We start from the raw sequence: 287,073 nt of genomic DNA on the forward strand, positions 1-287,073 counted from the left end.
ATATACAACGAAGAGGTCCATTTTCGGCTTAATGGTCACGACAATAAACAAAATTACCGTATTTGGGCTGAAGAGCAACCCCAAGCCATTCAAGGACAGACATTACATACATCCATTGAGAACAACCATTTGGTGCGGAATCGTCGTGCTGGTGGCATCGTCGGCCCATATTTCTTCAAAGACGAAGATAGCGTCTGAAATGAATGGTTCTACGTGGTCCGGCACTCGTAGTGTAACCAATTAAAAATACCATAGATTTAGTTTCGAAAATTACTCTTATTCAATTTAAAGTAAAAAAATGTGTGAAAATAATACAAAATTAAGAATTACTTTACTTTTACTCGATATGATCACCTTTTGTCTTGACTATGGCCTTGAGACAGTTCAGAAATAAATCGCAAGATGCCCGAATCTTACTTGCATTAGTCATTCTTGGTTCACTCGAGCTTTGTGAGACGGTGTCGAATCCTGTTGAAACGTCCATGGTCTGTCACCGAAATGTTTGTCTGCCCACTGCTTCAAAACAACCTCCAGAATACTTTCGCGATAAATTCTCGCAATTACCTTGACGCCAGGCTCGATGAAAACGATTGGAGAGCGTTAACGTGCGGTAACAGCGGTCTAAACCATTACCTGTGGCGAGTGCTGCCTCCTGGTGGCCAATCGATGACTCAAATTCTCATATGAATGGTCGGTTCAATAAACCCAATCGTTTTGGGAGTTTACGAACATTTTGCAATACGCGGCGGATGCTACGGTCAAATATTTTCAGTTCTTTCGCCATTTAATTGGCACTTCGTCGGGGATTTCGCTCAAATCCATTACTGATTTTCTTTTTTCTCGATTGTTCACGACAAAATGCTTCCGTGCGCTTGTAAACCACACCTAGATTGTCATTTAGCCAACTAGCAGACAGTTGATTCCCGTGCTCGTGCTGCGCGCGTGGTCTGAAGTTGGTTAGACTTCGAGTGCCGGACCCTGGGCACAAAACTAATAAGCCCAATCAATTTTAATCTTCGGTTTTTTATTTCAATTTAAAATCCAATACCTCTAAATTGATCACCCTTTATTAAATTTGAATGAGCACAACTCACCAATGGCCTAAGGAAACATCCTATTTCGAAAAGAAAAAAAACACATTTTGTTTTCATTCATTTATTGCATTTTATTAAGATTTATTGCATTGCATTTGCGATATCTACGATCGGCTAAACTTACTCGTAAGTGTAAACTAAAGCTCGTCTCTTAGCTGCCGACGAGAGAACAGTTTGGGTTGCTTTCTGTTTTTATTTTTGTTTATGTTTTATAAACGCCAATACAAAAGTGCACATCAGTTTACAAACAGTTCATCAGCTGTTTAATATGTACGCATGTATGCATTTCGCTCATATAATTATATTTTTTTTTTATCTTTAAAATCACATTTAATAAAACTACTCTTATATCGACGACTTCTGCAGTTCCCATTTTTGTTTAGTCGTAATATTTTGCATTCTGCATTGGACTCAATTTTATGAAGTATCAGATCATTAGATCAGATTTTCCTAAATGTGCTTAGCAGAGCTCAATTATTATTATAGCCTATGTGTATGTATGTATATTTATTTGCGTATTTTCCATATCGTTTCTTCTTCTATAAAATAGTAATTTTTTTGTTTTGGTTTTTTACTTGTGTCTGTATTTTTAAGGCAATGTATTTTTATTTATATCCATATAATTTATATATACCCTATGTACATACATATGTATACTCGTTCATACACATATGTATTCAGATGTATATCGCTGCACATAAGGTATATATATACGTGCATATGTGTATATACTATATCCTTTATATGCATTATATATTTTTATCTATTTCCTTAAACTACTCAATCCATACATTTTGTATTGAAGTGATTTTTCAAAATCAGTTTTTATTTTCACTATTTACTAAAATACTATAACTAAACTACTAAAAACACACTTTTATTATTTATATCTGCAAATTACATAATTAGACCATCTATGTATGTTTTGGGCGTATTTGCCCGCATATTATTTCATATTGATTTGGGGAAAAGAGACGACGACATAATGGTTGTGATCCTTTAAAGTGAACCAGTAAAGGACGTAGGTCTGTTCGAATACGTTAAGAAACCTTGGTGAAACGATTTTTAAAGCTGTTATTCAGCTCTGAGGGAATTGGCAGAATCAGCTGAAGGGCTGGCTTCACTTGAGATGTGTCTAAAAAAATTATGGTGGTGATATACGAGAAAAAGCAACCAGTGACAATTCGTTGCCCACCGAACAACGACTGATTGGACGATTGTGTGAATACATATGAAATGATTGTGCAGAATTCGACTGCCGAATATCCCAACTGACGTGGCAGCTGAAGTTCCCCTCACAATTTTCTTTTTCACCATAGTTAAAGAGCAAACCTTGTAAACCTGCCATTCGTGTTAAGGGGTTAGGGGTAGTTAGAATTTTGTATTCAGGTCACTGACGCCGATGCTACAATGCCCGCCGATTGAGAAGCCCCGCTGCGACCTTCCTGGAAGAATTGAGTGTACATCCGCTATTTTAAATGATTAAAATAAAAAGAAATTATATTATTTTAATGTATAAATAAACTGTATACCAATTTTGAAAAAAATATTTTGACATCTTCATTTTAAATAATTTTAATGAAAATCAGGGAAAATATGGCCGTTTACAGGCATCTGCCAAGCCAAGATTTTAGCTTTCATTCTGAGAATTCAGCAGAACAGATTTCGATATCGACGCTTAATAAACTCCTGTTTTTCTTGGCCCAGCGCCAAAACGAAAGTGCTCTGTTCGTCGTGTAGACTGCGCTCCGCGTGTCGCTTGGATGGAAGGAAGGCAATCGTTCGGTTTATAAATATTATTATTATCTCTTTTTCTCTCCCATCTGTTATGAGGCTATTAAGATACACAACACGTGGCTTAAAATTGAATGCCATACATTAAAACAAGCTTTCTTACGTCAATTGGAAGTTCGCGTATTTGGCTGTTGATTCATATTTTCTGACGTAAGTTGTTGCTGTCAGAATGTATTTCTCCATTGAATGCTTGGAAAGCCCTTTTCAAAAGATTAAGCTTTTTCCCGAAACGCTACGGCAGGCTTCTTAAGGCCGCCATATGTGTTTATCCGAATGCACATTTCAACCCATCTTCTTCCAGCTCATCTAAATTTTCGTCCAAGGCATGGAGAATATCTTTTCAAAAACGGACCAACTCTTGTTGTCATGCAAAGTTAGCCACTCTTTCTCATAATGTTTCCCCTACCTCCCAAAATTTAATGTTTGCAAAAAAAAAAAAAGAAACTGAACTGTCGTAACCATCTCTTTCTTTTAAACTGATTTAATCTTATCTAGCAGATATTTCTCAAAGGAGCATGGAGTAGATGGCGCCCTTCGGCAGCAAGCCGACTCCGAACGGCAGATATTTTTATGAGGAGCTTTTTCATGGCAGAAATACACTCGGAGGTTTGTCATTGTTGCTGCCGAGGGCGACCGCTATTAGAAAAATTTTTTCTCCGAATTTTTTTGGTGTTTCACCGAGATTCGAACCTACGTTCTCCCTGTGAATTCCGAATGGTAATCACGCACCAAGCCATTCGGCTACGGCGGCCGCCAAAATTAATCACCATTAACCCATTAATGACAAAGTATGATATATCATACGCAAAAAGAGCATTTTTCAAAAATTCACCAAAAACCCAATGTTATATAAAAGCTTTTTATATTTAGAGGGCTAGTGAGATAAAAGAGTAATTTGAAAAGAAAAAGTTTTTAGTTGTCATTTAAAGCTCTTTTATTTACATTTTTCACGACAATTCATGTAAGGCTTTTCGGAAAAGTGAATAATGCCATGCAGGTGAGTTTTTTATCTTAAAAAAAACCAAGCAACAGTATTATATACATAAATACGTGCAATAACTCAAAGTTGAAACCACGAAGCATCGAATACATATAAAATGCAGTGAAAAATTCGCCCCGAAATGTGTTTTAGCTTTTTGTAAATCATTGCGTATGTTTTATCATACGTAAACGCTACCCCAGTTTGGCTTTACGGGCATTCATATACAATACCTTTTTATAGACAAGCAACAACTGAGGAGATAATTGGATGGCTCGAAGATCTGAATGAGAACGATAATGCAGATATTATAGACGACATCAGAAATGCCAATTCCATCGACGTGACTTTATTTCCACCTGAAGAACAAGAGTTATCCGATTGCGATGATGCAGATGAAAACGATGAAGGTATACTGGGCGACTTGGACCGTGGGGTTCTAAAAAGGCCATGCGCGATAAAAATTGCCAATTCAGAAGTGGATGATGTACAGTTGTTTTAATGATGTGATCAATTCAAAAACCTCGCGGTCAGTGACTTTCACTCAAAGGAAAAAGAAAAAACCCACAATTCGTCGAAAGTGGTCCAAAATAGAACTAAAAACAAGAGAAGGCACAAACACAAAATACGCGTTCACACTCCGGATATTATAGCAGATATTTTGAATAACGATTTAAGTCCATTAAAACTTTTAAACTAATTTTTGATGACGACTTTATGAAATATATACAGGCACGTACTATAAAATACGCTGTAAGCAAAGGAGATGAAGCGTTGACCCTAAATCTTGAGGAATTGTACACATATGGGGTGGGTACAACAAAGTGACTATTCTCAACCATAATTTCACTTGATTACCTGATAAATTTATTAGTTGCATTTTTAGATACCAGCTATTCGGATGTACTGAGGGAGAGAAAGTGTACAACCATTTAGTGGAAGGTTCAATGGCCCGGAATAAATTCAAAAAAATACATCGGTACCTTCATTTCAATAATAATACACAAATTGTAGTCAATAATAAAGCATTCAAAGCACAGCCTATTCTGGATCATTTAAATACAAAATTTAAAGAGCTTGGAAAACCATTTGGAACTTCATTTTCTGTAGACGAATCGATGGAGCCTTATTTTGGTAAGCATTCTTTCAAAACCAGTAGAACTTCGTCCAGTTTCAGCACGAGAAAACGAGACTAGATACGATGGAGTCAAGCACTACGTAAATAACTCAAGAATTCAACGCCGATGCAAATTTTGTGGCAAGTGTACGAAACTTATATGCATGAAAGGAAGTTTCGGATTGCACCCAGATAACTGTTTTTATAAATATCATGTAACTGACTTATCAAATAACTAAGAAATTTAAAAATGTATAGATGCATAATATGTCACTTTATAAATAAAATGTTGATTTGAATTCAAAACCTATGTATGTATATATTGAAGTTTTATTTTCATAGAAGTAGCTCTCCGAATACGCTTATGTATGATATATCATACGCTTTGCCACGCCCACGTCTTTTGAGATATTTTTTTGAAAAATGGAAATGAACCGTTTAACATCAACACAAATACTTGGTGAAAATTTCAGTCACCTATCTTAACCCGTTTTATGTGTGAGCATTAATGGGTTAATTAATCGGAAGATTTGTAATTTGTACAAATGAAACTACACAGCTGAGTATAAGAACAGACAAGCAATGGAGTGCGTAAAGGTTAAGATAAGGATTTCCATTATTCAAAATCATTTTTTTAATCTAGTAAAACAGTTATTCAAAAACAAAAATGGATGATTTTTGCACCGCCTTCTAGAAAAGGAAGACTGCTTACTTACTTCACCTGTTGGTTACATCTTGCTTTGGGACACATTTTGCAAAAGGTTCTATTGGGTTGGCAACTAAGTAATTGCGAATTTCACTTATAGATGGCTTCAGTAGAATTTTTAGGTTTGCAGACGTTGTACAAATGTGAAACACATTTTGTTATTTGATAGTTGGCAATTCAGCTGTCAATCAGTAAAAAAAGTTTTTTGATCGGTTGCGTAGCTTTCGTTTGGCGTTCGTTGAAAAATGGAAAATCAAAAAAAAACATTTTCGTCATATTTTGCTTTTTTATTTCCACAAAGGGAAAACCGCATCGCAACTCATAAAAAGTTATGTGCTGTTTATGGTGACGAAGCCTTAAAATAACGGCAGTGTCAAAATTTGTTTGCTAAATTTCTTTCTGGTGATTTTTCACTCAAAGATGAAAAACGCTCTGGTCGTCTAGTTGATGACGCCCTACTCAAAGCAATAATCGATTGGATCGTCACAGTACAACAGGGGAGATTGCAGAGTAGCTTCATTTGTCACATACATGCATGAAAATCACTTAAAACAACTTGGCTATGTTCAAAAACTCAATCCGTGGGTTCCTCACGAATTGAAAGAAACGCATTTAACGCAACGCATTAACAGCTGCGATTTGCTAAAGAAACGTAATGAAAATGATCCATTTTTAAAACAACTGATAACTGGCGATGAAAAATTGGTTGTTTACAACAATATCAAGCGGAAAAGATCGTGGAGCAGGCCAGGTGAACCAACTTAAGCAACATCAGAAGCTGATATTCATCAAAAGAAGGTTTTGTTATCAGTTTGGTGGGGTTACAAAGGAATTGTCTACTTTGAACTCTTACCACCCAACCGAATGATCAATTCTGATGTCTACATTGAATAACTAACGAAATTAAACAATGCAGTTGAAGAAAAGCGGCCCGTGTATTCGTATTCGATGCCAAAAAGCACAGAAAAACTTTACATTGTTTACAACATAATTGCGCTAAAAAGTAACTAGTAACCTGAAAAGGTTTTTTATGTGGTTGCAGGTGTAAAAAACTGTTGAATGCCTTTGAATGCAGTTTCATGATGTACTCGGCCAGACCTACCAAAACAGGATCACTTGAAAAGTTAAATAATTTTTTTTTTCTATTTTTTCAGAAGTAGAGGAGGAATAAATAAAAAATCACTCTAAAAGTAAAGTCACAAAAAAAATGTATATACCTAGCGTTTTTAGAGATAATGTGCCAAATATTTAAAATTTTAAGTCTCATTAAGCATCAACCGAAATGTTATTAATTTTTTACTACATATATTTTCACACTTATATACCTACATATGTATGTATATGTATGTATGTATATCGATAAAATTGTGTATATACTTCATTACTTGATATGATACTCTATATAATTCGCTAGTGAGTCTACTTCAGTTATACTTTTTTCTTAACAATTTTCCCAATTGCATAACTACCATTGCTGGCTATGGTTTCAATTTCGTCTCGCTTTTTTCGTTTTATATTTTGCCTTCAACGAATAATATTCTTTTTCACAGAAAATATTGCGGGGTTTAACCATTGACTTGTGTGTTTTTGTACCTTCTTCTAATAGACTAAAACTTTTTAATTTGTATGTATGTATGTATGTACTTCAATTTAAAATTCCTTAGATGCAATGCCATGTAATAAAAACAACACTTCTGTACATATAACACGATTTGCTTACTAAATGTTTTTCCACCACTTTCTATATTATTCCACTTGCCACAAAACAGTGTGTGGACCATTACATTCTACCATTTGTTTATATGTATGTATGTATATATAATATAATATTATATGTTCAATTCATAAAATTAAATCTGTTAAATGTAATTTACTCGCAGATCCATATTTCACAGCACAAATTTTCATTGACAAAGTTTGCTTGCATTCCAAGTTCTGGTTGAATTTTAATTGATTTCTGTAACTACATATATTTTTATAAATTTTAGTGAACATACATATATTTTTGTTAAAATCTCGAAATAAAACGAATTTATTCCAGCCTACATCTCCACAGTTGCATTAGACCTGTCATAATAGTTGGAAAAACTAACCGTCAAGGCTCTTTAACAAATCAATCGTATTGATGTCAGCTATCCAAAAAATCTTCACTTCATGTCAGTAAAGCCCAGAGCACTAACTAAATTCTTAACAAATCAAAAAGTCGTTAGTTTTCTAAAGTGATGCTTCTGGTAGCATCCATTGTGGTGTCTTGAAGTGCTTATGTACTTTATATATTTTCGGCGCATTTATCCCCCGTAAGATGTTTGGCTTTGCCTGACCTCCAATTTCCAGTGTGCTTCTGTATGATTGTATAAAACACTAGGCCTCTTCTATTCGTCACTTCTCCGTTCGCTATCTCTCTGCTGAACTCACTTGACAGGAAATTTGCGTGTGAAAGCAACAGCAAAGTTATCGTAATTTAAGGGAGCTCTGTTCCAGCGCTGCCAAGATATGCTTATTTATATCAGTAGCTATCGCCACTTGCTAACGCTAGGCGAAAAGAAGGAGTATCCGCTAGGAGGTTTGTTATTGCTGGCCGATTATCAATCCCTGAAGTCAATTGATGATTTCATATTTTCAGTCGAACTCGGAGTTAAGCGATTGATAGTCACACACCAATGCGCCCCCTCTTGCCAGAGCATCACCCAATACACTCGCCCATTTTTATAACTGTACTGCCTACATTTCTTTAAAATAAAAAGGAATAAGGGTCGTAGACGTCACAACATACATAACCATTGACTGGGGATGTGAAGAGAAATTACGTACGAGAAATTACTACGTACTATCGACAAGTCAGTAAATTTTACATTCGGTAGAAATCAAATTCCAGTTGGGTTATTTTTTATTTTTTTTTATTGTATTATTTCATTCCACTCTATTTTATTTTAATATATTTTATTTTATTTGAATTTATTTAGTTAAATTTTTTAAACTTCATTTCATTCATTTAATTTTTTACTTTTATTTAGTTTAGTTGATTTAGTTAATTTAGTTTAAATTAAATCTATTTAATTTTACTTCATTTTAATTTAATTAAATTTTTCTCGTTTCTTTAACTTAGTTTAATAGAATTTTTGTTGTACTCTTATTTAGTTTATTTGATTCAGTTGAATTTAGTTTAATTTAATTTATTTTATTTTTATTTGTTTTATTTCATTTTGTTTTATTTTATTTTAGTTCAGTTGATTTTGTTTTTCTTGTACTTAATTTAACGTAAGTTTCTTACTTTTATTTATTTTATTTGATTCAGTTCAGTTTAGTTTAATTTATAATAATTTAAATTTGTTTTTCATTATTTTATTTCATCCTGCTCTTTATTTTAATTTAACTATAGTCTTTTTAGTTAAGGTATGCTTTTTTCTTAATTTATTTATTTTATTTTATTCAGGTCGGTTTAGTTTAATTTAATTTAATTCAAATTTATTTTATCTCATTTTGTTTCATTTTAATTAAATTTTTTTTTTTTTTGTTTACTTAATTTAATTATTATTATATTTTATTTATTTATTGTATTTGATTCAATTCAGTTTAGTTTAATTTAATTTATTTCATTTCGTTTTATTTTATTTAAAAGCATCAAGTATTTTATTTCCAATTTGGAAATACTTAGTTTTTTTTAAATTGTTGTTTCAAGATTTTCAACCATGCCAAAGAATGCCACTCAATAAGTAGTCAATTGGGCGTTACTGGCTTCAAAATCGAATAGCAGAGTAGACATGCCCATCTCGCTTTAATATGTACTCACGTAGTACTGATTTCTATTGAGTACTGGGACTTACAGTGCAAGCCTCGTAAGGTGATCGTAGCGTATGCAAGAAAATGTACGCTAGAGATACGCCTCATTGTCACACACTTGTGTTTTTAAAAAAAGTATTCCCAGTGTTCTATAGAGGATTTAAATGGGTGAAGCATAACTTTTGTTACGTGAAGACACTGCTGTGGGGTTGAAAGTCCACACCTTCTTGTACTCTATGCATCACAGCAAATCGTAAAAAGAATGGTATTTGCCTCAGCGTAATCATAATCGTTGCCTTCGGGCTAATGCATTCGCGCATGTTAATATTTTGTTTTTCAATAGTCGGCTTCACAATTTCTACAAGCTCCTTTAGACATTCTGTAAAATGTTTGAAATTTGTAATCATCCTCTTATAACTCCCTCGTGGCAATAAATTTAAATTATTACTAATGAAAGGATGCACTCAAGGCCTCCTTTTTCTTTTATTTCTCCTCCGATGGAGAAGATAATATAAGGGCTCTTCTTTTCGCCAAGAGTTAGCAAGTGAAGCAACTGGTACAAATAAACATAAGTATGCCCACAACGCTGGAAGAGAGCTGCTTTAAATTACATGTGCTGGTAAGGCAGTGCGGCCTAACTTTGTTGATGCTTTTGCATGCAAATTTTTCGTCAGTTAATCGAGCATAGAGATAGTGAGTGGGGAAATGGCGAATAGAAGAGGCCTATAATAAAATAAGTTCCAGTTCATCGCTCAACATATTGACAACTCGTGCTTTGATGATAGATAGTCGCATTGTATACGGATATGTAAGCGTATCGTCATTGTAGCTGCATTAAAAAGACATCATGCCGATGGCGATACGAGCCGTGTACGAAGACCATAAGGCAGCGCTGAGCATCAGTAGATTGTTTATTCGGCAGTTAGAATCGAGTGTTGTGAATTTGTACTGAGTACAATTTTCAATGTAATGTCTAGTACTGAGCACTTTTGGGTACTTTTTAGTCCTCAATATTGATGCTTTCATAATTCGGGTACTGGCGATTTCTTTGAGAATCAAGTGTTTATCACTTTGAGTGTTGATTCTATCCAACACTAATTTTATTTATATTTTACTTTTTTTTATTTTATTTTATTTTATTTTATTTTATTTTATTTTATTTTATTTTATTTTATTTTACTTTACTTTTTTTATTTTATTTTATTTTATTTTATTTCATTTTATTTTATTTTACGTTATGTTGTTGTTTGTTTTTCTGTTATAGCTTAAATGCTGCCCCTCCATTTTTGGTTTTGCTTTCTAATTCAATCTAAAGAATAACTTTTCAATGTTTTAAGCTTATTAGAAAGTCTGAAAAGTCCCTATAAAGTCAGTGAAGTGATGAGCATCGAACGAAAGATGAGTAAAAACGAAAACTTTTCTCGAAATACGTATTTCTCCACGCTGTCGAATGTAACTCAAAAGGTACTCAAGATATCAACTTAAAATTTTACAGGGATATTCTCTAATATAATATTGTTTTGATCAATTTTTTGATTAAAAAAGTGTATTTTTTTCACTTAAAATTTTCATTGTGTTTTTTTTTCTTTTGTTCAAAATAGGTAAGTGCAAAGCGGAATAACTTATTTTAATGAAAGATTTTTGTCTGTTTAATTTCAGTTGATTACAAGAGGCTGTTCATTCCACGGCGCAAGTTAAAGGGGCCACGTTTTTTATTTTTTTTTTTGAAAAAAAAAACTTTTGTATATTCATTTAAGCACGAATATTCCATAGTATGTAATTTATTTTAAGGTAATAAATACCCTCAGTTTTTCGCAAAAAATTATTGAAAACCTCGTTGTCTGGAGGCAGCTGCCTCCCTTAATATTACGTTATTGAACTTCATTTTATTTTATTTTCTTTTTCCTTTTGCTTGATTGAATTTCTTTCACTTTCACATGTGCCCATAATTATGAAAGTGGTCTAAGTCAAAATTTCAAAAAAAATTAGTTTATTACTTTTTCTCACATCAACATTATCTTAAACTATATGCATTTAATGTAATTTTCACGGTATCGTCAAAAATGAACTTTAGGATACTGGATGTAATTTTAACGTTATACGGAATTCATTTAGTGTTAATTATGAAAGTGGTCTAAGTCAAAAATTTTAAGAAATTACATACAAACATAAGATGAAAATAGCGTGTGACCTTTCTTAGAGAAAGTCATGATGTACATTTACAAAATGCAGAAAGAGCTAGGAACTGTCTTGCAGAGGACCAGAACAAAACCAAAGAAAACTCTAGCGATTACTATGGATTCTCGTTTGATTTACAAAAAGCACTTCCGTGCCCTAAACGTTCTGTTTCGTTAGCCTATTATAAGCGAAATATGTACGTTTATAGGTTGGGCTTCCATAATTTGCACAATGACAATGTCAAGATGTATGTATGGGATGAAACTACAGCATCAAGAGGTGCACAGGAAGGAACATCATGCGTTTTAGCGCATCTGCAGGATATTATAACTACTCAGAAACACGCAATAGCTTACAGTGATGCTGTTCAGGCCAAAATCGTTACATTAAAGTAGCATTAACATGGATGAAATAATAATAACATTGAAACGGTAGACCACAAATTTTTAGTATCGGAATATTCCTATCTAACGAATGGCCGTGATTTTGATAGAAATGAAAATAAAAAATCAAATTACTTATACAACCATGAGCATTATTATGAATTGATAGAAAAGTATAGACAAAGCCATTTTAGGTAAAACAAATGTTTCAGCCGGATTTTAATTTGACAAAGTCAATAGAAGATTTAATAACAAAAAGAGTAAAAAATACAGTGGGTGAATCTGTCTCTTAGCTGAAAATTCAATGGATGCGTTTTTTGAAAAATGAACCTTGTAAAATTTTCTAAAAAACTTCCTTAGATGATTCCAAATTCCATGTTTTGGAGCTTTCACCTTAAGGAGGAAGGCCAAAAATATACGAAGATATTAAACTACTTCCATTAGAAGCCAGTAACAGAAGAAAAATATAAAGATATCATGTGTTTACTACCATACATGCCCCCAGTTTATCATGAAGTTTTTAAGAATTTTTAAAGCTAAAAAAAATAATAAAATGAATTACTTTTAAAAAAAAGTAATAAATGTTCGTGAATTATTTCATTAAAGTTACTGTTTGAAATAAAACTCATACTTCTTTATTGCACTTAATAATAACACTAAATAGTCATTAATAATAAATTTTCATTAGTCAAGACTAAGAAAATTATAAATTAAATTGTCTCATAATATAAAAATATTTTTTAACTCGTTCAAATGCAATTCAATAAATATCTCGAAGCAAGAAATATATGACTTAGACCACTTTCATAATTATGGGCACATATGGTTTATGTATTTTATTTAATGCTATGTTTTGTTAAGTTAGGTTTATTTTATTTTATATATATTATTATATTTTGTTATTTAATTTAATTTAATTTTGTTTTATTTTTACTAAATTTAATGTAATTTAAATTTATTTTAATTTTAATTTATTTTTTTACTTTGTTTTATTTTGTGTTGTGTTTTTTTGTATCACATTATTTTAATTTTATTTTATTGAATTCAACTTCATTTTTGTTTTAGTTCATTTTATCTATTTTTACTTAATTTTTCTTTACTTTACTTACCATCTTTTATCATTTAATTTTGTATTCCAATCTGCAGTTGTCCCTCAACTACGGCTTCCACTAATTTGTATTGTATGTTTCTTTATGTATAAGAACTTAATCTATTGACAAATCATAACATCTTTTACTTCTCTTAATTCATATATGTATGTATGTATATGTATGTGTACAAATGATCATAAGTGTGTAAATGTACAAATATTTATTTAAAATTTCATACAATTAGTTTTCTTATAAGTTTTTCATAATATTCTTTAATTCTTTAAATTCATTTTATTCAGCAAATTGAAACTTTACATTTCTATGTATATATGTGTGTATGTATGTTCACTTGTAGTGCATACATTTATTATTATGCCTTGCTAACTAATAATATACATATACTCGTATATGTGCAAATACATACATATGTTAATCGTTCACCACTTCAATCACTCCCACCTCCTCATAAATTCTCTAATCCAAACAACTAATACTGAGAAGTGGTGAAAATGAATATTTTTCGTTATGTAAATAATAATTAGAAATTAAATCAATCAAATCGAATGTGTTTCCAACTGCCTCTGTACACATTAATACGCACGTTTGTATCAAACTATGTTCCTGTATCACATCTAAATCTATATTTTCACAATTTGGATATAACTGTTGATAAATGCTATAAAATATAAAAAATATTGATAATAGAAGATTATTTTACTTATTTTCGAAACGAGGTTGCAAGTTTTTGTCTGAAATAAGCGAGTTGTTGTAAAGCATTTTTGTCCATTTAAGTGTTTTCCTGCTATTTTTAATTTAAAGATGTATGTATACATTTATATATGCATACATTAGAGCGGGCCAATTTTTTTTTCAATATCGTTCCTAGCATATTCGAATTCTACATAACATTCTAAGAAAACAATGCGCATAGCTGTAAAATTAATTACGAGCACCCACATTTTATAGGAAGCTACATATCTTTAATTAGTATATTTATTGTGATTTCTGACAGGGTAGGTGATTAGCCTGCCGCTATCAGTCCTAAGTAGTGGGAATGCTCACCTGTTTTTGCTTAGGAACAACGCCTCCTTGGAGCGCCATCTGTGTTTCACATTTTTCTGGCAGAAGGATCGCACAGATGGTTGAGGACTTCGCTAAATTTCGTGTGTCTACGCTATTACCGCGGTCGCCCGCTTCCTCTTGCTGGCGCCACTGATGCAATGTGTAACTGCGTGTTTTTCTTTGTTTTAGCAGCCACAAAGGGAAAGTAGCGTGAAATAGTGATTATTAATTTAGTGATTTTAATAATTAATAGTGAAAAAGTATTACGAAAGCACAAAAGCCAAAAACCAATGAAATTTTATGATATTTCAACAGTATAGTTTTTGTCAAGATTTGTTTATTTGTTTACAATTAACAACTTATTTACAATTATTTTCGTTTTAGCACCTTTTGACTTTCAACAGGAGGTGTATTTTTCTACTTTCTATCTTCATTGCCCAACTCCCTCTTAATTTTGCGTATTTTTTGAAGAAAAAACTTCTTTTAAAAATGGGAGGCGCGAAGTTGACTTGGAGCTATACTGTAATTGACTTGATTTCTTCGAAATGTATGTAGTATCCAAATCTCCTAGGAACGGTGTCAAGTAAAATTGTTCCATACAAATTTATCAACCCTAATATAAATATAAGTTATACATATATAATTGGCGCTTACACCATTTCTTAGTTGTTTCCGAGCTGTCCCTACTATTTGTGGCGTGCGGCTTGATATTTTCCACAAGTTTCTGACTTACAGCTACTGAAGCTCAGATGGTTCTTATGAGAAGCTTTTTCAAGGCAGATATACACTCAGATGTTTGGTGACCGCTGTTAGAAAAGCCTTTTTCTATTATTTGGTGGTTCAAGCCTGAGATTTCGAGCCTGAGCACCACCGAATGTTAGTCATACATCAACCCATTCGGTTACGCCGGCTGCGAAATGTATATGTGGAAGAATTATATTTGCTCTTTTATTTTTTAGGGGTTTTGAAAGGTTCAGCTTCTACTTCAATTTGTTTAGGGTTGGGCATTTCGCACTACTACTAATTTTTTTAATTTTTTAGTGGTTTGACTACCTAACTACCTAACAGTGCTTTAATTATCCGTTTATTGCATTAATTATTTAGTGCACTATGGCCAATCCTGAATTTGCAATCAACCTATCTTACCTGCCTATTTTGATTTCCTGCCAAAAGGAGAGACCTACGCTTTCATGTTATTTCTGAAAGGCAGATAATTTATAGTGTCGAAACTTTAATCGTAGATTTGCTATTCCCTATCTAGCAGCAACCGATATTAGAAAAACATCTTTGATACAACAGCACCTCGCTATCGATTTAAAAAACCTCAAGATTTCGAGCGTCAGTGTGCTGAGAAATAAAGATATAAGACGACTTTTGGTTCAGCAGGATCGCACAACACACCACACAGCCCGACAAGCAGTCGACCTTTTGCGCACTTATTTTCATAGTAATTTTAACTGGTCACCACGCAGCTGCGAGTTGATGGGGCATTATAGAATCGATCCAGATACTTAAGATTACTATTGTCCAATCCAATAGAACTATCAAGACCGGTACAGAAGAACTTTCTACACGAGTTGGCAAGTGATCTGGAGCACCAACAATTATTTGCATTGCAATTGACACGCTGTGCACATAGCCTGTGCTTAGATTTAGGTAGATACATATGTAGTACTGGCTGGTCTGTAAAAAGATCTCATTTAGGCGTCTAAGGTTCATTGTGTTACCTGTGCGTAGATTAGGGAGAAATAAATAGTTTGAGTGAGTTCTTTTTCTTAGAACCCCAAATCGTTAGCCAAACTTTCTTCCATACCTTTTCTCATACACACAAGAATAAATGACTATTTTTGCTTTTGCATTTTCTTGAGAGCTACATCTCAGCCTTAGGCCCGCTTTTTCTGTAGGCAGTTAACCAGAAGTTAACTTTAATTCAGTGAATTAAATGAATTTTAATTTCCCAATGGTGAGTTGGACTTGAAATGAAAATAAAAGCAATAAAATGAATAAACGTTTTAATAAATCTAAAATGTGTGATCCTTGATTTTGAGTTCGCCACAGTCGCTAAGATATATCGGGTGCTTTTTTAAGAGATTGAGAACTTAAAATGATAATATAAAACAGAAATATTTATGGAATGAATTTCTTTTTATTATAATCTGGTATATAATTTCATCATATTTATTTTTTCAATATGATACCCGGCATGTGTCCGCCGCGGCTGCGTGCATCATTTTTAATAACTTTTTCCAATAAATCAGGTCGTATAACGTCAATGGTGGCTTGAATATTGCCATAAATCGATTCTTAAGCGCGCTGTATGGCAAGTTTCGCCGTCGTGTTTCAATCAATTGTCTTGGATTTTTAGCTGATTCATTTTTGAAAACTAGCATTGCTCAATAGCGTTCGTCATGCACCGTAACGGCAGCTCCTTTCTCATTTCGAAAAATATAAGGACCGATGATGCTGCCGGCGTGTAAACCGCACTTGAGATGAATGAATTGCTCTCTGATCTTCGCGATCAATTTTGTTTTGTTTTTTTTTTTTTTTGCAAAGAAAATTTCCACAATTTAGAAACGTTATCCTGGCGTACAGTGATTAATGATGGCTTGCCAACCTTTACTGAACACAAATGTCAACACAGCTTACCATTCTCAGCTGGCAAACCGCAGTTATCGATATCAATAGTTCTCATACAGCTAAAAAAAAAAAACACCCGATATGAGGTAAATAATCGGCCGCCGCAGCCAAATGGGTTGGTGCGTTACTACTATTCGGGAGTGTGTATTCGATTCTTCGTGCATTAACACCAAATAATACAAACATTTTTTTCTAATAGCCATCGCCCCTCGGTAAGCAATGGCAAACCTCCGAGTGTACGTATTTCCGCCATGAAAAAGCTCCTCATAAAAAATATCTGGTTCGAGTGCGTCGTCTTAAAACTGTAGGTCCCTCCATTTATGGAACAGCATCAAGATGCAGGCCACAAATAGAAGGAGGAGCTCGGTCAAACCCCTAACAGAAATGAATGCGCCAATTATTTATTTATTAATTTAAATGATCCGAAAAATGCTGACAAAGAGCGGGATAAAAAATCTTTCTTCGTTATGTGTAAATTCAAAAAATGTATTTATTCCATGAGCCATCTTATGAGCTACCCCACTACTGCTTCGCTCATATCGTGTAAAGTTTGAAAATCTGAGTGCGGTTGTCTCAGCTTGACAATAGAATGTGATTTACTAGCCGAGGCAATTAGTGGCTCTTCACTTTAAAGTGCCCTTTAATTTTTTTCATTTTCACAGCAAACCGTCAAACAAAAATTTGTCCATTACGAAACTAGGGCAACCTTTAAAATTATTTGAAAATATAATATTATTTGAGCTCAAACACTTTGAAAATAGCTACGAAATTTTTTACTCGAATATCAACTTGCCTTACAACATATCGGCCCAAGAATTTAATAAGCGCCTGAAAGAACGAAAATGTATCTACCGCCACTACAAAGTGGCCTGTAAAGTCAATGGCTAGTGGGGAAAATGATCCTAAATGATTCATTGTATGGAAAGCACATGAAACAAATTCGATAATTCGAATTCTCTATTTTCTAATTTAAAATTTCTACGCTGTGTTAACCGGCGCATATAGACTAATAAATTTTAAGAAACTCGCTCTACCATGAACTTGGCTACGTGTACATATAAACAATTTGAATTAGAATCTTTCGATTTGTTATCACAAATGAATAGAACAAAATTTATATTTTTAAAATATTAACATTAAAATTCTTACACATTTAGGGTATATATATGTATATATATATATATATATTTCTGTCTGATACTTATGTATGTACGCGGGTATCAAATAATCTACGAAAACGTTTATTCTGTATTACTATCTATGTATTTGTGTACAAAAAAAAATTGCTGCGCACGAATTTATTTTTCTAAGCATTAGAGTAAATCAAAATTTTAGAAATATGCTATAAAACTCGTTTCGCAATGCCTTGTCACATTGAAGAACTAAAACCAGACGAAGCTTTTAATATAAGCAAAGAATAAAACCACTTAAGTACACTTTCGATTTTGATATTTCCACTTAAGAGCTTTAACTAAGGAAGAACAAATTTTTTTTAGTTTTTGGAATGCCTAAAAATGTATCAAAATTTCGCGGACAGATTCTAGCATAGCTGGTACTGAATTGTTTCTGTTTGCTTTGTTTCTTTGCATTGTTAGTTACATATTTGGCTCCTTTTCGACTGTGATCTTTATTTTACCAACTAAAATTGTGAAATACATACAAATGCATGTATGTAGGTATGTATGTGTGCTTGCGAATATGTTTTAAATAATTCTAAATAAGTTTCCTAAGATAGTTTACCATTGTTTAACGCAAAGCTTCCACATCTTTGCTGCTAGCAGCCGGTGACGACGCACTCGAGGCTTGATTGCGCTCATTATGTGCGCCGGACGTGTCATCGTCGTCGTCGCCTGTTGACCTAATGAGCTCGTTGCGTTCATCGTCGATTTGAATTTTGTGGTGAGAGACTTTGCGCGCATGTGCGTGTTTCAAATGCAAGGCGGATGCCGCACTGCCGCCACTGCCATGCGCTGGCGTCGATGCATTACTGCTGCAAGCAGTGCTACCGCCACCCAAATCGTTGCGTTCATTGCTCGTGCAGAGTGTGTAATTTAAGTCTTTGGAATTAGTGCGCCGATGGCGTAGGATATTCAATGCCGCTTCAGCCACATTGTGAGCTGCTCCGACTACACCACCACCACTACCACCCAGAGTGGCGGTGCACGAAGATGGCGCTATTGGATTTATATTATTGCTCGTTGCTGTAGTTGTGCGTATATTTAAATCCTTTGAATTATTGCGTGAGTGGCCGCGTGATCCGACTGTTGTTGCCGTTGCTGTTCCTGCTGCTGCAGCTGCTGCCGCTTCCATCTCATTCGAATTCTTTACACGAGTTTCCTCTCTATTCACATTCTTTAACACGTTCACATTCTTGTTTTTGTTATTGTGATGATTCCGGAAGAAATCAGCATCAAAACGTATATTATTGGGCATATAAATTTGATCATAGGAATGATTGCGTGCATGTTTCTTCACGAAATGACCACAACCGGTCGTCAGCTCGTCATCGTCCTCCTCATCCTCTTGCGGTTTGAGCTGATTTTGTATGTAACGTATATTGAGGGCACCAGCGCCGGCATCGTCGCGTGAGTTTGTGCGCGAATGCGTGAGTTTGTGACGGAAATCACTATTCAAATCACTGGAATTGTTGCGGGAATGTGTCTGAAACCGTTTTAAGCTCTTGATCTTTATAGGCTCATGCAAGCCACCGTCCGTTGTACCAGAGCCAGGGGCGATGTTTTGGTCCTTGGAGAAGCTACGTATCATTTTGACATCACATGAAGCACTGCGGAAATGTTTCTTGGATTTAGTTTGTGGCGTTAATAAACCAGAGGAATTGATTGCATTATTGCATTTGTCATAGCTGCAGGAAAATATGGAAGAAAATAATGAAAATAAGATTAGTAAATAAATAGTTATTTTCTATGATTTTTAAGGTTTTAAAACTATTAGTCCATTCAATACATACCCATATTCTAGTTGTATGGTGCGCGAGTCATTTCTCGAGTGCCTCACCACGTCTGATGTGAGTATGATTTCGCCATTACTGCCGTATATCGGATTCGTTTCATTCGTCGTTAATTTTTCCTCGAACACTGCAGTGAAAAACAATAATAAAAGTTATAATATGAAAATTCACAAATTTCGGTGAGCTACGAACATTTATCCAAACTGATAATGGACCCGATTATAGGATCGTTTGCATTGATGGGCTTTAACTTCTCCAACTGCTTTCTTCGCCGCACTAACCACCAATCGGCGATAAATATTGCAAGCGCCACGATTTTTACAGTAGCGCATAGGCCCACATATCTAGAATTGGAATAAATAAAAATAGATAATAACAGGAAAAATACAGCAGCATAAATAGGCAACGCGATACCCATTAATAACTTAACGGTTATAAAAGGATACAGCGATCTAAAAAAGGTTAGGTGACTGAAAATACAACTCTAAGCCTGATAAATTCTGAGTCATACCGATAAGTCGTAAGACTGACTGAAAATACAACTATAAGTCGGATAAATTCTGAGTCTTACCGATAAGTCTTACCAATCCGGGTTTCTAAATAAGGTAAGGACATGAAAAGGTCTTCAAAGTATGCAGAGAGGCAATCAGTTTCCACTGAACCTGCCTTTCGCTATTTTTTATTTAATACTCTTTTATCTTTACTGCTCCGCAAAAATAAAAACTTAGTTGTTTAAGGTAAACTTTTTTTTATTTTTCGACATAGTCTCCTTTTAGGCTTATAAATTTCGCTGAACGCTGTTCTAGTTTGTTGATCTGGTCCGAATAATAGGATTTGTCTAAATCTGAAAAATAGCCATTGGTTTCCGCAATTACCTCCTCGTTTCAAATAAAATCGTTTTCGCCCAGCCACTTCTTAAAATTGACGAACAAATAGTAGTTCCAGCGATCCGAGGGAGACAAGTCTGGAGAATAGGAGCTGTTCTCCGATTCGAAAAAGGCCTCAGTTATGAGTCTCACAACCGGTCATACTAACGGGCGTACTGTTGATTCCTAGGCTCACGCATGAAATGCTAGTCAGCAGGGAACGCCCGAAAATTTTGATAAAAAGCTTCAATACAAATATGTAGAATGAAGGCGGCAACCTCTTTATTCGTGTCCAATAAATTCTTAAATTCTTGAGGGAACTGACCCACGCAGAATACGGTGTGGCGAATACATATCTGCCAATTCGAATTTAATTTCAGTCTACCCAAATCCCAAGAAAATTGATCTGAGCCAACATTGCATATAAGATTCTATTGAGCGTTTAATGTGAAGGACTATAATCCACCGCCAATTCTGATACCAAAGCGCGTTCTTGGCAAAGGTTCAAGAGAAAAGAGAAAATACAACCACTACCTCATACTCGAAGCCCGAAAAGGCGTTGCCACTACGCCGTCACTCCAGTAATTCCGCTTTAAAACCAGTGGTTCGGAATTGAGATCCAATTTTGGAAGCTCCGTCTTGTCTGCTCCGACTCATACGCGAGGCTTCGTAATGCAATTAGTTATTTGACATGAAAATTATTGAGTTCTTAATTAAAATATTCCCCTAACAACAATCCACACCAATTTCAAATGATTAAAAAATATTTGACCCTGTGCCAATGTGCATTCGTTAAAGGTGGTGGCACTAGACGAACAACAATATTTTGTACGTTTGATTGTCAAAGCAAAGTATTGGCAACGTAGAAAGCAAAGACTGAATTTGCCTTGTTTCATTCTGAGCTGACAGCCACATGGACACAACGAAAGAAAAAAAAACAAATGAGCCGATTTACCTTGATTCTTTGCGTTTTCAAAACTTGACTTAAGTTTCAGATTGTTGCTTTGGAAATTCTGTACAAAGTTTATAAATATTCCCGAGTGGGGATTGTTCGTTGTCAGAAGAGTAATCATGTCCGGCCGATTGTCGCAGATTCTTCTGTCCTTAAACAGAAGGGCGAAGCACATGGAAAAGGTAAGCATCTCAGATAGTGCAATCTGCCCAGAATGTGGAGAGGAGGATGAAACGGCGCACCACTTTCTGTGCGTCTGCCCGGCCTTCGCTCAAACCAGGTTTGAAGTCTTTGGCTCTGATGTATTAAGAAGCGAACACCTTGGCTCCTTAGCACCACAAAATCTACTCAGATTTCTTCGGAGGTCGGGTAGATTTAAAGAAAATTAAAAAAGGAACCTGAGAGCAGTACAACGGACTTAATTGTGTCTGAGGGCTGTAATTGCTAGTTTGTCCCCACAAAAAAAAGGTGGTTGAGTTTTCTTCATGTTACATATTTTTTAGTCGAGCTAGAGGACGGACGAACCAAGGGGTATACGATTCATTAGGAATTATAAAATTTAGTAGAAGAAGCATTTATACGTTACGTATTACGTTACGTTACGTTAATATATGCAACTGAATTTTGTTATTGGTTAACATGGGAAATACCCAAAAATTAAATTTCAGCGGCTTAAAAAAGATTTTAAGGCCGTGACGATTTCCTATAAGAATAAAAATGGTAGCCTTGTGACTGATGCTCAGAGCCATGGAGAAAAGCTTTTAGAGATCTAGCCAATATTAGACCGTTAGCCCGCTCTCAGCGAATTTGACAGAATCAGCTGATTGGCTGACGTAGCCGGGGTAAGAATCGGTTTCTTTACGAAAAAAATAAAAAAGTGTTAGTGATATACGAAAAAGTTAACACACTGTCACTTGGTTGCCGTCTGAACAACAACTTATTGGACGAGTGTGTGAATATGTGCGAAATCGTCGTGCAGAATTGGCTGGCGAACACCCCGTGACGTGGTTTCTTCACAATTTTGTTTTCCCCCATAGTTATTGGTCAACCCTGTGAAATCTATCACCCGTGGCCCAGAGCATGCTTGGATGAAGGAGATGAGAAGATGGAGGCATCGATCGCACAATCGTTAACAACAGAACCGACGTCGCGGTACCGGATTCTGACGAAATACGTACAGCAATAGTGCGGCTAAAGAGCAACAAAGCCGCGGTATCTGACGAAGTGAAGACTGAGCTATTACAATGTGGAGAGTGGGTAAGATGAATACAATTCAAAAGAAGGGTGATCCTGCCTTCTTAAATCTACCACAAACTAGAAACTGACTAACAGCAGTACCACAAGCTCGATCTATGGTGGAAACTTCTCCGAGCTATTTAGTACCAATCGAAATTTCTCAACTAATTCAATTATCGATCAGAACGAATCCAGAAGTAAATAAGATGAGGTATCTCTCTTGCTGTCTTGAGCTCAGAATCCGATTGAGAAGTAAGGCTCGCTGCCGACGAACAGAAACCAAAATTTATAAGTTTCTTAATTGACGCGTAAACATAAATAAACTTAAATGACCAATACATCCGAAACGTACCGCTAGATTATGCTAGGGATTTTGAACTCAGCGGCTCTACTGGCTAGATCCTGTCGCACGTTGAGAAGTCTTTTCACTTCTGGATGGAGTGAGTCTATTGAGATCTGTTTGAGACAGTTTAGGTTACGTCGCTTTGATTGAGGGATAAATGTGTGTAAGTTTGGGAATTGTTATCGCCTGCAACTGGGGTTGCCAGGCTGTGTGATTACAACATTGCCTTATAGCTTTTACTGGAGTTCTTGATAGCTTGCCCACCCAGACTCCCTTAACATATTCGTACTTACTTGTATCTGAATTTCTCAATGTCATAGATCAAACAACGGCCACCCTTTTCACCACACGTGGATTTCCAAAGTAAACATGTCGAATCGATGAGATTCCCAAAGAGTATGGGCGCCGGTATATAGCCGAATAAACGGAAGATAACGAATTGCATACCCAGGGCAAAGGAACGCTCTTCTTCCGACACTGAACGCAAAACAATCATCAGCAATGGCATTTGTGTAGAGGCCACAATGAAGGTCATGAAGAAAAGCAATATGAGGAATGGATATATGGTACGGCATGGTGTGGCACATGGACCGGCAGTTGCAACAGGAACAACGGTTACTTCGGCAAAATCTTCATTGGCATTTAATGCTTGAGCTTGACTGCCGCCAGCACCCATATAAATGCTGCTCGATATATTCGAGTGAACACCTATGGAAATTGACAGAAGGAAATATATTAAATTCAGTAAATTAAATTCGAGATAAAAAACAGCAACAATACTAACAAGCACAATTGGTGTAGTTCGACGTGGATGAAAAGGCTGTACAGCCCGCATGACAAGGACTGAAGTATGTCAAACCATTGTTACCACACACCGGTTCCACATCACTGGTGAGACATTCACAGCCGAAATTACAGGCAGCCGTAAGATTTACTTGGAATGGTTCGATGATACCGTGTTTAGCGCTACGATAATACGGTATTGTAGTGCCAGCCATTTTGAGGTTATCGCAGCCAAGAAAAAATAACATTGCGTATAGCCCGAGGCAGATGGCATTCGAAATTATAACAAACTGCACAGCACCTTTGGGTTTCAGCTGGAACCGTTTCAATATACAGCCGCCTATAAAGATGCCAATACACGCACCCGGCACGGCAATGGAACCGGTGAAGACACTTGCTTGACTTTTGCCCAAACTAAATTGAGTTTCCAAATATTTCGGTAAGAACACCACAAACCCGGATACAATCCACAATTCCATGCACGCACCCAAGCAAGTAACTATATAAACGGGATTCGTCACGAGTCGCAGCATAGATTGGGGTATATCTGGAAGAAAAATTCGCAGGTAAGACGAATGGTGCCAAACTTTACTTTGCCGTTATGAATATTGATTTCGTCTTTTACTCACCTTTTATATCCTTTCCATAGCCCGTATCCACGCGCGGCTCATCGTCTTCTTTAGCAGTCACAGCCACTATTTCCTTTTTAACTTTGCCAGCGGGATCGGTGCCGCGTGGAAGACTATTTGAGTTATTAGGCACTGCAGGTTGCATAACGGAGCTTTTACGTATCTTCTTCTTTTCGCTGGTAAGAACCTGGGTAAAAAAACATAAAATATAACACTATCTGCTGATAAGCCAAGCAAATTACTGCTTATACCTTTGGAAAGGAGAAGAATGGCACTGCAACAATCAGCAGTAAAATGCCACATAGGAGGAAACCACCCCACCACATGCCAACCCAGCGACGATCTCCTGGATCTGAAAAAATTAATAAAACAAAAAAACCCTTAGTACTTTTTCTTAAGAGTCTTCCTGGTTCAATCATACTTATCGAGATGATAGTGGACGACAGTGAGTCCATGTGAAATGATAATAAGTAGGCACCGAGCAGAAATCCCAGCACCGGACCAAACGCTGCCATACTGTACATACAACCTATGTACATTGATGAACTTTCCGTCTTAACGTGATCGTCCACATAGGTAGTGCCGAGCGTGAACAGAGGACTACCACCGCAACCTAGCAGCAATTGTGCAATGACAAAAAGCAACACCGGTCCGAAGGTAGACAGCTTGCCCTCGAGGCAGTTATCTTCGCGCAACGTGTGCGAAGCCAACGGTGGATTCGATAGACCACTCGATAGCCTTCCTAAGTCCATATCTTGGTCGCGTACCAGAGCACTGCGACATATATTGTCACTTGTTTCATTCATAATCGTGACACCGGGATTCGGTTCACCGGTGAAATGGGGCACCATGAATACCAGCGATCCAATGCCCATAATGGCGGCGCCTAAAAAGATATTAAACATATAGAGTGTTTATTGAAATATGAAATATTAAGAAAAGGGACGACATATTTCTATATATAGGCATGGATCTTCGGATGGATATATATATATATATTGTATATATATATGTATTTTACTTTACTGGAGGCTTTAACCTAAGTTGGGTCTTTATGCTACTGACTCAATTGAGCGAAACTTTTCACCAGAACGCATTGTTGCTGGCGCAGCTAAATTCTTTTCCGCATCGACGCCCAGAAAAAGGCTTGCAACAATCGACGTATCTCTAACCTAGCGTCTGCTAGATTCGTAGTATTGTGTACCGCAATAGTTCAGTGGAGGTAAAGGGTTTTCCAATAACAGGTGTTATTAGTGAATGGATTGCGCTATCGAGAGATGATTAACGATTTTTTATGGCCGGAATTGGATGGTATTGATCTGGACAACGTTTATTTTCAACAAGACGGCGCTACGTGCCACACAAGCAACGAAACCATTAATCTTTTACGGACCGAGTTATCTCTCGAAGAGGTGATCACAGTTGGCCACCGAGATCTTGTGATTTAACACCTTGTGAATTTTTCTTTGAAAGAGAAGGTCTACGCCAACAGACCAGGGTCGATTTAAGACCTCAAAGATGGAGCTCTTGAGGCTATCGAGGACATAGGGCAGCCACTTTGCAATTCGGTTATGGAAAATTTCATGAAAAGGATATTGTCCTGTAAGCGTGGTCGTGGTGGTCATTAGCCTGATGTTATTTTCCACTATTAACGGCATACCTTCCTCTTTATAATGAAATAAACATCATTTATATTAAAAAATAGCATTTTTTCTTTGAATATCAAAATAACAACTCTTATTAATAAACCCTTTATTATTTCAGTACTCTAACTTCTTCTTTAATAAAATTAGCCAATCTATTTATTAGTTCATGAAACATCTAATTATTAGAAAAAAAAGAGGTTGTCTGTAAAGTCGGTTTACTGACGATAGTTTAACGTGACAACGTCATAAGAAAATATTGATGTAATGGTTGCAATTTTCAAAACAAAATTTTAATTTTATTTGTTTGATAGATATTTTGTATGGATATAGAGGAGGAGGTAAATGGAATTGCAATGGAATAGGTCAAGTTACATTTACACAAACGTTAAAAATGACGAAACATTTATCAAATTCATGAAAGATATGTTCAATTTCGATTGTGCATCAGACGTTAATAAGTCAACAACACTAAGAGGCAACATCATCGATTTGCCTTTTTCAAGACACTTTACACTCGAAACTCTCCCTTTCATTTCCTACTTTTTCTATCATCGTCCTATTCTCAACAGAGAAATGGTTCATTACCATGCACACAGGAAGAAGGCATATGCAAATACAAGTATGTGAATTTATATACCTACATATGCGCAAATACATACATATATATGCTCACTCAAGTAGGACAGAGCCAGATGTCGAACGTTGCCGAACGCGGGGGCCGATTGTGCTCTTTGTCGTTCGTTCCGCGCTCTCGCTTGCAGTTCAAGCACATTAGCTTACATTTGCTTGCGTACGGAATAGATTCGTATATTTGATATGTCCATATGACTTGTATGCATCTTTACATATAGATTTGTTCTTTTTGAAAATTGCGCGATATTGTATATGTATATGCATGTTTATATACATATATTAGTATACAACATATCTTATAAGGTATATGGTAAATATTACCATAAATTTTTTCCTTCATATATAATAAAAAAATTAATAATAATAACATTAAAACAACAGGTATTATTAACAAACTTGGTTTTATTTTAAATTCTTCAAGTAAATCAAATTAATAATAATCAATAAGAAAGCATATGCAAATACAAATACGTGAATTTATATATGTACATATGCGCATATAGTACATACATATATACGCTCACTTAAGTAGGAGAGAGCAAGATGTCGAACGTTGCCGTTCGTTTGCTTTGTTCGTTCCGCGCTTTCGCTTGCAGTTCATTCAAGGTAACGGCAATGAGCAAGGTAACGACAAATGAGCAAGGTAACGACAAATGAGCAAGGTCACAGTAATGAGTAAGGTAGCGACACATTTTTTCGTGCGTGCAGCCGGCTAAATCGAATTATAAGACGTTATCACATCAAAAATGTTTTAATAGGAATCGTCTCCTTGGTAGCGGGCATTGTCAGATCTCCTAAAGCGCTACTGCCATGGCAAAAATTATCATAAACCATGTACCCTTTGTACCTACAATTTTCAAGTCGTTCGAAGTACAATTAAGTAAATTACGAGTATTTGAGCGCCAGTAGATTTAGCCGATCCGCTCGACTTTAAAGTATATACATAGTTGTGTAAGGCTTGCTATATTTGAGGTCAGTGTAGGGGATACATTTGACATCTTCTTTTCAAACTATATTTTTCAAGAGATGATTGATCAATCTTAAAAATAAATTTCGCTTCTCCGAATTTTGAAAAATTGGAGGAATTTTGTTTACAGTTTAACTTAACGCTTGTTGAGTAAAGTAATTTTGGCAAATGTAAAAGTACCCACGACAAAGGGCGCTTTCAACATAAGTAGGGAAACATATGATATCTATATCTTTAAAAGAAAATAAGGACTGTGTTCTAAGATGCATACATTTAGTGGCACTATACTAACAACATCGCTTTGTACATTGGAAATATCACGACAAAATAAATTAGAAAAGAAAAAATGAAACACCTGTGTTGCATAGCCGACATTGAAGCTGTAGCTAGAAGCATAAATCGATGGTGCGAATGGAACGGATTTTCATTTCATTTTAAAGCAAATCAGCTGGTCTACCGATACCATCTCTAATAGACTCGCCTTAAAAGTAAGCACAATTTCGCTAAATATTTTTTCCAATATTTAATTTTTAAAGAAAATTTAAGTAATAGTTTAAAAGTTATTAGCAAACAAAAATTAAGCACAAAAAATAAGTAATTTCGATAAGTAACGACGATAAATAATGACTTATTTTATATAATAATTGGGTAGGTTGACTTTACAAATATATTTTGGACGAAAACGTGAAATTGAAGCAGATTTTTCTGGAATTGGCGGCTTCAACTCCATTTGGCCGCGTATATATGTATGTGGTGTTATATTAACATCCTCTATTTCTGGTATAACTCTAAACTCGATGCAGATGTTTACCGAAAAAAGCTGAAGTTGTAAGTACAATTGCTTTAATTTCTTTAATTTCACCTACATAGAAAAGCAAATTTTTGTTGTGCTCGTCGAATATGACTCCCACTTTTGACATTGCATCATTAATTTATGAATCTCCAAATCAGCTGCTTCTAAATCCACAAAGTCAATCGTTTCAGTAATCTCACCTGTATCGGCAATTTTTTTACTTGCATGACAACTATCGATATCGATAATTATGGTTTGACAACTGAGAATGGCAAACTGCAACATTGACATTTCTATTCAGAAAAGTTTGGCAAGTCATCATGAATCGTTTAATGCCAAAACAACGCTTCCAAATTTTGGAAATTTACTTAGAAAAAGTTCCCGCAGTTCATAGAGTCGCAACTTGCCATAGAGTGCGCTTAACAATCGGTTTATTACAAAATAAAATTGGTGATAGAATTCTTTCTAAAAGCGCTCCTGTTTACTCGCTCCCTCTTTCGTGAAATTTAGCCCCTCATAGCTTTTTATGGAGCTATCCTAAATCATTGGTTTATGCCGACGAACCAGCAACTCTTGAAGCATTGGAAGCTAATATTCAAGCTACCATTAACGTCATACGGTCAGATTTATTGAGAAAAGTAGTCAAAATTTGAACTGATCGAATGGATTATGTAAGTCGTAGTCGAGACGGGTATATGACGGATATCATAATCAAAAAATGCCATGCAATTAGTTATGAGGTCATAATACAAAAAATTCATTCCCACAATATTTCTGTTTTGTATTGTCATTTTAAGTTCTCAAGACACCAAATACTTTCGTCAGATGAGTCGAGGTTGTTCGTGTTTTGGCGTGTTCGTTTTAGTTTTTTAGTGAAGCTTTTTTGTGAAAACTTAAGAGCAGTACTTTTAGTAATACTTGGAATTTTGTTGATACTGAGCTGCCGTTTATTAAACCCACTTCACATTTTACTTGCGTATCACTATCACAAATTGACAAAAAATCCCGTAAAAAGAGAAAAGCATCAAAGAACTTAAAAATAGAAAAGCCAAATTTTCGCATTAACTGTCAAACTTCACGACGCTTAACCCTCTAGTGCCCAAATTTTATTTTTGAATGAAAAAAATTGCTTTGGGTGGGAATTATGGTAAAATTATAGGTTCTTTACCAAGAAAGTGAAATTTTGTTCCGTGATCCGATTATATAGGGATAAAACCTTACCCCGCCTACAGGCGGCTTTGGGAAAGAACGCCAAAAAAAATCTAAATGAAAAACTTGCAAATTCAGTGTATTACGTACTTTTATTGAACAAAACAGAAAGTTTTTAACAAAAATCAATACAAAACAAACAGTCAGTCTTATTTCAAATAGTTTTAGAAAAATGTCTACAAAAGAAAGGCATGCTTTTGGGCATAAATAGGCAGTTGGTGGAAATTATTTATGGTGAAAATTGTGAAAGCAGTCCTTTTGCTGGGAAAAACAAAGATTCAGATTCCATTTTCGGCGCACGATTTGAGTTTCGGAGGTGCAGCCAGGATATTCGCACCTTTTTTTACCGGTGCGTGATAAAAACTTTGCAAAATGTCCAACTCCGTCGTAGCGAACGTCGTCAGGAGGTAAGTAAGCTTTTCTTCCAGTAAATTTTACTTGAGGAGTTTTTCATGGACGACCTGGAGCTCTTGGTATTGAAGAATATTGTTGTTTGCATAGTACGTATGCGATCTCTGCCCGGAAGTTCGGCAGTTGGTACTGCGTAGCATGCGTGTCAATCTTGTTAATTCTTCTGAACAAAACATAAGCGTTTATCATGGCCATATCAAGCAGGTGATTAAAAAGTCGGTTTGTGTACTTATTGCTCTTTACCGGAATCTTATATCGCCCAATTAGTCCATCCATGAGGTCGACGCCCCCATATGACTATTATATTCACGGACTACATTGGGGCAATCGACATCAACAAATTTTTTTTCTGAGCGGGCGAGCCGCGACACCTTGTTTATAACATTTGTTTCATTCTGGAAGGGCTTTTCGCCTGCGTAACTCGATGCGAGTCGCACTATTTTATTGTCCTTCCAAACTGATAAAGAAATGTCAACTCCTAAAGCAGATCCACAAAATTCAGTTGAATATCCACGGGGTTGTTTCCTGAGATCAAGATCTGTCGGAAGTTTGCAATTCGGAATTCGATTTGAACGAATAGTTCCCAGCGAATGTATTCCACGTGATTTTAGATAAACCAGAAGTGGCAGTGACGTGTAATAGTTGTCGAAATATGTTATATGGTTTTTAAAATCTGGAATATTACGGGACAATCAGACCACCACATTTGCTGATGCCCCAAGATCTGGTGTATCAGTCAGAACAGCATTGTCTCCTGCGCCGCAATATATTTCGAAGTTATAACAAAATCCGAAGGAGTCACACAAAACGAAGAGTTTTATACCCCATTTATGTGGTTTATCTGGCAGATATTGTCGAAGGAAAGTCCTCATCTTCGGTGCGCACATTTGTTCATCGTCACATAAACGTTGAGTCATCGGAATGGACTGAAACCTGTTATTGAAATGATCAACGAGACATAAATTGACAACATGTACATAAATTGACACACACTTCTGATTCCAGCATAGAATCTGACAAATTTACCGCCCTGTTAATCATCTCGTCAATTCCAGTGTCGATAGGTAATTCTGCATCGTCCACATTTTCGTCTAAAAGATCTTCGAAATCTTCTTCCACGTCTGTATCATCGTCGATTTCCAGTAAATCCAAAAATGTTGCAATATCTTCATCCTTGAGGGATGATAATTTAGACTTTTGTCGTTGATCCATTTCCAAAAAACCAAAACTTTAAGCTTAGCCCCCCTCTAAAAATATCAAAATTTCAAACTTACCGCATAGTGTTATTTATTCCGAGTTATCCCAGAACCGCCTCTAGACGGGCTGTCTTCAAAGGTTTATAAAATACAGGAAACACTTTTTTTTTTTGTTATTATTTTTAACTTTCGTATTTTGAACACAACCAGCAACACTATGATAATTTTTATTATAAGCTAAATACACTTCTAATATTTTTATTTAATTTTTAAAATACACCACTTTTGCAGAATAATTAATTTGACCGCTTTTCACTATTTTCCGACTTCAAATGACTATGACGGCTGATTAAAAAACAAGACGCTGTTGCAAATGCACCAGCAATAATTTTGGGACTTCCCGGAATTAGAAAGTGTTTAAAAAGTAACGAAATGGTATTTTAAAAGGGAATAAGCGTGAAATAAACTTAGGCCGTCTACAGGTGGTCTTGGGTACTAGAGGGTTAATGAAATCAAATAGTTCACTGTTTCCAGTTCACAAATTTCATTGCTTGCGGTTATTGTACTTCAATGTGCTCTAAACCCAAATGTACCCTAATGTCCCATACGCCATAACTCAAAATCTACTAAACCAATCGTTTTGAAATTTCACACGGTTCTTCTTCGCATGAATCACCGGGTATTCCTGGTGGCTTTGTTTTTTTTTTAATAATTGTTAATCTTATAATAGCGAAAATCGAATTTTCGGCTTCCAAATTTATTAGTCCATTCTTTTTTGTTGAAAAATTTAACAGTCGAAACAAATTTCCAGGAATACCTTCGGAAGCATTTCCTTTAACAAATAAATTTTGATTATCTTATTTCAGATGATTCTGAAAAACTATTTTTAGATTTTTAGAAAAATATCGCTCAAATGTGGTACTATTATATGGAAATTGACGGAATAAACTAACGGTCATCAAACAAAACCTTAAAAACATGCCTGTTGCCACCGCATTCAACTTAGCGCCTTTTGAGTTTTTATTCCACATTCTCCTTCAAAAATAATATTACTTTCTACTCTCTATTTCAGATTCTTCGTAAAACAAAATGTGGTATGTCATATACCAGAGATTGGCCTCTAAAACTACTAAAGATCCCTCTATAAAGTCATTAAACATACAGATCCTAAGTGGACGTGAACTCACCTATACCAATCCACACGGGTATATGGCGCCGACTACCCAGATAACTCACGAATATAACAGTTATCACATTGCCAATCTCGTAGCTGGACGCTATCAGACCAGAATAACTTGACGGTATCTCAAAACGTTTCTCAATCGTCGTAATCACTGAATTTATATAACCGGAACTCAAGGCCTGCTGCAGCGTGACTAGAATCGACAGTAAAAGGACGAATACTTTGATGCGAGCGAATTTTTGTATACGACGCGGTCTATAGTTGAGAATGCCACAGTCACGTGATTGTAGTTCGTCATCATTATCATATTCGGAATCGTATAGCATATTAGCCGCATTATTGTTACTACCGGCGCCAGTAGATGCGCCAACAGTAATGTTCGCAGACGGCTGACGGCTATGACTTTTCGCCAGAGTCTCATTGCAACAGCCGCTGGCATTGCATGGCGTTTGCTGTTGGCCATTGTTGTGTGGGTGGTGATGATGGTTGTTCTGATGTGGTGGTGGGTGATGATAATGATTGTGACATTTGCAGGTGGCACGCGACAAAACGTTGGTATTATTGACGCCAGGCATCGGGCCGGCACTGCAACTGGCCAATTCACCCAAATTGGCCGGAGAGTCCTGTGTGGCGGCATCGACGCTGCTATCATCGCCGCTAGTATTCGTTTCCGAGTAGAGGCCCGTCATCTGATACATGGACTCTTGCCGCCTGCAAGATAAAAGTACATAAATTTATCACATGTATACATACTTACATATATGTATGTACATACAAATATATGATTTGCCAAAGGTTTGAGCTTTTGAGAGTGTGAGCAAATACAAATCCATTGGATTGGAGCAAAATACTTATTTTAGTTTTGCGCTCGGCAATCGATTTCAATTCAGTTGAGGGATTTAGTAGGTGGTGGTATGGGCTAATTAGCCATACATCAGAAAATTAATTCACCTGTATGTAATCTTAAGTATTTGTTTATTTCAAAATATATTTTAATGATTTCGAAATTTCAAAATGACAGTTACAAGTTAACGAGTAAAATGATTTAGGGACAGCGTTGCATTGAACGGGCATATACAGGGTGTTACATGTAGGGTCTAGAATTTATGTAATTTATTTCGGCCATAAATAAAAAAAACCGTGTGCTTTGTTTTAGTCATGTTTTGTTTTATTGGAAAGAACATTGAACATAATTTCATTTAAATGTCAACTCAACTCAACCCGTCTGAAAAGTCAACTCAGTTTATCAATAAACTTTCTCGAGCTGCGGCAGTTACCTTATAATGCCGACTTCGATTTAACTGTATGCTTGGTCTAACATTTATCCCTAACGGTAGCTCCAAATAATAGTCTAATGGAGTAAAATCACAGCTTCTAGGCGGCCATTTGGCATCACCGTTCAGCTGGTTATTCGATTTTCGATATCAGATACTAACATTTTCCCAAATTTTTCATGCGAGAATGCGAAATAAACTTAATTTTTGGCACATGACCACCTGACAATTACAAGGCGAATTGAGTACTGAAACTGGCGTCTTTCCAAATGGTTACTTTATTTTTCCCAGTTTTGACAAGTCTGACGTCAGGTCCCTAACCAATACAAAACAAACGAACAAAACAAACAAAAGGAAGAGGAATTACATGTTTGTGAAAATTCAGTGAATGGCTGGGTAATATTGTGATTCGTGATATTTAAACTAAACAAACTAATGAAAACGACGCGTGTTAAATTGTGAAAGCACAAATGAAAGGACAAAGCATCCAAGTCCAAATGATCAGTTAAAATGCAATACATCGATGTCTTAGAGATATTCAACTCCGATTCCATGAATTTCAACGATGATTTCGGTTAATCTATACTAATATTATAAAGAGGAACACTTTGTTTGTTTGTTTGTTTGTTTGTAACGAATAGGCTCAAAAACTACTGGACTGATTTTAAAAATTCTTTCACCATTAGAAAACTACATTATCCAAGAGTAACATGGATTACATTTTATTTTGGAAAAAAATAGGGTTCCGTAAGATATTTGGATTTTTCGGACACAAACTGAAAAAAATCTCATATATAAAATAAAGTCAACTTTTTGTGTGTGTTCGCTAACCGGCCGTGTCTGCACCGAATTAAACCAAACTTACACACATTGTTAAGAAGGTATTGAAGATGGTTTCCGTATAGTTTGGATACCTATTGGTGGATAGGGCTCGAGATATAGGTCAAAACGTGGACCCGGGTAACCTTCGGATGTGTATGTACAATATGGGTATCAAATTGAAGCTGTTGGTGAATGCTTTAGTACAGAGTATTTTTCATGCCACTCCGTGACTGGGGTCTCGAGATATAGGTCAAAACGTGGACCCGGGTAACCTTTGGTTGTGTATGTACAATATGGGTATCAAATGAAAGCTGTTGATAAGTGCTTTAATACGGGGTAATTTTCATACCTATTGATGACTAGGGTCTGGAAATATATGCCAAAACGTGGACCCGCTGTGTCTTTGCACCGAATTAAACCAAACTTACACATATTGTTAAGGAGGTATTGAAGATGGTTTCCGTATAGTTTGGATACCTATTGGTAGATAGGGTCTCGAGATATATGTCAAAACGTGGACCCGGGTAACCTTCGGATGTGTATGTACAATATGACTAGGGTATCGAGATAGAGACCAAAACGTGGACCCTAGAATGTGTTTGTACAATATGGATATCAAATGAAAGCTGTTGATAAGTGCTTTAATACGGGGTAATTTTCATACCTATTGATGACTAGGGTCTCGAAATATATGCCAAAACGTGGACCCGCTGTGTCTTTGAACCGAATTAAACCAAACTTACACACATTGTTAAGTAGGTATTGAAGATGATTTCCGTTTGAATACCTATTGGTAGATAGGGTCTCGAGATATAGGTCAAAACGTGGACCCGGGTAACCTTCGGACGTGTATGTACAATATGGGTATGAAATGGAAGCTGTTGGTGAATGCTTTAGTTCAGAGTATTTTTCATGCCACTCCGTGACTAGGGTCTCGAGATAGAGACCAAAACGTGGAGCCTAGAATGTGTTTGTACAATATGGATATCAAATTGAAGCTGTTGGTGAATGCCTTAGTACAGAGTATTTTTCATGCCGCTCCGTGACTCTGATCTCGAGATATAGGTCAAAACGTGGACCCGGGTAACCTTTGGTTGTGTGTGTACAATATGGGTATCAAATGAAAGCTGTTGATAAGTGCTTTAATACGGGGTAATTTTCATACCTATTGATGACTAGGGTCTCGAAATATATGCCAAAACGTGGACCCGCCGTGTCTTTGCACCGAATTAAACCAAACTTACGCACATTGTTAAGTAAGTATTGAAAATGGGTTTCGTAAAGTTTGGTTGTAATTCGGAGCACTGGCAACGGGTACAGCGTTCTTTGAACCAGCCATAATGTCGCTTACTTTTTTAACGCTTGGGGCGGAACTGAACTGTCAAATTGACAGTGTGAGTTACAATGGGTCTATATTTCTTTCTGATTTGGATGCCATAAGGAAAAAACGTAAGTGCAACATGTAAAAATTGTTTGTGAATTTTTTTGGAGTGGATTTTGGAACAGTGAATAATTTCTTACGAAATTTGAGAATTTAATGTAAAATCCGAATGAAATTATGTGTTCGTGAAAAAAAAATTTTTTTCGTTTTTTTTTTTTGAAAAATATAAATGGATAATGGTTAAAAAAGCTCCAATGCTTAATAAAACATATAAATTGAAACGAAAAATTCATGGATGATCAGGAAAAAAGACGATTGTTTATTCATATGCGTTGATTTGAAATTTAAAAACAATCTTCTTTTTTCCTGATTTTCAATTTATATTTTATATTTACTCAAAAACAAATAGAAAAACAAAAAATATTGTTTATGCCAAAGCGCTTGAATAAAGAATAAAGAAATAAATAATATGAAAACCATATATTTTCTGTTCTAAACCATATCTATTCTATTTTAGTGTGCCCAGCGAAGGGGGCCGGGTTTGCTAGTTCTTGATAATTTTGCGAACAATTTCGATGGAGCTTTCGGTGATTACTGATTTTGGGCGTCCCGTAAGTTCATTGCCATTCATGTCCTCACAACCATCTCTAAAACGTGTAAACCACTCATGAACTCTGGCACGAGATAGACAATCATCACCATAAACTTTTTTCATTATTTCGAATGTTTCGGTAAACGTTTTACCGATTTTAAAACAAAATTTGATATTAGCTCTTTCTTCAAATCTCATTTTTGTACCGATGACACAAATATACTGACACTTTAGACGCAATAACTTCGCTTCCACTGAACCGAATGTCACCAATCTTTATTGGAAAAGCCAACGAGGGATGTAACTTCCAACGCACTAGCTCATTACAAATATTGAGCCATCAAAACCTTTTTTATGACTCGAGTCTTGTTTATTTTGGAGTTCACCTTGTATATGAGAAATATTTCATGATGCTAATTAACTGATTTGGCACTTTTCGAACAAATGTGAAGTAGAAGCCCTCCAACAACCCGAAGGATTTTCCGGCAAACGATCTAAGGCTACCTTTGACGACCTTTTTAACGAGCAACTACAATGCCGAGTGGGCTTGCGCGTTACTATCACTTTGTTGGCTCTGGCTCGAAGCCTGTCCAGGGCCTAAAACATCAAATGAAAGGAAAAAGTTGTTTCTAATAGCCGTCGCCCCTCGGCAAGCAATGACAAATTCCCGCCAAGAAACAAGTTTCTTAAAAAAAATAACTACGATTTGGAGATGGCATACACTCTGTAGTGCTCACAGCTCACAACACGAATTAGAGGAAAAACTAGGTCGAACTTAAAACGAAGGATTCAACACAACCTTTCGAACTTCAATGACATAAATCGGAACTGCTTAAAATGGGTACATCTTTTGTTCAAATGTGATGTTGTTTTGTTTGTTTGGAACGGCCCTTGCATTTTTGTGTTTTTTGTGTAGATATGTATAAGTATGTATGCACATATATTTGTGATTTCGACGTGGTATTGGAAAGCGATTACAAGCAAGCTCTCACACAAGAATAATATAAAAAAGTAAAGAGAAAAGTCTCGCCATGTAAAAAAGAAATAAGAGGAGTGGCCCTGAAAATTATGAGAACGAACATATGCATGTACAATCAGAAGCACCTACTTTTACGTTTAAATATTGGTAAGTTTTTATTCATAGGCACTGGAAAAATGTATCCCGTAAATTGAACTTTGTTCGATATGAATAATAAAATTATGCCTGATCCTGAAAATTTCATATATCCGTCATATTCGAGGTGGCAGAAGCAAATCGTATAGTCAAATAACATTCGATTTGAAAGCGTAATTTTTTCCTTAATTACTAGGAATAAAATATAGAATTTAAAAAATCTTGTGAAAATGCTCCAAAAGTTTCTTATCGAATTGAGTTCATCTACTGGGCAGGAAGTAAAAAACCTTTGTTTACCAATAGAAAATAAAATGGAGAATTACCCATTTAAAGGGGTAATTAGAGAAGCGCAGCGTGCAAGCGGGTAATATCCAACTCTGATAGAACCTCTCAAGAAGAAGAATTGAGAAAGTATGACCCAAGAATGAATCTCACTCTCGTGATAGCAGAAGAGAAAAAAATACTATGATGATACCCCCTCAGTGACTCCCACATAGAAGCTTGAAATGCTGCATAGACTTACACGGAGACCCATCGTATAGCATCCGATTAAGTCGCCTTCATTGTCAAGAGTTCCGGCCTAATAGTATAAGAAACTCTCTCGACTGTCTCTGATCCAACTGCGGCCAGAACAGTCTTTAGAGACATTACAATTCCAGGTACTATGCACTCTAGTCCTTTGGGAACTGTTGGGGTACAACCTGTTCCTACCGTTACAGATGCACGCCCGTCAAGCTCAGTCGGCGCTATCTCGCCTCGCTGACGAAGAGAAATTTACCCAGCCAGATTCGAAGCAATGAGTACTTAAAATGCCTCAAACGTTGAGAATTACATAGTGCAACAAGATTCTACGTATTTGATGAAGACAAAAGTAAATCAATGTTTACACCTCCAACAATACAATACCAAACAATGTTTAGACCATAAATATGTTTTTATTTTTTTTTATACGAATTTAAAGTTGGAGAGATTTTGTAAACTGCGATCAAATAATGTGTTTTTGCTGGAATTTTTCCGGGAAATTTAGATATCTTAGGAGAAATTATTTTTTGATGTTTATTTTTGCCTAAAACTTACGGTAAGTGGACCTGCCGTAAAATTTTCGCTTTTTTTACGATTTTAGTTAATTTAGGTAATTAGGTGGAGTGGATGAAGTACCAGAAGTGCTACTCCAAGTAGCACTAAAGCGCTGTTTTGATATCATTATGCGACTTCCAACGGGCAGATAACTAAAGTCAACCAGAGCTGTTGATGTGGCGAAGTAGGTTGATGGGATTTAGGTTGGAGCACTACTACAGGTTATTGAAGAAAAGAGCACTCAGTGACCTTAATCGCCTGGCTGCCATATCCGGACATTTATAGAGAAAGTGTTCAACAGTCTCCTTCCCTGAAAGGTCGCACAGCTTCTGCCTAAACCTAGCTTATCTGCATGTGTGTCGACCGTCTAATTACCGGTTAGCACAGCTACGAGCTTGGAAAATGAATGGTGTGGATTACCCAGGACATTCTGCGTCATGCGTCTATTGTACTGGGGCCAAAGGGTTTTTGAAATAGCAGACCTACAAATGGAGCTCCATCTGATCTGCGCTTTCCGGATAAGTAAGTTGTGCAATTCCTTTTTAACAACAGTAAGGGGAATGCCGATAACTGGGTGGGAGACTTCTGAGACCAATTCAGCTTTCTGACAAGCTCATCAGCAATTTTATATCCCCCAGGCTATAAATCCAGGCTGAACTATGTCGGTAGACATAACAGGATGATACTAACATGGGTCCAGGGACACAAGCGCATCGTGAGTAACGATACCTCTGTGTCCTTAGCTAGGATGGGCTCAGAGGCCAACTTCCTTGGCCCGGAGCCCGTTCTGTCACTCCAATTTGCAGCCATCAAAGGCACGGTTAGCAAACTGGTTACTCTAGCCCACAAGCGAGCTTGGCAGGCTGAGAGAGGCTGCAGATGGACAAAACTGATGTTAGCTGTCATGTCCGACCGACTGTCGCAGTTCCTCCTGTCACTTAGCAGAGGGGACTGTAGGAGGCTGGTTGGGCTGATGACGTGCCACTTTCCATGGGCAAAGCACATGGAAGAGATAGGCATCTCAGACAGTGCACTTTGCCCAGCATGTGGAGAGGAGGATGAGACGGCGACCACTTTCCTTGCATCGCTCGAATCAGGCTTGAGGTCTTTGGCACTGGTGTGTTAAGAAGCGACCACCTTGGCTCCTTGAGAGTAGACTTCTTCGGAGGTCGAGTAAATTTAAAAAAAAATTAAAGGGGGAATCTGAGTGCAATACAATGGACTTAATTGTGCCTGAATACTGTACTTGCTAGTCTGTCCCGACAAAAAAAAAGCTACCAGTTTTTTAATATATATTATAAATATAAAGAATTTACAAAAAATAAAAGTTTACGGTTGTTCAAGTTCTATAAAGGCCTTCATACATCTTTAAATTTTCAAAAGATATCAAAAGAAAGTGTTTCATATGAAATACCGATTTAATTAACTAATCGTTCTCTACAAATCAGTCGTATATATACATACATACATACATCCTCATCAAGTAGGCCTCCTTTCCGCGGGGATGAGGCATAAGTGGTGGTTTAACCCCCATATCATGAGAGCTAACTAACAACTAACTAGGGAAGCTCCATATGAGGGTTGACTGGCCATCAATCCACGTAACAGCGGATCCAATCACCATGGGAGATCACCGTACCGACGATTTTTTTAGGAGCTTTTTCATAGCAGTATTGGTAGCAATTGTTAAGGGTGAAGAGAACTAGTTTTCCAAACATTTTTGACCAAAAGTAGCCATTCGTCATACACAATTCCCAATTAAGCTTTGATAAATTGTTGTAATGCATACTTTTGTCAGACACTGTGTACAGCACAATCAATTTTGTTGTATGCATTTAAATGCCTACTTATGCATGTATGTATGTAGTTACATGTGTGTGTGAAAGCGCCCCGTGAGGTCAAACCTCCTGTCAACCGAAGGCCAAAGAGTCAAGTTCATTTCTCAACGGTTGTGGCAATGACAAGCCAACGGCATCCAAAAACCATCAAAGGATTTCACATGAAAACCAATACACTTTTATAAACACTAATGCACACACATACGTATACGTATATGGAGGATATGTATGGATGGAATTGTTTTGTTGTCGAGAATTCATTTATAAACTCACTCACTCAGTAGTAATTCACTGACTCAACGACTTACTTGCACGATTCTCAAACATTTCAGCGTCACTGCCACTACCACTGTCACCCTCGCGCCCGCCTACGACAAATAGTAGTCACACAGTCTCACTGACAGCCGGTCAGCATTTAGAGAACATATGTCTTATGTGCATATGTATGTATGTCTGTAAGTATAAGCTCGCGACACAACGTACCACGTATATAAATAAGAACAACAACAACAAAAGATCAAACAGGAAGCATTAACCGAATTTTTCAATATTTTCGAATGTTGAAAGAATAATATAATTTATATTTTTTGTTGTCCCTTATTTGGCTTAACTATGCCAATGGAGCAAAATTAATCATTCGCACGTGCAAATCTCTCAACTCGCGTCGCCGATACTCATTTGGTAACTAAATCAATGAAGCGGTTCGAGTTGGTTGGCTGGCTGGCAGGCTGGTGTTGTTGAAATTTTACTTTATAAAGGTTTTACGAAATGGCCATGCCGCGCCTGACGTTCGCCTCACTGCTAGTCGGCTGATGATTCGTCTGTCCGCTTACAATGCCTACTACAGTGGCACATTCACTAAACTCCAGCCCACCTGGTTTGCATTTTTAGCACGTGTAGCATGTTTATTCTACCTTCTCTTCTTTTATTTTACATTTGCTTTGTTTCATGCAAGCCTGCCATATTCGTGTAGATGGAGTTCGAATGTACCAAGTGCAATGGGTTCCACGTCGTGATGAGTTGGGTTCGCCATAAAATGGCAAACACTACTAGTACGAGTATTCCCTTGGCGCTCTAGCACCGCAATGCTGCCTAGTGTATGTGCATGAATAGCTTTATGTGATTACTTTTGGAATGGTAATCGATGAGAACTACGAAAACTTTATGGCAGTATTTACTTGAAAACAAAAATTCAAATAATACGGAAATTGCTGTGTGTTCTTCTGCCCCAATACCTCCCCTTAATCAATATGTTTGACTTTGTTTTTTTAGTTCCGGCATATTTTATTTAATAGGCCTATACTGATGCCTATAGTTAATTCTTACACATACACACTTACATACATATGTGCGTATAACTATAAGTACAAAAGCACTTTCGCTCTCTTTTCGTCCATATCAGCATTAAAAGCTATTAAAGTAGAGTTGTTGTTCTTTACTTTATATTGGATCGGCCACTCGTATTCTGGACTGCGCAGTGAGTTCATTGACACAAAGAAAATTTTATATAGGGTAACCAGATAGCATTGATAGGTTTCGAATTATTATGTTTCGGCAACTGCCAAAGTTACCAATAAGATGCAGCTGTCAAAATATTCAGTAAAGTGTGCCAATTTATCAGGCATTCTTGCCGAACGTGTGGGAATTATTAAAAAAATATGTATTATTCAGATTCCTGCGTTTTCTCACCTCAAAACGCAAAATTGCCTTTATGGGAGCCAACATAGTCTTCACGTATCTGACCAAAATCAATGCATTCACAATGACTGACTGTTTGATCCCATTATGGCATGCCAGCATCATCGAACCAAATTTCTTTCGAAATGAGAAAGGATACACGGTTACCGTTAGTAGTCCTCGGCATATGGCGATATTAACCAACTTTCTATGGACAGAATACATTAATACCTATGAAATGAGCCTTCCAGCTATTAGTCCATAGATGTCGCTAGGAGTATTTTTAAGCCTTCCCAAACGTCTTGTTTTTTTCGTCTGTCATCTATCAGCAATATTCAGTTCATTGTTTGCTACGTTTCATACAACAATGCATTTTTGTCGCTCTTAAAAATGTGGAATTTCGTGCCTTCAAACTACAATTTGGGGGCATCGAAAAACCACTTGTGAAATGTTGCTCTCTCGGTTAAAAAGGAAGCCTTTTCTGCATCGAATCGTTACGGGTGAAGAAAAATGAGTGTATTTCTCCAATCCCAAACCAAATCGCTTCGGCCGCAAGGCAATGCTGAGTGTTTTCTGGGATCAGTGTGTATGATTTGGTACGAGCTATTAAAACCTGGTGAAACAGTTGACGGTGTACGCTACCAACGACAATTGGCCGATTTTAAAAGCGCTATACACCGAAAAAGCCCAGAATATGCCGATCGGCGACTTAAAGTAATTTTTCTTGATGACAATGCACCACCACATCGAACAAGAGCGACCCGGGAATTGGTGGAGACGTACGATTGGGAACCGCTGGTGCATGCTGCTTACTCACCAGACTTGGCGCCTTCCGATTATAATTTGTTTGCATCGATGGGCCCCGCACTAAGCGTCGCGGACAAACTTGGTGTTTATTCGCTGCTGGTTTACTAACGACTGAACGATGGAGAGTAAGAATACGTGTGATCAATTGATCTATGGGATGGACAGCACTGAACTAAAGCGATTCAATCAATATGATTTCGAAGGCTTGCATCTGGTATATCCAGTTAGTTAATGGAAAACTTCGCACAACATGGCCTCTTCTGCGCTGGAAGATCGCTTGCTATTTTTATTTAGCCTCACCTGGTAGAAATACCGGCGTTAGTTGACACGGGAGAAAATAGTCGACGACCCCATATTGTTGAGCTCTGCTAAGAACGCCTAGCTTGCAACAATGTGAATCAAGAGGAAGAAGATACGAGATCATTACCTAAATTTTGTTCCACGCACGAATGGTAAATATGAATTTGTAGAGTGACATTAAGAAAGGCCTTTACGCTCATCAAAGTTTGAAAAGGAATTGAAATTGCGACCATGGACGGGCAGTTCCCATGACTTTCTTTTCTTTGGATTGCTGTAATGAATCCATTTTTCATCACCCGTCTCGATGCGATGAGGAAACCCCTTCCTTTGTTGGCGCTGGAGCAGTTGTTCCAGGCGAAAAAAAGGCGTTCAACATCCCTTGGTTGTAACTCATAAGGAACCCAAGTCCCCTGTTTCTGAGTCATTCCCAAAGCATGCAATCGCTTGGAAATGGATTGGCGGGTAACTCCTAATACTGAAGCAAGCTCTTCTTGCCTTTGACACGGGTCCTCATTGAGCAATGCCTCCAATTCAGCATCTTCGAAGGTTTTTGGCCTTCCTTCACGCAGACGGTTGTCAACATTAAAATCACCGTCTTTTAAGCGACGAAATGAATCTCGCCACGTTGTGTCACTCAAAGCAGCATCTCCATAAACTTTTTGTAGCTCTCGATGCGGTTCAGCCGCCGGTTTTTCGAATGAAAGAGGAAAATCAACACTTCCCGCAAATGACGATTATTCGGTACAAAATCAGGCATTTTCACAAAAACAAATATATGATACCGAAACCAAATCACTAATGTGTCGAAGCAGTTTGTTTACCATATGTCTAAGCTTGGTTTATGACGTTTAGGTTATGTTAGAATCGACTGACACACACAGCTGGCGGCATCTATTGACAAACAGCGAGAACTTAGTTGCGCATCATTATAATAATTTTAACGTAATAACTTGCATTGTGAACTTTTGAATAAAAAGCAAACGCTTTTGGACTTATAATTATTTCGTTTTGCACAGAACAAAAATTTGCGTGTTACTAAAATACCAACAATAAATGCGGTATAATTTCCGTTATGGGATACTGTTTTAAACATATGCGCAATCAACGAAACGATATTGGGATATTTTCCTATTATTGCTTTAGTAAATATCATAATCACCTTGGTCTTATAATTATTTCGTGCGGGGTATAATTTATGTAACAAAGAATTTTCCAGCAGAGATTAGCTTCCAAGTACTGTGCAAAAAGCTGTGCAAATCGAAACTTTTCATGCATAGTTATTTGCGAGCATCTGTACATATTTTGGGACTTTAGTTAATAAAATGTAGAGATTAACTACCCGTCCTACTATCTATGCATGAACAATGGACTTCCACTCTCTTACCTTGAATGGAAATATTTTTAGCACCGTTCGTGTGGGTTACGGCAGCGGAAGGGGTTGTATGAATATGCGAGCGGCACGAACTCTTTGCAGCTGAATCGGTGAAAAGATATGGAAATCGTTTCCCATTAATCCATTTACCAATGGGGACGACACGAATATGTAGTATTTTAATATTTGCCTTAAACCCGGCATATTTATAAATATTTTGAGTAGTTGACCTTCCCTAAATAACACATAACAGTGTGGTGCTCATAACTTTGACAGCTGTTTTGGCCGAATTGTTTGGTGAAACTTTCTTCAGTTTGGTTGTGTTAGTTTTATTTCGAACCTTTTTTATAGCAGAAATGTTCTCAAAAGCATATGCCTTTGCTTGGTGAGAAGCGAACCAAATTAGCAGAAAAAGTTTCTAGAACATAGGCATTTTAGTCCGCATTATGCTTTGTACCCAGAACTTTCTGTCAGTGTGTCACGAGCAATTTAAGTGTCTACAACGGACGTCAACTTTAGCGAATTGCGTGGGTGAGCGCAGCCATATGTTGAAGTTATTTTCGGTTTATCTAATTTGCCATATTTTCCACACGCCCCTTCCATGGCCTTTCAATGCATCCCAGTTATAGTTGGCATTAGGAAAATAATTAATTATTTTTTTGCGTGAAAATTGGTGGGCAAGCCTTTTTTTTCCATTTATCTCTCTCAAGACCACTATTCATATTATAACTATCAATCTTTCACCCAAATTTACTCACCTGTGACCACGGCGGTGTGTTGTTGAGCTGGCGGTACTATGATTACGACATACACCTTCACCGCCATCAGCATGCGCGCAATTGCTGTCACCACTGCTGGTGTTTATTACAGTAGTTCCACCGTATCTGTTGCCGCAATGCTCCATTTCATCATAGTTAGCCGCCGTACAAGCAGCTGAAGCGTTCGCAGACGATGACAGATTGGCATTTGTCGCATTTGTTGAAGTGTTTGTGCATTGTTGTTGCGTACGTTGTTGTTGGTGTTGTTGCTGTTGCTCCGCCAACCTTTCCTCGGTTTGCGTAGCTGGTCGATTGGCTGTCATACTTGTTGTCGGCACTGTTAAGATGTTGCATTCATCGAAATTCGTAAAAGAAAAATAAACTGAAATGCGAAACAGCCGGTTTTGTTATTTCGCTGAGTTTTTTCACATTTTTTCCTTCCACTGTCCAATTGCCGTACTCTGATTACAATTGCATTATTTCTCGTCTGTAATGAATAGATAAAATATGAAAAAAAGGAAAAATTAGAGCAAGCTGTAGGAAATGTTACGAATTGCGATAAATCTGTGTCGTTTTCATTTGAGTGCACTTCAAGTTGTTTAAAGACATTGCTTTCGTTTATCTTATTGTCGTGATGTAGGTGCTTATTGATGAGCTTTGCATACAATTTGTCGACTTATAGAGCACTTTTGTTTGCTTACGGGGCTGACGAAGTAATTTGAAATAAAGTTTTCAAAAATAAAACTACACAATGTTGCAATATTTATAAGCACGGGAAATATATGTGCCTCTATACGCAAATATGTGGTTTTGTATGTATCGGGCGTTTTTTAAGAGCTTGAGAACTTAAAATGATATGCAAAACAGAAATATTGTTGGAATGATTTTTTTATTTTTTTTTATTATAATCTGGTAGATATTTTCATTGCATTTATTCTTTGAATATGATACCCGGCAACGAGTTACATGGTCCACTTGATCAGTTCAATTTTTCACTACTTTTTCAATAAATCTAGCATAAGATAATAATTTGGCTTCAATGCTTTCACGAGCAGTATTTTATGGGCATGTAAACCAAGAACCTTACGTAAATTTTCCACTGAGTCGAAAGACAAAGGCCAACAAGTTGGGAACAGTGATGAATTGAAAATTTTAGAGCCTTCTTCAACACTCGCAAACAATTTTTTTTTTCGAAGCAAGATGAAAGTCTACAATTTGTTCTTGATGTCTTGCCCATCTTTACTTACTTACTTATGCTACTTAGATGGCACTAGGTTTTATGCGATTCTAATACAATGCGCCATCTAGCTCGGTTCGCTGCTTGCTGTGGCCAGTTGGTGACACCGAGTGCTCCTAGGTTATGCCTCACTTGATTTCCCCAACGGAGATTAGGTCTTCCTCTTCCTGGTCGTCTACCAGTGGGTTCCCTCTCAAAGGCATGGCCAAGCCAGCGCAGCCGCTGTACGCTTCACTATATCCACAACTCGGTATAGCTCATACAGCTCGTTGCTCCATCGGATACGGTCCTATGCGAAGAGGACCAAAGATTTTTCGGAGAATTTTTCTCTCGAACGCTCCCAGAGCTCTCTCATCAGTTGCGTTTTTGTACAGCGTTTGTCCTTTCCTTTTTCGAGGGAGGGCTCTACTTCTCAATTGCCTACAGAGTCCAAAGTAACACCTATTGGCAAGAGTTATCCTTCCTTTAATCTCTAGGCCGACGTCGTTATGGCTGTTTACACTGGTTCCTAGATAAACAAAGTGCTTCACTGCTTCAAATTCGCGGTTGCCAAGAGTGACGTGTTGTCCATCTTTACTGAACAGAAATGTCAACACAGTCAAACTATAGTTATCGAAATCGATAGTTCTCATGCAGCTAACATAAACACCCTATATATATGTATACATATGCATGCTTTGTCAGCCTAAATGTAAAAAACTTTCTTTACTAGCGAGTTAAACTTTTCTCGAGAAAGATATTCTCTAATTCTGAGTGTCAATTCATTCCATCCAAATGAGGAAATCAAAATTTAGAAACAGAAAATGTATATACAAGTACATACCTACATATTTCTATAAAATTGTAGAAATTTTATGGAAAAAGGAGCACGGTTTTAATCAGTGGTTGTGCCAGAGGTGTCTGTCTTCAGAATTACTTTTTTATATTTCATTAATAAATAAAAAAATTAAAAAATATTTAAATAAAATCGAAATTCCATACAAATAAATCTTCATGGTGGGAGAGAGATTTTTCTTTCTTCTCTCTTTTTTGTAGGGAGTTTTCTTACTTTTGTTAACTACGTGCAAAAGTAGCACTGCTAGATATGTTTCTACGTACTTATGACAAAAGTTCTGTCACAGTCGACGTTGTGCGATTGAGTGATGCAGATCTTTGACAGCAATTATTTATGGCATGTTACTTTTCAGACGGTGGAGAGAATTCAGACCGTTCACTGGCGGTTTTGAAGGAATCAGCTGATTTGTTGGCTTAATAGGCGATGTGACGGCAAAAATTGAGATTGTGTTGGTCATGAACAAAAAAATTAACTCAGTCATTACTCATGTTACCTCGTTTCCGTCTGAACAAGGACTAATTGGACGATTGTAAAGAATATGTGGTGTGCAACGTTACAACAAATGAAGATCTACTTGCACAAACAATCCCAGAACCTGCTAATGTCGAGACTAAACATGGGGTACGGCGTGGGATTGGACACACTTTACGAAGGGAAAACAATGATATTGCTAAAATGACGCTAGAGTGGAGCCCCCAGAGAGCATGACCTAGAAGTACGTAGATAAAAACGGTGCACAAAAGAGCAAAGTCGCGACGTGCTTCTGGCCACGGTAGATCGGAGGCACTCGAGAGAACTTCTAAACTTCAAAGCCGCAGTTCTCGAATTTGGTGGGTGTCCTCGGCGGGAATTGTGACTTGGGATTACTTCAGGTACTTTCTGCAGAAACTGTCTGGAGGATGTGTTAGAATCATCACAGAACTTTCTCCGCCTCGCCGAGCTAAGATTCAGACATCTTTGCTAAACCTGCGTATATAGCAGGCTCAAATGTCACACACCTGGTGAATTTCAGTACGAAATTGTGAGTAGACACAATCTGGTCATCATCCTCCTCTAATCCAAAGCCCATTTTCCTTTTTCCCCCTGTTTGATTTTTCTCCCTTTATTTTCATTCTGCATGGAAGATTTTGACTTTTTGTTTAAGTGGGCTCTTTCTTACATGAGCAGCTATTTATCCTATAAGTCGGTGGTGAAATAGTTTATCCAATTTTCAAATTTATATTTTCAACGTTGTAATTATAGAAATCAATGTAGCTTGCATTATAACTGATTATAACAGATTTAACACTGAAATTTACTAAAAACTTTTTATGAAGGCAGATGATGGAGATCCCTAATAGCTCAAACTCGTGTAAGATTAATTAACTCAAAAGGTCTCACAACTATTTGAAATGCTAAAAATTAACCCATCGAGTCTATAAAATTTTCAAGAAAATCCTGAATTTCATCGATTAAGATAACTTTCAGCTTAATGACTATATCAATAAATTAAATTGAATAGTAAATGAGTTATTAGATAACAAAAAACAACATGTGCCTCAAAAGAGAATATTCAAATTACATTAAGAGTCCAGATTTCATGCCGGAAGTGTAATTGAATCGAATTTTTCCTACCATGAAAATTATTACTGTGTTATAGTAGTGTATTGAGGATCTGACCTCAGTGACATGAGATTCCAACAAGACACTAGCATACGTCTCACAGCTGGTCAAGACATTGATTTATTGAGAGGGCAGTTCGGTAGTCAAAAAATCTCAATAGTACAGTCGATGACGGCATGGTGAAACGATTTTTAGAGGTGTGCTATTTAGCTGACCGTTATTCGGCTCTCAGCGAATTTGACAGAATAGGCTGATGGGCTGACGTCACTTGGGATGTGTTTACTAAAAAACTGAGAATGTTCGGTGATATGCGGAAAAAATCAACCAATAACACTTCGTTCCCGTCTGACTAACGATTGATTGGACGAGTGTGTGAATACTATACGTGTGAAACGAGCGGGCAGGCCCTGTGTCATGGCAGCCGAAGCTACAATTTTTTTCCAAACGAAGTAACATGAGCGGAGACTGAGTTTACTTTTTCGTACATCACCAATAAATCTCAGTTTTTTTTCAGTTTTCCCCTACTTCGTCGGCTAAGAGTGGGTTAACGGCCTGATATTGACCAAACCTCTAAAATCTTTTCACCATGGATATAGTATGTACATCACATCTGGAATAAATTTCAGTCCGATATCATGGATATTCTGAGGTTTACTTATGTAAAAACTGTGCAGGCCTCTATTAAATAACCCGACAATTTTGACAACGCGGAATACGCTAAGATAAATTCACCGTATGCTCTGGTTTTGCTTAGACTCTTGGTGCATATTTTTAATTTTAGTAGTAGAAACGACGGGAGACACATCGAGTTGAGTAGATGGTCTAAAAATATGTTTGCCTACAACAGCGGCAACAGTCAGAGCCGCTGAAATGGAAAATCGAGTGGAGGCATAAAAATATGCATGTTCAGTACGAAAATGTGTGGTTGTATATGTGTATAAAAGTATTTCTACTCCATACGTATGCGAGTTTATTTACATACTCGCACATGCACGTACATATACAGTATTTAGTAGGCTTACTGCAGTTTGAAATTAATACCAACTGCCACCAGACTTGCTTCCTAGCAGTAAAAAGTAGGGATGTCCTTATAAAAGGACTAGTTGCAAATAAAGTACGCGGTTTGCGGTTGTGTACAAACTGATATTCGGTTTGAAAATGGCACCCACTAGAAAAAATGGTCAAAGCAGACTGCGACCGAAGAACATCTAAAACATAGAGGATACACTATTGGAATTTTTCTTTGACAAAACTATAGGATAATATCGGTGCTAGCCAACAGCTGCCTCAACTGAAGCTCTCAGTGTCGCAAAACGGTATTGTGGTGATCGAAAACACCAAAAATAAAGAATAATTTTAATGAGAGGACTACAACTTAACTCACGAAATGAAGAGACATGCAGTTATCGGCGCTATACGTGCAAATCACACCGATTTAGAAATCTCTAATTTTCTTAAGTGCGCCCGTTCATTTGTTCATAAGGTTTGCCATGAATTGGATGCAATAGACCTCGACGCAAAAACACGAGGAACATTCTGACTCTGTCAAATCTGTAGAATTTATAAAACAAGTGGAAGCGATCGATAATGAGGACGCCTCAAAATCAATGAGGACTCTTGCGAGGGAGCTTAATATGTCTGACGGTCTTATGTGTCGAGTTGTCCATGAAAATCCTCGGTATATCTGAGTAAACTCGAGAAAAGTCGAGTTATCCGATCAAATTAAACAGTAGTGAAACCCTGGATTGATAGTGTACTCGCCAACCCATTCAGCAATATTTTCATAATTTCCTTCACACAAAACGATGGCGACACAAAATTGGATGGCTGAAAATTTCTTTAACCAAATAACACTGAAATTAAGGCCGCATAACTCTTCAGACTTTAACTCCCTGGACAACTATGCATAGTATAGATAGTGCTGGCTGATCTGTAAAAAGATCCCACATAGACTTCTAGGGTCCAGTGCTTTGTATTTGGAGTCGAAGATATTATTTTACGTAATTTTTGATGCACATCTTCGCGAGTTTTTACAAGCCGCACAAGCATCCATTTTGGATCTGCATTGTTGAACACATTCCGAGTTGGTCCAAGGAGCCATATTTGCTTTAATAGCTGCTTGGCTATCAGTGATAATGTTTGTCCGAGTATTAAGAGGAGTTAATTCAGGAGCTAATTTAGCTGCTTTTGTTGCGGCATAGATTTCAGCTTGAAATATACTACAGCGTGAATAGGGGCGTAGGTGAGCGTAAAACAAATAACCATCCTTATAACACAATTTTTTCTCTGAAGGCTGCAATTAATACCTTTATGTTCAATGTTAATAAGGAGCATTTAATTCGGGCACGCAATCGTTACCGGACGCCGCTCGAAGAGGTTAGTGCAGCTAATGAAAATTTGATGGCATGATTTTATAAATATTTAAGAAGTTAGGGTTGTGTAAGAGATTCGTGAAGTTGTATTAAATTTTGCTCAAAATAAAAACTAATTAGTTTTACTCTCAAATTGTCTTCAAATACGGTTCGTACCCTGTATAATACATCCATATTCATCGAGATGATTATGAAATTGGACAATTATGTGGTGAATGAGAATATATATTATTGTCCGGAAAAATATTTCTTTATTTATTCACTGAAGTCCTCATGTTGTTCCCCCTCTATATGCGTATAAGAATATTCACAATCGTAAGTATAATCCATAATCCTTAGGTTACGTTAGGTAAAGTGGCTGTCCTTCGACTAGAGTAGACCAGTTGGAGGCCCATTGTGATACTACCGGAACTATCCTATCCTTACTCTCTTTAAAAAGCTGGCTATACTAGCAACTTTGAGATTCGCAAAATCGGTAATGTTGTACAGAAAATCGAGACTGAGCAATCTCAACCGTCTTCGACACAGAGCCATGCCGCCGCATAGAAATTGTTCGACTGTCTCTTCCTCTTCTATATCCTGACAGCTTCTACGATAGCTTCAATGTATGGTGACCCTAATCTACTGACATGTCTTCCTATTATACCGTGCCTAGATAGGACACCTACTACGATTCTTAGATCCTTCCTACTCAGATTAAGTAGACCCTTAGTGAGACCCATGTTCTATTCGGGTCATGTTTGCCTACTGTTAGCGCAGGTGTTTTAATGTTTCCAGTAGAGATTTGCAACAGTAATGGGACGCTTGTCTAGTAAAAGTTTACATGTTGCCATGGGCATGGGTATGTCGACCTTATCATGACTAATTGGGAGGGAGGAGCCCAATCTAGCTAACTCATCTGCCTTACAATTACCTTTAATGTTACTATGCCCTGACACCCAGAGTAGATTAATGGAAAAAGTTCACTTCCTTGGAAGCCATGGACTTTTCCGAGCTAATAGAAGCACTCAAATATCAGATCAATGTGCTGTGCTCAACAGAGCTCTTCCTCATGAAGAGAAGGAGAGCCTGCAGCTTCAGATTCGTGTGGCATTCGACTCGAACTCTTTCGAAAGCTCGAAATAGTAATTTTAAAATTATAATTTTTTCTCTTGAATAAAAAAAAAAACCTTAAGTAAAATATAATAAAAACTGGAAAGTCAACAATTCAATTAGCCTTGGCTATGAAACTATTTTAGTTCGCTTTTAACTTAACTTGAACATCTTTCCTTTTTACTAAAGTGAAATAGAATAGTAACCACACCTACCTCTCATAAAACTGATAGGTATAATAAAGATCGATTAAAATAAAAATCGATTAAAATAAGGATGGATTCAGCCCAAACTTAACCGTAAGTGTATCCTGAATCCTAATTATTGAATACTCCCTCCTGTAATCTTAGATTTAATTTATTCTCGAATCGTATTCTGATTGATTACTTCATATTTGTAGGATACTCAAATCGTCTGTCGCCTTACTAATATATAACCCAACTAAAAGATTACGAAGTATATTACATATATTTCATGTAACTAAAAATACGTGCACACCACGGTGGAGAGAATGCATACATATGTACATATTTAAATTTTGCGCAGCAGGAACAAAATATGTAGATTAGTGAAAACGGCATAGGTAGGACAGAGCATTTAATTTTATACTTGCATGCCCTTTGATGGCGTATGCAGAGGCAATGAAGAGCAAATTCAATAGCCACACAGAGCTTCAATTGTATGTATGTGTATGTGTATGCATATGTAAAGGGCGTTTGTTCTTTGTGCCAGTTGATGCCAATTCCTACTTGAGGATCTACCATAAGGCTAAATTGTTTGTTCTCACGTTGCAGTGCCTCTAAATATGCATACTCGTATATGTATGTACGTACATTCATACATACATACACATATACATTATTATATTTCAACACCGATAGTTACCCGGTAGAAAAAACTTGAGCTTCAATTCAGTAAATTTCTAGTTCAAAACAAATATTATTTCACAGAATGTGAGTTTCTTCGCGTGGCAATTATTAAGTCCGTCCGTGGGACGTAAAAAATTCGATCCTTTCTTTTAATGTTCAGCATTTATTCAAGAGAACCATATATGGCAAAATGTCATCAAATTTATTAGTATAGACAAAAATATGCATAAAAGAAAGAAAGTTCGAAAGACGACTGCGCGAAAGGCTACAATTTAGCAGGACAAGATCATAGTTAAAAAAAGTAGGCGCCACACTTTTAAAACTTACCGAGCGATAACGCTGGGAATAAGTGAGGAATATAGCCTGAATATGGTAGGTTAGGTGAGGTTAGGGTTAGACCTTACAGGTCCGTTGTGATACCACTGTGCGACACGGAAATTCATTTATTTTCCTTCATGGAACCATTTTGTGGCTCTTATGCAGCACATCCCCACGCCAGACAATTATATAAGAGAATTGAAAGTGTTTACCTAGACATGGCAGGACAATTGCAAAGCAAGCACGCAACTGTTTCTTCCTCTTCTTCATCTCTACAACTTCTACAATACTCATGGGAGAAAACTCCTAGCCTTAAGGAATGCCTGCCAAGTAGCCAAGGAACGGTTATACAAGCTTCGAACTTCGAGATATCCTCTCTTGAGAGGCTAAGCAGTTCCTTTGACTTTTCTTGTTTATTTGCGGCCATAGTAACCTGAATATGGGATACGAAGCAGAAAGATGCCTTCATGAAAATAAATTGTGTGTGGCGTTACCGAAAATTAAAAAAGCTACTGTTAAAAAAATAAATTCGGGGCATGTTTGTCTTTTGCAAATGCCGATAGATGTAAAGATGTAACATTTTTTTATATTTTTTTATTTTATTTATTAAGCCAATGAATATAACAGATTCCTATAAGCTAAGTGGACATATTTTAAGGTTAATAGGCAATAAAAAAAAATAAAACACAATAAAACTATTTATGATAAATATTCAAAGATTTTAATAGGTGATCTTTTGAAAACTTAGAGATTTTATTAAACTCAATTAAGGTGTAATAGGAGCATTCTAAACATAAAGGTATTGTGAAAGAGCAACATAGAAGAATTCCGACCTATGCAGAGCTCTGGCCGGAATATTAAAGAAAATCCTCTCAAGAAGAACAGGACAGTTAACAGCACCACGATTAACAAAACTTAAAGAAAAGTAAAAACTGCATAGTAAAACCGTCTGAGCTTAGGATCCAGCTTATCGCCTATTGCGATAGCTGGAGTATCGCGAACGAAGGTACAGTCCCGGCTCTGAATATGTACACAAATATACTTTTATTAATCGAAAAAATAACAATAAAATTATTAGTTTACAATGAAAGACGAACACTAGCTACCACAGTTTACGGTTCATTGCCATTATGGGGTTAGGGGTAGTCAGAATTAAAAAAAAAATTTGATTTTTTTTAGCATTTTCTTAAAGTATAATACCTTAAAAATATTGTGTGAAAATTGAAATGAATCCGACACTTCTTTTCACTCCTTCTTCTTAATTGGCGCGATAACCGCTTAACGAATTTGGCCGAGTTTAACAAAGCGCCGCCAGTCTTCTCTTTCTTGTGTTAACCGGCGCCAGTTGGACACACCAAGTGAAGCTAAGTCCTTCTCCACCTGATCTTTCCAACGCAACGGAGACCTTCCTATTCCTCTGCTACCACCAGCTGGTACCGCATTCAGAGCCGGAGCGTTTGTATCCATTCGGACGACATGACCCAGCCAACGTAGCCGCTGGATCTTTATTCGCTGCGCTATGTCTACGTCGTCATAAAGCTCATACAGCTCATCGTTCCTGCGATATTCGCTGTTGCCAAAGGTCCAAAAATCTTCCGCAGAATCTTTTCTCAAACACTCCAAGCGTCGCTTCATCGGATGTTGTCATCGTCCACGCTTCTGCGCCATACGTTATGACGGGCATGGTGAGAGCCTTGCAGAGTGTTATTTCATTTAACTACTTTTCGAGTTATTTAACAATTAACGAAGGCCGCTCGGGGCTCCGGAGCTCGATAGCAAAACTTTAAATGCGTTCTTCTCAAAACTATGTTTTTTGAACTGGTGATCACTGTAACTTAAAAATCGCTTTGTAGATTTCAATAAAACTTATACTGCTTTTGAAAAACATAAAAAACTCGTACCTGATCAAAGAACTCTTTTTTAAATTTCGATTTTTTTTAAACAATTAATTGTCCTTCTCGAAAATCTGAAAAATATTTCCTGAGGCCGCCATATTACTAATTTTGAAAAAAAGTTTCGATCAGGCACAAGATTATCCATTAATAAAACTAATTTCTCTTGTCCGATTGATTTTAGATAAATCTCCAAGGGCTTGTGATGATCACCGCAAGGGAATTCTGGAGAATCGGGCTCCACACAAACAGCGATAACTTTTACAATTATTAGATAATGTTATTTTTCTTTATTTTTTTTTTAATTTTGCTTAAGTTAAGTCGAAAGATGGTGTATTGATGCTATGTTTTTATTTTTGTAAAATAAAGCTATTGACTAGCAAAAAAAAAATTATTGAAAATCATAATTTTTTCGGGCCTCTGCCTACCCATAAGCCCTTATATAATTTTTTAGTTTGTTTTAAATATCTTGCTAGATTTCTCAATTTTTAAGAAATAACTTCATCTTTTACTTTGTTAAAGATTAACTTTTATATTTTAGTTAGATGTAAGTTTGCAAATGAATTATGTATATATTTTCATTATTTTTTAGTTTTAGTAGTCAGTCTGAATTATGATTTCTTTGCTTCTTAAAAAAATAGCTAAATAAACTATCAAAAAAGCCTGCAGCCGACTACAGGTAACACTGTGCATGACATCACCGTACAAACTTGCTGCTTATATAGATTAGAGAAGGAACACGTCCTAGTAATTGTTCTAAACTCACTTGAAGCGACCCTTTTCGTTACTCTCTGCTGGGTTGCATTTAAACAAAGTATGTATAAGAGAATATTAACATACATAAATACATACGAGTACATACACACACATGCATTTATATGTAGTTGTAAATAGTTTGTTAAGCGTATTACAAAATTCAGCTGCTACCGGCAAGTTTACTATTGAGGAAGTCCTTGATAACGACTTTGTCATTACGTAGTCAGGTCAAGTTCAACCAAGCACACGCTGAGCACTGCGAAGGTGAATGAGAACTTTTATCGAAGGATCCTATGCAAGTCTTGTCAATATTTCAGAGTGAAAAACAAACGCGGATAATTTGATAAATAGCGTAATTTAAAAAAAGATTTGAAAATTCTACACCAAGTGAAGGAATGGCAGAGTTCACACCTCAGAGCTGTGGTATAAAAGTGAAGAAAAGATTTAAATTTGATTAGCTCATTGCGCCACAACTACCTTTGTGTAAATTTGACTAGCTGATTTACTACGGCCAAAATGCGACTCTGAGCATGGCATTTATTTACATCTCACTTTCTTTTCGACCCGGCATATGTCCGCCGCGCGATTAGTCCAATTTTTGACTACTTCTTCCAATAAATCTGGCCGTATGAAGTGGCTTGAATATTGCAATAAGTTGATTGTTAAGCGCGCTTTATGGCAAGTTGCCTGTTTTCGATGTTTTGCTGACTAATTTTTGGAAACAAGAATTCAGTCAGCCTGGCTCAATAGCGCTCGCCATGCACTGTAACGGCAGCTTCTCCTTCAACTCAAAAGAAATAAGGACCAATGATGCCGCCAGTGCTCTATGAACTTCTCGAACAGATTTGATTTTTTCAAAGTAAACTTACACAATTTGGAGGCGTTCTTCTGGCGTTTAACGATTCATGAACCTTACTGAACAGAAATATCAACACAGTTTGCTCAGTTTTCTCAGCTCCCAGTTATCTATATCGATAGTTCTCATGCAGCTAAAAAACACCCGACACTACCTGTTTACGTACTCTCAGACCAATTGAGGCACAATTCTTAGACTTTATTCAAAAAGTCAAAAAATTTGTTTTGGAAGCTGAACAGGTGTCAAATTGCAAAACTGGCAAGATGGTTATTAGGTGGTTGTCTAGAATCCACAATTTCAGGAGTATCAGCGCACTCGAAAATTGAACTCGAGGTATTCTCCTTTGTATGAGAATACGCCCAATCGCAAGAGTTTTCACTGTCCTACACAAGTTTAGCTTCGAAAAACATAAACCGCTAATCTTTTTTTTCCAAAAACGAAATGAAGCACAAAAAAAAAATTATACTGAATATGACAAAGACCTAGAAAAATCATTATTTTTAATTTATATGTCGGAAACCAATAGATGTGCCAAGCAATAAGGTACGGTTTGAGCGAATCAATGGTAGTACACTTTGCACTAGGAAAATTACTTGGTAGAAAAACACTTGTGAATTATGGAAAATAAACACATAGGAAGCTATGAAAAGCAGAATGGAAGAAGTTGGCAATGAAAAGTAAAAAGCGTCTGATAAATTAATATTCCTAAATACACCGGGGATTATTAAAGTTTCGGTGATTGCAAGAAGAGTGTGTGCCGGTAGCTAAGTGAAATGCAGAATAATGTAGCCACCGGCGATTCTTTACATATCGAGAATGGAAGTTTCGACATATAAATAATTTTTTTTGAAAAATCGGCGAAATGTGAGCATATGCCCAATCGCAAGAGCTTTGGCTCTTCTACGCAAGTGTGGCTTCGAAAAACATATTCAACTAATAAGTCTTTTTCCAAAAACGAAAAGAAGCACAAGGAAAAAAGAGGAGTCTATTAAAGGTGGTGTCGGTAGACCAGCTGATTTTGTTTTTTTTTTCTTTCGCCGTGTACATTGAGATTTCTGCATAAAATGAAATGGCGAAAAGCTGTTCCATTCCCACCATCCTGGAATGCTTCTAGCACCAACTTCATTCATGTTGGCTGTGCAAGCTAGTGCGTACTTTTTTTTTCTACTTTCTCTTGCCGCACACAGCAGTAGTCAAACCAATTCTCTACTACGGTATTGCAATATGCCCTTTAAGTAAGTGGTCAAACACAGACTATGGACACGGTAAAATCTTGGATGACTCGTTGGGGTTTCCCGGACAGGTGGACTATACAGTCCCGCCTCTACTTGCCATTACAATAGTTCACAACCCTCTTACTCTCGAAGGAAGAGAGGGAACCAGACGCGGAAAAACAGGACGAGTTCCTTCATGTATACACAGATAGCTCAAAGCTCAAGGGCAGGGTGGGCGGAGGTGTATATTCCAAACATCTAGGCATCTCCTTCAGTTTTCGGCTTCCCGACTACTATAGTGTCTTTCAGGCTGAACAGATGGCAATAATGAAATCCGTGACACTGGTACAGGGTGATGCGATATCTGGAGATTATATCTTCGTTTTCACTGATAGCCAGGCGGCGATAAAATCTCTGACAAAGCAGTCGACAACCTCCAAGGTCGCCACGAAATGCCGCAAATCTCTTAACAAGATGGCTGGGTCATTTCACCTAATGGTAACATGAGTTCCTGGCCATTGTGAAATTGAGAGGAACTGCAGATCCGATGAACTGGCGAATATCGGCACCAATTCCGCCGAGGGTCTCGAACAACTGTCTGGCTTGGATGTCAACAACCTAATAAGGTTCTTAAACTGCACAGACTGGATATATGTAGTTATGCCGTAAATAACTGATAAACGAGTTGGTAACGAAGATGTGACAACAAAATGGTTCGGAAGCGCTAGTTGGATTCTGGATGAATCACCACTCAAACCAACCAACCAACATAGACAATGATATAAGTATACCCTTGCAAACATGTAAACTACTTATCCGCGAAGAAATTGTAAGAGCATCGAATGAAAGGTGGTGTAATGAAGCCACTTGCAAAATCGTCCGACAACTGTGGCCGACTGTCAATGCTAAACGCACGGAACTTCTACTAGTTAAGCCGAGATAAGAACAGTCTTAGCACACTGATTTCAGTTATAACGGGGCATTGCTTAATCAGTAGGCACGCCCAGAGAATGGGCATGACTTCTGTAAAAGTAGTCTAGACGAAGAAGAGACAATTCTGTGCTTTCTGTGTCATTGTCCTGCTCTATCCAGACGCTGATTTGCCATTCTAGGCGGATAATCCTTTAATGAATTGGAAGATCTCAGCTCTGTCGGAATCAAGGATCTTATAAAATTTTTGAAAATTACACACTGGTTTTAGTAGAGATAAGGGCAAGTTCCCCATGCGTCATCACAATGGGCTATGAGCCTGAGTGTGTCTCACAATGGACAACCGCTTCAACCTAACCTAAACTTCTCTTGTCGTGACATTTCTAAAGTGTAAAACGTTGTTGTTCGTTTAATAAAAAATTAACACAATTAGAAAATATGAGAACCTCAAACTACAACACGCAAGATATTTTAAGATGACAATTAAAAAATTATATTTCCCATTGCTCCCATAGTGACTACCTATTTAGTTTGATAAAAATCAATCAATACATAACTTAGTAACAATCATTAGTTACCTAACGCGAATGTAAGTATGTATACATATACATATGTACATGTGTTATAACTACCTACATATATGAACAATACTCCATCGCTTGCTAGCATTTGCTGTGACCCAGTTTACTACCAGCCAAGCCGAGTTGAAAGAAAATGAATTGTGGTCACCTACATATCTACTTTAATTACTTATGTAATACGCATAACACGAAAACAGTAAAAATCTACTTACGTACACCCATAGATACAACTCTTTTCAGTTGCGGGCGTTATAATAAAAACAATACGGACGTCTGTTCGCCATAAGTTTTCAATTTATAAGCGGTGTGCGCATATTTCATCTATAAGTAATATAAGTTCACTCAATTTAATTCAATTCAATTGACTGTCGATACCGGAAAAATAGTAAAACACGGCACAATCGAATTCTTATACCCAGCAGAGAAATGCATTACTACCAGACGGGTGCGTTTTTAGTGATCTTAGAACACTGACTTGTTCGCATTACCCTACTTTTCCAACAAACAACTGAATAGAGCCTTAAAAGGTATTCTACGAATTTTCAATTGTTCCCCGCTGCACCCCTTTTCCGATAATTTTAAGGCAGCATTAAATTCAACAATTATGTTTATGAGACAAAAAAAGTGGTAGGGTATTTGACTATTGGCTTACGATTCAAGTGGTCTCAAGTTAGATTTTTTTAAAAGACAAACCCATTTTCAATTTAAAATTTCCCTATTTTTAAGTTATTTATTTCATAAAATTTGCTCCCACGATGTATGTTTTGTCCTACTTACTGATTGTACAGCCTGTTCGTTGACTTTAAGAAGGCATTCGACACAATCAAACGAGACGCAATATGGCTGGCGTTGAGTACAAAAGGAGTTCTCGCTAAGATAATCCGTCCCACCAGAGCTCTTTATGAGAACGCTCTGGCAGTGCTACACAATGGCAACATCAGCGACCCATTCCCCACCAACGCAGACGTAAGGCAAGGTTGTCCCTTGTCGCCCCTTCTCTTCGCCATCATCATGAGCCTGCAGAAAAGAGGCATCGAATGGAATTTCACCAGTCATCTTGATCGCCTGGACTTCGTCGTTGACATCTGCGTTCTTTCTCACAAACTCACTGACATGCAAGCGAAGGCGGGCAAGCTAGTCACGCTGCCACGCACTGCCGGACTGAAGCGAGGTCAACATCGCCAAGAATATTGGTTGACGGTTGCCCGGTAGATTATATCGGAAGCTTCAGCTACCTCGGCTGCACTATCAGGGCAGATGGCGGAACAGATGAAGATGTCCACTGCAGGGTAAACAAAGCAAGAGCGGCGTTTGGGCGAATGCAAGTTCGCAAATCTCCCGGCGCTCTAATTTGCGAATATTCAGTTCAGGTGTGGAGGTAGTATTGTTGTACAGAAGTGTCACCATCAGAGGACACAATCTTTCGACAACAAATGCCTCCGCATCATCTGTAGAATATTCTAACACTATCAGTAGCAACGCGCTATGGAAATTAACGAGTGAGAAACCCATCCTATGGCAAATCAAATGCAGAAAATTGCGATGGATAGGTCACACATTGAGAAAACGAGAATGAAGGAGGAGAACAGAGGTCACGGTCGGCTAACAGAGGGTCGCGGTCAGCCAAAGAATACTTGTGATGAGCTCCCAGATACTAACATCGCATGGGACGGCGCAAAAACAAAAGCTCAGAACCGTGTACGACGGAAGAGTCACGTCGAGGTCCTATGCCCCCGAGCAGAGTGAAGAAGGAAAAAAAACCTAGCCGATAACTCCTAACTTTAAAGTGCTTTTCAACATTATTCGTTTTCTCAACTGACTGGCAATGGTAACTACGGGAAGGTTAGGGTAAAAAGTACTATTTTATTGAATTTATTTCTATTTTATTTGATTTATATTTTATTTTATTTGATTCATTTTATTTACTACTTTTACTCATAACGTATCAAATAACATTTATTGAAATTTTTTTTTACGTAACTAATTTCCAAGCGGCACTATTATACTCCTCAAATTCTATTTAAAAATGCTTATTTTGAAAACTCTCTCACGAAACTGAACAGATCACGAAAAAAGATTGCTGGCGTATATTATCGCCTTTGCCACTATCGTGGCTATATTGAATGCATACGGCTGGGTACACTAATAAGTTTTCCTTTTTTCTTTGGCTCGTGCCACACGCCTAACCAACCAGTCTAGTCGACCGGTCGTGCAGCTTTGTAATTTCCTATTGTGGTCCACCGTTCGCCAGAGCTGTCACAGTCTAAATAAATTATCTGCATAAATATTGTCTTGTGTAATTCCAAGCGTATTTGTACGCCCACGCATCTGTAAAGATATTTGCATAGACAAGCACATACACTGCTGGTCAACTGAAAAGGTTCAACGCCAATAGGTTTTTTGGGTTGAAAAGTGGAACATTTTTTAATGGCCGAGATTCATGACTCAGAACAATCCTTCATGGTGGACGTGACGGGCATCGCAATTTTTATCAGAAGCAAGTAAATGAAAATCTTTCTCAAAAGTTCGATGTGGCGTAAAATTAATCAAATTAATTAATTTTTTACTAATAAATGACTGATAGCAACCTTTATATTACGCGCCTTTATGCGCTCCATTGCTTCTCTGTTTATATAATATTTTTTCTTGTCAAAAAAGTCTTAAAATGTTTATAAAAACATTAAAAATATTAAAATATTAACCAATCGAAAAATCCGTTCTGAAAAATGTTTTTTTCGAGAAAAACGCAAGAAAATATAACATTTCTGCTGCGCTCTCCTACAGCGCTGTCCGCAAATCGTTATAAATTCTCTAATTATTTACATAGATATTTTTATCGGAAACATCTCAATAATATGGACTTTTGAAAATTTCAGAGAGGTCTTATCCCTTAATACAACGAAAATATCTACAAGCAAAATACATCGAGTTAAGTTAAAATGTTGCCAAGAATTTTTGCTTCGTAAAGCGGCACGGCATTGCGGCCGCCATAGCCGAATGGGTTGGAGCGTGACTACCATTCGGAATTCACAGAGAGAACGTAGGTTCGAATCTCGGTGAAACACCAAAATTAAGAAAAACATTTTTCTAATAGCGGTCGGCACTCGGCAGGCAATGGCAAACCTACAATCGCCATGAAAAAGCTCCTCATAAAAATATCTGCCGTTCGGAGTCGGCTTGAAACTGTAGGTCCCTCCATTTGTGGAACAACATCAAGAGCTCGGCCAAACACCCAAAAAGGGTGTACGCGCCTTATATACATATATATATATATAAAGCGGCACTTTATGAAAGCTGTTAGAAATTCTCATTTGTACTGAAAAAATAAAAGAGCATAACAAAACAATTATGGCGAATGAACGCTATTATTAATGTTGTGTGTTTTTGCCTGAGCTTCTCCTCCTATTTAACGGGCGCGTCTTTATGTTGTTCTAGAAATGAAGGTATCTACAGTTTTTAGCCGCCTCCAATGAGAAAATGGTTTTTGTAAGCAGTTTTTTAAAGCAATAATATAAACGGAGGTTTGTCTTTACCTGCCGAGGGGCGATCGCTATTAGAAAAAGCCTTTTCTATTATTTAGCTACGGCGCGCTGTGGCGTCCGAAAAAAATCAACTTAAGTCCCAGCTAGTTTAGACTGAGTTACTATAATTTAACTTATCTAATTTTTTTATACAACCTGCTTTAGGAAGCGCAGGAGGAAACTTAAAAACCTGTAGATTCTAAGTTATTAATGTACAGCCGTTGAAAAATACTTAAGAACGAAGCGTTGATAACCATATGTTCGCATCTTCTATCGAATACGGTGTCGTAACGGTACTTTTTGTGCTTGAATAGATTTGCTATGCGTTCATTTATCTATTTTTCTTCAAGGGTTTGCATTAATTTTTTGCTTTCTAGTAGGACCACTAATATTTTTTGTGAGAAATATATTTAAGAACGCCTCGGCCTTCATCCAAAATTTTCAAATTAATTGTTTTTTGCTTTAAATTGTAACTAGTAAATAAGTAAAAAACAAGATGTCCGAAATGGTTCTAGAGTATTGGACTTTAGTTGAAACAATTCAATATCAAAACGGCAAAATATCGGATTATCCTACAGTGCTAATTCAATGCAAACATTTCAAAAACGATGGCTTTCAAGCTTTGAAATATTTTTCTGAGTATAAAACAGCAGAAAACGTTCTCAGAAAAAAGGAAGCGCGAAAGACTACTAGCCGGATTTATAGGATGATCGTTAGATTGTCGAAAAGGAGTCCCGAAAGAATGCTGCTGACATCCAACTCGAAGTTTTTGTTCACCTAGAAAAGCCAATAACGAAAAGAATATTTGCGCTTCGATTGGCAAAAACAGGGCTTCACGGTCGACTGGTACGGTGGCGAGAGCACAATAGCGTTATATTTTAGTCAGCGATGAAACAAAAATAAATAGAGTTGATCCAGATGGTAGGTAGTACGTGCGGTGGCCAAAACGTGAAGCAATAGATGCCAAGTTCAGTTCACTCACTATAAAGCGAGGAGGCTTGATAATGGTATGGGGCTAATTTTCGTGGAACGGCTTCGGGCCAATACGTCATATTAAAGGTAATATGGATGCAGTCAAGATACTTTAAAGCGTAATACTACCTTATCCGGAAGATAATTTGCCGGTGATTTGGAAGTTTCAACAAGATAATGGTTCGAAGCCAATTCTCGTGTGGCAAAAAAGTTTTTTCAAGACAATTTGCTCACTATTCTGGAGTGGGCATCTTCGAGTGTCGACTCGCCTTTGGAATGACGTCCAAATTGCTCTCAGTACGCAGAATATCAGAAATTTGAATCAGTTATTTAAAACAACCAGGGCAGCATGGGAATCCATTCCTGTGATACGTTACAGAGACTTAAAAATGTCAATGCAAAATGTGCAGCGATAATAAGGGAAAAGGATTTTCAAAAAAATATTATATTACGAGTAGTGTATACTTTTCCCTTGCGGCTGCGTTTTTTAGGATTTGATTATTATTTTGCTTCGATCTTAAGTATTTTCCTCACAGCAATTTTGCATTGTATTAACTTATGTACATGAAAAAAGCAGGTATTAAAATCTAATTTTCCAAACGAATTTATTTGCCGTGGCATAATAGTCGACTAGCTGGCAAACAGTGGGATATAAAATAAAATGTCTACAAATATGTAAATATTTTAAGTAATCGTTCCAAAACAATACACTTAATTAACAAAAGCTATGAGAGCGAATTAGTGCTATACTTGAAAGTTTTCAATTTTATGTTATTGAGCATTTTCTGCTGACTGAAAAATTGAATTCCTCTTAAAATGTAAAAAACAGTATCAATGAGATCAATAAATGAGTAACAATGGTGATTGGACAATTTACGCTGACATGTTTTGTCAACTATAGACTCATGTATGCATACGTAAGCAATAATTTTACTCTTATGCGACGCGATTTATTACTAAGTTTTTCTGTCGTGCATTCTGTAGTAATCAATTGAGCAACAATGTATAGGTGCACGCACACATATTGTACGAAAATAATTGTAAGCAATTCATGCTCGGGTTATTTCCCCAACGTAAATTTGCAGTGTCTGACAGTGCACAGATGTATAAATATATGTACGAGTATGTACTTATATGTTGCATGCGGCAAACAACTTTGCAAGATTTAGTTTAGTTTATGTGGTTCCTCGCTAATATTTTAGTGCACTTTTACTAAAATCTCTGATGGCTCCCCTACAATTGGAGGGAGCTTGCAATCGCTCGGCACTTACTTCGAATAGAAATTTGTAAAAAAAAAAACTCTGACAGAAAACTGCTCCAAGAGATGATGCCATATTCAGACTAGCTTAGACTCATAGGTCTAAAATTCAATTAGCCTCAGTGTGAAACTATCCCTAACACACTCTTATTCAAAAACATATATTGTATTGCCATAAAATAACAATTTCTTCGAAGGGTACTAAAAGGTTTTCCAATAACAAGTATTATTTGTCGCTATCGAAAGATGATTAACGATTTTTTATGGCCGGAATTGAATGGTATTGATCTGGACAACGTTTATTTTCAACAAGACGGCGCTACGTACCACACAAGCAACGAAACCATTGATCTTTTACGGGAAAAATTTCCGGACCGTGTTATCTCTCAAAGAGGTGATCACAGTTGGCCACCGAGATCTTTTAATTTAACACCTTGTGACTTTCTTCTTTGGGCCCACGTGAAAGGGAAGGTCTCCGCCAACATCCCAGGGTCGATTCAAGTCCTCAAAGATTGAATTCGTGAGGCTATCGAGGACATAGGGCAGCCACTTTGCAATTCGGTTATGGAAAATTTCATGAAAAGGATATTGTCCTGTAAGCGTGGTCATGGTGGTCATTTGCCTGATGTTATTTTCCACTATTAACGGCAGGTCTTCCTCTTTATAATGAAACAAACATTCGATCATTTATATTAAAAAATACCATTTTTCTTTGAATATCAAAATAACACCTCTTATTAAAAAATAAGATAAAATAAAATGAAATAAAATAAAATAAAATAAAGTAAATAAAATCAAAAGCTTCGTTTTTTCCAAATGTTTTAATGTCATAGACAGAAATCCGAAGTAAGCAAAAATATTAATAAGATCACCAATCATTCAATTTAAATTACACTGTGCACGTTCAAAATTTGGGCGAAGGTTTTTATAGGTGGTCTCACTGAATTGGGCGTTTGTGAATTATGGCGTTGCCATCTGAATTTTATTTCAAAACTAGCAATTTGTCACACACTTCAGTTGTTTATTAAAATATACGTATGTAGGTATAAAATGAAAGACGTTTAAACAAAATTTAATAAAAAAACAGATTTTAGCGGGATGCCACTTATCTTTTGGAAACTAAGAAATTGATTATATACAAATTCATATATTAACTGTAAGCAAATATATAGAATTCATTCATCAATGTAAAAGTAAAAAGATAGTAATATAAATTGTAAAAAGGCAGATTTAATTCAATAAAATTTTTAAAGGCGGTTTCATTTGAAATGGAAATTTGAAAAGGTCAAGCCAAGGAGCACCAGGAGATCTGGTGGCTCGTAAAACGCTCAGGCTAAACAGCCCATTGTATTTAGAGCTCTGGAAAGAGGGTAGATAGTCAAGTAGGTAAGAAGAAAAGTATCAGAGAAAGATATAGGAAAGAATAGAGACAGAGATAGTCCTGTGAGAATTTTCCAGATTCTTTGGCAAATTTGTAAATACCCTCCAGTTTTAGAGAACGAATGTTACTCATTTTCACGACATCAGAACTCAAAACTCGTAGCCGTGCTCTAGCAAAGGCAGGACACTCACAAAGAAAGTGATCAGTGCTATCCGCCTTCTCCAAGCACGATAGACACATTGGGCCCTCAATGATTCCAATGGTGGTCATATCCTGACCCCATGTGGTGTGTCCTGTAATAATACCGACCATCAACCGAACGTCTTTCCTTCCAAGTTTTAGTAGAAAGTTTGACAATTTTCTGTTCGGACTTGTCATAAAAGACTTTGCAGTTCTGCAGCGTTCTAGACCGGACCATCGCGCTTTATGTAGATTGCATACATAATCGCTGATCCAATTCATGATTCCTGCCGTACTGATTCCGATTATTGGCTCTGGCCTTTGTGGGGGATGGCTGATCCGCAGTTGGTCAATTCATCGGCAATTTCGTTTCCTTGAACACCGGAGTGTCCCGGAACCCATATAAGTACAAGCCTGTTTTGTCTTGCAACAGAATTAAGCTTCATCTTACATTCTTGAACAATCTTTGAGGTTTGCTTTACGTTCTACAGGGCCTTCAGTGCAGCCTGACTGTCAACCATTCGATTGCTTTCAGGATGGCAAAAACTTCCGTTTGGAAAACAGTTGCCATTTCCCCCATAGAATAGTGTTACTTATTACTATCGTTTAAGTACCATCCGGCTCCAAACCCTATTTCATTCTTGGACCCATCGGTTAAGAAAATATCCGTCAAACCTCCCTGCATCCATTCTGGTTTGCTCCATTGCTCACGCAATAACAACAAATTTTCTTCCAAATGAAACTGTGGGTATCAAGTCGTCTTTAGTTGCCGAAAACAGTGGATACTGCTCAGATAGCAACTTAAAGATTTCTCTGTGTCCGTTGCTATTTAGTGTTAAAGAAAAATTTTAATTAATAAAATGATTTAATTAGAGGTTGGGAAATGGGTATCAAACAAAATGTGTTCAAACGAATGAACAAAGTATTATTTAAAATTATTTATGTTTGGTGGTGCCATCCATTTGATAAGCCACAAATTCTAACATTTAATAATTTAATATTTTTTGAATGGCGTTGCCACCTATTTTTAATTCAAAAGGTATTGCAATGTATTAAAATAAAATAATGCATACCATAATGGTCAGAAAGTACCGTGAATGTTTAAATAAAACAAAACAGAGTTAAATTTCAGACAAATTTATTTTATCTCCTTCAAAATATAGACGGGTCATCATACAAGCAACACACATGTGCCAACGTTTAACCCACTCCTCTATGCACCCCTGGTAGGCCGACGAAGGGAGGGCCTTCGGCTCCTTCGTCGCATTCTCTTTGATCTCCTCTATCGACTGAAATCTCCTTCCACGAAGTGGTAACTTCAACTTGGGAAACAAAAAGAAGTCACACGGGACCATATCAGGTAATACGGTGCTTGCACGATGGTATTTACTTGGTGTTTGGTCAAATAATCCAGTACAATTTGAGCTCGGTGCAATGGCGCATTATCATTATGCAAAATCCAAAAATTGTTTGCCCACATTTCCGGCCGCTTGCGACGTACAGCATCTCTCAAACGCTTCAAAAGTCCTATCAACGTAAGAAAAAAATAAGGACCGGTTCCGACGTGCGCGGTTCGTTTAAATTAAACATTCCCAGTACTTCTTGATCACAGGGTATATTAAAATAAATAAATATCAATTAAAATCAGAAATGTTTGCCTTTCCTTTTCAAAAATTTATAATTATTATTATTTTTATTAACCATAATAAAAATTGCAGTGTATTCTCTCTTAAGCAAGCACCTAAAAGACTGAAAAATTTGTCGACTTTAAAGAAAAGTATAAAAAAAGTAAATAATAATAATTCTTAAGAATTTGTGATATGTACCTACTGAAAAAATAGTCCGCTTATGGGAGGTGCCTGTTAGGAACGAGTATACTGTATAGATAATATTAAGCACTATTTGCTGTATTTTATAAATGTTGAATGTATTAAATTTTTTTTATACACACACGTATATTTCTTTGTGTTTGCCGTTCGTTTCAATCGAGTGATTTTTGTGTGTGCAGTTGTTGTCCCATTACTGGAAATAGGGTTCCACCTCGTTTCACATCTCCCTATTCCCCAAACCTGGGTCTTCTATCTTCGTTCCCCAATTTGAAGACATGGCTGGTGGGAAAAAGATTTTATTCAAACCAGGAGGTGATTACAGAAACGATTGGCTATTTTTCAGAATTGGACAAATCCTGTTACTCAGAAGGGATCAACAAACTAGAACAGCGTTGGACGAAGGGTATAAGCCTAAAAGCAAACTATGTCAAAAAATAAAACAGATTTACCCAAACAATTAAGTAGTGTTTTATTTTTGCGCGGACATTTCAAACGACCCTCGTAAACCACGTTCACAAGCTAGCATTATACAAAGGCTTTCGATAGTTTTTCTGCTTAAAAAAGTAGGTGATTCCCAAATATTGTCATATCGTCAAGGCCAATTTTAAGCATTAAGTAAATTTTTGTATTTTTTTTTTGTAAACGGACATACTTACGTGTGTATGCGTGTGCATACTTATTTATTTGGTGCAAATATATGATATTGAAATTTCATATTTAGAGATATTTTTCCAAATTTACTGTACTAATAAGGCTAATGATATTTCAATGCTCAAGCATATGTACATTTTGCACAGCCAATAAATTCATTTAGTTGTTTACTCGTCCACTTAGTATCACTTAAATCTTTTCATTTACTCGGAAGGAATTCTAGGAATGAGTTTCTAAAAATATATCAATTACCTGCAGAAACCAAATATGTCTACAATACGTTCATATGTATTCGGGTGCTCCTCTGTAAAAAAGAAGAAAAATATGTTATTGGAAATTCAAGCCAAAAAAATGTGTTATGATATCTTTGATGTGACATGACACATCGTTCTAAATTTTCATACCACGTTTATGCATGATTTTTCAAAGTAGCTGTTTTTCATCATTTAATAAAACTGCTATATTTTTATACTCAAGAAACATTTTTTAACACCATGCTTTAGCCGAAAGAAGTGGGAAGCAATTAACTATATGTATTACAACAAAAACATATGGCCGTCCAAAGGACGAATCACCTGTTAAGATACTCTCTATCAAACATTACACGCATCACTGCAACTCTTACAGGTCATTGGAAGGTTGAGAATCACGCAGCCAGACTCAACCTCCCCTTCAAAGTTGTCAAGCGGAAGCGGTGAAGGAAAGTCTATTCCACTACTTATGTGAACGTCCAAGGCTAGCTAGGCACGACTTCGCTCTTTTGTTAGGCCTGTCTTACAGCAAATTAATGAGTTTCCGACATCGAGATAAAGAATGGATCTGACTTAAAAGCAAAAACAAAAAAAGACATCATCACACAAGGACAGTGCCTGCCACAAAAGACGAGAGGAAGAAGAAGAGTGTTTTTACTCATTATTTTGTACAATGTTTAACACTTAACAAGATTTAGCTGGTAGAAAAATGTATACTAAATCCTGTAAATCGTGACTAAAAGCGTGGCTAAGTTACTCTCCCGAAAACGCTTATAGTTACAGGTATGCGTTAAGCCCCATATCTAAACCTTCTATAGATTATGTTAAAAAAACCTCTGACAGGAGCAGAGCGCGAATTTCACTGTTAACACATATCTGTCTTATCGAATTTCTTGCCTTCATTGCCTTAACGTCAGCTGTCATTTCGTAGTTTGACAGCTCAATTTTCATTTGGCTGCACCATTTGCATGCGCGAATACAGCAACCAGATTGGTTTGATGCCATTTTGAAAATGAAATGGTAAGACAGCAAGGCGCCTGAGAAGAGAAAATTTCTGCATGAAAAAATTCAAAATAGAAATTTAACAGATTTTAAGACACATTTAGTAGAAGCTGTAGATGTGGGCAAAGAAAACCTTTTCTTATAACTTATGACTAAATAATTGATGCTACATGGCACAAAACAAGAAATTGAAGGCTAAACTTCAGATAATGAGGTCAAATGGATACGAATGTAATGCGAGCACTTATTCTTATCGCTACATTCTTTGTGTTGAATCACGGAAGCAAAAGCAACAGAATTAATTCAATTATATTAACATCTTTGAGAGTCATCAAACGTAACTGAGTTTGCTGAACTTTACTTGTTACGAGTTTAACTGCATTTTAATGCACTTACGCATGTATAGGTGAGTGTGCATATATTAGAGTGCATTGCATTCAAATTTGTAAGCCTGTAGTGAAAGACACCAAACCATTTGGCGTTCGATATGCATGCATGCATACATACATCTGCATATATTATAAATAACCTGAAAATACTGCATTAGTTTCATTCAGGTTAATGAAAACCCATCAAATTTAGATTGAACATGATTCTGTTTTTTTTTATATGCATACCTACATACATCTGTATGCATATTGAATTTCACATTCACTCGAACGGATGAAATCGGCGTGGCGCTAATCGACAATTCCTTGGAATAAAAAGCCATATTTATTAAAAATTATTACCTAGCGTAATCATACCTTGGAATATATTTTAGTTCGTATTAAAAATGCCGAGTCCAGAAGTCTTTCAAGTCCAGAATTAAGAAATAATAAAAGTCAACATCAAGCGAGGTGTGGCTATTAAATAGCGAGACTAATGAAAGAGTGAGAGCATCTTTTTCGAATAAAATAATATACTTATTCTGAAAGTGGCGAATAGATGAAGCAATATAAATAAATATATCTTGGCAACGCGGGAATAGAGCTGCCTTAAATTACATTTTCTGTAAAATAGTGAGTTAAGCCAGTTTTTTGAGCGATAGCCATATTTGCTAGGAGCTTTGTGAGAAATGTAGAAAGCGTGCGTTGTTTTTACCAAATGAGGTCCGCGTATGAAAAACGATTTGAAGTAGTGTTCCTGTATGCACACCCTAAAGGTCCAAAAATGTTACGTGCCTCTTTTTATTCTTCTTAATTGACGCGATAACCGCTAACCCGATTTTGGTCGAGTTGAACAAAGCGCACCAGTCACTTCCTTCTCATACCAGTCGGCGTCAGCTGGACACACCAAGTGAAACCAAGTCTCTCTTCCCCTAATCTTTCCAACGCAGAGTAGGCCTTCCTCTTTCTCTGCTACCACCAGCTGGTACCGCATCGAATACTTTTACAGCCGGAGTATTTACATCCATTCGGACGACATGACCCAGCCAACACAGCCGCTGGATCTTTATTCGCTGCGCTATGTCTATGTCGTCGTAAAGCGCATACAGCTCATCGTTCCATCGCCTGCGATATTCGCCATTGCAGAATTTTTCTCTCAAACTCTCCAAGGGACGCCTCATCGGACGTTGTCATCATCCAAGCCTCACGTGCCTCTGCAGCAAAATATGTATTAGAAGAAGAAAAATCGTTCTCCAAAGCAAGATCAGAAGATCATTGATTTGTTTGTGGCAAAGCCATACTTATCGTTGGGTGAAACTGAAACAGTTTTATGGTAGAGGGGTATTACCGATGTGTCCAAAGACACGATTCGAGGACGATTACGTGTAGAACACTTGAAATTCCACCACATTAAAAAACCGCTCTTCTCATTATCGGACATAGAAAAGGGACTTCCTTGGGCAAATGCAAATTCAAACGTAATATTAACGGATGACTCTTCCTTTTGAATCGAATAGTTACAAACATCGGTCCTGCTGAACTACTGACAACTTGAACGAAATGTCAAGCACCCAGTTAAGGTTAATCTGTGGGCATGCTTCTCCAAAAGGCATTACTACCATCAGCTGCGAAAATCTTTGGAAGAGCTAGCTATAACCTTGGATTTTACAAGAGAACAACGATCCCAAGTATAGAAGCCGAAGGTGTAGACAGTTGAAACAGCAAAATGGGGTTAAAATGTTGGATTGGTCTTCCCAGTCACATAATACTAAACCTGTTGAAAATGTTTCGGCAATAGTTAAGCAAAATTCAACGGAAAGCAAATATGGACGTTCAAACAGTTATCAAAGCAAATTAGATTGATTTGGAGCCGATTACCTCTAAGTCTTGCGCAGAAATTAACCTCTTCTGGTATGATTTATCTACTAATGAAAAAAAGTGCATCATCACTAATTAGTCGCCTAGCAAGTTTTCGCTTTCTTGGTAATATTTCAATGTCATTATCTTCATTATCAGTATCAGGTACACTTATTTCTTCTGATTCTTCATAATCGCTCCAATCACCTTGACCTTCATAGTCTGCAAAACTCTTATCCATTATGGTATATACAACACGTTTTTCCTTTATAGAAATATATGTATATTGGCCGATGCTCACATTATCTTTTTAAGCCTGAAGTCTTACAGACTAACAACAATTCGCCCGTGACTTGTACCAAGAAATTTTAACGGTAAACACTATGTGATAGGGATCTGTGATATTTCCACAAGTAAAAAAGGTGTTGCCCAATTCAGTACACTAAAAATTTTAAACTAAATTAATTATCATATTCAACAGTGTGCATGGCGAGTGTAGGTCGTCATTGTGCGATATGGCATGAAAAACCAATGACGAGCTAGACTCCTCATTTTACCGGAAAGGGTTAACACGAAGTATAACACGAAGATGTGAAGCTATTATAGCTAACAGTGGTAACTCTATTGTACATTTTATTGAATATATTGCATATTATAAGCCCATACAATGCAGATTGTTAGAATCGAATTGGTCAAATATTTGCTAAGTTCTGGCGGTTACGCTTCTATTAGACAGACAGGTTGCTTACTTGCAACCCACATTTCGAACGAGACGTCAACGAACTAATATGAGCGTCGCCTGTGTTGCTTTCCATCTCAGTTTTTTCGTAAACAACCCGCTGTCATAACCCCGGATACGTCAGCCTATCAGCTGATTCCTTCAAACTCGCTGAGAGCCGGTTAACAGTCTGATGTTGGCCGTACCTCTCAATACTGTACATCGAGCTTATGTATGTATGTAGGTATTTTCTTCTCAACTATCGAATCAAAAAATACAATATTATCAGGTCGTTTTCCGAAAATGTTATTTTAGACGTGGTAGACTCATATACTATCTTTATTCTTATCCAAATATTTTTCTTCCCATCGCTATTTTCACCATTGTTGTTTGTTTATTTCATTGTCAATTTTTAATTAATTTATGACACTGTTCGGAATACTGGTACATAAACAGTTGTTGAACCGAATGGGCCTCATAGGACAAGTAAATGCAGATGTGCAAATGTAGTATCTACATTTATCTAAAAAAACAAGAACACATGGGTTGCATCTTTTTTACTAAAAACTTGAGAAATATTAAACTTTCAATATAAATTACGTAACGTTCAAAATCATATTTGTATTCGTATTCAATTAATTAAAAAGTTACAACGTTCTAAAGCAGGGCAGACACCTCTCTTGGGCAGACAAAAATTGACTGTCGATGAGTGTTCGCCCAAGGGAGGTTTCACTATATAAAGAATGACTATTATTTGAAGAATAATTAAAAACAACAGGGCACAATAACGCTTCAAATTTTGATCAAAACATTTAAGCTAACGTTTGTATGATTTTTCACACCCTATATTGGGTGATAGTGGGTTTTGTAATTCATCACAAGTCGTAAATGTCTTGATTTTAAAATTTAAATAATTATTTTTTAGGAAATATTCATTGCGCATTAATAATGCCAACTATTTCATTGAATTATTTTTACATAAACTCAAAGGGGTGCTGAGGAAAGGAATGCAAATCGTCATTCATGCAGCAATAACGAATAAATGGAAACTGTTATTTTGACATTCGAATCAAACAGCAAATTTCATTGTTTTGCTCATTTAACACAATATTTTTAACACATATACACATACATATAAAGAATATATAACGTATTCTGGGTAATTATATTTTTTTTATAAATGAATGAAGCTTTTCAAAGTGTGAAATTTTAGCACTAATAAACAAAATTGACATGAAAAATATGGGTGTAAAAACAAATTATTAGTTAACCAAAAAGTGTTCAATAAGTACAGCGCTTTTAAATATCGTGAGCATGCAAATTAGAGTTTAAGTCAATTTTCATGTGCTAATTCGCAGCGAGAAACATTTGCAAGAAAACTCGTAAGGTAAAATGCACCTAATTACAGACATATATGAAAATAAATGTATACACATGTCACGCATACTGATGCTATATATAAGTACATATATGTCATTTATACAAACGAGTACAGCCGATTGCCACTGATTTATGACCGTTGACTGTTCCTTCTGCAATTTATGTCTAGCTTGATTGTTAAATTATTTCTTAATGAACTTAAATGGTTGAAAACTGATTTATTGGTAGTGGAGTGAAGCGAAATAGTTTTGAAGTAATAATGAACAGCGAAGCTGACGAGCTGGCCAGACAAGGGACCTGTGAGGTAGTGTGCCCGCGAAAGGAGAGGATGGGGATCCCTTAACAGCCTGCGCTCTACTCCTGGATGGATGGGCTTTGCACCAACTCAGCGAGCGCTGGGCAAGTACACGAACGTGTAAGGTCGCGAAATCCTTTTGGCCATGTTTGGATCGGCGACGTTCTAGGGATATTCTGAGCATGACCAAATCTCAGCTCTCAAATTTTGTGGGCATCCTCATGGGCCACTATACGCGGCGTATACATGCCATGAGACTCGGAATTACTTCAAGTCCTTTTCGCGGCAGCTGTATGGAGGATGAGGAGGAATCATCTTAGCACCTGCTCTTTAGCTGCCCCGCTCTCGCGTGACTAAGATTTGAGCATCTTGGTTCTCACTTTTTTTCTGCGCTTGCTGACATAGCAGGTCTTGATATAAAAAATCTGATGAACTTCATCAGCAGCATAAAACGGCTAGCACAACCCCAAATTAGTCACCGTTCATAGTTCACAAACACTCAACCCTCCACACCCATCTCCTTTTCGTGCTATTGTTTTTTCTTCATCTCTTTTCCCCTCTTGCTATGGTATCACAAAGGACGAACCAAACTTCTTTCCTCCAAGAAGGCCGTCTCTCTGGGCAATCATTACAACCCAAGATCTAATAATGAACGCCGTTAGCGGAATATCAATCAGCTAGAATGCTTTTATGAAAATGGCTAGTTTTGTAGCGTGCAGCGAAAAACCAAAAATTATCACACCTGATGCCGAAAAAAAAGAGCAAGGTAATTTTTATTAAAAATTCGGATTAAAAAAACAATAAATATAAAGAATTTTTAAGTGATAAAGAGTTTATTGCCCCCTACAGGGATATTGAGATGGCCCACCCAAGGATAATAGATTACAAGGTTTGGGCATCCGAAACAAAATGGTGAGAGAAACTTCAACTGACATATTATTGGGGATTTGGCAGCAGAATTCTGCTTGTTCATTTCACACGTATCGTCCAGAAAGTCGTTGTTCAAACGGCAACGAATTAAGTGAGCGTAGGCTGCGTTAATTGTAATTCGGTGTCGGATTTGTTGTGGGAGAGAGACTTCGTCGCCAAGTACTGTCGTTCACTTCGGTGGACGAGCGTCTCGCAACAATCCGCATCAAAGCGCGTTTTTTTAACATATCGCTAATTTGCGCCCACGCCCCGACGGAAGAGAAGGACGATGCGACCAAAGATTCCTTCTATGAGCGCTTGGAACGGTCCTATGAGCGCTGCCCCCGCCACGACATAAAAATCGTGCTTGGCGACTTCAACGCCAGGGTGGGCAAGGAGGGAATTTTTGGTCCCACAGTCGGAAAATTCAGCCTGCACAACGAAACATCCGGTAACGGACAGAGGCTGATCGACTTCGCCGGGGCCCGAAACATGGTAGTCTGCAGCACCAGATTCCAGCATAAAAAAATCCACCAAGCTACCTGGCTGTCTCCTGATCGAAAAACGCGAAACCAGATCGATCATGTTGTGATAGATGGAAGACACGCTTCTAGTGTATTAGATGTACGTACGATCCGAGGACCCAACATCGACTCGGATCATTACCTTGTTGCAGCCAAACTGCGCACCCGCCTCTGTGCAGCAAAAAACGTACATCTACCTGCGCAAAGAATGTTCGACATCGAAAAGCTGCAATCACAACAGACAGCCAGAAGATTCGCCACTCGACTCTCACTCCTGCTCTCGGAGAGCACTGCCCAACAAACCGGCATGCGCGAGCAATGGAGCAACATTTCTCGCTCCCTACGTACCGCCGCCGAAGAAGAAATCGGATTCCGGCGAGCCCGAAAAAACAATTGGTACGACGAGGAATGTCATGCTGCCGCAGAAAAAAAGGATGCTGCCTATAGAGCCACGCTGCGATCGGGCGCAACGCGAGCCATGTGAGATCGCTACAGAGAGCTGAAAAAGGAAGAGAGACGTATTATCCGACAGAAGAAACGAGAGACCGAAATACGTGAGTGCGAGGAGCTTGAGATGCTGGCCAATAGGAACAACGCCCGAAAATTCTACCAGAAAGTTCGGCGGCTTACAGAAGGTTTTAAGACCGGGGCGTTTTCCTGTAAGAACAAAGACGGCGATCTGGTGACTGACGTACAGAGCAATCTTAAATTATGGAGGGAACACTTCTCGAACCTGTTAAACGGGGACAGCTGCGCATGTCATAGAGAATGTGAAGATCCCGATACCCCAATCGTTGACGACGGAATTGTCGTTCCGTTACCCGACCATGACGAGGTGAGAATAGCAATATCACGGCTAAAGAACAACAAAGCCGCGGGCGCCGACGGACTGCCGGCTGAGCTATTCAAACATGGCGGCGAGGAGCTGGTAAGGTGCATGCATCAGCTCCTATGCAAAATATGGTCGGATGAAAGCATGCCTGCCGATTGGAATTTAAGTGTGCTCTGCCCAATCCATAAGAAGGGCGATCCTGCAATTTGTGCCAATTACCGCGGGATTAGTCTTCTAAATATCGCCTATAAGGTCCTAGCGAGCGTATTGTGTGAAAGGCTGAAGCCCACCGTCAACCAACTGATTGGACCTTATCAGTGTGGCTTCAGACCTGGAAAGTCTACCATCGACCAAATATTCACAATACGTCAAATCTTGGAAAAGACCCATGAAAGGAGAATCGACACACACCATCTTTTCGTCGACTTCAAAGCTGCATTCGACAGTACGGAAAGGAGTTACCTGTATGCCGCTATGTCTGAATTTGGTATCCCCGCAAAACTAATACGGCTGTGTAAGATGACGTTGCTCAATACCAGCAGCACCGTCAGAATTGGGAAGGACCTCTCCGAGCCGTTTGATACCAAACGAGGTTTCAGACAGGGTGACTCGCTGTCGTGTGACTTCTTTAACCTGATGTTGGAGAGCATCGTACGAGCCGCAGAACTTAATCGCTCAGGCACAATATTTTATAAGAGCGTACAATTGTTGGCGTATGCCGATGATATTGACATCATCGGCCTTAACAACCGCGCTGTGAGTTCTGCCTTCTCCAAACTGGATAAAGAGGCAAAGCGAATGGGTTTGGTGGTGAACGAGGTCAAAACGAAGTACCTCCTGTCTTCAAACAAACAGTCGGCGCACTCGCGTATCGGCACTCACGTCACTGTTGACAGTTATAATTTTGAGGTTGTAAAAGACTTCGTTTATTTAGGAACCAGCATTAACACCGATAACAATGTCAGCCTTGAAATCCAACGTAGAATCTCTCTTGCCAACAAGTGCTACTTTGGACTAAGTAGGCAACTGAGCAGTAAAGTCCTCTCTCGACGAACAAAACTAACACTCTACAAGACTCTCATCATGCCCGTCCTAACGTATGGCGCAGAAGCTTGGACGATGACAACATCCGATGAAGCGACGGTTGGAGTGTTCGAGAGAAAGATTCTGCGTAAGATTTTTGGACCTTTGCACGTTGGCAACGGCGAATATCGCAGACGATGGAACGATGAGCTGTATGAGCTTTACGACGACATAGACATAGCGCAGCGAATAAAGATCCAGCGGCTTCGTTGGCTGGGTCATGTCGTCCGAATGGATACAAACGCTCCGGCTTTGAAAGTATTCGATGCGGTACCAGCTGGTGGTAGCAGAGGAAGAGGAAGGCCTCCTCTGCGTTGGAAAGATCAGGTGGAGAAGGACTTGGCTTCACTTGGTGTGTCCAATTGGCACCGGTTAGCACGAGAAAGAAACGACTGGCGCGCTTTGTTAAACTCGGCCAAAATCGCGTAAGCGGTTATCGCGCCAATTAAGAAGAAGAAGAAGGCTGCGTTAATTTTTTTTTTTCGTATATCACCAATAAAATCTCAGTTTTTTCGTGAACAAACTCCTATCATAACACCGGTTAAGTCAGCAAATCAGCTGGTTCCTTCAAAATTGCTGAGAGTCAGTTAACGGTTCTGATATAGGCCACAACCCATATTCTGCAGTCAGCTCATCTAGCGTTTGGAATTTGAACTATCGACAGATAAAATAACAACCGTAAGGTGCCAGACATTTACAAAATTGTTTGCTTGAACAAAGCTCAAACAGCTCATCGTTCCATCGCCTGCGATACTCGCCGTTACTGACGTACAGAGGTCCACAAATCTTCCGCAGAATCTTTCTCTCAAACACTCCAAGAGACACCTCATCGGATATTGTGATTGTCCAAGCTTCTGCGCCATACGTTAGGATGGTCACGATGAGAGTCATGAAGATTGTTAATTTTGTTCGTCGAGAGAGAACTTTACTACTCAATTGCCTACGTAGTCCAAAGTAACACTTGTTGGCAAGAGAGACGTTGGATTTCAAGACCGACTTTCTTATCGGTGTTAACATTAGTTCCTAAATAAAAGAAGTCTCTTACAACCTCGAAATCATTACTTTCAACAGCGACGTGGGTGCCCATACACGAGTGCGCCGACTGTTTGTTTGATGATAGGAGGTACTTACAGGTAGTTTTGTTCACCACCAGACCCATTCGCTTTGCCTCTTTATCCAGTTTGGGAAAGACAGCAGTAGCATCGCGGTTTTTAAGGCCGATGATGTCAGTATGTCAGGTTAAAGAAGTCATCTTGTCTGAAACCTCGTTTGGTATCAAACGGCTCGGATAGACTTTCCCAATTCTGACGGCGCTCCTGGTATTGAGCAACGTCAATTTGCATAGTAGTATTAATTTTGCTGGGATACCTAATTCAGACATAGTGGCATATAGGCAACTCCTTTTCATACTGTCGAATGAAGCTTTGAAGTCGACGCAAAAATGGTGTGTGTCGACCCCTTTCATGGGTTTTTTCCAAGATTTTGCGTATTATAAATATTTGGTCGATTGTGGATTTTCCAGGTCTAAAGCCACACTGATAAGGTTCGATCAGTTAGTTGATGGTGGGCTTCAGCCATTTGCACAATGCGCTCGCTAGAAGCTTATTGATCGCTATTCTCACCTCGTCATGGTCGGGTAGCGGAACGACAGTTCCGTCGTCAACGATTGGGGTATCGGGTTCTTCACATTGACATGCGCCACAGTCACTATTTCACAAGTTCGTAGTGTTCCCTCCATAATTAAGTACACTCTGGACACCTGTCAGTCGGGCTTGAATTTTAGTTTTTTATAAAAATTGAGCTACTTAAGTTAAAATATAGCAGTAAAACTGATATTTTTTTGTTAGTGGTGCGGGAAATCGCCATTTAAGTAGCTGAATTTGTAAAAAAAATTATAATTCCAGCTGCTCAAATTTCATCGGTCATAGTTCAATAGATAGAGACTGTAAATACACTCATACATATACATATATTTCCTAGTATCTGTTAGCCAAACATTCGAATGAGTTTATAATGAATAGCCCGCTTTGCACAAAAAAAAACATTGAAAGATATTGGCTGGTGAAGCACGACGGGCTCTACATTTCTATGGCTCAGTGGCAAAAATCTTGTAAGTTTTCACATTTGAAAGGTTTCTTAACTCGACAAAGCATTAAGAAAAATTATACGCAAATACTTGGCACGTCGTAGGTAGAATGCAATAGATACGCCTGCATGCCACATTCGACTTCATTAGCAAAGATTAGAAATGGAGAAATGGAGCGTAAATGCCGCACTGTAAAAAAATCAGAGCAGTTCGTTGAATAAATATTTTGATGTGCATGTAATGCTAAGACCGAACACAGATTATATATTAATTTTACAAGCTGAATTGTAGTACCTACCAGATTAATTTATAATAGCATAGATATACATACATACAAACATCCATTCATCTATCAAATAAATTCTGTTGAAAAAGGATGATACAAATTAGAGTTGTTTGAATAAAATCATTTAAAATATTTTTTATAGCTTAGATATAGCCTTAAATGAACTGTGAGAACCTGCACAGCTTCGCTTAGTACACGTGTCGATCTTTCAAGACACATTAACAAAATTTCACCTGGTTAAATAACCACCGTGCCAGCTGACATCCTACTTAGCCAACTGCTGAAAACAAAAATTAAAAGATGCACTCCCTCAGTTTCGCCCCACACATGGTCGATATTCACATCTCTGTACTGATCACCCTTGACAGAGATGGCTTACAAAGTAGAATTTTTGAAAAATAAATTCGGCAGTGATGACATCCCCAACAAAGCGGCACTAAGCGGTCACTCTCTGCGGTTTCTTGATAATCAAGTAAAAACGGTTCGGAAACATGGATTATGGATCTAAAACTGCAGCTCGTCCGAAAAATTTATTTTAGATAAACCCTGTGATGCTATATAGCTGAAACTGAAGAGCGAAACGAAGTGCGTAATCGATTGCCTTCCATAGCTGTATTTTAAGTGTTATAAGACAGAAATTTGAGATCTTTAAGCAATTTTTTTTCCAAATCGGTGCGTCTGACGTGATATCTTTGGCGAGTTGATACTTTTGGGCTTGGAATTTCTCACACTCTCATTTATAACAACGACATTTTCATCGCTACACACACACTACGACGACAGACAATCACTCTGTTACCCACTAGCAGGCTAGTCTCACGAACTTTCTACTCCAACGCAAACACAATTGGTGCTATATTTCGACAAAAAATGTGTTCAATAAACTTACTAATCATTTATTCAGCCTTAAAATCAAACGGAGAAGTGCTAATTTGGACTAAGCATGCAATTGAGTAGTAAAGCCCTCTCTCGACGAACAAAACTAACACTTTATAAGGCTCTCGTTATGGCCATCTTATTGCAAAACCTTGCACGATGACAATATCCGATAATGCGTTCCCTGGATTGTTTGAGAGAAAGATTAAGAGGAAGATTTTTGGAACTTTGAACACTGGTGGCGGCGACTATCATAGGCGATGAAACAATGAGCTGTATGAGCTTTACGACGACATAGACATAGCGCAACGAATAAAAATCCAACGTCTCCGCTGGCGATTCTGAAAGTATTCGATGCGGTACCAGCTGGTAATAGCAGAGGAAGAGGAAAGCCTCCAATATGGTATAGCAAAACAACTATTTCTCAAATTTATTGAGCCTTATGGCCCGTCTCTTATGATTACGTCTATGGCGCAACTACCTGGGTTGTACGTGAGCAGTTTACCATTGTCCCTTTGAGAGATCCACGAAAGTGCCAAATGAATGAAGGCGCTACTTGCTGTATATTTACAGGTGAGGAGAATATTAGCGCAACTCGGTTAAAAAATTTCAACTTTTAGTTTAGTTGCTGGCTTAAATGCGCTTTCTGTTTTTCTGAGCATTAATCTGAGCTTTACCAAACATCTTAACGCCCCTACTGAGTGGCGTTCATAAAACCAAACAACTCAAGGATGATAGATTACAAGATTTAGACATCCGAAGCAAAATTTTGAGAGTAACTTCGGCTGTCACGTCATCGAGGATTCCGCAACAAAATTCTGCCCGCTCATTTCACACACTCGTCAAATCAGTCGTTAGTGAAATGAGTGAAGACTGTGTTGGTTTTTTCGTACATCTCCAATACAATCTCAGATTTTTCGTAAACAAACCGCCGTCACATCCCATGTGACGTCAACAAGTCAGCTAATTCCTTCAAAATCCCTGAGAGCCAGTCTGATGTTTGGCCACTCCTCAAAGAGCGTATTCGGTGGCGCGAAAAATGATTGAAAGTGCTAATCATTGATGAAAAACTACACAGTTAAGATGAGTCGGATACTCTTAAATGACAAAAAATTAGCTCAAATTTCCAAATGCAAGTGAAAGCGGACAGATTAGTAAAAATAAATGTTGTGAGCTCATAATTTGTTATCAGAATTGATTTTTTTACAACTAGTTAATTATGAAAATATATAAAAATACAAATACAAAATTTAAGAAAAACAAGAGAGTTTATAGTAATTGGCACTAGTGTACATACACAATAATTCTACGCTTCTCCTATTTTTCAATACTATTTGTCCGTGAAATTCTAACGGTAAGCTCATTACAAATTCAAATTTTTCATTTTCGTTTTTTACTGTCGTGGTAGCCATGCTTTGTAAATTAACAGGGAGTATCGCAGCATTATAGAGCTTGTGAAGAGAGGTATAGAGAAAACTTCTTCAAAAGTGAATCATGAAATGAGGAATGAATTACAAAAATATGTTAGTGCTTGGCTGCCAGAAGAGTCCTACGAAAAGCCAGCTATAATGGAAGAGTTGCTAGGAAGATGCCAGTTATATCCCTAATAAATAGGCAAAAACGCATGGCTTTCGAAAATGAACTTTTACACAAGCCTCCAGTATTTTCGAAAAGGGTTATGGATTTGAGGTTTTTCACTTCGACCTCATCGCCTTTGCTGTACTCTACTCATCACAGTACCTCCTCCAAGCCAAATTTCCTATTTCCTTTAGATAGAGCTGGGTTGGGCTGAGCGTATATGCCTTTTTTCTGGCAGTAAATGACCGGGAATGTAAATGTCTCAGACTTCTCCGCGCAATTTTTCCGAGACGATCGGAGCAAGTATTGCATTTTTGAGGTCAATGGAAGAAAAGTTGTGCTGTGGAAATATGGTGCTGCGCTGAAAAAACACTTTTATTACCAACAATGGAGCATGGTGGAGGGAGGTGATGATGTGGGGGTATAACAGCTAATGGCGTGAGAAAATTGCAGTTTATTGATTCGATAGTTGATAAGTTTGCTTATTTGGGCATTTTTAAATAAAACTTAGGGCAAGGCGTGATCAAACGAAGCTGCTTTCAACAAAAAAAACGACTCCAAGCAAACGGCTCAGAAAGGAAAGTTACAGCCCAAACTTTTGCTAACACCTCCACAATCGCCAGACCTATTAAACACTTAATGACGCTTTCCTTAGGAAAGAGGTCCTGAAAGATGTTATGTTGGAGGAGAGTAGAAGATTGCTGTCGAAGATACTATCAACCCGGTAAGCCCTTTGCCCAATGGCCTTTCTGAATTGTTGACACATCGTGAGTACCCACGATTAAAAGCGTGCATATTTTTAATTTTAATTTAATCCTTTAATTAACTAAATTTTTAATTTTAATTTTTCTTATAAATGAGCGTCGACTTTTGGAGTCTTTGATTTTGCGTTTCAAATAAAATTTAGTATTTAATTGTTAAATGTTGTGATCTAAAATGAATTATACTATTTATTTTATAAATTTATTGTCGGTATATTAGTTAAAGAAAAGAAAAAAATATTTTAATATCTCCAAAATTTGTTTCATGTTACGTTTTCAACTATTCAGAAAGGAGCGTAGACTTATGGCACTAAGTGTGTGTGCTTACACGCATGTGTTTATTTATGGCTGTGTGTATCCGCGCCGGCAACGTCGAGGTTAATACTCTCTGGGTCACATAAGAAATCAATACATCAGCACTCTATGGAAATATTACCGTGCATCTAAAATTATTGAAGCGTAATATTCAAAAAGTGCAAAAGTGTGCATGGAAGCTCTTACATACATACATATATACATACACGAGCAAACTTATGCACACATACATACATACGTTTAGTATCTATTGACATCGCATTGTGCTGATACAAATAGTCTTATCTAAAATTATAGTAATTTTATAAGTAACTTTTTGTGTTACCATCCATTTGCACAGTTGTTTGTACGATTTGTTGCGTTTTTCATTTTTGTTTTTTGCACTCACGTAAAATGTCGCATCTACTCGAATCTTCTTCAAGATTTAAGACGTCCGCAACGTTATCAGTTTTTGCTTTTATGAAGTTTATACAATACTCGTATATGTATGTGTGTATGTGCTGTATGTACATATAAGAAACACGAACCATTTCGACAGCAACTATAATACAAAGCCCTCTAAGATGCTTAGGCACTGAAGGAACAAATTCGTGATGAGGGACTTAGGGAATATAATGCGGTCAATATTTTTATTTTAGTTGTCTGTCAGTGCTGCTAGCGCTGCTACAGCTACACGCTGCTGATAATGCAATTATTCGTATCGATTGTTGTGCTTCTTACTTCTGCAGACGACTCCTAATGTAGCTGTAGTTGTGTGAGTATTGCATTTATTACAAGAATTATGTATGTCATGAAAGTCTGGTCAAGTGACATCCGTTCTTTGAGTTTATCACTTTGGTAGCCCAATTCGAAACAAAAACGATTAGGGTCGTTACTGGCAACGGATCGGCAGAGCTGATCAAAGGATATAAATATATAGCATATGGTTTATATCTACATATACAGACATATTTTTTTACACGAATGTCATTAAAACGATATTTACAAAGCTGTTTATTTTAAATTCAAAATTAAATCGAAATAATTATAGACTAGGGATGTCAACTTTCAGCATTTCAGCACGGAGCCAGGGAATTTCGGGATTTTATTTTGTTCACTCGAAAAACAGAGTATACCCTACTCTCTTTTTGCATGGTCTTTTTTACATGATTTTGGAATAACACGATTCAGTAATAAATTTTTTACACGAAATTTTCGCTCTTGCACGAATCTTAAAGCAAAAACTGTTTTTCTAAACAAAACGTAGTTCCTAAAAGAATGCCTTATTAACAGTAGATTTGCGGACTGAAACAATTTCACTCATTTAAAATTTTATTGCTATATATGTGCATATATTTATATAAAACTGAAATATTATTATTTAAATATATGTTGGTTTTTGGTAGCGTAATGAAATGCGACAGCAGTAGCTGAATGGGTTGGCAAATGGCAAACCTCCGAGTGTATTTCTGCCATGAAAAAACTCCTCATAAAAATATCTGCCGTTCGGAATCGGCTTGAAACTGTAGGTCCCTCCATTTGTGGAACAACATCAAGACGCACACCACAAATAAGAGGAGGGGCTCGGCCAAACACTTAACAGAAGTGTACGCGCCAATTATATATATACATATATAATGAAATAGAGATAAATATAGGTTACTCCCCTCCACCGACCTCCTCATTTCGCATATTCGAATATTACATATATAGCTATTTTTACGGCTATGAGCCAAATTGACTCGTAAAATCATTCAACAGCTAATTTCTTTAAACAAATGAAACTTCTGGCTTACATAAAGAAAGTTCTTATCAGAATTCTAAAGAAAGCTGATGCTTGAACATTCATTAGCTGGTGTCAAAAGATGCCTTATTTACCACACTCTTTCATAATACCGTTTTATACATCGTGTGAACAAAACTTGTGGGAGGTATCCGCTTAAAAAAGGTGCCCACTAAGAGAGGGTGCACTGTATTATATTTTGCTTTTGATATATCGAGATGAGAGTATGCCGCTGTTATTTGGAGACCGGACTAAATAGGTCTCTCTAATCGGATTGAGAGAGTTCAGCAAGTTTTTCTTCGTTTTACGCTCCGATCTTTAAACTTTTCGGTATTGATTGACATAAAAATATTCGATAACAGAAGATCTTTTCTATACTCTCTCTGTTCTCCTGTGCTGTGCTATGGAACTGAAACATGGAGAGTGAAAAATTTAAAAACAGAACAGCAAACATGTGAAAGAAAAGTTCTCAGAAAAATATTTGGTGCAGCCAAATTGCACAAGACGAATGGCGCATACGATGGAATGATGAACAGGACGATCTTATTGATGGCGAAAATGTAATAAGTTACATCAAAGCGCAACAAATACGTTAGCTGGGCCGTCTTGTTGGCACCAATTGTTGTAGAGATCACGGCCTTCAATTTCCGATATCAAAAAGTCGTCTATCATAACGCGATACCGTTCGCCATTCACTGTTATATTGGTACCAGCCTTGTCCTTGAAGAAATATGGGCCGTGATTCCACCAGTCCATAGGCTGCACCAAACGGTTGTTTTCAATGGATGTAATGGATGTTCTTGAATGGCTTCATGTTGCTCTTCCCCCCAAATACGCCAATTTTGCTTATTGACGTAGCCATTAAGCCAAAAATAGGCCTCGTCGCTGAACACCATAAGGTGGCCTGAGCCACCTGAGTAATAAAACCAAGGAATTTTGTTTCTTCGAATTAATGTGCCAAACCACAATGAACTCGTTTCGTTTGAGCCAAATATTTAAGACGATTACAAATACAACCATATATGTAAACCCACATGTGGTCTCATCAGTTAATCAATTCATCACATAGCGGCCTTAATATAATGCAAACGTAAAAAATATTACCAAAAGTAGAGGCAAAAAAATAAAAAATCGCAACAACTTGAACACGCGACTCGTACGATAGGCTTCATAGCCCGAAAAGTGGAAAAAGCAAGTAGTCGGACTAAATATGTACGAGTGTGTACATATGTATATATATATAAGTACATAAGAGACTTACTATATTTTATGATTTCATACATACCTACGTACATAGGTATGAGTTTGTATACGTTTTGATTTAAACTAAGTGGGATAGCAACGTGAGCAACTCTAATTAGATGAAGCAACCAAGTACTCGGCTTGAACTCGTAAACATTTATTATAGGTGTGTATATATAGATGAAATTGAATTTATATATAGATATAATATACTTAAAAATACATATAAACACCTCCATTTATCAGCTCACAGCTGAATCAGCAGATCAACGATGAAAATTATAGGAAGGCAAAGAATTAACTTCAGAGAAGAAGTACAGTTAAAAGTAAATGAAGTAGACAATATTCAGCGCATAACTGGTTTTCATGCACTAAGAAAGCACCTGAGTTAGTAAGCACGGTCAGGTTTTAATATTCATTGGAAGTAATTCAATGAACATTAAAAACTAAAAAAATCCGCTACCGCAATAGTCATTATTTTTGTTATTGTTTATTTGATAGTTTTTTTTTAATTTTCTGCTCATCACCAATCACTACACTAAGAATACACTAGAAATTAAAAGAATTATAGGCAAACGAGTGCATACATACATACACATACTATACTTAACCTCAAATATTCAGAGCAATGTGAGGTATCGATCTAGCCATGTCGGTATGACGGCCCAACGGTCTGCTACACCTAATTATTGATGGATGTGACATGTTTACTTAATTAATTACATATGTAGATAAAGAATTAAAAAACTATATTACAGCCCTGCTACCGAATACAGTGGAGTCCCGATAATGCGAATTCTCAAAAGACCGGGAAATTTTTTACGAACTAATGAGATTTTCGAATTAGCGAAATCAAAAGAAGAAATTTTCGGAAAACAGGAACTTTTCATTTATGCTCTTATAAATTTTAATTTTTTAATAGAATAGGATGAATAGCTGCCCACGACAAAGTATCAAACTCGTCCACACAGAGGGAAACGAACCAAAAAGGTGGAAAGAAAGAAGAAGGGGTTTTAGATTAGAGGAGGTTGATGGCCAAACGGTGGTTAATAACATTTGCGTTACCCGCTTCAAGCCACTAATAAAATTCACCAGGTGTGCGATATTTAAACCTGCATTATCCGCAGGTGTAGCAAAAAATTTATAGCCCAGAGAGAGAGAAGGATTCCTCCTCATTATCCAGACAGCTTCTGTAGAAAGGACTCGAAGCAATCCCAAATCTGACCGCATATACACTTAACCGACAATTTCCGGTAAGGATACCTACCAAATGCGAGAGCTGCGGCTTTGTTAGCCTTAGAAGTTGCCTCGAGCGGTCCCGATCTACCCGTGACCAGAAAGATCTCGTGAATTTGCACGTTTACGCAAGGCCCATCTTTCCAGGAGTAGCCCACAGGCTCTCAAGGAACCTCAATTCTCTCATATCACGATGAAACCATCTCCAGGGTCCCCTGTCTAGCCAGCTCATCAGCCCAGCAGTTCCTCTCTAGACCGCTGTGACCGAAAACCCAGATGAGCCTAATATCGAAGTATTCGGATGCAGTCGAAAGAGAAGTCAGGCATTCTCCGACTAATTTCAAGCACACAAACAAGGATCCCAAAGCCCTCATGGTCACTTGGCTATCAGCGTACATATTTACGTCCTTTACAGTAATTATTGGGAAATAAAAACGTAATTTTTTAACAGTTAACACTGTTTTTGGCAGTTAACACTGTATTTCCCTGAATTTCTTTCTCTCTAACCGCAAACTGAAGTTTGAGGGCAAAATAGGGAAGAGAAAATATGTAACAATGCTGGCACCTCTATCTTCACGGACGACTCCAAGATGGAATCGGTAGCCGCAGCAGGTGTTTTCTCTAAATCATCCAATTTAACTATTTCCTTAAAACGGCCAAATACTGCTAGTGTTTTTCACTGCGATCCTGCAGGTGGAACTTGCCAGGGAGGGGTCGACTGAATTGGTCTCAGAGGTCTGCTACCCAGACATCTGCATCCCCTTGACTGATGTTAAAAGGGATTTGCACAACTTGTTTCTCAGAAAAGCGAAGATCAGATTGAGCTCCACTTCTTCGTGCATTGTTTAGAAAACATTTTGGTTTTTGCGTCCAGCCCAATGACGCAGGACGCAGAAAGTTCTGGGGACTCCTCGCCATTCAATTTCCAAACACGTAGTTGCGCTAACCGTTAATTGGACGATCGGCACACACACAGAAAATCTGGGTACCTTTTAATACTCATTGCAGGAGCGGTGGAGACCTTTCAGAGAAGGTGACTGCTGAGCACTTTCTCTTTAAATGTTCGGGTTTGGCAGCCAGACAATTAAGGTCACACACAAGGATGCTCCTTTTTCGGCAGCCTGGGGTAGTGCTCTGACCTAAATTCCATCAGCCTTCTCCGTTACATCAACAGCTCTGGTTTCCTGCCCGTTGAAAGTTTCATAATGGTATTAAAGTGGCGCTTTAGTACTACTTATGGAGTACCAGTCTGGTACTTCAACCATTTCACGTGCCCACCTTAATGGTGAATTCTGCTTCTGTATATGTGATCAGATTATCGTAATTTTCATGATCACTCTCACTTAAGCTTCATTCAAGATTGCCTCATCTTCCAACAAACCAGCAGAATTTTGCTTTGCATTACCATTTATAAGAGGTTGAGCATAACAAGAACAAGTACGAGGTGACCAAACTGAATGGAAATTTTGTGCATTATCTGGGTTATTTTTTTTTTTTTCAAGTGACAAACGGATTGTCGATCGCGATTTCACTGTACTATAAGAAGCGTTGACCTCCTTTTTATATGCTCAAGGAAACATTAGTGAAAAAGTTGAGCATTATTTATTGTAGATATTTCTAATTTGGGCGGGTTGATGTTGGCTTACTGTGACGGCCATGTTGTTTTGATGGCGCTTGTCAAAACTGTTGTTTACTATCCAATCACTCCTGTCAAATCACCATCACCAGTGCATGCAAGTGATAAAGCGTCACTCTGAATGATATGAAGGCGAGTACTTATGTATGATTATCACTCGCGGAAGTGACGTGATTGCAAGTGTCCAAGATCGTGCGGTTTGACCCCGCTAAACTTTTTCTTTAAATGTTGTCTGAAGACGCAGGTTTGTGCGGATTTTAATTTTCAATGACGTAGTTTCAATAAAATGTATTATACTTTTTGATTAAAAGTTATATTTTTAGTAACCTAATACGAATATAGTGAAGCTATTTCAGTAAACAGCGAAGCTATTAGTAAGTGCACATGTCCGTACAAAGTCGATTGTCCACTTACGTTGAGCAGCGAAATGCTTGTGACAGAACTCATTCGAAAAATTATTGAAACACATCACTAGAGTAGTCAGCACATCACTAAAAAAAAGTTGATTTTGGTTGCGACTGGTTTTTTTTTATGGAATTTTCTGAAAGGTAAGTGGTTGTGTTCAAATGTACAGCAAAATAATAGAAAAAGATTTTTCTAATAGCGGTCGCGATTGGCAGGCAATGGCAAAGTTCCAAGTGTATTTCTGCCATGAAAAAGCTCCTCATAAAAAATATTTGCCGTTCGGAGTCGGTTTGAAACTGTAGGTCCCTCCATTTGTGGAACAACATCAAGACGCACGCCACGAAAAGGAAGAGGAGCTCGGCCAAACACCCAGAATGAGTGTACATACCAATTATATGTATATATATATGTAGGTAGGGTGGGCCATGTAAAATTTGCTTTTTGAATCGGCTATAAAAAAAAACTAATGAATATTTTTTCAAACTTTTTTTTATTTTGAAGATTGAACATTGTCATTTATGAATGAAAAATAATATCGTTTAAATGACTGCCACGACTGGCTTTACAGTAGGCCATTCGATCAACCTAATTTTTAAGCTCATTTTCGATTGTTTGTGCTCCAATTTCATGAATGGCAACTTCGATTTCGTGTCCAACGGGCTTAAATCACAGCTCCGAAGCGGGTGTAACTTTGGCAGTGTGACAAGTTGCACCGTCCTGTTGAAACCAAATGTCGTCCATGTCATCCTCTTCAATTTTTGGAAACAACTCGTTGAGCATGTCACGGTAACGCTCGCCATTTACTTTAACCGCAGCTCCTCGCTCATTTTCGAAAAAAAAATGGCCCGATGATGCCGCCAGACCAAAAACCGCACCAAACAGTGACTTGTTGTGGATGCATTTGCTTCTCTTCAGTAACGTGTGGATTTTCTGAGCCCCAAATCCGACAATTTTGCTTATTGACGTAGCCACCGATGTGAAAATCAGAAAATTTCCATATTTCCCAATTTCGTTCAAACGTATAGCGTCCCATTTCGTAAATGTCAAACCTTTAATTAAATTATGAACACATTTGACATGTCATTTGTGTTACCATTCTCAAAAAAATAGGTGGTTCAAAAAGCAAACGCTATATGGCCCACCCTGTATATATATACATATAACTTACAAACAATTCTTTTTTATTTTGTAAAAAGTTATTCAACAACAAAATTCAAATTTGGATGATTAATTTTGAGTTAAGACAAGCCGTAAGCGGATAGCCATGCAACTGCACCTTCACCTAATATTGTGATTTTAATTATGTATATTATTGTACTTTTTCAATTTAAAAAATAAAAGAAAAAGAGGTTGTCTGTAAAGTCGGTTTACTGACGATAGTTTAACGTGATAACGTCAGAAGAAAATACTGATTGAATGGTTGCATTTTTCAAAAGAAAATTTTAATTTTATTTGTTTGATAGATATTTTGTATGGATATAGAGAATGAGTTAACATTAGCATAACATAATATACTTTAACATAACATAACATAACATAACATAACACAACACAACACAACACAACACAACACAACACAACACAACACAACACAACACAACACAACACAACACAACACAACACAACACAACACAACACAACACAACACAACACAACACAACACAACACAACACAACACAACACAACACAACACAACACAACACAACACAACACAACACAACACAACACAACACAACACAACACAACACAACACAACACAACACAACACAACACAACACAACACAACACAACACAACACAACACAACACAACACAACACAACACAACACAACACAACACAACACAACACAACACAACACAACACAACACAACACAACACAACACAACACAACACAACACAACACAACACAACACAACACAACACAACACAACACAACACAACACAACACAACACAACACAACACAACACAACACAACACAACACAACACAACACAACACAACACAACACAACACAACACAACACAACATAACATAACATAACATAACATAACAAATTACCCCGTATTAAAGCACTTATCAACAGCTTTCATTTGATACCCATATTGTACATACACAACCAAAGGTTTCCCGGGTCCACGTTTTGACCTATATCTCGAGACCCCAGTCACGGAGCGGCATGAAAAATACTCTGTACTAAAGCATTCACCAACAGCTTTCATTTGATACCCATATTGTACATACACGTCCGAAGGTTACCCGGGTCCACGTTTTGACCTATATCTCGAGACCCCAGTCACGGAGCGGCATGAAAAATACTCTGTACTAAAGCATTCACCAACAGCTTCAATTTGATATCCATATTGTACAAACACATTCTAGGGTCCACGTTTTGGTCTCTATCTCGAGACCCTAGTCACGGAGCGGCATGAAAAATACTCTGGACTAAAGCATTCACCAACAGCTTCCATTTGATACCCATATTGTACATACACATCCGAAGGTTACCCGGGTCCACGTTTTGACCTATATCTCGAGCCTATTTCCAAAATAAAATATAATCCATGTTACTCGTGGAGGATGTAGCTTTCGAATGGTGAAAGAATTTTTAAAATCGGTCGGTATGAAAATTACCCCGTATTAAAGCACTTATCAACAGCTTTCATTTGATATCCATATTGTACAAACACATTCTAGGGTCCACGTTTTGGTCTCTATCTCGAGACCCTAGTCACGGAGCGGATGGAAATACTCTGAACTAAAGCATTCACCAACAGCTTCCATTTGATACCCATATTGTACATACACATCCGAAGGTTACCCGGGTCCACGTTTTGACCTATATCTCGAGACCCTGTCTACCAATAGGTATCCAAACTATACGGAAACCATCTTCAATACCTCCTTAACAATGTGTGTAAGTTTGGTTTAATTCGGTGCAAAGACACGGTGGGTCCACGTTTTGGCATATATTTCCAGACCCTAGTCATCAATAGGTATGAAAATTACCCCGTATTAAAGCACTTATCAACAGCTTTCATTTGATACCCATATTGTACATACACAGCCAAAGGTTACCCGGGTCCACGTTTTGACCTATATCTCGAGACCCCAGTCACGGAGCGGCATGAAAAATACTCTGTACTAAAGCATTCACCAACAGCTTCAATTTGATATCCATATTGTACAAACACATTCTAGGGTCCACGTTTTGGTCTCTATCTCGAGACCCTAGTCACGGAGCGGCATGAAAAATACTCTGGACTAAAGCATTCACCAACAGCTTCCATTTGATACCCATATTGTACATACACATCCGAAGGTTACCCGGGTCCACGTTTTGACCTATATCTCGAGCCTATTTCCAAAATAAAATATAATCCATGTTACTCGTGGAGGATGTAGCTTTCGAATGGTGAAAGAATTTTTAAAATCGGTCCAGTAGTTTTTGAGCCTATTCATTACAAACAAACAAAGTTTTCCTCTTTATAATATTAGTATAGACAACATATCTTATAAGGTATATGGTAAATATTACCATACATTTTTTCCTTCATATATAATAAAAAAATTAATAATAATAACATTAAAACAACAGGTATTATTAACAAACTTGGTTTTATTTTAAATTCTTCAAGTGAATCAAATTAATAATAATCAATAAGAAGGCATATGCAAATACAAATACGTGAAATTATATATGTACATATGCGCATATACATCACTTAAGTAGGAGAGAGCAAGATGTCGAACGTTGCCGTTCGTTTGCTTTGTTTGCTTTGTCGTTCGTTCCGTGCTTTCGCTTGCAGTTCATTCAATGCAATGAGCAAGGTAACGACAAATGAGCAAGGTAACGGCAATGAGCAAGGTAACTACATATGAGCAAGGTAACACTAATGAGCAAGGTAACACTAATGAGTAAGGTAACACTAATGAGCAAGGTAACACTAATGAGCAAGGTAACGACACATTTTTTCGTGCGTGCAGCCTGTTAAATCGAATTATAAGACGTTATCACGTCAAAAATTATAAATGTATGCATTCTTAAATTCATAAATATATGTGTAAAAGTCAAGAAGCCTACTCGTTGTCAAAAACAAAAACTGGTTTGGAAACCGGAACAAAAATGTTTTACTCCGACCTTTATATATTTTCGCACTGAGTTCATGAGCGCACAACACCTGATGACTTTCTGAAGTCAACTCACATGTCATATTCGGACATGTGTCAACAAACAGAACAGAACAGAAGCAATTGATAAAATATTATGAAAAAACAAGAGACTTGAGTACAGAAAAAAGACATTTGCTAAGTTTCAACGAAACCTTTTGGATAAATACAGCAGAAAATGTCAACAGCACATTTGAAGCCAAATGCGACATAAAATAATCAGATAGAAGAAAAATTATAAACACCGCAAATATGATATAAAACAATTATTTCTAAGTACATAGCAAAAGGCAGAAAAATAAAATAAACCTTGACGTGCATAGCACTCAGTCTGTCTGTCAATTTCTTTGTTGACACTAAGCGTTTGTTATGAGAGAAATAACGGGTATTTTAAGGCGTTCATACACAGTTTTCTACAGAGTACTTTTTCAAATTACAGCGGGATTAAAAATTGCGCTTTAATTTTACTATTAACAATGTACGCCCTCTCCAAATTACAGTCATGCCCAACTTTAGTGTAACGAGTTTTGTGATATTTGATCTAGGAAAAAACCCATAGGAATTCCACAAAACTCAATTACAATGCCTCAAAATTACTATTTCTTGAAATTCGCAGCTCATTTTTCTATTGGAAAATGATGTAGAGCTATGTTTTCTTAAATTCATTGAGCGGTCGGTAAACGATAACCGATCAGGGATAAATAAAATTTTTTTATGTATGAAATATTTGAAATACTTTTGAATTGAACAAAAGGAAGTTTTGTCCCCTGATCTCAATACTTTCGCACACCCTCACTTTACCTGAAATACCTTGAAACTAATAAAATAAATAATTGGCGCGTGCCCTTCTGCTAGGTGTTTGGCCGAGCTCTTCCTTCTATTTGCGGTGTGCGTCTTGATGTTGTTCCACAAATACCTTAAGTCATTAAAAAAATATCTCATGATGTTACATAACCTCAAATATAGCCAAAAATCGTTTGTTTTTGCTCTTTTAAGCCTCAATAGCCCAAACACGTTCATTATCAGGCTATTCTGAGATCAGATTCGAATGTAGCACAACAAGAATCTTGGGAATATTGTAGTTTAAAAAATTCTTGATTCTGAAAGTTGGGGATGCTGCGTTAATTCGCGGTTATTGTCCATAGAGATACAAGGTGATTTTCACTGTCTGAAAACTGTACTCTGTGCCTTCCTTGAAATCGAAGGTGCGTTCCATAAAGTCTCTCATTTGGGAGTATGTAAGACGCTAAAGAACAGAAAAGGGCTAAGACCTGTATGCAGATGGATAGCTGAAACGGCTACTGCATACAATATCATCCAACTTCATACCAGTCATTAGAGCATGCTGTTAGAGACTTTCAAATTCAATGTCACGGCAAACAAAGGTTTTGAAAACTCAACGACATGCGCAAGAAGAGGCTTGTGGTTTAAGATGCTATGATTTTTAGTTTTAGAAAAAAATCGCGATATCGCGTAACCTCAAATACAGTTTCAAATCTCATTTTTTGGACTTTTAAGTTAAAATATCCGGATTTAACACGTCCAAATACTTTAGAAAAGTATACTCTGGTTTCTTTGGTCCCACAGGCGGACTGAGGCAGATCCGCCGAAACATAGCAGTCGCAGCACCACGCACTGTGTTGATTTTTTTGTTCTTGTATATCACCAACGAAATCTCAGATTTTTTCCTAAATAAGCCATTGTCATGGCCGCGGTTACGTCAACTAATCAGCTGATTCTTTCAAATTCGCTGAGAGCCGGTTAACGGTCTGATCTTAGCCACACCTCTAAAAATCTTTTCACTGTGAGCTGCCGCTAGATTCGCCGCTCGGCTCACGCTTCTCCTCTAAGAGACTACAGCTCAACCAAAAGAGCAGCGTAAGGAAATGTGGCTGCTACCCGACCAAGATGACCGAAAACGCAATAGCGTGGCTAAAAAATAACCAAGTTGAGAAATCCGGCGGTGAAAGGCTAAAGTTGACCGTCTATGAACTGATTGGGCCCTACCAGTATGACTTTAAAATTGTGAGAGTAACTTTGGTTGTTACGTGGCAGAAAAGGCAGAAGACAGAAATATTAAAGTGACGTTAGTTGAAAAAAATGAACAGTTGGGTTGATTTTCTTGTACATGACTAACGCAATCACCGTTTTGCCGATCTCTGTTGTAAACAAACCGCTGTCATATTCTTTGTTACGTCAGCAAATCAACTGATTCCTTCAAAATCGCCGAGAATTAACGGCTTGATGTTGGCCACCTATTCTTTATTTTCTCCATCGTCGGTTTTCAAAATACTTCTAATCTTGGAGAATATTCAACAACAAAAAATTGGCACACCATCTCTTTTTTGACAAAGCCACTTTAACACTAAAAAACGGTGGTGCAAAATTAATATCACAAATATGTAAACACCAGCTCCGGCACAATTGAGAAAGACCTCTCCGTGATTTTTAATATCAAATGAGGGTTTGCAGAAGGTGACTTCTTCGAGCTGCAGAACTAAGTCACTCACTATTGATATCGTCTAGAGTTATATGCATATATATTTATAGAATTGGCGCTAACACCCTTTGTTGGGTGCTTGGCCGAGCTCCTCCTTCTATTTGCGGTGTGCGCCTTAATGTTTTCCAAGGCCTTTTACCGACTCGGAACGTCAGGGGATTTTTTACAAGGGGCCTTGTCATGGCATAAATGCACTCGGAGATTTGCCATTGTCTGTCGAGGAGCGAGTACCATTAGAAAAAACTTTGTCAATTGATGTGCCCGGGGCATCGAACCTGTGCACTTCCGAATGGTAGCCACTCACCAGTCCATTCGGCTACGGCGGTCATCTAGAGTTAAATGAGAAATATTCGAAGTATCTCCTGTCATCAAACAAACAGTCCGCGCACTCGCCTCTCGGTACTTAAGTTTCGAGGTGACAATTATAATTGAAGTAGTCGCAACTATCTGGAAAATTAACGCACATTGTCATTGGCGCCCCCGCTTAAAATTGAGCCCTGAATTATATGAGCTTTATAACGAAATGACGCAGGCTATGTCATATCATACGAATGCATACTGAAAACCTGTATTCGTTGCAATATCTACTGGTGGTGGCGGAGAAACAGGAAGGCCTTCTCTGCCCATGTCGATACTGTTAAACTGTTACAAACCAGTTTGCTTGGGTTACTGGGCGATTTGCATAGAATTAAAACTAATAAATTAGCGCAAGTAGCCATTTTTCTTAGCGCACCCATGTGGATATGCAGAAAATGCATATGTATATATTTACTTGTACGAATGTAGACATGAACTTACATCTAACATAAAGAATAGGTGGCAGCTCCATCACTCATGGCAAGATGTCTCACTTCAAATTGATTAATTTCAATGGCAGTAATTGTGCGATAAATTCTTATTACAACCATCAATGTCATGGAATGGTTGTTATTGAGGGCCTCGCAGATGATTTTCTATGTTTTTTCTCGAACGCCAACTCTGGCTAAGCCCTTCACCATTCATTAAGAGGAGATTAAGCACACTATTTTATATTTCGCTTTATAACTTTTGAATTTTAAGATATTGAGCATTGACATTTTTACGAAAAGTTACATTTTAACGGTAGTGTGTTGTATAAACAGTAAATTAGATTTTACTAAAAACTGTTTGATAACTTCTAAGGAAATACCCGGAGTCGTGATGACATGTTGCAATAATTTCCGCATTTATCAAAACTTCTTCCAGGGTACAAAAAACTCGCACTTTTAGTCTTTAAAAAATATTTAATCTATGGGAATGTAGGGCAATGTGAAATAGCCAAGATTTTTTCCACAAATTCCTATAGTTTTTTTCCGCCTCCGAATGGGATATGGCTTTTTATAAATAACTTTTTCATGGCAGAAATACACTTAGAGGTTCACCATTGTTTGCCGAGAGACGACCGCTCATTTTGCTGTTTCGTGCCCGAAAATTCGAACCTGTACACTCACTTCCGAATGGTAGGAACGCACCAACCCATTCAACTACAGCGGCCGCTTTTGGGCAATGTTTTCCTAAATTTCCACTGGAAAGTGAATCTTTGAAAAAAAGTTCTTTTGGGGTGCGTATAATAACTCGGAATAGAAAACGAATTTTTACTATTCACTAAAATGCTATTGTAAGATTAAAAATTATTAACAAAACTCGCAAGGATACCTGGAGAGCTATGTGAAAAGGTACTGTACAAAGATTGGTCCAGGTAGTTAGGTCAAATGGTTGAAGTGCCACCCTGGCACTCTAAAAGTAGCACTAAAGCGCCGTTCTGATACCACTTTGAGACCTCCAACGGGCAAATATCTACAGCCAACCAGAGCTAGTAATCTGCATTACATCAGGTTGATGGAATTTAGTTGTCGAAGAAAGGAGCACTTAGTGACCTTAATCGTCTAGCTGCCAAACCTTAAAGGTAAGCACAGCTTCTGCAATGGAGATTATATGGTAAACCTGTTTTTCCGATCGTCCAATGACCGGTAAACATACTCGTGTGTAGCTACGGGTTTGGAAATTGAATGGAGTGTAGTCCGTAGAACTTTCTGCGTCTTGAGTCTATTGTACTGAGGCCAAAGGGTTTTCGAAATAGCTTACTCCGGAAAGCCTGCTCCAGTAGATTTTTAATTATGGCGTACATGACCTTCAAAAATTAAAAATTATAGAAAATGCTTTAATGCGAGCAGGTATAGAAATCCGGCCTGAAGCAACAGATGCTCAAATACTCATAATAGAAAATTTTCCGATCTATCTGAAGTTTTGATACGATATTCTTGAGATATTAAGCATTAATTTGAAAAATAAGAAAAAAAAAATGCAGCAATTCAAACTAAATGGCTGTCTGCTTCATTATCCCTATTGAAGTTGGGCTTTAGAGTCGCTTGAATCCAATCGAATAATCAGCAGCTATGAAAACGAGCATCAAACAAACCTTGCTCATAATTGTCGGGAAGCCAATGCATAAGAAGAGAATGACAGTTGGATGCGTATTTTGGAATGGTGGCATAATTGGTCCTTGTTTTTGTTCTAAAATTCTGCTGGAAATTCCATTTGCATCAAAGGTGAGCACTTCAGAACAATGAATATCGACTTGTTTGGAATTAAAATTGAATATATGGACTTAGACTTTCTGAGGACGTTGGAATATGAGGCACCATTAAACACATCAAGTAAAAATAAATCGATTTTATGTATGGAAGCCAAGAATGTTAGATTACAAGGCTTGGCCAACCGAAGCAAAATTGTGAGAATAACGTCGGCTGTCACGTTATCAGAGATTCGGCGGAATTCACATCCAATCAAATGCTGAAGTGAAATGAGCGGAACCTGCATTCATTGTTTCGTATGTCATCAACACAATCTCAATTTTTCGTAAACAAACCGCTGCCATAACCCTGGATGCGTCAGCAACTCAGCTGATTCCTTCAGAATCGCTGGAACCCGATTAATGGTCTGATGTTGGCCACTCTTGTGATTATCTGGCAGTTGTTAGTAGAGCTTCTTCTCTAATTTGTGATGTCCGTCTCTAAAGTTGTGTGTTATTAAACCGTAGAAGGCTTAGTTAAAAGGTAAATGCTAAAACCATAATGAGTACCCAGGACTTACTACCGAAGTGCAAAGCAAAACTCTACTCGGGTACGGCGGTGGCAATGAACGTGTTAATAAAGTAAACATCTACTTAATTACTTGTTACTCAGTGAAAAGCCCTCATGTCTGTACATTTATCTTCTAATCTATTTATGTTAGATTCGGAGAACTTATTACTATTCAAATATCTTTTATTGTGCATACGAGTATAATTTGTTATCGAGAAAATGCGCCCATCTTGACTTAATTGCCGATATGTAAGTATGTACGAGGTTTAAGATAATTCTACGCAAATTCTGAGAAAAAATGGATTTTCAGAAAAGTCGGTTTGTAATTGCATACATATATGATACATATACTCATATGTACATACAGTGACTCACAAAAGTATTTTGCATGAGAAGACAAATAAGTTCACGCTTCAATTCCTGTATATTTTTTAAATTCATTTGTTAATTATTTCATAAATTCTTAAACATAAACCTTATATCTACATAAACAATGTATTAAAACTTTAAAAGAAAAATATGTTCCAATGTAAACGTAAAAAAAGTAAAATAAAATAGAATTCATTGCTCACAAAAGTATTTTGCTTTTGACTAGGTGGTGTACAAATATACTAATTTCTATTAATTCAATATTTCGTATGATAACCATTATTTTTGGAAACTGCTTCCAAGCGCCTTGGCATAGATTCTATTAACTTGCGACAAAAGTCAAGAGGTATTTTTTCCCATTCTTGGAGTAAAACATCTTTAAGGTCACTTTTTGACGAAATTTTGTGTTCTCGCACTCTTTCTTCGAGATAGGCCCACAGATTTTCTATGGGGTTGATATCGGGACTTTGGGGAGGTGTTGGCAAATGTTTTGTATTAAAAAGTATCCACATTTTGACATCATGAGCTGTATGCTTGGGGTCGTTGTCGTGTTGAAACAAAAAGTGGTTAGACGACATTCCCATTTTTTCTGCACTGGAATGTAAGTTGTCTTTGAGAATAGGCAAATAAAGATGTTTATTCATCGTTCCATCTATAAACACCAGCTTTCCGACTCCTTGGGCCGACATACAACTGCACACCATGACGGAACCTCCACCGTGCTTAACAGTGGATTTAACATTTTTTAATCGCAGCTCTTCATTTGGCTTCCGCCATACCATACGACGTCCGTCCGGACCAAAAATGTTGTATTTGCTTTCATCACTAAATATGACGATTTTCCAAAACTCAAAACTTTTGGTTTTATAGGTGTTGGCGAATAAAAGCCGCTTTGCTTTATTGACTTGTGAAATCAGTGGTATTTTCCTTGCTGCACGACCGTGAATATTGTTGCTTCTGAGGGCTCTGCACACTGTCTCATCGGATACTTCAATCTGAAAGGTTGCTTTTATTTTGTCATTGATTTTTGGGGCTGATAAATGTGGGTTTTTGCGATTTTCTTTCAATATTTGGCGTTCTTCTCTCTCAGTTAGCAACTTTGGTCGACCAAAACGGGTTAAATTTTCTAAATTACCGCGTTCTTTACACCGTTTTATTACATTTTCTATCGTTTGGCGGCATCGACTAAACATATTGCAAATATATTTCGTAGATTTTCCTTCATTATGGAGATGTAAAATAATTTTTTTTTCAGCTGTAGTTAGTTCTTTACCCTTTGGCATTTCCGATATGCACAGTACCACAATTACAAACGAAATGAACTCAATTACAAATAAAATTGATTATAATACGCACTTGTAGCCACAACTTCAGCGAAAACAGAAAAAGTAACTGAACTGCGTCCAGTAACGGTATCTATAAACAATAAGCAAAATACTTTTGTGAGCACACATTTTCATTGCTACGCACGTTTTTTGTTATATGCACCTAACGGTACAATTTTTGTGCATGATGTGTAGCCCAATTGCTAAGACAGTGCTCAATAATGCGTGTAAGTATTAACATTTTTATTTTCGGATACTTAGTACATACAAAATCTTAAATTTGTACATACGCGCTATTATGCAAAATACTTCTGTGAGCCACTGTATGTATCTTTGTGTGAAGTTATTTAAAAATGATAGTTTTCAAATGAGTTTAAATAATTAAAAAAAAAATTATTTTTTTACTATCTGCTATCAGAATTGGCTTTATTACCAACCCAATTGGCGAACAGTACGAAAAATTAATACGCAATTGACAGAGATGGCAACGGAATGTAGGCAAAATATATATTATCGGAGCTACGAAGAAGGTTTTATCCTATATTTTCCATGTGGTGAGTTCTGGAGAAAGAAAGGACAAAGGTAATAAAGACTAAATCACGACACACAGACCATCTTAGCAGCATGTCCTTTACTTCTACGAAATAGTAGCTAATCGATGTTTATTCGTCTAAACTTCTAGCTGGAGTAAACTAGGTTAGGATAAGCGAATTAGAATAGCTTATCCAAGCTGTCAATGCTTCTCTTTACTATAGAAAAATATATGGATTCAGAATCTAGTCCAAGCACAGGTACCTTTTTGAAGCACGTGTTATCTCGACACTCAGAAAGTTTTCTCACTCAAAATCTGGGTTGTCACTTATATTTAGATTTAGATTTATTGGAGGTTTACACTTCGGCCTCGTGCTTTTTTGGGCCCTCTACTCATCATAGTACCTCATCCAAACTCAGTTCTCTTGTTAAACTTAGGACAGAGATGGGTTGGATTGAGCGAACGTGCCTTTCTTCTGGCTGCAAATGGCCGAGATGTCTCAACCTTGAGTGTGTGGACTATATCCCGATCATGTGCAGATGACTGCGCAGTCTGCAATGGCCAGTGAGAGTGCCCGTGAGGATTCTCAGGAATTGTTGTGAGTTTTTTAAATCTCTTTTGGTTGTACCCCCCAGTAAGTAAGGATTTCGCCTAGCGTAGCCCCATAGTTTGATGCCCGAAAACCTCCCTTAGCTTTAGCTCTTCACTCCTAAGCGTATCCTTGATGGTGTGTGGTCCCATAGCCAGGAATAAAAAAATAAATAAATAATTGGCGCGTACACTTCTGTTAGGTGTTTGGCCGAGCTCCTCCTCCTATTTGTGGTGTGCGTCTTGATGTAGTTCCACAAATGGAATGGCTCGGGTTCTATTAATGACGAAGCCGCAGCCTCTTTTGCCAATGCATCCGCTCCTTCCTCTCCAGTTACAACCCTGTGTCCTGGGACCCAAATTAGTCAGATGCTATTGCTGTCACTTGTAACAGGAGGTTGTTGTTGTTCCAATAATAGCAGATGATGATATTGATACATCGGCATACATCTGCTATGTCAGTAAACAAAATTATCGCATTTGGGTTTCGGAAAACCCTTACGTGAAGCCAATGCAACTGCAGAGATTCGCAGCTTTATCTGCATTTTGAAGTGGTGGCACCATTGGCGAATTTATTTCGAAAATACTTTCTATATTCCACTTAGATTAAGATATAAACTCCGTTTTAGCATCTTTTGCGTACTAAGTTTGGTAATCACCGCCTCGGAGCTGCGATTATATCCCTTTGGACACTGTTTTGTTTGCTGGAAAGATCGCGGCTTCTGAAATAATGAGATAAAATTTGCAAACAGTCCACAAGTGTTTGGAAAATTGGATTGACAGAATACACTACAACAAAGCCAGCCGAGTAAGCCACATGAAAATGTAATCGTGTGCAAGAAATAATGAGTATTTCTGTACTATTTAATAAAGTCATAATGTATGGAACTAAAATAGATGGAGTTTTCTGATTTTTTTTTTTAAAGAGGCTTGTACCCGTATTTGTATCACCCTGTTAATACATACATACATACATACAAATGTCACATGCGAGACACTACAAGATGTACTCGTACAACAATAAAAGTTAGAGATAATCTAATTACAAATATTTTCTTCAAATAATTTACATGGAAATAATGAAATTTAGTTATTGGCATGTGCTTATGTACATATCCTATAAAAAGATGTGTTTAATTGCATATGTATGTACATACATACCTAGGTATGCATGAATTAATATTGCCTAAGCTCTATAAACAGATTTCCAAGTTTACTTATTAACAAACAAGAAAGAGCAATAATACAGAAGTTGGGTATGTATATAAATGCCCTGTAGGAAAAACCAGCACTAGTTAAAAACTGCAAATTTAGAACAACTAAAAATTAGAACAACTTAGAACTTGCAAAATTAGAACAACTTTAGAACAAACAACCTCGCATACATCTTTTCCAACAATACTCCAGAAAGTGTTAAGCATATCTAAGCTCAAATAACTGTAGAAAAACTGTGAAATATCAAATGCGCCTTCAAATATTTTTAAATAATTTGTAAAATACACCCGCGGTACATTAGATGTATGTACCCTTATATTGAAGTAAATGTTTGCAATCCCCGAAGTTGATTTGGCACTTTCTGGAAAAATGCAATGGCGATAGTCCTACTGTCGCTTCTATAGCAATAGTGGGACAGCTGTTCATGGCACCACTTGTTGCCAAGCAGGCTTGCCTTGAATATATTCTAAATAAAAGTAAAGATACGTAGGGATAATTTTAAAGACTTATATAATCCAATATATTTTTTACGTGGCCATTTAGTCGCATAACATTTCATTAAAAAAAAATACGTACAAAGCATTCTTTGCATTTTCAAGCAAAAGAAAAAAGTTTATTAAAGGAAAAATCAAAAAATGTTCGGTAAATCAATCGATTCGCTACCCTTACTAAAAATGTTAAATAGGCGAATTAGAAGAAAACATTTCTCTTTTGATTTTAATGTTAATAATAAGGTTGCGACATAATCATACATAAACATAGATTACAAAAACATAGATTTCGCATAAATGAAAATATATCTGTCAGAACACCAAAGTGGCAATTCATTGCCTGCGATAAACCTCATGCCTTAAGCTCAGCTATTTATCGCGTAAGGTCTGCGATGAGCGGCCCCTATTTGCATTACCTCGCACGACCTGATTTGCAGGGGTAAGGGCAAAGATGAAAGTGCTAAGTAGATAAGGAAAATGATAAAGATAAAGATAAAAATAAAAATAAGAAGAAATATAAAGAACGAGATAGAAATGAAAACAGAGATAGATCGCTTACATAGATATGCGAAGAAACAGGAACTAATCATTATTCTGAAGTCACTGGGGGGAGAACTAAGTAGCAAGCTGATAACTTCCTGCACGGCATGAATATGGCAGCCCACAAGTACATACATATGTACTTACATACATACATACATACACATATTCATGCTTTTGTTTATGCACATTTGGAAATTATCTCTGCCGTTGCCGTCAGTGAGTTCAACAACAATTGCTGGAGTAATATCAAAAACTACTTTTATGAATTAACATTTCAATCTCATATCTAGTCCACACACACTGTTGGATGCTTATGTATTCCCTCATACACTTTTATATACACGAATGAAAATAAAAACAAACAAAATGAATAAGATAATTCAGCACCTTAAGAACTCGTTTGAAATAAATCTTATACTGTCAGAACTTGGAAAGTGCCGGTTCAAAAGGCCAGAATCTTTCCTTATATTTTCTTCTTACGCAAGTGTAGTAGGTATGTAATAATAGTACTGTAGAATCACGCGTACTTCCTTGAAAGTGCCCATTTGCATTTTACGGAGCCTCCAAGCGAAGGAGGGAGGACGACTGCTGCCAAAAAATAGTTTTATTTTTTAACCTCGCTTCCTTCAAATTTCGTGACGTCTCAAAATACATGTCAAAGCACCTGGAGTAATCCGAAAGCTTAAAACACTTGATCTTAAAGCTCTTCATTCCAATCTTATTAAATCGAAAACTTTAGTGGCAAATATTTTAGGGAAACGGACTGGAACTATGGCATTTTGAAACATGTAGAAACTGTGGACAGGCAGAAGGTTATGTACTCTCATAATCTTTAGATCAGAGAGATTATATTTGACTGGAAAATCGCAACCACCAATTGTTCGTGGGCTCGAGCACCTTAAAGTAAATAAAGTTTTTGTTTATCGCACCATTACTCTTTACAATGATACTGGTAGCGTCGCGAAACGTCATGGAGGTGGTCATTAAAAGACTGCAACGTCACAAAGCTCGAATGAACCAAGAATGACTTACAAACAAGGTTTCGAACTTCATAACGTCCACACAATGGCTCTCAAATTCACCAAACGCGAATCTGATGGATTATTCCCTTTGGGTCATTTTGGAGAGCAAGATTCGAACTAAAGATTCACCAGCCTCGAGACGCTGATAAAATCCGTTGTCCGCGAGTGGGCCATAATACCTGCAAGTCATATTCTTGAAGTTTGCGATTCGTTTCTGGGCCGTCTCAAGGCCATAGTCAAGGAAAAGGTGGTCATATCGATGGTTCTTAATTTTGTATCATATTAAATATTTTCACACATTTTTTACACTTACACTTCTAGTACCGGACCCTGTGCAACCAAATCATCAAATCATTCAGACTGAAAATCAAAATCAGATTGATCCCTACAAAAAGTTTTCAGCATGATTCAATAATAAAAAGTTGTGTAAAGTTTGACAACTCATTTCGGATGTTACTCAATCCATTGATTGAATTTGGAAGTTATGAAAATATGGGCATACATACATAAGTTTATCGCCTTTCTGGAAAGTAGTAAAAAATGTAAAGAATATAGGGTTTTTCAGTAAGAGCGCTTCAACTTTTGAACTTTTTTGAATAAAACACAAACGGTTTGACTTTTTTAACTAATTTTTTTTTTATTATCGAGTTTGAACATATTCATTTGAGTATGAAATTCGATTTCTTTTGCATGACCACCGCGTGCACGTTTTACGAAGTCCAATCGTTGAACCCAATTTTCGACCACTCTTTTGCATAAATCGGCCGAAATTCCAGCAATTTCGCGTTCAATATTGGCTCTGAGCTCACAAATCGTCGCCGGCTTGTTACTGTAGACCAATGACTTCACATAACCCCAAAACGGGACGGCTTGTTAAATGGACCGTAAAATGGCCGTAATGCTGTTAAAGTAGCAGCAACAGCACGATTATTTTCATAAAAAATTTGCACGATTTGCAATCGTTGCTCAAGTGTGTAGCGTTCCATGATAAAATGTATACTAATGAAGTTTACAAATGACAAGCGAAAAATAAAAAATATTGCGTCGTTCGCCCTCCCTATCGGAAAAAAGTTGAAGCGCACCTATTGAACAACCCTATAATTGTATGTTTTTTATGAATGACATTTAATTATTTATATTTTTAACTTAACCATTCTCGTGGACTTGCCACATGCATATATGTATGTATGTATGTATATTAGTTAGAGTATCAACACAAGTGAACGATCAACTTCAATTTTCGTATTATGTATCCGGTAATGTACTCAAGGCCATCTTTGAGTAGGATATCAAAATCGACGTCCTAATTTAATGTGTCATTGGCGAACAGAAACTCTTAGAAAACTACCTTATCTGCTGTTAGGAAACTTAGTAGATTTCCTAAAGAAATATCATTGAGGCGGAACCACTCAGTTTCGTTGGCCTCAACAGTACCACGATCAATTATGATTGAAGTGTTTCGAGCTGTTAATAGAATTAACGGTCGTTTAACAAATGAGTAATCTATGCATTAATTCGCCTGATAGATATCTTCGATATTTGAACTCCATGGGTGTGGGATTGACATACAGACCGCCTTTGGTACGCCAGTATATCTTGATTTAGTCGATACGTCAGAATGTACTGAAGACAGTAATTTTCTTGCAAATAAGCAAGCACTTGTTGTTTACTTGTATGCCCAATGTAAAAAGGCAATATTGAATTTCGTCCATAAGCGTGTGTTTGATCGTACAATACAAAGCACCCATTTTGCTAATAATTACGTTAGTCCAAGGGCTTTCTTGCAGCAACAGTTTGAAAATTAGAAAAATTTGTGGTGCCGTTTCCATGGGCTGATAAATTTTTTGTGGCACAAAACACAGCTTACTTTAGGTATGGCATCTTTAAAAAAATTTTCTCCAAAGATTGTTAAGAAAAATGTAGGGCATCGAATGTTCTCCTTTATTGTACCTTAAGACACATTAAAAGAAGCAAAAGTCAAAACAAAGTGAAAAAACAGAATTGCCTGCTAACTTTTTTAGCAAAACTTTTCATTTCTATGTATGTATTTGAGTACTTTTTCTTTAGCGTTTGCTCTGAAATAAAAAGTAGCTTTTCCAAGAGCACATCACGGATTTATTAAGTTGCTCAAGATGGCTGACACAGGGTGAAAATTATACATCTTACATCACATTTAATTATTGCTTTATGAGTTTTCAGCACATTTTCGTTACGCTCTGAAAAATTGAGAGCAGAGAAATTGCGTGTAAAATTACCAACAAAAGTTTGATAAATTAAAATAGATTATATAGATGGATAGGATTGTGTGAGCTATTTAAGAGAATTTAACACAAACGAAAGGCGGCGCTTGACTCTGGATTATAGACGTGCACGTTAAGGCAATTAGAGTATTTTCGATTCTACAGCCGTTTTAGCAGGTAGATTCAGATTCGTCGCGCGGCCACTCTCAAAACTGTAAACTCAATTACCTGAAAACTACATTTTTCTGTCTGGTGTTGTCAAAACATATTAGAATCATATTATTATTTCAATTCTTCTGTATTTTTTGATTAAAAAACTGAAAAAACCCGTATTTTAATGTCAAATTCAAAACCGCGCCATTTGTTTCAGATAAATAGAAGAGCCAAAATGGATAACAGCGTCCAGGTCCAATTTTTCGGGAGGATCAACTTCAGCGCCATTTTTCAAATTATTAAAATTAAAAAACAAAAAATTCATTTTTGTATGTAAAGAAGTTAAATAAAAAGCCTAAAAAATTTAAATATCGTTTTTCATTGTATTTGTTAAAAAAAATACCTGAACATACCCTACATTTTCGAGCTAGTTAAAGACTTGCCTGTCTTTGGAAAATACATATATAAAAATTTATTTTTATGAATTTAATGTTAGGGTAGTTCTTAACACTAAGTTAATAATGGATTGACTGCCAACATATTTGACAGTCGTTTTTATACCCATACCTCATCTTACTGTTTTAGGTACTCGACTTGTATATTAGTTTCTTTGTTTGCTGTTTATCTTTTGTCATTCTTAAAATTCATACATACATATATGTACATATTTGGATTTGTTCAGCCCTGCACGATTACACTTAGAATGCACTTACATATGTATGTAACTATTTTTATTTATTATTTGTAAATGAAATCATTCCTTAACTAGCTTTAGACCACCAGGACCCCTTAAGCTACTCATTTCTGGAGGTTTTTGAGTTTCAGTTTGAAGTGAACTGATGAGTAGAGTTTTTTCATTTATCCGGTTCTATATCATCAAGGTTGGACTGCAAGTAAATTTACTTACAGAAAATTTAACACAAAAATTATTACAAATAACGAAATATGTAAGTATGTATGTAAGTAAGGCTACTGCGTTCTGAAAATAGAAAGAAACAACTACAAGTATTTCATAACAAGAATTAAAAACAAAAATTTATACTATAAACATTTGTAATCTTCCACAAGTACTAAACATCTTATTCTTATCAAGTATTTGTTTACGCTTACAATGGATTTGAAATATGATTGTTTTCGAATAATGTTCTTATGTACTTATGTATGTACATATGCATGCGTATGTTTATATATATATATGTATATATAGTTACACATATACAAAATTTATTTTATTTCCACAATTATTAGTTCATTTGTTTATTTTTCGGGGTCGACCAGACCTGGTGCTACCGCATCAAATCTGATAATAACAGCGCAGCGAACATTTCAATTCGACCCAAAAATATGTAGCTGTGATGAGTACTTAGTAGATTCCTTTTAATTTTTGATGTTGTTTATTTTTATATACATACAAACATACATGCATACATTTTCAATAGTACGCATCTGAGACCTGTTAGTTTGGGGAAAGAGAAATCCATTATTTTCTTGGTATATGGCTGTACCATGGATTGCAAGATTCAAAAAGAAGCTCGAGTTTTGGGTGCCACACCAATTAATGCCAAAAAAAAACATAATGGCTCGAATTTCCATCTGCGAAGCCTTGGCCAAACGGAATGAAATCGACCCATTTCTTAAACAGATGGTGACTGGGCATGAGAAAAGGAACACATACGAGAATATTGTGGTCAAACGGTAGCCAAGGCAGGACTAGCTGCCAGGAAGGTGTATTTGGTGAGACTTGAAATGATCATTTATTATGAGTTGCTGCCATATGGCCGCCAAACACTAAATTCAGATCTCTATTGTCAACATCTGGGCCGTTCGAAGATAGCGATTGGCCAGAAATGGCCGGAATTGACCAACAGACACCGCACACATCTGCATTGTCCTGATGGGACATTGTAGAACTTTGTGTACTAACACATCTGTACTGACTCGCCAGAAACTCCGGGATCTTAGTTGGGAAGTTTTAATGCATCCACCATATATGTAGTCCGGACCTGGCACCAAGCGATTATCACCTTTCTCTCATTGCAAAACTTTCTGAGTGATAAGAACCTGTGAAACCTGCAAATCTCATTAATTTAATTCTGTCTAATAATACTTATACTCTTCTATCAACTAAGAACTATCAACTATATTTTTCATGAAAGATATTTTTTAAAACAAAATTTACGTATAAAAAAAAAGAATTTTTGCTGTATTTTTTAAATGGACCCATCTCACGTACGTCCCAATACTTTTCCGACAGTCTTATAATATAAAAATTTTATAATTTCGTTGAAAAAAAGCAACTTTTTTGGTGAGGCACCCTAATGTGCCTAGTAATTTCACGAATTTACGAATTTTACGCACTCATAAACCTCTTCTGATTTTTTTTAACCTACACATTACCTTTATGTGCTTAAGCTTACATAGCATATTGGTTTTCGCTAATTTGTGTAATTTCTAACACACTTACACATACATACAAACATACATTAGTACATGATTTCCTAAGCATTTTGCCGCATTTCCTTTCATCTATGCACTTCACTTTTAACTGCCTAATATGCGCTTATGTATTTACTTAAGTATGTTTTATGTATGTACGAATGGCCCATAAACCTGCCTTCTTTGGAAGTTCTAACGGCAATTTCCCGCAATTTGGGCTCATATGTATGTATGTGTGGACATACATATATGTATACATATGTATGCATTTTTTGCGAGTGAAAGTTGCTCAATACGGCAACAAAGTATTACGCATAACAATTTTTGGCAAATTGGATTTTTAAGTTTTATTTAACTTCTTTTGGTTAAGTTGAAATACTTTGAAATTTTCTTCCCAGTCGCGTTTGATTTGATTGTTTACCTTTCACATACAAATGGGTTCAAGCGATGCGTATATGTATGTACATATGTAAATGTTCGTAAGTGCACATGTACATATATGTATGTATGTGTGGTATGTATGTAAATTAAGAGGTAATTACTATTCTGTAATGTCAACTACATATGTATGTACATAATTCCATACGGGTGGGCTGAGGAGTTTTTATTCAACGCATTTTTAATGGAATTCAGCTCCCTCAGGCTAATTGGCTGACTCTTCAAAATAGACTGCCATGTCATGAACGAGGTCAGGAAAATATTTAGAAGGTAGTTAGTTTTTAGTATAGTAGAGTACATGATTGGATTTGTACAGTTGTGAACACGAAAATGTATCTATGATGTGACTAGAAAGTTTTGATTACTATTTTGAAATATTATTTCCTTCTTTAACTAAACACATATTTAAATCAATTCTATAACGAAAAAAAAACTTTTTATATTAAACGATAGAGATTCAGGGGTAACATTAAAATAGCAGTGGTCATAAAAGTAATGCATTCAGACCAAATTTATAAAAAAATTATTGAAAAACTGCATTGACAAAGTTTGCATATACAAAGTTGAAACTAATATTAAGTTGAATTTTTCAAATTTGAGACCACCAATTGCTCACATCGCTGCTTCGGAATCTTCAGCCAGGCATCCTTAACAATTTCCCAAATTTGTTCACTGTTACTCGGTTTGGCGTTATGTGCTGCTCTTTTTAAGTCGCCCACAGATTTTCTATAGGCTTGAGTTCGGGGGGCTGAACTGGCCATAACCATAACCTATGGTAAATTTTATTTGCGCGAAACTAATCCTTTGCCTACCGACTCGTGAGTTTAGGATCATTATCCTGCTGGTACACCCATTTTTTTAATTAATTCCTCTTGGAATAACAACGTTCTGCATTATTTCCACGTAAATATTGGTGCCCATTATACCGTTAATTTTGCGTATGAGGCCATAATATGAGGAACATCCTTATGCATAGTTCTGAGCTCCCATGTTTCGGGGTTTTTAGAGTGTGTTGTGGCTGATTTTTTGTGCCAGGTGGACGTCTAACATATTGTCGTGAATCCGTGCCACCATACAAAACTAATTTAGACTCGTAGTCCATAAAATATTACGCCACATATCCATACGCTGTCCAACTAGCATGTTTTCTTGCAAATTCCAAAGGTTTTGGCTTATGTTTTTTGAAAGGACAGGCTTTTTTCGTGGGCTGCGAGCTGCTAATCCAGCTTCCCGTAATCTGCTACATGCAGCCATGCCAAAAGCATTTAACCAATGGAGCTCCTTACAATTCTGCGATCACCTTAAAAGGAAGTTTTTCGTTTTCCTCCTTTTTTCCGGCTATTCCACAAATTCAATTACACTCGAACTCATTTTTGCTGAACATGAAAAAATATTTTGTCTTTCTATGAAAGATCTTCCATCTGCTCTAAATTCAAAATCTGTTTCATTGTTCTGTGGTGCAGGTGCAGTGTTTCGCTCGACGCAGTAAAGTCAAAACATAAGAATTATATGCTTGACTTTCGCCGAGATTAAATAAAGTTTATAAATAAATAATAAAAATGTACTTTCGTCTAAATCTGTGCAAATTTAAGATTTTTTAATTATTAATATTCATTGTAAAACGTTAAAAAACTGAAGGAACTAATATTTCAATGTTGTACTTAGAAACCCAACTACGTCAATAAAGAACCGTTATTTACGTAGCTGCCAGATTTATTCAGATAAACTCTGCATATCTGAAATTTCTTAAGCCTTCATAGATTTTTGGCATTAAAATTTACTTTTGTATGATTTCTAGGAAAAAAAGTAAATGACTTCAAAATAATTTTAACTTAATTATTTCATTTAATTTTAGGGGAACTGCTATTTTCATGTTTAGAGCTGTAAGTATGTAAGTATTAAGATCGACATAGCTTTGTGGAGCGATAATGCTTTACGAGTGTCGTTTGAAAAGTCCGAGCAAAAATAAAAGTTACTTGATTATTTGGGGTAAATCTTTTTTATTAACACACTTTTATTAGGTCGGGTTGTAAGTACATATGTATGTATGTAACGGAATCTTTGATTAATTATCGATCAGTCATAGTCAACTACCTCAGAACAGAATTATAACAAAAATTAAGATCCAAATAGAATAATTCAAATTAGAGTTAAAAGTGTGGGATGCATTTTGCTTCACTTTCATAACCATCTGTACATAGGTAGTTGCCAATAGAATGATTGTAATATTTACTATATCAAGCATCCCACGCTTTTAACTCTAATTTGAATTATTCCATTTGGATCTTAATTTTTGTTATAATTCTGTTCTGAGGTAGTTGACTATGACTGATCGTTCGATTTGCTATTACTGCATTATAGGTCTCTTTGTCATTAAAATTTATTTTATATTGTACTTTTTAGTTCGATTGGCAATAAAAGCGTGTTTTTTAATATAGTTTTTTAAACTATTTTTTATTTAAACTATTTTTTATTTTTCCGCATAGTTTGCTTTTAGGCTTATATACTTCGTCTGTTTTAATTTGTTGATAATAGGATTTGTCCTTTTCCCGCCAGCCATTTATTCAAATAGTAGTCCGAGAATTCGGGCACAAATAGTAGTCCGAGGAATCCAAGGGAGCCAAGTCTGGAGAATAGCCGGGATGTGAAACATGTTGCGATCTTATTTCCATTCATTTTGCGATAACAAACTGAGCAAAAATTATTATTGCGACACAACTATGATAGATTGATTACCAGCTTTGGCCTTTAGCTATGGTGAAAAAGGAAATTGAGCGAATAACTTCGGCTGCCACGTCATCGGGGTTTTTGCAGCGGAATTTTGCCTGTTCATTTCACACGTATTAATGAATTTGTCCAATCAGCTGTTTTGCAGACGGCAAAGAAAAGCGAAGACTGTGTTGAGTTTTTCGTATATCACCCACACATTCTCAGTTTTTCATAAACAAATCGCTGTCATGACTCCGATTATGTCAGTCAATCAGCTGATTCTTTAAGCTGATTCACCGCTGAGAGCCGGTTAATGGTTAGCGCAGCTCGTTTGATTGGTTGGTTAAAGTGCTAACTACCGCTTCCGCACCATTTTGTTACCACATCCTCGTTACCAACTAGTTTAACAGTTATTTACAGCAAGATTATATCCAGTCTGTGCGGTTTAAGAACCTTATTAGATTTTTGACATCCAAGCCAGACAGTTGTTCTAGGCTTTCGAGCAGCGGTTTGCCCAGGGTTAACATTCTGTCCTTCCATAGGGCAGGGCATTCACAGAGAAAACGGATAATAATTTTCTTTTTCTCAGGTTGTTTACAACTGTGGCAATAAGTGTTGTGAGGGATGCCCATTTTGGCTGCTTGTTCCCCCACAGACCATAAGCCAGTTATTACGGCCGTTAATCTCCAGGCGTCACGTCGTTTCATGTTTATCAATCTCGACGATTGCTTGAAGTTGTAAGTGGACTAAAACGTTCTGCTAATTTTACACTTCGCGTGGTCTCTCCATCTACAATCCGCGATTTGGAGGTATTTTAGGGAAATTGTATTCTTGACTGCACCTACTGGTGTGAATACCGGTACTGCAAGAACGTTATTCATGGCATATCCCCTCTTGTCAGTTCAGTTGCTTTTTCGTTACCTTCAATGTTCCGATGTTCCGATCTTTATTTCATTTCATTGTAGCCGAATCCAGTGTCATTGCAGCTTGGCTATCCGAAGAAATAGCGATATTGCAGTCGATTTAAATATTATATAAAACCATTTACCGTTTACCATTAATATTGTCTTTAAGTGTATATAATAAAATTTAATGGCACATATTTTTTCGAACATTTTGTCCCAATATTTCTGGCCCATGTGGGTCGTTTTGACCCTTATTTATTAAAATCTGAAAGATATTATTTTTGTTCGGTCGATGGAGGGTTAAAATGTTTTACAAAAATAATCCCCGGAAATCTTCAATAGTGGTCTGCCCGGACGAAAAAAGTGTGCGATAACGGACAAAGGTACATAGTTAATTTGTTTCTAATAGTGTTTTCTAAACGCACCAAATGTGTATGGATGGTACCAAATGTTGATGGATGGGCAAACACGTGTACGTATGTACATACTCGTATAACCACCACACAAGGAAAATTGCAGTTGACAAAAGAAATTCACGAACATTGTGTGTAAATATGTGAGAATTCAGGTGCCTCAAGTGTTCGTGGAATGGTTAAGTTCTTGAATATACATATGTATATCATGTTTAAGGTTCGTACGTCTGTTCGCATTTATATAGCACAGGCATACATATATATGTATATTTTTATCTAATATGTTTGCGAGCACAAACATAGTCAGTGGAATCTCAAAATGTAGGTGAGCTTTTTCAAATGATGCTTTCTGCTAGCGTGCCACATGACATCGCATCATTTCTTTCTTTTTCCTGCACTAACATATACTATAGTACATCTACATATGTATATACAGGGTGGCACGCAAATTCAGTTAGAGTGCGAATTTATAATAGCTCTCTAATACAAGTATATATGTATGTTTGTAGGTGGATAAAAAATTTGGCACAAAATTAATAATCCAATTTTGTTTTTGAATTACTTTTTTACTAAATTAAAAAAAAAACATGATTTTGAGTGATGAAAATTTTTATTTTGGCCATTGTTTGTCTGTTTGTATACTGCAGCTGTCTAGTTCGAAAGTGTCAAATATGATTGACGCACGACGCCATTTGTAAAAATCATAAATTTTTTCGATTAGGAGATTAATTTTGCGCCAATTTGTATACATTTTTATAGTACATATGTATGTACGTAGGTATGTACTTTTTGGACTTTTCTTGCCAAAATTCCAATATTGGTTACCCGTTAGATGGAAAAAGTTGTGTAAAACTTTCAAGAAACCTTACAAATTGTTTATTTGGAACTTTAACATCTCATAAATTTACCAAAAGCATCTACAAATAAATGTGAGATTGTGATTTAATGCGAATCTTAAACTGGTAAACACAAAATTTTTGATTAATTATTGGCATTTGGCATTTGTAAACAAAAAAACTGTTAGACAATAAACACATAGAAAATTATTAATTGTACAATATACGAAAATTTCTACCAGAACAAAAGAAAATCCAAAATTGAAATTTACAGATATATTATACACATATTTATATAAATAATATTGAATATGAATATTTTAATTTGTTAGAAGGGAGATATTTTTAAATTAGTATTTTACGTAATATATGTTCAGCAGAAATTTTTTTACAAAAAACATAAACAAACCTCAACTCATTCGTTCATAGAAAAAAAAAAACATAAAAACTTAGGAATATATGTATATAATTGGGGCGTACACCCTTTTTGGGTGTTTGTCCGAGCTCTTCCTCCTATTTGTGGCGTGCATATTGATGTTGTTCCATAAATGGAAGGACCTACAGTTTTAAGACGTCCAGCTTCTTGCATTTTAAAGGATCTATTTTCCCCCACTTTTCTTTCATAGCATCTTCTAGGTCCGCTTGGTAGATTTCAATAAAATGTATACTGCTTTTGAAAAACATACAAAACTCTTGCTTGATCGAAGGATTTTTTTTAAGATTTACAATTTTTTTTAACAATTAACTGTCGGTTTTTTCACGAAAATCTGCAAAATATTTCCTGAGGCCGCCATATTGTTAAGTTTAAAAAAAAAGCTTCGATGAGGCACAAGAATATCTATTAATAAAACTAATTTTTCTTGTCCGATTAATTTTAGATGAATCTCCAAGGACTTGATATGATCACCGCAAGGGACTTCTTGAGAAACGGGCTCCTCACAAACAGCAATAACTTTTACAACTATTAACTTTTTTTTTTTAAATTTTGCTAAAGTCAAGTCGGAACATATTAATGCTATGTTTTTATTTTTGTAAAATAAAGCAATTGACTAGCAAAAAAAAAATTTTTGAAAATCATAAATTTTTCGGGGCTCTGAGTACCACCTTAAAACCCAATTTTTCAGCACTTTGGGCCAAAATTTCTTCAATAATTGTTAGGTATTGTTGGTGGTTCAAATTGCCGTTAATGAAGCACAAATTGCCAGTACCAGCAGCGGGCATTCAAGCCCATAGCATTACCACCCCCATGTTTAACCGTCGGACGTAAGTTTTTTTCTAGCACCTCTTCATTAGGTCTTCTCCACACATATGTCCATCTGCAAATAAAACGACCTTGAAGAACTCGAAATCCTTATCCCAATGACGCTTTGCGAATCTTATTCTCTTGTGTCGGTTAATCTCGTTGATGAAAGGTTTTTTTCGTGCAATTCTTCCATTGTAATAATTCTTTCGCAACACTATACCTACGTACACTTTCGGTGTAGCAGTTAAAACTAATTTGTTGGGCGACTTCTTTGGGAGCTTAGAAGCGCTCAAATTTGAGTTTTTCTCAATTTGTTCCACTATCCATCATTCATCTGCATCCGAAAACAATTTTGGTCGTGCCGATTTCTTCTTATTTTCCACGGATTTTGTGTCTTTGTCGTATACGGTCGATCGGGGTCTTTCCACTATTTCTGCGATTTCCCAACGGTTTTACCCTTTTCATGATGACTAATAATTAAATTTCTGACTTCAGTTGAGCTTTGTCCACGCTGTCTATTCATGTCTATAACTTGGACTTTTATTCAACAAAACGCGACTTAAACTTTATTTTAATTATTACATTTAGTTCTTCCTTTGCACTGTTCTGCCGAGAGCAAATTAATTGTGGGATTCTCCGTTTTAAAGTGCTAAACAATCGCAATAATGCCAGATGTCCGACTTCTTTTTTGACACCAATTTTGCCAATACTGCATGATAAATTTTTTATAACAAGGAGGTAATGGATTTGTAAGTTATTATTACTATTTTTAAAATTCTATTTAAATAGCCAATAGAAAAATATAAAAATAAAAATAATTAACTTGCATTTCTTAGAAAATTTTTGAATTTGAAGTTGCATGCTATGTATGTTCGAGTTCTTTATTGAGCCACTCTATGCGCATACTTACATTGATACATCCTATACATGCACATTTATTTACATACATATGTACATATCTAACTAGTGAGGAAAACTTACGACTGCCGCAATTTCCCGAAGTCTGGCAGTAAAAATAAAAACCACAACAACCGCCATCACAGCTACAAACAACCGAGACGACAAATTCCACAAATAAAAGCTAACAGCAACAAACTCTGAGGGATAAATAACAAATCGCTCATGGAGTAAAAATTCTTCGCAAACTACAACAAACAAATGCAAAAGAAGATTTAAAAGCGATTAGTCGCCTTGATTGGAGATATTTCGCTCTCCTTTGAACTGTCATAAAACCATTTAGAATAGCAAATTCGCGCCTTTGCTTCATTATTATTGCTTAGTAGACGCAAAAGTAATCGCCTTATTGAAAGTTGCAGTTGAATAGCGTAGAGATCGAGTATATTCCATTAAAGTTTTCACCACGATGTCTGTTTGCATTTGCAAAGCGGAAGGGGAAGTTCCAAATTGTCTGGTAAATTGAAACAATGACCGAAAACAAGATTATGCAAATATTAAATGAAGAAAAAAATTCGCAACGAATTTTCGCTGTATTTCGACGTTGAAACTAACATAGTTATAATTACTCTTAACATTTTAACATTTGGCCGACTAGACAGGAATTATTGGAAACAACGTTTTGCTGTTACATTAAATACTGCATTGGACCCATAAACAGCATAATTGTTTTTTGGCGGCCTACTCCGACTTTTCACCTTGCCGGTAGTGATTATATAAGTACATAAATCGTGAGATATGACTCACGAAAGAGGTCTGGTGGAAAACATTAAAAAAATTGTAGTTCTCCTAATGTTATATTTCATCAGGCGAATTTATTTATTATGTATAGCAGCTGCTTTTCATTCAACAACTACCTAGTGATCAGTGAATAAATTTCCCTGAATCTAACGGTGCATATGATTTAACAGCACTGCATTATTTTCGAGAGCACTGCATTAGTTCGTTGACAAACTGCTATGTAATTACATTTCAAAGCGTCCGGCCTGAAAGGATGCAAATTTGCAGATCCCTTTTGATCCCGTCATGGGGCACTGAAAAGACAAGCGTCCAGCTCCGCACAACAAGTGGCTCAAACTGTTTTGTAATGTTATTGCTTTTCAAAGCATCCCGCCGAAAGTGTGCAAAATATAATAGAAATACTTATATCCTATACTTGGAAGCTCTGGTCCAAGCATGTCGCTTGATCAACACTAAACTGTTGTTGTTTTCGCATGCAAATTTTTCGCCCGTGAGCAGAGCATTGGTACGTCGAAGGCGGCAAATGCAAACGTTTCGTAAATTTAAACATTCAGATGAATACGCACACGATGCCAGATATACAGAATGCAGAGGTATGGCCAACTTCAGACCGCCGGCTCTCAGCAATTTTGAAGAAATCAGCTAATTGACTGACGTAAGCGGGACGTGTGCGTGATATACAAAAAAGTTCAGCACAGCTTCCGCCAATGTTACTACGTTGTAGTCTGCGCTACGATTGGTTCGACAAGTGTGTGAACAACCAGCAGTCTGCAGTCCCTTCTGCTTAATGGCAGGAGGATTTATGACAGTCCGGATATGACAGGTAATAACAATTTAGTCCATCTGCAGCCTCTCTCAGCCTGCCAAGCTCGTTTGTGGGTTGTAGTAACCCATTTGCTAATCGTGGTTTTGATGGCTGCAGAAGGGAGTGGCAGAACGAGCTCCGGGCCAAAAAAGTTTGCCTCAGAGCCCATCCTGGCTAAGGAGTCAGAGGTATCGTTACCCTCGATACCCACTTGCCATGTTAGCATTAGGCTATTATGTCGACCGACATAGTTCAGCCTGGATTTACAGGACTCGACTAACCCTGATGTGGTTGGGGGACTGTCTAAGGCCATGAGCGCAGCTTGGCTGTCACTGCAGACACATATGTTTTCCACAACAAAGTGCATCGCTTCTTTAACAGCATACACCTCCGCTTGATACACATTGCAAGAGCAAAGTGCAGTTTTGTCCTTCTGGATTCCACGTAGACCCCAGAGCCGGAAGCGTGCATGGTCCTGGAGATATCCGTGAAAATGCGAAAACAGTGTTTGCCGGGCTCATTTTCTGAGTTTGACCACAATTGATCCTCTGGCAGCACCACACTGTATCTCTTTTCAAGTACTACTCTTGATGGCATGGAGTCAAGGGGCATGGATAGAATCGTTGGATCGAAGTCTATGCTTTCTCTGTTTTCCAATGCCGGACAGGGACCTTACCAGTTCCCATTATGTTTCAGCCTGCAGATGGCTCTTTCAGGCTTAATCTCTTCTATCATCGGAGATGTCAGTGAAAAACCAGTGATAGACTCATTCTTGAGATAATTCAATCACCAAAAGTTCATCCTGAGAATGGAATTGTCTCACGCGCTTTCCGTCTTGCAGCTGGAACCTTCACATTCAAGCTATTGTTATTAGCTTGAGAAACCGTAAAAGCGCAAATTATTTATCTGTCACCCTCACTTGCAGTTTTGCATATTCAGGTGCCAATATTGGGTCAAATACACGAGTATCGTCACAAAACACGATTCTGTTAAATAAACGATCATTTAACGATTTCGCAATTTCACAACTAGATTTCCCCGATTTCAGATGTAAGTCCCTCAGTTATAATATCTCGAAGTATGCAGCACAGAAATGTCAAAAACTTATGTTTGCCATTCAGCTGATTTGACAAGATATCCTTATTAACAACTTCGTATGTCTAAACCAACAGATGATATTTTCTATGGATAATGCAAGTCAAGGCCTGCAAGTTTCGTTAAATTCTGCATTCTGGTTCTACTTTGATTATTTTTCTCTTTTTCAAATTTTCAAGAATTTCACGGTTGGTTATCAACAATGACATAGCGCACACTGACTCAATATCTATACCATTACAAAATTAAAACAATTTTATCAAAATGCCGTTCGTTCGCTGTAATGTTTTCTGTTCATTCATTAAGAATTAAAATCGATTTTTGGCAGGTTTTTGCACCGTAAACCGCAAGTGTGAATATGAGAACTCACATTTGCTTGGAAAGAGCAGGCACAACGATATTAACAAGCAGTGCACAGCAACATAAATAGTAGTATAAACAAGGTGGCGCAAATATAATCACGCAATTTTGTTTTTAATATCTTTTTTACTAAACAAAAAACATTACACGGCCCATTGCTTCTCTTTTTGTATACCGCAGCTGTCAAGTTCGTAGTGTACGACGACATTTGTGCAAATTTGCAAAAACTATAAAGCTTCCGATTTTGCGCCACCTTGTATGTTGAGATATGAATGCAGTACATAGGCGATAAATATATATATATATATATATATATAATTGGCGCGTACTATTTGGGTGTTTGGCTGAGCTCCTCCTCCTATTTGTGAGGGACCTACAGTTTCAAGCCGATTCCGAACATCAGATATTTTTTATGAGAAGCTTTTTCCTGGCAGAAATACACTCAGAGGTTTGCCATTGTCTGGCGAGGGGCCACCGCTATTAGAAAAATATTTTTATTCCATTGGTCTTTCACCGAGATTCGAGCCTCTAAATTCCGAATGGTAGTCACGCACAACTCCTTCGGCGGTAAATAAGCAACTATTAAAAGCCCATGCACACACTTCTGCAGCTTAACGCATTTTTTGCTCTCGTGCGTATGTGCTTCAAGATTCATTAAACTCCAATACTTCATTTGCTGGTCGATTCTGGCACAACGAAACCAACCAACGATGGGATGATGCATGGAAAAGTTGTGGCAATGTACATAGAATGTATGTAACAACAACAATATAAACAGCAACAAGAAAAGCACTTTGACAAACCACAGCAGAGATGACGTTTGATTTCGCAGCTGCCTGCCTCTTCAATTCTGATACTCTGAATGGTACAGACAATGGTGCTGCTGCTGCTGCTGCTGACAGAAATCGAGTTGGTGGTGAGCTGTTGTTGCTTGCGTTCACTTCGTCGCAGTGGGGGGCGAGGGAAGCAAGCAAGCGGAACACCACAAATTGGGTATTGGCGCATACTGGTAGTTGGAGGACGTGGCGGCGGCAGAAAACAAGTACTAAAACACGTTTAAGTACCATTTGGCAAGTGGGGCTACTCGTGTGTGTGTATGTGTGTACGTATGTATGTACGTTGTATTTGTGTATGTACGAATGTACACAAATGCTGCTGCTCTTTAACCTTTATATGTTACATTATAAGGGCACACTTGCAGACATATATTACATTTGCATATCTATTCTTTCCACGCTTATTATGCATGTAAAGTGCATGATGACAATTTTGTTTTGCTCTACATAATGAATTTTGTTACCTTTTACTTCCTTTTTCATGTGTTATTCTTAACGTTTTTATTTCATATGTACATATGATTTTCTATTTTCTTGCACACACAGGCTCATTCATAAAAAACTGCACCACTCTTTACACTGCTTACTTTGCAATATCTATTTGATGCCGCTTCTAGGCTTTATTATATCACTAAATTTAGTTGATTAAGCTTTTACGAAGTACAAGAACTTGTTTGTATTTATTTTCTATTGCTTTGCTTTCTTTTATTTCTGAATTTCCACTAGCAGCACTCGTATGCGGATATAAAACATGTATTTGCAGCGTAACAACTTTTGTATTGTGTATAAATATGTATCTGAAAATGTTTTTGTAGAAAAACAAAACTTCTTCTGCGCTTGTTCTTTTATATTGGTTTGTTGTTATTGCACTGTATCCATTTCCGCACTCTCGTCTCACACTATTTTCGTTTACAACGGAACGGGCACACGACACAACCGTCGCCAGCACTTTGCAACACTAAACTAAAAACACTAGACGGCTGAATAATAATGAAAACGTCGGGTTTTCTTGTCAAAACAACACACCATCGATTATTTATAATATGAAACACCCTGTGGTGTCATTCATCACTGCAGAATTACAACCGAAATGGACGTGCATGAACAACAATTTTTTGTGTTAGTGTTATTATCATTATTAATTTTATTTTAAATTTTACTTATTATTGTTATTATTATTACTATCCTATAAGAATTTGAATTACTAATTTTATTATTTTATTTAGAACACACATTTAAGTGATTAATACAAAACTAAAATACAAGCATTTTAGAATATTTAAAATTAAAAAGTGTTGACAATTAGATTATCAACATACGAAGCCATTAAATTGCTAAAAGTATATGCAAGTACAAGTTGAAATTGAATTGAATTGAATTTTAACGAAATTATATATGTATATATATATATAGGTTGTCAAAAAAGTCTTGCGGTATTTCTATTGAATTTTCAATTGTTCATAAAATTGGTTATAATAATGCGATTTAAGTCAAATATGCGCCGTTTTGTTCGATGACGAGTTCCCAACGAGATGCCAACTTCATAATGCCCCTCTTATAGAAGCTCGCTTCCCTATTGTCAAAAAACTCGGAGAGCCAATTTTCACAGGACTCTCTTGTGGACAACTTCCGACTACCAAGCTCGTTCGCCATGGACAGAAATAGGTGGTAATCACTTGGTGCGAGATCCGGACTATACGGTGGATGCAAAAGAACCTCCCATTCGAGCTCCCGGAGCTTCTGGCGCGTCACCAAAGATGTGTGTGGCCTGGCGTTGTCCTGATGGAAGACAATTCGGCCTCTGTTGATCAAAGATGGCCTGTTCTGCATGAGTGCTGCATTCAAGCGGTCCAGTTGTTGGCAGTACAGGTCCGAATTGAGCGTTTGGCCATAGGGGAGCAGCTCATAGTGGATGATTCCCCGCCAATCCCACCAAACACACAGAAGAACCTTCCTGGCCGTCAATCCAGGCTTGGCCACCGTCTGGGCAGCTTCACCGCTTTTCGACCACGACCGTTTGCGCTTCACGTTGTCGTAAGTGACCCACTTTTCCACCCACCATCCGCTTCAAAAACGGGTCGATTTTGTTGCGATTGAGAAGCGATTCGCATGCATCCATACGGGCAAAAATGTTTTTTTGCGTCAAGTCGTGTGGCACCCATACATCGAGCTTCTTTTTCAATCCAAGCTTCTTCAAATGGTTTATAACGGTTTGATGACTCATGCCCAGCTCTTGGCCGATGCTACGGCTGCTACTATGCCGGTCTCTTTCGATCAATTCAGCGATTTTATCGCAATTTTCGACGACAGGCCTTCCAGACCGTGGCGCATCTTCGATCACCTCTGCACCAGAACGAAAACGTTGAAACCATCGTTGTGCGGTGGAAATGGAAACTGTATCGGGTCCATAAGCTGCACAAATTTTATTGGCAGCATGAGATGCATTTTTGCCTTTATCGTAGTAGTACTGTAAAATATGCCGTATTTTCTCTTTATTTTGCTCCATGTTTGCGGCGCTATAACTCACGAACGACTAAAAGCAAACAACAATTAATCAAACACGTGTTAGCACGTGAAAAGAGCTTTCCAAAAAGCTCTAGCGTGAACCGATGCGACGAATACAACTAGAACTACGCGCTTGCAAAGACAAGCTTGCGGAAATACCGCAAGACTTTTTTGACAACCTTTATAATTGGCGCGTACAATCTTTTTGGGTGTGTGGCCGAGCTCCTCCTCCTATTTGTGGTGTGCGTCTTGATGTTGTTCCACAAATCGAGGGACCTACAGTTTCAAGCCGACTCCGAACGGCAGATAGCTTTTATGAGGAGCTTTTTCATGGCAGAAATACACTCGGAGGTTTGCCATTGCCTGCCGATGGGCGACCGCTATTAGAAAAAATTTTTTATCTAAATTCTTTGATCTTTCACCGAGATTCGAACCGACGTTCTCTCTCTGAATTCCGAATGGTAGTCACGCACCAACCCATTCGGCCACGGCGGCAGCCCGTACAATAAAACAAAAATAGCAACTATTTACGAAATATGATTTGATAATAAAAACGTCACCACCAAATCTGGGGGAAATCTTTGCTACAATAAAACAATTACCGAATGGCAAGGCTGCCGGCATAGATGGTATACCTGCTGAGCTCTACAAAAATGGTATCGCCCTCTGTGGAAATTATGTCCCCCATTATAACAGCTGTCTGGGAACAAGAATCTTTCCCTCGAAAATGGAAAGAGGTAATTATAGTAAAGCTAGCAAAAAAAGGATTCCCGTATCTTTTCCCGAATCCTATTTCCCGACAACTCGTGTCCCGACAGATATTTTTCCCGAATCTAATTTCCCGAAAATGCAAGTCCCGACAGTTAAAAAATAATAATAAATAGTAAAAGCAATTTTAATAATATATGTAAATCGTAGTATCAAAATGGAGTCCATCAAAAAGCAATATTGTGCCAATAACGTGAGATATGAGGAAACAGTGCCAGAATTATTGTATTCTTCATATTTAAAGCAATGGACCGCTAGCGGTTTTGGATTTCTATCCATTTTTTTTTTTTTTGGTGCCGCTTTTACAGATCGCCTCAAACTAAGTTCAGCTATCATAATTTCATCCGCATACTCTTTCTGGAATTCTTTTAAAGCTTAATATAAGTCTGGATGATGCCGATGACGTAAAAGTCGACTATAGTAAGGAGTTCTTATATGATATTGCATCCTCCACAAATTCCAAAGTCAATGCGACATCCTCCTCGGGAACAAAGGCTAGAGCCAGGAGCGTGTAAGCCCAAACTTTTATTTATCTGTTGATAGGATTATTATATTGCTCCTGCAATTCTTCTGCTTGGAGTTTCCGATAGACTGGCAAAAGTGATAGAAGCAACCAAAATAATCTTCTTCTTAATTGGCGCGATAACCGCTTACACGATTTTGACCGAGTTTACAAAGCGCGCCAGTCGTTTCTTTCTCTTGCTAACCGGCGCCAATTGAACACACCAAGTGAAGCCAAGTCCTTCTCCACCTGATCTTCCCAACGCAGCGTTTGTATCCATTCGGGCGACATGACCCAGCCAACGTAGCCGCTGGATCTTTATTCGCTGCGCTTGTCTATGTCGCCGTAAAGCTCATACGGCTTATCGTTCCATCGTCTGCGATATTCGCCGTTGCCAACGTGCAAAGGACCAAAAATCTTGCGCAGAATCTTTCTCTCAAACATTCCAAGCGTCGCCTGATCGGATGTTGTCATCGTCCACGCTTCTGCGCCATACGATGAGAGTCTTGTAGAGTGTTAGTTTTGTTCGTCGAGAGAGGACTTTACTACTTAATTGCCTACTTAGTCCAAAGTAGCACTGGTTGGCAAGAGAGATTCTACATTGGATACCAGAATAATCAGTTCCGGGATATATGTCTGCACAAGTATTTATAATGGCCTTCTCAAAATCTCCCATAATTTTCTGTGGTTTGAAATTTCCAATGCCGTTATCTACTACTGTTACGGTTTCTTTTGATGAAAGTAGGGCGATAACGGAAGGAGATGTCACATATTCGGGTGTAGCCGTAGGTATTCTCGGATTTTTAGGAACACTTCCCATTACAGTAAAAACTTGCGTGTAAATTGTTGGAATATGAAATTGTTATAAGAATATAGGAATAAGTTAGAAGGAATAGTCTGATATTGCGAAAATAAAATGTAGTATGCTGAAAAGATCCTAAAAAACCTTAAAAGTACCGTCCACAAACCAAATACTACTTCTAGCCTAAAATTCTATGTTACGCCGCGTAGCAAAAACAAGGACTCTGCCTTTTTTAGATTCAAAATCACAAATAATAAACTTTTCCCCAGACAAAGTGTATTTGCGTGCTGGGCATTTGCGTGCTCCCCGCAGTAGCTAAACTTATGGCGCATATAATTCTCAACCGGCTAAAACACCACCTGGAAGCAACTATTAGCTTCTGCCAAGCCCGTTTTCGCAGTGGCTCCGAATTGTCATCGAGAAATGTGGTGAATTTAAGTGTAATCTATATAGTAGACTTGACTTGTAGACTTTGAAAAAGCATTTGACAGTGTCAAGCGGGAGACCATCTGGGCTGCGCTGAGGAGAAGTGGTATTCCTGAAAAACTTGTTGCACGTATAAGGGAGAGCTACAGTGACGCAAGTGGCTACGTCCTCCATAAGGAAAACTGTGCTGAGTGGTGTACGACAAAGCTACATCCTGTCACCAATTATCTTTCTTCTTGTCATCGAAGACGTCTTGAGCGCTGCCCTTAGCAACGAAAACCAACAGAGAGGCATTCAATAGCAGATTAACAACACATTCCTCAGATACTTGGCATACACTGATGACATCTGTTTGCTCGTATACAAGCTATGTGACCTAAACTTGCTGACACAAGCCATGCAGGGGAAATTGGAACCAACCGGCCTCAAAGTCAACATCGGAATCAGCATGACACCATGTCGAAACCACTGATAGTGAGTGCACAACAGTTCGAAATCGTTGACCAATTCTGCTACCTTGGCTGCATGGCCACCGCGTATGGCGGCTCTGAGTTGGATGTCGAATATATGTATGTAGAATTAGCAAAGATAAATCATCTTTAGGTGTCCTCGCTCCATTGTGGCAAAACAAAAGTATCAGCCTTCACACTAAGCTGCACATCTTCAATTCGTATGTCAAATCCGTTCTATTATATGGTTGCACCACCTGGAAAGTAACTGCGAAGATCACGATACTCCTACAAACGTTCATAAATCGCTGCCTTCGTCGGATTTTGCGAATTTGCTGGCCGCGGACAATAACAAACGCCGAGTTGCTGATAGCAAGCTGACCAGGTCGACGTTGCATTAGCAATCAAAAAAAGGAATTAGCAATGTATTGGCCACACGCTAAGGAAAAAGACGACAATGTCGCTAAACAAGCGCTGGAATCCATTTCAACAAACTGGTAGAGGAATTGGCACAACACGTACCACCTGGCGGCGCTCAACAGAAGCTGAAATGAAGTCTCCTGGATTATCGTGGAACAAACTAAGATCCCTAGCACAAAACCGTGTCCGTTGGCGAAGAGGACCGGATCGTATATATATGTATATACATATATATTTTGGTTTTGTTGCACAGAAAGTCATTTTTACTTGCATTTGAAATACCTTTTTTCCAAAAAGATAGACAGATAATTAAAGTCAAACAACGTTCTAATGAGGTGGCGCATTAGCACTTTCGGCATAATGTCCTACTCCAATGCGGGCCGGGCGAGATCAAAGATGATACTGACTGAACAGTACCTCGGTCACTTAATGGCAAAGTACTACTCAATTGACAGCGATATTCATATGACGGTTTCGGGTATAAGAAATTGAGTCAACGTAGTGCGAAACACACAACAATAGTTTGAACCCTCTCCACTCGATTTATATGGACTGCATGATGAGATCTCGAAATAAAAGCGGCATAATCTAATTTGGAGTATAATATCTTAAAAGTATATGGGCCAGTGAAGTGCGATCAGTGACGTCTTGGAAAAGCGAGCACAGAAAGTGAATTAGAAACGGTAAAATTTAAGGCGACCCCGTGTATCTTAAGAATATACTGTGAAATTTTCATGCGGAAATTCCCAATATCATAGCTTCCACAACCCATTAAATAGGTAGAGGGCGGTCCGCGCGCTGTATCTCAAACTTTAAACTCATTTACCTCGAAAGGACTTTTTTCGGCGTGATGTTGTCAAAAAAAAAAATAACTATTCAACCAAATCGTCTGAAATTTTAAAATGTTGTTCACAAGATCAATAGCTATCGCCCGTACTAAAATCATATGATTATTTCAATTATTTCGTTTTTTTTATTAAAAAGCTGAAAAAAACGTTTTTTAGAGTGTCAAATTCAAAACCGCGCCATTTTCTCGATCTTTTTTTTGTTCTAGTACGGGACATAGCTACAGACATACTGATTAATTTGTTTGCGTTTTTTTGCGTTTCAGATAAATAGAAATGGGCAACACCATCCAGGTCCAATTTTTCGGGAGGGTCAACTTCAGCGCCATTTTTAAAATTATTACATTTAAAAAAAAAATTTATTTTTGTATGTAAAAGAAGTTAAATAAAAAGACTTAAAAATTTCAATATCGTTGTTCATTTTTTTTATTGTAAAAAAGTTCCTGAAAGTACCCTAAATCTTCGAGCTCTAGACCACCGGGTGATCGAATTTACCATTGAATTAAAGAAAATCCCAAAATCTTTAATCACATCAAATGAAGCAACATATGTTTAATTAATATAGTAAGAATTAAAGGGTTTTCCAATAAGAGGTGTTATTTTGATATTCAAAGAAAAATGCTATTTTTTAATATAAATGATTGACAGGCAATTGACCACCATGACCACGCTTACAGGACAATATCCCTTTCATGAAATTCTCCATAACCGCAAAAGTTGCAAAGTGGCTGCCCTCTGTCCTCGGTAGCCTCACGAATTCCATCTTTGAGGCCTTGAATCGACCCTGGGATGTTGGCGTAGACCTTCCCTTTCACGTGGGCCCAAAGAAAAAAGTCACAAGGTGTTAAATCACAAGTTCTCGGTGGCCAACTGTGATCACCTCTTCGAGAGATAACACGGTCCGGAAACTTTTCCCGTAAAAGATCAATGGTTTCGTTACTTGTGTAGCACGTAGTGCCGTCTTGTTGAAAATAAACGTTGTCCAGATCAATACCATCCAATTCCGGTCATAAAAAATCGTTAATCATCTCTCGATAGCGCAATCACATTTAAAATAACACCTGTTATTGGAAAACCCTTAATTAAGCGGGTTTTGAAGCTTAGAAAATGTGATTTTATGACATTTTTACATATAAAAAAGAAATAGACGATTGATAAGGCACCAGGAAAATAAATCATTCAGCTCAGACTGTAGGACGGCTGAATCACCAGCATAGATAGGAAAATTAGGCGAAAACAAAATACAAATAACAAAGGCCATAAATTATTACCCTGTGGTACACTAGAGGCGGCAGTAAACTGCTTCGAAAAAACCCCTTCGACAACTACTTTACTGATTCCTCTTTATTATATAGCATCAAATCCAATCAAGAAAAGTCGAATGAAAACCGAGAAATGCCAATTTAGTTACTAAAATTGTATGAAAGATTTTATCGAAGGCTTTAGAGAAGTTCGTGTACATCGCGTCAATTTGGTATTCACTCTGGAAGCCTGCGTGGCAATCTTCAGAAAAAACTGGTAAGTTAGATAACGTGTATCTTGTAGCTATAAAACCATGCTGTCTAGGACTAATCAGACGTTTTACACTAAAATATAACTTGTCTTTGACAACACATTCAAAAAGTTTAGAGACAACAGATAATTTTCTTAGTCTGTAATTCGCAATATCGCTCTATTGCTCTTTAGCAAGGATGTACAGAAATCTGTCACTGTCAGAGAAAAACAGTGCAGAACATATGAGCTCTGACAGTATGCAAATATTGCGAAAGCAGATTGGTTTAAATGCGGTTCATGTAATTCGGCGTGTTTGCAGGCAAAAATATCAATGTTTTAATAAAGAAACGCAAAAGTCCCTCCACGCTCATATTTTTCTACACCCCAAACCTGCGCACCATAAAGATAATCGATCTTGAGCACGCATCAACGATTTTTAGTTTTTAAAAAATGGAAATCTGAGGGTTATTTATTTTAACCATGTAGAATTTCTTTCTGTTTTAGAGCCGTTGTGTAAAGAACAATGATTGTAAAATTCAGATAGTGAATTATAAACATTGGGCGACGGTTTTTTATGTTATTAGCGAGACGCCACCAATCACTCCTATTACTGACTCTAATTAACTGGTCGATCTGCTTACACTGCGACTCAAGCTTTTTCTGACTGCATACTTTGTTGTAAATGGTTCGGTAATTTAAATATAATATTTTACTCTGTCTGAGTTTAAGTTCAACTTACCTTAAAGGTCAAGGGTGTTCAACATTACTTACTAATATTGTAATTTTACTACACTTTACTTTTATTTTATAAAATATATCTCAGACAGGAATGCAAACGACTTATCGTTTCTTGCTAAACATCAATGCATCGGACCAGTTCAACATTAATGCGATAGCTTTACTGCCGGGTCAGGTTAGGATAGGTTGAACTAGATCACTTGCAGTCAGGCATAGACCGGTTCGGTCCAAAGCAATACTAGGTGGAGTTCATTAATTTTGAAATAGTCCATCCGCGTGGTGCGGATTCCTGGATTTCCTATTCCTGAAATGTATTCCAATCCATCAAACGATGGTGTGTGTGTTTTGAATAACGCAGAATATCCGCAAAGGAGATGCTCTAGAGCTGCCCTTGAGCCCTGCTCCCTACATTTCCTGCATTCCTCGCTGTCCGAGATTCCTATCTTATAAGCATACGCTGCTACTTGGCTGACCCATCAGCACGCCTATCGTAGTTCTACCACATCTTCGTGTTAGGGGTAGTATAAATCGAGTACGACTGTGATCGTCCTATATACACATAATCTTTGCATTCCTGCAACCATCCTGTTCTGAATTTTCTAATCATGCTTTCGTCTATTTCATTGCATAATGTTCGTATTGACTTAGTAATTTCGTTAACAAAATCCGAAGATAGAAAGACCACAGGTTTCGCTATAGTCTACTATATCGTTCCCTTGTGTGACCTAATGGTCTGGAACCCAGTAGAAATGTAGCTTACACATCGCAGTCTCCCAGCTGTGAAGAACTATCTTGGACGTTATGACAAACGATGTAGTTGTGCTAATGGCTGCCTGACTATCAATGTAAACTTTGGAGTTGGTCCCAGTAGTATCACAAGCTATGCCTGCTGTCTTTGCAATAGCGAAAACCTCAGACGGGGATGCACTGCAGTGATCTTAAAGCTCCTACGACTTCCTTAGGTCTAACTCCAGACAGTATATTCAGCGCCTACTCCACTATTCATTTTAGAACTGTCCTTAAAAAAGTTAAGTGTATTGTGTTTAAAGCTAAAACCCTTACGCCATTACTGCTGGGTCAACTGGAATGAAAATGTTCCTTTCAATTGGGTTTGTGAAATTGGAATTTTGAAGCGTTCTAAGAACTCGTGCTAAAATAAACATTTTCACTTTCTTGTTTTTGTTTCTTTTTTTACGAGGGAGAAGCATCGAAAGCCTAACCCCGTCAGTGTGAAACTTTTATGCGAACTAAGCCTAAGTATCGATCCCTTTGGAAGCACTAGACACAACGTCCGTTACTGTCCTGATGAAATACGTCGAAAGTAGTATCTGCTTGTTATCACCCAATGCTTAAATCATTAGGTTGGTGCCCCACCCCTGTCTTATCAGTACTGCTATAAAGAGGTCCATACTATATAAAGGTAAGTTCCTAAGTCTGATATAGTAAGTTTGTTTTTACAGTTCTCCTACTCGCCTAGTTTGCTTCCTGTACCGGAGTTGCTGCATCACTTTGGCAACAACTTGCTGTACGCCGTGTCATGCGTCGTTGCTCTTCAGCATCAGTGGCACAGAATTCTCGAGCATGAATTTGCAGTCGAGGTTATCCTCTAGTGTTTTCTTAAGTCGATTGCTGGCTCGCACTGCTCAAAGTATGGAGTCTCTTCATGGACATTCCCGACTACCCAGGATTTGGGTAAAGTAGTAATCTACTTCCACGAGCCATTCCGTCACTCTGGGAATGAGGCGGTGCGTTCATCTGCCTTTTTTTGAACCAACCCATCATGTCTGCCACTGGGTTACGTTACGCAATTTTACCATTTTTAAGTGTTCTACGGGATCGTCGCGTCTTCCGAGTATTTAATTTTTCACTTGATTGTAATACCTGTAACAGCTTCTTATTTCGATCCGGAAGTTGCTCACCATCTTCCTTCTGTTACTTGCATAGCTTATCGGGACCAGTCAAATGCAGAGAGCTCCGAAGCCGACGAGGAAAGGGACTCCCACAGCAACACCTCGCAAAAGTGCTCCGGATACGGAACGAAAGAGAGTCCTCAAGAGCATCGCTTGGAGCCTCTTAATTGTGCTGGTTGGCTAGCACTTACAGTCAAAATAAGAAATTACACTCACACAAACACAATTTGGCATGTGCTCCAAGGTAAAAAACCTCATCGTTATACCCAAAAAGTTCTGCAATGTAACAAAAACTTGTTTATTATCCTTTTGCAATGCCATTTAGTCTCTTGCAACGTATCTACATAGATACATACAATGTTCCTTTTGGAGTCACTTCATGCACTACGTGGAATCGTTTTGGTTGTAGTAGAAGTTACTTTATTACTTCGGAAGTGTTATAACGACGCTGTTTGCAATTACGTAACCGCCAGCCTTAAGAGTGCCACTTCGGATTCTATGCATTGCAAGTCTCACCCCTCATCGGGGGGCATTTCATCCTAAAAGTATTCGGTACATTTACCCACTTGCATTCCTCTTTGTTCGACACTTACTCACAAATTGCTTACTTAGCTGGCAATCACAACCAATGGCCGGTCTTGGCCGCTAGCAAAATGTTGCGCCAATCGCCTCTGCATTGCGCGTGTTGACGCCAGTTGATCGACTTGATCTTTCTTTCTAACGTGAGTGAGGACCTCCTTTTCTTCGAGTTCCACCAGTGCATTTCGAAAAGAGCTCCTTTTTTGCTAGAGCGTTATTTTCCATTCGCTTAACGTGACCTAGCCAGCGCAGGCGCTGAATTTTAATGCACTTCACTACATCGATGTCGGCGTACAGCTCTTACAGCTTGAGGTTCCATCTTATTCGTTATATATCATCGGACCATAGATCTTGCGAAGAATTTTTCTCTCGAAAGCTCCTAATAACCATCCATCGGTGTACGTCAATGTCCAGACATTAACTTCGTGAGAACAGAGCTTTTTTCGTTCATCGAGAGATGGCTCTGGCTTTCAATTGCCTAAACAGCCCAAAGCAGCACCTGTTGGCAAGAGTTTTTCTGCGCTAGATCTCTGAGCTAAGGTTGTTATTGGTGCTAGCGCTGGATTCTAGGTAAACAAATACCTTGACTAGTCGTACTTGTCAAAAGCAACGTGTTGTCCAATACGCGTAGACTCTTTGGTTGTTGACACAAAGTACTTCGTATTGCCCTCGTTTACTGCAAGACCCACTCGACGAGATTCTTTTTCAAGACTGGGGAAAGTTGCATTGACTGCCCGCTGAGTTATGTCAACAATGTCAATATCATCAGCGTAAGCGAGCAATATGACACCATTCCCATGGCAGCCGGTTCTACGTTACCGGAAAGACTCGGGTTTTTCCCGACCAAGTGCTGCCGCTTGAGTAAAGTAGACTTGTCTATACTTTTATAGAAAATAGTACCGGCGATATCGATGCTAACGGCACGATTAATTTTCTCCATCATCGAATTGAAAAGGTCGCATGATAAGGAATCGCCTTGTCTGAAACCCCGCTTCTTTTCGAATGGCTCAGAAGGATCTTTACAAATTCTCACTGCGCTGGGAGTATTTGGTAGGGTCATTCTGCAAAGCCGGATGAGCTTTGCGGGAATGCTAATTTCAGACATGGTCGAATGCAGCTTTGTAATCGACGAGGTGGTGGGTGTCGATCTGCTTCTCTTGGGTCTTCTCCAGGATTCGGAGCTACCAATGTCGAAAGAAAAAATACTATATCTAGTGTTGATCTCCTAGCTGCATATCTTAAATCCCATACACAGTGCCTTGCTCATCTCGTAGTTTGAGGATCATCTCCAGATGCGAACAGGAGCGATGGTTGCAATCTATCGCTAGCAAAGAAAACAGAATGCGCATGAACGCAGTAAATATGGGAAGAGGGCTGAAAGTCAAGCTAAATTAGTTTGGCTACCTCGGCGCTTGCAAATGGCAGCTCTGCTGCTGTGTCCGACTCTAAAATGCGATTCGTCATAGCTACCCAGTCCATAGCAGTAGATATGTTGATCTAAACATAGTCAGCTTGACAAAGTGCGCTTCGAGTTCTTATGGTTATGGTAGTAAAGGCAAGGAACTATGATTTATGCTGCTGCCACCGGCAAAGAGGCATACCAGGGAGATTCTGATGGCCCACTGGTATCTGGTGGAGAATTGGTAGATCTTTCATTCGGGAGTTACGCCAACTTATACGCCAACTATCCAGGTGTGTACTAGGACGTGCCAGCTCTTTGTTCGTGGCAGCTCAGTTTATGTAGCATAAAAAAATATTTGCAAATGAATAAAATTTAAAAAAATATCGGTTTTATTGGAATATTCGTTTTTTTTTTTATATACGAGTTACTTAATCATAACGCAAAAATAATAAGAATATCAGGTTATTGGGATGTGGCTCGCAATGGAATACCACCCTGCCATCATAGATGCCATACAAAAGCGCAAAAGATTATGGGGACTCCGGACAATATTTGGGAATCCAGAAACAAGAGGACGGTATTACGTGCACAGTCCGAGGAAACTTCGTGTACATTTCATGGTCATGCCCAATCTTTTACTCCCTTTATTTTCTCCTCATCTGTCTTGATGCCTTCAATTGTCGCCAAGATCGTGGCTTACATATGTTATATGTTAAACAATGCACACTTCTCCGGATTCAATCGTAATCCCGTGGGGACAATGTGCTGAAGAATTACTTCCAAATTTCTCCAATGATCGCTAAAACTTTTACCTGGAACGATGATGTCCTCCAGATAGACTAAACAAGTTTTCCTGTGGAGCGCTCTCAGCACATACTCCATCAAGCGCTCAAAGGTTGCTTGTGCATTGCATAGTCAGAATGGCATCACAGAAAACTGCCACATCCCATGGGACTATGGTGAAGTGTGTCTTCTCGCGATCGCAATCCTCAATTTCCACCTGCCAGTAAGCGCTTTTTAAATCAAGCGTGGAAAACCATTTCGCCTGCATAAAGAGTGTCACCGTCAAAATCCTTTTTACCCCCACAACAGGTGAGCTCCACGGGCTTGTTGATGGCTCAATTACTCCATTTTTCTGTGGAACTCCTTATGAAGTCGGACATTTTTTTTTCTACTTCCTGAAATTCTTCAATTTTCTGTTGGGGTCCTTCATAGTTTACTATGGTTTCTAACAGATAGCTGTCTTTTTTCGTAACCTTATTCAGCTTTTTGTAATTTACACAAAATCAGGCGCTGTTATTTTCCTTTTTAACCCCCACAACCGGTAAGCTCCACGGGCTTGTTGATGGCTCAATTACTCCATTTTTCTGTGGAACTCCTTATAAAGTCGGAAATTTTTCTTGCTACTTCCTGGAATTCTGCAATTTTCTGTTGGGGTCCTTCATAGTTTACTATGGTTTCTAACGGATAGCTGTCTTTTTTCGTAACCCTATTCAGCTTTCTGTAATTTACACAAAATCAGGCGCTGTTATTTTCCTTTTTAACCCCCACAACCGGTAAGCTCCACGGGCTTGTTGATGGCTCGATTACTCTACCTTGCTGTGGAACTCCTTATAAAGTCGGAAATTTTTCTTGCTACTTCCTGGAATTCTTCAATTTTCTGTTGACGTCTTTGGCGCGGTCAAATCGGCGTAAAATGTGTTGTTATCGGAAATAGAAATTATTTAAGATAACATTAGGGAAAACAATCTAGCTAAATTTCCACTGCATCGACTTCAATTTGCCTGTCAACAGGGAAAATCCACTGAGACTGCAATACACAGCCTGGTAACAGTTATTGAAAAGGCTATTGAGTCCAAACAGATAGCTCTATGTGCATTTATCGACATATCAGGAGCTTTTGATAACACCTCCTATGAGGCAATCTATAATGCCCTATATCTAAAGGAGGTACCTGAACCCATCACTAGATGGATAATATTCATGCTGAAATCTAGGACGATCAGCACCGAACTAGGAGGAACAATCAAATCTATCAAAGCCACAAGAGATTGCCCCCAAGGTGGCGTACTTTCTCCTCTTTTGTGGACTTTAGTCATAGATGAACTTCTCCACAAACTGAATAACCTAGGATTTCACACTCAGGGTTACGCTGATGACCTAGTAGTTTATGTATTAGGCTGGCATGAGGAAACCATTTCGGATCGCATGCAGCAAGCCCTTACAATAATAAACAAATGGTGCACGGAAAAAGGGCTCTCCATCAACCCATCCAAAACAACACTTGTACCGTTTACTAGGAGAAGGAACATAAATCTCAAATGTCCGACCCTTAATGGAACAGCACTTGAACTCTCGACAGAAGCGAACTATCTTGGCATCAGTCTTGACAAAGCGCTTACGTGGAATTCCCATATTGAGAGAGTTACTTCAAAAGCCACAAGGGCATTCTTTGCCTGTACAAGGCTTTTTGGTAAGACATGGAGACTAAACCCTAGAATGACCTTCTGGATATTCACCACAGTTGTGAAACCCATAGTCACTTATGCATCCTTAGCATGGTGGCCCAAGGTCAGACAAAGAAAGGCAGCAAACGAATTAAGCAAACTGCATCGCCTGGTATGTGTTGGTATTACAGGGGCTATGAAAACATGCCCCACGGATGCATTTAGTGTGCTCCTGAACATACCACCGCTTCCAATTCTAATTGAAAGGGAAACTCGCTCGAGTGCCTTAAGATTAAAAGGTATATCTGAACTTAAAAGTGGGGATATGAAAGGACATTTAAAGATCTTGGAAGACTTCCTACATAGTCCCATTCTTCATAGGGATGATATACTATCACCCAAACCAATACTCTTCAGGAACTTCCAAGTTATAATCAATGAACGAACAGACTGGAGAACTAACTCTATCACTTTCAAACCTGGCTCCCAGCTATGGTTTACTGATGGGTCCAAATTGGAAAATGGTAGAACAGGGGCAGGAATCAATGGGCCCAAATTCAAAAAATCGATTCCGATGGGATCCTACCCAACAATATTCCAGGCAGAAATACATGCCATTGAAATATGTGTGAGAGAATGCCTTAGAAGGAAAATGAGAGGTACTCACATCTACATACTTTCAGATAGCCAAGCGGCTCTAAAAGCCCTTCTATCAACAACTATCACCTCTAAATTGGTAAATGATTGCCTAAACCTTCTAAACACGTTAGGAAACCTCAACATAGTAACACTATGCTGGATTCCGGGACATGAAGGACATGAGGGAAATGAAATGGCTGATGACCTTGCAAAACAAGGAGCAAATATGCAACTTACTGGTCCTGAGCCTTTCTGTGGACTGACAAAGGGCCACATTAATGAATTCCTTAGGAAATGGGAAGAAAGAAAACTTGCCGCACACTGGCTTAACTGTGCCGGTCAGCGTCAAGCCAAACTATTCCTAAGTCCCAACAAAGGAATATCTGGCAAACTTCTCTGACTAAACAGAGTAGATCTGCGTCTTTTAACCGGATACCTTACAGGTCACTGCAGCCTGAGGTACCATCTAAATAATATTGGTCTATCCGAGACCAATGTCTGCCGCTTTTGCGAAAAGGACATAGAAAGCTCAGAACATGTGCTTTGTGAATGTCCTGCGTTGGGCAGACAAAGACTTCATCACCTTGGTGGTATCGTAGTATCTCCATGCAATCTTTGGAACAACAAACCCAAAACTGTGCTAAAATTTCTAAAAAGCCTAAAACTCTAGGGTTACAAAATAGGCCTTTCACAATAGATCAGCTCTGGTCGCAGTGCGTAATGGCCTTCTAATAATAATAATAACATTATAAATCAAATAACAGCGAAGTAAATATCGTGGCCTAGCGTACCTGCGGTTTTAAAATTCCATATTTCCATCAATGTTATGTTTTTTCATAAAATTTCTGTAATATGTCTAAATATGGCATTTTTGGCAATTTCGTTTGCCGTACTTGTTCTTGGTTAACTATTTTTTACCTTTCTTTGGGATTAGTATGTAAACGCATTTCAAGTAGCGTAACCAATAGGAAAGAAAACCAATGCTCTAATTAAATTTCAGTTTACCAAAATGCAACTCTTAGGTACAACCAAGGCGAATTGAGTACTCACTCTTTCATCATTCCTGCCGTGCAACATTCTTGCTCTGCATGCACCAAGGCGAATTCGTAGAAGGTGAGGCAGCTAGAGCACCAACAACAGTTACATGTACATATTTTGCAATTTGAATAATAAAGTAAACAGATAAACAAGCGGCAACAAGGAAGCTGATCACTTTGACATTCAAACAAAACAAAAAAACAAAACAAATCAGTTACTTTAGCAAAGTGAATTCACCTTGGCTTGCACTAAATGCAAGAGTAATTTCGCACTGAAATGCAAATCACCTGACTGTATTATCTGTGCTGCCAACTGCCCGAAATTTCGAAGGAAATAAATTGCAAAGTAATTTCCATTTCCAAAAAGTGGCAATATTGTAAAGCTTACAATTTTGCATTTGCATTGAAATTTGCTTGTGCTCTGGTTTGCTGATTTGTGTAAAAGATGAAGAGAAAATTGCAACAAAAAAGAATTAAAAAGTGGACGCAAGATGAAATAAGTAAAATTATTGACTATATTATAAAATATGGAAATTTGGAGGTATAAGCACAAATACTTTTTATTTGTGCACACACAATACTAAATGCAGAAAATTTTCAGAAACCAACAGCACGGATTTACTATGAGGCATTCCTCAAAATTTCGCCCATTGATGCAACCTGGGATTTGATAAAATGGAAGGTTCGCCATTTAAGAACAATTTTCACTAAGGCGAGACTTTGGACGAACTCGCCAGACGCTAAATTGTTGAGCGCTGAGCGTTTCCAAGGTAATCAAAAAGTAGTTACTCAAGAAATATGTACATACATACATATGAATGCATGTTGTAACTTTCTTTAACAATATTTCAGATAAGGTGAAAAAATTGTGTCCAAATTATTACCGCTTACTAAAGATATTTGGCGAAGAAAAAGGAGAAATAGTTGAGATTTTGGATTCAAATGGCTCATTTGCGGATTGCTATGATGAGTCGGAGGAAAATATTGATTTGACAGAAGAAGTAAAGGTATTTGAAGGCTACAAAGAAACAACTAATAATTGGAATGATGAAACTGTAGTAAGCATAAGTAATATTGCAAATGCATCAGTTCCTGCAGACACAGAACAAGATGAAAATAAGCGAATTTTAGCACATTCCCCATTTGTTCCAGAGGTGGATAGAAATGAACACATAATTTCAGATACAGAGGCGGCAGAAACTGAGCACAAGCCAGTGGAGGAAGCTTTGTTTGTTGCAAAGAAACTTAAAAAAGAGTCGCTCAGACATTCGCTATCTGCTCTAAGTCAGAGTCAAGAAGGTCGGAATAAAACGCAACGTTTACGACTTAAATTCGAAGAATATAAGTTTGAACAAGAATTTGCATTTACCAAAGAGAAATTTAAAGCAGAACAAGAGTTAAAACAGCAAGAGCTTGAACTAAAAAGAATGGAAATTGAAAGTAATGAAAAGCTTAGAATAATGGAAATGGAAAAAAATGAACGTATAGCGAAATATGAACTCAGTTTGAAATATAAAGGTCAAAGCCGATTTGTAAGTAATCTACATGCAGATTTCTGATAACGAAACGCTTGAGCAGGAAGTTTTACAAATTTGCCCACATACGTACATACATATGCATATGTAAATTGTATAAGCAAACGGTTCTGGTTGTTCCTTTTATACTGCGCCACCAAACCTTTACGTCGGTTTGAGCTTAAGAAGAATTTTACAACTTTTATATGAATCGCTTATTTTTTAGTTGAAGTCCTTAAAAAATATATATCACAAAATTTGCATATAGCTAACCTTAATGTAAACATTGTGGCAGCAATAAGCAGGTTAGTATTTCATGAGGATATATTTTGAAAGCGGATTAATTTCAATTTTCCTTAGAATAGATATAAAAATATAAGGATATGTCGCAGTTGCAGCTGTATATACACAAATGTACATAACTTCTGTAATATATATTCTAGCGGGTGGACAGTGGAGAACAACTGTTTTAGACAAACCGACGACAGGTACAGACGCTTGAGTCAAACACTCACAACAGTACCAAACTGAAGACAAGACAATAGTTTGTGAGTATCGGACTATTGCACATTCTCTGCTGTTTCACTTCCTCCACAGTGGCCTGAAAAGGCAGTGGGAGGAGTGAATACTATCGATGGCGTAAAGCCTCCATACGTCCACAGGAGCGGAACCTGGACGCAGGAACCTGTTGTGTCTATTAACATAAACGCGGCTCCACCTTGAAAATATGTTAACGCGGTAACAGGGAGGAAATCAGCCGAGGAGGAGAAATGTTATAGTGTTAGTGGGAGCATGCCCCACATACCATTGGTGAGACGGCACCCTGATGATGTTTCTGACATTTTGATTTGCAAAAAAACAAAAAAAGGTAAGGTTGAAGCGGTTGTCCTGTGGAGCATACTCCGGCTTAAAGCCCATTGTGATACCGCGTGGGGGGCTTTCCCTATCTCTCCTAAAACCAATGTATGCTTTTCAAAAATTTTAGAATATCTCCTATTTCTGCAGAACTGAGATCTTCTAATTCATGAAAAAATTGTTTGCCTAGAATATTAAATCTCCGTCTGGATAGACTATGATAATCTCTCATCAAGCCAACTTCTACAGAAGTCATGTGCTTGCACACCCATCCTTTGGGCGTGCCCACCTATTAGGCAGTGCCCCGTTATGACTGAAATCAGTGTGCTAAGCCGGTGTTTATTTTGGCTTACAGGGATTCTGTGCGTTTAGCATTGAGAGTCGGCCGCAGTTGACGGGCGATTTTGCAGGTGGGTTCATTACGCCATCTTTCGTTTTCTTTCCTTACGATTTATTCAAGGACGAGTAGCTTACATTTTTATAAGGGTATGCCTATGTTATTGTATATGCACTCATCGGACAATTTGGTGTCGAGTCTCGCTAGTTCATCGGCTCTACAGTTGCCATCAATTTTTGAATAACGTTCTAAGATTTACACATCCGAACCTTTAAAAGACAAGGAATCACCAGATTTAGTCAACAAACAATTAGCGGCCTCGTATTTTGTTTATTACCATCAAGGTAATAGATGCAACTCTACGTACGATAATGACCCGGGTGTTTCTCGACCAAGGACTGCTGTCCCATTAAACTAGCTCTATCTAGTACTTTGTACCTCACCGCTCGTCTTTCGTCACTGAAACAGCTCTCGCTATCAGGTGCCTCCAGTCTCCACGGCTTTTACTTCACATAATACGCCGGTGTATGCCTTAAGTACCACAATTTAAAACTCTACGTCTCCTCGGAGCTCACCACAGCAATATCACTTCCTCCTTCTTTTAATTCACGTCCCTCTACACCACAATAGGAGAGGAGGAGCTCGGCCAAACACCCAAAAAGGGTGTATGCGACAATTATATACACATATACCATATATATATATATATATATGTGCCATTGGAAGATACAACTTTACTCCATCTTTCAGGCAGCATACGGATTCCTCTGTCAAAAATTTCGAGTTCTTTTGACTTGATCCATTCATTGAGCCAGTTTGCAATGCTCTCGTAAGAAGTGAACCGCTCTCCAATAAAGGCTGACTGCATTGATCGGAACAGATGGTAGATGGTAATCCGAAGGTGCAATGTCTGGGGAACACGGCGGGTGTGGCAAGATTTCCCAATTCAGTCCCTCTAAATATTTCTGGACCGATTTAGCAACGTGTGACCTGACGTTGGCGTCCAACAAATTCAATTTGTTATATCTATCGTCCCATTCCGGTCGTTTTTCTTTGAAAGCTCGATTCAAACGCATTACCTATCAACGGTCGTCTTCGTCTAGCTCATCTAACGGTAGGCCCAGGAAACTAGCTGTTTCGACGGGTTGGGCCCAGAGGGAGGGGGGTGATAGATGAAGGGGTTTGATGGGGCATGTGAAAAGGTGGTTAGTGTCGTGCGAGGTGCCTTCACATGCCGGACATATGTTTAGTATATCGGGGTCGATTCTGGATAAGTAGGAGTTTAACCTGCTACAGTATCCAGAACGTAATTGTGCCAAGGTTACGCGGGGCTCTCGGGGGAAGTTGGAGCTCTTCGTCTGCGATTGGTGGTGGTTGGACTCCGATAACGGCATTCGGCGGTCGGGAATTTAATAAGGTGGTGAGGGTCTCCCGATGAATGTCCTTTATGGCCTGTCTGTACACTGTCCGAACCAGTAGCTGTCTGTCTGTTTTGTTTTGGATCTCGTCCGCGTAGTTGAGGAAATGCCTCCTGACGTGCCTGGGAGGTGCCTCAGGCTAAAGCAGGTGTCTGCATGGGTAACACCCTAGCAGAAACTGCTTACTGAGAAGTTTGTTATGCTCTTTCACAGACAGCAGAAGGGCCTCATCGTGTAGGTGGTGTATCGATGACATCATATAGTAAGACATCCAGTCGCGGTCCTTAATGCAGTGTTTTGGCAGGTCTGAAACTTCGTTCACTGCGAATCACTGGTTCCAGGCGACCAGACGGGCGCAGCATAGTTTAGAACCGGTCGGCCTATTGCCTTGAAAGTCGATAGCAACATTTCCTTGCCTTTGCCCCAAGTGCTGCCGGCAAGCGACTTGAGGACCTTGTTGCGATCTTGTACTTTAGTTGCAATAGCGGTTGTATGCGCTGAAAAGGGGGGCAAGCTGTCAAAGGTATCTCCCAGTATTTTGTGGTTGTTAACCGTCGGAATTTGTGTGTCATCGACTTTTACCTTGAGTTGTAGCTTGGCCTCCTTTGTCGAGGTGGTGAAGAGGGTCGTCGTGGACTTAGTGAGGGAGAGTTGTAAGTTCCTCGCAGCGAAGAAGCAAGAAAGGCTGGCGAGGTAGTCGTTTACTTTGAAGCATAGGCCATCAATGTCATTGCCCGACGCCATCATCGTCGACGTATGAGACCACTGAGACTCCCTCTGGTGGCTGGGGGAGTTTCGAAATATAGAAATTGAAAAGCAAGGGTGAAAAGACACCACCCTGCGGTACTTTTTGCTTTACTTTCCTGTGTTAAGATGTTTGGTCTCGAAATATCACCGACGAATGACGACCACTCAGATAGTTCGCGGTCCACCTTTTCAGCCCTGGCGGGAGTGTCGACTGTAAAAAGTCATCTAGTAGCGTGGCGTGGCTGACTGTATCGAAAGCCTTTTTTAGATCCAACGCTACTAGGACAGTCCTCTCGCAGGGGCGGTTTTATTCGAGTCCGAGGTTTACCCGGGGGTTAATGGCAGTGAGTGTCGTGGTGGTGCTATGCACTCTTTGGAAACCATGCTGGTGTGAGGCTGGGAGTGGGAGTAGAAGGGCTTCAAGAGTCTTCACTACTGTTGAAAGGAGAGTTATGGGGCGATAAGACTTCCCTTGGTTGGCGGGTTTCCCAGGCTGCAGTAGTGGGGCCACTCTCCCTAATTTCCACTTATCAGTAATGATGAGAGTGGCTATAGACAAATTGAAGGCCTATTCTACTCTCAATGGACCTAGCTTTTTCAGCATCAGCATGTTTAGTCCGTCAGGGCCAATTGCTTTAGATCGTTTCATGTATTTGATGGCCCCCTGAACCTCATCGGATTCGACGATGCACGACCGTTGAAGGTGATATCCACCTTGTCGTTGTGCTTCGTCGGGCTCGACATTGACCTTACGGTGGCCAGAGCTTGCTCACACCAGAGGTGAAGTTGCAGGACTTCAGATGCTCTTCCCATTTAGTCCACTTATATTGGGTTACGAGTTGCCAAATCTCAGAATTGAGATCCTTTATCCGAAGATCCCCGGGATCGGCCTGGCGTAGGAGATCACGGTCGTTCAGCTGGGAAATTGGGACGTATGTCCCGCATCCTTCCAGCGGGTATGAAGCGAGCCGCGGCGGCTGTGATCACTTCGCGGAATGCGCGTTTGCCTGCGCGCACATTGGTGGGAATGGGGAGAATGGCGAAGATGTCTTCAGTAAATTCCGCTAATCTAGTCCAATCAGCTTTGTTAAAGTTGATGTATGACCGGTGATCCGCGGAAACAGAGTCGGCAGGTTTCTCAATCGAGATGATAATGGGCAAGTCGTCTGACGAAAGCGATAGCATAGACCGCCAGACCTGTGCTAGCAATTGTGATGTCAAGCGAGCTGCTGCAATCACCCACTACCCTAGTGGGGGCGTCGTCGTTTACAGTGCTGAATGTCAAATCATCTATCTCCTGTCCCATACGATAATTTGCCAAACAACGTGATGCGCATTAAAGTGACCTACTACCAATCGGTTTTTACTCCTGATGGGCACACCAAATATGTATGTAAATATTATTATAAATTTCGAGCTCGGCATCGCCTGACCGGACAGCTATCCTTTGACATTCTAAGGTGTTGTCCTTGCGGTCGATGCCTTCATCGATGAGACGATACTACACTGTGTGGTGGACTATAAACGCTAGGCCACCACCGTGGTACCGCTCGCGATATTTTCTGTGCACGTTGTAGCCGTCCCTGGTGATCAGGGAGGAGCTATGTGCAGTTGCTTTTTTTTCGCTGTCAATGGACCTGGTTCACCTGGCAGGCTGCAACATTTTCGACGCTTAGGGTTATCATAATCTTTTCTTTTCTGCCGTTAAAGAAGCATCTCATACACCACCAAACGTCTCTCCTTCAATTGATGTGGTACCCAGTTACCTGTTTTCTGGACTATTCCCATCGCGTGCAAACACTTACCGACGGTTGATCTATCAACATCCAACTCTTTAGATACCTCCTCAAGGGTTCGACATGCGTCTTCATCCAATAGTTGTTGTAGTTGAGTATCTTCGAATTTTTTCGGTGCCCCTTCGCGATTTTTATCACTCACGTCGAAATCGCCACTTTGGAAGCGTCGAAACCACTCTTTACAAGTTGTAATTGATGAAGCGTGATTACCTTAAATATTGATTAGTATACTACACATTTCAGTTGTACTTTTCTTTAAAAGGTAATAATGAAGCTTGACTTCCCGCAAATGTTGGTTTTTCAGGACGAACGGAGACATTTTTGACATAAGATAGAAAATGATCTTTACACTTCAAACGAATGTCAACTACTGCAATCGAGACCTCACTTATACATCTTCAAATCACCGGTATATTACTAGAGCGAACACAAAAATAATATCAGTAGCGACACTTCTTTTACGAGGACGAAAACTTATTCCCATACCCAATACTATCCACACTTCTCCAGTATTCGTAATGAATCCTTATATTGTCCTATTATCCTAACAGTAAGGTATCGGTCATAACATGATCTATCGTTAATAAACTGATTGCTTCACTGTTTTAAACTTTGAATACATATAGAAAAAGAAACAGTGCGTACAATTTTGTGAATGTACTTTTAATCCCTTGACTTAAATACTTTAAAGAACGTGAGTACGTACAAATTTTTAAAAACATTGGCCAAAAACCATTAATGGCAAAAAGGTTACCCATTTTTTGAACCATTCTGCAGATAAGTGGCATTCACCGTTTCTTTTCTTTTAATATAAAAATGACAAATTCTTTTTATTGAATTAATCAACAATTCGATTTATTTTCACACTTATTTATATCCAGATATTAAAAACTACTGATGGCAAATGGTTATGTTTGTTAATAAAAAAATCTACAGACATTAAATATTACATATAAATATTAAAATTCATTATTATTCGCCTTAACTGTAATCAGCTGGCAGCACATGTGTTTCCCTGCACATGCATACATGTACGCACTCAAACACCTATGCATATGTATGGCTATGCATTCAACCATTTGTTTCATATTTTGTTTACATTTCATGCTTCTCCGAGTACGTACTTGCATGTGAGAGGGAGATTAAAAACTACTTCTCTTTTGTTTTGAGGGTTCCTTCTAAACAAGAACATATGCCTACACGTATATATCCATCGAAATGTATATTTTTGCACATGTTTATTAGCAGTACAATTCAGTCGGCGTCTACATTGGCCACAATCTTGATATCAGTGCTGTTATTTACAGGCTCTATGTTATCGCTGTTAACAGCTGACTGTTTCGGTGGAATGTAAAACCAAAAGGCGCCAAAGAAAAATATAACAGAGAGAGTTTTGCCCACCAGTGCCAGTAGCCACATGTACCTATGAAGATTGAATATAATATTTATTTATATTTATATTAATATTTATTAATTTAATAAAAGTAATAATTTGTATTGTTAAGCTACTTTAACTTACTTGCTCATGTTGTTATTGTCATAGACAAGACAAGCACCAACTCTATCTCCGTCTAGATCACAAGTTTCTTGCCAAAGAATACACGAGTCATCGATGAGGGTGCCAAATATCATCGGTGCTGGTATAGTGCCCAGCAGGCGAACTTTTATCCATTGAATGCCCAGAGCAAAGGAACGCTGGTCGTCGTGAACACATCTGTGCGTATAGTCATACAAATACATATGAATATATAAATTAGTAGAAAAGGAATAAAATTAAAATAAGTTTAAGAAAATTAAATTAAATTAACTAAGAAAAAAATTAATTGAAGTAAATTATTTAAAATGAGGTAAAAAAATAAAATTATATTAAATAAGTTTAAAAAATTACATAAAATATAATAGCACAAAATTAAATTAAATTATTAAAATAGGTAAAAATTAATATAAAACAGAATAAAATAAAATTCAATTAAATTATTAAAAAAAATTTAATAAAAGGTAAATAAAATTAAATTAAATTATACTAAATAAGGTAAAAAATAAAAATATAATCAAATAGCATAAAATTAAATTATATTAAAAAAGGCAAAAAAATAAGGGAAAATAAAATTAGTTTATATTAAATGAAAATTAAATTAAATTATATTAAACAAGATAAACAAAATAAAATTAAATTAAATTATATTAAAATAAAATAAAAGTGAATAAAGTAAAGAAATTAAATTAAATTAGTTAAAAAAATTAATTAAACAGAATAAAAGAAAATAAAAAAATAATAAAATTAAATTAAATCAAATGAGTTAAATAAAGTAAAGAAACTAAATTAAGTTAAAGTAATAAAATTAAATTAATTAAAAAATAAAATAAAATAAAATAAAATAAATGAAAATAAAATAAAATAAATGAAAATAAAAGATAAATAAAATACAATTAAATCATATTAAACCAAAAATAATTCAATTATATTAATTAAAAAAAAAAAAAATTAATTTATACTAAATTATATATACTATTTAAATAACTTAAAAAAAAAAATAAAATAGAATAAAAGAAAATAAAATAAAATAGAAAAAGATAAAATTAAATTAAATTAAATTAATTAAAAAATTAAATTAATTAATTTAAAGTAAATAACTTAAATTTATTAATTTGTTTATAAAATAAATTAATATGTCATAAAATACAATAATATAAAATTAAACTAAATACAAAACAATAAATTATTGAAATGAAATAGAACGAAACAAAATAAATATGATAAATTTAAATAAAACAAAAACAAAATTAAAATTGAAACAAAAATTACCTTAAAGTAGCCGACAATGCTGGCATGGTCGATAAAAAAGTGAACAGCATCAGCACAAAACATAAGCCCACAAAATATGGCAAATACTGGCATGTAGACTCGCACATCGTGTTGGTAGCGTCCGGCATATCAGCTGCTCTAAACGCTTTCTTATCGATGCACGAACAATTCGAGTAAGTTTTTATGTGGTTCCTGTTGTATTCCTCTCCACAGCCCGCGAAGCACGGACTATAGTAGAGTACACCATCGGCGCCACAAATCGGTTCATAATTCAACTTATTGCATCCACACTCGAAGTTACATTGCGCTTGGAGCTCCGTACCCAGATAAGACCTTTCAACGCCATCAGTCAGATTTTGCTGCCGTTCCTCATTTACGTTGTGCAAACTTCCTTCGCGATAAGGTGTAGTCACACCAGCGAAATCCAAATTGGGGCACGAAAGCAGAAAGCAAGATGTAAAACACGCCGAAATCATTGTCATTATTAAACACATTTTTATTATTTGTGAGCAGGTTAAATTCCATTTTTTGATCAGATAACCGCCCAGAAATGTACCACCACCACCGGCAGGCACTGTGATGAGTCCCATCAAGAGAGCCGACCAAACTGGCGAAATACAGAACTGATTCTCGATTTGTTTGGGCAAGAAAGCGGCAAAACCAGCGATCACCAATCCCTCTGTCGCACCAGCCAAATTCAGACAGAAAAATGTTGGATTCTTCAGCAATGAAATTAGTGCGTTTGGCAGTTCTTTTAATTTGGTGAAGGGCTGCTCAATCTTATTGCTATCGCCATTGTAGGCCTCCGACACCTTTTGCTGTTGCAGTTGCTCGGCGCCCGGTAATGAACTTGGGTAACCGAAAATCGGTATGGAGAGCAGAACGCAAGCGGCGGCAGCAAAAACGAAACCGATCCACCAGGCGCCAATCCAAACTTTACTGGAGCTCGTAAGGCCCAAGCTGTTGAAAATTAGAATATAAATAAATTTACATGTGGATATGTATTTACATATTTTAAAATTATTTATGACGACATAACTTGTACTATTCAGCGAAAATACAATAGTACGCACGTGAAACTATAAAATTTAGGTAGTAATGTTCATCAATTTCAGTTTTAAAAGAAGCAAATTTTCGAAAAATAGTTTTAAATTCTTATACTCACTTTGATATTAACCAGTAGATACCAACGAAAGAGGATAGATACAGTTACTAGACATTTTTTTTACTTGTCAACTTAATTTTTCTCCCAAAAAAAATAGTAGAACTTCTATGTAAAAGACATGATGAACTTCCCCCTATGAAGTAAAGTATACGCACTGGATACTATAAAAAATCGATATTCGTCCTATATTTGTTCAGCAGCCATAGCCGGATGGCTTTGTGTTTCAAACCCACAGTACACATGAAGCATCAAATAAAGACTTCTATAACTCAAAAAAGTAAAAAGTTATTAAAAAACAAAATTAATGATTAATTTTACGGCACCTAGATTAGATGGCAAGAGTACCACGGGTAGACTACAAATAGCATTAGAGTGCCGTTTGAATGTAGACCACTCCGCGAAAGAATACAAAACGTAAAGAAAGGAAACCCATCTACAGCGCCATCCAGTGCTTTTGATGTAATGGAGGGCAGAAAAGCCTCAGCCTATCCCCAAAAAGTACACTAAGGAACGTCAAGTGTCTAGCCGCCAAACCCGGACATTTGAAAGCAAAGGGCTCAACAGTCCCTTTCTCTACAGAAGCCCCACAGCTTCTCCAATCGGAGTTGCATTCCGCATGCGTTCCGATCACCCAGTGACCGGTGAACACCGCTATGAGTTTGAAAATTGAAGGGCGGAGATCCCCAGCACTTTGAGCATCGTGCTTCTGTTATATTGAGGCAAAAGTGTTTTTGAGATAGCACACGATGCCTGGAGGATCGCTAAGGCCTCTGCTTGAAATAGGCTACAAGTTTTCGGCAGTTTAAAGGAGACTGAAATATTTACTCATTTAGACTCCGCTCCCACTTCAGATCCGTCGGAGATAACAGACTCTCCCGTGCAAACTCTTCCCTCCTTCCACTTCGGTCTGCTTGGAAGGATAGCCCCAGTCTGCCTCAAAATGCTACAATACCATGTCGTACAAGAGATTTCCTCCAAAAGCGAACCTCCTTCAACCTAATAATGGTATGAGCAGCAATGAATAGAACTTGAAGATCAACGGAAAGTAAGTGCAGAATGACGTTAAGAGCGGCGGTGGCGCATGTTCTACACCCCGCCGTGATGTCAATACATACTGTCCTCTCCACTCTCTCTAATTTAGTGGTGTTATAGCCCTTCCGAAGAGTTACCCACCAAACTAGGCAACCATATGTCAAAATTGGCAGGACCCTCATAAAATAGGTGTCGTTTTGATACTAGTACTTTTGTGTTCGCTCTAGTAATATACTGGTGGTTTGAAGGTGTATATGTGAGGTCTCGATCGCAGTAGTTGCCATTCGTTTCAAGCGTCAAAAATGTCTATGTTCGTCCCGAAAAAACAACATTTGCGGGTCCAACTTCATTATTACCTTTTAAAGAAAAGTGCAACTGAAACGTGTAGAATTTTAAGGTAATCACGCCCCATCAAATACAACTTGTAAAGAGTGGCAATTTCGACGTTCCAAAGTGGCTATTTCGGCGTGAGTGATAAAGATCGCGAAGGACATCGAAAAATTCGAAGATACTCAACTACACCAATTCTTGGATGAAGACGCATGTCGAAACCTTAGTGATATGTCTAAAGAATTGCACGCGATGGGAATGGTCCAGAAAACAGGTAAGTGTGAGCCACATCAATTGAAGGAGAGGGATATCGAGAGACGTTTGGTAACGTGTGAGATGCTTCTTGAACGGCAGAAGAGAAAAGGTTTTCTGTATCGCATCGTAACTTGGGATGAAAAATGGACCCATTATGATAAAGTCGCTACCGACTGCAGATAATGCGTTTGAGTCGAGCTCTCAAAGAAAAACAGCCGGAATGGGACGGTAGACGTGCAAACTGATTTTACTGCATGACAACGTCAGACCACACGTTGCTAAATCGGTCCAGAGGGACTGAATTGAGAGATCTTAAGCCCCCGCCGTATTTCCCAGACAATGCACCCTCGGATTACCATCTGTTCCGATCAATGCAGTCAGCTCTTATTGGAGTGCGGTTCACTTCTTACGAGAGCATCGCGAACTGGCTCAATGAATGGATCGAGTCAAAAGAACTTAAATGTTTCGTCCGAGGAATCCGTATGCAGTCTGAAAGATGGACTAAAGTTGTAGCTTCAAATGGCACATATATGTATATAATTGTCGCGTACACCCTTTTTGGGTGTATGGCCGAATTCCTCCTCCTATTTGTGGTGTGCGTCTTGATGTTGTTTCACAAATGGAGGGGCCTACAGTTTCAAGCCGACTCCGAACGGCTAATGGTTTTTATGAGGAACTTCTTCATGGCAGAAGAAACTTTTTCTTTATTTTGGTCTGAGATTCGAACCTACGTTCTCTCGTGGCACATACTTCACACAATATCATGTTTAATTTAATTGTTTAAATAATTCGTAACTTTGGACGGAAACTTATTCCCATACCCAATACATCCAAATTACGCCACCTTGTTTTAAAATCTAAATTTGTAAAAAATGTGTCAAATCTGTTCCACCTTTAATTAAAGTGTTGTAAAATTTTTTTCCGGAAGATGTTCATAGTTGTTCTATTTCTTTATTAATGAAACACTAAAAGCAAAGTGAATGTCTCCTACAACTAATTTCCTCTACCTTCCCTTAAATGCGCAAGCCATAGTCTGTGCTCTTCGAACTAAGTGGCATACAATACTCAAATACGTCCCACAAACTTTAAATTGCGTTTAAGTGAGAATGCGAAATGCAAAATTTTGAATCAAATTTGGCAAAAAGTAGAAACAACTAAACCGCACGAATACCTATTCGCGCATTTAAATATCATCACCTATGCGCTGCATTATTACTTCTATAAGTATTTATCTAATTTTTCTTTTCTAAATATACATCCATAATTTCTTTAAAAAAAGCTTACGCGCTTGAATGTCTTTCTACATCACCTTGGCAATAAATAAGGGATGAGCCGCTATCCGCCCGCGCAACATTTAGCAGTCTCAGTAACACGTCGCAGCTTATGAACCCCTACTCCGGCAGCGCTCAGAGCGCATAAACAACACTGTTGACAGCAGAAAATTTGTTTTATGACTCCCTGGCGACAAAGTCGCTACGACTGCCGGTGTTGGGCGCTTCAAAAGGATTTATTATGACATGGAAACGACCTGGCAGAGTGTAGTAACGTGCCAACATCCGCTAACGGTAAACACCTGTAGCCAGTGCGGCAATACACTCCCCGCATCCAGCATCCAATCAACAGTTTCTCAACGCGACATTTTGCTTATCGGTGGCGGCCATACAAACAAACAAAAAATACGCTCTATTCTTTGACAGTTATTTAAAACTTCTTTTTCCCTTATTTTCACGCATTTACATGTGGTTTTCTTCACTTACTCAGAGGCATCCATAGTCATGAATTCGGTATAAATCAGTAAAAGCTGCCCGCCGAGCACATAACCAACAGCCGGCCCAATTATCGCCATGGTGTAGTAGATACCTGAAAATGAATTATTACAACAATTATTGTGTTAAACTTTCTTAGGTCATTACAAAATTTTACAAAGGAGCGATGGAGACTATTTATCACCCAACCAGCTATAAAATTATAAAACCAATTATAGCAGAAAAGTGCAGCTGCCCCAAGAAGTTTATGTTAGAAATTATGCTGATTATCATACAGTGCTTATATTTTTATATAAATGCATACTTTACGCTTTACCCTTTGTGGGGTGTTTGGCTGAACTCCTGCTTCTATTTGAGATGTGTGTCCTATGCTTCAGAGATGGAGGGGCCTACAGTTTTATGCCGCCTCCGAATTGCAGATGTTGCTTATGAGAAGCTTTTTCATGGCAGAAATACTCTCGGAGGATTGCCATTGCCTGCCGAAGGTGACCGCTATTAGAAAAAGCTTCCGAATGGCAGTCACGCACCAACCCATTCGGCTACGGCAGCCACTTACGATGCTTAGAGGCAGTTAAATTTAGAATACTTCATATTGAGATAATTCGATCTGAGCAGATTAAGTACTCAAGACATGTCCTATTATTGCGCTAAGCTCTTTCTTCTTACATTCTAGGCTATTGATGGATCCGATCGCCGAGCATTGGCTCATCCGTAATAGGGTTCCAGACTATTGGGGCTTGGATATGAATTTACGAACAGCCTTTGTCAAGTGAATACTTGAGCGTTTGCGAGGGAAAATTCTGTAGCCGATGGAATATTGAACTGTATAAGAAAAATATCCAATTAAAGCAGCGAACTGAGATTCAACGGTTTTGCTGGCGAATCGATAAGCCGAGAAAGTTTCAGATAGGATACCAGCTAGTGGTGGTAGCGGACAAGAACAGCATTCTATGCACCGCAAAAAAGGAGTGGAGAGGGACTTGGCATTAACTGGTAATACTAATTGATGTTCGTTAGCAAGAGAAAGAGGAAAGTGCGAGCTTGCTGATTTCGGTCAAAATCTCTTCAGTAGCACGTAATAGTAACTGTAGTCCTTACATTAGTAATATTTGGTATTTAGTAGTCCTAAAACTCGTGGAATGTACAATTTAATCCCTCAGAAATTAAATCAAAAATACTCCACCATTCAGTAGAATCTATTTTAGTTCATGTAACAACTCTACAACTTTTTGCATGCCCTCTGAACAATAAAATTCGCCTAAGTACCTTACTGATTCGCCATTTCTTCATGTGTGGAAACAGAAATCAGTCGCAGCGGGTTTGATCAGGAAAATATGTTGGATGAGGGAGGCAGCCACGTCACTGTTGACAGTTAGGATTTCGAAGTTATAAGAGACTTCGTATATCTAGAAACCAGCATTATCACCGATAATAATGTCAGCCTTGAAATCCAATGGAGAATCTCTTTAGTCAACAAGTGCTTCTTTGGACTAAGTTGACAATTGAGACAAAACTTACATTCACAAAGCTCTCATCATGCCCGTTCTATGGTTATGACGCAGAAGCTTGGAAAATGACAACATCGTATGACCCGACCCTTAGAGTGTTTGAAAGGGAGATTCTGCGGAAGATTTTTGGACCTTTGCACGTTAACAACGCCGAATACCGCACGCGATGGAACAATAAGCTGTATGAGCTTTCCGACGACATAGACATAGCGCGGCGAATAAAGATCCAGCGGGTCACGTCGTCCGAATGAATACAAACTCTCCGGCTCCGAAAGTATGCGAAGAGGTACCTGCTGATGGTAGTAGAGAAAGGGGAAGGGGTCTCCTCTGTGTTGGAAAGACCAGGTGAGAATAGACTTGGCTTCACTTGGAGTTTACAACTGACACCGGTTAGCACGAGAAAGAGCTGGCGCGCGGCCAAATCGCGCCAGTCCGTTGATCTGGTAGACATTTTTCCTCACCAAAAGCTATCGTTTTTACTTCAAAATGAGGTCAAATCGATTACATACTTCGGGCACTTCGGGCGCTCCGTGGCAGGCAGGTGCAAATGTTCACCAGTTTTTTCCGCAAATCACTCACTAAAGAAACTTAAAACAAGACCTCTTCTTTTCGTCAAGAGTTAACAAATGGCGAGTAGATGAAGCAACAAATTAACATATGTCGGCAACGTGAGAAGGAGCCGCCTTAAATTACTTGTGTTGGTAAGGCAGTGTGGTATATCAGTCTAATGAGCCCTACTCGCTAGCGGCGAGTCTTACGCGATACTTTGTTGTTGCTTTCGCATGCAAAATTTATGTCAAGTTAATCGAACATAGAGGCAGCGAGCGGAGAATAGAAGAGGCCTACAGTCAAGTCTGATTGGTACTTAACAATTTGTTTACCAGAAGTTTTAGAAAAATTAAGGAAAACCAACCCCCGAAGACCTTCACCAAGCCAATGCGAGCTTTCACATATCACACAAGAGTTTTTGAGCACTCAAAAGATCGAATTGACGGATAATCCATCTCACAGCCCTAATTTGGCACCTACTGATTTCGCTTGGTTCTCATAACACCAAAAATTAAATACCAGGTCAACCCCTGAAGAAGCTGTTTTTAAGCAGCTCGTTTTGGGGTTATCTGAGTAGCAGAAATGCTTTGAAAATTGAGTTAAGAGAATGGGGAAATGCTTTGACTTCCAAGGATATTATTATGTGTTTCCATTATTGGGCACAAAGTGCAAAAGACATTCCTCGTGGGCTTAGAAGGAAAAGGCATGCATATACGTAGGTAACTTTGGCTGTCAGATGTATGCGCAATTTTTTGAGCGACTGTGTGTGAGCGATGTATACACATCTTCTCAATGTAAAAACAATACAACTGACGTATTATTTCATAAATAAATTTGTTCATTTGCAATATTCGTTTCGCATTTGAGTCGTTGAACATATTTTATAATTTCTACATAAAACCCGGATAGCATCAACTGAATGTCGCCAATAAATTTTACCACTATCAGGCGGTTAGCATCATTTGTCGTTTAAGCTGTCACCCGTTCCAATCTTGATACCTTCTAAACCACGCCGGATGCCCGCTGGAATAAAATGTAGGGGGAAAAGTTCTGAATCAGCGCTTCAGCTTCAAATAGTTTGTGTTGTATATACATATGTATGTATACACATACTTAGGAGTATTGTCGGAAGTGGAGAAGTGCGTTCCACCACTTAAAGTGGGTCACCGTACGACGCTATGGAAATTGCCACAGTGAAAATCATACACAAGGAAGTGACAACACGCATTCGCGCATACTTATACGACTACAAACATACATATACACACATGTGTGCATTTATACTACTGTCTCCACACTCTACATACTTCGCACTCCGAAGAAAATGAACGCACCATCAAACGAAATCAGGCATTGTTTGTCACCGCATTCGTAAACAAGAAAAGTCCTTTGTAGTTTCGTCAGTTGCGGACCAATATCGTAACAAATATGCGCGCAAATAAACAAACAACTATTTTTGAATTGATTGCCTATCTGTCTGTTCGTCTACGATCTACCGCCCACCACCAACTACTTCATTGCCTGCATGTCTATTTAGCGGCATATTTACTGATTGCCGGCTGACTGTATCGACTATATTTGTTGTATCTGTCAATTGCTTTGGGCCAATCGTGTAATCGTGTACGGGGCGCCGCGATGCCTTTGCTAGCCGCCATAGCTAACGACCTCAGCAACCACTGAGCATTGTGTATAAAGTTTTCAATTTTTATTAAATATTTTTCAGCCTGTTTTTATTTTTTTTTTGTTTTTTTTTTTTTTGGTTCGATGCACTGTCAATAATGCAACTTTGCTACAAGGAGCCGTCGCAGCAATAGCAGTTTACTTACCCAAATACACCGAGGACATCTTCTTTGAGACATTCTCATCGATGTATGTGACACCCAATGTGAAGAGGGGTGAGGCGCCCGCACCATGCAGCAACTGTGCCAAAAAGAATAGCCAAACTGTCCAAGAAAGATTCTCCTGCTCAGTAAACGACTCTGACTCCGCATCCTGGCTGCAAGACTTGAAAGAAATATTATATTAAAATTATAATTTGAATATGATGTTACTGATTTAATAATAATATTTTTGTAAGAACGAGTGTGCCCTTCAAATATTTCATACACTCAAAAATTACACTACGCAACAATTTCGTGGTCATTATTTCCAAACAAAACAAAACCTAACCGGTGTGAAAATACAGTGCTGCAAATAATTATAAACCCATAGATTTTTTTAACTATCATGGCATGTAGACTTTTACTAGGTTGTTCAATAAGTTTTGCGGTCTGATAAGAAAAACACAATTTTATGGTTTGAAATCCACTTTTATTATTCAGTAAAGTCTCCCTGAGCATCAATAACTTCTTCCAACGAGATTCCAATTTATAAATTCCATCCCTGAAGTAAGAATCTGGAAGGTTATGACCTCATCATTTGATGAGAAACGCTTTCCACGCATGAATTTTTTTAGGTCTGGAAACAGATGGAAGTCGCTAGGGGTCAAATCTGGTGAGTAACGGTAGATGCTTCAACAATTCGAACTTTAATTCACGGATTTCAGCCATTGTCAAAATGTTCTTGTGACACGGTGCATTGGTTTGATGACAAAGATTTTTTCCTTTGGCAAGCTGAGTCTTTTTTCACGAATTCTTCCTTCAGTTGGTCTAAACGTTACAAAAATATTCAAAATTCATTGTTGTACCAGTATGCAAGTATTTACAAACAAATTTCTATTCGTATCTCGAAAAACTGATGGTAACACCGTCTCGACTGATTTCTGGACACCAACTCGTTTAAGAGCCGAAAAACCGGGTTCACACCACTCTTTAGCCTCTTGTTTTGATTTAAGATCATGGTGATAGACCCAAGACTCTTCCATAGTGATGATTCGACCCATAAAATCTCTTTTTTCCTTTCAAAAATAATGTAAATGTTGTTGAGAAAGTCGCATTCGAATGTGTTTTTGTTCCATTGTTAGCGAATGTGGCGCCCATTGTGCACACAGCTTTCTGAAACCCAATACTTTAGTTAAAATATTGCTTGTACTGCCCAATGAGATGCCTAGGGCTTCTACTAAATCTCTCTCAGTCACTTGACGTTTTTCTAATACGATTTCCTGTATTTTTTCTATGATTTCTGATGTCGTTGCTGTTTGTTGGTATCTGGTGTCGTTGAAGTGGATCGTCTTCAAGGCTTGTACGACCACGTTTAAATCCCACATGGGGTATCTTATTATTGTACTAATGGATGGCGAAAAGTCCTTATACAATCTCAATATTCGTCCATAAATTTCCGTTGCTTTTAAATCTTCCAAGAATAAAAATTCAATCACCGCACGATACTTGATTTTTTCCATTATAGAAAATACTGTTACATGTCGGTACTATGTACATAAATGGCTTGTAATCAAAGAATGAATTGACAGGTTGAAATGAAACTTCACATACGTTCATATGAAGAGTGTACCAACATATCAAAAAAAAATTTAGCCTAGTAGCAATGGCCTCACTCATCGAACCGCAAAACTTATTGAACAACCAACAACATAATCTACTGAAATCAGTAGTAAAAGACTATCCTCAGAATAGTTATAAACTAAATTATTGAAGGAAAGTTTTTGTGACTCATTTAAATTTTGTTAATAGTTTGTGAGTTAGGCATGCACTTACACGCATGTAACTAAATCTTAAGAATTAGGTGTTAAGATTAAGATGTAGCTAGACCTTAATACGTATATGTAACCCCTTATTTTATTTATTTTAATTTTATTTTTTCAAGAAGTCCAGAAAACATCATTCCTGACTGACCACGAAAACTAAAGAAACACAGAAAACTAATGAAATTATATAACACATGGGCTGAGAAGTATCGGATCTAACTCCTAGATGGCACTACTTTTATTACATTCACCACTTTTTTAGTCAGTACTAACCTTAAAAAACAGTTGTTAAAATTTGATAATATTTTATTTATTAGTTCCTGAGTTACTATGCTAAGAGTGACGCTACTTTTGCTATTTTCAAAAGAATGGATCAAAAAGAATTTTGTGTTTTAACTTTACACTGCTCCTTCATGGGGAAAAATACCGTTCAAGCAAAGAAATGGCTTGAAAAGTGTTATGGTGACTCCGCTCCATCAGAAACAACAATAAAACGTTGGTATGCCGACTTCAAACGGGGTCGTAAAGACTCCGATGATGCACAATGCAGAGGACGTCCAAATGAGGCGGTAACACCAAAAAAAATTCACAAAATCGTTTTGAATAATCAAAGTGAATTTGCGTGACTTAGCTGGCATCGTAAAGATATCAAAAGGACGTAAAGCTCTGTTCAAACTGGGTGCCGCGTTTGCGCACTTTTTTGATTCATCAAGACAACGTACCGTGTCACAAGTCAACCAAAATAATGGCAAAACTAAAGGAATTGATCTTCGAATTGCCCTGAAATCCACCGTATTCACAAGATTAGGCCGACTACTGGCTGTTTGCAGACCTTAAAACAAATGCTCGCAAGCAAGAAATTTCGCTCGAATGAAGAGGTTAGCGCTGAAACTGCGGCCTATTTTGAGGCAAAAGATAAATCAATCTAGAAAAGTGGTATTGACATTTTAGAACGGCGCTGGAATAATCGCGTTATTCTTGATGGAAATTACGTTGCCGAATAAAGCGAATTTTGAACACAAAAAAAATCGTGGTTCCATGTGTTAATAATTATTCATTCCATGTGATAATAACTCCTAAGAAAAAAAATGCTTTGAGTAAAATTTTCCGCGGAATCCAAATATGATAGTCGGGTTTTGTAAAAGTATTTTGAAAAAAGTCGGTTATTTAAGCTTTACAAAAAATTAAAGAGTACTAAGTTTTCAATATTTTCGGCCAAATTTAAGTTATTTTTTAATATTGTAATTTTATATTTTACTGAAAATACGATTTGATTATCTATAACAACAATAAAATAACTTGAAATTCGGTTCATTAAGGACGAAGATACTGAAAATTCGGTAGCCTCAGTGAAACATGACCTTCGATCTTTGCAGAACGAATTTCACGAAGGCCGTCCAAAAACGGTTATTGGGCCAAAAACAAACGATGTGAGTCAATTGGTAACGAGTCAGAGTCGTCTTTGGGCACTAGTGGGATTGCATGAAGAATTGTTCTCGTTGGATACCGCATAATTAGGCAATTGCCCAAATGTGTAAACAAATGTTGAAAAAATTCAACCACGGTGGCTCAAGCACGCCTATTGGATCTATGCATATAAGCCGGAAGCAAAACAGCAACCCACAGTATGGATTGGATACTGCTTTGAAAATTAGTTCAAGCGAATGCAGAACTGTATTGACTTCCAAGGAAACTCTACAGGGAGGAGCATGAAGTGACCAACAGTTTTATGTCATCTCCAAAAGGCAGATAGTTTTTGATGACAAGCTTTTTCACGGCAGAAATACACTCGGAAGCTTGCCACTGCCTGTAAAGGGGCGCCCGCTATTAGAAAAACCCGTTTCTATCATTTAGTGTTATGTGCCCGAGGTTTCGAGGCCGGGCACTTCTGACTAGTGGTGACGCACAAAATCATTCGGCTATGGCGGCAAAGAGTACTGTTAAATAAGACTTATCTGATTACATTCTTTTGAATATATCTCGACTTTCTTAATATTTTCGACAAACTAATTTTTTTCGATAAGTAGTGTAATAAAAAATAATATTCGAGTTGAGCGGAGTTGAGTGTAGTCATTTGAGGTATGCATCTGCATGTGACCAATCGATTCTAGATGTCGACAAAACGGCACAGTTGGTGTATCAACTCTGCCCTAAGCAAAGATGTCATCAAAGATCCGCATTAGTTCTCCGAGTGCACTTAAAACCTATCACTTCAATTAATTAATTTATCAATTAAGAAAACGTATGAAAGTTAAAAAATTTATTAAACGCTGTTATCTACTATTCTCATACTCACCTCATAAGTCGTGATATTCGATTCAGTTTCCTGGCATACATTGCTGTCGCTCATCGTTGCACGATAACTGCTCACTAAGAAATGTGGTAAAGCAAACGTTAGCGATCCGATGCCCATCAAAATAATGCCCCACGATACGATTTTTGGTTTCGATGCTCCAACTCGTCCACCAAAATATGTGACTGGCACCAGGCAAACGAAAGACGCGATGTCGTAGCCACTTGCGACGAGCCCCGTTTGGCGAGAACGCAGTCCAAAGCGTCGTTCGATTGTTGTGATGACGACATTGATAAAGCCATTCACGATAAGACCTACAATATGAAAAGTAAATTCCTAAATAAATTCCACATTGCAACAAGCTTAGATTTTTGATTGGAACAGCAAAGCGAATATGTAATTCTGAAAAAGCAACATGAGGAGATTATTTTTATGGTACAAAGTTATGGTCTGTTACGTGTCGGTATTTTTACACTGGGTCAGAGTTTCCAAATTGGGGTCATAAAAAACTTTGTACTTGCTACTATTAATTCGTACCCCTACGATATCTTCTCATATACACTCTGTTCCAAAATTATAAACACACCACTATTTTTTTCATAAACATATTTTTCATGCCTCAACAAAGTTTTGAATTTTGTACAAATTTTTTTCCAAATTTCATCAAACCTTTCAACTTTTTAACCAGAATTTTTTTGGATATGCAATTTTATAGCCCATTGAATTTTAGTATAAAAATGTTAAACTTGAGATTACTACAAAATACCGTTGATTTTTTGCATTTTTTTATTTTATTGACGGTGCTAGCCTTTATTTTTTGTACTTCATATTGCAGAAAAGGCGTGCCACCTCACCTAGTCACTTGAAACTTACAATTATTTTTTTTTTCTACTTATATAATTCAATGGGCTATGAAGCCGATAGAAATAAAGTGTGATCAATTTAGAGGTATCAGATTTTAAATTAAAATAAAACAACGAAAATTCAAATGGATTGAGCAATCTTTATTATTCTTGTGTAGAACCACTCATGACATTAATATTTTTTAAGATAATCCCATTCATATGTTGGCCGCTAGTCCGCAGAAATTCGGCCATCCCTAAACACTAATTTCGAATGACTCGCTGGAGGACTTTGGTCGGTATCTCGTGAATAATTTTAGTAATGTTGACTTCCATTGACTCAATCAAAGCTCGTTTATCCACAAAGCAATTACACTTTACATACCCACACAAATAAAAGTCCAAAGGGTTGATATCACACGACTTGATGGCCAATCCACTGGTTCGAAACGACGACGCAGTAAATCCATTGTTCCACGGGGTGGATGGATAATTGTGAAGATCACGTGCTTCAATTTCCGGCATCAAATCAATTTCCTCCTCTTTGAAGAAACATTGGCCGATGATTCATCCAGCCCATAGACGGTTATTTTCAATGGATGTAAAGGCTGTTCTTGAATGGTGATGAACACTTTTCATAGAGCATCGATTTTCGTAATACGAGAACGAGTACAATTGTACGATTTTTAAACGTTGTTGAGGCCTAAGTCTTTCCATGATGAAATGTCAATCAGTACTAAAAAAAAGTATTGATATTTAGTTTGACAGTAATTATGCGTGATTTGTCGAAAAACACGATTGGAATAAGTTCCTGCAATCTGATCGCCCTTTACTTTGTATGGAAGAAAGGTGGGACACCTAAGTAATAAAAAAATTTTAAAATCTGCGCTAATTTGTAGTTACTTGAAACTCACAATTTGTTATACTATAATTCAATAGGCTATAAAACTGATGAAATTAATATAGCCAATGTTTTATAGGAGTTTAACAAGGATCATCATTTTTGAACCCCCAGCTTTCCTTTTTATGGGTCAATTTGACCACTTTCGGAGAAATCTTTTATTAAATTCAAAACTCTTTCCAAATTCAACATTTGTAGACTAAAATGTTCTGCAAAAATATTTGTGGGAAGTTTTCAGTGGGTTTTGCCACAGACTATACCACTGGCAACACAATGGACCATAGGGGTCTAAGTGAGATCTCTTTACAGATCAGCCAGCACTACCTAACCTAACCCAACCTACCAAAGACCCAAAAGCCAACAATATTCATTCTGTTAAAAAATTACCGGGAATTGTTCAATAAAACGCAAAATAAATGCTTAGTCATCAAAATTCATTTTGTCGCGCTCGAAATAGGCTCCATTTGAAGCAATATATGTACATATGCCAACGTTTAGTCCAGTCATCAAACCACCTTTACACGCATTTGAAGAGATCTTCTTCAGCTCCTTCAGCGAATTCTTCTTGATGGCCTCTATCGACTCAAAGTGGCGTCTGCGGGGTGGCAATTCAAGTTTTGGGAAAAGAAAAAAGTCACAGGGGGCCAAATCCGGTGAATACGGTGAATATGAGCCTTGTAAGACGGTGCGTTATCATGGTGCAAAATCCATGAGTTTTCTTTCCACAATTGGGCCGTTTCCACGCACATTTTCACTCAAACGTCACATAAATTCCAAATAATAATCTTTATTTGCCGTAGAACCATTTTAAACGAATTCCGAGTGCACAACACCATGATAGTCAAAGAAAACAAGTAGCATGACTTTCACCGATTGACTTTTGACCGACTTTGACGTGGTTTTTGGGTTTCGGCTCATATGGATAGCGCCATTCAGCCACCTCAGCCGCCTATTGACTGGTTTGCATTTCAAACTCATAAACCCACGTCTCATCACCTGTTATAATGCGCTGGATAAACGTTGGGTCCGAATTCACTTACTCAAGCTCTTCGGCCACCTCCTTCCGATGAATTTTTGAAAGAAATTGAACTCTCCTGGAACGAATCGAGCAGCCACGCGTTTCAAGCCCAATTGATGGTGTAAAATGTTGGAAATTGATCCGTGAGACACGCTAAGGTCACGAGCTACCTCCTTCAAACTTAAATGACGGTTTCAAGCACCATTTCTTTAAGACGTTGATGGACGACCAGATCGGGGCAAATCTTCCACGAGTTCTCGGCCCTCTACAAAAGCCTTATACCACTCGTAGATCCGTGATTTTGATAAAGCCCACTCGCCATAAGCTTTCTGCAACATTTTCAAAGATTCGGCACAAGAAATCCCGTTCAAACTCACAAAATTTAAGACAAATTCTTTGTTCGATAGAAAGTCGCAGAGCACACCTGCGGTTGACTGATATAATTAAATGCCAAAAAAATGCGAATTGACAATTCACACTCTGCGAGAGGATAGTTGTACCAACATTCCAGCAAAAAAACATTAGACATATGTGTGACGCGTGCTTTTTAAATGAACAATTCTCTATATTTTTTTGATAGAATGTATTAAGGACACATACATGCATAACTATTTTAGTTGTTTGGTCGAGTTCTACCTCCAATTTACGTTGCGTGCCTTGATGCTGTACCTCAAATGGTATTTTCTGACAAGTTTATCAAGGGCAAAAATACACTCGAAGGTGTGCCATTGCCTGTGGCGGAGTTACCGCTGTTAGAGGCAACTTTTTCTACAATTTCCATCATCTATAAATGAAGAGGTTTCATTGTGGCTAATCTGGCCCTGACATCTGCTTCTTAGTTTCCAGGCAAACCGACGTGCTGACGTACTGACTTACTATCTGTGCAGATACGGGGTGGGGGTGGTGGAGATGTTGTCTGAGTGACATAGTCCAGACCTAATTGCTACAAAAGAACCCATTTTGATACACCACTTCTAGAACCACTACTCTTTATTAGTCGAACCATCTTGATTTTACATGAATCTAAAAAATATAAAAATAAAGAAAAAATAATTAATAAACCAAATTTTTGAATACAAGTACAATGCCTTATGAAATCATAAAAACTAATACGTTTTCGTCTATTTTCTATTTATTATCCAATCATAAAACTGGAGCATTTATATCTTCGTTTCTAAGAGCCATAGCAACTTTCACGTTGGAGTAGCCGCTGCGTTCTACAGGTTCAGATCAGCAAGTTTCTTTTAGAGGCAGTTCCAGCCTTCTCCTTAACATAGGTTAGGTTGAAAAGGTTGCCCACAGAGAGGGCACACTTCGGCAAAAATCAAAAATGCATCATTTATGATACCATTGTAAAGAAGATAAGAAGACTAGGATGAAAGGAAGGAGAGGGGGGGAGATGCGTATTAGTTGAAGATGCCCCAACAATGAATTATATACGATGGTGTTAGCCGCTTCGTACGGCAGCTTAGCAGAAGGTACAGAAGGTAAATCCACCTCATTCTCCAATTGACGTAAAAAGGGTTCGAAGTGATGCCGAGTCGCATAGCATATACATATACATCGTGGTAAATGCCCAGTAAGGGCACCCACAAAATTCGAGAGCTGAGATTTTGTTAACTTCAGAAGGTCCCTCGAGCATCTCCGAGCCACTCGTGGCCAGAAAGATTTCGCGACCTTAAAAGTTTGTGTACGTGTCCTAGGATCCAGTAGAGTTTGACGCTGTGGTACCGAAGCAATTGTAGATCGCAAATTCAAAATTCAAAAAACCCAAAAGAGTAGCGTGGTGCAGTTAGATCGTAGGTGGCCAGTTTATGTCACCATTACGTGAAATTAATTGGCCGGGAAACTTAGATCGGTATAATGCAATGTTTTTCCGTGTTGTGTGACTTGTGGCTCTATCTTGTTCGAAAAAAAGATGCTCTATGTCTATTCCTTCAATCAGTTGTCTATATCAATGGATATTGACCGTAACAACACTTTCATATTCATCTTGGAAGAAAAACGAGCCAATTATTCCACCAGTGTAACCAACTTCAGACCGCTCGCGCAGTCCAGAGTATTGTTTAAAAGCGCGTGCAAGCATTTTGTCGGAGTACGCGGAAAAAGAAAACCAGTAATGGATTTCAAACGTAAAAGTGTGATTGCAATATAATTTGCTGGAAAACCACAATCAGCGATTGCTCGTGAGCTTGAGCACCTTAAAGTAAATAAAATTTTTGTTTATCGCTCCATTACTCGTTACAATGATACTGGTACCATCGCAAAACGTCATAAAGGTGGTCATCAAAAGATTGCAACGACCCGTGAAATGGTTCAAAAAGTGAAGAAGCGACTTGAGCGAAATCCCCGACGAAGTGCTAATCAAATGGCGAAAGAACTGAAAATATCTGACCGTAGCATCCGCCGCATACTGAAAAATGATCTCAAAGTCAAGCCTTCCAAGGTCCAAAAGGCGCATGATCTCACACCAAGCAGCAACAAGTCAGACAGTCAGACTTGAGAGAGCGAAGGAGTTGCTTCGCTTGGACGAAAGCGGTCAATTTCCGAACATTGTGTTTTCTGACGAGAAAATTTTTCAAATTGAGCAATTCTAAACTCCCAAAACGATAGGGTTTACGTGACCGACTGTTCATACGAGAATTTGAGTCATCGAATGGCCACCAGGAGGCAGCACCCGTCACAGTTAGTTGTTTTGGCCGCTGTAACCGCAGATGGGCGCCCTTCAATCGTTCTCATCGAGCCTGGCGTCAAAGTAAATGCGAAATATCGCGAACGTATTCTGGAGGTTGCTTTGAAGCCGTGGGCAGACAAACATTTCGGTGATGTACCATGGACGTTTCAACAGGACCCGGCACCGTCTCACAAAGCTCGAGTGAACCAAGAATGGCTAAAAAACCACGTTCCGAACTTCATAACGTCCACACAATGGCTCTCAAATTCACAGGACGCGAATCAGATGGATTATTATCTTTGGGCCATTGGGCCATTTTGGGGAGCAAGATCCGAACTAAAAGATTCACCAGTCTCGAGACGCTGAAAAAAGACCTTGTCCGCAAGTGGGCCCCAATACCTGCAAGTCACATTCGGGCAGCTTGCGACTCATTTCTGGACCTTCTCAAGTAAATTGATTCTTGATTTTGTATTATTTTCTCACATTTTTTACTTTGAATTGAATAAAAGTAATTTTCCACACTAAATTTATGGCGTTTTTAGTTAGTCACACTACGAGTGCCGGACCCTGTACTTGACAAATGTCAAAGATGACATAAAAAAAGGTACCGTCTAGTAATTATTCACTTTTGAAAGACCCTTTATATGCGATCGATCCCTTTTTACCACTAGTCCGGTTCTCCACATCTTTGTGCAATTCGAGTTATAATAACTGGAAGAATAAAATATTTAATTTTTCAAATTTATATCTCCGCCAATTCTTCCTTGTACGAAGCGTGCCCAACTCTATTAAGTGTATGATAGATATGCTTGCCGGTGTGTGCGTATGGAAAATATGAAAAGCGTCCGATAAATACGATTAAGCGTGTGCTGTTCGCACTTCAACCAATCAACCCCACAGCCAGATGCCATTAAGGAAGTGGAAAAATCGACAAATTGCTTTTTCACACCACCCATACACCGCCATAATGCAAACAGGACAATGCATAAACATATCTACAGACACACACACACACACCATGCACTCCCACTTACTTAGAATAAAAAGTGTGCGGGCTGAATGTAGCGCACTTTTGACATAGCAAATCATAGCTAGTCACTAGTTGCTAGATGACTTATGACATACGTACCTGCTGCTACTCCCGGTTGACAGCAGTGGACAAAAATGGACTGAAATGCAATTTTGTGTATTTTGAAAAGAAATTCAATTTACTTTTAACAATGCTGATTTTGATGTACTCCAACTACCTTTTAATAATGGGATTTAGTTATTACATTATTGAATATTGTTGACGTTGGCGATTAGTGAAGATGATGTCAAGCAAGATGGGAGAGTAGATTTTGAACGTAACGGATTTTCTTTCTTAGTTTCATAAATTTCTAAGTAAATGAATCACTACGAACGTTTAGAAGTTTTTATTGCTCCCAGCCCTTTCCATTGGAACGTATGTATGTATGTATTAGCTCTCTGGCAATAAATTTAAAGGCATTGCTATCAATAAATTTACAAAAGCTAAAGTTGATTGGCCCCTCGGTTGCAAATCTTTGCTAACATACTCGTATAAGCGTGCATACGCACATATGTAAATATGTAAATCCGACTTGAGAGGTTCTCAAGAAGGGAGTTTCTATTGTACAGCAGCAGACACTTTAGAAGCCTACCTAGTCGTACTATGGCATATACATACGTATAAGCACATACGAGTACATATGTAGAATAGGGTGCATCACTCTATATACAAAGAGAAGTGCTACGGTTTTCCATTGGAATTATAAAATAACTTGCGCCAAAATATTTCGGAAAAATATGGAGATATACAGTCAGCATTTGAGTCAGCCATTTAGTTTTGTTATAGTAAAGAGCAAGTTTCAAGCGGCTCAAAAATTACGTTGATTTTTGACAATTTTTTCTGCTGGCGGTGCTGGGTGTATTTCTCCATATAAGGACTGATTTTTTTTAATAGACTACAAAACTACATACTCGAAATTTTTCAGAAAGAGTTTGAAATTTTCATGAAAATTCGCCGAAGTTTTATGAATTTTGTACAAAGTTTGAAACTTTGCGTTACATGGTTTTAGTTGTAGTCGCAACCATATTTTTATAAAATACTAATTGAAATTAAAAAAATAAATAAATGAATGTAAAACTTTTTAGTATGTGGTCTAGACTTTCTTTTCACGCTGACATTAAGTGAGCTGGAACGATTTGAAAATATTATGTTATATCTCCACAAAAATTTTATTTTTGTGAATAAAATTAGTTTTTAAAAATCACCTCATCAGATGATAGAAGAGTCATAAATTTTGTCGACAAAATTAATAATAGAAATAATTATTTTTTGCGAATAAATGGTGCGTGAACAAGTTAATTTTCTGAAATAAAAAGGATGAGAAAATACTTTTCCAATGATGCCTGATATTCGGTCAAGATTTGGCTAAGCTATTCAAGTTTTCCTTAAACCTATCTTTCACAGAAAGTCAAAAATAGCATCAAAAACTTCCTTATTTTAAATCCGTTGAGGTGTTTTTTTGAAATTCTGATGCAGACCTTTTAAGCTTAAATTCTATTATCTGAGATTATTTTTGAGCAAATATATTTTTGAAAACTAGTTGTATTTATTAAATATTCGATTTTTGAGGTATATTCAAAATAGTTCAGCTCAGGTACTCGTAAGTCGTAATAGATATTTTTCCAAAATATTTTGCCGAAAGTTTTAGAATATAATAAATTTAAAAATTCTATTGCAAAAGCGTAACTTATTTTGGTTAGGCGCCCTAATGTACAGAAATGCTTGCGAGGTATGATAATTAAGTTCCGGAAAAGTAATTACGATTCGGGAACTAGAAGAGCTGCATCATTCGTTAACATATTTTTGGAAATTCCCTCTTTCCTTTAGTACCAGACGAAGTTTTTCGGAAGTAACTTTTTAAGTGGCGTAGTGGAAATGAGTTAAAATCAACCCAAGGCAACAATAGAGATTGAAGAAGTCTGGTAATCGCCACAGACGAGACATTAATATTTTAATAAGACTCCGAGATCCGCAAATAACACCAGCAGTTGGTGGAAAAGCATGAGTGACGGCCAACGAAAGCAAGGAAATCCAAGTCGGTTAAGAAATTTTCTTTTGCAAAAATCCATTCCGACGAGACAATACCCACCCTATAACCTCGATGTTTCCCATTTCGACGTTATCTTATTCCCTGAAGCAGGGTTTCGCAAACTGCGCTCCGCGAGCCTATCTCAGCGGGTCCGCAAACAAAAAAGTTTAATTATAATTTACAAAGTACTGAGAAAATCAGATTCATATGATTTTTAAAAATAAATGTAACGAATTTCTTGTTTAATTTATCCCTAAATCATAATCAGTATTGATAAAAAGATCACTACTAGATAAAGAGTTGGTTGATGCTATCCTAAGATGAAGCTGAAATTCATCATGGCGGCATACAAGAGATCACACAAGCTTGTTCATGGTGTAGTGTTAAGGGAAGCCCATTGTGAAAGTCGATAATAGAATTATGCTTTGCTTGTATTTCTTTGACAAATTCCCGGTATTTAATTTCCACACCTTGTACTTGTAAATATAATCAAATGTGTATACAAAGTATAATCGTATGTTCACATGTATTTTCGTAGAAGTCCGTACGTGACTGCGACACAGCTTCGCTGCATATCAATTTTTTATATCTATTATACAGAAGCATTACTTCTCACTAATATTACAATGATCCGATACTTAATTTATTTAAAGCATCTTTAACTTTCAATTTCCACGTGAAAGTCTACAAAGGCCATATGCAATACCCATTTTCACTCCTAAAGAATTTTTCGACTTATTGGCAAGAAAAAAAATTAATACCGTTTGGTTGTTGTTCCTATGATGCGCTACGGTACGCGTAGTTTTCATTCATTTATTACTTATAAAAGGTCTTTCGAAAGTGGCGCCTAGATGTCAGTAGTAAATAATTACTAGACATTTCCTTGTTTATGTCATCTTTGACATTTATCAAGCAGACAGATGCACAATTTTACCCATGGATACTTACAAGACAGAACTACGCAGAAATTTCGTGAATTGGTTCTTTGAAGGTGTGTCTGGTTTTTCACGCAAACTCATCTTTAGTGATGAAAATTGCTGCATCTGGGGAGAAAAAAACTCTCAAGTAATTTCAGAAAGTATTACATCCACTAAAATGTACTGTTTGGTTCTCGGGCTGGTGGAATAATTGGTTCGTTTCTCATCGAAGATGAAAATGAAAGAGTCATTGAGTCATTGTCAATGGCCACATTCTTCTTCTGTAAAAGAATAAATAGAAATAAACTCTGAGCATAATTTTTCTTTTTCTGTCAATTCGTAAAAAATTCTGTTCAAAAAATATCGGGAATTGTTCATTTAAAAAGCGCGTGTTACACATATGTATAAATTTTTTTATGCTGGAATGTTGGTACAACTATCCTCTATAGTGTCGCAGAGTTCGAGCGTGATCTGTCAATAAGCTTGTTTTTGGCATTTAATTATATCGGTCAACTGCAGGTGTGCTCGTCGATTTTATCGAACAAAGAATTTGTCTTAAATTTTGTGTTTTGAACGAGATTTCATGCGCCGAATCTTTGAAATTGTTGCAGAAAGCCTATGGCGAATGTGCTCTATCAAAAGCACGGGCCTACGAGTTCTATAAGGCTTTTGCAGAGGACCGAGAAGTCGTGGAAGATTTGCCGCGCTTTGGTCGACCATCAACGTCTTCAACGAAAATGTCGACACAATGAACGTTCTGGGAAACCATCATTTAAGTTTGAGGGAGGTAGCTCCTGACCTTAGCGTGTCCCACAAATGAATTCGCAACACTTTACCGCCATCAATTCGGCATGAGACGCGTGGCTGCTCGACTCGTTCCAGGAGAACTGAATTTCTTTCAAAAAATTCATCGGAAGAAGATGGCTGAAGACATGCTTGAGCAAGTGATTTCGGAACCCAACGTTTATACAGCGCATCATAACAGGTGATGAGACGTGGCTATATGAGTTTGGCAAGTAAACCAGTTAACAGGCGGCTCAATGGCCACATATCCACATGAGCCGAAACCCAAAAAACCACGTCAAAGTCGGTCAAAAGTCAATCCGCGAAAGTCATGCTACTTGTTTTCTTTGATTATCTTGGTGTTGTGCACTTGGAATTAGTTCCAAATGATTCTTCGATAAATACGGTAAATAAAGAATATTACTTGAAAGTTATGTGTCGTTTGCGTGAAAATATGCGTGGAAACGGCCCAACTTGTGGAAAGAAAACTCATGGATCTTGCACCATGATAACGCACCGTCCCACAAGGCTCATATTGTGAACACTTTTCTGGCCAAACACTCGACAAATGTCATCGAACAACCACCGTATTCGCCGGATTTAGCCTCCTGTGACTTTTTCATTTTCCCAAAATTTATTTCTTCGAATGTAGCCTATTTTGAGGGCGACAAAATGAATTTTGATGATTAAGCAATTATTTTGCATTTTATTGAACGATTCCCGGTACTTTTTGACAGAATGTATGTGTGGGCTCATTAGAAGGCATGCAAATATGTATTGTACCAGATAGCGGTGACAAAAACGTAATACATCTAGTGTGGCGTGGCAGCGATTTAATAGATTAGTTAGCTAAAAATAATAGCTCATTTTACGACCTTTTTAAAACTTAAATTAAGCCAACAACACCAACAACAGATAATAACTCAATATCGCTTATTGCTTAGTGCCTAGAGGTAATTACATACTACACATACATACATAAGTACTGTTGCAGAGCACACAACCTCTACTTGTAGTGCTGGTATGCACGTGCTGCAGTTTATGTCGCAAGAGGAGAGAAATATTTGGCATAACAAACTACTTTACTCTGAAATAGCCCGTGGCAAAATACTCGGGATAGTGGCGAAGCACAAGTGGAAATAACGGACTAACGGACATAGTTGCATTACCTTAGTCGGTGGTGACAACCAGGCACATCTGTTGCGCCATTTGCGCGCGCGTGCAACGAAATATTTGGGCTGTTGCAATTGTTGATGTGTTTGCTCTGTGCTGCTGTTGCTGCTGCTGTTGCTCGCGTTGCTATTGCCACTGATGCTGCTGGTATCTGAGCTGTTGATGGAGGGTGCTAAGCTGGTGACTCGACATGCAACGTGCGGCAATAAATCTTCATAAATGATTTCATTAGAGTTGTAGGCGCGCGATGCACGCTGAACCCGCACTTGCCGCCGGGCACGTGACTCCAAATATTAATAAGCTGAAATGACATTTACATGAATTATGGGCCAAACGAAAATTTTTGGGCTACCAACTACCCTATGTTTGTATGTATGTATGCTGCACATTTGTTTAGTGAATGTAGTTAAACTATATTGTGAAAAATAGCATTCCAAGGAATTATCTGAGAGCCGTTATATTTAAAAGTGGTTAAAGTTAATTTTTTCGTACACATTTGAAGATACTGAGCCGAATGCGCTTAAATTTAAAAATATTGCTAAATGTTAATCAACCGTTGTTTTATTATGCAACCATAACGGGGTTTTTGGTTTGGATAATTCTTATTCTCTTACGCCACATAGCGTGGGCTTGTGCGAGAGTAGCATTTCTATTTCTTTTCAAGCTACAGTTCTGACTACCTTTAGAGAAATCCATGTCAATTCTGTTAGCCAAACGGCTATTTAAATCTCTGTTGTCGCTAATTCTATCATTGCTCGCAAATGCGGCAGACAAATTAGTTAGAGAGGGCACAACCACTCCCCTCCCTTTTGGTATGGAGATTGTAGGCATACCCTTCTCAACCTACAAACGGCGTGGTACAAGTAGCATTGTCACATTCGGATGTAACGCTACAAAAAGGATTTGGCCAGCATGGCACGTCAGGCGCTCAAAGGCGGTCAAGGAAAAACTTCTCTCTCTCAGTCTGTCAGACATATTCTCTGTCACTATCCCGCGTGGCATGCCACTAGGTTTAGATACTTTGGCTTAACGTTTGATTGATCTGATTGTGCGCCCCTAAGTGCTTAATTTTAATTATTTAGTATCGCGAGGAATCGAACCAGCTCTTGGTGGGGGCATTTGTAAGTCTTCATCCTCTAGTATGTACGAGCCTAGAATTATGTGTCTCCTGTGACCTAATGCTTCACAGTTTTTGATTAAGTGTTTCATCACAGTAGTACCTACATAAACTAGTACTAGATAGTCGTTGTATTGAAATATTTATTGCAGGCAAAGTGGCCTGTAAGTGCTCTACAGAGTAATCTGCGGCCTTTTTTGTCTACGGTTAGAGCAGATTTTGCTCTCTCGGTAATCAAGTTCAGAAACTTTTTGGAGTGATTAAGGCCAATTGTGCTGTGCTACTATTATTTGGTTTTTATTTGGGTCCTTTTTTTGGTTTCCTGTTTTAGGTTGTTTTTGTTAACGCCAAAAAATGGGGTTGATCCAATAAGCCTTTTTTGGCATAAAAGTCTGCCTTCTCATTTTCTTAGTGTCCCTCATGTCCTGGTACCCAAATCAGGGAAACCTGGTTGAGAGCCGCCAGTTGTTGATTCCATTGTTACATTCTATATGGACTTTTGAATTGGACGTAAAGCTATTTAAGGCTTTCTTGAATGATACTGATGAACTCAAGAATATAAGTGGCAACCAAATCAATGGGTCTGCGATTACAACAAAATGCTTTAATGAGGAGTAGCAGGTAAACTGCTGCTGTCGTATCTCAATGGATCGGTAACGGTCTAAGTGATATGGTTTAAATGCCGACTACCACTTCTACCTACCTACCAGGTTACAGTTATAGTTCCTAAAGGTATATTCCTCATCTCCTACATTTTTATCTGAATTGTGCTTTCTGATATTGATTAGTCGGGTTATGGAACGATGTATCTTGTCTGAGAGCTTAGATGCTGCGATAATTCACGTAATATGCTTCCAAGTTTAAAAGAAATAAGAAATTCGGATCAGTGTTCTCTATTCATAGAAAAGTTTTTGGGCGCCTAAAGCCCAACGAAAAACCCAAACTACTAGATGATGATACATACACACATACCAAGGTTGCCTTTTATATTTTGCGCCTTTATTACACTACGACTTTGAGTTGTAATTCGATATTTTTATTGAAAGCTTGGTACTTATTAACATAAACTTACATATAAAGTTTTCACCAACGAACTTAATTTCTTCTTTTTTCAGAGAGTTGAAAATTCAATCTCGCCTCAACAGCTCACACCTCAGTAGTTGGGGTGGCAAAATTATGGAAATAGGGTTCCAACTCGTTTCACATCCCCTCTATTCTCCAGCCTTGGCTCCGCCAGATCCCTCGGACTACTATTTATTTCACAATTTGCAGAAATGAGGAAACAAAAAGGGACTCATGTCGGTTGGTGTAAAGAAGAGTTGAAGAAACTTAGCTCCGGTGGTCCAAAACACGTCTATAACATCATAACAGGTGACGAATCTTGTATCTAGGGGCATGAGTCGAAAACAAAACAACAATCGACTTTATGGGTGCTCCAAGGTGTTTGCGGAAGAAGCATCTCAAACCAAATGGGCGCAATTGTACCACTAAAAAACTTTGTTTGCCAGAAGTTTCTTTAAAATTAAAGAAAACCAACCGCGGCAAACACCAAGACAATGTGAGGTTTCACATATCGGCTTATAAAAGAGTTTTTGAGCACTCAAAAGATCCGCTTTACAGCACTGATTTAGCACCTAATGATTTCTCTTGGCTCCCGACTATCATACGACTAAACGGTTATATGTAACAGAGTAAACGAATCGATATAGATATTGACATATACAAACCAAACTCTTCAGAATTATGAGAGAAGTCGATTTAGTTATGTACTTATACATACGTCCGTTTGTAAGTGCGTGCGCACGAAGAATCGAGCAAAAATTAATATGTTTGAATGAAACTCGGTACATATATTACCTTTTGCCCAAGGTACGCCTTATAACGGTAACTTTCATAGAAGAAAAAACGTAATATATCTGTTATAAAAAGCAAAATTTCTCAAAACAAGAAATACTACGCAAGTAAAATATTGAAAAACGAACGATGCAACTACCACTTTTTGTAAATGAGTATATTTCGATAACGAAGTTTACAACTAGAATTTTTTAATTAAACTCGAACTAGTCGGAAAAACCCAGTCTTGTACCGATTATATATACATATAATTGGTACGTACACCCTTTTTGTGTGTTTGGCCGAGCAGCTCCTCCTAATTGTGGCGTGCGTGCTGAACAACACAAATGGAGGGGTTCAAGCCGATTCCGAACGGCAGATATTTTTATCAGGAACTTCTTCATGGCAGAAATACACTCGGAGGTTGGCCAATTATTAAACGTTTTATTCATGCCTATTATATTTGACTTCAACCTTTTAATTAACAATTAATTGTATACGTTGTAAACCATTAAAATAAGTACATATTCAATTATACTGTCAACGTCGTAAAAAGTGTACACCACATATTGATAAGTTTTGACTATTTATTTATTTTGTAATTTTAATTATTTTTTAATAAAAATATAGTTGATACTACAACAAGAGCCTTATTAAGCAAAGTTTCGAATTCTGTATAAAATTTGTAAAAATTCGGAGATTTTTTTCAAAATTTCAAACTTTTTGCTAAAAATTTTTGGAAACATTTCGGGAAATACAATTTTATAGATCAATGAATTTTGGTAGAGTGCAAATTGGATGTAGTTCAAAAATAAATTAATTAATAGACAAAACTTGTCAATATATGGTAAACCCTTTCGTTTGACATTAACTGTTATCAAGTATCCAATTGAAAAAATTACTTTGAAAGTTAAAAGAAATCTTATTTATTGTACTTGAAACCTTTTACTTTTGATAGCAGGTAATGAAAAATACTTTTATTTAATCTTTCGTATGATACCAATTTCGAAATATTTATGGGGCATTCTTTCTGAACGTGAGACCCCCTGCCCCCAGAATAGATTTTGACGAAAAGAGGTCTATGAGGGCTTAAAATGTAGGTAATTATGTTTACTTTCGAAAGCAAAGTGGCACTTCTTGAAATTTAAAATGGCGGATCCTTCCTTCCTTATACTCCACAAGCTTGCTCACAAGAAAATTTTGCTTGCGCAATTTAAGGAAGATCGTGTTCTACGACTTATACAACCTTTAGAGCCAATTTAAAGACTTAATTAAATGACAGGTGTCACTATTTCTGTCAATAATTGAAAAGTCATTTAATTAAGTCTTTAAATTGGCTCTAAAGGTTGAATAAGTCGTAGAACACGATCTTCCTTAAATTGCGCAAGCAAAATTTTCTTGTGAGCAAGCTTGTGGAGTATAAGGAAGGAAGGATCCGCCATTTTGAATTTCAAGAAGTGCCACTTTGCTTTCGAAAGTAAACATAATTACCTACATTTTAAGCCCTCATAGACCTCTTTTCGTCAAAATCTATTCTGGGGGCAGGGGGTCTCACGTTCAGAAAGAATGTCCCTTATATATTTATTTTGCCTTTCTGTCAATACTTGTAAAATATAAGACCAATATTATTAGCAAATCTAAGGCTGCTAAATGAAACTAGGTAATATTTTAAATTTGTTTACATTTGAAATATAAAAAGGTTTTTCTTTTATTCAAGAATTTATTAAATTTTCTTATCAAATTAGAGATTTTGGACTAGTATTTTTTTTATTTTTTTGAACTGGTATGTGACTGGTATATTTTTGTTCGAAATATGACAATTGGCCATGATTGGACATTTTGCACTACCATTAAATCGCAGCACCTCTAATTTTTTGGTGGTAGTTAAAATAAGGGTTTCATTATCACTAAATCTTAAGTTGTTCAGTGTTTTAACTATCAAGCTTATTAGCATTAATTGTTTAGTGCGCTATGCCCAAGCCTGCAATTAGCACCTCGTAAGACATCAAACATCTAAAACAAATACCAGTTGCTTGTATGGAAAAAAGACATTTGCCTGACTAATTGGGTCTCCGATTCATAGCCTGCAATTGGCATCTCGTAGGACATCAAATATCTAAAAAAAAATACCAGTTGTTTGTATGGAAAAAAGACAATTTCCTGACTAATTGGGTCTGCGATTCAGACTAGTTATGAGGTATGTGACAACAAGTAAATTTGACTAACGGGTTTGTATGTATCTACCATACATGTGAAAACATAAGTTTATAAACGCTAAAGACATTCCACATTTTAAAGTAGTTCTTTCAACCATACATATTTATAATCCATTTTTTTTATTCTTCTAACAAATTTCAACGCCCCTGTGGCGCTGACCTGGCACTCATATTTTCCTTTAGTCTCCCAAGCATTATGCAAATATTGCGGAAAGTCGAATACACATGCATATGTACCTGCCTGTATGTGGTCGCCTTTAGAAATGGGTTACCTCTAAACAAATACTAAGTTGTTGATCATTAATAGGCTCTTTCAATTGCCTGCTCATTCAGTTGGTAAAGAGTTTCTTATCTTTTTAGGTTCTTTTGATAATGTCGCCTATTTAAAGTTTGCATACCGTGCATTATGCATACATATGTACGTCTACATATGCACTACATATATCTGAAGTGATACAAGATGAGTTAACTTACTAAGCAATAAATTTTCATACAGAAAAATACATTCGCACCTTTTGTACCCAGGAGATAGATGTGCTGGTGCTTTATTATAATGTAAGTAATAGGCGGTGAACAAGAGTTTTTTTTTTCAAAGGGGAGGAGGAATGGTTTTCCATAAAATTCTTTTAAAAATATAAATAACGAATATATTAAATGAAAACTGAGAAAACTTAAAAACATACATACACACACATACAAAAAAAACACGTTCAACAAAAAACTATATTATGATTTCGACTCATCTTGTTTCCAGCAAATTTTCTCCTTCCATCCAAAAATATACTGCTTCGTTCAACAGCTCTTGTGACGTCGTAGTTCTTAAATATATTTTGAGTCGACGAAGTAATGAAAAGGGTGATTCATTCTTACAAACTGTTATGTGAAGCGTTGCTGGAATAGTCAATAAATTATATTTACTAGTATTTGGCAATGTATCTTTTTGGCGACCTCCATAGTAGAATGAGTTCGTGCGTGACTACTATTCGGAACTGCTCAGCTTCGAGACTCCGCGCATGAAATACCAAATGATAGAAAAAGTATTTTCTAGTGGCGGTCGCTCCTCGACAATTATAAGCTGCCGAGTATATTTCTGCAATGAAAAAGTACTATAAAAAACCATCCGACCCTGGGAGCGGGGAGAAAACTGTAGGTCCCTCCATCTCCAAATGGTGTAAGCGCCTGCGTTTTTGGCTCATTTCAATGGCTTTGAAAACAGTTTTCGTCCTCTACGTGGACTTTATTGTTGAACAGCACTATTTTATATTATTTGGAGAAAAATTTGTTTACCAATTGCCGTACTTTTTAATTGATTTATGGTGCTAAGTACGATGAATAGTGATATAGGAGGTGTTCGAGCACCAAATCTAAATGGAACCAAAAAATATAAAGTTCATGTCCGGAGTTGGTTTCTCAACTTAGGAACCAACATAAATAGCAATGTTAGCCGAAGAATAACGCTCGCCAATAAGTGCTATTTCGGGTATTTATGCACAAAGTGGTTCAGAATTAATCGACCTATCGGGAGATTTATAATATTTGACAATGGCGTCGTACGTCAATCATATTTGACACTTAGGAACTATACAGCTGCAGTATACAAGCAGAGAAGGAATGGAAGCCATAAAGGTTTAAATAAAGATTTCCATCACTTAACTTTTTTTCTATTTTTTTTTTATTTAGTAAAAAAGTTATTCATAAACAAAATTGGATGCTCAATCTTGCACAGATAAATGCACGTTGCCGAACGCAAATTAGAATGAACTAGAAACACTTCTATACAAATGTGTGGCCCTGGCCGCATAGACAAAGAGTGCTTAAGAAGGCGGAGTAATGAATCGCAAAAGTTTTATAATGTCACGGATATGGATGAACATCGAAAGAAGGAGTGATCAGGTACACAATGGTTTAAATAACTGACAAATTGTGTTAATAGAGAAGACGTTTGGGTCTCATTAAAGAGGGAGAAAAGGTTGTAGAGTCCACAAGAGGAAGTAAGAAATTCCACACTTCTACAGTGGAAAGAAAGTATTTTTGGAAAACTCACTGAAAATAAACGAAGAATCTATATCGTTTTAGTTTTCTCTCTGCATACAGTTTTCTCTTTGCATACAAGTTTTTCTTATCCAGGTCTCTTGATGTTGTCGTGCAAATGAGGAGACCTACGGGTTTGGTTCTTTTCTGAACCGCTGATGGTTTTTATGGGCAGCTTTATTGTAGCAGAAATGCACTTGGAGGTCAAATCTCTGCTAGAGAAAAACTGCCCATGTACCATAAAAAATGCCTCTGTTCAAGAAATTGGAGTAGAAGTTCGTTTTAAGTGAGCCATACCTCGCGACGTAGAATCCTGCGAGGTTCTATATTCCACCAAGGAACTACAGGGGGAAAATATATATATATAGCTCGCGACGTATTACGTCGAGTATATTCAATTCTTAAAATCCTGTTAAGTGAAGGGCAGGATCAGACCCGGATGCTCGCACGTTGCTCGATAGAGTAAAGTCATAAAAGCAGTGCGGAAACGAATTAGTCGAAGCTCCTTGACGAAACAGAACATAAATGTTTAACAGCTGGACATATCGTCCAGATCCATGTAGGAAGAAGCTTTTATTAAATAAAATGACAATGTCTATGCAAGAACAACGTAGGATGCGAAAAATACCAAGGCTTCAGAGAGATCGTCACGCAGCATAACCCATTGCGAAGTTTTTCGCGTTTTTGTGAAAAAGTATCTCTTAACTGGAGCAAAAGTGTCCCAAGAATATCTATTGAATGGCGAGGTAAAGAATTTAACAGTTAGCTTCATTAATGGAGAACTCTTGGCCTTTCAGCAAGACTGTGCAGAGTGGTTACGGCAGAATATTCCACCTTTTATTTCTATGACCTAGAATTGAATAGGCAAAAAAACTGTTAGCCCATAAAATTTTCTAAAAATTCCAAATATAAAGCCTGAGAAATTAATGGAAAGTGAAAAATTTTCTAAAAATTCTGCATAAAGTTCGAGACTAGAATTTATGTCATTACTGCTATAGAATAAAAAGCGTATATTTTTATAAAAATTAAATTTTAATTTAAATCAATATGGAAAAGTTAATATATAGTCAACATTTTATATGCGGTGACCTTATCACTAAGTTAGTCACTTTAAAAATCTATAAGATTTCTAAAGGAAAACAGAAGAAATTTACAAGGCGTTAAAAACTATTGTAAATTCCTATCAAAGAACTAATTGTAACATAACTGTTAAAAAAATGAATATGAAATATGCGCAACAGTAATTGACCGATAATTTACCGCCCACTAGCGCTTGCTAAACCGATGCGAATGCCCGCAAACCCTTCATTCGCCAGCCAATGCAAAGAGGATGCAAAGGTAATCCACAGAATCCAAACAAACTCTAAACCAAGAGCTCTCGTTGCACACACATACCATATATGTACATATACACACATCCACACACACACATACATGCATATTGAAGCGTGTCTTATGTGGGCGGTACAATAAATCTGCGATTGTCTGTATGGATGAAGCGTACGAGCAAATATTAAATTTATTATTGTATGCTTCTGTATGTAGTACGTCCGTCGGTGTGGATCGTTTGGCGCGTAAGTAAATTCATATTTATTTTAGTATTATTTTTGTAGCATCTGCCGCCTAAATTTAACTGCATTTATTTCAGTGATTTTTACCAATATTCAACAAACTCATGGAAACAGTTATACTCATACATACGAGTACATATTTACACTTGCATTTGTAACCGCGATCGTTTGAGTGCAAGCGATAATTTGTGTTATTGGGAAGGTGAATTATTGTACTTACCTTGCATGGCACCACCCCAGCAGAGCCAGAAAAGCGCCCACTTCGCACTACAAAAACGTTGTAAACACTTTGGACGAAATTTTCCCCAGCCAAATGATTTATCTGGTTCTTTGTTGGTCATTGCACTAGGCGAATGGGGCGTGTTCAACACGCCCACTTTAGGTAATTCAATAAAGATTGTGTCGATTTGCGGAAAAATGTCACTACTTAATCCATTTTGTATTGGATTGGGGGCTGCAGTGATTGCAGCTTTATGGTTTGTTGGTAAAGAATTGTTTAATTGACTCGAAGTCGTTTCAGCAGCCATTGTTTGTTTCAAACTAACGTCCACTAAAATATAAGAAATTAGCATCTAATTTATTTTTACTTTATTTTATTTCAACTATGTTTTATTTTATTATTATCTAACCTTTTATTACTTAACTATTTTACTAGGAATTAGAAGTATCCTAATTTAATTTAACATCAATTTTTTTATTTTTTCCCTCTAAATTTGTTTATTAAATTGAATTAAATTTCATATAATTTTTTTTATTTTACTTTATTTTTTTTCTAGTTTAATTCAATTTAATTTAATTTTATTTTCATTTGTTTATATTTTATTTTTATTTTTAAATTAATTCAATTTAGTTTGATTGTTTTTTTTTTTTACTTTACTTTACTTTTATTTTGTTTTATTTTAATTTTATTTTATTTTACTTTATTTCAATTTCAACTAAATTAAAGTCTTATTTTGTTTTGAATTATTTCAATTTTATTTTACTTAATTTACTTATTTCATATCAATTTAAATTTTATTTTTATTTAATTAATTTTCATTTCATTTGGATTTTATTTTACTTTACTTTATGGTATTTATATTTTATTTTTAATTTAAATTAATTTCATCTTATTTTATTTTACATAATTCATTTTTATTTTATTTTGCCTTATTTGTTTAAATTTTATTGTTATTTTGAATGAATTAAGTCAATTAAATTTCAATTTAGATAAATTGAAATACTTTCTTTTTTACTCGTATTTTATTTTGAATTAATTCCATCTTGTTTTAGTTTAATGCAGTTTAATTATATTATTTATTTATTATTATTTTTAAATTAATTAAATTTAGTTTTATCGAATTTATTTTACTTAATTCTGTTTTAATTTTTTATTTAGTTTCATTTAATTATATATATATATATATATTTCAATTTTTTATTTTACTTTATTTATTCTTTATTTTATTTTTAATTTTATTGAATTTCGTCTTATTTCAACACCAACTAAACTAAAGTTTTATTTTATTTTGTATTATTTCATTTTATTTGATCGTATTTTTTTAGACTTCGTTTTTATTTTTAACGTAATTCAATTAAATTTCAATTTCAGTTGATTGAAATCATTTTTTTTTTTTTTTGTCTTTTTTTACTTAATTTTGCTTTACTGTAATTTATTATTATTTTTATTTTATTTCCATTTCAATTTTAATTTTATTTGATTAAATTTTATTATTCTTCAATTTTATTTTATTTTACTTTATTTACATTCATTTTATTTAATTTTTAATTTAAATTAATTTCATCTTTTTCTGTTTCAGTTTAACTTTATTTTAAATAGCATTATTGCATTTTATATTTTTATTATTTATTTAAGTTTTATTTTTAAATGAAGTCAATTTAATTTAGTTGAATATATATTATATATTTTTTGCACTTAATTTGGCTTTAATTTGATTTTGTTTTATTTTTTCATATTATTTAATTTTTTATGTTATTAAATTTTATTTTAGAGCAATTTGTTGTTATTAATTATATTTTATATAAAATGTTTGCTTTTTAACTAAAAGGAACGAATTTCATTTATTTATCTCAAAAAGCTTCAACACTAATTTCTCACACGCACACGCACGCCTTGAAATATCACTTCGCCACACAGTCCATGATTAAAAGTTCACACGCTTGATGATGCCTCACCGTCTGTTTAAGAAGAGACACAAATTGCAACTGAATGAAGAAATTTGGAAAACTTCACTAGCCGACCAACACTAACCAACAACGGAACTACCAACGCGGTGGTAACATAATAAACGCAAACGTATTGGCAATTCGAGGAACAATTCATACAGGAAGTAGAAAGCTGCTGCGCATCTGCAGCAAAACCATTTAGTAAATACAATAGAACTTAGCACCACAACAAAATAAATGGGAGTTAGAATAACAGCATTCGTTTGCATAACAGAAAAGTAACAGTGGATATACTCCTGTAAAACACATACAAAATCAAACAGTAAAAGCTGTAATTCCTGTCTTAAGAACTTGCGAATATTGTAAGTTAAATGCATCTATGCAATTATTGATGGTTTTTAGGATGTGACAGATGAATTTTTAGAATTATTTGTGGGAGTCATAAATTCACTCGTAAATATTGGTTTATACGAAAATGAACTGAAAACAAATACTGTCACGATATCTTCAAATTAAGCGAGAAAGGTAAATGTTATGCGTACCCAAACCGTTCCAGTGATAGCAATGAAGGAGGTTTTCCTGTTAGGCAATGTTCTAGAAGAATGATGTACCCGAATGCTTGGTGGAAGCCTTAATCAAATATAAGTAAAAAAACGGTGAATAAATTTTAATTAAATTCTTTTATGTAATATATATGAAATTTGTGAAAATACTTACATAAGTGCTGAAAGTGCATTTATGTATATGGAATGCAATTTGTTGAAATAAAACCGTTCATAAACCCCGTGTCCCGAATTTCAGAAAAAAATTGAAAAAAAATGTTTCTGAGCCCCAGATCCGACAATTTTGCTTGTTGACGAAGCCATCGAGGATCATTTCCATGCATTTCAATGACCCAATCAGCAAATACACGACGTTGTTGATGATCGGTAGGCTTGAGTTCTTGTATTAATTGGTCTTTATAAGTCTTAAGACTCAAATCTTAGTACAAAATACGGTGTAATGACGTTTGTGGAATGCCTAATTCCAAAGAACGACAAGGAATGAACAAACCTGGGTTTTCTTCAACAATTTCGGCTACAACAGCAATATTTTCGGCTGTTCTTGAGCGACGTGCATGGGTTTTATTCTTCATATCACTTACTTGTCCCAACAGATCGAAGTTTTTCACCAATTTCTGTATTGCGGTCGGACAAGGTGCTTCACGATGACCCAAAAATGCTCGAGTTTCACGAACTGTCTCTGCTAAATTTTCACAATTTTTAAGTGAATTTTAATAACTTCAATGCGTTGTTTAAGCGTGTATCGTTCCATTTTTATTAATGGCGTAGTTTCTACTTGTCAAATATGACAGCTTCAAAAGTGTTAAAATAATTGATTGATTCAGAAGGAAAAACAATCCAAAATGTCACTTCTCGTGAAATTTCTGCGCTTTTCTATTGCCACTCCTTCCATATTCAATATAATTGCAGCTGAAACTTTATCCCTATTCTAATTGCGCAGCTAATGAAAGCTACTACTTTAGGCTCGGTAGGTAATTGAAAAGCAGAGACCGCTCTTGAGGTACGAAAAAAACCGCTCTATCAATCACTCCTCCTGGTCTTACTATATGGCGCTAAGTCCTGGACATTACCGAACACCGATGGGCGGTTATTAAAAGCTTTCAAGAGAAAAATTCTTCACAAGATCTATGGTCCGATTTGCGTGAATGATGCATATCAAATAAAATAGAACCACGAGCTGTACGAGTTATATGCCGACATCAACCTAGCATTAAAATCCAGCGGCTCTGGCTAGGTCACGTTAAGCGAATGGACAACAACGCTCCAGCAAAGAAGGTGCTCTTTTCAAAATGTGCTGGTGGAACTCGAAAAAAGGATGTCCTCATCTACGTTGAAAAGACCAAGTCGACGATGACTTGACCCTTGGTGCTTCTAATTAGCGTCAACGCGCGCCATGCCGAGCCGATTGGTGCAAGATTTTGGTAGCGGCCAAGACCAAACATCAGTTATAGTTGCCAGCTAAGCTTTGCTGTTGTTATAGTTTCGTTCAAGGTTAAAGTCAGCCCATCTTTCTATTGCATAGACTTCCGCTTAAAATATATGTGTATTCTTGCCTAGCGCTTCTAAATATCTTTACCCCAGCGCGCAGACACCTGCCCCTGCAACTTTCTTGGTGAGAGATCCGTCCTTTGGATTTTAAATAACTCTTCCCAAGACTTTTTATTGCCCTGTTCAATTTTGAAGCATTTTTTTAAAACTTAACATCGGTCGCGTCATGTCCCATGACACTGAAATCTCAGGGGTTAGTTCAAGAATGTCAAACTTCCTGCGATTTTGATTCGTCATGCAATTCTCCTAGACTACCGCCCCGTATATCATCATAGATAAGATTATTTTTCCCTGCAAAAATGTTTATACTACACTACTTATATATGATACTTAAATTTGTTTATTTGAAAAAAGCACCTAAATCTAACCTAACCTAAACTTTCAGACTACTTTATGGATTTTTATAAACTTTCTAACACCATCAAACACTGTACGACTTAACACTGCTCTTTTATGTCGCTGTTAATGTACTTTTAACTTCACTTGCTGAATTCGAAGCATTCACCACCCACGCATGGCACATCACAATGAATGAAATACGAGAGTAAGCATACGAAGTAGTGTGGGTTCAAAAGCAGTAGGCATTGAAGAGATTGGGGTAGTAAAATGTAAACAAATAACACATACATTCACGCATACATGTGTGTATGGCCGAGTATTAATTGAAGCAACAAAAACATTGTCAACGCGAATGCCGATGGATATTTTGCTGCGATGTACCGTCCAATCCTCCCTCCTCAACGATTATCTTTTGGTGTTTCATATTCTGTTGACCTTCTTCTACGTACAGTAATGTTCATTGCTTTTAATTCGGCATCAAACTGTTGCATACCACAACAGCAAAAACACGCACATTCCCACAATTTCTTTTCGACAATGCGGCGGGCATTCACTCGATCGGCTTATCAGTACCTACGGCCGACAGAGTGTTGCTTCAATATTTAACTCCTCACATTTTACATACAAATAAATAAAATACCAATGTTGGAACGTGCGCACGAATATTAATTTCTGTTTACCCCTCCCCATACTCGGTTGCATTTTGCTTTTAGTGCTATTATTATTATTTTATTATATTTTTTTTTTTCCTTTATGTTCCTTTTTAATTTTGTAAAAAATTGAAGCATAAATAAATATAAAATGCTTTGTATTGATTGTCAGGCGGTGTGCACATTAATGCACATAATTAGTGCCCAGCATGGCTGTTAATGGAGGTGCCACAGCGTAAATACATATAATGCATATAGAGCGGGGGCTGTATGGAGTTGAGTGTGCAAAATGTGAGGACCGCATTCTATAAATAGTTTTAAACTCAGAAAAGCTTGCAGATTATGATTCTGGATGTTGCCGGGAGATTTGATGGTCCATTTTTTTTTTACCCCACCCTCTTAGTATTCAAGTATAGTGCAGGCGCTAAAGGACATTGAGTATGTGAGGACCGGCAACAATGCTGAAATTCTTTTACCTGAGACCCTACACAAAAAAAACATGTTGCCGGCAGCTGTGATGGTCCCTTCCCTTTCCCCCGCCCTTCACCTTGTCCAAGCGTTATTGCGTCATAGCACTCGTATTAGTCAGTAGAAAATACTTCGTGGCGCATGACGGTTTATTTTTTCGTAATCACATAATTATTTTAGCTAAGTTTTCTTATAATTCAGTGTTTTATTAGTGTTTTGTTTAAATAAACACATGGACAATGTCTTTAGAAGTGATAAATATAAAAAAACGAAAACTATACGAAATTTCGTGTTTGTTTTGTGATGAAACGGGTAATTTAGTGATGAATCCAAAACCACAATCATTTATAAATATTCAGAAAGCAGCAGATCGGAATACTGAATACAAATCTACTTGACATCGAACTTGTATGGCAAGTTGCATTAGCGAAGAGAAGATAAGACGTCTAGAATTGGCACTACAAAAGCAGGAGAATGTTTCTATTTCTACCTGCTCTGCAGAAGCTAGTGTGTCAGGAGTCAAGGCACTCGAAGGTCATCAAGAACAAATTTAAAATTTAATAAAGATATAAAATGTTTAATCTGTGGTAAACAAACAAGAAATAAAAACAAAACACTTTATTTGTGCTCCGAAATGTCAGCAGCGGAACAAATCTTAAATACTGCCCGAAAAAGACAAGATGATGTTTTTACACAAATTAACACTTGCGAACATCCAGCCGATTTATTTGCAATGGAAGTAAGGTATCATAAACACTGTTATCGTGGTTATCTACGACTACCAAGAAACTCAGCAACTCCAGCAGGTAGACCTCCAAATAAAATACCACATGACATTCTTATAGAGGCATTTGAGAAGCTGATTAATGAAATAAAACATAAATTAACAACTCACTCTTTTGAAGTGGCATCATTAGCTAAGCGACTAGCTGAACTCACTGACATAGAAGATGCAGTGTAGAAAATCGTGATATTAAATCACTACTAATAGATAAGTATGGTGAAAACGTTTTATTTTCATATCCAAATGATCGATCGAAATCATCATTAGTGTTTATGGGCAACATATCACTGGATCAAGTCATTGAACATATTCGTACCGTAACTTCAACAAACTCCATTGTTCAAGTGGCAAAACAACTTCGTAAAGAAATATTAAGTACTGAAGTAATACCAAATGGGGTTTTATGTGATGAAACTTTAATTGAACAATTTTTAAAGAAAAATCATTTACCGAATAATTGGCAAATTTTTATGCAAGTGCTAAAAATAAAAAATTAAGTGAAAATTACAATCGACAAGCGTTATCAGTGTTTCATGATATATACTTCACGATTACTGAGAAACCGACTCCAAAGCATATTGCTTTAGCTCAATCTATTCATCATTTGACTCGATCGAAAAATTTAATCAAAATGATGAATAAATTTGGTCATTGCATTAATTACAAAGCATTAAAAAACATCGATAAAGAATTACTAACGTCAATTGTGTGTGCAGATATAGACAGAAAATTACTTATACCTAAAAATATAGTTCGAGATTCGTCGTTATTTCTTCATGGAGCTATAGATAATAATGATTTCAATGAAGAAAGGTCTATGGTTTGAAGGTTCTTATAAGAAAAAATACATTTCAGGGTGTCATTTAGCTGCTCAATCCCTTGGCGAAAACATTTCTCGTATTTTGCCAGCATTACACTCTCTAAGTAGTTGCGATTCGACTAGCAGACTGGGCTCAAAAAAAAAAGAATAGTTTAAAAGCATCGTTGGATTTTGTGCAAAATGATCTAAGGCATTTAGGAAATCCATACCTAGCAGTCGAACAGTCGGAATTAGAAACCATTTGCACCTATATTTTCTCAAAAAAAACATTAACTGCTGGTGAACTTCGCTATAAATTAATTTGTCAAAATATAGGCTTCGGCTTAAATTTATTAAAAGTAATGTGCACATCAGATGCTCTACATTTACGTTTGTTAAGAGCTTCAGCACAATCATATACATATATGGATAAATTCTGACCAAACAGTACTACAGCCTATTGATTACACCTTATTAAGCTATGAAAAAAAGATGGTAAATTGTATCCACGACAATTGACGAAGCAACCATTACCGGAATTGTTAATTCAACCCTGCAAATGTACATCTAATTGTCAAACAAAGGCTTGTTCTTGCAAAAAGTTACAACTAAATTGTATTTCGTTGTGCAAATGTATTAATAATAACTTCCAAAATAAAAGAGATTAATTATTTCTATTTTTTGGTATGACTTATGTTAAAATGTTCTTTTTCCTTTAAATCATTTTTTATCAAAAATATGTGCTTTATTTTTTACTTTTTTTTTATTGACTAAAATTATCTTTAATCATAAGAAATAATTGAACTTTATCACTTAAACAATCATTGAAATGGTTTCAAAGCACTTGTTCAGTCCATTTCCTTGAATACTAAGGGGGAGGGGTAAAAAAAAAAAATGGACCATCAAATCTCCCGGCAACATCCAGAATCATAATCTGCAAGCTTTTCTGAGTTCAAAACTATTTATAGAATGCGGTCCTCACATTTTGCATACTCAATGTCCTTTAGCGCCTGCACTAATACTTTTGCACATACATTCATATTCCTACATATCTAATATACAATAGAGAATGGTATGAACTCGAACAGATGGACTACAACTAGTTTCAGAGAGCAACTGGAGTATCTTGAAAAAAGATAGAATTGAAAATGGGTTCTATGTATACTTATTCCTACCAACATAAAGCCTTTAGCTGATGCTCATTTATGATGCTTTATAATTATATTTTATTTTGATAAATAAATTATTCACCCCACTCCTTAAAATTCCTGATTTACATGTGTATTATTATTATTAGTTGCAATCGCTCCGGCTTTTTGTGCATGGTGCCAAATCAATCCGATATGGAGGCTAGCTGCAAATAAGTTTTTCCTAACAAAGCAGTCCCGGACTAGCAGCGATGGGTGGATACGGATGTAGTAGGTTGGCACAAGCACAAGCCTATCACGGACAAGGCAAAGAAGTGCCGCCTTTCAATAAATATTTAGCCTAAAAAGCGTCTGTCTTGTAGCAAGCGGCTGAAAAACGAAATGCTGCTTCCCCCAGCTAAATCTAAGATGGCAGACCCATCATGCGGATAGGGACGCTAGGTTAACAACCTACCGCTCTGCATTGTAATTTTATATTTACATATGTATGTATGTAAATACAGACTAATCTCTACAAAATTGACATTTTATGGGCAGCCCGCGAAGACTGACCGCAATCAAATTATAAGAAAAATAGATTAAGCAAAATACGAAAGCAGGTGTCAGCAAAAAAAAAAAAGCTATTCACTAGCACAACTAGTGAAAGGCGTGTAATAAACTCTTATCAACAAAGTGAATAGAATAAAATTATACGTATTGAAAAACTATATCTTAGTTTAAAAAGTTAAGTTTTAATATTCTCACAATATCTGGGTGCTTATTTAGTATTTGAATCGTATTCTCCAAATGCAGTTTTCACAAAAAACACCAAATACTTTTCGAAAGATTTTACGCGTCTTTTAACACTGTCAAATTCATACGTAGCCGTCCTTTTTTAACATTTTTTTTTTTTTCAAAATCTGTATAACGAACATCTCATTTAAGGTAGATTTGCTAGGTTTGAAACAATCCCGATAAGATCCAATTAATTCATTGATGACAAGCTCTAATAATTTGCACTCGGAATGCTAGCACCACTGACTTGGCAGATAGATCATAAGCCATCAGTCAGATTGTAAAACAAAAGGGCAACCCGTAAGAGAAAATATAGAAAGTTAAATAAGGTAAAATAAAATTTATATAAAGCAAAGTAAAATAAAATAATACAAAAATTCAAATCAAAGAAAGTAAAATAGAATTAAAAAAAGAAAATAACATAACATAAAAAATAAAACCAATTGAATTAAAATAAAATAAAATAAAACAATAAAAAATTTAAAATAAAATTAGATAAAATTTATATAAAACAAAGTAAAATAAAATAATAAATATAATAATAAAGGTAAAATGAAATACGAGGTCTGTTAGAAAAATAAGGTGAATTTTCAAACTTCGCGTACATTCGACTTTCGGTTGTTATTTTTTTTATGTTGGTACACTCGTGTCGTTTGTCGTTTATAGCATGTTTAGTTTGTTTGTGAGAGGCATAAATAAAACAAGTGTTTTGTGTGTTGCTATCGACTCTTGTCCCTCTGAACTCTTCCTTTGGGACGATTGGATTCGTCACCAGTTATGACCCTTTTAAGCAAATATGGATAATCGTTGACATCATTCAACAATTCCTGAACCATGTTCATGTAACGTTGTTCTTTGTCAAAATTCAGCAATTTTGGAACGAACATCGTTGCCTCACGCTTCATGCCCAAAATTTCCGAAAAGATTGCATGGCATGAGCCAACCGATATGCCGACATCCTCAGCAACTTCGCAAATTGTGATTCGACGATTTTCCATAAACATTTCCTTCACTTTCTTAACATTTTCGTCGGTTGTTGATGTGTTGGGGCGTCCAGAGGGAGTGTCATCATTCACATCTTCTCACTTCGGTATACATGATGGATTTTCTCCAAACTGAAACAAATCACTGGGAATCGTGTACTGTTTGTGGCCAACATAAGACATACTGATACCTTGCCCCGTTGGGCACATCTTTCGCGTACTTCCTTAATACTCGTAATGCTGCGGTTACTGGTCTGCTCTAATTTTTGAATTGCGTCCAATGTTTAGGTTTTTGATTGCATTAACAATTTGCATTGGTACTGACTTTTCTGCCAGTATTTCCTGCTTTCTTCCACAACAATAGAAAAGCCCCAAAGGAAAAATGCATTCTTTATTACACTTTTGTATGATAATTTTTCTGGGCATATTTTATTATTACTTTTAGTTAGTAAATTTATTTTTGTGAAACTAATCGCAAATTTTTGCTTGTATTCCATTTTCTGCTGTTCATATTTTTCTTTTTTTTTAAGTATATTCAAATATACATTTTTTTAATATAATAGTTAAGTAACATTTAGTATTATCAACTTTACATACATTATATGTTTGAGTTAAAAAGTTGTGTTAGCTGTTTATTTATTCAAAAATACACTGAATATGTAAAACACAATTAATTAATGATTATTATTTAAGTACACATACATACATGTTTTTATATAATTTAAATACATTTATGTGAATTATGAACGATTTTCTTGTTCTACATAGTTTAAATAGTGTCATCTTCTTTGTTTTTTGTTTTGCTGTACAACGTTTTTTTTTATTTTTCATATTTCATTTTTTTTATAAATTTTTGCTTTGACAGCTTTGCTAAATACAAGCTTCAACTTTATAGCAGTTATCAAGTTTTTGTTCACAATTTATGCCATAGTTTCTATGACTTACAACGTTATTGAGATTTTTAAATTTCAATACCGAATAATTAAAAGAAATTCATTAAAAAATTTACAAAATATTTCATATAAATTATACAAGGTAGGCATACCCGTCGGTTGTTTGAATTAGTGCTTTTGTGTAGTGCGCATATATATGTATTTGTATGTGTGTATACACCGGATAGCGCTTTGTATTAGTATGAGGAATACTCGTACATATATACATGTGAATCTCAATGTATGCATGTGCGTGTGTATGTTTAACCCGCATCTAATGTACCTAAAATACGTTTTATTATAATGAATATTGCTTACATTAAAATACACACAGTAGCTCCAGCAAATAATCGGACAAGTGAGAAAATTATTTAAACAATTTAAAAAGTTATGAGAACTTGACGCTTAAAATGTTTTGGCTTGCATTAAGCTTTTAAAGGGTTACATATTTACATATAATACAACAGTGTAAAATAAAATAAGAAAATATTCAAGTTTAATGAATACCACTGTAAGGACGCTTAAATGGCACATAAAAACGTTGAGACACCTTAACTTAGTTTTGGATCATAGATTATCGATCTGTATTCAGTTTTTCTGTATCAAGCCATTTTCTAAAAGTATTTCGATATGAGAGGCAAAGCAAACTCAGACGATTTGTCGATTATTTTCGTTAGAAAAAAAGACGCGATCTCCTTTGAAATTATGATTTTTTCAAAACTCATTTTCAATGGATTCTAATTAATTTTTTTCCAATTTTAAGCACTTTTTGATATTTTTTATTTCCTTTTTCGAATTAATATAAACCTTTGTCTTGGCAGAGCTGAGATCTACGCAGCAACGACAGCAGCAGACTTAGCCATAGAGAACACACCCCGAACTCTGAAATAAACTTTTGCATTGACAGCCAAGGAGCCATCAAAGCAATAGCAGTTGTAATGATAAACTCGCACTGCGTATGACAATGCCGGAATAGGATGAATGAGCTAGGAAGTGAGAAAAAAGCCACCATCTACTGGGTTCCAGACGACAAGGGAAATGAAGGAAATGCGAAAGTGGGCAAAGCAGACGCAAATTTTCCTGCAGCTAGCACGGCCGGGTATAGAACTACCTCTCTGCAAACAACGACTAGATATATATGTAGATGCAGCAATGATTCAAGAAGCGACCTCAACATGGGAAAGAACCAGCTCATGCAGGATCGCGAAAATCATGCTACGCAGGCACAATGTCAGGTCTACAAACTATATTTTATCTCTTCTCAGCAAAGAATGTAAACTTGTAGTGCGGATACTGACGAGACACTGTCTCACTCCATCGTACGCGTCCAAACCGAAGCTAGTGCAGAACAATACATACATGGACAATATGTAACGAAGCTAATGCGAGAGGAACTCTAGAACACCTACTCTGCAAAACACGAACAAACTGCTTAGGTTCTGCACCATTTTCAACCTTAGAAAGCGTAGCAGATCAAAAGCTCAGCAGCCTACTTAAATTATCAAAACGGTGTATTAAAGACGAAATATAAAGTTCTTAAACTCTTCATACAAACACTTGGTATCAGTATAAATCACTATTTCTGGTATATGTGTGATCTACAGGATCAACCCAGTCCCACCTAACCTAACCTTTGTCTCGGCTGCCTCAAAAACCATTATAATTATAATATTTTCTTTTTTAGGTACAATCGACCAACCGAAATCCGCAGGCATAGAGTAAATTCTCTTCCCAAAGAAAACATCTGCGAATGTCCGACTGTTAGGTCTGCTTCTGCGGACAATTGAGTTTCTCAACAATCGAACTGGGCGAGTCAAATATAGGCATTCACGTTAAAATCGAAATATTTTGAGAAAATTGCCTGATTAGAAAAACGAAACACAGATTCGTAACTTACGAGTAGAGTCAGTTTAAGTGCCCGGTTTCTTTTTTTTTTTTTTGGAGGGGTAATTTCAGAGCTTAGAGTCAATAAAGAGTAAAGCATTTTTTAAAACTATCAAAGGTATAAGCCGTCAAGTCCTCTCTCTCAAGTGTCCTCTCTAGGGACTCCTCGCAGTTGATATATTTATTTTCTTTATAAAGTACCATTTGAGTTGGAAAGAAAAGAGCATGAAATTTCTTTCTCTCCCGAAACACTATAAAATAATCTTGGATTAGAAAGCTATTTTTTCCAACAACCTGGTGTTTTCTGTGTTATCGATAATTCCTATTACGAAGACAAGTAAAAACTAGATTAAATGGGTGCCGGCAAAGTAAAGAGGTTTGTAGACATAATTCTAATAAAATTTTTAATTATGCATTAATACTACAGAAAAAAACGTGTGTCTACAGATGATTTGACCTGTTATTGCCTTATAAAATGTAATATCGAATTTCGTATGCGTATTGCTGCCATAATTTTTTTTAACCTCACTAGATGTCGTTTACTGATTTTCTCTGTCTATTCTTCTTCTTGATTGGCGAGAAATCAGCTTACGCGATTAAATTAACTATTGCTTCTATTTGCCTTTCTTCACTTCGTTAATAAAAACTAAACAAACAAAAAACACTACAGTATTCCACCAAATCAATTTATATGAGGAAAAACTTTTCAAAACAGTCTTGACAGCTGATTGTCAATTTGGCAGCTAATCTGCCATATAAGAACGGGTAGACTAATTTTTGAGAATTTATTGCTAATCACTGCGTACTTAGGTCTAGTTTTTTTGGTAAACTAAGGTTGTCCGATTATTCTTTGGAGCCACTGTGTACAAATTTTGTATGAGGTTTTCATATTTTGCTTAATTAAATCGCTATTGTGTGACGATATAATACTTATGGTCATTTAGCGAGCAAATGAGTATTGTTTTTGTTGTTATTTTTAACCTGAGCACGTACTATTTACATACATACAATACATTTATGGCGAGGATCTGTGCGTGCTCAGTTCTGCTCGTTGAATCAGATATGAAGATGAGAACAAATAAAAATGATAGAATAAGAACTTTATGAACTTTGTGGATTTTTAACAAAGCAATTTTTTGACAGAAATTTAATATTTAAATTCTGGTTTTCGTAAAAAAATGTAATGTTTTAATTCAACTTTTATTTAGCTAAATTTTCCAGCTGTAGATGTGAGTGATTGGCACTTTATCCAGCAATTTGGTGCTTAGTGACTACACTGATGAAGTTGCTTTGTAAAAATTCCACAGAAATGATTCATAAACTACATATGTAGATATTCCTTAATGTTGCAAAATTTCATCAAGCCAAAAATGGCGTAGTTCTTTAAACGGAAATTAGTATACATTTTTATTATTATGTAATAAAAAAAAATTATAAAAATATAATTTTGCGTAAAACGTGCGCTAAGTAGAAATTATCTTTTAAAAATGCGCGATTCCATGTCAAGTGGTCCAAGTATTTTTGACATTAGCGTCAATTCTTCTAAACAATTGTGTATTTGTAGGCTTGAGTATAATAAGAACAAGAATGATAGATAATGTCTTCCCAAGATCCCTACTGACGTCAGAAAATAAAATAAAGAGTACACACATACATTTGCACCTGCTAACATTTGTAAAGAAAGACTGGTTTTTGTTTCAGCAGTGACATCACACAATTGACAAATTTCCGACCAAAAAAGTGGCGCTTTTCGGAAGGCGCCATCTTCCACATTTTCCTCTCCATGTAATGAGAAGTAAATTAAAACATTTTTTTTTATTTTATATTTTTAAACATTTTTAAAAAATCAAATCTTTTTTTATATTTTAAGAAAATGTTTAAAACTTAAAAAAAAAATTTCAATTCTATAATTTTATTTTTTATAATTTTTAATTTAATAATTTAAAAAAGCGCCTACTTCCGTATTCTCTTCAACATGTTATGACAAGAAAATTAAAAAAAAAAATATTTTACAATTTAAAACAAATATAATTTTTTTTTAATTTTATAACTTAAAAAAATTAAAAAAAAAAATAAAATTTTTATTTAAAATTTAAAAAATTAATAAAAGGGAAATTTTTTTATTTTTATTTAATAAGTAAAAAATAAAAACATATATTTTTTATAGGTAAAACATAAAACAAAAAACATAAAATATAAAATAAATAAAAAATTTCATTTCTATTTAATAAACCACCACACCAGTTTGGTTTCCGAAAACAACATTCAACTGTGCAACAGATTCACAGAGTAGTAAAAAAATTTACAGACGACTTCGATAAGAAGAAATATTGCATTGCCGTGTATTTGGGCATCACGAAATCTTTTGAGTATGGCACAAAGGACTTCTATATAAGCTAAAAAAACATTTTACCACTTAACATATTTAATATCCTTAAAAGCTACATGACTGATAGACATTTCTTCATAAAATACGACGGTGAGTGCTCTGAAATCTTGACGGCGACAGCTGGAGTGCCTCAAGGAAGCGTAGATACTATACTTAGTATACACAGCAAATATACCAACGCCAACTACTCGAGGATCAATGATAGCTACATTTGCAGACGACACACTTTTAATGTCAGCTAACAACAATGAAGAAGCAACAACAATGAGGTCAATAAAGACAAAACACAACATGTAATATACGCGAAGAGAAAATCTGCGAGACATCCAATCCAAATTAACGGAGAAGACATAAAAATACACTCAAGTGCAAAATATTTAGGTTTGACTCAAAACTCACATGGAAAAAACGCTTATTCAGCATGCGAGAAAGGAGATGAAAACAAATTCCGGCAACTCTACTGGCTACTAGGAAAACAATCAACCCTAAGCTTATTTAATAAACAAATGATATACAAATCCATAATCAGACCGACATGGACCTATGGACTAGAAATTTGGGGGACTGCGAATAAATCAAACCTACAAATCATACAGTGAAGTCAATCTAAGATGCTAAGGACAAACGCAAATTGGTGCATAAGAAATGACGATATTCACCGCGACATCGGCATAGACACTGCCACTGAAACAGTAAAAAGAAGCAGCAGTAAGCCCATCTTGCAACTATTAGAACACAAAAACTATGAAACGAGACTGACACCGGAAATGGAACTTCAACCGAGCGCAAAACACCCACAGATCTTGCTCGTACTGTAATATAAGTAAAATTATAGAAAACTATGTTGTGCTAGTAAAATTGTAACTAAATGCTACCAAAGACAATAATTATCTCTTCCAAAGGGAAGGGACATTTTAATTACAAACCCTAACACCAATTACTTATTGTTAATGGAAATAAACAAAAAAAAAAAAGTAAAAAATAAATAAAAATTAAAAATTTTTCTTAAAAAAAAAACAAATATTAAAGTAAAAAAAAATTAAACATTAAATTATTTATAATTTTTAAAAATTTTATAATTTTAAAAAATTTTATAATTTTAAAAAATTTTATAACTAAAAAAAATTAGAATTTTAAGATTTATTATAAAAAATAGTTTGCAAATCGGTCGAAGCTTCGATTTTAAATTTTTTTAGTTCACTTCGTATTATACTCAATCCTACAAATAAACCAATTTTAGAATAACTGATGGCAATGTCCAAAACACTTCGATTACTTGACATGGAAGCGCTCGAAAATTAAAGCGCATGAAATGAACAGATATAGATTTTCTTTGCTATGCGAGTATTATGTATCCGATTTATCCAATACGAGTAAGCAAATGATTCAAGGACCCCACGTGCATCTGTCTATAGCATAAGAAAAGCTGAAAACTGTGCAGTTGCATTAAACAGTAAATCAACTCTTATTTCTGTACCTGAGAGCAATTCGCCACATAACGTTCTTCGAGAGCAATGGCAACCAGGGTTGGGCAAAGTGCACTAAATAATAAATGCAATAATGGGTTAGTTAAAAAATAGTGATAATGAAAAAAATAGTGATAATGAAACCACTATTTTACCTGTCACTAAAATATTAGAGATAGTGCAATTTAGTGGTAGTGCAAAATGCCCAACCCTGATGGAAACCCATCTTCTGCAATGTAAATTCTTCAAATCTCGCACAGTTCTGAATAGCATCTGGTGGTTTATTTTCTCTTTTTTTCATTCCAAATTATTGTAAAGGAAAAAAACTGAAATAATTAATTGAGTTTCTCCCTTTTCGCCAACCATTCGACACCTTCCTTTTTCCTGGTTACTTCACGAGTTTTACTCCGAGATCGCCTGCAAACTTTCACTTTCTGCAGATGTGCATCGCTCATTTTTGATGAGACACCATAAAATAGATGCTGACATGAAAAATTACATTACTGCATTAAATTACTCACTAGAAAAAATGTTTAGTCAAATTTGAGCTACTTTGAGGCCGAAAGTGAGAAGGTAGGAATAACTACACTGTTATACCCGAAGCAGATAATCGCTGCACTTCAATTATTGAGCGAATTAAAACCAGTAAGCGAATAACCTGGGATCTCCGTGTAAAGTGATCATCAGCCTGTGAGCGTAAAGCCGCATTCCCGTCAGTACGCATCGTAGTGCGCAGTGCTGTTATTCGTTAAGCAGATAATTCTACGAAATTTTTGCACATACTTCCGTATGGTTTATGTTGGTTTAATCCTTTTGATGTTGATTATTCCAACAACAGTGCATCAATAAACTTAAACCCATCAATAAAAATATGGTCCACCCTGCACGACAAATGTCGCATATCGAGTAAGATATAACGAAGAGGTATATATCATACTTATAGAAAGAGAAAAGCAGTACGAAAAATAGAGCTGCTAGCGTAACGTATCAGTAAGACCGCGGAAAAGGTGACTGAATTCTGTCGTAAATGATCTAAGGAGCGTAATGAGCGTTGCCAATTGGAAGGAGCTGACTAATGTTCGAGTTAAATGGAGAAATGTAACTGCGGAAGCTATGGTCTACCAAAGACTGTGAAGCTAATGATGGTGATGAGGATAGAATTGGTTTCCAATAAATTTTTGTGCCGGCCACTCCAAAAATCTTAGTGTTCAGTTTGATGAGCGTAACGTTTTGAGTTTGCGTGCGCTATAATATTGAACCGCCATTTTAAATTTTTTTACATTGACGTCGAATCACTAATCAGCGACCCCAAAAGCCTACTTTTTTGAGTTTAGCTCACAATAATTTGCAATTCGATCGTATTCACGCGGCCTTAAAGGGTTAACCCAATTTTTTCAATTAAGGGGTTGCATACGTCCAGAATTTACAAAAAATCGATTTTTTTTGTATATTTCAAAAGTATAGTATCTTAAGAATATACTGTGGAAATTCCCAATATTATAGCTTCTACAGCCCATTAACTAGGTAGAAAGCAGTCCGCGCGCTCCTGTACCTCAATCTTTAAACTCGTTTTTCTCGAAACTTCTTTTTCCGGCACGATCTGCATGATAACTAATACAGTTTTTAATATTTTTTGATGCGGTTTTTTAATATATGAAAGTGTTTTCTCTATCGATTGGATTGTTATTGATAGTTTTATTAAAAAAATTTATAAATATAATTAAAGTGTGACATTTATGACATAAAACGCATACTTTTTTTTTAATTGCAAAATTTTTCGAAATTCAAAAATCTGGCTCGGCAGACTTTAAGTCCAATTTATTTTTACAAGATTTTTTTACTTTTTACAGATCCATCAACATTTCAAGGAGAAATGATGCAGACCGTGGAGCAACTTTTTCTCATTGTATTTTGGCTCACGTGATTTTTTATATACTCAATTTTGTAAGTTTAAGTACTAATATTTATATTGCTATTCCTTATAAAAACAGTTTTTCTTTTAGCGCATTTTTGACGCTGCTGGACATATGTAACCCCTTAATAGTTTTTTTAAGTTGATTCATCACTATCGCGCCGATCACTGGCTTCATTCACGGGCTGGATTCAAGCTTTAATTTATGTATGAGTGTATAGTGTTAGCTCGACAGGTTTTTGATAGAAGGGGTTTTACCTGCAATTTTATCACAATCATGAAATGGTGGGAATTTTGAGAATCCGGTATCGTGTTTACCGCCCAAAAGTATTTTGATCAGTCTCAATAAAAAAAAAAAGAAAGTCGACTCTTGCACTCCTCGATACTTCTTTTTTGCATAGTACAAATTTCCTAATGTCGCGAGGAAATTTTTACCTCGATAATTGTAACATTTTTTGCTTTGTCTTTCTCTGTTGCTCTTTTTACGTTATATTTTTGAGAATAAAGCTCGGGGAAGTTCCGTGGATGTCATTTCTAGTAATGACATTTTTTGAATTGAATCAGCTGAATGAATGTACGGGAAGTGCCGCCTAATTCATTTACTGTCGAAATTGCAGTTTTGCATTAACTTTTGCATGGTGTGGCCTCATAATGGCCAAAAGAAAATTGATGCTGCTTACAATAAAAGAAAAAATTTACATTCTGAACAAACTCAATGTGGGAATTTCCATTTAACTGAAAGCTTTCACTTGCATCGAACAACAACTCGCATTACAAAAATAAACAGTTCATAAAACAGGATGCGAAGCGATTTGAATCCAGTCCAGATATAAGGAAAACTCTTAAGATTTCTGAGTTTCCAAAAATGCAAAAGGCGTTGTTCGAATGGTTTGTGGGCCAAAAACTTACGAATTGCAAGTGATATGCTAAAAGAGAAATCCAAGTTATTGCATGGCAAAATTTAGGAACAGCCTGGATACTTCCACGCTAGCAATGGTTGGGTTGCAAACTTTAAAGAGACATGGAATAAAAAAATATTATGGGTGTGTACACTCCGGTTAAGTGTTTGGCCAAGCTCCTCCTCCTATTTGTGGTCTACGTCTTGATATTGTTCCACAGTTGGAGGGACCTACAGCTTTAAGGGGTTAGGGGTGGTAGTCAGAATTTTAAGCAAATTGATTTTTGAATTCAAATTGAAGTGAATCCGACAAATACTTTTCGAGTTATTCAACAATTAAAATAGGGCGCTCGGGCGTTCCGAAGCGTTCGAGAGCAAGTAGCTGTATGCTGAACGTATGAAAGTGGCAGATAAGCGCGCTTACTATAACACTCAAGAAGGTAGAATGCTACGTAGGCGACAGCATATCTATATTTTGGAAGCGTGTATGACGGCTGAGGAAATATTATACGGCCTAAGAATGGATGGCACAGTGTAATTAAATCGATACTAAATCTTTAAATGCGTTTTTCTCAAAACTTTGGTTTTTGAACTGGTGATCACTGTAAATTAAAAACCGCTTGGTAGATTTCAATAAAATTTGTAATGCTTTTGAAAAACATAAAAAACTCGTGCCTGATGGAAGGATTTTTTTTCAAAAATTTCAATTTTTTTTTAAACAATTATTTGTCGGTTTTCTTCTCGAGAATCTCAAAAATATTTCCTGAGGCCGCCATATTGATAGTTTTGAAAAAAAAACCTTCGATCAGGCACAAGCGTGCCCGATTGATTTTAGATGAATCTCCAAGGACTTGTGATGATCACCGCAAGGGGCTCCTGGAGAAACAGGCTCTAGACAAACAGCGATAAGTTTTACAATTATTAATTTCTTTTCTTTTTTTTTTGAAATTTTGGTAAAGTCAAGTCGAAACATGACGTATTAATGCTGTTTTTATTTTTGTAAAATAAAGCAATTGTCTATCAAAAAAAAGTTATTGATTGATTAAAAACTATTTTAAATTATATGGAAAAGAACCGCAGTACTCGCAACAGCCTCGAACCGAGCCCGGTTTTCATTACGTACAAGAATCAAGTTTCTACTGGACTCATTAAATGTCACTTTCAACAGATCTTTTCCAATGCTGACAACGCATGTTTCTTTTAGCTAGTTGCTTCATCTATTTACCACTCACTAACGCATGGCGAATCGAAGATGGCTAATATTTCCTGGAATTAATATTTAATTCAAAGTTTGCTGAAAGCTACTTCATTTACACATTTGATATTTTTGTTGAAATTATTGACAAAAATAACATATTTAAAAAGTCTTCACTGCCGTTTTTTATTTAAATTACTTTGCTAAATGTTTCACAAATGAGTTATCATTTGATCACACTTTGTGCTCCCACTTGTGACCACTGTTATCATTACGGTTCATAAAAACAAACAAAGGTTGGTGTTGGTAAGCCTATAAGCCATGCGAAATTGCTCTCAAGAAACGTTGGGATCGATTGGGTAAAATCATTATTATTATTTTTTTTTCTTTTGGAAAAACGTAAAATCTTATATCCCAGATTTAGATTCTAAAAAATAAAAGCAAAACCAAACAATTTATTTTTTAACTACGCTATTTTTTATTTGAAATCATGCTTAACTTAAAAATATGAAAATCAACAAATAATTTTTAAACTAAATAACCGAAAAATTTAGAATTTTTTTTTTTTAAATTTAGTCATTTCCAATGTATTAGTAGTAACACTTTTGTGCCGTCAATAGACCGTGTGCCCAACCCTTTGCAGATAACACAAAGCTAGAGACCCGCTCCAAGTGCATATGTATGGATGTAGCCATACACATACACATACGTATGTATTTCATACGCCATTCCAAATACTTAAAATATTATATATTTTTACATGTAAATTATTTGAGCACACAACACTTGTGTCTAACTGAAATGCCAAAAACGCTAAGGCGAAAAAAATTTTCATTTATTTAATAATTTCATATTTTAAGAATTTTTCTTTTTATGATAATACATATAAACAAATAATCACTCGTAGTAGCTTGAGTAGAGTATGGAGACGTGCATATAGGAGCATTTCAGTTAGAACAAATTTATGCGGCAAATGTTTGTAGTTTGGTGCCGTTTACTTGCTAATTTTTAATAGCCATCGTTTTTTTCCTATTATTTTATAATAGATTCTACGTATTTTTGTAAACACTAAGTGTTTACTGTTTGCCTTTTATATTTGTGACATATCCAAATTTAACAAGAAAAAAACAAAAACAAAAAGATTTCATGCGTCGAAGGTCAAGAAACAGGCGAAGAACCGAAATATAAGTAAGCAGCAGACACTTTAATGTTTATGTAAATTTTTTGTTACATTATATATCGCTCATTTACTAATAGTGTTTGTAATAAAAAAAAAATATTTATAATATAAAAACTATTAGCTTAAAGAGGCGGTGATATATTTTGTAGTACTTTTCTCTTTACTTTTCCCTAATGCGTGAAAAACAGCTAAAATAATTCTATTCCGCAAGTCGGCACACTGGCTATCGCTCTATTAGTCTTCTAAACAGCTTAAGCAAGATTTTTGAAAAATTATTAAAAATAAAATATCTCTGTTCTTAAATACCCATAAGGTTGTACCAAGCGAGCAATTAGGATTTAGACAACTCCAAAGCAGGACTCATCAGATTAATCGAATCTATAATCGCGTCAAAACGTATCCCCGCAAAACTAATACGGCTATGTAAGATGACGTTGCTCAACACCAGCAGCACCGTCAGAATTGGGAAGGACCTCTCCGAGCCGTTTGATACCAAACGAGGTTTCAGACAGGGTGACTCGCTGTCGTGTGACTTCTTTAACCTGATGTTGGAGAGCATCGTACGAGCCGCAGAACTTAATCGCTCAGGCACAATATTTTATAAGAGCGTACAATTGTTGGCGTATGCCGATGATATTGATATCATCGGCCTTAACAACCGCGCTGTTAGTTCTGCCTTCTCCAAACTGGATAAAGAGGCAAAGCGAATGGGTTTGGTGGTGAACGAGGACAAAACGAAGTACCTCCTGTCTTCAAACAAACAGTCGGCGCACTCGCGTATCGGCACTCACGTCACTGTAGACAGTTATAATTTCGAGGTTGTAAAAGACTTCGTTTATTTAGGAACCAGCATTAACACCGATAACAATGTCAGCCTTGAAATCCAACGTAGAATCTCTCTTGCCAACAAGTGCTACTTTGGACTAAGTAGGCAACTGAGCAGTAAAGTCCTCTCTCGACGAACAAAACTAACACTCTACAAGACTCTCATCATGCCCGTCCTAACGTATGGCGCAGAAGCGTGGACGATGACAACATCCGATGAAGCGACGCTTGGAGTGTTCGAGAGAAAGATTCTGCGTAAGATTTTTGGACCTTTGCACGTTGGCAACGGCGAATATCGCAGGCGATGGAACGATGAGCTGTATGAGCTTTACGACGACATAGACATAGCGCAGCGAATAAAGATCCAGCGGCTTCGTTGGCTGGGTCATGTCGTCCGAATGGATACAAACGCTCCGGCTTTGAAAGTATTCGATGCGGTACCAGCTGGTGGTAGCAGAGGAAGAGGAAGGCCTCCTCTGCGTTGGAAAGATCAGGTGGAGAAGGACTTGGCTTCACTTAGTGTGTCCAACTGGCGCCGGTTAGCACGAGAAAGAAACGACTGGCGCGCTTTGTTAAGCTCGGCCAAAATCGCGTAAGCGGTTATCGCGCCAATTAAGAAGAAGATAATCGCGTCAAGTCTAATTTTGATCACAAGAAATCAACCGGTTTAATGCTTCTTGACGCTGAGAAAGTTTTGATTCGATTGGCGATGATGGACTTATTTCCAAATTAGTAAATTTTAAATTTCCATTACCTTTGGTAAAAATTATAAATTGCTTTTTAAAAAATTGTTGCTTTTGTCTATCTCTGAATGATGAATACATGATCGAACTAGCTGCTGGAATTGCCCAGGGATTGATGCTTGGTCCTTTACTGCTCTGATTTCCCACGAGTTCCCGACATTGGCATATTTTATTCGCATGGGTTTGGTAATGAAGTCATAATCAAACTTCAGGGTGCACTACCAAACATGGCAGACTATTTGTGTACTTGGAAAATAAAATTAAACACTGCTAAAACGCAAGCTATATTTCTCACTAGAAAAAGAAAGCATTGCTTCCTACCAACTACAGCTTGGAAATTAGGTAGGTAGTTATGATATCCCATCTTGGGGTGATTTTTGATAAAAAAAAAGTATCTTTTTGCGATGACTTAAACGAGGGAAGTAAACTAATAATGTATGCCAATAATATGCTGAAATGTCTGCCCAGTCTGCAGTAATATCGCAAAGTCGAATGTTAAAAAAAAAAAGCAAATCTGAAGCTGTAAACAAGTTGCGATCAAATTTAATGATTACTTCTTTGATAAGTTTTATACCTAATCTATTCCTCCAAATCTATTTCCGTTCCCTTCAAAATAATCTCACTCTGACAAAAGTTCAAAATTCAATTGGCCATGAGGCTGCATACTCCAAATTTTTCGAAAGATTCTGATTATCAATGTGGAATGATGATGAAAACTTGTTCAATAGTTTTAAATTTGGCACAAAGTTTGAAAGTTTAAATTATATGTTTATTGTTGAAGTATAACTTATATTTTTATAAAAAATCGAATAAATAGTTTTAGAAACAACTTTGCAATATGTTGCACTGATGTTGTAGTGAACACAGGTGATCTCCAAATTCTGTTCGAGCCTCGTGCCGCAGCGATGTGAAGTTTTCACCAAAATTATGTGGTTTGACGCGGTAGAATTTTATTCCTCAGGCGTTTATTTTGGTTAGAAAGTTTTACGCTAATAAGTCAAGACGAATTTTTGAAGTGAAAAACGAAATTGTAAACCCCTTTTATGGAATTGGAATGACACTATAAAAAAGTCATTAAAACCAAAGTCATAAAACGAACATTTGCCGTATACGAGTACGTAACCTCAAATAAGTACTGTCCTTTTTGTTAATTTCAAAATAAGCAAATTTCTTGTGGCTTCCATTTGTAAAACGAAGGAATAAAAAAAATAATAAATAAAAGATTTATAAAATATAAAAAAAGTTTAAAAAATAGAAATGAAAAAAAAAAAAATAAAGAAAGTGTGAAAGAATGCAATAAAACAAATTTAAAAAAATTTTGAAAAGGGAAAAACAATTTTGCTTATCTGTGAACCTTTAAGAAAACTGCATATTTGACTTTAGTAAATTTTACTTTTACACCAATAAATCCGTCTATTTCTTATTGGTATCTAATATTTTAATTAAACTTTTATATAGATAGTACTTTAAGCTACAGTTTTGAGTGATTAACTGGTTAGAAAGTGCGTTGAAATCCAGCATTTTTACGTGATTTTGTGACTTTTCGACTGTTCTTGACCTTAGCGACTTAAATTTTGCAAATTTTGTTAGATTCCAAATTTTGCACAGAAAGTCACGTGCTTTAAGAAAATCATATAATGTTAACTCAAAACGAGCACAATACAAATAATATGCATTACTAATTAGTTTTAGTCTTAACGTTTTCGCAATAAGTACAACTGGAGGCAAACTGACCACACTATGAATAGCAAGGAAGTGTAAGTAAATACAGTAAGGTGCCTCATCCTCTATCAAAACAAAAAAAAAACAACAGTACTCTATTTTGCCAAGACAATCATAAAATTCGGTACATTTTATGACTTTCCGCCGAATACAAGATGGCACAAAATTAATCATCCCATTTTGTTTTTGAATAACTTTTCTATGAAGGGAACCACCCCCAATGGTCTAGAAATTTCAAAAAATCGATATTTCGAAAGTATAGGCTTTTAGGAATATGCTGTCAAATTTTTGGAAGGATATTCCCAGTATTTTCGATTCTACAGCAGTTTTAGTAGGTAGAGTCAGATTCGTCACGCGGCCACACTCAAAACTTTAAACTCATTTATCTCAAAACGACTTTTTTCTGGCGCCTGGTGTTATAAAAAAAACAAAAACTGTTCTATCGAACCGGCTGAAATTTTAATATGTTGTTTACAACATCAATGGCTATCGCCCGTACTAGAATCATATTATTATTTCAATTATTTCGTTGTTTTTTTTTTTTTATTAAAAAACTGAAAAAATCCGATTTTAGAGTGTCAAATTCAAAACTGCGTAATTTTGTCAATTTTTTTTCATACTGATTAACTTTTTTTTTTTTTTTTGTTTTTGTTATTCAGATAAATAGAAAAGCCAAAATGGACACACCGTCCAGGTCCAATTTTTCGGGAGTCTTCAGCGCCATTGTTAAAATTATTGAAATTAAAAAAAAATTTTTTTCATTTTTGTATGTAAAAGAAGTTCAATAAGAAGCCTATAAAATTTAAATATCGTTTTTCATTTTTTTTATTGTAAAAAAAAATTACTGAAAATACCCTACATTTTCGTGCCCTAGACCATCGCCACCTCTTAAATAAAAAAAATGACTTTGGATAATATAAACCTTAATTTTGGTCTTTACTATACTTCATTGTTAGTCTGTTTGTAAACTGCAGCTATTCCGATAGGGTGATTAATTTTGCGCCATCTTATACATATATAGTTTACACTCAACTTAATGGTCATTAGTGCGTTGATCGGACCATTTTTGAAAATACCCCCAAAGACACGAAATGATAGAAAAAAATATTATAAATTTAGGATTCACGTTTTTAAAAATTGAACTTCGTGTTCAAATTTAGATTTTCAGCGGTATTTTCGGCATGGTTCAGCTAACAAGAACCCTGTAAGGAGCGAAAATATTTTGACTAAAGCCGTAATATATACCAAATTTTATGACTCGGTTGAAAGAACTGTAACTTTATTTGATAAGGCACCTTAATATACAGTAGTGGCCATAGCATATGCAACTGAACGCGTTTGTGTCTGTCTAAAAAGTCTTTCATATACAAAATGTTTCATAATTTCTTATTTGATTTTTGTAGGCAAAAAAAATATGTTCTTATATTTGATGGATATATTAGCAAAAAAATGTTATAATTTAGAAAAAGTTTTAAAACTTATACAATCTTTTTTTTGCTATATAGATAAAAAACCACCCTGTTCCAAAGAATGCAGCACAGCTAACAGTGGATCTTTTTTGTTTAGTTCTAAGGAGTGCTTCAGTGAGAATTTGAATTCAAAATGGTGAAAATATTACATTAAATTCTTTATTTTATGATGCCTCGCAATGATTTTTTGTTTGTGCTAAGAAATTGCATTCTATATAAGCGGACAAAAGAATATTTTAATAAAATATAATATGCCACTCCATACAACTCAGTCGAAAAAGAGTTCGTGAATAAATAAGCGAGTGGCCATTGAGCAGCCAGACAGTGCATAATCCAAAAAGGGGGAAATATCCCCCTCGTCTACAGCGCAAGATTCACTACTACCAGTAGTGGCTGCCATGACCCCAGATGAGTTGGCGTTGCCCTGTGTCGTTCACGCTTGAAAAACCATCACCAATGCACCGTGGGCGCAGAGTTGTCATTATTCTTGATATATAAACTATTTCTGTGTATCTTAGGATATACATCATGATGCGCAAATTGCTTTGGTAGTGCAAGCAGAAAGTTTAGAAATGAAAATCTCTTGCAGCACTGCGAACGTCAAACGTTCTAATAAAATGTCATTTTTCTGTCAAGCGTTACTCATCATTTGCATCGAAGGAATTAACGCTGAGCCAAGGCGAGTCTATTAAAGTTGATAGCAGTAGACCGACTGACCGATGTGTAATCTTACTGAGACTTATGAAATGTGGTTCTTTTTTAATAAAACAACTCGAGACTATATTGATAAAGAGATGAGTATGAGCGATTATTTAATGTGGTATCAAAATTACAGATTTAGCTATTTTTCTACAACGCGCAAACTTTGTTTTTTTCCACTGATAGTTTTCATTTGTTCTCAGATGTTGAGCAGTTCACACAAGATACCACTTAAAGAATCGGAATATCTGGATTGTTTAATAATAATTCGACAAATGTTTCATCCAATATGAACTACATTAATTTACTATTACTGTTTACATCACTCAAACATAAATGCCCCGTATATCCAGTACTCTTAAATAAAAATTACTCGGGTAGTCTCAACCAAACAAGGAAATTAAGTGTTTCAAACCATTCCTGACATCCCAGCGAAGATGATCACACGGACTGGAACTAAAATGCAACATCCGACTTTATTGCTAGATACATTCCTCATTCTTCAACAATTTCTTCAAAACATATTTGTCACCAGCTTTGTAATTATTTCAAATATATGAATGGTCTCAATGTATATCAAGCCACGCTGAATTAACATTCCAATATCGATTTGTACTCTCTCCGTTAAGCTGAACAGCTTACAAAACCATGTCTAAATACGGTTCATGAAAATATTGTCTATCCCGCAATATTTACGAAATGGAGTGCAAGAAATTATGATTGATAAGCCTGATAATGATGTCTGCGGCTATTTTGATGATGGGACATTGGGAAAGATTTATCCGTAGCTTCAGCCTTTTTATAATACACTGTTCTCGTCTGAGAATTTAAGCTCAAATGAATTAGAATTTTTGATATCTTCTACAATTTCAGTTCTCCCATCAGTATTTGCTCTAGTACACAATCAGTCACACATAGACAGCTTTTATAAAATTAGAGAATACTTAAAAGAAGCTCCATCACGGATAATCAACTTACATATTACTTGCAAAGCTCTGGCATTGTGTCGTCTAAAACCCAACGTTATAATTTCTTGAGCTTACCAGACAACGAAGAGAACTTGAAAAAATTCTTGGACAAGTACTTCCCTAACAAAACAACTCTACACGGTTTAAGATCGCATTTATCAGGTTTCCGCATAGCTAAACAGACAGCAAATTTAACATTGAAAAAAGAAGAAGGTTTTGCCCAAACCAAAGGATAGCAAGCACGAATATGGCCAGTGTGACATAACACCTTGCATTTGCCCACCAACCTCTCAAAGTTTCGAAAGCTCCATTGCACTTCCTTCAGATTCCAGTAGTTTGAGTTTATCATCTCTGTCTTTGGATCAACCAGTTTAGAAGATTCACTAGATGGCTCACGGAGGATTTAGATTTGACGTAAACGCAGAAATCACCAATGCAGCAGCAAGCAGACCTGCTAAATTTGATGTTCAGACAATTGAAACTGAGGCATCAGATTCAGACGACTTTATTTCAACAATGATTGCCTACTTGTCAGAAGACGATGTGATGCAGAGCATAATGAGCGCTGTGTCCTACTAAAGATTTGATTCAATTTTCATACGAAAATTGATGACAAAATTGCAACCAGATGCTGATATTCGGAAAAGACAATTTTATTTTTAATTGTTTTGATGCTGTTTCGTGGTTCTTCTATTGTATCAAAGACAGGAAAAGTCAAACAGGACACACATAGATACATTTCAGAATTGATTAAAATTTACAAAATCACCAAAAATATCAATGCTTCACAGTCAAATCGCGAAACAATCCCTTTACCCCGAATTTTAAACAGTTACCCTGAAGTTAGATTTGCTGTCTTGTCGAAATCCCCTAATATAAACCAACAAGTTACTGTTAAACACGTGATATCACTTGGATATGAAGATTTTGAAAGCTGCTTCCGAGGAGGGTTCGCGTTTTCAATGGTGCCTAATAAGTAGATGGGTATGAGGAATGCTACTAAAGAAGCTATCATAAAAGCAATTTTAGCTTATCAAGTTGAAGAGACATTGATTCTGTCGAAAACAAAAGGAGCAATCAGCAAGGATCAACTTCTATCTGACATCTTAGTTTATTCTCTTGCTTGTTATATGAGCGATGTTGTTTCTGATGCATTTAGAAACATCAAAGCCAACTTTAGTAACATAGAAACAGAGCTAGTTGTGAGAAATGGAAGAGAAACAGAGAACAGAAAAAAAAAAAAAAAAAACACAAGACCGTTGGGGAACCTTGTAACCCCTACAAGGCGCATGGCGCATGAAATACCTCTCGCGGACCAACAAGTCGACCAGATAAGGTCGTTAAAAAATTAAAACAGCGCACAGGCTGGAAGTAGACTTTCTACGATTCCTGGTCAGTCGTTAGGCTAGCTGGTGGACAAGATTACCACTACTTAAAAAATGCCCCTAAACTCACGGTGGAACAGCTTTGCCGGTGGGCTTGCTTGACGGGGTAGAGTCAAGCTTAATAGCGAACTCCGTACAAGGTCTGGCGAACCTACGGTTTCAATTAGCTTTCCTATAGGGGCACCCATGGGTGACCAAAAAGCAATTTTAAATCAAATAATAATCTTATGGATAATCTTTAAAAAAAAAAACCGGACTGCACACCATCAAATGTGCATATTTTAGCCACTATTGGCGAACAACAATCACTGGCTGAGGAGGCAGTTGGTCTCATCTCCAGTGAGATATTGAACTTCGACTTGCGGGGAGAGGCACTCGGTCCCTCTACTGATGAGCCGGAAGAGATAGACACTCTGCTGTCCTAAGCTGGACGCAAGCGACTAAAACCCCTAGTCGCCGAGGGAACAGAACAGAAAACCTCAAAAAGATCCCGTTCTGGTGGCTCCACACCCACTAATAGAGATTTAAATCCGATTATAAAAAAAAATCAAACAGTTATATCAGCTTCATTATTTGTCAGCTCTGCAGTGTTTCCAGTTTTACGCATACTGCAATTTGTGATGCATTTCCGAAGAGACTCAGGGTCCTATATACGCTGTCAGCGTCAAAAGAAAGTGTACAAGTTATCGTAAGTTAATTCCCATGGCTGCCTTTCTGTCTTTCCCAACTTTCACTTGGCTCAATCGCCCCAGCAACATTGCAATAGCTAGCTACTTCATCCAAAGAACGTATTCAGCTGAAACAGACCAACAACCAAATTGTCACACGGTTGTTGGCACACTTTGCGGTATCAGCAAAGCATTGACATTTGATACCGCTTAAAGTCACTACACCAACACCGGCGTTATGTTACTATCACTTGCACCACGATTCTTCGAATATTGCAAACAGGCATCTGCTATCGTTCAAAGTCATGGCGCCAACGACGCTACAATTCTGCTAACGTCATGATTTGCCGGCGCTGCACGACGTCGTAGGTTAAGTGGTAGGATAGAAAGTAATTGATTGTTAGTTCTAAGATAGACTCAAACACTTAAAGCTGACCAAGACGGCAGCTGGGAATAAATAAAAATATTATAAATCAAAAATCGAGTAACTGGCGCCCAACGTGGGGCGTCGCGCGTTATTGACAAAGTGATTAATAAATAAAGTAGAAGTAACAAAGCAAAGGCGGCCGCCGTGGCCGAATGGGTTGGTGCGTGATTACCATTCGGAATTCACCGAGAGGTCGTTAGTTCGAATCTCGGTGAAGGCAAAATTAATAAAAACATTTTTCTAATAGCGGTCGCCCCTCGGCAGGCAATGGCAAACCTCCGAGTGTATTTCTGCCATGAAAAAGCTCCTCATAAAAATATCTGCCGTTCGGAGTCGGCTTGAAACTGTAGGGCCCTCCATTTGTGGAACAACATCAAGACGCACACCACAAATAGGAGGAGGAGCTCGGCCAAACACCTAACAGAAGTGTACGCGCCAATTATTTATTTTTTTTTATTATTAACAAAGCAAACCAAATAGCGTTGTTAACTTAAGGACATCAGCGGACAAAAATCAATAAACGATGGTAACCTAAGGCCAGCAGCATATTAAAGGAATCAACAGTATTAAGGTGATCAATATAAGGAAAGCAAATCAGTAAACGGTAGTAACGTAAAGCCAGAAATCAACGGATATTAATCAGCAGTAAAAGAAGGCAAATCAATAAACGGTGGTAACCTAAAGCCAGCAGCTTATTAAAGTTAATAGAGAACTCTCAAGCAGGATTAATATAAAATACTAGATTCTAAGGATGATGAGGTGAGTGAAGTGCTGAATATAAATTTAGTGAAAGTGCAAACTGAAAATTACTGGACGCAATAAAATCCCTTCCGGAATTTTTTGGACATCAGGGCACTTATGTGTCTTGGCGCGAAGCCGCACATAACGCATATGAATTGTTTAGAAGGTACGATGGCAGTGAACGCCACTACCAAGCCGTTACCATTATCAGAAATAAAGTACGAGGTGCTGCCGATGCAGTACTGTCCTCTTTTAACACAGTGCTCAACTTTAGCGCCATAATCTCCCGACAGGGCTCAATGTCATGTTTAGAATTCTACGACGAAGTAGAAAAGAAGCTAACCTTATTAGCAAACAAGACGATAATGTCTTACGAAAGTGATGTGGCAGACACCATTAATGAAAAATATAGGGCGGATGCGCTCAGAGTGTTTATTTCAGGGTTAAGGAAACCCTTATGCGATATCCTGTTCGCATCTAGGCCGTCAGACCTCCCGTCGGCCTTAGCTCTGGCACAGGAAGTAGATGCTAATAACGAACGATACGCTTTCGCGATGAATTTCGCAAATAGATTTCAAGAAAAACCAATCGGGAGTCAGAATCCTGTTAACCCTAGGCCACCTAACCTTGAACATGGTGTGGGCCACAAGAATCCGCATTATTCAGTAGGTAAACAACAGAATAAGCATGTCAGTCGCCCACAGAATTACGGAAATACCCAGAAACCATTTACCAATGGTAATTATTCAAGCCAAAGACGCGTGGAACCTATGGAAGTAGATCCTTCCATATCTCAATTTAAAAATACAGCTAGTAATCCCAGTCAAGAACAATGCGGTAGGCCACAGGGGAACATACAAAAACGCGCGGCGAACTCAGGACTATACACAGGACCTAAAATGCAGCGCGTAAACCATCTTACCGATGAACGGGAGTCGCAAAACGAATCCACATACAATAACGAAGCGGAGCAGGCGACAGAAAATATAGGAACCGATGAAGTTAATTTTTTAGGGCAAAATCCCTCCTTCCTTGGATTTCAAGGACACTGGGAGGGAAAGAGATCAAGTTCCTTGTCGACACTGGGGCGTCCAGGAGCAACATCAAGCCCCTCCCAGGATTGAAAGGAATAAAGCAGGTGGAAACCCATTTGCGGTAAAGTCTATCCACGGCGTTACCCCCATTAGACAAAAATGCAACCTTAAATTTTTTGTAGTAGCGGAATTTTTCCTACTGCCCAATTTAACGTCATTTGATGGTGTTATTGGTTTGGACCTACTCAACAAGATACATGCCTCTATCGACTTAAAAACGAACGTAATTACACACGATTTTGGTGAAGAGACTATTTTATTCGTATCTAGCGAAGATATTAGTCACCTACAACTGCAAGCGAGGAACGTCCCACAAAATCTAGAGGAAACATTCTCTAAACTGATAGGTAGTATAAATGGGGTGTTCGCAGACCCTAACGAGGCACTACCATACAATACAAATGTAGTGGCGACAATTCGCACTACAAGCGAAGACCCGGTCTATTCGAGACTGTACCCTTACCCACTAGGTGTTTCGGACTTCGTAAATAAGGAAATTCAAGAACTTCTGACAAATGGCATTATCAGACCATCCAGGTCACCTTATAACAACCCTATTTGGGTAGTAAAAAAGAAAGGCCTCGACGAAAACGGGCAAAAAAAAAAAACGACTAGTTATAGATTTTCGGAAGCTTAACGAAAAAACCATTAGAGTTTCAGCGGAAAAATCTCGATTCTTTAAAGCAGAAGTCGAGTTTTTGGGATTCATAGTAACACAAAATGGAATCAAAACATGGCCGGATAAAGTAGATGCTATCCGAAATTTTCAGGAGCCCACTACTCTGAGGGGGCTAAGAGCATTTTTGGGCTTAGCAGGATACTACCGCTGCTTTATAAAAGATTTCGCCAAAATAGCGAAACCACTTTCAAGTATAATGAGGGGTGAATATGGCCGAGTTACTGCGTCTCCGTCGAAAAAAATCAAAATTGATTTGACCGAAGAACAGAAAAAAGCCCTCACTACCCTAAAGGAAGTTCTGGCATCGGAGGAGGTGACGTTAACCTAGCCCGATTTCAGGAAACCGTTCGAACTCACTACCGATGCGTCCTCGCACGCAATAGGTGCTGTCCTATCGCAAGAAGGAAAACCTATAACTATGATCTCTCGTACTTTAGCCAGTAGCGAGGAACATTTCGCCACAAACGAAAGGGAGTTATTAGCCATCGTTTGGGCACTTAAAACCCTTAAGAATTATCTATATGGCGTGACGAATCTCACCGTTCACACAGATCACCAACCGCTCACTTTCGCGGTTTCAGATAGAAATCCAAACTCAAAAATGAAGAGATTTGTAAGCATTCATAGACGAATGCAACGCGAAACTTATCTACACACCAGGCAAGGAGAATGTAGTCGCAGATGCATTCTCTAGGCAATACATGAACGCCTTGGATAATATGAGCACCGAAACGATTCACAGCGAGGAATCGTCGACTAACACAATTGACAGAACGGAAAAGCCGGATAACTGCTACCGCAACCAGATAGTGATAGAAGAAGGAATCGAACCGGGGAAGAGAACGTTCATTATTTTCGGGAAAAAAACCCGACATTTAATCACATTAAAAATAAAGAAGATTTGATTAACCTCCTGCAAGAAGCGGTAAAAGCGGATGTGGTCAACGCAATATATTGCGACCTACACACACTGGCCTTATTTCAAGACGAACTGGTTGGACTTTTTCCAACAACCAAATTCTGGCATACTGAAAAATATGTTAATGATATATCCGACCCAAATGAGCAAGAAGAAATAATCGCGGCCGAGCATAATCGAGCGCATCGAGCGGCCCAGGAGAATACGAAAAAAAATACTAGAAGACTATTTCTTTCCAAAAATGAAAAAAAACCTAAACAATTTGCGGTCAAATGTCGCACATGCTCTAAGGCGAAGTACAGTCGCCATCCACAAAAGCAACTCATTGCACAGACGCCCATCCCCACATATTGTGGAGAGATACTCCACATCGACATATTTTCAACGGGCTCTAAATATTTTCTGACTTGCATTGACAAATTTTCGAAGTTCGCTATAGTGCAGACTTTAAGGTCTAGAACAATAGTGGACGTGAAGCCGCAACTTCTTCAAATACTTAATATGTTTTCGGGTACAAAAATCGTATACTGTGACAACGAAAAGTCACTAAATTCTCATAGCATCAAATCCACAATAAGAAATCACTTCAATATCAACATCGCGAATGCTCCACCCCTCCATAGTACATCGAACGGCCAGGTAGAGCGATTCCATAGCACCCTGATGGAAATATCGCGTTGCCTTAAACTCGATACCAACATGGACGATATCGAGGAAATAATCCTTTTGGCCACAATAAAATACAATAGATCCATTCACACCGTGACTGCGACGAAACCTATCACTATTTTCCGTCCAAAAAAGGCGGACAAACGAATAAAGAACGCACACGCAAGACGGCAGCTGGGAATAAATAAAAAATATTATAAATCAAAAAACGAGTAACTTACACTACATTTTAATAAATTTTGACTATTTATTTATTTATTTTGTAATTTCAATTATTTTTTTATAAAAATGTTGCTCATACTACAACAAGAACCATATAAAGCAAAGCTTCGAACTTTGTATAAAAGTATTAAAAATTCGAAACATATAAAACAAAGCTCGAACTTTGTAAAAAATTCGGCAAATTTTCATCAAAATCTCAAACTTCTTACTCAGAATTTTTAGGAAAATTTCGGGTATGCAGTTTTATATCTCATTGAATTTTTGTATAATAAAGCACAAGTTTCAAGTGGTTCAAAAGTAGCGTTGATTTTTGACACTTTTTTCTACTGACGGTTGTTGGATGTTTTCTGCCATACAAAGAAATGTGGAGTAGGCGTAAAATGAAGAAAATCCACAAGACCGCGATTGTAAAAAATTCTCAAAAATCAGTGTGATTTTTGTGTTGATTGAAACCTGCACTTTACTACACCAAAATTTAATGAGCTGTAAAATTGCACACTGGAATTTTTTTTTCAGAATTCTAAAAGTTTGAAATTTCGATAGAAATTTGCCGAGTTCTTACAAATTTTGTACAAAGCTTGAGTTCCTACAAATTTTGTAAAAACTTTGATACTTTGATTTATATGGTTTTTGTTGTAGTATGAACTGTGTCTTCATAAAAGAAGAATTGAAAGTAAAAAGTAAATAAATTTAACACTCAAAACTTGTCAATACATATATAAATGGTGTACACTTTCTTTTCGCGCTGACTGTATGTACATTTGCCTTGGTCGTTGGAAAATAAGCGCAAATGAAGTTCTTTCGTTTTAATATTTAACTATTGTGGGAAGTAAAAACAGATATATAACTTATCGAAGCTTATCGAGAAGATCTTAAACAAAATAGTATCGTCATAAAAAATCGTGTAAAATGGAAACAGAACAAAGCCAGGAATTCGATACCACACAAAGAGATGCACAGCTACAAAGCATATGTAATGTGACGGCTGCATTAATGATGATTTTTGAACCGAACATTGCATCAAAGGAGAATGCATCAGTTGAAATTGATTTGGATAAAAGCAACGCATATGCTGGAATGTTATCCACTATTTACAATTATTGGAGGAAAAACAACAATGCTAATATAAGTGCTCGTGGTAATGATCACGCGCAAGCCTTATGTACCTATGGAAATGCGACATTCACAGTACAAGAATGTTCAGACATAATTAGGGAAACTCTCCCAAATTTACAGTGGAATTTTAAACTGGCAACACCTCTAATTGATGTCTTAACCGCCTTCAAAATCGTTTGTCAGCCGCTAGATTTAAGTTGAAAGTTGATAACAAAAATATTGAGAAGGGGATAACATCATTTGGATTAACAAATGTTCATTTACCTCTTTTGACGGGTATAACATACAAACCTGAGAGACGAGCAGGCATGTTGCGCACTTTAGCTCCTCTAACATTGGCCATTTCGTTATCAGTTGAAAAGAAAATGTACGATAAGCTTATGAGAGCTTTTAAAGAATCAGTAAGAATGCTTCCCATGGGTGAATCTATTGCTGAATGCTTAAGAGACGCACAGACTACCGATGAATGCAGAAGTCTTTTCAGCTCATTAGGAGATCTTTTGCTTTATCTTGGATCTAGAAGTACAAATAAAATTTATTTTCCGTTGTTGTTTTTCGTTAAGAGTTGGAAAGGGGCCAGTACTCCAGTTGATTTCTCTGGTATAAAAGGATTCAGATTTTATAACATAAAAACTATTGTGGGAAAATCTATAATTTTTACTTAGTTGCCTTACGTTTAAAAGTAAAGCTGCAATTAGTGGTGCCATAGCCATAACGCCATAGCCGTAATCATAACCATAGCCGCAACATTACAGCTTTTGTCGATTAGTCGGGCCGTAACCTTAAATAGCTGATATTGAAGTAGAATTAATGGCAATATTTGCATTTTGCCAAAAAACAGCTGATTGCTAATGCTAAGGTTATGGCTAAGACACGACACCACTAATCGCAGCTTAAGTAATAAAACTTAACAGTCTCTCGTTAAAATTAAAATCAAAATTTTTTGGAAATATTAGACGCAGTTGTATGTATGTATGCTACGGCCACCACTGCGTATAGGGTATAGTATAGCTGAAAATAATTATAACTTCGCCGCCATAAAGAAAGCCATAAATATTTGTGTGATGAGAAAGTCGGTAGGTAGATAAATATGTAGGTAGTGGGTAGGTATGTATACTAGGTGGAAATAATACGTAAATATACAATATAAGTTAATGCATAAAGTATGTTTCTATATATGTACACTTGTATGTATGTATTTTTAGTAATTGTATTTCCTTTTGTTAAAAATCAGTGCTTTCACTTGCAAATTTAAGTAAAAAGGTTTTGTTTCTCTTTTTCATTTCATTCATTCTTTTTGTTGTTTTGTAGAAAATGTTTGCAAATTAATGTTTAATATTTTTTCTATGTTCTTAAAACTCTTGTGTTTTGTTGCGTCATTCAAATTTTTTCAAATCTGTTTTTTTTTTGGTTTTGGTTTTTGTTTAAAGTGGTTTTATTTCATGTGCATGATTGGTTGAATTTTAATTTTGGAAATCACCACTTGCCCGCAATTTCTCTTTCATTTCACAATACATACTTTGCTCTGTTGTCTTATTTTATGTTTTCTTTGTTTACTGTAATGCCGTGAATACCTTTGACAGTTGTTTCTCTAAATACTTATTCAACAGCGCTGAAATTATTTCAAGTTTACTTGTTTCTTAAATCATTAATTATGTACATGTGTATGTATGCACCTTATTTATAGCGCTTTCGAATGCTGCATATGCGCTAGTTGTAAAAAACAAGAAAAAAATATTTAAAATTGTTTTCATTTCATTTCAAGTGTGAGAAGCGACACAGAATGGAGTCCAACAACAAAATTTCGAATTGCAAATTAATTATAACTGACAATTTAATCAAACAATATATGGGGGTATTTGTAAGCAAAAGACGATTATTAAACCGACTTCATTGTATGCACTGAGTGCAAAATAATGGTCGGCGCAACAACTACAACTGAGCCAATTGGCAAAGCAAATAAAGCATTTGTACAGTGTAAACATACTCAAATATTAATATCACAACATGAGATCATTTGTAAACTTCCTGGCGCATACGCGCACGTATTCACACCTTGACACACACACGCACACACAACCTATGCAAGCGCACACACATACACACATGTACGCAGATGAATGAATTATATAACATTATTTTACATCGATAACAGAGATATATTTTATATATTTATTTCTTTTTTAAGTCTAGAAGGAGTAGCTTAATGTGAAAACAACAACAATAACAACAGCTGACATAATAGTGCATAAATAAACACACACAAAAAATACATATAATTAACCTCAAAAAGTAAATAAATATTATTAAGAGTACCTTGAAGAAACCAGATGACTTTGTGAAGAAATTTGTTACGCGATTAAAAACAAAATTCACGGAAGCTTAGGATTTTCCTATGCCAGTAATAAATGTGTGTTCAGATGCTACCCCACCAGAAAACTACTTCGTTCAAGCGACTGAAACTCCGATAAATTCATAGAGGAACAGGTACATTTGTACATACATACATACAAACAATTAAAAAAAAAAAAATATGCATATATGTATACATAATTAGGATGTACATCCTTTATTAGGTTGTGTGCATCTTGAAGTTATTCCACAAATGGAGGAATGAGAGACAACTAAACTCACGCGGCTAGAAAGTACGCCATTTGTAAGCAAAAAAACATCTTTCCACGTGTTAGAAGTGATTAATATTTAAATTCACATATTTATGTATATCATATGTACACAACAGAATCGTGTACATAAAATATTTCACATTATTCTTAAAACCTGAAGTGAACATTACTCCAGAATTTATCAGCACTGAGTATCAGATGATGGATCAGTTTTCTTGCAGAGTATGGAATGATGCCACACATAGGTATGTATGTACATATATACAAACTATTGAGAGCTACTGAAAGTTACTTTATATACTAAAAAGTGTTTCGCTCTTTTTTCACATTTTATATAATATAATATTTTGGCATTTAAAGGGCGCGAATGAGAATTTTCAAATTTTTATACATAAACATAATAAAATTTGTTATGTGTGAATTTAGTTAAATTTTTAAATGTGCGCGCATTAGCTTCTTTACTAAAACCAAAAAAAAAAAAACAGGATATAACCCTTTTGCATCAGTCGACGGAATAGTCCGCGCGAACACAAACTCTTCTCTCTCTTATCACCAAGAACGGAATAATCCGCATTAAATTATTTTTTTTTTTGTTAAAATTTGAGGAAAATAAGTAAACTTGGTAATCCGGAAACATTCTTTTTCAGTAGGAGAAACAGTAAAAGTCTTGCCGACGCAAGATATTTTGGACGCAAGGCATTTTGAGTACATCGCACCCTTCGAGCGGCGATGCAAAAGAGTTGCCCCACAACTTCTCTGTGTGTAATGTGGATTACAAAGGTGCAACAGATTGTAATTTATTGTAATTTTTAAATAAAAGCAAAGAATTGAAAAAAAAAATTAGAAAATAATTGCAAAAGTTTCAGCAAAAATAACTTCTTTAGTGAAAAAAGAGATTTCATTAATTTACTCTAGCAGTTTTTACTGCTGGATCAAACAATTCTCGACTATAATAGCAAAATTAAATAATTATTTGAGATTTAGAATTTCTTTTTTATGTACCTTCTGCTCAAATATGAACGAGACGTTATCAATAAAACGGTCCGCGGATGACATATGGCAAAAATACATTTTTTGTTTTTTGGTAGGACTGTTATAAGCTTACATGGCAAATTTCAGCGTGATATCTCACATAGTTTGTTTTCTGTGCTACTGTAAACAAGTCAAGCTCGAGTGTGTTCTTCGAATTTAACGATGGAAATTCAAGTTGAACAAAGAATTTGTTTGAAATTTTGTTATTCTAACAAAATTTCGACTTCAGACGCCTTAAAAATGTTGCAGACAACCTATGGGGACTCTGCTCTATCGCGTGCACGTGTTTTCCAATGGTACAAATCGTTCAAAGAGGGCCGTACATCGGTTGAAAACTTGCCTCATGAACGTCGTCCAGCAACATCAGTAAACGACGAAAACATCGGAAAAGTAAAGGAAATTGTACTTGAAAATCGCACAAATCGCAAAATCGGTTAACGCTGAATATTATTTAGACGTTTTAAAGCGTTTGCGCGAGAACATTCGTCTTAAAAGGAAGGAATTGTGGGACAACAAGTCATGGTTCTTGCATCACGATAATGCACCAGCTCACACATCACGTCTTGTTCGCGATTATTTGAACAAAAATAATGTTAATATCGTTCCGCAAGCACCGTATTCGCCTGATATGGCTCCATGTGACTTTTTCCTGTTTCCCAAGCTCAAGTTGCCGCTCCGTGGAAAACATTTTGAGACAATTGAAGTCATAAAAGAGAATTCGAAGAACACACTCGAGCTTGACTTGTTTACAGTAGCACAGAAAACAAACTATGTGACATATCACGCTGAAATTTGCCATGTAAGCTTATAACAGTCCTACTAAAAAACAAAAAATTTATTTTTGCCATATGTCATCCGCGGACCGTTTTATTGATAACGTCTCGTTCATATTTGAGCAGAAGGTATGAATTTAGAATACATACATACTAGAATCCACTTAAGTTATTTTGTCAAAAAATAATTACATATCGTCAATATCATTTGATAAGACCATAAATGATTAATTTCTTGCAGTAAAAGAAATAAAAAAGCATTCCACTCTATTGACAGCGACGATCAAAAAATAATAGCGCGACATATTGCCAAGTTATGATTGTTTACTTTTTTATTTATTTTTTATTTGTCTTTATTTATATTTTTCAATTCCTTCATTTTTATTATATTTTTTTCATTTTTTTTTTTCATTTTTTTTATTTCTTTTCATTTTTTTATATTAGTTTTTTTTTGTTTTATATAAAAATGTAGTTCATACTACCTCATTTAACTCAAAGTTTAAAACTTTGTAAAAAAATAGCATAAAATTTAACAAACTTTCATCAAACCTTCAAACTTCTTATAAAAATTCTAGTATGCAGTTACATATGTACATATATATAATATAACTTCACACTTTTCATCAAATTTTGACAGTTTTTCGTTGAAAGTGTCGCATATTTGCTTCCATAACAAAAACAATTATTGTATTTGCTATATAAAAGAAAATGCGTAATACCGTCAACAAAAAGACTAATTATTAAAAACCAACACGAACGCATTATGTCGCGCTACTATTGTTTTGACCGCCACTGTAGGTGTGCCTACAGTAATGTATGGCATTCCTAGAAAGCTAATAGGGCTGATAATTTTTAATACCGTTATAAAAATTTGCGTAGAAATCTGATTGAGTAGAAAATTCTTCAATACTTAAAAAAATCAACGCTTTGAAAAATGCCATTTAGTGTATTTCTAACTATTGACGACGATATGTGGGTAAAGTAGAAATAATTCCGCTTAGCAAATTAAAAAAAAATATTAAAAACGTTGTTACCAAAAATCAATAAATCCACTTTTTACATACACAGAGATGTGTGCATATTTTTTTTTTTTAATTTTGTATTTAACTTTGTATTTAATATAAAAATCTTAAGCGGCAGATAAATAAAAGTTAACGAAAAGTTGATTTGCATAGAAACTTTTGCACGTATTTTTATGTCACCAACAGTTCAATACAAAATTTAGAAAATAACACTTTTAGCATTATTTACTGAGGCGCTCCTCCCTTTGCAGTCGGAACTGCGCTACTGAAACGAACTCGAACTATCACTTCACAATAAAAAAATAGCGTACCCATAAAGGTTTACGCAAAGGCTGTTTTATTGTTAACATAAAGAATTTTTTATGAACCCGTATTTGGACTTTGTATCGATTCGATATTAGCTTCTATTTATTTCAATTTTTTTTGTTTTAATTTGTATCTCCTTTTTAGTTATTTTTTTTTTGTTACTTTTTATTCTATATTTTATTTTTAATATTTTTGTTCTAATTTTTTTAGTATTTTTTTCTATTTTTTTGTTAATTTTTTATTCTAATTCTTTTCATTTTTTATTCTATTTTTTTTTTTTTTAATTTTTTATTCTAATATATTTTTTTTTTATTCTAATTTTTTTTTTTTATTTAAAATTTTTTGTTTGTTTTTTATTTAATATTTTTTTTTGTTTTTTATTTAATATTTTTTATTTGTTTTTTATTTAATATTTTTATTTTTGTTTTTTATTTGACATTTTTATTTTTTATTTAATATTTTTATTCTTATTATTATTTTTTTTTAATATTTTAGTTTTAATTTTTGAATTTAATTTCCTTTAATCGATTTTTACACATTTTTAATGCATTCATCTGTTGTTGTTCGAATCATAAGCAAAGCCCGAAATCAAAACAATAAACTCTCGATAACAAGGGACTGTTGTGTCGCATTACAGAATTTCTCCACAAAATCACCCAAACACGTCGAATTTAAGAAATTAAAGAAAAAATGTACAGTTAGCATCAATTCAACACCAAACACATCACCATATCACACCACTACCTAATTTTACTTCCGCTTCTAAGGCAAACAGAATGCATACATATTTACAATTACACATACACACACACACTAACATTGTCTCGTCAAGGAGCAACAATAATGTAAAACCAAAGAAGAGCAATAGACCATCAGAAGAGGAGTTTCTGGATTTTAAATTTTCCTAGCACAAACCTACGAGGTTCAAACATTCTTAAATAGCAAAAAATTGGTACTTATTCTGCTCTCATTTGGTACTACACTATTGATCCACTGTTACTGGACCTTATTACTAGCGCCACTTATCACACTTTTTGGTTGAAAATGTAGAAACCGTGAGTATAGAGTAGATCGAGTCTATGAAGTTTTAAAGCGCAGTTGAAATTCGACGCATGCCTGAGACTTGAAATAATTTAAGCGATATCGGTAGTTATTGGATTTTCTTAAGGCCGTTAGCATTCATAAAAATCTGTACTAATCGCAAATGCGTTGTGCAATCGATACACACAGCATGCTATACGACATATGTATGTATGTACGTTTTTCACCTAGTTTGAAAACATAATTGCATAATTGGAAAAAAATATACTGCCTAAGCGTAATTGTATAAAAGAGGGAGAGAAGAAAGCGCGAATATTTCTTAAAGCTAGCACAAATATTAGAAAATCCACTAATTTTAAATTACTTAAGTGCGTGATCGCCAAATAGTATATGCATGTATATGTATATCGTCTGTCTGTATAGATTAATAATATATTATATAAGTGTACAACAATACAACTCCCAATTTTTAAATTAGAAAAAAAATCTATGTATATATATATAAAAAAAAAGTTAAATAATGTTTAAAGATTACAGTTAGAAATTAAAAAATAAAACCATTTAGCTTAAGTGCTGGCAGCAGCATTCGAGGCCGCCGCACTACTGTCTGTGGGCTCCTCTTTGACTAAGGTTGTCAACGCTCCGGCGGCTGCGAGTGTGCTGCTATCCATGCTCGCGTTATCAGCCAATTTGGCATTGAATTCTTCTAGGGCTGCAGGTTTCATTATAACCACAGCAGCATCCACGTCTTCCAACGATGCTCCCGATCCCGCTCCCGTCTCCGCTCCTGTTGCTAATTGTTGCTGATGCTGTTGTTCTTGTACACAGCGCACCGCCCCCTCAATGCCTGCTAGCTTTTGTAAGCCTTGCAACGTTTCCTCATTAATAGTATGTTCCGGTGAGATGTTCTCTTTGATTTCTTGTTTCACTTCGGTGGGAATGAGCGTGGCGTCATGCTGCTCTGATGATGGTAGCGACCCACAACCGCCACCACTACCATCAGCGCCTGCTGTAGCGCCGAAAACGCTAGTAAATGTATTTGTTGTTGTTGCAACTTCATTTCCAAATGACAAATTTTGCCGAAACACCTTACTTAGCTGCTGCGAGGCATGGACGAATTTTTGCAAGAGCTGTTGGGAGGATGCATCACTCAAAGCGCCATCGGACATATTGAAAGCTGCAAATAAAGTAAAATTTTTTTCCGTTAGGCATTCATCATACATATGTGAGCACCATAGGTAGTAATGACAGAATGTAGATCTAAATATTTTGTAATAAATGAGCTTCTAACCCCTGCAAGTTAAGGCGGTTAACGTTTATTTGGCTTTATCAGAAGAACCAGTATGGCAGATGAATTAAAGTTAACAAAGACGCTTTGCCGAAGCAAAGTAGTAAAAGGCACGACAACCATTCGGAAGATTCCTGGTTTGAATTCCACCGTGAATCATCAAATGATAAAAGGGAAACTTCTGGGTTCGATTCTGCTTCTCATTTGTAGCAAAAGTTGGATTAGAAAATCAGCCTAACTAGGTAGGTATACACCAATTATATGGAGTAAAAAGTTGTCCAAGTTTTCCGATAGCTGTCTTCAATGAGCTATATTTCACGATGTCTACATGGGGTATTTCTATGACAAAGTTCTTTGACAGTTTTGTATTTGGTGAAGTCTGTTATGTGTTACAACTTTCCAAAAGAAAGAAAAAAAGGGAAACATAAACTTTTCAGTGCCACTACGACCGAGGTGAAAAGTTGGAGCAGGAGACCAAAAAATGAACGATGTTTATGGGCCCAATGCAGTATCGAATGCAATTATTCGGTTTTCGTAGACCAATCATCGAAATTGTTGATAAAATCATGAAAGTTGTCGAGCTGAGCAACCGGCATGTGAGCACTTATTCCAATTCCCAGAAATTGATGATTAGTTAAAAAACTGTTTGAAACTTTTTGTAGAAAGATAATTACAACTTACCATATGTAATTTTCATCGTCGAAATAACCGTTAAATACTTTAAAAATACTGGACTTGCGTTACCTCAATTAAAATCCTTACATGGAATGCCACTGTTGCAGTATTCTAAAAACTTTATGGGGAATGTTTTATGATTGATTGTGAATTCTGACAATATAAACGTAGTAGGATTACGTTTCACATAGAAGTAGCGCTCCTCTCTGTTCACACGATATCAAACTGTTGATTTGGCGACTGCAGAGCCAATGAGGGAAAGGTCATATCCGATATTATGGACTCAGGCTAATCAACTTCACCTGCACCTAGTACAGGTACGACGAAAAATGCCATGCTATTTCTGCCACGCTAGATATATTATAATATACAGTCCTGTGCAAAAAAAACCGGACAGTCTAAAAAACTCCATTTTTTTAAGTAGTATGGATTTTATCTAATATGTTTGAATGTGGTTATATTCCATTGTGTTTTTAATACAAAAGTATGAAATAAAATCAATAAATTTCATACGTGTTTTTAATATTTTCATACTTTATTTGTTTTAGCATAGTCAATAACGAATGTTTTATTATTAGTTTATCCTTATTATATAATCTTACAGCTAATTAATTCAAAACAAAATTAATTATTTCATTATAAATGTTATAATTTGAAGTTTTAATACTTGGTCGCACCGCCTTTCGCCTTAATTACCGCTTTAATACGTCTCGGCATTGATGTAACCAAGGTTTGCAACAATTCCTCCGAAATATCGTTGTGCCAAGTGTCCATTATAATGTTATCCAGGTCAGTTTTGTTCTTCGGCTTTTTTTCAGCTGCCTGCTTCTTTACAATGGACCAGAGGTTCTCAATTGGGTTTAGGTCGGGACTGTTACCCGGCCATTCCAATTGGACAATTCCGTTTTTTTCCATAAATTCTTTTACCTGCAACAAATAAGGAATAAATCATTGGTTTTTTGATTCGACATTTAAACAAAACACTCGGGAGATTTAACAAAAATCATAACTTACTTTGTGAGATCGGTGGCATGGCGCAGAATCATCCTGAAATATAACGTCCGTTCTTAGAGAATACTGCTCCTCAATGACAGGTATTAAATGCCTATTTAAAATTGAAATGTAAGCATCTCCGTTCACCCGACCATCAATAAGAGTCAGTGCTTTCGTTCCGTCATAGCTGAAGCAGCCCCATACCATTCTACCAACTGACTGTCTTACAGTAGGCAGTATGCATCCAGTTTTATATCTTTCGCCAGATCTGCGGTTCACATGGTGGATACCATCCGATCCAAAGAGGTTAAACTTGGATTCATCCGAAAAAATCACATTCTTCCAGTGTTCGACAGTCCAGTTTTCATGAGTTTTGGCCCATCGGTATCGTTTTTGACGCATTTTTTCGTTCAAAAACGGCTTTTTTGCGGGATGTCTTCCTACAAAACCGGCATTTATCAATCTCCTACGCACAGTAGATGAATTTATTTCGACGCCAGTTGCATCCAAGAACTCCTTCCTGATGTCTGCCGAAGATTTGAAACGGTCTTGGATACACATCCGCTTAATCATCCGGTCTTCAGCAGGCGACGTCTTTTTTCGTCGTCCAGATCCTTTCTTTCGCTCCGTTGAAGCCGTTTCTGCAAATTTCTTTAAAAAATCGGCAACAGATGATTTGCTGAAGCCTACTTTAGCAGCAATTTGACGTACGGACAATTTTTGCTGTGATAGGGCAATGATTTGCCCCTTAACGACAGCTCCCATTTGCTTCGATTTTGGCATATTTTTGATATTAACACTTGCCACGTATCAACTATTTCACTTATTGGTTAAATTATGATACAAATTAATTCAAAACTGTTCTATTTATACACAAAAAAAGCTACTTACCGCCAAGAAGCATTATACTCAAGCTATAGAAATTTAAATAGGGTAAATTAGCTGTCCGGTTTTTTTTGCACAGGACTGTATATTCGAAGTGCGAAATAGATCGAAATGCTAAGTGCGTAGAGTTTAAGATGCTCGCCAACACAAAAAGCGCCTGGAAATTCTACCAGAAAGCTTGACGGCGAAGAAAGCGACGAATGACTAACTAAAGTCCCAACTGGCTAAAATTAAATAGGAAACACTTCCCCAGCAACTTTTCTAGTGAGTTACTTACATCATAAATTATTTAAAATATGTTTTTGCATGAACATATTGAGTTAGCGTGAGCTCCCGTGATTTTTTCTAAGCGGAAATTATTTGAGCCCAGTTAACCGCGTAAAGTAATAATTAGGCGTATCCTATAAAAGCAGCTAAACGCTGATTTTCGTAAGTAATTTTTGGTGATGTTCGAAAAATTGTGTATGAGCATTTTTTAATTTACAAAGATTAGTTTTTTCTTTACTGCATTCACACTCACTCACCTGCAGCACTGTTAATGGCCAATGTTGTGTTGTTATTGGTAGGGGGGGTGCTAACTGTAGGATTTGTCGCAGTTGCCTGTGCTGACGGACCAGCTGCTGGTGCTTGTGGCTTATTTTCAGGCGATGAACTACGCTGGAAAAACAACGAACGTAACTTGTCTACAGCGCCAGGGTTTGCTATCCACGACACTTTGCGTTGACGTTGTTGCGATTCTTCCGATGCCATCGCCGACGAAGGTGGCGTAGCCAATTCGTGAGCCGAGTTCTTAGTGAGCGTTATGTCGTTATCATTATCATTGAAAACGGCAAGCGGACAACGGATGGATGTTGCATTTAGAAGTTCATCACGCAAACTTAGCTCCCCGCGAGCTGCACCACTGCCACTTATGCCATCGGTGGAATCTGTTGAGCTGCTCGAAAAAATGGCCGACAACGCTGAGGAAGTCGATGTTGATGAGGAATTCGAATGCAACGACGCAGGCGATGTAGACGAAGAGGAGGACGAAGATGAGTTGATGGGTGATAGTGAATTATTGTTGGGGTTCTGGGTAGTAGTAGTTGTGGTGATGGTGGTGGTGGCAGCTTGGCAGCCAGCAGTGGTTGGTGCATTAATGTTTTGCGCTGAAATATCTTGTTGTTGTTGTTGAATGTGTTTTGGTTGTAACGGTGTTTGTGTTTCTATTTGCGATTGTTGTTCTTGTTGCGTCTGCATACGGGCTATTGCATTTGTACTATCAACTTTTTTATGATTAACATTCGGACTAAAATCAGGCATATTTGTGCTACTGCTATTTGCACTGGACTCCACTACGGCGGGTGTAGGCGGAGTAACTATTAATGTTGTAGCTTGCGCAACACAGAGTTCGGTGTCACTGCTGTTGATCGCTATTGTTACACTTGTGTCGAGCGTTTCGGATTTTCCCTCGACTGGCTTGTTTTCAATTGGCGTGCTTGTCTTTTCTGATGTGGGACAAAATATTGATAGCTTGACACTTTCGGGTGCATGCTTTGCGATTGGTGTCGGTGGCAGATGAATCGGTGGTGTAATTGGAGGCAACGAGCGACTGGCCAAAGGCACCCGTGGATCCTCATAAATCTTCGACACTAGAAAACGTGAGCGAGGCGACGGTGAGAAGCGCTTGATGGATTGAGTCGACGACGTGACTGTGGCCATTGAAGGTAATGAACTAGAAGTTGGAAATGAGCATGTCACAGGTACCGCACTCACAGAACTCTTGTATGGCATATCAGCAGGCATAGAAATACTGCTGCTATTACTATTGGTGGCTAACGATGATGTGGACGATCCCGACGAGGGTGGCGTTTGTGCTAATGGTGAGGTCAGTGGACTAACTTCGGTAACACGAAACACTTGAAAACGGCTACGATTTGGCGACGATGATGGCGATATTGTTGGTGGGCTAGGCACAGGCGAGCGCAGACGGGCGCCTGTTTTACGCTTCGCATCCAATTTGGTATTGACCACCGATGACGGTACTGCATTGGGCGTCATCACTTTAGTAGACTCAACTAGTGGACGCGTATGACAGGTCAATGAAATTTTTCGTGAGCCCAAATAGTAACCTCCGCGTCGCTTATTAGCAGTGCCCCCGCAACCGCTATTAAACGATTTGTCCGACTGTAACTGTGTCTGCGTCTTTTCATTGCGCGAACACATTGAACGTACGTTCTCTAGGACGCGCGTATAATCCATGTGCGCCTCACTGCCCACCTGGAATACAGAATATTTAAAAGAACTCTATAAAAATATATAAGCATGTAAGTGAAAGCATAAGCAAACAAGTGGATTCCAATAATTAAATTTAGTGATTTAAAATAAACGCACAGAAAAGCATTAAGTATTAAAAAAAAAATGTGTTTCTTTTTTTTTGAGCACTTTGCAAGCAGAAACTAAGCCATTCGTTCAGGCAGCCAGCAATTCGCGAATTGACTTTCATACTTACGCATTCTTGTTGATTTGTTGGCCGCTGGTGTACGTCCGTGACATGAGGCACTAATTGTAATTTTTCAAACTTGAGCGCAAAACATGCAAAGTACAAAAGTATTTGATTTTCGTAGGCATTGAACTTTCAATTATGTTAAATATTATGTTCAAATTCACCATGGATTCTTTTCAAACTAGCAGTAAATTGTTAAGAGCGTAGTAACGATCATAAAATCGTGTCATTAAAAAATGCAGCACTATCGGGTGTTTTTTTAAGATCATGAGAACTCAAAAAGATAATACAAAACGGAAATATTGTTATAATATTGTTAAATTTTGTTATAAACCTCCATATGTCTGCCGCTACTTTGATCACACTTTCCAATAAATCTGGCCGTATGGTGTCAATGGTGGCTTGAATAATGCAGCAAATCGCACGTCTGGCAAATTTTTGCAATTTGCCGTCTTGTTGGAACCAAATTTCGTCGAATAAATTTCGAAAAGCAAAATTGGGTCAGCTTGCCTCGTAACAGCAGCTTTTTCCTCATTTCGAAAGAAATAAGGACCGAGATGCCGCCAGCGTGTAAAGAGCAAGTAAAATGGACGAAGTGCTCTATGAACTTCGCGCACAGACAAATTTTTTTAAAATAAAATATTTTTCAAAATAAAAAAATTTTATTTTTTTTTCAAATGAAACATTTTTTCAAATAAAAAATTTCAAATAAAAATGTTCTCCACAATTTGGAATCATGACTTGCCAAGCCTTTCTGAACAGAAATGTCAACACAGTTTTTCATTCTCTGCCGTAGTTATCGATCGAAGACTATCGATCTCTTGCAGCTAAAAAAACACCCGATATATTCCGCAATATGTCTTATTCTACTATAGAGGCTGGTTGTTAACGAACTCACACAAATGAGAAACCTACTGTTTTATGCTTCCTCCGAACGACAGATGGCAGAAATGCCCTTGGAGGTTTGATATTGTCAGCCAATCGCTGTTAGAAATAAAACTTTATGATGTCCGATGATAAATTAAAGATATATTATATATTTTCTCTGCAAACTTCAGACTTTTTTCATGAGCGTAAAATGAATTTAAGACCACAAATAAAAGATGAAAACTAATAATCAAACACTTCAAAACGCAACTCCGTAACTCAACTTCAAAGCAGTTACATTTCGTTATGCGAAAAAACCTACTTACCGACAATCGCTTGGGCTCATCATCAATATCGATTTGCGTAATGGTTGTGTTCGATTTGAGCACTTCAGCGATTTTCGTCAAACTCTCCACTTCCAACTTATTGTCCCGAATATCTAACCGCTGCAGCGTGCTATTACCGCCAAATGTCAATATTGATGCCAAAGTTTCGATACCGTTCGCACTCAGATGCGCACTTTGTAGTCCCAGTGTCGTCAATGTTGTATTCCGTATTAGGCTATCTTTAATACGTGTCACAAAGTCATTAGAAAGGCAATTTTTGCCGATATTTAACAGTTCCAGCGAAGTGGTATCTGCTAATAAGTGGGCTATGTAGTATCCAGCTTCTTTACTTAGATTGTTATTCCAGAGTGCGAGCGCTTTCAGGCCACCCGGTGTCTTCACCACCGGCTCGTTACGAGGGTCCGATTGTCGCTGTTGCCGCGTGAGTGTGTCATTTTTGGTCAACTTTTCATTGAGCTGTGATGAAGCGGAAAAATTTAGATCACTACTAATGCTGCCGTCCAGGGAATTGTCGCTGCAAAGACTGTCTGAACTCTGTGAGCGATGGCGAGTGGCGGGTGTAATGAAGGTGACCGAAGATTCCGTACGCCGCATACCGACACTAACTCCGCCTGGTGATGTTGACGGTGGTGGTGGTGTTGGAATCGGACTCTTACTGAGCGCCTCTTTGTCCTTGGTCACTAAGCTATCAGAAGCGATAGTGACTTTCGGCAGTGCAGGTAGTTCATGCAAGGAATTGTCGTCGTGTTTTTCCTCTACTGTCGTCACAGGTTGGCTAATAGCAGTTTCTGTTGGCTGTCTCGTCACGGATTTTTCATCTTTCACCATCTTCACCACACTGGCATATGTGTTAGCTGTGAAGTCCGTATTAGGCGTGATTGTACGACAATTCCCATCTATGTTTTCGTCCAGTGCGCTTAGTGAGACACCTAATTGGTGGGTGCGCAGCGATGATGGCGGTGTTGGCGTAGACGTCGGTGTTACACCTGCATCTGCCAAATACTCAGTAGACTCAGTAGCAATAGTGCCCGTTTCGATAGCTACACCTTTAACAATATCATCCATAGGTGCACCATCAAATGAAGATGATAGCCGACTGTATTCTTCAGGCAAATGCCGACTAATATCACCCTCAGAAGCACTTTCAAATGCAGAATCAGTGCTATGCGTATCATCAAAATCGTCGTTCAGCTTTGTATTTTTATTCACATCCACAGCCTTAGAAGGCAATTGTTGCTGCAATAAGGATGTTGTATGATCGGCAGGTAGATGCTCGCCACCAACGACACCAGAGATAGCCGCAGGCGCTTCGGCAATTGTGCAGTCACCTTCCCCGGCGGTTACTTCGAAAACACCACCTACATTAGGAGCATTTGGCTGTTGGTGCGAAAGAAGATTCTGGTTCTGGTTATCCTGATCTTGAGTGGTCGATTTCCCTGAGTTTTTGTACTTGCCGCAAACGTCTTCGTCACTGCCAATGTCGGTAACAGCACCACTTGTAGTGTTGTTGTTGCCATTATTTTCATCATTACTTAATTTGGAGGTGGTCGATACACTCTCACTGGGGTTGTTACTATTAGCAACGGTTAACTCTGCACTGCTACCGTTGCTGCTATTGTCATAGGTTGTGCTGGCAGGATCTGTCTCCGAAGAAGTAATATCTGCAAAACAGTTGAAAACCAATAAGTAACAATACAAGATTTTTTCAAGATTCATTTTTTCAATGAGTTGGCAATATTATAAGTATCTGTAGATAAAAAATAAGACAAATGATAATTGCTAAAACAACAAAAATATACTAAAATTATAAAATTAAATTAGTACATGTCTAAAATGCATAACGTTACAGTATGGTTAAATTCAATCAAAGAATCGCCCAATCTGCTGAATAGTTAGCTTAGAGAAGATGAGCTTCAAGTCGCTCCATGAATTCGTCTTTGATAGCATCCAACCTTGGATTGTTGGACGGAAAGGTTCACATAACAACCTTATACGAGTACCTTCAAAGATAGAAAATGAGCTCCTACAGCTTGGTGAAGACATACGAAACCAATCTCTTCGATGGCTGCATCTTCGACATCCATCGGCAGACTGTTACTACCATCCTACACTCCCTACCCCCGAATGCCGTTATCGGAGGCCAACCACCACCTATTGAAGACGAAGAGTTTCACCTAACTTTAGCTCATTTACGGTCTGGATATTGTAGTAGGTTAAACTACTACTTATCCAGAATCGACCCCCGACATACTCAATATATGTCCGCACGATCCTAACCACCTATTCACGTGCCCTCTCAAACCTACCCACCTAACACCCCTCGAGATTCGAACTTACGTACTCCGAATATTAGTCACGCGCCAATCCACTCGACTAAGGCGGCCATACTATTTTATATAATATCTTATAATCTCTTATTTCAAAAAAATACTAATCTCCTGTATAATATATATTAATATATTACGTCATAGCAAAAAACTATTACATCCGCCATTTTATTTTGTTAAAAACTCACCAATCAATGTTATTTCGTCTACAACTTTTCCTTGGCCCGCTTTGATGTGAGTATCTCGCTCAATACGCGCACCCGCCGCTGGGGTAGAATCGGTTGCCGCTTTCACGCTGGAATTGCTGTTCTTAGTATCGGCCGGTGTACTTGTAGCCCCTGTGCCAGCGGACGCTTCAAAGATGTCATCACTGGTGATGCTCGCATCCTCAGAACCACATGCCGCTATTGTATCTGTCGACAAATTAGACGCGCCCTCTTCGCTGCTGCTCTCACTGTTCATCGATAGCAACTTATCCAACATTGATTGGCCACTGGGCGCATATGTCACATTCTTATGATTGCTTGATTTCACTGTGTCTTCTGTATCGTCATCACCGTCCATTTCATCCAACGAACCCACAACGGCAATCGCCGTTGCTGAACATCCACTAGCATTTGTGGCTTTATCAGTGGCCACATCCACAGACTTCTCAACAATAGTCTGTTGTTTTTGTCTGTTATCTGAGACATTATCATCGTTTTCACTAATATCTGCATTTTCTTCAGCACTGCCCTTGCCATTATTGCTAAACGAGTCACTAGAGTCTAACTCAGTTGTCTGTGAGGCTTCAATCGATGACAAACTATCATCGTCGTCGATTGCAGATGAGCGCTGAAGCATCGATCGCCGTTCCAGCTCATGTGATTGCAGTATTAGTGCTTCCACGATGTACAAAAGGCCCTTATCTCTAATATTGTTATTACTTATATCGATTAGTTCAAGGTAATGATTAACCTTCAACAAATCGCCAATAGCTTCAGCATCTTTGCAATCCAAATCATTATGCGCTAACCATAGCTCTTTAAGCGTCGCATTGTAGCGTAATTTAAAGCCTGTAAAATGAATTTTGATGGATTTAATTAGAAAACAAAGCAGAAACATATTTTTCATTATATTAATTACATAATCCGTCTAGCGCGCCTCTCAAACCACAATGCTCCAATTTTAACGTATGCAAATTGGATGTACTTATCGCCTGGCCCAAGCCATCAGCACTTTGTTTCGAAATTGGATTGCCTTGGGCGATTAGTACCCGCAGCTCCTCGCTATGTTTAACCATAGCCATGCAGCCAGCCCAACCACGTACGGTCATACCGTCCGAGTTTGAGGAGATGTCCAACTCATTAGCTGCCTCATAATACTCAATCATTTCAAAAAGGGCGCTTGTCGCCCACTCGTCCAGGTCACACGATGAGAGATCTATAAATTTGTACTGTACCTGAAAAAATATTGATTACAGGAAAAATATGCTCAAATATTTTCCGCAATCCATCAGTCCAATATAACGATTACCCGTTTGAAAATTTCTTCCAATGCTTCACAATCGCTTGCTGCCAATTTAATTGATTTCAACGATAACAATGGCTGGCGTTGTTGTTTATTTAATTCAACACCCTTCAAATGATCCAATACAGTTTGCAAGGGTTTTGTTTTATGTTTGCGGCATGACATCACATAGAGTTCGGCGATTTCGGAGATGCTCTTAACCAAGCATGCTAAAAGAAAATGGCATATACATATGTATAAGTATGTATGTAAGTATATATATATATATGAGTACATAAGAATCTTTTGTGTATACATATATGTATAGTATAATTCGTTAATTTTAATGCTATCGAGCTGAAATTTTCGGTAGCTGATGTCCCGACCCTTAATCTAACTTTTTAACGCACACTTTTATCTCAGACGGCAGAAACATAAAATTTACTGATCAATTAGATGGGTTATGTAGTGCCATTATTAGATACAAAGTGATTCATTACATCAATAGATCAAACTCAAACCTTTTCCAGTTTCTGAAGTCATTATATTTAAATTTTTGGAAAGCAGCGGGTCTTAATAGTACAGCTGCTTCTTTTCTTCAAGGCTTAGCACCGAGATAGTAGATGTCACCACGACAACGACCCCTGCAACACCTTCACAATGAGATTTCCATACTCCCGGTTAAGGAGTACAGCGAATTGCTCAGCAAGCAGTTTCTACTTGGGTGCTACCGCAGGTATCACCCCTGCAGTCATTTGCTAGAGTCTGAGCCACCTCCCTCTACTCATTACAGTGCCTCATCCAGCTCTACTTGCCTTATTAAACTAAAGATAGAGCTAGTGCATTGGAGTATCCTGGGATTGGTGCCCGAAACGGCAAGAATCAGTGGAGCATATCCCGATTATGTGCAGTCATCTGCGCAGTCTGCAGTGGACTGTGGAAATGCACGTGTGCACTTTTAATATATCCTTACGGAAGGTTCTAAGTTTTTTAAACATCTTTTGGTTGTACCCTCTGTAAGTATTTCGTCTTGCGTATCACCAGAGTTTGGAGCCAGCTAACCTCCCTTAGCCTTAGCTCTTCACTCCTAAGCTTCCCCTTGATGGTGTATAGTCCCATAGCAAGGAACAGCTCAGATCCTATTAAGGACGAGCCGCAGCCTCTCTACCCAATGCGCCCGCTACTTCGTTCCCTGTCACCTAGGACCCAAATTAGCTGGATGCGATAGTGCGTTCCTAACAGATTCAGCTGCTTAATACACTCAAGGACCAGTGAGGACTTAATATGACAGGATGATTAGTCCCGCCTAACTGTCACTCGGAATGCCTATTCGCTCATTTTGGGAATTCCTTTGTATACAGACAGATATCATACATCTCCTCTTGGAAAATGCTTTAAAAACTAGTATATAGGCAGCTATTAAACGACATCCATCGGGAAACAATTCCCAACATCCTAAACTCCCGAGTCTCGGATGCCGTTATCGGAGACCAACCACCACATATTACAGACGAAGAGTTTCAGCTGCCCTGCGAGGCCCGCATAACTTGGGTTCAATGACGTTCTGGATATTGTAATAGGTTAAACTTCTACTTATCCAGAATTGACCCCGACATACTCAATATATGTCCAGCATGTGAAGGCACACCGCACGTTACTAACCACCTATTCACATGCCCTCTAAAACCTACTTACCTAACACCCCTCTCCCTCTATACCCAATCTTTTGAAACAGCAAGTTTTCTTGGCCTACCGTTAAATTAGTTAGACTACGAAGATCGGTGACTACACCGCACTGGCAGGGTTTAGTAAACTGTTACAACAGCAACAACAACAATGTTAGCATGACAGCCAGTTCTACGTTACCGGAGCGACGCAAATTTATATCCGGCCAAATGCTGTCATGCGACGACAAGTCATGGGTTCCGAATTTTTTGAGAATCAGTGTTAAAACATTTGCATAGACAGCCGGGCGGACAGAAATAAAATGCTCAGTTTAAAGGAAGCTGGGCGTAGTAGTAGTTTTTTGTTAAGATTTTAGTGCATAACACTTCAGGGATATCTATTTGCAAAAGAACATCAAATGGTACAACTACAAATGTTGCTGTTGTAGCAGAAGTAAATTATCATTAAATCCATTAGCCATGCCCAATTTTTCTCATTTTCAATCCCAACTTACCATTGGAGCAAGGGCAAAATATAAAGGGTGATCAGATTGGAGGTACCTTTTCCAATAGGATTTTTCTGACAGATCACGCGTGACTACTGTTACAGTAAATACATAATTTTTTTCAGTACTCATTGACATTTCATCATGGAAAGACTTACGACTCAACACAAATCGTAAAATTGTATTACGAAAATCGACGCTCTGTGAAAAGTGTTCATCACGCGATCAGGCCAACTTATGATGTACATAGGCAAGGCCCATTTTCGGATTAATGCCTACGTCAATAAGCAAAACTATCATATTTGAGCTGAAGAGCAAGAACAGCCATGACATCCACAGTAAGCAACCGTTTGGTGCGGCAAGTTATTATTATAAGGCTGCAGAAAAAATTAGTGTGTTCTTGAGGGTTAAAAATTGAATCTTGTCGTAGGGTTTTCTTCTCTCGAAAAAAAATATCCCCCGTTATATGCCGAAATCCTCTTTGAGCACAGCCATCTTGACGTGATGCAGGGCCTTATGCGAATCTCAAACCGGGTTTTCTTCTCTCGAAAAAAAATATCCCCCGTTATATGCCGAAATCCTCTTTGAGCACAGCCATCTTGACGTGATGCAGGGCCTTATGCGAATCTCAAACCGGATCCAGGCACCGGCAGGAATTGTCGTTGGACAATACTTCACCCGGATGGATGGTACCGCTTGAGACGCTGACCAAGAGCTGCCACCTCTTAGCCCAAAGTGTTATGCGTCACCGTCCCCTTTGAATTATTTGCAGTCAGGAGGTACATATACTCGGCTGTATTCCGGCACCTCCTTAACACTCGGTCGAATTGACGAGTAGCGGAGCCCTTACTGCGATAAGAGACGCTAGTGGGACGGACCAAATGAGATCTCCAGAAAAAAATTAGAGACTGCTAAACTTGCCTTATCGACCAGGCAGTCGTACGAAAGAGATGAGTACAAATACAGAAGCAAATACAACAAGAACAACAGTAACAACAAAACAACAATAGTATCGGTAATTAGAAGGGCAGTGGTAGGAATTATAGCTTCAACAGCCCGTTAACTAAGTAGAGAGCGGTCCGCGCGCTCCTGTACCTCAAACTTTAAACTTGTTTTTCTCGAAACCACTTTTTCCGGCACGGTCCGCATGATAACTCATAGTTTTTAATATTTTTTGATGCGGTTTTCTTTTTAATATTCGAAAGTATTTTTTCTATAGATTTGATTTTTAATATTTTTATTAATATAATTTTATAAATATAATTAAAGTGTGACATTTATGGCGTAAAACGCATTAAAATGCCATAGACTGCAAAATTTTTCGAAATTCAAAGATCCGGCTCGACAGACTATAACTACAACTTTATTTTACAAGATTTTTTTTTACTTTTTACAGATCCATCAACATTTAAAGAAGAAATGATGCTGATCGTGGAGTAACTGTTTTCATTGTACTTTGGGTCACGTGATTTTTTATATACTAATTTTTGTAAAGAAAAATTAAAATACATTTTTTTATAAAGTTTAAGTACTAATAAACAATGTATACAATTTTTTATACTTATTTCTATTGTTAACCTCTAGTTTTAACAGTTTTTCTTTTAGCTCATTTTTGGCGCTGCTGGACGGATGTAACCCGTTAAGAGTGTTCGAGCGAAAAATGATCCGAAGGATGTTTGGCCTCATACACTGCAACGATGGAACGTACCGAATACGCTACAACGACGAGTGTCAGAACTTATGTCGTTAAACACATTAAATCCGAAAGGCTTTGATGGTTAAGACACAAAAATCCTTTTTAACAACAAACTCCCTAACGACCCGGGTCCGAGGACGTCTAAGGTTAACATGGCTTGACCAAGTCACAGCCAACCTGAAAAAGCTACGAGTGAGAAGCTGGAAGTATGAGCATATAAAACTAACGATAATATATCTAAGTACATATATACATACATATATTGTATAGAAGAACTTTACTTTGTATCCGTTAAGGTCGATCAAGCCCCTGTTTTCGTAACTGTTTTCAAATCTTTAAATAAAATCTGCATTATACAATAACAACATACATACATACATAAGCAGAAAATAGCAAAAGATACAATATGCACCCAAAATTTCACCCGCAACCATGGTGAGAAAAAATTAAATAAATAATAAATGCAAAACCAAAAAAAAAAAACACAATATACAGATGTATGTACATATGTTTATACGTACATTCATGTTCATATTTTTAGATATTTGCCGGCGGTGTGCTTTGATGAATCAGAGAGAATTACTTTGTATATATAGCAACGATTCCGCAAATAAATAAACTAAAAACAAAAAAAAATAGGAGAAGAGCACTCAACAAGCGATAGTAGACGTGCTGGTGACAGTGGTTTAAGCATGTGAGCAGATACAAACATACACACAATGCTTTTATATACGTACGTATGTATAAATTATATGTATGTGTGTAAGCATACATTTGTGCTAAGATGATGCATGTTGACGAGCACATTTCCTATGAGGGAGGGGGATCGGGACACGGCATATTTGACGTTGTTCGCTGATCGCGAAAAATTCTAATTGATGTGATACAAAGCGAAAGGACGGAACTAATTAATTCCTAGTATTAAGCGTACCTACGCAAGCAAACACACATACATATGTATGTATATATGTACATACAGTAGATCAAAACGAAACTCGTACAGCGAATGAAAAATTATTAATTCCTTTGTAACATAAAAAACAAATATTTGTTCAACAAAGATTGTATACTTTTTATATATACAGTGGCTCACAGAAGTATTTTGCATAATAGCGCGTATGTACAAATTTAAGATTTTGTATGTACTAAGTATCCGAAAATAAAAATGATAATACTTACACGCATTATTGAGCACTGTCTTAGCAATTGGGCTACACATCATGCACAAAAATTGTACCGTTAGGTGCATATAACAAAAAACGTGCGTAGCAATGAAAATGTGTGCTCACAAAAGTATTTTGCTTATTGTTTATAGATACCGTTACTGGACGCAGTTCAGTTACTTTTTCTGTTTTCGCTGAAGTTGTGGCTACAAGTGCGTATTATAATCAATTTTATTTGTAATTGAGTTCATTTCGTTTGTAATTGTGGTACTGTGCATATCGGAAATGCCAAAGGGTAAAGAACTAACTACAGCTGAAAAAAAAATTATTTTACATCTCCATAATGAAGGAAAATCTACGAAATATATTTGCAATATGTTTAGTCGATGCCGCCAAACGATAGAAAATGTAATAAAACGGTGTAAAGAACGCGGTAATTTAGAAAATTTAACCCGTTTTGGTCGACCAAAGTTGCTAACTGAGAGAGAAGAACGCCAAATATTGAAAGAAAATCGCAAAAACCCACATTTATCAGCCCCAAAAATCAATGACAAAATAAAAGCAACCTTTCAGATTGAAGTATCCGATGAGACAGTGCGCAGAGCCCTCAGAAGCAACAATATTCACGGTCGTGCAGCAAGGAAAAAACCACTGATTTCACAAGTCAATAAAGCAAAGCGGCTTTTATTCGCCAACACCTATAAAACCAAAAGTTTTTAGTTTTGGAAAACCGTCATATTTAGTGATGAAAGCAAATACAACATTTTTGGTCCGGACGGACGTCGTATGGTATGGCGGAAGCCAAATGAAGAGCTGCGATTAAAAAATGTTAAATCCACTGTTAAGCACGGTGGAGGTTCCGTCATGGTGTGGGGTTGTATGTCAGTCCAAGGAGTCGGAAAGCTGGTGTTTATAGATGGAACGATGGATAAACATCTTTATTTGTCTATTCTCAAAGACAACTTACATTCCAGTGCAGAAAAAATGGGAATGTCGTCTAACCACTTTTTGTTTCAACACGACAACGACCCCAAGCATACAGCTCATGATGTCAAAATGTGGATACTTTTTAATACAAAACATTTGCCAACACCTCCCCAAAGTCCCGATATCAACCCCATAGAAAATCTGTGGGCCTATCTCGAAGAAAGAGTGCGAGAACACAAAATTTCGTCAAAAAGGGACCTTAAAGATGTTTTACTCCAAGAATGGGAAAAAATACCTCTTGACTTTTGTCGCAAGTTAATAGAATCTATGCCAAGGCGCTTGGAAGCAGTTTCCAAAAATAATGGTTATCATACGAAATATTGAATTAATAGAAATTAGTATATTTGTACACCACCTAGTCAAAAGCAAAATACTTTTGTGAGCAATGAATTCTATTTTATTTTACTTTTTTTACGTTTACATTGGAACATATTTTTCTTTTAAAGTTTTAATACATTGTTTATGTAGATATAAGGTTTATGTTTAAGAATTTATGAAATAATTAACAAATGAATTTAAAAAATATACAGGAATTGAAGCGTGAACTTATTTGTCTTCTCATGCAAAATACTTTTGTGAGTCACTGTATATAAAACCTATAACAATTAATTAAAGTAACAAAAAATAAACAGAAAATATCTTTAGATTTTTTTTGGATGAAAAGTAAAACACAACGTAATCAGATAAGATATACCCTATATAGAAATATTTGTTATTTATCAAACTCTAGGTTTCATAACTCTACGCTCTTCCTATTCTTAAATACTATTTGCCAATGAAATTCTAACGGTAAGCTCATTAGCATGTTTGTGCATCACGGGGGCGATGCGATCCTGCCCTACAGCTGCAATGGCGGTAATGATTTAGGTGACGCCGCTCATATGGTCATTTAGCCAAGGGAGGCTTCAGTAGAAGAAAACTGAAGTCATCTAAAAATATGCAATTGTCCCGTCTGCAGTTACCACAGATAGTATCACTAAAGTCATCAAATTTGAAAAGAATTGAACTAGACGGCAAGGTAAACTGGAGCAAACCTGCATTCGAAAGGAAACTCATCGTGGAGTATACCCCGCACCGGTACACAAATAGCTCGAAGACACCAGAAGGCATAGGCGATGGAATACATGGCCCCAGAACCAAGCGTTCTGTGCCGATGGGTAACTTTCTAAGCATGTTCCAAGCAGAGATGTGTATAGCACACGTCAATGTGCACAGATAAACTTAGAAATAAATTTCCGGAACGAGCGAATTGCCATTCTAAGCGGCAGTCAGGAGGCACTCAAGCCTCTGTAATCCTGTGAGATTAAGTCCTCAGTGAAGGTATCGAGACACTGAAACTACTAGGAACACACAATGCATCCGGCTAATTTGAGTCCCAGGACAGCGGTGTATAACTGAGAACGAAGTAGCGGACGCATTGGCGAGAGAGGCTGCGACCTCTCCATTAATAGGACCCGAGCCCTTACTTGCAATAGGACAACACATCTTAAGGGTGAAGAGCTAAGGCTAAGGGAGGAAAGCTGGCACCAAACCAGGCCAGGCGAAATTTTTACTGAGAAAAAAAGTTAAAAAACCCATAATTCTCCCCACGGATCAACTGTGGTCATGTGCTCATGATCGGGATATAATCTACTGATTCTTGACGTTTCTGCGACCAATCCCAGGGACTTCAATGAACCTTCTTGTTAAATGTGGCGCTATAACGCGGGGAAGGTTGAGACATCTCGGCCAACTGCAGCCGGCAAAAAAGGCACATACGCTAATCCCTTCCAGCCCTATCTTGAGGTTAATAAGGGAACTGGGTCTGGATGAGGTATTGTGATGAGTAGACTCAAAAGACCACGAGGTCGAAGTGCAACGCTTGAAGTAATTTAATCTAGTCTAAGCTCTTTACAGATCCAAATTCAGCATCTTCGTTGTTTTCTATCGTAGTAGTCATGCTGCGGATGAAAAATATCATCACAAAACAAGGCGCACTCATTAAAGGTGGTGGCACTAAACCAACAACAACGTTTTGTACATAGAAATGTTACGACAAAAGAACGTAGGAAAAAAACAGACACCATGCAATTGGAGCTAGAAACGGCTTTTCGTCATTTCATTTTGTGCTGATATCCTAATGTACACGGCGAAAGAAAAAAACAAATCAGCTGGTCTATCTAAGACGAATTGACGTCTTCTCAAAACAGTTACTTTGCTTTTTGCGATTTTGACAATACTGACCTCAAGCTCCTTTCCAATACAAAATAAACGAACTAAACAAACAAAAGGAGGAGATATTATCAGAAATTTGAGAAAATTCAGTGAATGGAAACTAAACAAATTAATGAAAACAAAGTGCGGGGTGTTAAATTGTGAAAGTACAAAGTTTTTTTGCGTTTTTATGCGGAAGACGCCGTGGCAAGAAGTGTACCGATACTACCTTTAATAGATTCGCCTTTCCACCATGCGACGCCACCCAGTCTAACGTTACTTATTTTCGGAAACGTAGTAAGGCGAGTGTCAAAAGTGTACGCTGATCCTTGGCAGATTCGCTTTTTGTGTTGTTAGGACGATTTTTTGGTAAGTAAAATTATTAGTTTTATTTAATAAGCTTTTAGTTGAGACTTACAAAGAAAACAACATTAAAAGAACTTGTGGAAAGAAGGCCAAAACTGTCGGCAAAAAGGAAGAACAGGATACAGGGCATAAATATCAGTTCGGACAATAATCCAAAACTAATAAATTACGGCGGCCGCCGTAGCCGAATGGGTTGGTGCGTGATTACCATTCGGAATTCACCGAGAGGTCGTTAGTTCGAATCTCGGTGAAGGCAAAATTAATAAAAACATTTTTCTAATAGCGGTCGCCCCTCGGCAGGCAATGGCAAACCTCCGAGTGTATTTCTGCCATGAAAAAGCTCCTCATAAAAATATCTGCCGTTCGGAGTCGGCTTGAAACTGTAGGGCCCTCCATTTGTGGAACAACATCAAGACGCACACCACAAATAGGAGGAGGAGCTCGGCCAAACACCTAACAGAAGTGTACGCGCCAATTATTTATTTTTTTATTTTTAATAAATTACGGTTCAAATTAAGTTCAAGGCCAAAAGTAGGGCGTCCTTGTAAATTACCAGAAAAGGAAAGGCACAAGGTAATACGGCTTGTGAAGAAAGATGTTGTGATAACTTCCTCAGAAGTGAAACATGAAGTAAGGAATAAGTTGCAAAAATATGCTAGTGCCTCGAGTAATGGAAGAGTTACTAAGAAGAAGCAGTTATATCCCTAATAAATAGGCAAAAACACTTATGAGTGATCAGGAAAGAAATATGAGAAAACACCAAATTACTAGCAAAAAAGTAGTGAAATATCTTATGTGGGAATCTTCGTCCATTACTGTCGAAGAGACTACCAAATCGGTAAACTCTGCTCAAAATACACTTAGGGAATTGTTGAAACGCGTCGTGGGACCCTACATGGTACTAATAAAACTCGCATATTTTTGAGTTTTTTTGAGAATTTAGATATACGAGTATTTTCTAAATAAGCGTACGCTTTTGGAGTCTTTTGTTTTGCATTTAAAATTGAAACCTTTTATTTATTTGTTAAATGGTGTGTTCTAAAATTAATTATGCATTTTATTTAATAATGTCGTTATATTAGTTAAAAATAAGCAAAATGTTATTTCAAAAACTTTAAAATTTTTTTATGTCACTTTTTATAATGCCCTCAAAGGAGCGTAGACTTACGGCACTAAGTGTATGTACTATTGTATACTATTGTTATTGGTTATATGTTATTATATAATATCATTGTTATTTTGTAAATGGATATAGTTATACGAGGTGTGTTCAAAAAGTAAATTGACTTTGTATTTTTCTCGAAAAATTTTTATTTATCCATTAACATCTCTTTTTCGCCCTTAAAAGTATGTGGGACCAGATTTAGTACACTTTTGCCACTTTTTACTCTGACAAAACAGTGATTTGACCTGAATTTTTCCAACTTACCGGACTTTATCTTTTCATAGGTATTATCTGCTTTGGTGCAAAAAAATTCACAAAAATAGTATAATGCTTCTACTTCTCAGGCAAATAAGCAAAAAAAAAACGAAAATCCCATTAATATGCTCGTGTGAAAAAAATTATTTTGCAATTAAATGAAGGCCAAATGGAGTAGAAGAATTATTGAATCAACTCCTGACAAAACATATTGGAAAAACGAAAATTTTGGATAACTACCCTCTGTGGGGCAGAAAACAGATTCATATCAAAGCGCAAAAGCCCTCTCAGTTCTGTAGTGCATTTTGCTCTCGTTGAAAAAAATTGTTTACTTCTTTGCTTTTTGCTTGTTTCTTGTTTTCTTTTTTAACAGGTACTCTTCTTACTAGTGAGCTGCTGGAAAGGTGCTCACAGTTTGTCTCCCAGTTGAGATGGTTTCGGCTTTTTAGTTTTTTAAGAATACTAATATGACCGCAATGAATTTTGTTACCTCCGAGGGTTCAATTTTCCTGCACTAAGAGTTTAACACTTTGAGCAAACTTCTTTCAAAATTCTAAAGTGCTGGCAAATTTTTTCCAAAAGCGATCGCAGGCAATGGCAAACCTCCGAGTGTATTTTTGCCATGAAAAAACTCATAAAAATATCTACCATTCGGAGTCGGCTGAAAACTGTCGGTCCCTCCATTTGTGGAACGAAGTCAAGACGCACAGTAGGAGGAGGAGCTGGACCAAGCATCCAAAATCGGTGTTAGCGCCAATTATATATACATATAATATACTCATATTTACTCGCTGAGTTCCAACGCTGAATACTGTGTACGAATGATTAAAACCATTTCAATTCGATTTCTCGCTTTGCGTTGCTTTTATTTCGGCAACAAATCAAATATGAATTGTGTGGGACAAGACCGATATTAAAAAATACAAATGATATGCCGGTGCTCGTGAAAAATAAACAAAAAAATTATACAGGGTGGTCCAAACATATTTTTTAACAGCTGACAGTTTCTGCCCGCGCGATCATAAGTATCAGTCAGTATCATACTTTCGAATACCTCATTTTGGTTCAATATTTTTATGGATCCGTTCGGGATATTGTAGCAATGTTTTGAATTTGCGCCATCTTGGTACAAAGTTGGTCTCAATGGACTTGAATTTCATGTAAAATAGAGACCGGGTTGATATCGCCAAAGACATTCATCCAACGCATCATTACTGGACACGAGATGTGAGTTTATGAGTACGACGCGCAATCCAGACATCAGGCGAGTGAGTGGAGAGCTCTAAATGAACCAAGACCAAAAAACCAAGACCAAAAAAACCACGACGTTTTCCGTAAAACAAAAACCATGTTCACGGTATGGTACGTCACGAATTTTTGCCAGGAGGACAGTTAATAAGGACTATTATTAGGGCGTTATGAGACGTTTAAGTGAAGCAACTTGCCAAAAACGAAAGGATGTGTGGGAAAACAACTCGCACCATGATAACGCAACATCGCATAGTGCCATCATTATGGGGAAGTTTTTGATCAAGAACGAAACGAATACCATCCAACAGCCATCGAATTCACCTGTTGTTGGTGTTGTTGTTGTTGTTGGAGTAGCATAAGCATTCGCCGCATATGTGTGGGTAGTGAGAGTTCTTGGCCAGATATAAATCCGGGCTGTCGTGGGAGCAATCGAAGTCATCTGATATGACTCCCTGCGATTCCACTACGGGGAATGTCTTTTAACAGCCATAAGGAAATAGAGTTCCAGAACATCCCATGGCAGCCAGTTCTACGTACCGGAATGACTCGGGTTTTCCCGACTAAAGACTGCCGCCCCAATAAACTATCCCTGACTAGTGCACCATACCTTAGAGTTCCATAAATGTTTAGAGGGCAGGCAAATGATCAAACGCTGGCATAAGTGCGTTGCAGTTCATGGAGACTACTTTAGAGGCGATATTATAACTTTTGAGAAATAAACTAATATTTTGAATTTTCTGAATATATTCCAGGAACGATCAATGTGGTATTTACCGAAAGCAGTCATAATCTGTACCATTTGTGATTTGTAAAGTGGACAGCATCTTGTGAGAGAACATTTCTAGTAGCTTTGCATTTATCACAAGGCCATAAGCCACATAACGTTACTAAAGAACATTGACAACATCTCCCCTCAACAAAGACTGAAAAAGTATTGACGAATTATAAATATTATCGTGGTCGAAAATCATCAGAAACTTTTCAAGATTAAACCGCTAAACTCAGAGGTATTAAACGGTTGGTACCATACGGAGCTATCTTACTCACTATGGTTCAGCTTCTGTACTTCAAAACATCTCCAGCCATCAGAAGAAGTTTCATTGGTTTTATATGCTATTTGATAGTGTGTAATAATGACATTGATGACTTGTGTGTTTTACAAAAAGTTCAAAGTTCCAATTATTCGGCAGATTATTCTAGTTTTCTACAAATACAACATACAAGATCAGTTTTCAGATAAACAGCGTCAATTTGGCAGTCAGTGAATGCAGCTACAGACTTGTCAAAGCACCGTACTCAATATCGCAAGGGGACGCCCTCTGATGGTACGCAAAGTTCTGCAGGCAAAGAATGCCGGCAAACGTTGAAAGACAATCGTCATCTTCATTTATTCTTGACCTGAAATTTCATATTATAGACAAAGGGTTCTTTTAAAGAAGTATACGAAAATCTTCGTGCATTTACACGAGGACTTTTTGTTTTCGGTTTTCCTTGCATGTTTTTGATGTTTAAACGACAATTAGCTTTGGTCACTCGTTCGTTGGGCGCGAGCCCAAAGTGCACTTGAATAAAAATACGAAAGTGAATACGATGAAAGAGAAATGTCAAAAAAATCCCTCGATTTCACTCACCGTGTGTGCATGCCTAACACCTAGGGTGAAAAGTCATCGTGTAAATTGACTCACACTGTCACAACTGCGTTCTAGGTATTGACCACAAAATACCAACATACACCTATGTACACAATAATAGCAGCGCAATACATTCCAAAACTTGGACTATTTATTAATTTTTTTACCTAGAAATATTGGTTATACTGCAACAAAAGCCATATAACTTAAAATTTCAAACTCGTAGAAAATTAAAAAAAACGTCAAAAAATTTTATTTTTTAAACATTTCAATTTTATTGATTAGAATGAATTAGAAATTAATGTGCCAGTTTAAAGTGGCTCAAAAATCGGGTTGATTTTTGGCATTTCTTTTCTTTCTAATATTTTTTTTCATATGAAAAGATGTCGAACATTCGTTATATAAATAAACTATATTTTTTGAACTGGTGATCACTGTAACTTAAAAACCGCTTGGTAGATTTCAATAAAATTTATACTGCTTTTGAAAAACATAAAAAAACTCGTGCCTGATCGACGGATTTTTTTTGTTTATGTTAATTTTGAAAAAAAAAGCTTCGATCAGGCACAAAATTATCTATTAATAAAACTAATTTCTCTTGTCTGATTGATTTTAGATGAATCTCCAAGGACTTGTGATGATCACCACAAGGGACTTCTGGAGAAACGGGCTCCACACAAACAGCGTAACTTTTACAATTATTAATTTTTTTTTTGATATTCTGCTAGTCAAGTCGAAACATGATGTGATTGAAAATCATCATTTTTTCGGGCCTCTTCTAACCCCTTAAAAATAAATAAATAGCCAAACCTTTGCAAATTAATTTTTTCAAAATTATTATTGTATGTTACACATGTATAACAACCCTGTCCGTGCATCCGCAGGAAATTATATTTAAATGCCAAGTACGAAATGGTGGCACCATTTACTAATTTTATCCAAAAGTTCCCCTAGAAGCGCTATTTCGGTCTACGGGATAAATTAAAGTTATTGTCTGGAACGATGGTTGTTGTTGCAACAATAACCATTGCCCATAAATGTTTGGAGAATGCTGCTGGAGTGACAATCCCAGGTCTGATATAAATCCGGATCATTCTGGTAACGTAGAACAGACTATCATGAAAATGTGAACTGGGATGATCTGAAGTTTCAGAAGAATGACACACACCCCTTCAAATAATGGATATTTTGGATGTCGGGTGTTATGTCGGGTACAAGTCTGGATAGGTAGAAGTTTAACCTACTACAGTACCCAGAACGTAATTATGCCAAGGTTACGCGGGACTCTCGGGAAAGTTGGAGCTCTTCGTCTGCAATGGGTGGTGGTTAGACTCCGATGACGGCATTCGGGGGTCGGGAGCTTAAGAAGGTGGTAAGAGTCTCCCGATTAATGTCGTTAATTATCTGTATGAACACTGTCCGATCCAGTAATTGTTGGGCCGTTTTGTCCTGGATTTCGTCCGCGTAATTGAGGAGGTGCCTCCTGACGTGCCTGGGAGGGTAGATCGCGGTCCACCTCTTCAGCACTGGCGGGAGTGTCGACTGTAAAATATCATCTAATAGGGTGGGTGACAGTGTCGAAAGTCTTTTTTAGGTCCAAAGCTACTAGGACAGTCCTCTCGCAGGGGCGGTTTTGGTTGAGCCCGCGAAATTGCGATGCTCTGTTAACAATGTAAAAACAATCTCTAACGATCTTAAGGCGAATATCGACAGATCTATTAGTGAGATAGGGGCCAAATTCGGCAACAATACATTAAAAGAAACAATTCCAAGACGAAACGCTATTGCGTAACTTTATGCTGTTACAACAACAAAAACAACATGAATTAAATCGTATCATACTAGATTTCTCTCATTTTATTCTACTTTTAAACGTAATCTTGCGTTTGGACCACCCTTTACATATGTATGCGTAACGAAATCCAGTAAAACATATTAAAAGCGAGAATGTGAACTGTTTTGCTAATTAGGCAACTCAAAGTGTTATTGAATTGTCAGTATCAACGACAATGATGCTTCATCACGTGTTCTACCGAAACACTCAACGACTCACAGGTCACAAACAAAAGCAAAATACTTGAAATAATGAAATGCAAATAAAAGCAAACAAAAAATACAATAAAAAACGAGCTAGTGCCAATAATTAGACTAACGATAGCTATAGCGAAGAAAGCCATGCATGGCGCTCCTTAATAATTAGCCACAATTTCAACACCCACCTCTAACAAAAAAAAAACTCGTCTGATAAATACTTCTGAGGAGAGTACCTAGTCGAAATTTTTTTTGAAAAAAAGAACGAGTCGAAAATACTCGCAGTAAAATACTTACAATGACCCTCTAAATCGGAACTATTTTTAAATTGCGAAATAAAATGAACGAAATTCAATTAATCGGTGCAACAAGCCAACTAAGTCATGCACGCACATACATATTGTGTATATAGTGCATACATACATACATATATACATATGTAGGTGCAGAATAAACTAAACTATTGCCAAAAATTACAGCAATAATTCGACTGTATTTAATGAGTAAAGGTGAGTAAGAACGCAAGTGTTTTGGAATTATGCAGTCAAATTTGCCGAAATTCAGTGAAAATTCAGAAACAAACAACGGAATATTTTAAGAAGTTTTAAAACAAAATTAGAAATCATGCGCCTGAGGTCCGCTAATTGAAAAGATGTACTTGTTGTTATAATAACAGTAGTAAGATCTGCGTAGATAGGTGCCCAGAAAACGTGTAATCTCAACGGTGTGTTTTATAAGTTGGTTCAAATGGGCATGTGAAGTACAAGGTCGTTTAGTATAAGTCGGGCTTCTTCACATATTGGAATATGTATTTGCGGTATGAGAAGCTCCACCAAAGGGCGGATTGCCTATAAAAACCCATATATTAAAAAAAATACACTACTTCAAAAAAATGTTGCTATAGACTTCTAAAAAAACGTGATTTGTCAGATGAGAGTATATATGTATATGTATATACATGGCACGTGCACCCATCTTGGATATTTGGACGAACTTCTCCTTTTTTTGTGGTGTGCGTCTTGATATTATTCCACAAATGGTGAGACCTACAGTTTCAAGCCGACTCCGAACGGCAGATATTTTTTATGAGGAGCTTTTTCATAGCAGAAATACACTTGGAGGTCTGCCATTGCCTGCCTAGGGGCGACCGTTATAAGAAAGAACTTTTTCTTCATTTTGGTCATTCACCGAGATTCGGACCTACGTTCTCTCTGAATTCCGAATAGTAGTCACACGCCAACTTATTCGGCTACGGCGGAGTAAGTTTTATATTTTTGAATCAGTTAAAACCAATTTGAAAAACACAATACCATTGTTATTGTTATAGTAACAGCATAAAATATTATCCCAAGGATGATAGATTACCAGCTTCAACCATCCAAAACAACATTGCGAGAGTAATTTCGGCTGCCACGTCAACGGGTACTCGGCAGCAGAATTCCGTCCGTTCTTTTCATACAATCATCCAATCAGTCGCTGTTCAGGCATAAACGAGATAATCTGAGCAAAAGCTTCCCATATATTTTTGGTAAATTAGTGAAATGGCTGTCTTTGGCCGGAGATAACCCAGGGTTGGGGATTCATATCAACGTAAGGGGTTAGAAATTTGTAGAGAAACACTGGCAATGTATATTAGTATCAGCTGCTCATGGCTTCTTCTTCTTTCTGATTGGCGCGATAACCGCTTACGCGATTTTGGCCGAGTTTAACAGAGCGCGCCAGTCGTTTCTTTCTCATGCTAACCGACACCAGTTGGAAACACCAAGCGAAGTCAAGTCCTTTCCCACCTGATCTTTCCAACGTAGCGGGAGGGAGGTTTTCCTCTGCCTCTGCTACCACCAGCTGGTACCGCATCGAATATTTTCAGAGCCGGAGCGTTTGTAGGCATTCCGACGGTATTACCCAAACACTCCAAGCGTCGCTTCATCGGATGTTGTCATCGTCCACGCTTCTGCGCTATACGTTAAGACGGGCATGATGAGAGCATTATAAAGTGTTAGTTGTGTTCGGCGAGAGACGACTTTACTCCAATAGTAGCACTTGTTGGCAAGGGAGATTCTACGTTGGATTTCAAGGCTGACGTTGTTATCGGTGTAAATGCTGGTTTCTATATAAAAGAAGTCTCTCACACGAATGTTTCGACTTTTTTTTTTATGAAAGGAGGTACTTCGTTTTGTCCTCGTTTACCACCCATTCGCTTTACATCTTTATCCAGTTTGGAAAAGGCACAAAAGAATTAACAGAACGGTTGTTAGGCCGATGATATCAATATGATCGGCATACGCCAACATTTGTACGCTCTTATAAAAAATTGTGCCTGAGCGATTAATTTCTGCGGCTCGCACAATCTTTTCCAACATCATGTTAAAGAAGTCACACGACAGAGAGTCACCCTGCCTGAAACCTAGGTTGGTATCCAACGGCTCGGAGAGGTCCTTCTCATAGCTATGGCACCAATAACAGAGGACAGCAAATATCGTTATGGTAAAGATATAGTTAAAGTTATGGTGTTATGGTATGACACCCCTAATTCAGCCTTACATTATTTGGAAGAAGGAAATGTTTACGCCTAAGAGTATGAAATGCCCATTATTGGTGCCATATGGGATGATGTCTGCCTATAAAAAATAAATAATGGAAAACATACAATAACTAACAAAGAATCCTTAAAAATGAGCCCATCGTCAAAGAGCAAAAATTAGGTATGCATAATTTAATGTATGATTTTCACTACGGGTCATAAGGCCTGACGTTGAGATGACAAAATCGAATTTATCATATGGACAGGACAAATTTATTTATTTTAAGTTAAATTCGACATTCATTTCTAACCTCATTATGAGAGTAACTTAGGAAACCGCGTAGTTTTCGAACAACACATAAGGGCAACAACATAAAAGATAAATAATTAATTAGAAACTCGAAACAATATATAATATTTTATTCGTGCGTAGTTACGTATATGTTAAGGAGAAACTTTGAAAACAAACAAACAAACCCCTTTTCCTAATATAGTTCGATAACACAAACCGATTAGCAATCAACCAATCCAAAGAGACGACATTAAGATAGCAAATAAGTGCCAAATATCACGACAATATACGCATGCAAAGTTTAATATTAGACTTGTGCGAATTAATGAAATTTAAGCAGAAAAAGAACGCACAATAATGACACATAAGCTCATAAAGAAAAATATGAAATATAACCAAAACGATAACGTGATTATGCCTTCGTCGTAGCGTAGTACTCGTACGCATGTGTTCGGCACAGCGGCAGTTGGTCTGGTTGAAAAACTAATGCGTACATAAAACATTAATAAATAAAAATAAAACTTTATTGCGTTCGTTACTCGACACGCCATCGTAAAACTCCGAATGGATATTCGCCCTGAAAAGGATTATCAAAACTATCAAAAACTGAGAGAACTAGGACCTGGATATATACTTATATGCATGTAATTCAAACTTTACAATTTTAATTTCGCACTATGAAATTTCTGCTGCAAAAATATTGAGAGTCTTACAGAAAGCCATTTGTGACCACGATTTCTATGAATCAACTACGCCAGATCACATAAAAAAGACCTTGCATTTGTAATTTTGTTTGAGAAAAATAGCAGCGCGCCACTCCTTTGAAGTTTGTGATTATCTACAAATTCATAGTCATTTTTTGAGAGATTTCGATAAATATAAGAATTGAAATGAAGTATTCGGTAATTGGCTATACACATAATTACGATAATGGCAAATTTTGTGTTTGTTGACTTTTGATTGTTGTCTTTGTTATAACAGAATTAAATATTCTCCATACATTTTTGGGGAACTTTTGTCTGAAAATGTGTAAGAACAACCAAGCAGATCAACTAGTCCGATTCCACGTTACTCGGTTCTAAGGTAGCTAAAAAAGCTAGAGTTATATCCGGCCAAGGACTGTCACTCCAGCAGCATTCGCCAAACATTTATGGAGAATGTTTATGCGATTGCAACAACAACGATATTAACCCGCTTCAACGACATTTTATTTGCCTCAAATAAAAAAAAGCTTACATTGAAAAAAAAATTGTTCTTGCATTCGTTTATGGGGAAAAGGAAAAGTTCCTCATAAAGGAAGCATTACAAAATAATATGCCTCTTCTGCTCGCTATTTCCCCGCTCGCTATCTCTATGCTCGATTAACTTGACGAAAAATTTGCATGCGAAAGCAACGACAAAGTATCGAGTAAGATTCGCCGCTAGCGAGTATGGCTCTAGCTCATTATTATACGTTCACATATGCATTAATCACCTATAAATCCACCAAATTAATCTACCCGTTCTCATATGGCAGATTACCTGCAAAATTGACTATCAGCTGTCAATACTGCTTTGAGAGGTTTTTCTTCATAGAAATTATTCTGGTGGAATATCTCGGTATTTTTGGTTTCTTTAATTATTATTAACGATATGAAGAAAATGCAAGGAGAAGGAATAGCTAATTTAATTGCGCAATTGGCTGCTAATAATAAACAGTTGGCAGCAATGCGCATGAGAGATAAGAGGACTAAACGTTTATGGACACACATTTTTTTCTGTAAAATGAATCCATAATTAATAATATTTAACAAAAATTTTATTAGAATTATGTTTACAGACCTGTTTTCTTTGCCGGCATCCATTTCATTTAGTTTTTATTTTGATGTTTCTCCTTACATTCGTAATAATAATTATCGATAATGCAGAAAACACAGGGTTGTATGTCAAAGAGTATCGCTATTAAAAAAAAAAAAAATAATAATTGGCGCGTACACTTCTGTGAGGTGTTTGGCCGAGCTCCTCCTCCTATTTGTGGTATCGCTATTATCTAGGATTATTTTATAATCTCAGATTTTGGGAGAGAAATTTTGTATGGGAAATCGCGCTTTTTAATTACGGATTTTGAGTTAAGCGCGAAAAAGTAGATCATCTACTTATATGTGAACGTATTATTAGACTGGCATACCGCACCGGCTTACCAACACTTGTAATTTAAGGCAGCTCTCTTTCCGCGTTGCCGACATATTTCAATTTGTACCAGTTACTTCATCTATTCGCCACTATTAACTCTTGGCGAAAAGAAGAGGCCTAATATATGTAAATATCAATTATTTGCTATTGAATTCCGATTACAAAACATACTGTTACAGGAGACGAAGAGCATTATTTTTGAGGTGTCTGAATTTCAATGTCCGCTAATGTAATTAGTTACATACATACATACACGCAATGAAAAATTTTTTGGCACAGTGCAATTTTTTACAGTATTTTCATTGTGCCATGTTTTTATTCGCTAATTTTGTATAAACATATAGTACATATATATATATATACATAATAATAGTTCATATTATCACAAAAACAACACATTTTAAAATTTCGAACTTTTTACTCACAAATTGAAGTTTTTTCCGGTATGCAGTTTTCTAAGTTTATTTAATTCTTTTTTTTTGCTCAAGATGTTGCACATATTCTTCCATCGACGCTTGAATGCACAGATCGGCAGCAGAAAAATTTCAGTAATTCCAAACGTGTCCTTTTCTTACTAAAATTAAATTAGTTATAAACCTGCACACCAAAACAATTTTAGTTCTGAGTAAAAAGTTCGAAATTTTTTTGCGTTTACATTAATAACTACATTTTCATACAAAATTAATAAAAAAATTTAGCATGAAAAACATTGTGAATATTGTAAAAAAATCGCTGTGCCAAGACTTATTTGACTGACTGTATGTTAAGTTTAACCGGTTTAGTTTGTATGTATGTATATATATATATTATATATAATTCGCGCTCACACTCTTTTTGGGTGTTTGGCCGAGCTACTCCTCTAATTTGAGCTGTGCGTCTTTCAGAGGATTTTTTATGAGAAGCTTTTTCATGGCAGAAATACACTCAAGAGGTTCGCCATTGCTCGCCAGCGGCAGCCGCTATTAGAAAAAACCCAGTAAACTAGCCCTGTCTAGTGTACCGTACTAGAGAAAAAACGTTTGGAGTTTCATGCTCGAAGATTCGAACCTGTGCACTTCCGAATGGTAGTCACGCACCAACCATTCGGCTACGGGGACTGCCTAGCTTGAATAGTTCCTGCAATATGACATATTCATGATTATTGTTTCGTCGGAAGAGCACTTTTAACCTAAGCGAAACCAAATAAAACATAAAGCGAAGCGCCAAAACAGTTTTTTATGCCAGCCTGTTGCCTTTTCGAGGTGTAGACTCACGTTTGTCACCACCAACGACAACGACACTTTAATAGCGACCCCTAACAACATATTCGAGGAGATAACTTAATTTTATTGTTTGTTGTTTTCTTTTTCTTATATTAAGTAAGCAAATTCATTCCTCTTTGTGTTTTCTATTTAATGAATTAACGTAGGAATGTATTGTTTCAGCTAATTTTTTGTTGTAATTTACGCAACTGAAAAAACGTGATGACAAAGCCGCATACAGAGAGAGAGAGAGAAATACTGAAAACACACAAAAAGTTACATTTTTAACTGGAAATTTGAAAAATAAACACTATGAAGGTATGTAGTACATATGTACATACATAGACGTGCAAAAATGCTCAACCTATATCCTTGACGGGTATTTAATCCAAATATCTCTTCAGATTTAGGTGTGCGCCTTGATAGTTTTCTATAGAAGAGAGAACCCACAGTCTTGTGTCGCCTCTGAAGGAAATTAATTTTATGGGATTTAAATGGCGTGCGCCAAACGCTATTAGATAACAACTTTTTTATCATGTCCTGGTCGACTTGCTAAGCACAATCACACTTAACTATGGCGTCAATATAATATTAATCTACACACATACATTTGTATGTATTTATGTATCTTCTATCATCGGACAGAAGAGCAAAGCAAGCAACCAAACAATTGCACATGTTTGGGACGTATTGTTGTTGTTGCAACAATAATAACACCAACAATCAGAACATTGCTTGAATGCTGCATTACTGTAACATTGCTGCATTACTGTTACAACAGCAAAAACGAGAAAATTGCGTAATTTTGCATTCAAAGTCATTACTTGTTCTCTGCAAATTCTTTTTTTAAATATTCATTACGTTCCTTTACTTTACGTTTGTTTAAGATTTAGTATATGACCGTAAGAATATAAAGGCAGTTGCGTGCAAGCAAATGTTGACAATTATTCCTTTGTTCATACATACATCACATCTTGAATCGAATAAATTTCATTTTTACATTATTAATCACATTTTTTTATTGCATACAAATCACTCACCTTGTCCCCACGGATTGGCTGGCTCCAAGTAGCCTGTGACCAGCTCATTGTCACTTTTCGGGAATGATACACGGCGAGGCAACATAGTGTTCGGATCGGATATTTTGCGTATTGAACATGGTGAAACCGTAGCACTGAATGCACCACTTTTTATTATAATACCCGTGTAGTTTGCCAACGCCGCTGGTGTGTTGAGCAACGTTGCATCGATGCTCACAGTAGCGCTTGTCCCCAGAACAGATTCTTTAGACCACATCGTTGCCTGTTTAGTGTCATGATAGCTTTTCATTTTCTGTTGCTGCTGATTGCGACGCAACTGCGACTGCATACCGAATGAGGGATCGCTTGAGATGTGCGTAAGAACTGTTGCGCTGCATTGTGCGGCCACCACAGATTTTGACATTGGTAAAGTAGACGATGTCGGTGATGACGGTGGCGTGGGTGGTGTTGATGGTTTAGATGACGTTGTTGTTGGTGCAGATGATGCCAAAAGCGAATCGGTTGTTTTTGTTGCATTTATTATTGTTACTGGTGTACCGAATGCGTCTTTAATAAAACGAGGCACTCTTGTACCATCCCCCACCTCGCTTGCATTCTCAGCATCCGTTGCAGCAGTTGCAATGTTTGTTGTTGCCGAATCGTAAAGAGACGAATTATCACTTGTTTGCAGAAGTTTTAATCGGTGACTCGCATCAGCAGGTGTAGTTGTAGTGATATTCGTGGTCGTACCCGCAACCGCTGCCTTACGGTCTTCATCGCACTCAGCGATTACTTTGCCTACCAGTTCCCCATCATCGCTAGCAGCAAACATAGATTTATCTTTTATTGGAGTCAAATGTTCTATGTTTGATGCAGAAAACTGATGCCCAACACTAGTTTCTTTTAGCGTTGCGTCCCTCTGGGTACTACTACCATTTTCGGCGCTTTCGATTTGCTCTGCAATCGTTCGAAAAATTTGTGAGCCGCTTAATGTTGTCGAGTTTATAGAAGCGGCCACTGCAGTCACTGTAGAGGATTGTATTGTTGATTCTTCACGAAGAACTGGATTTTGTTTCTCGCTTTCATTGTTTGTAATATAACTCATATTCTTCCTGCGCACCTTTAATTTGAGTTTACTTCTTCTATCTTGGAATAAAACAAAAAAAAAACGTTTTTATGATTTCTTTCAAAAATATTTAAAGTGAAATTAGGGTTGTTCGGGTAATTATTCATAATTTTAATAAATTATATTTTACTCAATAAGATAAATAATTGAAAATATCGATTACTCAAAAGTCAAATTTATCGATTGATGAAATTTTAGACAAAAACAAGAACAAAAATATTCGAATGATTGTATTTTTAATGCAGCATAATTCGATTCAATTGACCATCTACAGTGTACTCTCTCTTAAACGGACTCATGAGGGACTGAAAAACGGGTATGGGAGGTGTCCGCTTAAGAGAGGTGTACGTTGGGAGCGAGAACACTGCATTCAAGAAAGTATTTTTAAACACTGTATACATATGAACTTATACAGTGGGTAACTTAAACTTTTCAGTTTTCTTGTCCTATTTTGTTTATGGCAATTAAATTTTTTCAACTGTTGCCAATATATTGAATTGAAATAAATATGTAGTAGCCAATGTAGTATGCGGCCGCCGTAGCCGAATGGGTTGGTGTGTGATTACCATTCGGAATTCACAGAGAGGTCGTTGGTTCGAATCTCGGTGGAAGCAAAATTAATAAAAACATTTTTCTAATCGTCGGTTGTCTCTCGGCAGGCAATGGCAAACCTCCGAGTGTATTTCTGCCATGAAAAAGCTCCTCATAAAAACATCTGCCGTTTGGAGTCGGCTTGAAACTGTAGGTCCCTCCATTTGTGGAACAACATCAAGACGCACACCACAAATAGGAGGAGGAGCTCGGCCAAACACCTAACAGAAGTGTACGCGCCAATTATTTATTTTTTATGCCAAACTTGGTATTTAATATAAAAACGATTTTTTGAAATTTTTTTTCAGAATAATCCAAATTTAGGACCATATAATAAACATCCGAATATTAAAGTTACCCACTGTATATGTATGTATGTAAAGACGAGCCATCCTACGGCCAAGATTGAAATACTTGTAGATATGTAATCTAATTGGGTTTTGTCAACATTTCTTATAACAGATTAGCGATACACATACAGTAAGTTAAACAAGTAAGGGCCCAGTAACATTTTATAATATTCGCAATATCAATTTTTCATTATTTTTTTTATTCTTGCCTACAGTTTAAAAATATGAACTTTATTTTATTCAAAATTAAGCGAAAAAATTCAAATTGAAAACATTGCGAGTATTGTAAAAAACTCTCTCTGTGCCAAAACTTTTTAACTTAAAGTATATTTGTATTAACGCGTACATCTTTTGTTGAATATTTGGGCAGGCATCTCCTGCAATTTATGATGTATTCATGTTGACCCACAAATGGAGGGGCATACAGTTTTACGCAAGGCGAATCTATCAAGGCGGTCAAAAAAACAAAAAATAGTGCAACTACAAACGCCGCCACGTATGATTTCCTTGCATTTTGATGGATGTTTGCCAAAAATTTAAATTTGCTCCCGGTTGTAAAGTTAAAATACGACATTCCTCTCACAGTTTGACATTACCATTGTACAGATCCATAAGTAAAAACACTCTCAGCTGGTTGTCAAAAAAAGACGGCAGCTGAGATCACCTGCATCCAAACCCATTTTTATGTCACATGGTTGCATACGAAACTATTAAATTTCATAAAAAATTACGTAAAATTTAGATATTTCTCAATAAAAATCATTATTATAGCTAAAAATTGTAAAAATATTTGTTATTGTAAATTTTCCTAATCAAAGCTAACATTTTCAATTTTTTTTTTTCCGTTATTCTATTTTTTTAATGTTCGAATTTGGCATAGCAGCCCCGCCAATACGCTCAAGCAAAAAGACCTGTCAAACTCACACCAAGACTGTCTGTCAAAATATAGGAAGAAGAAGAGTGTTTAACTTGTGTTTTTGTACAATGAACATTACACCTATGAATGATAGCATTGATTAGTAATCTGTACTCCGTGCATTGCTTTTATCAAGGCAAAAAATAAAATAAAGTAAAAGTCACATGACAAGCAATACCTCCTTGATAGACTCGCTTTGGTTTTATGCAATGAATGGTAGAATCAAAGTACACTGAACACGTAGCAGCAATTTCTAATATCTTGGTTCCTAAAATTATACACACACTTCCTAGCAACGTCATCGTCGCCTTAAGGGCACCCGGTGGTCTAAAAATTTCAAAACATCGATTTTTTGTTTTCTCGATATTTCGAAAGTATAGTATCTTATGAATTTACTGTGAAACTTTCATGCGAAAATTCCCAATAATTCTACAGCCCATTAACTAGGCGCGCTCCTGTACCTCAAATTTTAAACTCATTTATGTATCTCGAAACGACTTTTTTCGGCCTGGTGTTGTCAAAAAACAAACCGAATCGTCTTAAAGTTTAATAAGTTGTTCACAACATCAATTATTATTTCAATTATTTCGTTTTTTTTTTTTTTATTAAAAAACTGAAAAACTCCGATTTTTAGAGTGTCAAATTCAAAACCGCGCCATTTTGTGAAATTGTAATATATTTATTCCAGTAGCGGCACATAGCTACAGTCATACTGATTAATATTTTTTTTTTTTTTGGTTTTTGTGTTCCAGATAAATATAAGGGCCAAAATGGACAACACCGTCCAGGTCAAATTTTTCGGGAAGGTGAACTTCAGCGCCATTTTTAGGATTATTAAAATTAAAAAAAAATTTTTTTTTTCCATTTTTGTATGTAAAAGAATTAAATAAAAAACCCAAATATTTAAATATCGGTTTTCATTTTTTTATTGTAAAAAAAATCCTGAAAACACCCTAAATTTTCGAGCTCTAGACCACCGGTACACCTTAAAGAAAACAAAAAAAAACTCGACTTGGAGATGTTATTATTGTTGTTACTTTTACAATTTAACACGCGGTAATTTATTTTCATTATTTTGCTTAATTTAAAATTCGCACATCTTAAAATCACAAATTCACCATTCATTGAATATTTACAGACAAGTAACTTGTAAATCAGCAGCCATCCACTGTATTTTATCGTTTTTGGTCCCCAGTCCCTTACCAATACAAAAGTCACGAATAAAACAAACAAGAGAAGTATAAATTACAGGTTTTGAAAATTCAGTGAATGGTTTGGTAAGATTGCGATTTGTGAGATTTAAACAAAACAAACTACTTAAAACGAAGTGCCGTGTGTTAAATGTTTAATATTTATTGATCATCAACAACGCAAAATTAATTTCAAACAATTATATATATATATATATATACAGACAAATATATATATATATATAATTGGCGCGTACACTTCTGTTAGGTGTTTGGCCGAGCTCCTCGTCCTATTTGTGGTGTGCGTCTTGATGTTGTTCCACAAATGGAGGAACCTACAGTTTTAAGCCGATTCCGAACGGCAGATATATTTTATGAGGAGCTTTTTCATGGCAGAAATACACTCGGAGGTTTGCCATTGCCTGCCGAGGGGCGACCACTATTAGAAAAATGTTTTTGTTACTTTTGATGTTTCACCGAGATTCGAACCTACGTTTCGAACAATTATTTCAATAATTATGGAACAGCCCTTTTACCTTTCTTATAATTCTTTAAACTAACTAAACTAACTTTAACTTTAACTAACACTCTTAAAAATTAAATTAACCATTTTTTACCGATTTAAGTGGGAAATAAAATACAACTCGCGGACCAAAACAGACAAACACCTGCTTGGAGATGCGGATAGCTCAACTATCACCAAGCTAGGTTAGGAAGGCTAGCAACCTACTTACCTAAGCACAATATGCTAACGAATCGTCAAGACGCCCTATGCTCCAACTAGGAGTTAAAGCTATACCATACTAGTATCTTAAAAATCACACAAGACCATTGATCCAAGCAACGTACGCTTATTAAATGTATATGTATGTATGTACCTAAATACATTTAATGAATGAAATTTATATTTTAGAATTTGATAAAAATTTTTGGGTCATGGTTAAGTATTCCATCAATACCCAACAATTTATTATTTTTATTATTTATTTATTTTTAGTATTAACAATACTACACATTTCTTACATTATACTATTTCTCTTATTAGTAATGAATTCTACAAATTTTTGTTTAAATGCTATATATCTTATCTCGTTATTTTATTTATTTCCATTGGTAACGCATTGTACAATTTCAGACCAATAAAAAACATTGAATGTTGTGCCTTATTGCTCTGTCTATATCTAATTCTAAAGTCATTATTGTTTCTTAGTTCATATTTTGTACTTCTTTTATGTATTCAATCCTCTCCGCTGAATACACGGGTGCATTTTTATTTTCAATTTAGTTCAAATCGTTCTTTTATACTAAACAAAGTCTCTAACATGACCTTAAATGGAGTATATCTACTACATTTTAATATACACATATGTCGCACGCCCTTATTCTGTAATTTCGGCAATCTTTCCATTTGTGTTTGAGTGCAGCATATACATATCTGTGATTGTGGAACAATATTCAAAATGTGGTTTAATCATGCTAATTTTTTACCAATCCTCTTGCATATACGAGTATACATATTCGATATTATCCTTAAATTTTAATTATTTGTCAATAATTACTCATAGATATTTGATTGTGTTAATATTTTTAATTTTGTTGTTGTTTGTAATTCAAATGTCCCGCTGTTAATTTCTAACATTTTTGTCTTTTTCCCATTTAATTTAAGTTTGTTCATTTTTAACCATTTAGTCTTCCTCGCTTTCTCCTTCAGCATAAATCAGGGTGGCATATAGTACTATTTTACATCTACTTATAACCTTTTTTAAACCGTTTATATACAAAGTAAATAGAATAGATACCATAATTGATCCCTGTGGTACTCCTCTCAGAGAACATAAATTTAGTTCTCTGCTCCCCTCCCCTTTTAGTCGGTCCATATTCCGACAACTGGTCATTTATTTTAGTTCTTTGGTGTCTATCTTCTAGTTCCACTTATCGAATACTATATTTGTACATTTTTTGTAACAAAATCTCTGTATCAATCATCTCAAATGCCTTCTTGAAATTAAAAAAACCGCCACCGGTTTTTCACCGGTTTTCCATTCATCTATGATATAATTTATTGCTGTTTCACATGAAAGATGTTTACGAAACCCGGTTTGAATTTCGAGAAAAGTTCATTAACTTCCAAATATTCTATAAGTTGCGGTTTCACTAACTTTTCAAAATATTTGAATAGTTTTTAATGTATTAATAGGCCTAAATTCTTCTTCTCTGCTTTATTTATTTTCTGGACCGAAATAATCATTGACTCTTTCAGTGAATTTGAATTGGCGTATTTACCATGACCAGCAGCGTGTGCCCTATTTTGCTTTAGTTATGTACCCTTGCTTATTCCTAGGAAGTCTGATTTATTTTTCACGGTTTTACACATGTATATTATAAAGTTCTCTTAATGCCACCTCTTTAAATTTAAATTTATTGAAAATACAATGACGATTTAAGTCGTTTTATCGAAAATCCGCAAATATGTATGTATAGAAAAAACGATTGATCATGATATACAGGATGTTTTTGTTAAGTTTGTAGGCTTTTCGGCACACAATCAGTTCGTACGCCGGAACCAACGCACGCTGAACAGATAATAGCAGTATAGCCAAAACACCAAACCAATGTATTATGTTTTTGCTTTCCATCCCTATGTCAAAATCTATACACAAAGATTAACAGTTCATAGTAATAGGACTATGAATAAGTTCGTGCGGTTTTTTTTCGAAATTTGAAACTTTATTGACGTAAAATGGTTACAAATTTAATATTCAAAATATTGTCCATCGCTTACTACTACTTTTTCCCATCTTTCTGGCAATTCACGGATTCCCTTTGTGAAAAATTCGGTCGGTTTTGCCGCAATCCACGAATCGATCCATTTTTTGACTTCATCGTAATTACGGAAGTGCTGGTCAGCCAGGCCATGTTGCATCGATCGGAAGAGATAGTAATCGGATGGCGCAAGGTCTGGACTATACGGCGGGTGGGGTAGGACATCCCATTTGAGCGTTTCTAAGTATGTTTTGACCACTTGTGCAACATGTGGCCGAGCATTGTCATGTTGCAAAATAACTTTGTCGTGTCTATCGGCGTATTGCGGCCGTTTTTCTCGCAGTGCTCGGCTCAAACGCATCAATTGTCGTCGGTAGACATCCCCCGTAATCGTTTCATTCGGTTTCAGTAGCTCATAATACACAACACCCAGCTGGTCCCACCAGATACACAGCATAACCTTCAGGCCATGAATATTCTGCGCCGACGTCGATGTTGAAGCATGGCCAGGGTATCCATACGTTGCCCGACGTTTTGGATTGTCGTAATGGACCCACTTTTCATCGCCAGTCACAATTCGATGCAAAAAACCCTTTCTTTTGTGCCGTTGAAACAGTTGTTCGCATGCCATAAAACGGCGTTCAACGTCTCTTGGCTTCAATTCATACGGCACCCAATGGCCTACCTTTCGGATCATTCCCATGGCTTTTAAACGTTTGGAAATGGTTGATTGATCAACTCCCAAAGTTTTTGCAACCTCTTCTTGCGTTTGAGCCGGATCTTGATCGAGCAATTCCTCCAATTCGGTATCCATGAACTTTGGCGGCGCACCCTCGCGTTCTTCGTCTTCCAAGCCAAAATCACCACTTTTAAAGCGTGCAAACCACTTCTGGCACGTTCGCTCAGATAGAGCATGCTCACCATAAACTTCCACCAAGATACGATGACTTTCGGCTGCTTTTTTCTTCACATTAAAATAATGAAGAAGAATTCCCCGCAAAAACACATTATTTGGCACGAAATTCGACATTTTCAAGTGTGGTAAAAATATTGTTGTTTACGCTTCAAGTAAAAAACTTATACTGACGTTTGTGCCTTACGACAGTAGCTCTCCAATGAATGTTTGGAAATGTGGATCGATGGAATAATAATCAAGTTACGCCATCTGTTGTAAAACCGAAACGAACTTATTCATAGTCCTATTAATTAAAAAAAATCAAATAAGCTACTCTGCTATTTCTACCTGTCCAATGTACCTTGACGTGAACACTTTTAAATGTTTACACTTGGCTCTTTTATTTATATTATTGTAGTTGTAAAAAACGTTTCCCAATTTGGATTAATAACAAACTTTGTATCAAAATGATTTATTAATATAAAAAAGATTTCAAGTGTAAATATTAAAAAGTGTTCCAGCGTACGAACTGATTATGATCTGAGTATGTATAATATGTATGTATGTATATATAAATATATAGCCATGGACAGATAAATAGCACAAATGTGAACCTTATATGTTAAGTTTTTAGTACCAACTCTGCTGCTATGATCAAACAAATTTGTTTGTTTACATTTATTAGCGTTATTAAGCTTACATTTATGCGAGGAGTTTACCGTTTTTTTTCGATGGAACTTTTTGCGTTCTATTTTATTTATGCTTATTGCTGTTTTGAAGTGGACACAAATGTAGCACATTTTAACTTGTGCCACGGAGAGTAAAACTTTAATATTGTATCCGCGATTTTTAGTATAATTTTTGTTTCTTAAATAAAATTTTAAAGTAAATACTAAAAATGGGACGTGGAAAACATTGCACGCCGGAGAAAAGAGCTCATATATACCGTATGAGTCAAAACGAAAAACCTATGCAGAAATAGCTGAAATGATGATGTGCTCTCGGGCAATGGTTTATAATGATCTTAATTTAGTTAAGAAAGATTCATCCTATCTAACCAAGAAAAAACGGAAAGAAAACCAAACCCGCGCAAAACTGATAGTAATGCAAGAGCATAGCAGATCCTTTTAAGTCGGCACGGCAAATAATGCTTGAAATAACCCACAAAGACGAATCTATTCAGTTTTGAAAAAACGTACTTTGGACCGACGAAACTAAAATAAATAGGATGGGACCAGATGGGAAAGATATTGTACGTCGTCCAAAAAATCAAACGCTGGCATGGTGTTGAGCCGATTGTTCGCGTGGTTGGTAAAATGGATAGATTTCAGTATCTGCATATACTCCAGAATAAAATGAAGCTATTTGTGTTTGAGTTTATGCCATTAAATTGGACATTTATGCAGGACAATGATCCAAAGCATACTGCAAAGACAGTGAAGCAGTGGCTCAGAAGAGAAAAAATTAATGTACCAGATTGGCCGGTGCAGAGCCCTGATCTCAATCCAATAGAAAATTTGTGGAATGACGTTAAGGTCAAAATCGCTAAGAAAAATTTAAAAAATGTTGATGGAGCGACGGCTTGAAGATGTAATCAAAAACGGTGGATATAGTACAAAATTATAATCTGGTAAAACAATATTATTACTTAACTATCTGATTTGTTTACTATTTTTGGTTTTATTTGGAATTTTTTAGGATGTGCTATTTATGTGTCCAGGAGGTTTCGAGAGTTATCAACGTTCTCGTAAATTAAATCAGAAATTAAACTCTTTTTGACCATTTTTTTGTTTTAAAGTGAAAGTAAATAAGTTTTTAATTTTTTATTTTGTTTTTTCCCCAATAAAAAAATTATTATCTTTGCTTTCAAAGTCTAAATGTGCTATTTATATGACCATGGCTGTATATATATTTTTTTCACATTAGGGTAAGACTCCGTCAGAAAATATGAGATTAGCAAGTGGTCTTTCGATTTCTTTGAAACTTTGGGAAATATTAGTTCTAGGTAAGATACATTCGAGCCTAAAAGGATTTTGAAAAATTTTCAAAATTGAGTCATCTACGCCATGTTGAAAATCGGGACCGTGTTTTTTTCAAAAATCAATATTTCTTGAACCGTTGGATGGATTTCAATCCAATTTACAGACAATATAGAAACAAATAAGTAGTTTAAATTAGTATTATGTTAAAAAAAAATTTCGAAATTTTGACCAAAAAAAAGTCAAAAAAATTGTTTGAATCAATTTTTAGTTGATTTGGCCGGTTTTTTTAGATTTTCTGTTATACACGTAACGATTCCTTATGATTTAACCTTTATTTTGAAAAAAAAAAAATTTATGGTGTCTATAATAGTTCTCGAGATATTGCGATTTTAGTGGAAGCGCGCACGCACGGTTTAGGTAACAGGTGTGCAATGCGCGCTGCGTTATGTGTTCCTGTATGAAGTGACTGGAGCAGACTGCTCTGCTGCAGGTCTGTGCGCGTTTTTCTACTCCCGCGCTGCGTAACCGCGAACTTCACGGTGCGCGCTTCCACTAAAATCGCAATATCTCGAGAACTATTATAGACACCATAAAATTTTTTTTTTCAAAATAAAGGTTTAATCATAAGGAATCGTTACGTGTATAACAGAAAATCTAAAAAACTGGCCAAATCAACTAAAAATTGATTGAAAAAATTTTTTTGACTTTTTTTTGGTCAAAATTTCGAAATTTTTTTTTTTAACATAATACTAATTTAAACTACTTATTTGTTTCTATATTGTCTGTAAATTGCATTGAAATCCATCCAACGGTTCAAGAAATATTGATTTTTGAAAAAAACACGGTCCCGATTTTCAACATGGCGTAGATGACTCAATTTTGAAAATTTTTCAAAATCCTTTTAGGCTCGAATGTATCTTACCTAGAACTAATATTTCCCAAAGTTTCAAAGAAATCGAAAGACCACTTGCAAATCTCATATTTTCTGACGGAGTCTTACCCATTAGCGAGAGTATTTTATTAAATTCTCATAATGTGGTGCATGACAATTTCATACATACATATGATTGCTACAAAATAGCATCAAGTGTACTATTAACCTAAACCTAAACGTAGAAACAGACTTATTTACATTTTTTATATTTGTCGCATTATATAAAATACACCATTTCTTAATTTTCCCGCGACAAGGATGGTTTGAGATTATTACCTTCGATATATTTATCAGTTTTTTTCGCTTTTATTTTATAGATAGAAATTAAAAATATAAATTAGTTTAGGTTATATGAAAATATAGTCCATTTCTTCAAATTTGTAGTTGCTCCCAATAAATGTAGGGTTTTTTTTATATAGTTTTTGGTTTAGCGTTGCACTCTTGTGTTTTTTGCACTTTCTCTATCTGTATTTCATCTATTTTCCATGCGCACGTTTGTAATTTTAGGCATTTAATTATTTTCATTATTTTGTAACGTTCTGTCGTTTTTATTCTCCTTCCACTTTATTTAATTTTAATACACTTGTTCAGAATATCGTACTAAAATTTTTCCTTGTCATTTTACGTTGTTTCCCATTTACTAATTTGACTTATCACATGCCATTTTGGGTCATGATTAACAAGAAATTAGTATCACTTTATTGAAGTTCAAGCAGAGATTAAAATAATTGTATCCTCTAATATTCTGCCAAGCTTGCACAAATTATCAGTCCATTACACAGACTTTTCGAAATGGTTGCGAATTATTTATCAGCGTTCTTTGTTGTCACTGTCGTTGTTACACAATGTCAACACCATATTAATATTTTTGTGTTCACTCTAAACTTGTTAAAATAAGTTTCGGTGCCGATTAATTTGCTTCTTTTAGCATCCACTAATCTATCGCAATCTTTGCACAGATATTCGATTTGCAATTTTTTTGTGTTTGCAATATAAAAAAAAAATATGAATTTGGTTAAAGCGCGTGCGAAACTATTAATCAGAACAACCAACCACAATGACGGCGAAGATGCGAAAGGCAGAAAGTAGAATTCAAAATGAAACGCAAAACGCAAAACTTTTACAACACAAACATTTGTACAGGGGTGCAACCAAAAGTAAAGTCTAAGCTCTTTGTTTTCATTTATAATTAAAAAACTTTAAATGAGATGCTAGCCATGATTTTATTGTAATTTGTGACATATTTTTAATTGGGTTACAATACCATAAATCGAATTAGAGAATACGTGATACATTTTTATTTAATTAAAAACCAATGGCCCATTTTTTAAAAAAAAGCAATGCGATTCAACCCTAATTTGTTTTTGCATATGATGTCAGAAATATATAAAAAGCAAAAAAAAAGGAAATTACACGATGCGAATTTCCCTTCCCGCTTCACACTTTAGTTATTAAATATCATTCCTACTACAAAATCACACACAATTTAAATATTATTCACAACATTTATTACTTTTTGATCGCAAAACGTCGCCTCCTGTCTTTAGCTTTTTTTGCTCCTTCAAGTATCGAATGACTTCCTTAAGTTGCCATACGGCTCACAATATGAACCGATAATATATGCGAGCCTCTTTTTGCATTACATATTAACACACTTGAGCCGCATTAATGCGTTTTACATAATATTCAATTCTTTAAAAGAAGAACTTTGTATATATATTTCTTTTCACAGGACTACTCCAGGATTTTACTGCGTTCTAGATGAACTTAAATCCAATCATACACGTAAAAGACGAAAAAGATACTGACGAAATAAACGAGGCAAGGCAACTGAAAAAGGACACATATATAAGAATAAGCGTAAAGAGGAAATCATATTGACATATAATTCGCGGTGTTGCTATTAATAGTAGTATATCACTAATGGTCCATTTAAACTTTCTTGCATTCAAATAAGATTTTTTGTTACTGCAGCTTATATAGGCACCCCAAACCCCAAACCATTGTGTAGGTCCATAGAGCCGCACGATAACCCAAACTCAATGGAAAGTTTTGACCCCTTAATAGAATATCAAAGTTCGAAACTCAATTTTATCGTAAGCGACATAATGTTCTTCGTTCCGCCATAAATAGCATATGCATTTGAAAAATATTAATTTAATGTAGAAATTTTTTCAATATACTGTTAAGTAAGTATAATAAAAATTTGGAAGTGAAACTTCTTAGGCGTCGATGGACGAGCGATAATGGAGAGTAAAATTTCAAGGTCATGCACCGTTTTGGGCACTTTCGTTCCGCGAGAGAGAAAAAGATATAACGTAGAGGAAAAGGAGAGAGAGCGCTATACCTTACATATATTTTAGATAAACTTTAGGCTATTTTTACTGAGTTTTTCCTAATTTCTAGTAAGAGGTAACACTGCCTACTTTTTGGCGCTTGTTTGTTGGTACAAACTTGTAGGAAACATATTTTTAGTGCCTACTTTTTGGCGTTATATTTCCTTGGTGCCTACTGTTTGGGGCGTTTTTCGGTCCCAATTTTTTTGCCGCTTATTTCCGTTTCCTGGCTAGTGCTTGTGCGTACTATAAAGTGCTATCCATTCCCTCGTCGTATTTATTGGTATTGGCTTGCAATAATTTGTTGCTGCGGTCCTGGAATCGCTGCGTTTGTGCGGGTGATAAACGCTCGGAGTAGTGCGCGTTGTTGCCACGGTTTGTGTCCGGCGTTTACCTACACCGGTCGACCCTTCTCCGTTTTTTGTAAATTTTGTCTATTTGCTTTCTCTGCAAATGTTGTGAATTTATTTAGATATATATTCTTTCTCTCTCTCTCTCTCTTTCATTCTCTCTCGGATATCTTCCTATTTCTTTGTCTGCCTTGAAAGTTTCACTTCTCTTATGTGTACTATGCTACACGTACTTTTTTTATTCTATAAAAATTTGTGTGCTCTGTCCGTCTTTGGAATACCTTACCTCACAAAATTAAACGTATAAAAGAAAGCTCGTGCTTCAAAAATAAGTTGATTCGGTACCTTGCCGAAAATTGCTGAATGTACTCAAAAGGTTCCTCATTATTTCAATCTATTCCATAATCCCTACTCTTACTACTACTATTTTTACCTTACTTTCCTTTTTTAAATACGTTCTCCAACTTCAACTTCTTTACCACTAGCTGTAATTTTAATTGTAATTTTGATTTTACTATTAATCCTTTTATCTTCGATTTAATTATTGAAAGCACTTTTAAGATCAATCATTGTAAAAATAACCCATGGTTGTGTGATTGACTTTAATAATAAATAAACGCTCGTTTTTAAGAATGCAAGACATGAAAGATGAGAAACGCGGTTGTTATTGAATTTGTAATGCAATGTTTACATACCTCCTCGTGATATAACAAATGAAGGAAACTTTTAAAATTGACTCGGATATCTCATCTCCTATATTTCAAAGGATTAAAAATTTTCCAAAATAAATCCAATTATCCAAAAACTTATTCCAAATTTTCGTTACTAATATCTAAAGTTAGAAGATTACAAACCAGTCAAAGTTTAAAGCGAAAGTAATTTTAACAGTTGCATAGATTAAATTAATATGGCTCAAAATCATTCAACATATGCACCTTAATTATAGGCATAGGGGGGCTCTCGCCATGCTTAAAAAACGGCCCACATAAATGAATTACACAATAGCACACAAGATACTAATGAAAATCGTCCCAAGGTATATCATGGAGCTGGGACGTATAGTGCATCAAAAGTAAATATTGTTTTATGAACTTTGTTTTGATGTCAAAACGACAAAATCGTCAGAAAATATGAAATGCATTTTTTAAATTTATTATGTGTTAATTTATATTTTTATTTTACGTGCTTAGACTCTTATTTGTAATGGAACGGAGAGTTGTCTTTAGTTATGTATATTAAAAAAATTGGATTTTTTTTATATCTTACATATTTATATCTACACATTAATTCAGCAGTTACTTTAACTTAATTCATGTATATAAAATTAATTATTCAATTGTTTCAATATTGAAATTACAATGCATCACAGAAACTTTAAGACCCCAAACAGCTGATTTCCCTTCTATTTTTCTTTTCTCTATTATTTTTCTTTTCAGCAAGGCAACCCGAATCGGGTTTGACACTTCCTTGTCGTAGTGAAATAAAAAAGTTGTGATTTTTGCCTAGAAAGAACGAAAAGTGTTTTCCCTTTAACTTCTCTGTAAATATAATTTTTGCTTTCACCATGGCAGAGGCTGAGTCAAATCCCTTCGCCGCATTGTTAAACGAGTCCGAAAAGGAAAGTGGTTTCAATCAGGAGCTGCTAGAGCGTATTCTACTCTTTACATTGCGTAAAGGTGCAACATCCAGTGCTTCGAATGGACGCACACTAATTTCCATGGCTGATACAATAGTAACCATGGACGATGAGTCGACAGTAAATGAGGATTTACTTGGCCATGCTATCTTTGAGCGGTTGATGCTCAACAACCCTCATGAATATCTGGTGGCGCCCAGAGGAGTTGTCGCAGATGATGATGTCGCTACTGAAACTCGGGCGATTTGTTACCTACACCGTGCATTCATGGCATGCGAACAAGCGAAGTCGGAATTACCTGAACAAAAAGATGATTGTGAAAAAATACGAAATATTATACTCATTAACGCGAGTACTTGTACACGCCAGCCAGAATTATTTTCAAATCAAAATTTGTCTGCTCAGTGGTTAGATGTAATGGAACACTCTCATTCAAGTGATGTGACAACGCAAGACTTTTTTGTACAAACAGTGATAAAAGTAATTGCTGAAGATGATCAAATTGAAGCGCTGGGAGCTTTAAAAGCGATATTTTATCCAATGTTGGCTGAAGTACAAAAACAGTTAACTAATGTTAGCCTCATAACAATTAAAAAGATCACTTTCTGGATCTTGGGTTTCTTTGTGCGAGACAAGCGTGTGCCTCAGTTAGGAGAAGTGTTCATCGATTATACCACACCCAATCCGAATGCCAAAGGTTTATAAATATGAAATATATATTTTTCCGATTTACTAAATTTATGTTCCCACTGCAGGTAGTGAGTATATGGATACATTGCTGGGCCAATTGCTTTGTCTGTCAATTATGTCAAAAAAATCAAATGGACCTTATGAATTCTTTGGAGAAATTAGTTTGGAGACTCAGCACTCTGACCCATCGCTGTGGCAACTTATGGCCATACATCAGGACTCAATTTTTAATCTCATCAAACAATTATTAGTTTTAAGCCCAACCACCAAAAAAAAAACTTTACAATGGATTTCTAATTGTTTGCATGCAAATACATCGCGAGGCCATTTATGGAGCAATATTAACTTACCCTTTGAGCAGGTAGTTAATCAAAATGCTAGTGACTCGTTTATGATTGGCTTAACAGCTGTGCTGCTGCGGCTTTGTACTCCATTGTGTGAGCCCACCATGAAGGTAAGCGCATTGACATTGTTTTTTGTTATTTTTATATCAAAGCGTTAGGTCAATGGCCTGACTACACATTATAATAAAAAGTTTCGCAGTCCGTTGGTCAGAAAGCATAAAATGCATCTGCTGCAAGACTGCTCATCATTTCGTATACCCTGCCCATCATACCCATATCACATCTTTAACTAAAATAGGACGTAGGCTAGTTTGGTGGCTAGGAGTACACACGAAAGTTTAAATATATAGTGGTAACTGCAAATCGATGTTGACAAAAAATATTATTTTATATTTTTAGAGGCTTATTAGAATTTTTCACTTGATAAAAAAGGATAAACACATTCAGAGTTTTTGACTGATCTGCTTTTGTCAAAATTACAAATTTAATAGCCAATTGTTAACTTCATAAATAGTAAACACATTTTAACCTCGGATCATTTTCGGCGTCCGCCGTAGCACTACGAATCCGTCCGCCGGGTACGAATCCACTTAAGATTCTGTGAATTTGTCAAAGTTATAGGGTAATTCCGCTGGGCAGTTTTCTGAGTACATTAGTATTTAATATATAATATACGCAACATAGAAGAAATATCAATGACCCTCTGCCAAATAGCGGGCGATTTTTTCATATTCAGTTCAATTTATATGCGAAACATTTTTGGGAAGTAAAAGTCCGACACGCAAGATAAATGAATTTTATTAGAAATGTTTACACTTAAATCTTCTTTTAACATCACAAAACTCAAGGCATATATTTTATTAAAGGTTTACTAAAAAGGTGGGAATATTAAGATTCCGAACAGAGCTCTGAGGCAGTGGAAGTCTATAAGATTTCTAAGGAAAATTATCAATATTTTACTAGCGGTCTTAGAACACTACAAGCAAACTATAAAAAAAAAAAGATTACTTCTTTTGTAATGGGGATAACCTCGTACGTATCCTTAAATCTTGAAAAAGGCTTTGTACCTTCATTAATATATACAGTTACATATTTCCGCTGCATATTTCTCACCTCAATCCAAGGCCTTGTTGGTGTTTTCATTGGGGGGATTTTTACGTGGCGAACGGGTGCTCGGAAGTTACCCAGAGGATACTTGGGCTAATCCCGGAAGTTGTGAGCTGCTTGAACCATATGTAGAAGAATCGGCAGGTTTACTGCCAAGTGAATGGCAATCAGTAACTCTCTCCACTTGCGTAGACTTCTACATATAGTACCATCCTTCTTGGCAACAAGTGCTACTTTGGACTAAGTTGGCAATTGAGTAGTCCTCCTTCGACGGAAAAATCTAACACTGTACAAGGCTTTCATCATGTCCGTCTTAACGTATGGCGCAGAAGCGTGGAAGATGACAATATCCGATACGTTTCCACGACAGTAGGTTCTACGTTACCGAAACGACCCGGATTTATATCCGGCCAAGGACTGTCACTCCAGCAGCATTCACCGTATGTAAATATGGGGAATGTTTATGCTGCTACAACAACAACAACAATATCCGATGAAGCGTCGCGTGGAGTGTTTGAGAGAAAAGATTCTGCGAAAGACTTTTGGATCTTTGCACGTAGGCAACGGCGAGTATCGCCATGAACTGTATGAGCTTAACGATGACATAGACACAATACAGGGAATGGTTACAAACGCTCTGGCTCTGAATGTATTCGATGCGAGGCTAGCTGGTGGTAGCAGAGGAAGAGGAAGGCCTCCTCTGCGTTGGAAAGATCAGGTGGAGAAGGACTTGACTTCACTTGGTGTTACCAACTGGTGCCAGTTAGCACGAAAAAAAAACGACTGGCGCGCTTTGTTAAACTCGGGCAAAATCGCGTAAGCGGTTATCGCGCAATTAAGAAGAAGAAGATTTCTCACCTCAATACATTAATAATCGTAAAACAAACACTCAATCTTTTTGGGTATTTGAGAGTATCATCATCGACTCTGTGAATATCTTTTATGTACGCCCTAGTGAGCGGTCTTCTAAATAAAGGTCCAACTTTATCTATTTAAAATCAATCTAATCGCCTTGAAGGTTTTTTCACTTTCCACCGATCAACACGAGTTAAGTCCTCTCAGTGTGGTGGGCGCAGGTCTTAACGCTTTCTTCCAATCACATATGCGAGCGCAGGTGCAACTCTCTTTCTGTCTAGCCTGTAGTGATTGGGGTGCCGCAGGTGCAGTGACAGGTTAATCGTATTTCTTCTCTCGCTCTAGTATGCCGTTCAGCTTTCCGACAAGTTTGCCAGCTGCTTCTGAGATTTTGCTCTCTTCTAGGTAGCGCAGGTATTATTCCACCCCCCGCGTCACTCAATCTAGCTCTCCTGGATGTATTGTTGTTGGATCTGTCCAATCGATGAATAACCCGACCAATATCTCTGTTCCCAACCGCTGATTACAGTTGCGACTCTTCGAAGTTCATTTGCTCTTCTAAATTGAATGTTGAGTTTGTGGTGACGAACCAGGTTGATTTCAAAACAAAAAATTTTAATGCATTTTAAGTTAGCAGGATTTAGGAAGCTATTTTGAATTTTAATTTTATTTATTTGCTCAGTTTCTTTATATTCAGCATTCATACGCGTTACCAGTATTTTTGGACTATTCATTTTTGCTTCTGTGATATTATACACTTCTTTATTGAGATTGTTGGTTAAAGCTGATTTAATTTTCTCTTTCTCTATAACACTATTAGCGTTTATTACCACCTAACCATTATGCTTATTTAATACCCTACCAATTTTTATGTTTGAGGCACCAATTTTGTTAAGATCAACCCTAGTCTTTATAACCGTTTGTTTATTTTTTGGCTTAACAACAATAAGAGGTATACCTTTTAAAGCTAGTTGAATTATCTACTTTTGTTATTTGCTCCTTATTAACATTGCACAGGCTCTCTACTCTTTTTATAATTTCTTGTTGTTGTTGTTGTAGCAGCATAAACATTCCCCATACTTACATACGGCAATGCTGCTGGAGTGACAGTCCTTGACCAGATATAGATCCGGGTCGTTTCGGTAACGTAGAACCGACTGTCGTGGAAACGTTTTTATAATTTCTAATTTCTCTTGGTTTGTTTTTTTAATGCTATTCACCAACGGTTTAATTTCTTTGTTGTGCTCACTTAGCAGTTTCTCAATATGATATTTTTGTTCTTTTATGCTGACTTTGTTGGTCTCTGCTACTTTGAGCATTTCTTTTAGGGCATCATCAACATTAGATATATATGTAAGGCAGTCGTCGCACATGAACCGTAAAAAAGGACAATTATCCAATATTTGTATGCTATAGTCATCTATAGCAGCACATGCCATTGTTTTGTGAAATACTCTCCCACACACACCTTCACAGCATACACCTGTTTCTCCTCTGATTCCTTTTCGGCATCTTCCGCACTCCGACATTGCTCTCAGTAGTAATCCGCTACTTTTGGAAAGACAAAGGCAACTGCTACTGATTTGAATTTCACTTTGTTTTATTTGCACTTTGTTTGTTTTATTTATTTACTTTAAGAATATTTATTTATTCAGTTATTTTTAATATAATTATGTATATATATTTTGCGTCCTTTCGCTCAATTTTTGTATCCAAGTTTTTTCTAATATGCAATTTGCCAATAGATATTAAATGTAATTATGAATTTCATCACTTTTCAAGAGCGATCAAAAACACATCCGTTGATGGTGATTGTTAACAGAATGTGGTTGTTGTTGGTGTGGTATGTCGTATGACCCTTCAGTGTGTCTTCTATAGGGAATTTTGTGGATTTTCGTTGGATAAAATATACGACGTCGACCGATAACTTCACTGCTCTTGGCGAGGTGTTTTGAAGTGCAACCACTACAACAACAACTTATTCGTAGATTCAAAATCTAAAGCGCTCGGGAAAGAAATCTGTATTTTTAAAACAAATTCTACCTTAATTCATATTCTTGCCATCTCTTATTGTTTTTATCTAATGACGTTATGGTTTTGTTTTTTAAACTCCTTCACCACGGTTTAAACTTTAACTTAATTTTTTTCAGGTTTTACTTGTAGATCCAACTTATTGTGCTGTAGGAGACGAGGATCGTCCAGTGAAACAAGTGAGCATGCTGAAAGCCACAGAGGAGACCTGTTTGTTGCCCACTGAGGAGAATGAAACACGTATCGTTGGTGAAAAATTCAATTTCGTTACGGAATTGTTCTACATGACACACAAAGCGTTCGAGCTTGGTTACCGCGCATGCATTGAACGTTATTCTCGCATGACTCGTGAGTTGCATAATTTACAAACTGCCTATCACGATGTCGCTCAAAGCGATCCCAACAATGATTTAGCTAAAACTATGTTGCGTATGCTTAAAGAACAAATGCAGCAATACCTGTGCATGCGCAATGGTCTAATGGAACCGAAAAATGACACACACATACTTAAGTTCTTCGAAGCCTCTGCCATTTGGCTGACAGAAATCACCTTGGTTACAGAGGAGGAATTTAAGGCTGCCATGTCTAAGCTAGACTTTGCGCCGCACTCATGCAAGCAACGTCCCATACCCGACAAATGTGAATTCGTACCGCCATATTTGAAGTCAGTACCAGAGAATGTTATCGACAATATAGTTGCGTATTTAAGTTTTAGCCGACATTTCCCGCCCGGTCAATTCATCGAGCTTTATCATTCATCACATGATGCTCTATTTAAGATGATAGTTTTATTTATGGGTAGCGCAGAGCTTGTTAAAAATCCACATCTACGTGCCAAATTAGCTGAGGCGCTGGAGTTTCTGTTGCCCAAACAAATTTCTGGAAGTATGCGTAGTTCATTTATAACACATGTGTTCGACAATAATGTGGATCGTTTGAAGGTGGTGCGCAGTTTGTTGAATGTTTTTGTAAGCATCGAAATGACCGGTCAATCGGTGCAATTCGAACAAAAATTCAATTATCGTCGTCCCATGTATGCTATTATGGAGTACTTATGGACCAAAGAGGAACATATACAATGTTTTAAGACGTTAGCTTTAGAAGCAGAGCAAAATATGGAGGCTATTGAACCGCCACTATTTCTCAGATTCATTAATTTGCTAATTAATGATGCTATATTCTTGTTAGGTAAGTGGAAATATTTATTTTTATTTATAAGAGCAGTAATTATAAATCACCAATTCACTAAAATTTAATAAGAGCGCTGGCTACTAAGGCCTTAGCTCGAGCTTTATACCTTAAGGCTTTACTAGGATCGCCCATACGTCGAAATTTCGACGCTATATAAATACGGAGAGCAAAATTTAGTCATACCTGTTTTTAGTATTTATAGTCATAGAAAAAAGTTGAAACATAAGGTAGTATATTGGATAGTCGAAAAAGTCTTTTCGTATTTCTAATCAAACTTCAACTAATTTTTTTATATTTATAATAAACTTTATTAAACCAAATATGTACAATACCATTTTGGTCGACCACCTTTTGCTACTTTTCTTCTAGAGACTTTATTCCATCAGTGTAAAACTTTTGTGGTTTCTCGGCGAAAAAAAGGGACAAGTAATTTTCACAGGCTTCTCGTGAAGTCAACTTTACTCCATTAAGGGAGTTCTGCATTGACCGAAACAAATGGTAGTCCGATGGTGCAAGGTCAGGTCTATATGGTGGATGCATCAAAACTTCACAGCCAAGCTCTCCCAGTTTTTGCCGAGTCATCAAAGATGTGTGTGGCCTAGCGTTGTCCTGATGGAAACGACGCCCTTTCTGCTGATCAGTTCTGGCCGTTTTTTTTTCGATTGCTTGCTTCAATCTCATCAGTTGTTGACAGTAAAGAGTAGAATCAATCGTTCGAGCAGGCTGGAGCAGTTCATAGTGGATGATTCCTTTCCAATCCCACCAAACACACAGAATAACCTTTCGAGGCGTCAGTCCTGGCTTTGCGAGCATTTGTTGAGCTTCACCACCCTTGCACCATGATCTTTTTCGCACATTATTGTCGTATTTGATCCACTTTTCGTCTCCTGTTACCATTCGCTTCAGAAATGGTTCGATTTCATTTCGTTTCAGCAAAGAATCGCAGATGATAATTCGGTCCATTAAATTTTTCACAGACAATTCATGTGGTACCCAAACACCGTGCTTCTTTTTGTAACCAGCCTTTTTTAAATGGTTCAAAACCGTTTGATGATGAATGTGGCTTTTTAAATGGCGGGTCCCAAACCCAGCGCACAACTAGCTATCCTGGAATGCTTCGCCTTTTCCCGTTAGCTCACTCCCGAACGGGTGTTCGGAAGCTACCCAGAGGATACGTGGGCTAATCCCGAACGTTGGGAGCTGCTTGAACCATATGCATAAGAATCGTCTGGCCACTCCCAAGTGAATGGCGATCAGTGACTTTCCACACTTGCGTGGTCTTCTACACATGGAACCATCCTCCAGACAGTATATAGACAGACATTAAACGACATTCGTCGGAATATCTTTACCACCTTCGTAAACTCCCGACCCTCGAATGCCGGAGTTCAACCACTACCTACCTTATTTAGTAAACTAATTCAACAACAACGATTTTTTAAGATGCTGAAATCCTCTCAAAAGGGATGAACTTTTCCAACTTTCTTTGTGTGTAGAGACCCGGTCTACTATGCGTACAGATATGTATGAATAAATACATGTAATCAAAAATAAAATATAGCTTAAATAGGCTTAAGAAAAAATCATTAAAAAATTCATGTTAGGAAAACTTAAATTCATAAATTAAAGAAATGAAATAAAATCCTTCTAGACATGTTTCTCTTAATAACATAACATGTTTCTTATTCACCTCTTTTTTCGATATAAAAAAACGGGCTGACGCTGCAGCAAATTTTTTTTCAAGTTCCATTAAATGAATGCTCAAGCAATGCCCACATTAACGCTCAATACTCCAAAAGCCTTCAAAAAAAGGTTCATTTTTGAAGATAAATAAACACCCACGAAAATCTCGAAACTAATACTTTCTTTGGTTCTCTATTTCGGAATGCTCTCTACTTGGCTAGGACGGATTGTTTTAACGAAAAGTTTAATATGTTCGTACCCAATTACCGCCTTAAGAAAATTGCTCTTAACGTATTATGAGATTTTGTTGCTTTCATTTAAAAGAAACATCAATTTCTGCACAACTGCAATTTTCGGCCAAACTCAGGTTATTGGTACGAGATAACGAAATTAAAATAGAAGGCACATAAAGAGCAGGAAATCTTTTAAAACAGAAAAGGGTATTTTTACCCTTTTATTGGTGTTATTGGTAATATTGAGAAACTCATGTTTATAGTTCTAAATTTATGAGTTATTTTCTCAGAACGTACAAATTAACTCGGAATTCATTTTAGGAAAAAAAACGTTAAAATAAAAGAGTAAAAGTAAAATGCAGAACATCTAATATCAGATGTAGATTTGATTCAAATTCTCTCGGAAATCATTTTAGAAAGAAAAGCTGAAATGAAAGAGTGAAAGTAAAATGCAGAATATCTAATATCAAATTTATATTTAAATTCATCCAGAATCGATTGAATTACAGAACCTGCCTGATTATCCTTTTTTGTAACAAGTCCTATTTACCATAGAAATTATGCTAGCCTACCTCATCCTCATAAATTTAATCAAATACTTTTGCTTCAAATATCTTCAGACGAATCACTTTCAAATTTGGAGCAAATACGGCAACTACAAGAGGCGCAAGGTCGTGGAGATTGGGATTCTCTCTCACAAAACGACCGCCAACAGCAGTTGTCTAGTCTACATCACTCAGGCATGATGGCGCGCATTGACAATATACTCGGTCGCGATACCATTAACATACTAAAGCTGCTTACAACGGAAATCAAAAGCATTTTTTGCCACAATAGCATGGTCGATCGTATTGCCGCTATGTTGAACTATTTCCTTTTGAATTTGGTTGGTCCGCAAAAGGAGCGTTTCAAGGTAAAGGATAAGAAGGAATTTGAATTTGATCCAGCGCAAACGGTGTTAGAAATCTGTCGTATCTACATCAATCTTAGTAGCAGCGATCAATTTTGTTTAGCCGTTTCGCAAGATGGCCGCTCATACAGCTCCCAGTTATTCACCTATGCTGAAAATATACTCATACGTATTGGCGGCGGGCAACTGATTGGCGAAATAACTGACTTTGCGGCCAAAGTACAACGTATGGAAGTACAGTACCGTGAAGAGCAAGAATTCTTGGCTGATGCACCGGATGAATATCTGGATCCAATTATGTTGACGTTAATGAACGATCCGGTAATACTGCCCAGTTCAAAAGTGACAGTGGATAGATCGACAATCGCACGTCACCTGCTCAGTGATCAAACTGATCCTTTCAATCGCGCTCCCCTCACAATGGACAAGGTGCTACCAAATAATGAACTAAAGCAGGAGATCGAGAAATGGATAGCAGAAAAACGCAGCGGTGCACGCGTGTCGAAAAGTTGAAGATGTGCGCAGCGTATAAAATAGCCAAAGACGTTAGTATTTGTAAGAGGCGCAATAAAATCTGTTGGTATGTTTACGGCTGGAAAAGTAGCTGTATCTGCGATATGACGATACAAGAAATAAATATTTATGTATATATTCTATGTATACAAACGATAAATTAGTGAGACCTGACAATTTTGTCGTACCAAAAGCTTCACATTCCACTGGAAAAAGTTTTTTGTTAATTAAAATTTTAACTGAAAGTATGAAAAATAAAATAAATATATTTTAAAGGTTATAAAGAGGTGCTAAATGTGATCATTGCATGAATATTTTGAACTTTTAAAAACTTTCACAGGAATGAAACACGAATAAGATATTAATCATTATAAATTCCAGGTTCAATCAAACTAATGTAATTAGTTTTATAAACTGCGAAAATTGCAAAAATATATCAATGGGGTTTTTTGGTATTAACTAAGAATTATAATATTCGTATTACGTTTGGTTTCAACTGAATTGTATTTCTTAAATGTATATTAATTTATTGTGTCATTGTTCCTCAAAGGCAAAATCGTGAATTACAGTTCATTTAAATTAATTTGCGTTAATCGTAGACGACGCCTTTTAAATTTTTTTGTTTCCTTACACCGATTCCATGTGGAATTAGACAGGTGAAGTAATAGGAGCAGTAAGAAAGGCTTATACTGCCTTATTGGAGGTGTGCTTCTTAAATTTGCTAAAAGGAGGTAAGGAGAGAAAAAAATGTGTGCGCTTTTTAAGTATTAAAGAGGCAATTACTTGATTTTTTTTTTTGTAATACCTAGATAACGGGGTTTTCAACAAGAACTTTGTTTGTCAAAGCTAAATAAAAAATAATAACTTAAATGGAAATTACTTAAATTTTTATTGTATTAGTAAGAGTAAGGTTTGACAGTTATGATTGAAAAACATCATCGGACAAATGTCTAACACGACCACACACCATCATCAAAATTTTCAATAACTTTTTGGTAAAATGGCGAGTCTATTTTGTTATAAGGCTGTTAAAATGTAAAACGTATCGTGGAACCACAATAAAAGTATTGCCGTATATAAACAAAAAAAAATCATGTTCTTATCGTGAAGGTGTTAGACAGTTAGAATTTTCAAAAATAGATTTTTTTATTTTATTTTATTTTCTTAATGTACATATATTTAAGAATATATATACAGGTATCCCTTGTATAACGCGGTCTTATACAACGCGGTTTCGATATAACGCGATTTGGAAAAATTAGGTTTCAGTACAACGCGAAATTTAGGCTTATATAACGCGAAGGGGAAAATACATAATTATAAAATCTGGTACATATATATAATATGTAATGTATTTTTAATGTAAACCGGGAATTACCCTTTTTTGACTTCACAACATGTGTGAGTATACCAGAAAAGGAGCTTAAAAAAACCACCCACCAAAAACTGATAACAGATTTGCAATTATAAAACCAGTAGAAGAACCACAAGGTCCCACAACTAGTTTCTTATCCAATAGCGAAAACTATGTTGAAGAAATATCTTCTGATGAAGCTATTGCTCCCCCAAAACGCTCACGTGCAAAGATCTTTGAAGACAGTGAAACAGATTAATTACCATAAGAAGTTTGAAGAATAACAATAAAGTTTTTAATAAACCTTTAATTTGTTTTAGTTTGTTTTTAAATTTTTTAATGTGCGCATAATTATTTAAATTTCGTTTTTTGAATTTTGAAATATGTATGTACATATGTATTATTATTCATATCTTGTGTTTTTAATTGTGTAAGAAAGTCTGAACTTTAGTATTGAGTTGAAATATATGTGCATCTGTTATTTTGTATGTATTTGATTTGAAAAAAACCTATTGGAACATAACCCCCAAATTTATATGAAAACTATGTTTTAGATAACGCGGAATTAATATACATAACGCGCAATTCTTCTGGAACGTAACTATCGCGTTATACGAGGGATACCTGTATATATATAATTGGCGCGTATACCCTTTTTGGGTGTTTGGCCGAGCTCCTCCTCCTATTTGTGGTGTGCGCCTTGATGTTGTTGGACAAATGGAGGGACCTACAGTTTCAAGCCGACTCCGAACGGCAGACATTTTTATGAGGAGCTTTTTCATGGCAGAAATACACTCGGAGGTTTGCCATTGCCTGCCGAGGGGCGACCGCTATTAGAAAAATGTTTTTCTTAATTTTGGTGTTTCACCGAAATTTGAACCTAGGTTCCCTCTGTGAATTCCGAATGGTAATCACGCACCAACCCATTCGGCTACGGCCGCCGCACAATACACACGTAAGAATACACACAGAAAATTTAATATCGTTCCGGAGAATATTTTCGAAGTTACACGCAAATTTAAAAAGGCGTTTCAGAGTGCTTGAAAGTACAAGGCAAACTTTAAACGCGTTTATCTCAAAATGCTGTTTTCAAAGTCAGATCTTAACACGAGCTTCTTAAAATATATTTTTTTGTAATTAATGGAAGATTTTGTTCACATCGATAAATATTTTTTTTTTATAAACAATTTAAGGCCGAAATTTTGGTCAAAATTCGATTTGATTTTTTATTATATTTTTTGAGAAACTGCCATTTTGTGAAAAAAATTTTTTTGCTTATTGCTTTGATTAATTACTAGATTTAACATTACTTTAATGAAATCTGTGTGGTTTTTTAATTTCAGAGGATCCAGTTCAGAGATATAGTGGTCACCGCAAAACGTCTTTTTTGAGAGGAGCTCCCGGAGATCAGCTGCAGCTCCTTTCCAAATAAATATTTTTACTAATACTTAGTCTAAACTACAGTTAAAAGATAACACAATATGTGTACAAATTTTTAGATCAACAAATTTAAAAGTTTTATCAGAAAAAAATCTAGAAAATTCGCTTTTTTCGGCTTTCTAACTGTATATAACCCCTGAAAGCAAATATTATATTTCGTTGTATTTTTTGTTGATTTTGAAATATATTACATTATACAATTAATGTCAATTGAAGCAAAAGAGAGTTTTAATAGAATGGATGGTAATCGTAAAAGGTGGTCGAGACCATTACTTCGATATTGGAACGCACATTCATTTTTCTAGACAACTTGGTTAAACCTAGCTTTTTCTCTACACTTTGAAGGTTTTATCGAAAAAATA

At 36.9% G+C, this 287,073-nt stretch overlaps 5 protein-coding genes and 1 long non-coding RNA gene across 13 annotated transcripts; 2 read left to right on the forward strand and 4 right to left on the reverse strand.

The window, feature by feature from the left end:
• Positions 1 to 1,090: 1,090 nt before the first annotated feature.
• Positions 1,091 to 124,363, reverse strand: LOC128864424 (solute carrier organic anion transporter family member 5A1). Of its 4 annotated transcripts, XM_054104075.1 has the most exons (13): positions 123,878 to 124,363; positions 70,247 to 70,298; positions 45,649 to 46,135; positions 32,641 to 33,347; positions 25,020 to 25,484; positions 24,850 to 24,950; positions 24,599 to 24,785; positions 23,971 to 24,516; positions 23,480 to 23,894; positions 19,982 to 20,133; positions 19,790 to 19,916; positions 18,562 to 19,684; positions 1,091 to 2,563 (listed from the first exon to the last, which is right to left on the reverse strand). In XM_054104075.1, exons 3-12 carry the CDS (start codon positions 45,969 to 45,971, stop codon positions 18,568 to 18,570), a joined length of 4,140 nt encoding a protein of 1,379 aa, XP_053960050.1. In that variant the 5' UTR covers positions 45,972 to 46,135; positions 70,247 to 70,298; positions 123,878 to 124,363; the 3' UTR covers positions 1,091 to 2,563; positions 18,562 to 18,567. The 4 variants fall into 4 exon arrangements, with proteins under 4 accessions (XP_053960050.1, XP_053960051.1, XP_053960049.1 ...); XM_054104076.1 differs by lacking the exon at positions 1,091 to 2,563 and having other exon boundaries at positions 10,580 to 19,684; positions 124,001 to 124,363; XM_054104074.1 differs by lacking the exon at positions 1,091 to 2,563 and having other exon boundaries at positions 10,580 to 19,684.
• A 16,381-nt stretch (positions 124,364 to 140,744) lies between these two features.
• On the forward strand, positions 140,745 to 142,164 carry LOC128863191 (uncharacterized). The gene is made up of 3 exons (XM_054102209.1): positions 140,745 to 140,917; positions 140,978 to 141,146; positions 141,229 to 142,164. Exons 1-3 carry the CDS (start codon positions 140,822 to 140,824, stop codon positions 141,933 to 141,935), a joined length of 972 nt encoding a protein of 323 aa, XP_053958184.1. The 5' UTR covers positions 140,745 to 140,821; the 3' UTR covers positions 141,936 to 142,164.
• Positions 142,165 to 147,913: 5,749 nt separating this feature from the next.
• On the reverse strand, positions 147,914 to 183,188 carry LOC128864556 (solute carrier organic anion transporter family member 4A1). Its single transcript, XM_054104278.1, has 7 exons — positions 182,785 to 183,188; positions 162,394 to 162,704; positions 158,281 to 158,458; positions 154,389 to 154,491; positions 149,850 to 150,809; positions 148,563 to 148,757; positions 147,914 to 148,466 (listed from the first exon to the last, which is right to left on the reverse strand). Exons 1-7 carry the CDS (start codon positions 183,134 to 183,136, stop codon positions 148,298 to 148,300), a joined length of 2,268 nt encoding a protein of 755 aa, XP_053960253.1. The 5' UTR covers positions 183,137 to 183,188; the 3' UTR covers positions 147,914 to 148,297.
• Positions 183,189 to 219,053: 35,865 nt separating this feature from the next.
• Positions 219,054 to 279,117, reverse strand: LOC128865296 (serine-rich adhesin for platelets). 5 transcript variants are annotated; one of them, XM_054105470.1, is made up of 8 exons: positions 278,825 to 279,117; positions 259,313 to 260,437; positions 237,166 to 237,368; positions 236,776 to 237,091; positions 235,839 to 236,705; positions 233,303 to 234,984; positions 230,152 to 231,883; positions 219,054 to 226,963 (listed from the first exon to the last, which is right to left on the reverse strand). In XM_054105470.1, exons 1-8 carry the CDS (start codon positions 278,883 to 278,885, stop codon positions 226,353 to 226,355), a joined length of 6,597 nt encoding a protein of 2,198 aa, XP_053961445.1. In that variant the 5' UTR covers positions 278,886 to 279,117; the 3' UTR covers positions 219,054 to 226,352. The 5 variants fall into 5 exon arrangements, with proteins under 5 accessions (XP_053961445.1, XP_053961449.1, XP_053961447.1 ...); XM_054105474.1 differs by lacking the exon at positions 278,825 to 279,117 and adding an exon at positions 271,552 to 271,855 and having other exon boundaries at positions 259,313 to 260,433; XM_054105472.1 differs by lacking the exon at positions 278,825 to 279,117 and adding an exon at positions 271,552 to 271,855.
• Positions 249,501 to 250,279, reverse strand: LOC128865300 (uncharacterized). The gene is made up of 4 exons (XR_008454782.1): positions 250,183 to 250,279; positions 250,016 to 250,118; positions 249,849 to 249,946; positions 249,501 to 249,782 (listed from the first exon to the last, which is right to left on the reverse strand). It is a non-coding gene; the product is annotated as an uncharacterized LOC128865300 (long non-coding RNA).
• Positions 274,174 to 284,634, forward strand: LOC128865299 (ubiquitin conjugation factor E4 A). Its single transcript, XM_054105475.1, has 4 exons — positions 274,174 to 275,057; positions 275,116 to 275,504; positions 279,507 to 280,575; positions 283,115 to 284,634. Exons 1-4 carry the CDS (start codon positions 274,289 to 274,291, stop codon positions 283,915 to 283,917), a joined length of 3,030 nt encoding a protein of 1,009 aa, XP_053961450.1. The 5' UTR covers positions 274,174 to 274,288; the 3' UTR covers positions 283,918 to 284,634.
• The last annotated feature ends 2,439 nt before the right edge of the window (positions 284,635 to 287,073 follow it).

The sequence above is a fragment of the Anastrepha ludens genome, chromosome 5 (assembly GCF_028408465.1).
Source record: "Anastrepha ludens isolate Willacy chromosome 5, idAnaLude1.1, whole genome shotgun sequence".
Classification (NCBI taxonomy): domain Eukaryota; kingdom Metazoa; phylum Arthropoda; class Insecta; order Diptera; family Tephritidae; genus Anastrepha; species Anastrepha ludens.

Coding starts and splice junctions, on each gene's coding strand:
- LOC128864424 (XM_054104075.1), bottom strand. CDS start 45,971: ATGACAGCCAATCGACCAGCTACGCAAACCGAGGAAAGGTTGGCGGAG. Junction 23,895..23,970: donor GAACTACACCAATTGTGCTT/GTTAGTATTGTT, acceptor CAATTTCCATAG/GTGTTCACTCGAATATATCG. Junction 20,134..23,479: donor ATTGAGAAATTCAGATACAA/GTAAGTACGAAT, acceptor TTCCAATTCTAG/ATATGTGGGCCTATGCGCTA.
- LOC128863191 (XM_054102209.1), top strand. CDS start 140,822: ATGAAGAGAAAATTGCAACAAAAAAGAATTAAAAAGTGGACGCAAGAT. Junction 140,918..140,977: donor TAAAATATGGAAATTTGGAG/GTATAAGCACAA, acceptor GAAAATTTTCAG/AAACCAACAGCACGGATTTA. Junction 141,147..141,228: donor GAGCGCTGAGCGTTTCCAAG/GTAATCAAAAAG, acceptor ACAATATTTCAG/ATAAGGTGAAAAAATTGTGT.
- LOC128864556 (XM_054104278.1), bottom strand. CDS start 183,136: ATGCTAATTTCTTATATTTTAGTGGACGTTAGTTTGAAACAAACAATG. Junction 162,705..182,784: donor CTGGGGTGGTGCCATGCAAG/GTAAGTACAATA, acceptor TTCATATTGTAG/GTCTTATCGTGAATGGCTTT. Junction 150,810..154,388: donor ATGACTATGGATGCCTCTGA/GTAAGTGAAGAA, acceptor AATTTTCAACAG/CTTGGGCCTTACGAGCTCCA.
- LOC128865299 (XM_054105475.1), top strand. CDS start 274,289: ATGGCAGAGGCTGAGTCAAATCCCTTCGCCGCATTGTTAAACGAGTCC. Junction 275,058..275,115: donor ACCCAATCCGAATGCCAAAG/GTTTATAAATAT, acceptor TTCCCACTGCAG/GTAGTGAGTATATGGATACA. Junction 280,576..283,114: donor TGATGCTATATTCTTGTTAG/GTAAGTGGAAAT, acceptor AAATATCTTCAG/ACGAATCACTTTCAAATTTG.
- LOC128865296 (XM_054105470.1), bottom strand. CDS start 278,885: ATGTCGGAGTGCGGAAGATGCCGAAAAGGAATCAGAGGAGAAACAGGT. Junction 237,092..237,165: donor TGGAAGAAATTTTCAAACGG/GTAATCGTTATA, acceptor ATATTTTTTCAG/GTACAGTACAAATTTATAGA. Junction 226,964..230,151: donor GGCCATTAACAGTGCTGCAG/GTGAGTGAGTGT, acceptor CTTTATTTGCAG/CTTTCAATATGTCCGATGGC.